The sequence below is a fragment of the Melanerpes formicivorus genome, unplaced genomic scaffold, assembly GCF_026170545.1.
Source record: "Melanerpes formicivorus ecotype bairdi unplaced genomic scaffold, bMelFor1.0.p_v2 SCAF_133, whole genome shotgun sequence".
NCBI lineage: Eukaryota > Metazoa > Chordata > Aves > Piciformes > Picidae > Melanerpes > Melanerpes formicivorus.
The window spans coordinates 465,243-753,600 of NW_027142485.1; the positions used below are offsets into that span (position 1 = coordinate 465,243).

The 288,358-nt window shown below is 44.8% G+C and overlaps 2 protein-coding genes across 5 annotated transcripts; both read left to right on the forward strand.

Moving 5' to 3' along the window:
- Positions 1 to 12,957: 12,957 nt before the first annotated feature.
- On the forward strand, positions 12,958 to 167,517 carry CD2AP (CD2 associated protein). 4 transcript variants are annotated; one of them, XM_068168145.1, is made up of 18 exons: positions 12,958 to 13,103; positions 61,866 to 62,026; positions 114,821 to 114,974; positions 120,802 to 120,902; positions 126,613 to 126,733; positions 128,687 to 128,871; positions 132,475 to 132,583; positions 136,100 to 136,191; positions 138,380 to 138,484; positions 142,949 to 142,985; positions 143,326 to 143,388; positions 148,185 to 148,344; positions 150,489 to 150,622; positions 158,174 to 158,295; positions 160,897 to 160,983; positions 161,405 to 161,586; positions 162,668 to 162,731; positions 163,855 to 167,509. In XM_068168145.1, the coding sequence occupies exons 1-18, from the start codon at positions 13,100 to 13,102 to the stop codon at positions 163,894 to 163,896; spliced, it is 1,923 nt and encodes a 640-aa protein (XP_068024246.1). In that variant the 5' UTR covers positions 12,958 to 13,099; the 3' UTR covers positions 163,897 to 167,509. The 4 variants fall into 4 exon arrangements, with proteins under 4 accessions (XP_068024246.1, XP_068024248.1, XP_068024245.1 ...); XM_068168144.1 differs by lacking the exon at positions 12,958 to 13,103 and adding an exon at positions 19,279 to 19,459 and having other exon boundaries at positions 163,855 to 167,510; XM_068168146.1 differs by lacking the exon at positions 12,958 to 13,103 and adding an exon at positions 24,448 to 24,465.
- Positions 167,518 to 186,147: 18,630 nt separating this feature from the next.
- ADGRF4 (adhesion G protein-coupled receptor F4) lies at positions 186,148 to 205,174 on the forward strand. Its single transcript, XM_068168152.1, is given in 9 exon segments — positions 186,148 to 186,243; positions 186,487 to 186,523; positions 186,659 to 186,819; positions 187,385 to 187,675; positions 189,441 to 190,602; positions 193,223 to 193,425; positions 194,639 to 195,206; positions 204,613 to 204,743; positions 204,890 to 205,174. Coding segments are annotated over 9 exon segments (2,916 nt in total). The 5' UTR covers positions 186,148 to 186,165.
- Positions 205,175 to 288,358: the final 83,184 nt, after the last annotated feature.

Below are 288,358 nucleotides of genomic sequence, written 5' to 3' on the forward strand. Positions count from 1 at the left end.
ATATATATATATATAAAGAAAACAAAGAGAACAGATGAGGATAATTCATCCTCAGGGAAGTTTTTTCTTGAATTTTTGTTTGGATTGTCTTGAAATTCTGAGGATGATGTTTCCTTTCTGTTCCAAATTTCCTTTTGCTATTAATTATTGTAAATCCAGGGTGCAGGGAGGCTGTAGTTTTATATAAAAATAGATTCTCCTTTTAAGGGGAGCATCATGGGGCCACTTATCAGCACTAAATGCTATACCAGTGTCAAGGAAACTCTATCACATGTCTGTTTCCACTTCTGCTGTTGGAAGAAATGGAAAGAGTTTGCCTCAAAGTACAGTGAAGAAGATAAAACATCATACCACAATTGTTTACACTCTCAGACTTCACATTTTGTCTTCAAATGTCTTCTGACTCATTTGCTGTTTATATGCCACAAGAGATCCTAAGCAAAAACTGACTCCTGGAAATACCTGACATTCTTTTTCAGGCTAATTTTGTCCTGAGCATGGCCGAAATGTTTCATTCTAAACCACTTATAAAAGGATGTCTACAGCAGGAAAGACAGGGTTATTTTCATTTCAAAGTGCCCTGCTGTGCCCTGACTTTCATGAAACCCAGACCATGTTTACTTGCCCCTTTGGCCTCAGGGTCATTGTTTTTTTCTTTAAATCAGTCTAGTTCTAAGTAGACCTCTCCACTCATTCCCAAGCTTCCTACAAAAACCTAAACAGTAGCAGTCTGACATAGCTTTGAGCACTTTCCTCCATTATCAAGAACACCTTAAATCGTACTCTTAGTACTTACAGATGGGGACTGGCTCACACTGACCCCCAGGCCTCCCTGCATGCTCCCTTCCTTGAGACAGCAGGAACGGCCCCTGAAGGCAGAACCCACCCCAGATCTGAAGACTTCTCTGCCTTGAGGGTGGCTAGGTGTGGTGGGTTGAGAGAGAAGGCCTAGCTTTCTCCCCCCCACAAAGAGGAAAAAAACACAGCTAACTCAGTCAGAGAAGCGGAAGGAATGCTATATTGTACAAACAATGTGGAAAGGCAGGTTAGATATACAATATATACAGTAGAATAAACCTTTATTTAGAATAAACCAAACCAGGTTGGAAGAGACCTTCAAGATCATCATGCCCAACCTATCAACCAATCCAACCCACCCAAACAGCTAACCCATGGCACCAAGTACCCCATCAAGTCTCCTCCTGAACACCTCCAATGACGGCGACTCCACCACCTCCCCAGGCAACCCATTCCAATGGGCAATCACTCTCTCTGTGTAGAACTTCTTCCTAATATCCAACCTGAACCTCCCCTGGCGCAGCCTGAGACTGTGTCCTCTTGTTCTGGTACTGGGTGTCTGGGAGAATGTGGCAATGCCAGCGATGAGCAGTGTGAGCAATCTGGCAGTGCAGGCCTAGAGCCTGACATGGCGGTAGGCCATGTTCAGCATAAATGCAGAGTTAGCTAGCAGTGGAGCAAAACAGTGCTGTGCCTGCAGCATGTAACTAAAACAAGACACTGGTAGCTATAAACATGGACAGTTATCTTGGGACAACAGGACATGCACCTGCATCAACAACCTCGTTGTGTTATTAGTAGTTGGACCAATAATCTGTAACAGTGCAATGTGTGGTCACTCATAGGGAACCAATGGAGCTATGCCAACGAGGCTCTCCGAGTTTATATAAGTTGTAGCAGTTGCCTTGCTACGCACTTCTTCTGCCTTTCCTGTCTCCTGTTTCTTCTACACTTTACCGTGCTATACTTGCACTACAGGCCTGCTCCATCGGCCTGCAACACTGGAACAATAAAGGAACAATACTCGATCACATTGGTCAGCCGTATTGATTCCCAATCTCCGTCGTCCTACATCTGGCGCCCGAATAAACATGAACTCATGGACAAGGGATCCTCGGAGTACCATACTGATCGACTCAGCAGAGAGAGGTACGTCCGAGCGATACGGAAAGCCGGTCGGACAGCACTGCCCCGGTGCTGGAAAAATTAGCAGCGCACGCTCAAAAAGGAAGTGAATCTCACCCTGGCCCGGTGAGCGACCGGAGGAGGGGCAAGGGGCAGCACGCCACCACAGAAGAGGCTGTGCTAAATGCTCTCCACCTATCCTCTCTGTGAGAGGTATTACTGGCAATTTTGGGGTCGTAAAAGGGCTATTAGCCTGTGCCCAGAGTCATCCCCACGGCAATTAAGCTTTTAATTCCGAAGCATGGGACGAAATTGCAGCCCAGCTGTGGGATGAGGTGCTAAATGCTTAAAAAAGCAGCTTTTTGCTATAGCACTGTGTGACGGATCGTCACGGACATTGCAATCGAAAAAAGCAGAGCAGGCTACTCTCGATTCAGCTGCTGCGGCATTTGGTTCTAACCGAGACGAGAAAGAGCGACTCGGAAGGCACTCCCCGCCCTCCACCCCCCCCCGTCTCTCCTTGCACATCGTCTGCCGCTCCATCAGCATCCTCCTCAATTTCAATTGCCCGCTACTCCTTCTACACGAATCGCGGCTCTCTGTTACCGTCGTTTTGCGCGGAAAAATCTGCTCCTGCCACGTCAATAGCGGCAGAAGCGAATCCTGATCGAACTGATAAGGCGCGCGAAATCAAAATGGAGGTCGCTACGCATTAGGAATTAGACAAAGGATACGCCACCTCTGCCATCTTGGCCAGCACGCCGTGTTTATTAACACACCGCCACAGCCGCCCGCGCCCAGCGGAGAAACCCATTAAAAAAAAAAAAAAAAAAAAAAAAAAAAGCAGCGAAACCTGCGGCTCGGCGTTTTCGATCCCCTTCATCAACATCTTCCTAATACAGCCAGCGATGGCTTGGCCTTGGGAGCCGGACAGCGCGATCTCTGCCCTAGAACTCCTGGAGCGCTTGCAGGCTCGCGATCACGGCATTTTTGCACCCCCGCCCCGCCCCGCCGCGAGCCCCGGCCGCCCCGATGGTGGCCCCCACCACCCCGGCAGCGCTCAGCCCGGCAGCCCTCACTTCGGCAGCCCTCAGCCCGGCGGCGCCCACCTCAACGGTGCCCCACACTCTGGCAGCTCTCCTGGCGACGCCTCCCAGCGACGCCTCCCGCGACCCCCCCATGGCCCGCGCGAGTACCAGCGGCTCCGATCAAGCGGCATCGACCGACGCACCACCGACAACAGCGGCCCCGACGGCAACAGCCACCCCCACGGCAGCAGCAGGAACGGCCCCAGCGGCCCCTTCCCCCCAGCGGTTTCAGCTGCGCTACACCCCCCCCGCCTCCTACTTTCCACACGTTAACAGCACTCGGACGGAGATTTCAATTGAGTCCCGATGGGGCGATCGGGAGGTGCGAGGGACACGGAACTGTCCCGCTGAGCTGGTGGAAAGGTATTGTGGGAAATGTAGTCACAGATGGAGAAGGTTAACAATGACTATGGTAATCTGAACTGACTAATGTTCTTTAACAGAAGCTAGACAAGCCATAGCTACCTATGGGCTACAGTCAGGATACACAACTGCTGTAATCAATCAGTTGTTTTCAACACATTTGTTAATCCCTTTTGACACACGTATGTCAGCAAATGGGGTTTATTACGAGGTCTGAGAGCGATCATGGAGGAGATGGGTGCCTTACAACCTAGCCTCCCAACTCCCAGTCCCCACAAATTGGGACCTGATTATTATTCATTTGAAGGATTGTTTTCTTTCAATTTGCTCACACCCGGAGGACTTAAAGTCTGCATCTACTCAGTCATCGATTAAGGCAGACTCCACCCACCGATATCAACGGGTAGCCCGAAGGCACTCTCTTCCCACTCAAACAGACTCATTGTGACATAGACTTGTGACATCTATAAGACTATGGATGGTATTCTGATTGCAACAAAAAAGTTACATCGTAAGACAGTGCTGTCTGAGTTTCAGCAGCAAGCAGACTTGAAAGTCACACCGTCTTAGCCCTTGCAACTCCTCAATTAACAGACAATTCACTTGCAAATGCCTGGGAAGCCATGCCCGGCAGCCAGCAGACTCTACGAGGTGTCACCATTAGCCATCTCATTGGGGCGAGATCTTTGCCAGATCTTATCAGCAATTGCAGCTTCCTGAGAAGGCTTTGCAATTAAGTCAGGATGTAGTGATCAAAGGGTGGTCCACCATCCAGGACAATAACTCTGATCCTGTGTTTCTTATTACTGAGCAGGGCCTAACAGGGACACTTGGTTTCTTTGTCAATACCATCCCTTGCATACGGCATTCAATACTAATTCAGACCTGACTCATGATATGAAGGTAGAAATGTGGATATTTTGGCATTTGACAATGCTAATGAAGAGACTAAACAGGTTCTCAGCATTTTATCAACAGGTGCCACTGCCTCATGACTCCAGGACCACAACGAATGAAGGCATCGACAAGCAGCAATGTATCTAGCCACGGCCATAGAAGCAGTCCTGAAATCATCGTGCCTCTGAGAAACCTAGGTACCTTAAAGTGTCTGACTGTTGGACAGACTCGAAAGGGTCACAAATCTAATAATTTTACTCGAGATCGTCGCAGAAGCTGCTCCTGCAGCGTGAATATACCCCGCACGACGACACCAAACCAGGGTCCTTGGACCGCGCCACCCATCTTCCCCTCCCCCCCCCCCCCCCCCCAGCCCCCTCTGGCAGCGCATAGCGGACCTGACAACAGCCGCATATCACCTTTTGAATCCACAAAGCGTTGTCGAGTTTAACTGGCATGGTCCTTTGGGTCACAGACCCTGTGCTCTGTTAATTGGCAGACGACAGTCTGTCTTTAGACAGGGCATTCTTATAATTCCTGGTTCAATACATTCTGATTATGACTGGGCTATGAAAATTATGCTCTATACCATTGCCTCTCCTATTAGCACTCTTGTTGGGACAGAAATTGCTTAGCTAATACCATCTCAGTCCCAAGTGCCTAAAACTTCTAACAGAATCGAAGGGCAAGAAGGCTCAGGTTCCACCGATATGCCTAATACATTATTAGCCCTAAAAATCCAAAAGAGAAAACTGGAACAGATTTTATATGTCAGACACCCTTGTGGACAAATTATACAATTTTCAATTATTATTGAATTATTGAATTATTATTTCAATTATTATGGCTTGATGGCCGCACCCAAAGAGTGGCTGTCAATGGCTCCATGTCCCAGTGGAGGCCAGTGACAAGCGGAGTCCCTCAGGGATCAGTCCTGGGACCTGTCTTATTCAACATCTTTGTGGGGGACATGGACAGTGGCATTGAGTGCACCCTCAGCAAGTTTGCTGATGACACCAAGCTGTGTGGTGCAGCAGACACGCTGGAGGGAAGGGAGGCCATCCAGAGGGACCTTGACAGGCTGGAGAGGTGGGCACAAGCCAACCTCATGAAGTTCAATAAGAGCAAGTGCAGGGTCCTGCATCTGGGTCGAGGCAATCCCAGGCACAAATACAGGCTGGGCAGTGACTGGCTGGAAAGTAGCCCTGAGGAGAGAGACTTGGGGGTGCTGGTGGACAAAAAGCTCAACATGAGCTCTCAATGTGCACTTGCAGCCCGCAAAGCCAATCAGATCCTGGGCTGCATCAGGAGAAGTGTGGCTAGCAGGTCGAGGGAGGTGATCCTCCCCCTCTACTCAGCCCTGGTGAGACCCCACCTGGAGTACTGTGTCCAGTTCTGGAGCCCCTATTACAAGAGGGATGTGGAGGTGCTGGAACGTGTCCAGAGAAGGGCCACAAGGATGATCAGAGGGCTGGAGCACCTCTCCTATGAGGACAGACTGAAGGAGTTGGGACTGTTCAGTCTGCAGAAGAGAAGGCTCCGAGGTGACCTAATTGTGGCCTTCCAGTATCTGAAGGGGGCCTACAGGAAGGCTGGGGAAGGACTTCTCAAGATCTCAGGTAGTGATAGGACTAGGGGGAATGGAATGAAGCTGGAGGTGGGGAGATTCAGGCTAGATGTGAGGAGGAGGTTCTTCACCATGAGAGTGGTGAAACCCTGGAATGTGTTGTCCAGGGAGGTGGTCGAGGCCCCATCCCTGGGGGTGTTTAAGAGCAGGCTGGATGAGGCTCTGTCCAGCCTGATCTAGTGTGGGGTGTCCCTGCCCGTGGCAGGGGGGTTGGAACTAGATGATCCTTGTGGTCCCTTCCAACCCTGAATGAAACTATGAAACTATTATGGATACTGGAGACGATGTCATCATTATACCTAGTCATAAATGGAGTGGTCACTAGTCATTGCTCATGGCAAATGTTGAAGTCATGTGTTTAAAAGGTATCCAAACAACCTGGGTTAGCAAAGAGCCAGTGCAATTAGCTTTTAACTACAGCAAATCAATCACTGTAAGACCATACATGTTAACCCTTCCAGTTGCTCTATTGGGCTGATATGCCTTAAGTCAACTAGGAGCAAAACTTGTTACCGTTCCTTCTTTGTAGTGGCTACTAGTCAGCAACCAACCCTCAAATTAAAATGGAAAACACATAATCCAGTATGGGTGGAACAATGGTCGTTCAGACACGATAGGCTGCAAGTCGTTAACACCCCAATACAGAAACAATAGCAACTAGGTCACACCTTGCTAGCCACCCACCCCCAGAAAAGGGAGGATTTTCTAGTACTACTCTTGCCATCCAAAGCTCTGCTCTGATTTAAAGTTACAGTGATAATTTCTTCATTTCTGATTGCAATGTCCTTAAGAGATTTGTTATTTAGAGTTTTGCTAAGTTTTCCTGGTAAGCATAATGAATGGTAAGCATTTGGTTTTTACAGATACCTAGTACATAGTAATTGTAGTAAGGTGTAAGTACTTAGTAATGAGTTCACATTGTAAGATTTCTTTTGGTTCGAACCTTCTTAGTTGTGTGCCATGGCATTTCAAAGGAGCTCCATGTAATATAGTTAAGACTTGTAGTAAATAGGTATTAATTTTAAAAAAAGTATTCCTTAGCTAAGGTAATGTCTTTATATTTCCTTCTTAGACATAGACTAGAAAAAAAAATACAAAAAATAAAAAAAAAATGTAAAAAAAAAAAGGTAAACAAAAAAAACCCATAGAAATATATAACAAAAGCACAAAAACTCTGGATACAAAACATAGAGTGCTAAATAACAGAATAGTAATTAAGAAAAAAGAACAACAACAAAAATAAAATATTAAAAACAAATATTACACATTGAAAAATCATAAAGATTACTAACACAGAACAAAAAAAAGACATATGAATTGTTAGCAAAAAATGAAAATAAGGATTATCAAGACTACTAGATTAAAACAAACAAAAAATTATACAAAGAAAAAATCGAGAAAATTAAAACTAAAAATGATAATAAAAAAGAATTAATAGAAAAGGTTAAAAAATATAATAAAAAAGTAAAAATTAAAATTAGAATAGAAAATAGATTAGATAAAATAAACATGGACAATAAAAAATAATTACAATAAATAATATAAGATAAAAAATAAAAGATTAAACACTAGATAAAAAGAAAAAAATAGAAATTACAAAAATAAAATAAATTAAAAGAAAAAATTGATTGGAATAACAAATTAAAATACAGATTAAAACATTACAATAAGAAAATAAAAATTATAATAAAGAAGGTAAAAAAGAAATAAATTAAAAATTACAAAAAGTAAGTTAAAAATAATAATAAAAATTTAAAGAACAAAGAAAAATCAAAATACAAAATAACAAAAATTAATTGAATAAAATTATATCAAAATTAGATTAAAATTAACAAACAAAAAAAAGTTAACAAAAAATAATTAAAAAGTGCAAATAAAAAAAAAATAAAATGCAATGAAGAAAAAACCACATTAAAACAGTATAGAAATAAATTTAAAAACAAAAATTGAAATTAATTAAAGATTAAACAAAAGAACTAGATTAAAAGTCAAAATATTAAACATATCAAAATAATAAATTCACAATAGAAAATAATAACTAAAAATTAAATAAAATAACAGAAACAAAATAAATAATAAAATAACTACATCCAACATAAAGCGTGAAACAACTCAAGTTAGAATTAAAAAGAAAAAACTATAAAAATAATTTACAAAATCAAAATTGAAATGAAAATAAATTAAAAAATTAAATGAAAACAATTGCAAACATGTAAAAAATAATAAAAAAACCCATAAATCCATATAATGAAATCAAACAAAAATGAAATAGATTTATTGAAAGTAGATTTCAAAATATTAAAGAAATGAAGCAAAAAATTAATTACAAATTCAAAAATAGTTCACATTAAAAACAAACAAAAAACACTCAAAATTAGTTACAAAATCTGTGGAATCATAGACTCGTGGAATGAGTCAAGGTTGGAAAGGACCACAAGGATCATTTAGTTCCAACCACTGCCATGGGCAGGGACATCTCACACTAGATCAGGAAGGCTAGAGCCTCGTCCAGCCTGGTCTTAAACACCTCCAGGCATGGGGCCTCGGCCATCTCCTTGGGCAACCCATTCCAGGGCTTCACCACTTTCACAGTGAAGAATTTCTTCTTCACATCCAGCCTGAATCTTCCCATCCCCAGCCTTGTTCCATTCTCCCTAGTCCTGTCATTTCCTGACATGCTAGGATGTCCCTCCCCAGCATTCTTGTAGGCTCTCTTCAGATACTGGATGGCCACCATCAGGTCACCTCGAGCCTTCTCTTCTGCTAACTGCAATCATCGCAACAAACAACGGCGGAAGAATCAAGACCACGAGGACACAGCATTTCCCATGCAGTCGAACATCGATCACAATAACTGCTATGATCATCTGGGATCAAACAGCATCACTCAGAAGAATGTACCACAGCATCATGTGAATTAGGACTGAATATTGTGGTTGCTTGATAACTTTGTATTCTCTCTTGTTAACTAAGTGTGCCTCTGAATGTAGACATCCTAGAGGATGCAGTTTCATCTTTACATTTTGCTTAGTAGAGATTATTAAAAAAAAAAAAAAAAAAAAGGGGGAAAAGAGAGAATACCCCATAGCAAAAAATTAGCTCATGGCAACCCTAGAAAATGTTGTAACCCTAGAAACATCAACTTTGGAATGTGCTGTAACCCTCTCACCACAAGACAGCACAAACACGGCACAACTGTCATGAAAATGACAATCAGCAAACCTGCTTAGCACTGACCTCAACGACTGTCACGATAATCCAAGATGTCAACAGAAAGCATCTAACTTATAACTGAGTGTCGTGACTGCTTAACTGTTATGTGAACATTAAGAGATCAGAATCACTAGGATGAGCAAAAACACATTATTCAGTGTAATTTTATATTGGGCAATGCAATGAAGCTCTTTTTGCTCTTGCTGTTTGCCTGCAAGTTTTCTGTCTGTGAAGCTAGAGCCTGGCCAGATCTACCTTTACAGATTAAAGAAATCTTGCGACCATTAAACAATTCATGATTTTTGACCATCCTAGAGAAAATAAAGCTGCAACATAATCCTAAAGCAGATCGCAAAAGACAGTGCTAAGGATTGCATTTGTGCCTCAATCTCTGTGTGCAATGCGTTCAGGCATAATCAAGTCTTCTCTGTCAATAAGAGGAGTGAAATGTAAAGATCGGAACTGTTAAGATCTAAGTCCTTCTTTACAATGTTTGTTATCTTTGACCATGTATTATGCCAGCTCTGTAGAGCATTGTAACTAGTTCAACTTAAGCTTTGTGCCTTGTATGGGTTACATCAGTCTGTTAGACATGCTGCACTACAGAACTCTTGCTTTTGCTACACAGCTTAGCTTTACCTTGCTTGCTTCTGTGTTTGCAGTATCATCTTCTATGGGATGAGAAGAACTCCCATGACCAGATTGCTCACAAAAATAAAAAGGGGGATTTGTGGCAATGCCAGCGACGAGCAGTGTGAGCAATCTGGCAGTGCAGGCCTAGAGCCTGACATGGCGGTAGGCCATGTTCAGCATAAATGCAGAGTTAGCTAGCAGTGGAGCAAAACAGTGCTGTGCCTGCAGCATGTAACTAAAACAAGACACTGGTAGCTATAAACATGGACAGTTATCTTGGGACAACAGGACATGCACCTGCATAAACAACCTCGTTGTGTTATTAGTAGTTGGACCAATAATCTGTAATAGTTCAATGTGTGGTCACTCATAGAGAACCAATGGAGCTATGCCAACGAGGCTCTCCGACTTTACATAAGTTGTAGCAGTTGCCTTGCTACGCACTTCTGCCTTTCCTGTCTCCTGTTTCTTCTACACTTTACCATGCTATACTTGCACTACAGGCCTGCTCCATAGGCCTGCACCATCGGCCTGCAACACTGGAACAATAAAGGAACAATACTCGATCACATTGGTCAGCCGTATTGATTCCCAATCTCCGTCGTCCTACAGGAGAAGAGACCATCATCCGCCTGTCTACAACCTCCCTTCAGGTAGTTGTAGAGAGTGATAAGGTCACCCCTGACTCTCCTCTTCTCCAGGCTGAGCAACCCCAGCTCCCTCAGTCTTTCTTCATAGGGCTTGTGTTCCAAACCCCTCACCAACTTTGTTGCTTTTCTCTGGACTCGTTCCAGCAAGTCAGCATCCTTCCTAAACTGAGGGGCCCAGAACTGGACACAGTACTCAAGGTGCAGCCTAACCAGTGCAGTATACAGGGGCAGAATGACCTCCCTGCTCCTGCTGGCCACACTGTTCTTGATGCAGCCCAGGATGCCATTGGCCATCTTGGCTGCCTGGGCACACTGCAGGCTCATGTTCAGCCTGCCATCGACCAGTACCCCCAGGTCCCTCTCTGCCTGGCTGCTCTCCAGCCACTCTGACCCCAGCCTGTAGCACTGCATGGGGTTGTTGTGGCCAATGTGCAGAACCCGGCACTTAGATGTGTTAAATCTCATGCCGTTGGATTCTGCCCATCTGTCCAGCCTGTCGAGGTCCCTCTGCAGAGACTCTCTACCCTCCAGCAGATCAACTCTTGCCCCCAGCTTGGTGTCGTCAGCAAATTTACTGATGATGGACTCAATGCCCTCATCCAGATCATCAATAAAGATGTTAAAGAGCACAGGGCCCAGCACTGATCCTTGGGGCACACCAATAGTGACTGGCCGCCAGCTGGATGTGGCACCATTCACCACCACTCTCTGGGCTCGGCCCTCCAGCCAGTTCCTAACCCATCGCAGTGTGCTCCCGTCCAAGCCATGGGCTGACAGCTTGGCCAGAAGTTTGCTATGGGGGACGGTGTCAAAGGCCTTGCTGAGGTCCAGGTAGACTACATCAACAGGCCTCCCCACATCCACCAGGTGGGTCACCTGATCATAGAAGGAGATCAGGTTGGTCAGGCAGGACCTGCCCTTCCTAAATCCATGCTGGCTAGGCCTGATCCCTTGGCCATCCTCTAAGTCTTGTGTTATTGCACTCAGGATGACCTGTTCCATGATCTTGCCTGGCACTGAGGTCAGGCTGACAGGCCTGTAATTCCCTGGCTCATCCAACCGGCCCTTCTTATGGATGGGCACCACGTTGGCCAGCTTCCAGTCCTCTGGGACCTCGCCAGTGAGCCAGGACTGCTGGAAAATGATGGATAGTGGCTTGGCCAGCTCATCTGCCAGCTCTCTCAGCACCCTAGGATGAATCCCATCTGGTCCCATGGACTTGTGGGGATCCAAGCTGCTAAGGAGAGTTCCAACCACCTCCTCATGGAACGTAGGGAAACTGTGCAGCTCCCTGGCTCCTTCTTTCAGCTGTGCAGGCCAGCTGTCAGGAAGGCGTTCTGTCCTTCTAGTAAAAATTGAGGCAAAGAAGGTGTTAAGTATCTCTGCCTTTTCCTCATCCCTTGTTACAACATTTCCCATTACAACATGCAATGTTCCCCTCCGTATCCACCAAGGAGTGGAGGTTGTCCTTTCCTCTTGCTATTAATGTATTTATAGAAGGACTTTTTGTTGTCCTTCACAGTAGAGGCCAGTTTAAGCTCCAAGTGTGCTTTTGCCTCCCTAATTTTCTTCCTACAACACCTAGCAACATCCTTATTTACAATATATATACAGAAATATACAGCAAAGTAAAAAAAACCCAAGAATACAGGAACGAAATTCCGTCCTCCGGACAGAGGAGGGTTCCCCCCCTGTACCCCCTTCCCTCCCTCTACCTCCCTTTTTTCCCCAAAGAGAGTTAGAAAGAGAGAAAAAGGCAGTTATTAAGAAAGCAGAATTTTAGTAGGCCTCATGAAAATTAGTATCAGAGCTTATCTTTATCCAAGGTTGCTCTGGCAAGGAGCCCAGAAGCAGCCAAGCTGGAAGGGAGAAGGATAGGAACAAACTGAGAAAAAATTCCAGCTGCACTAAAACTTAAAGCTGCATTCTACCAATCTACCAATGAAATTCATTTAGAATATCTGATTGTTTTTGTTATTATTCCAAAACATTCAGCCAGAGTGTTCCAGCACTGTCCCTTTCTTAAAGGCACAGCCTCAAACGGTCACACTAGGGAAGTGGGCAAGTCTGCGGATGCATGGGGCAGCCCAAGGTCCTCTGTGGGCCGGCGTGTTGCTGTGAAGGGCTGCAAAGCCGTGGGGCAGTCCCCTCCCGCGGGGAAACGGTGGGTGCGGACCTGAGGGCAGGGGTCCTATCCCCTGTGGGAATGAGACTGAGAGTGTCCCCTCAGGTGGGCCTGAGGAGAAATGACAACGGGGCTGGTGGTAGACTCCACAGTGAACTGAATCGGGGAGCGAAGAAGCGTAAAAGCCGTGCGACACCCCGGTCAAACCACCGGCTGAGTAAAACCCACTGCCGCTACATGCAGCCGGTGAAAGAGGCGGTACCGCGGGGCGGAGGAGTGGCGCTGACGTCACCCCGCCTGGTAACCGCGACACGGCGTGGGGGCGCCACGCGCGGCTATCGCGGGATTTAGCGACCTCCACCGTGGGCGGGGCGGGGGTGGTGTGCACCCGTGCTCGAACACGCCTGAGGCGCGGCGCGGCAGCGAGTGACGGGTCGCGTCTGTTTCTTTTCCGGGCCGTCGGCGACTCGGAGCATCCCCTTTCATTCTGGCAGGGGCGCGGATGGAGCCATCGTGCCCTGCCTGAGCGCTTCAGCGGGACCGGGAGCCGCTCCGCCGAGTCCGGGCGGGCAGGCGCAGCATGGGTAAGCGCGGCGGGGAAGGCTGCTGCGGCAGGAGGCGGCAAGACTAGCACCCTCTTCCCGCTCCTCTGGGGTCCCCTCCGCCACTCTTTGTCTGAGGCGGGGAGGGCGAGGATCTCGGGTGCCCGGGAAGCGCCTCTTTAGGACAGCCCGCGGAGTGCCCTGGGGAGGGAGCGCTGCCGGTACCTGGTTCCTCCGCAGAAGATGGGGGCCAGGAGAGGGTCCGGAGAAGCTGCTACGGCTGTCGGGGACAGGCGGGCGGGAGCTAGCGGCGGCAGGTGCCCGCAGGTGCTTGGGTAAACGCTGCCGCTGTGGCGGAACGAGGAGCGGCGGCGGGGCTGGGAGAGGCTGGGACCGCTCCTTTCTGCCCAGCCTGGCCCGAGGGACAGCGGAGGGGGCCCGAAGCGGGAGAAAGCGAGTGGCAGCTCCGGGGGTTGCGTGGTTTTTGGTGGGAAAGGGCTGTTTACAGCCGTATAGCGAACACTGATCCAGGGCTTATTGGAGGGAGCCTGGCTGGCGTGGCTCGGTGAAGGGTAAAGGTTTTCCTGATTAAATCCAGCCCTTTTGCCTTTTTTTCACTCAGCTTATTTCGAGCTGCGCTTTCACTCATTTCTCTGCCAAGGTATTGGCTCACAAACAGCAAGATGTGCAACGACTCGGAGTATTCTTACTTTCTTGGTGTGGCAATTCAGGTTTGCTCTTGAAACGATCATTTGTACTGCTATTTGATGTAGGAGCGCCTGCATAGGGAAGTATGAAAGAGTCACTCCAGAGCCCTCTTTCCTTACTGCATTCCTCCACAGATCCAAAAAGGTCTGTTGACCATTTTGTCTGTTACTTCCACTCCTAGGTATCCCTTGCAATGCTGTACTGTCTGGAGGGATATTCTCAAGACTGAGTGTGGCAGTGGTTGTCTGTTGTATGAAAAAGTGTGTGTCTGCTTATGCTGCTGTGTGCTGCCTTTGAGTGTGATTTGAGCTTTTTAAGTGAATTGATACCAGGGGTTTGGATAGCTTTGCCTCCTCCCCCACCTTGTGCATAAAAGTAGTGAGGAAGTGCATGGTGTGCAGACCAGACATGCAGTTATTGAAGTGAAGCATGTTCCTCCTGACTTGTGTTCCTCCTGCTTATAAGTGCTTTCAATATTTGCATCTTAGTCAAAGTTGTCATATGTGGTCAAAGGACGTTGAAAATGAAGTCTGAAAAAGATAAAATGAAATTGGTGTTTTAGTATCTGATAGAAACCAAACTCTAAGGAGCCAACCTTTTTGGTGCTGGTAGTGATTGTTCAGAATAGGTAAGAATTAGTGTTTCTTTCTGGGCTGCATTGTCTTACTTGCAAGTGAGAAATGTCTGTCCAGGTAGTTTTGGTGGCCTGTGATGGTAGTTCCTGCAGCATAAAGGTTTACTGTGCTAATTAAACATTTTGAACTCTGAATGTTTAATGTTGAAATGTGAAATACCAAAGAACTTAAATAAGGTAGATTCGAGTTATAAAAAATACTGATTTACAGTTAGGAATACTGTGTGAGACAGTTAATAAAGGACTGAGTCCAGGTAATGACTAATGATACTATATGGCATTGTTTTATGTATTTCCTCCCCACCACCCCATTTTGGTTGTGGTTGGTTTGTTTGTTTTTTAATTTAAGTGTGCCCTCTTTTTCTGCCTCTTCTGATTACAGTAGTGACCATGTTATTGTGGCAATGCCAGCGATGAGCAGTGTGAGCAATCTGGCAGTGCAGGCCTAGAGCCTGACATGGTGGTAGGCCATGCTCAGCATAAGTGCAGAGCCAGCTAGCAGTTTAGCAAAACAGTGCTGTGCCTGCAGCATGTAACTAAAACAGGGCACTGGTAGCTATAAACACAGAAAGTTATCTTGGAACAACAGGACATGCACCTGCATCAACAAACCTCGTTGTGTCATTAGTAGTTGGACCAATAATCTGTAACAGTGCAATGTGTGGTCACTCCTAGGGAACCAATGAAGCCATGCCAACAAGGCACTTCGAGTTTATATAAGTTGTAGAAGCTCCCTTGCTACGCACTTCTGCCTTTCCTTTCTCTTCTTCTTCTACACTTTACTGTGCTATACTCGCACCATAGGCCTGCAATACTGGAACAATAAAGGAACAATACTCAATCATAGTGGTCAGCCGTATTGATTCCAATCTCTGTCGCCCCCATATGTTATTGCTGTTATTGCTGCTCCTGAGGTGTGGACTGAATGGAGTGGGTGCATGCATTCCGTGTCAAGTATTGTTATTGCATGGGTTATTGTAACCATAACAAATTGTGTGCACGTGCAATTATAGAACTGCTTCCCCCAGAAGGCTGCTGAGCCTCTAAAAATGATTGCAGAATGATCCCAGTGCCTGGAAACTGGAACCTGGAAACTAAAGGCCAGTCAGCCTGACCTCAGTGCCAGGGAAAATTATGGAGCAGATTATCCTGGCGGCAATAACTGTGCACCTGAAGGATGGCCAAGGGCTCGGGTCCAGCCAACATGGATTTAGGAGGGGCAGGTCCTGCCTCTCCAACCTGATCTCCTTCTGTGATCACGTGACCCGTCTGGTGGATGTGGGGAGGCCTGTGGATGTGGTCTACCTGGACTTCAGCAAGGCCTTTGACACCGTCCCCCACAGCAAACTGCTGTCTAAGCTGTCAGCTCGTGGCTTGGTCCGCAACACTCTGTGCTGGGTTAGGAACTGGCTGGAGGGTCGAGCCCAGAGAGTGGTGGTGAATGGTGCCACATCCAGCTGGCGGCCAGTCACCAGTGGCATCCCCCAGGGATCAGTGCTGGGCCCCGTCCTCTTTAACATCTTCATTGATGATCTGGATGAAGGGGTTGAGTCAGTCATCAGCAAATTTGCAGATGACACCAAGTTAGGGGCAGATGTTAGTCAGTTAGAGGGTAGAAGGGTTCTGCAGAGGTACCTCGACCAACTGGACAGATGGGCAGAATCCAATGGAATGGCATTTAACAAGTCCAAGTGCCGGGTGCTGCACTTTGGCCACGGCAACCCCATGCAGAGCTATAGGCTGGGGTCAGAGTGGCTGGAGAGCTGCCAAACAGAGAGGGACCTGGGGGTGCTGATTGGCAGCCGCCTAAACATGAGCCAGCAGTGTGCCCAGGTGGCCAAGAAAGCCAATGGCATCCTGGCCTGCATTAGGAACAGTGTGGCCAGCAGGAGCAGGGAGGTCATTGTGCCTCTGTACTCTGCATTGGTTCGGCTGCACCTTGAGTACTGTGTCCAGTTCTGGGCTCCTCAGTTTAAGAAGGACATTGAGACACTTTGTGACCGTTTGAGGCTGTCCCCTTTAAGAAAGGGAATATTGTGGTTGGATGTTTGTAAACGAAAGACTGATCTAAACTAATTTCATTGGTAGATTGGGAGGAAGCACGGTATTGAGTGGATATTCCATATTCCTTACTATGCACCAGCTTCAGGGAAGATTGAATGCTACAACGGTTTGTTGAAGACCACTCTTAAAGCCATGGGGGGTGGATCTTTGAAAAACTGGGAAAAACATTTAGCACAAGCAACCTGGCTGGTAAATAGTAGAGGTTCAGTGAACCGAGCTGGACCTGCACATACAGATTTGCTACGGAAAGTAGAGGGTGATAGAGTTCCTGTTGTTAGAGAAAAGAATCTGTTAGGTAAAACTGTTTGCGTATTTTCACCCTCAGGAGAGGCTAAACCTGTCCGAGGGGTGGTTTCAGCTGAAGGTCCGGGTCACACTTATTGGGTAATGCAAGAGAATGGTGAAATTCAGTGTATTCCACAAAGAAATTTGACTTTAGCAGAAAGAGGTTAATTCGAAACTGTTGTATAGCTACATTGCGTCCAGAGGAAGAATCTATGAGGAATCTACGGTGCACGAACCCTGAGAACCCTGAGAGCCCTGAGTCAACTAAGAGACCCTGAGAATCCCTGTTTCCCTTTTCTTCGCTTCGTCGGCGAAGAAATGAACTGTTTTCCATTTTTCTCATTTTCTGATTTTCTTGTACTTTTGAATCATCTACATCTGAGCATAGCCGGAATGGACTATGAACTTTACTCACGAACTGTAAATGTTGTTTTGGATTGGATGGACAGTATGAACAGCCAATGAAATTGTTTAGAAGGAGTGGACTCTGACCGTTTGAGGCTGTCCCCTTTAAGAAAGGGAATATTGTGGTCGGATGTTTGTAAACGAAAGACGGATCTAAACGAATTTCATTGGTAGATTGGGAAGAAGCACCTTTTGAACTGGGAGTACAGCAGAGTATCCTGGGCATTCCTCCACTTTTCTGGTCAGTCTGTCTTCCCCCTCCTTCGGTGGCTTGCAGCTCGCAGCTTCTGGGCTTTTGGCCAGGCTTGACCTTGAAACTGATAAACTGCAAGGCCTGTATTAACCGCTTTCCAATTAACACATAACTGCTTTTAATTTTTTTCTCTTTTCTCTCTTTCTAACCCTCTCTGGGGAAAGGGGGAGAGAAGGGGGAGCAGAGGTGGGGAACCCCCTCAGCAGAGGGGGGAACTCTCATTTCTGTGCTACTTCGTTGTATATTTCTGTATATATTGTAAATACTGTAAATTCTGTATATAATTCCCTGCGTTTCCTTAAACGGCTTTGTAAATGTACAGCACCCCCTGCTTTGCTAATTCAGCTGTGAGTTTTTTTTTCCTCCACTTTCCGGGGGGAGGAGAAGGCCCGGCCTTTCCCTTCCAACCCTGCGACACACTTGAACGTGTTCAGAGAAGGGCAACAAGGCTGGTGAGAGGCTTTGAGCACAATCCCTATGAGGAGAGGCTGAGGGAGCTGGGATTGTTTAGCCTGGAGAAGAGGAGGCTCAGGGGTGACCTCATTGCCCTCTACAACTACCTGCAAGGTGGTTGTAGCCAGGAAGGGATTGGTCTCTTCTCCCAGGCAACCAGCACTAGAACAAGGGGACACAGTCTCAAGCTGTGCCAGGGGAAGTTTAGACTCGAGGTGAGGAGAAAGTTCTTCACCGAGCAAGTCGTTCGTCATTGGAATGGGCTACCCAGGGAGGTGGTAGAGTCACCATCCCTGGAGGTGTTCAAGAGGAGATTGGTCGTGGCACTTGGTGCCATGGTCTAGTCATGGGTCTGTGGTTACAGGTTGGACTTGATGATCCTCGAGGTCTCTTCCAACTTTGGCTATACTGTGATGCTGTGAATTAATGTTTTTGTTGTCTTGGGTTGATATCATGATATCTACATGGAGGTAGAGTTCCATATGTTGGTGCCTTGTAACATCTGTCCTGTCTACTTATGGCTCAATAACAAATGATTTTCCTAATTATAGTTGGGAAAAGATTTGGCTGATGCAATTTAACAAGAAGGTTGAGCTCGATTTGCTGCATCCTGACTATTTTGTATGCCTTCACAACTAAGAATGAAATATTCCAGCAGCAGTTGATGAATTGCCACAGTGGTACACTGAAATCTGCTGTCTTCAGTTAGTATCTTCTTAACTCTGTGCATTTTTTCCTCCTTTTTGTTTCTAGTAATGTGTACAAGTTTTCATTTGTGGTTCCCACAAGTTACATATGTAAACATATTTGCTCTACAGAAACTATTCAGTAAGTTCTTTGAACATTAAAGTTCTGTATAGCCTTTTGTGTTCTTAACCTTGATGTTGGCAGCAGAAAAAAGTCTAGGTTTTTGTAAGCTGACTGAATGCTTGTAACATTGTCTCAGGAACAGCGATAGATTTTTTTCAGTCTTCAGTGGTAGTAAAAGGACCAACTAAAACATTACTTCAGTGTTTCTGCTCTGATTTTAAAAAACCTAAGCAATCAACCCAACAAACCCACCCCAAAAAATATGCACCAAATACTCCCAATCAAATGGGATAGGATAGTTGAAGAGTCCTGCTCACATTTTTGCTAAGAAGTATGTAATGTGTGGTGTACAGCTGAACTTTATTCACAGTGAACTGCTGAAGAGGAAAAATTACTTAATCAGAAGTACAAGTTATTGCAACTTCTCTACTAGGGTACTTGAGCCTTAATGTTGACAGACCAACTGTATTTGTACTGGCAATACTGAGCAAAGTGCTTTCTTCCTTTCATTTTCTTTATTCTAGACAAAACTAAAAGGGAGGTTGAGGGAAAGTTGACCTCTGGAAGAGAGGTGCCTAAGCTACTGGGAAATCAAACTACAATAAGTAGGAAGAGCTGATGAATACAGAATTTGGGTTAAGGTAGAGGAGAAATAACTATGAAAGGTGATAGAGATTCTGTCAGCTCAGCTCTTGCTTCTTTTTTTTTTTCCCAGTACTGTAAAAGCTGATGCACTGAGAGTCCTGTCTGTGGGGCAGATGGGGAGGAAAAGGCTATGGAAAGCAGGTCTGTTGTGAAAATGTCTTTTTTTTTTAACTAAAAATCTGTAGGCTGGCAATTAGTAATTTATGGACTTGCTCAAATGTATTTGTAGTTTCATCAGACCTTTTTTTTTGTAGTTAGGGATGAACCATGACAGACTTACACAAAGAGGGACAAAGAGGAATGTGGCTCTTGCCTTCCACAACTACCTGTGGCAGTGAGAGTCCTCTGCATAAATGAGAGTGTGTGGGGGGAACGCATCCTTTCACAGAAGAGATCTCGAAGATCACCCAGTCCAACCTTTGACCAAGCACTGAAGGGTCAATACTAAACCATGTCCCTAAGCGCCAGGTCCTCACACTGCTTGACTCCACCACTGCCCTGGGCAGACTCTTCCAATCTTTGATAACCTTTTCAGTGAAGAAATATTTCCTAACATCCAGCCTAAACCTCCCCTGGTGCAGCTTGTAACCATTTCTGTTGCAAGAAGGGGCCGCTATACGACCAATGTGATCAGCGGAATCCAACTTTATTGAGCATCAGACACATCTTATATACAGTTTGCTATAATTATGCCCACTTGGCAACATATTATTGGTTACTCTCTAAAAGGTTACATCATTGTTTTCACAACTCTGTGGAATTCTTCTATCCGGCCTAATTGCTCTCTTTCCCAGATCTCGCCTCCTCCTTATCTTGCTTGCCTCCCTTCTCAGGGGCAGCTGGACTTCAGCATACCAAGCAATCAGCACTTTCTCACAGCTCCTACTCCACCACTATATTATCAACAGAGAATTCTTCAAGGCCTGAATTGCACAGGTGTTCCTGGGACCCATGTCCCCTCTTGCTCAAAACAAACCCCAACACATTTCCTCTAGCCCTGTTGCTTGCCATCAAGGAGAAGAGGCTGTCCCCTTCCTTGCTCCAACCTCCCTCCAGGTAGTTGTAAAGAGACTTTCCCTAAAACTGCTACTTGTTCAGCCTAACTCATTTGTATTTTTGAGAAATGTTGAATAATTTTTTGGTGGCTGCAGACTAAGAAGTCTCTCTTGTCTAGTATGTTTGTGTGCCAGTCATTCTGGGGGTTGGGCACCTGTACTAGAGGGTTATTTTAATTTTGATAGCACTTGAAGCACTTGAAGGCTCAGGGACAGGCTGTGCCAATGTGCCAGAAGATGAGCCGCCGGGGCAGACGGCCAGCCTGGATGGTTCATGAACTTTTAATGGAACTGAGGGAAAAAAAGAGGGTGTATCACCTTTGGAAGCGAGGGGAGGCAACCCACAGAATGTTTAAGGATGTTGCTAGGTCTTGTAGGAAGAGAATTAGGGAGGCAAAAGCACACTTGGAGCTTAAACTGGCCTCTACTTTGAAGGACAACAAAAAGTCCTTCTATAAATACATTAATAGTAAGAGGAAGGGGAAGGACAACCTCCACTCCTTGGTGGATACGGAGGGGAACATTGTAACCAAGGATAAGGAAAAGGCAGAGATACTTAACACCTTCTTTGCCTCAATTTTTACTAGAAGGGCAGAACGTCTTCCTGACAGCTGGCCTGCAGAGCTAGCAGAAGGAGCCAGGGAGCTGCACAGTTTCCCTATGTTCCATGAGGCGGTGGTTGGAACTCTCCTTAGCAGCTTGGATCCCCACAAGTCCATGGGACCAGATGGGATTCATCCTAGGGTGCTGAGAGAGCTGGCAGATGAGCTGGCCAAGCCACTCTCCATAATTTTCCAGCAGTCCTGGCTCACTGGCGAGGTCCCAGAGGACTGGAAGCTGGCCAACGTGGTGCCCATCCATAAGAAGGGCCGGTTGGATGAGCCAGGGAATTACAGGCCTGTCAGCCTGACCTCAGTGCCAGGCAAGATCATGGAACAGGTCATCCTGAGTGCAATAACACAACACTTAGAGGATGGCCAAGGGATCAGGCCTAGCCAGCATGGATTTAGGAAGGGCAGGTCCTGCCTGACCAACCTGATCTCCTTCTATGATCAGGTGACCCGCCTGGTGGATGTGGGGAGGCCTGTTGATGTAGTCTACCTGGACCTCAGCAAGGCCTTTGACACCGTCCCCCATAGCAAACTGCTGGCCAAGCTGTCAGCCCATGGCTTGGACGGGAGCACACTGCGATGGGTTAGGAACTGGCTGGAGGGCTGATCCCAGAGAGTGGTGGTGAATGGTGCCACATCCAGCTGGCGGCCAGTCAGTAGTGGTGTGCCCCAAGGATCAGTGCTGGGCCCTGTGCTCTTTAACATCTTTATTGATGATCTGGATGAGGGCATTGAGTCCATCATCAGTAAATTTGCTGACGACACCAAGCTGGGGGCAAGAGTTGATCTGCTGGAGGGTAGAGAGGCTCTGCAGAGAGACCTCGACAGGCTGGACAGATGGGCAGAATCCAACGGCATGAGATTTAACACATCCAAGTGCCGGGTTCTGCACATTGGCCACAACAACCCCATGCAGTGCTACAGGCTGGGGTCAGAGTGGCTGGAGAGCAGCCAGGCAGAGAGGGACCTGGGGGTGCTGGTTGATGGTAGGTTTAACATGAGCCTGCAGTGTGCCCAGGCAGCCAAGAGGGCCAATGGCATCCTGGCCTGCATCAAGAACAGTGTGGCCAGCAGGAGCAGGGAGGTCATTCTGCCCCTGTACACTGCACTGGTTAGGCCACACCTCGAGTACTGTGTCCAGTTCTGGGCCCCTCAGTTTAGGAAGGATGTTGACTTGCTGGAACGAGTCCAGAGAAGAGCAACAAAGTTGGTGAGGGGTTTGGAACACAAGCCCTATGAGGAGAGGCTGAGGGAGCTGGGGTTGCTCAGCCTGGAGAAGAGGAGAGTCAGGGGTGACCTTATCACTCTCTACAACTTCCTGAAGGGAGGTTGTAGACAGGCTGATGATGGTCTCTTCTCCCAGGCAGCCAGTACCAGAACAAGAGGACACAGTCTCAGGCTGCGCCAGGGGAGGTTCAGGTTGGATGTTAGGAAGAAGTTCTATACAGAAAGAGTGATTGTGCTATGGAATGGGTTGCCCGGGGAGGTGGTGGAGTCGCCGTCATTGAAGGTGTTCAGAAGGAGACTTGCTGGGGTGCTTGGTGCCATGGGTTAGCTGTTTGGGTGGGTTGGATTGGTTGATGGGTTGGACACGATGATCTTGAAGGTCTCTTCCAACCTGGTTTGGTTTATTCTAATAAAGGTTTATTTTGTCTTGTTGTGGAGATACTGCGATTGAGAGATGGAGACAAAGCTTGATGCAGGCAAAGTGTCTACTTTATTTTACAAAGTATGTTCTTTATATAGGGTAACATAATCAAAAGCAACTCGTGATTGGTAATTGAATGTGTCCATCCGACAGTTACAGATTCATGATTGGCTGCCGAGAAAATGCCAGGGAAGGCCCAGGCAGGTGTTAGACAAAAGGCAAACGATCAAGCATCTCTTATCTAAGTTTAGAGAAAAGATAAAGGACTCTTGCAATGTTTACCAGCTCTTATTCTCAGGTCGTTGTGTGGCTTCCTGAGTCACAATGGCCGTTGGTAATCAGCTAAAGGCTTTTTTTCTCTACACAGTTGCAGTTTGTTCCCAAGGTCTGTGGCCTACATTTCCTTCTATCAGCTGAGCATTGCTTGAGGTTCTACTCCCTAAATTCAGTGCATCATGGAGACTTGTTCAGGACTGTGTATGTGTTATTTAAGACTTAATTCCATGCAGGGGCGTAATTATATTTGCTGTCTTGGTTTCTTTTGTTTTTCTAACAGTTCTTAGAGGTCTTTCAGCTAGGTAGGATCTTCCCTTTGAAGTTTCTTCATAATAAATGGCTGCCTTCACTCTCTCTGCTTGTGTTAGGGGTTTTTTGTCCCTTAGTGGGGTTTTGTTGACTAAACACAGGAAATGCATGGTCAGGCATGCTGTACTTATGGGGGCAAAGCAAGGTGGCTGCCCAGTCTATCTTGCTCTGGCTGTCATAGCTATGCTCTTCCCATCCACTTTCTTTCCTTGGAGATGCTGTCATATGTGACTTCTACTCTGCTATTTCTTTAACCTGGTTTCATAAAAATTATTTGTTAGGAAAGAGCAGCAACGAACGTGCTTAGAGTGACTTAGGTCATCTTGACAAAAGTAGGTAGGTCAACCAGGTGAAATTTGTTGCTATTGGGTCTGGGACATAGCAATTTCTAGCAGTTAGTCCAAACTGTGATTACTGCTTGGGTACTTAGATGTGTCTCTGGTCCACTACAGGGTTTACCCTTTCTGTTCCTTTTGAAGTGGTGGTGGGTTTTTTTCATTGTTTGATTTATTTTTTAATGACTTTCTATATTTTGCAATATATTTACATTATGTTCAGTTTTTCCTTCCCTGACACCTTTCTTTCCTCCAAACATTTCTGTTTCTTTTCTAATCTGAATTGTGAATTTGCTAACAACCTAATGTGTACCCCACTCCCTGCAAAGGTAATGCCTGTACCCTTGCTGTTGTTCATTTTCATGGGTGTGAAGTGATTTGAAATAGTTCTATGTAACTTGGTTGCTGTGATGGTGCAAGTGTAACCCTGCTTGTGCATCACCCTCAGTTGTCCTGCCACGTTGGCTGTTGGCAGAACTAAAATACTAAAACTACCTGATCAATCACCTCTCTTCTATAGTGATCCTTTCCTATGCTAAATAAAAGCATACTAAAGATTTAATTTCAATGCTGGCTTTGCTTTGAGCAGGCTGTTTGCCTTCGTAGCCTCTAGGTTCCTTTCCCCCTAAATTATTCTGTATTTTTTAGAGTAAACCAATTCATTTGAATAATGTTGTGATGCCAGTGCAGCTATTTGCTTTCTCTGGCTAATGCCAGCAGCTATTTTTGGATGGGATTATGTTTTATTGCTCTAGCAATAGACATATTGATATGAAATGGTGCTTTTTTCAGAAATCTCGAATGAAGATAATGAAGCATTATAGGCACTTTTTGAGCAGTGTGTCTTCATTTCCGGGAAAACTTAAGACCTGCCACTGCCAGAGTCCTAAATGAGACTGAAGGAGGAGTCACAGTACGTGTCTGTATTAAATCTTTCCACTTTTGGGGTGATGTGCACTGGAGAGAATATAGCATGAGGTCATTTAGAATCTTAAGCTAACTTTTTCTTAAAGGAATATATATTGTGACCGTTTGAGGCTGTGCCTTTAAGAAAGGGGCACTGTGGCTGAATGTTTTATAAACAAAGGACAGGTCTAAACGAATTTCATTGGTAGATTGGTAGAATGCAACTTTAAGTTTTGAGTACAACTGAGACTTTTGTCAGTTCACTCTCCCCTCCCTTTCCAGCTTGTCTGCTTCTAGGCTCTCTGCCAGACTGACCTTGGACTGATAAGCGTGAGGCCTGCAAACCTACTAACATTTTGATTTAATTTATAATTGCTTTTAATTAACAACTGCTCCTTTCCTCTCTTTCTAACCCTCTCTGGGGAAAAAGGTGAGAGAAGGGGGTACAGGGGGGGAACCCTCCTCCAGAAGGGGGGGAGGGGAATTTCGTTCCTCTATTACTTTGCTGTATATTTCTGTGTATATATTGTAAATACTGTAAATTGTGTATATATACTCTGCATTCCCTAAAACTGCTTGTAAATACAGCATTCCTTTGCTCCTCCGGCTGTGGCTAGCTGTGGTCATATTTTTTTCCTTCACTTTGTCGGGGGGAGAAGGCTGGGCCTTCCTCTCAAACCCACAACATTTTTTTCTTGGCGCCCAACGTGGGGCTTGAGGATAATTAGCTTGATTTATTGCTTGCTCGAGCCAGACTAGCAAACATGAAGGTGTTTTGGATTTTGGAGCGTATGTTTTTCTCAATTTTGGGGGTTCTGGTCTAGAAGTATTGTCTGGGCCTCCTTGTCGATCACCTAGGTAAATATTTGATGCACAAAATTTATTTGTGGTTTATGTACAGGGTGAGGCTCCTGTATGGACGCTGTATGGATTTTTTCTGGCCAGTGAGGTACAGGAATGTGACCTCTAGCACTCTCCCGATTGAGATAAAGGAGTTCAAGATCCCAGTAGGGGAAAGAGTAACTTTAAGTGATGGCTGGGATCCAAAGGTGATTTATTTGATGTGTGTAATCCTGCTGCTGGTGATAACTAATGTGTATCTGCTGTTTTCCTTGCGCCGGGAGAAAAAGGTGTCCAGAGCGTGTTTTATTATTAAACATAGATCAAAAAAGAAGCGGCATTCCTCTGGGTCAGCCCCAGAGACGTCCAGTGATGAGGAGAATGGAGAATCTGTGTCAGTTAAAGAGAAAGCTAAAAAGTCTACTGGAAAAGCTGCTTTGAACAGTTTTGTCGCTGATTCAGGCAAGCTGCCAGGGGCGGCGGCAACTGCCAACATGGCGGCTCCCCCTCCTTCTTCTCCTTTGGCCATTAACGAGGCAAGGTCATTTCCACCCACTCTCTTGGTGGGGCCGGAATCCACTCCCACAGCAGCTGATTTGTCTCAAAACCTGTCAGCTTCTGTTAAGGTGGCTGTAAATTCAAACACAGCTCCAATTCAGCAAGTAGCAGTTTTAAAGACTAGAAGTGGAAAGACCAAAGAGGATCCAGGAGCTAATGGAGGAGAAGAGCAGGAGACTGATCTTGGTGAGGGACCCTCTACTAGAAAAGATCCTGCTGAGGAGGAAGAGAAGGTTTGTTTTAAAGATCTAGTTGAATTATTGAGATCAACACCAGAAAGAGATGCAGCTAGGACATCAGCTAAGGGTGGTTCTCAGCTTAAAGGGATCCTTAGGAGAGTGACAGCAGGATTATGGGGACAACATGTTCAGTAAGATGTGGTAGATGGAGAGGAAGATGACCTTTCCGGGTGTCATTCGCCTCGCGAAGAGATTAGAAATGACCGTAAAGATTACACCAGAGCAGATAAGGAGCCAGTTCTAACTTGGCTTAGTAGATGTTATGATACAGGTGCTCCAACTCTAATAGTTGGAAACAAGTCAGCAGCTCAGCTAGGAAATCTCTCGAAGGATAATGGAATAGATAGACATCTAGCCAAGATTCTCGGTAAGGATAATCTGTGGGTATGCCTTTTGTTTGCAGTTGCCCTGAGATACCCTTCCCAAGAGGATCTTCTATGGAACCCTAAACCCTGGACTACCATAGATGAGGGAATTAAGCGCTTGAGAGAATTTGCTGTTAGAGAGATACTCTATGGTGAACATGAAACTATGAATCCTGATGATATTCCTGTGGGAACAGGTCTTGCTAAAAAGCTCATCAAGCTTGCTCCTTCTAATTATGCAAACATTCTGGCAAGCAGAATCGTGTCAAGAAATTATGGTGGAGCTCCTCCTACGGTTGGCCAATTCAGTGATCAAATGAGACAATTGGAGGATAGCATGACACGTGTTTCTTTGGTTTCAGCCATTGAAACTCTGTCTGGTGAAATAAAGAATTGCATGAAAGAGCTGAAAGATGAATTTAAAAACACCATATCCCAATTGGCACAAAGAGATAATTCCAATTCTTCCTCCAGGTGGATAGAAGTTTCATCTGTGAGGAATATACATCCTCCAAGGAGGTCATTCCAAAAAAGATCAAATCAAAACAGACCACCAAGGTAGAGGCAAACGCTGGATGGTTGGAAACTTATCCAGTTCCACATGCAACTGAAGGCAACACCATTCTCGGTCTGGAAGGACAAATCCTGTGGAGACACGGAACTCCAGAGAGGATTGAGTCAGACAATGGAACTCATTTCAAGAACAACCTTGTAAAGAGCTGGGCAAAAGAGCACGGTATTGAGTGGATATTCCACATTCCCTACTATGCACCAGCTTCAGGGAAGATTGAACGCTACAACGGTTTGTTGAAGACCACTTTTAAAGCCATGGAGGGTGGATCTTTGAAAAATTGGGAAAAACATTTAGCACAAACAACCTGGCTGCTAAATAGTAGAGGTTCAGTGAACCGAGCTGAACCTGCACATTCAGATCTGCTACAGAAAGTAGAAGGTGATAGAGTTCCTGTTGTTAGGGAAAAGAATCTGCTAGGTAAAACTGTTTGGGTATTTTCTCCCTCAGGAGAGGCTAAACCTGTCCGAGGGGTGGTTTCAGCTGAAGGTCCGGGTCACACTTATTGGGTAATGCAAGAGAATGGTGAAATTCAGTGTATTCCACAAAGAAATTTAACTTTAGCAGAAAGAGTTTAATTTCCAACTGTTGTACAGCTACATTGCGTCCAAAGGAAGAATCTACGAGGAATCTACGGTGCACGAACCCTGCGAACCCTGAGAGCCCCGAGTCAACTAAGAGACCCTGGGAATTCCTCTTTCCCTTTTCTTTACTTCGTTGGCGAGGAAATAAACTGTTTTCCATTTTTCTCATTTCCTGATTTTCTTGGCCTTTTGAATCATCTACATCTGAGTATAGCCGGAATGGACTATGAACTTTGCTTACGGATTGTAAATATTGTCTTGGATTGGATGGACAGTATGAACAGCCAATGAAATTGTTTAGAAGGGGTGGACTGTGATAGGATGGGACCTTAAAGATCACCTCGTCGCAAGCTCCTGCCTTGGGCAGGGATGACACCTACTAGACTAGGTTGCTCAAGGCCCCAGACAACCTGGATTTGAACACTTCCAGTTTTGCAGCATTCACAACTTCTCTGGTCAACCTATTGCAGTACCTCACCACCCTTATGGAGAAGAATTTCTTCCTTATATCTAATCTCATTCTAGGTTCTTCCAGTCTGAAGCCATTACCCCTAGTCCTATCACTACATGCCTTTGTAAAAAGTTCCCTTCCCAACTGTCATTTAGGCCTCCTTCAAATACTGGAGGGCTGCTATAGGGTGTTCTCAGGGCCTTGTCTTCTCCAGGCTGACTGACCCAAACTATCAAGTGCAGGACCTTGCAGCTGACTCTGTTGAACTTCATGAGGGACCTGTCAAAGTCCCTCTGGATGGCACGCCTTCCCTCCAGCATGTCCACCATGTGGCCCAGCTTAGTGTTGTCAGCAAATTTGCTGAGAGTGCCTTGATCCCATTCTCCATGTCACAGACAAAGATGTTAAACAGCACTGGTCCCAGTAGTGACCCCTGAAGAACACCACTTGTCTCAGACATTGAGCCATTGAATATCACTTTTTTATATTGCCTATACCATGCTCAAGATATTAAGCAATATTTTTAGTGGAATAAATTAGAATCTAATATGTTGAATTATTGAAAAATGAACCATTTCCCTTTAATGTGAGAGTTTTGGACAGTGCTTACTTGTGATGTTCCCTGAGAGTTTTGCAGTTGGAGCTCTGCTGAGTTCTGGGGAAGGCAGTGAGGATCTATCTGCTTATGTGTCTTAGTGCTGAAGATCTTTATAACTCAAAATGAATTTTATCACCTTCATTGTTTCAACCAAAGTATTGAATTATCTAAATGGCTTAAGCTCATGAGAGTTTTGGGATTAACCAGTACTAGGTAAACTTTTTTTTTTTTTTTTCCCCCCTTCTGCTTCCACAGCAGCTGAGTCTTGGCTGCTGTGAATAGTTTTGTAGATCGGAGATTAATGACTTTTACTATAGTTTCAAAGAAGGCAGCATTGCCAGAGTTCCTGGAAACTTGCCTGATATACCATTTAAAGAGTACTCTTAAAGTATCTCTGCCTCTTAGATAGAATTACTAAGGGGTCAGTCTTAGTCAGATGGTTTTGACTGTATATGTAGTTTGGCCTTTTAAGATGGAGCTGAAATAAAGTCTTACCCTTCACTTTCCTCAGCCTAGTGAATGTTGTCTTCCTCTCTTGCTTGTATGAGCTGAATCTTCCAAAACTTCTCTCTCTTTGTGGACTGGCTTTCAGCCAGACTGGCTCTCCAGAAACTGAGATTAAGGTCATGGCTGCAAAAAGAGTGACTGGAAGCAGGAGAACAATGCTACTTAAAGTGGTGTGCCCAGCACATTTACAAAAGCTGTTGTCAAGCTGTGCCTGATAGAAATTGTCTTCTAGTTTTATCTCTTTAGTTGTGGATCTACTGAAAACATACCAGTTTACTGTAATTTTGTAGAGTTACTTTTTATTTTTTCATTCCATTCTGCATTGTTTCTTCCTGGTTGGACTTGATGATCTTAAAGGTCTTTTCCAACTGAAATGATTCTGATTAAATTTTTAGGAAAAATACAAAAGCAGAACATTAAGCAAACTTGTCAGAATGTTTCAAGTTGTGTCCATTCTGCCTCAAGGTGGCTGCAAGAAGTCTCTGTCTTTGGTGCTTGAAGAAATGAAATTGCTAGTTTCACTCTAGCAAAGGAGAATCAGATCATTTAACTCTGAACTTTAGTTATGAAAGGATTTGTTTTAAAGCTGCTTTGCATATAATCTCTCTCCTCCTGGAGTCATCCTGTGGGGGCAGTTTCACACTGCTTCTGCAGAGATAAGTTTAGGGTGCTGTGAAAGAAGGCCAGAGCTTTGCAATGCCTTTTTCTTTTTTCCTTTTTTTTTTTTTTTTTCCGACAAGCTTACTGTGACTCTAGTGGTTGTAAGGCTGTGCTGTGAAGAAGAGGAGAAGACTAAATGGGGATCCTATCAATGCTTATCAATATCTAAAGGGCAAGCCAAACTCTACAGTGGCCAGTGACAGGAGGCAACAGGCACAAACTGGAACCCAGGAGGTTCCACCTTGTGGTGGGTTTGGAAGGGTAAGGCCAAGAAGCCTCCTCCCTTCCCCCTTGTAAGGTAAAGGGAAAGAAACTTGAAGGGAAAGGAAAAAAAAACTCACAAGCTGAATTAGCAAAGCAGTGGAGCTATATTTACAAAGCAATGTAGAGTATGCAGGGGAATATTTACAAATTTACAATATCTACAATATATACAAAGATATACAACAGAGTAACACAGAAATGAGAGTAACCCCCTCGGCGGAGAGGGGGTTCCCCACCTCCTCTTTCCCCTCTCTCCCCCCTTTCCCCAGATTAGGTTAGAAGAGAGAGAGAGCGAAAGAAAGAAGTTAAAAGCAGTTTTGTGTTAATTGGAAAAGCAGTTAATACAGGCCTTCTATCTCATCTTCAAGGCCGAGGCCTTGGCAGAAAGCCCAGCACAGAGACAGAGCTGCTGCACGAAGAAAAGGCGGAAGCAAGACTGACAGAGAAGTGCTGGAAAGGTCCAGTTCACTCCCAGTTCCGAAGGTGCTTCCTCCCACTCTCCCAATGAAATTAGTTTAGATTATTCCTTCCGTTTGCCAACTTCCGTCCACCATATTCCCTTTCTTAAGGGGGCAACGTCAACCGGCCACAGTCCACCCCTTCTAAACAATTTCATTGGCTGTTCATACTGTCCATCCAATCCAAAACGATATTTACAGTTCGTGAGCAAAGTTCATAGTCCATTCCGGCTATGCTCAGATGTAGATGATTCAAAAGTCCAAGAAAATCAGGAAATGAGAAAAATGGAAAACAGTTCATTTTTTCACTGATGAAGCGAAGAAAAGGGAAGCAGGGAATCTCAGGGTCTCTTAGTTGACTCAGGGATCTCAGGGTTCGTGCACCGTAGATTCCTCGTTGATTCTTCCTTTGGACGCGATGTAGCTGTACAACAGTTTGAAATTAACCTCTTTCAGCTAAAGTTAAATTTCTTTGCGGAATACACTGAATTTCACCATTCTCTTGCATTACCCAATAAGTGTGACCCAGACCTTCAGCTGAAACCACCCCTCGGACAGGTTTAGCCTCTCCTGAGGGAGAAAATACCCAAACAGTTTTACCTAACAGATTCTTTTCTCTAACAACAGGAACTCTATCACCTTCTACTTTCCGTAGCAAATCTGAATGTGCAGGTCCAGCTCGGTTCACTGAGCCTCTACTATTTACCAGCCAGGTTGCTTGTGCTAAATGTTTTTCCCAATTTTTCAAAGATCCACCCCCCATGGCTTTAAGAGTGGTCTTCAACAAACCGTTGTAGCGTTCAATCTTCCCTGAAGCTGGTGCATAGTAGGGAATGTGGAATATCCACTCAATACCGTGCTCTTTTGCCCAGCTCTTTACAAGGTTGTTCTTGAAATGAGTTCCGTTGTCTGACTCAATCCTCTCTGGAGTTCCATGTCTCCACAGGATCTGTCTCTCCAGACCGAGAATGGTGTTGCGTGCAGTTGCATGTGGAACTGGATAAGTTTGCAACCATCCAGTGTTTGCCTCTACCATAGTAAGCACGTATTGCTTACTAGAACGAGAACGTGGTAGAGTGATGTAGTCAATCTGCCAAGCTTCACCATACTTGTACTTGGACCATCTGTCACCATACCACAAGGGCTTATGTCGTTTTGCCTGCTTAATAGCAGCACAAATGTCACAGTCATGGATGACTTGTGTGATAGCATCCATGGAAATGTCTATGGATCTGTCACGAGCCCATTGGTATGTTGCATCTCTGCCTTGATGTCCTGACGAATCGTGAGCCCACCGAGCTAAGAATATCTCACCTCGGTGTTTCCAGTCGAGATCAAGATTAGAGTCCATGTCTACTTGAGAAACTCTTGCAGCTAGATCTGCCTGATGGTTGTGTTGCTGTTCCTCAGTAGCTTTGCTCTTAGGAATGTGAGCATCGATGTGTCTCACTTTCACTGGAATTCTCTCGATTCGATCAGCAATGTCCTGCCACAGGTTGGCTGCCCAAATGGGTTTTCCTTTCCTCTGCCAACCACTCTTCTTCCAGTTCTTTAGCCAACCCCATAGAGCATTGGCTACCATCCATGAGTCGGTGTAGAGATAAAGCTTTGGCCATCTCTCGCGTTCAGCTACGTCAAGAGCTAGCTGGACAGCTTTTACCTCTGCGAACTGACTGGATTCTCCTTCTCCGTCTTTCGCCTCTGCAACTCGGCGTGTTGGACTCCACACTGCAGCCTTCCACCTTCTCTTGTTTCCAACAAGACAACAGGAACCGTCTGTGAACAAAGCATATTTCTTTTCATCATCAGAAAGGTCATTGTAAGGAGGAGCTTCCTCAGCACAAGTCACTTTCTCCTCTGGAGGTTTAGCACAGTTGATGCCTTCAGGCCAACTTGAGATCACCTCCACTAGACCAGGTCTTTCAAGATTTCCCATTCGAGCTCTCTGTGTTATCAGAGCCATCCACTTAGACCAGGTTGAGTCTGTGGCATGATGTGGTGTGGAACCTTTGCCTTTGAACATCCAATTCAAAACTGGTAATCTGGGAGCTAGAAGAAGTTGTGATTCAGTTCCAATCACTTCAGAAGATGCTTTCACTCCTTCATAGGCAGCTAAAATTTCTTTCTCTGTTGGAGTATAATTAGCCTCTGAACCTCTGTAACCTCGACTCCAAAAACCAAGAGGTCGTCCACGTGTCTCACCTGGAGCTTTTTGCCACAAGCACCAGGTTGGACCATTGTCACTTGCAGCCGTGTACAAAATGTTCTTAATGTCTGGACCATCTCGGACAGGTCCCAGACCCATTGCTTGAATTACCTCTTGCTTTATCTGGTCAAAGGCTGATTGTTGTTCAGGTCCCCAGTGGAAATGGTTTCTCTTTCAAGTCACATCATACAGAGGTTTCACAATCTGACTGTATCCAGGGATGTGCAGTCTCCAAAATCCCACTATCCCCATGAAACGTAGGGTCTCTTGCGTGTTTGTGGGACTCGCCATGGTAGAGACTCTATTTACCACATCCACTGGAATGTGTCGGCGTCCATCCTGCCACCGCACTCCCAGAAATTGAATCTCTGTGGTAGGTCCTTTCACCTTGTCTCGTTTGATGGCAAAACCTGCATTCAGAAGAATGTCAATGATTTTGTTACCTTTCTCGATGACTTCCTCAGCAGTTTTACCCCAGACGATGATGTCATCGATGAACTGGATGTGTTCTGGAGCACCGCCTTTCTCCAGAGCATCGTGGATCACTGCATGACAGATGCTTGAGCTGTGGATCCAGCCCATTGGCAGTCTGTTGAAAGTGTACTGGATTCCTCTCCAGGTGAAAGCAAACTGAGGCCTGCATTCCTCTGCTATGGGAATAGAGAAAAATGCATTAGCAATGTCTATGGTAGCATACCATTTGGCCTCTTTGGATTCCAGCTCATACTGCAGTTCCATCATGTCTGGTACTGCTGCACTCATAGGTGGTGTCACTTCGTTTAGGGCTCGGTAGTCTACCGTCAGACGCCAGTCTCCATTCTGCTTCCGCACAGGCCACACTGGACTGTTGAAAGGTGAATGAGTTTTGCTGACGACTTTCTGACTCTCCAACTGACGAATCAGATTCTGAATGGGCAACAAAGAGTCACGGTTGGTTCTGTATTGTCTGTGATGCACAGTCTGAGAAGCAACCGGCAATTTAATGTCCTGTATCTTATGTTGTCCCACAACTGCAGATTCATCAGAAAGTTCAGGTCTGGCAGACAGCTTCAATTTTTGTCCATCAATTTCTATAGAAGCTACTCCAAAAGCCCATTTGTAACCTCTAGGGTCTTTGAAACGCCCTTCTCTCAGAAAATCAATTCCTCAGGCGGAATCTTAAAACCCTTTATCTCAATTGGGAGAGTGGTGGAGGTAACATTCCTGTATCTCACTGGCCATAATAAATTAATACATTTTCCATACCATAATTTAACTTTATACATAACCCACATATAAATTGTCCGCACCAAATATTTACCCAGGCAATCCAAAGTCAAACCCAAACAATATCTGTAAATCAGAGCCCCAAAAATTGAAAAGAATAATCGCTCCACAAACCACAATACCTTCATGTTTGCTAATTCAGCTAGAAAACACTAAATCAATCAAGTAATAAATTAAACTAATTATCTGCCGCACGTTGGGTACGCCAATAAAAAAAAATGTGGTGGGTTTGGAAGGGTAAGGCCAAGAAGCCTCCTCCCTTCCCCCTTGTAAGGTAAAGGGAAAGAAACTTGAAGGGAAAGGAAAAAAAAACTCACAAGCTGAATTAGCAAAGCAGTGGAGCTATATTTACAAAGCAATGTAGAGTATGCAGGGGAATATTTACAATATCTACAATATATACAAAGATATACAACAGAGTAACACAGAAATGAGAGTAACCCCCTCGGCGGAGAGGGGGTTCCCCACCTCCTCTTTCCCCTCTCTCCCCCCTTTCCCCAGATTAGGTTAGAAGAGAGAGAGAGCGAAAGAAAGAAGTTAAAAGCAGTTTTGTGTTAATTGGAAAAGCAGTTAATACAGGCCTTCTATCTCATCTTCAAGGCCGAGGCCTTGGCAGAAAGCCCAGCACAGAGACAGAGCTGCTGCACGAAGAAAAGGCGGAAGCAAGACTGACAGAGAAGTGCTGGAAAGGTCCAGTTCACTCCCAGTTCCGAAGGTGCTTCCTCCCACTCTCCCAATGAAATTAGTTTAGATTATTCCTTCCGTTTGCCAACTTCCGTCCACCATATTCCCTTTCTTAAGGGGGCAACGTCAACCGGCCACACACCTGAACATGAGGAAACTTATTTTTCCTTTTGGAGTTGATGGAGCACTGGGACAGGCTGCCCAGAGAGGTTCTGGGGTCTCTTTGTGGAGATACTCAAAACTTGCTTGATCCTATGCAACATACTCTTAGGTGACCCTGCTTTAGTAGAGGGTTTGGACTAGATGATCTGCAGAGGTCCTGTCCAATCCACAGCATTCTGTGTGAGCTGGCAAGTTGGCTACTGTGGAGCAAACTCTCATGCTAGGTTTGTGATCATGCTGGCAAGGTGAATGGCCTTGAACTGCATAGTCACTAGCTCTTCTGCAAGAGAGTAGATGTGACTGTATTTCAAGAGATGGAGAACAGAGAGCATTTCTCCTTTTCATTTTAGCCTGCAATTTCTCTGTGCTAGATCAAGGTAGAAATTTCTGAATTTTTATTGTGAGTGGCTATATTAATTGCACTTTCTAGGTGTCCATGATCTAGCAAATTGATTATTTCACATCTTTCTTGTTCTGGATCTTTAACATCCTCCCTCAGCCAAGTGTCCTTTTTGAACTGTTCCTCTAACTTACATTCTTTTAAAAAATGTTTTAATAATACCTTTAAAGAGAAAATCTTTACACATAGACACAACACATAAAAATGTACCTTTGTCCTTCTGTGTCATGATTTTCTGCAGTTGGGCTGGACTTCAATGTTTCTATCACTTAATGCTTATATTAAGTTGATCTTTAGTGTTGTCATAAGTCAGTGAATGCAAGATTAACTAGAATACGCTTGCCTAAAACTTAAGGTAAATTATGCTGCTGTTAGCACCATCTGGATGTTTCTTTCAGGGAAGTGATTGACTTCCCTTGGCAATTTGCTCTAGTAGTGCTGGATCTGTCATATATTGATATGGTCAATCACCTGGATCATCCCCCATTCAGTGCATTCTTTAATCTTCCCTTGTGGCAGGTTTAGTAATTGTGTGTCCTTTAGATGATCTAGTTCAAGACACTGGCCAGAGCTGAGTCCCAACTGGAAGAGAATCAGCTGACTTATTTGGCAGCAAATTAAACTGACACACCCTGCAGCATCAAAACTGTGAGACCAACAGAAAGGAAGAGACAGAAGGATGGGAATGAGTAGGGAAAGTATGTGCAGGGTAGTTCCTTTATCCTCAAGTTGTTGGAATCACCCTAAGAAACTCTGTAAATTACTTGGGCAACTGTTCCTGAAAAGCAGAGCCTATGTGTTTGGTTCCTAAGTGGCCAAGTGAAGAATATGCCTTTGTTCAGAATTTTTAGTGCAGGACTGCACAAATTTACCTAGATTTGCAAGCTGCCTGGGAGAGTCAGTAGAGTTTCAGAGGACTGAAGAATGGGCCATGGGCTGTTTGAAAGCTTATTGTTCCAAACAACACTTCTTTTGGTGTTCACCTTAGTGTTGTTCTGTAGTCAGGTAAAAGGAGATGCAGTTTTTGAAATCAGGGCAGTGGAAGTGCTGAGGGGAATAAGGCTTTGTAGACACAAGGACAAAAGCAAATACATTAATCCCATATTATCATGGGTATGGTAGATAAGGAGACAGCAAGTATTTCAGAGAAGTGCAGACAGCAGAATAGAGACCTTTTATTAAGCATGAATTATAAACTGTGCTGTTTTGCTCTTGAAAATCGACTAGAATGCTTTGTTTGCCTGACTCAGACTGAACGTGGTACTGAAAATATACCTTGTCCTTCAGCACAGGAAAGGAGATCTTATAGTTTCATAGTTTCATTAAGGGTTGGAAGGGACCACAAGGATCATCTAGCTCCAACCCCCCTGCCATGGGCAGGGACACCCCACACTAGATCAGGCTGGACAGAGCCTCATCCAGCCTGCTCTTAAACACCCCCAGGGACGGGGCCTCGACCACCTCCCTGGACAACCCATTCCAGGGTCTCACCACTCTCATGGTGAAGAACCTCCTCCTCACATCTAGCCTGAATCTCCCCACCTCCAGCTTCATTCCATTCCCCCTAGTCCTATCACTACCTGAGATCTAGAGAAGTCCTTCCCCAGCCTTCCTGTAGGCCCCCTTCAGATACTGGAAGGCCACAATTAGGTCACCTCAGAGCCTTCTCTTCTGCAGACTGAACAGCCCCAACTCCTTCAGTCTGTCCTCATAGGAGAGGTGCTCCAGCCCTCTGATCATCCTTGTGGCCCTTCTCTGGACACGTTCCAGCACCTCCACATCCCTCTTGTAATAGGGGCTCCAGAACTGGACACAGTACTCCAGGTGGGGTCTCACCAGGGCTGAGTAGAGGGGGAGGATCACCTCCCTCGACCTGCTAGCCACACTTCTCCTGATGCAGCCCAGGATCTGATTGGCTTTGCAGGCTGCAAGTGCACATTGAGAGCTCATGTTGAGCTTTTTGTCCACCAGCACCCCTAAGTCTCTCTCCTCAGGGCTACTTTCCAGCCAGTCACTGCCCAGCCTGTATTTGTGCCTGGGATTGCCTCGACCCAGATGCAGGACCCTGCACTTGCTCTTATTGAACTTCATGAGGTTGGCTTGTGCCCACCTCTCCAGCCTGTCAAGGTCCCTCTGGATGGCCTCCCTTCCCTCCAGCGTGTCTGCTGCACCACACAGCTTGGTGTCATCAGCAAACTTGCTGAGGGTGCACTCAATGCCACTGTCCATGTCCCCCACAAAGATGTTGAATAAGACAGGTCCCAGGACTGATCCCTGAGGGACTCCGCTTGTCACTGGCCTCCACTGGGACATGGAGCCATGGACAGCCACTCTTTGGGTGCGGCCATCAAGCCAGTTCCTTATCCATCTAGTGGTCCACCCATCAAACCCATGTGTCACCAGTTTGGAGACCAGGATGTGGTGCGGGACAGTGTCGAAGGCTTTGCTCAGGTCCAGGTAAATGACATCAGTTGCTCGCCCCTCATCTATTAATTTTGTCACCTGCTCATAGAAGGCCACCAGGTTGGTCAGGCAGGATTTGCCCTTGGCAAAACCATGCTGACTGTTCCCAATCACCTCTTCACTATTCTTTTGAGCGAGTAGTGACTCCAGGAGGATCTGCTCCATGATCTTTCCAGGCACAGAGGTGAGACTGACTGGCCCGTAGTTCCCTGGTTCCTCCTTCTTACCCTTTTTGAAGATGGGGGCAATGTTTCCCCTTTTCCAGTCTGTGGGGACTTCCCCAGACTGCCATGACTTTTGAAATATAATAGAGAGGGGTTTAGCAACCTCATCTGCCAGTTCTCTCAGCACCCGTGGGTGTATCCCGTCGGGTCCCATGGACTTGAACACTTTCAGGTGATCATGATCACGAACCTGATCTGCACTTACAATGGGCAGTTCTTCCTCCCCGTCCCTGGCTTTGACTTCCATAACATCAGGAGTGTGGCTAGAGGCCCTTGCAGTGAAGACTGAGGTAAAGAAGTTATTAAGTACCTCAGCCTTTTCCTCATCACATGTGACCATGTCACCATTTTCCTTTCTGAGGGGGCCCACACCTTCCCTAGTCTTCTTCTTCCCATTAATATACCTGTAGAAGTTCTTAGTGTTCCCTTTAATCTCCCTGGCTAGATTCAACTCAAACTCTGCTTTGGCTTTCCTAACCAGGACTCTTGCTGCTCAGGCAGCTTCCTTATATTCCCCCTGTTCTACCTGTCCTTCTCTCCACTTCCTGTAGAGTTTCCTTTTAAGTAATAGTGTGTCCAGTAGCTCCTTGCCCATCCAGGCAGGCCTCCTAGCATTCTTACCTGCTTTTCTCTTTGTTGGTATACAGAGCTCCTGGACACAGAGGAGGTGGTCCTTGAATACTGACCAGCTGTCCTGGGTCCCTCTTCCCTCCAGGGCTTTGTCCCACGACACTTTGGCTAGCAGATCCCTGAAGCGATCAAAATCTGCACGCCTAAAGTCTAGGGTCGTGAGCTTGGAATACTTCCTCCTGATTGCCCTGAGGATATTAAATTCAACTGCTTCATGGTCACTGCAGCCAAGGCCGTCTCTGAGCCTCACATTGCTTACCAGCCCTTCCCTGTTGATGAGAACAAGGTCCAGCATAGCACCGTTTCTTGTTGGTTCCTCTACCATTTGGAGGAGGAAGTTGTCTTCTATGCAGTCCAGGAACATCCTGGATTGCTGGTGCCTTGCTGTGTTGTCTCTCCAGCAGATGTCCGGGTGGTTGAAATCACCCATGAGGACCAGGGCTTGTGACCTGGAAGCTGCTTCTATTTGCCTATGGAGGGCCTCATCTGCTTGGATCTGCTGGTCAGGTGGCCTGTAGGAGACCCCCACATTAATATCTCCTTCCCCTGTCCTGCCTTTAATTTTAACCCATACACTCTCAACTAGCTCATCATCCCTCCCCAGGTGGAGCTCCACTGATTCCAACTGGCTATTGACATAGAGGGCAACACCTCCTCCTCTCCTTCCCTGCCTATCCTTCCTAAAGAGTTTATACCCATCTATCCCTACATTCCAGTCATGGGATTCATCCCACCAAGTTTCAGTAACAGCCACTATGTCGTGGCATCCCAGCAGCACAGTGGCCCTTAACTCATCCTGTTTGTTGCCCAAGCTGCGCGCATTCGCATAGAAGCACTTCAGCTGGGCTGGCCCTGTCCTCCTCTTGTGCCAAATCCCCTCGGTTTCCACAGAATGTCCTGGTGGATCATTCGTGGTTTGCCTCAGGGCAGCAAGTTGAGAACCCTTACCAGCTCTCCTTCTCTCTACTGCTGGTGAGCTGCCCCTCTGTTTGTCACCAGCCAGCAGGAGACTATTAACCCCTTCCCCCTTCAAATCTAGTTTAAAGCCCTATCAATGAGCCCTGCCAATTCCTGCCCCAGGATTCTTATCCCCCTCTGGGACAAGTGTGTCCCATGAGTTGTTTTCAGCTCAGGTGCCTTGAAAACCAATCCATGATTGTGGAACCCAAAGCCCTGTCGATGGCACCAGCCCCTGAGCCATGAATTGATCTGTCGGCCCTTCCTCAGTGTGTCCTCATCCATTGCTGACGTTAGAGGGATGGCAGAGAACACGACTTGAGCCCCTGATCCCTTTAGCATTTGCCCTAAGGTTCTGAAGTCTTTTTTAATAGATTGTGAGCCTCTCATTGTTACATCGTTACTGCCCACCTGAAAGACCAGCAGTGGGTAGTAGTCTGAAGGACTCACGAGGTTGGGAATTCTATCTACAACGTCTTTTACTTGGGCACCAGGGAGGCAGCTGACCGCTCTATGAAATGGGTCTGGTCTGCATATTGGGCCCTCTGTTCCCCTCAGTAGGGAGTCTCCTATGACAATGACCCTGTGAGGTTTCTTTTCTGGGTAAGTTTTGATGGCTGGCCTGAGGCAACCTGTCATTGGTGCAGCTTCTGACCTTCTTGAGTCCTCGACCTTACCAATGACCTGTTTCTCCTGCAGAGCCTCATACCTGTTCTGTAACTGCACTGGAGGCAGCATGCTGCTCACAGGAGCAGACTTCCTTCGTTTGCATTTCTTCCGTCGGGCAGAGACCTGTTCCCATTGGCCCTGCTCATGGGGGTTACTACAGGGAGGTTGAGAATCTTGCTTCTGGGAAGGTATCAAACTCCCTGTTCCCCTAAGTGTTACCCCCTGTTCTGGTTTAGAAGAGATTACATTATGGGAATCGTCAATTTTCTGCTCACCATCTCTTCTAGCTCTTAGCCTTTCCACCTCTTCTTTTAGTTTGACCACCATGCTCATCAGATCACTGACCTGCTCACACCTGACACAGGAGTTGCTCCCTCCATCCTCCATATCGAGTGCCAGGTTCCAGCACTCACTGCAGCCACCTACCTGAACATCTGCATGCTTGTGTGTGGTCTCTGTTTGGGTGCCCACTGTCCTTCTGTTAGCCTTTGCTTTAGTGGTCACCATCTTGTAGTAACCACCCTCTCCACACGGCTTTTTTTTTTTTTTTTTTTTTTTTTTTTCCCCCTGTCAGTGAGCAGCCGAGCTGCGCTCCTCAAGCTGCCTCCTCTCTCTTCAGCCACGCGCTGGGTTCTGTTTGGTTTGCGCGCGGTCTCCGCGGCAACCCCTCCCCCAGCTACGTCACTGCCCTCCGGCAGGTATGCAGTCCGAGCCCCCTGCCCCTCCTCCTCTCTTTGGGAAGTCCCATGCCACCAGCCCCTTACCGCCTGAAAAGCAAGGGAATCAAAGCCAAAAGCCAAACTCCCAGAGCTGCGCTCCTCAAGCTGCCTCCTCTCTCTTCAGCCACGTGCTGGGTTCGCGCATGGCATCTTGTCCATGAGTGGAATATGATAAAAACATTACATTAACATTTTCACATTATGAGTAGCCTAAGTGTAACAGGATCTGATTTTACTCCATACCAGCATCTGTGTAAGGATGTGGTGCAGGAAAGTGAGGAGATTGGAAACTGTCCTGGATGAAGCCCATTGAAGCTTGAGGAGAAATATTTCTTACAGATAGATATATGGGCTGTAGGTGAATTAACAGTGTCATTATCAAGTAAAAGCACAAGTGAGAGTGCAAAAATTGCTGCTTCTAATTTTCATGTCCTTATCTTACTGGATGCATGTTTTGTGGGAAGAGGGCTTGCTGTTTCAGTGTTAATGCTACATACTTATTGAAGCTCTCCAAATTATCTACAGGACACAGATGAAGGGAACACTTTGTACATACTCCAAAGGATGCTTTTTAATTTCCATACATTTATTTCAAAGCCATGTTCTTGTCATGGTTGCAGAAATACTAATTGCCATTCTGATTTAAATGCATGACAAATTGTAAGCTGCCTATTGAAGCTTTCTCTTTCTTTAAAAAGCCAGCGGCAGCTTGCGGGCAGTTCCATTTCAGCGGTAAGCTCCATCGGGAACACACCGAGACCAGGAGCCTCGGAAAAGCACTAACTGCTCCCTTTTCAACCTGCGGGACTCGCGCGGTATCTTGGCACTTGGCTAGGATCGGCTCTTGCCGTTTCTCCACGTGCTCGGGATCACTTGGGCTCCCTGCATCGCCGCGGCACTTTAAAAAGCCAGCAGCAGCTCACAGGCAGTTCCGTTTCAGCCAGGCTTCTCGCTCGGACGCTCGCGCCGCCACACTTTTTCTGAAACTTTCTCCACTAGGTCCTGTAGGCAGGGCTAGGCATGGTGGTAACTTACCACAATAACTCCTTTAAGAAATCAGTCTCAACTCAGACTGAGGGGGAATATAAGCAGGTAGGTAGGTGTCATAAGCAAGAGGTAGCTGTCCAGGCATCTGGCTGCAGACAGTGCTGGAGCCTGGCACTTGAGGTGCAGGGTGGTGGAGACAACTCCTGCATAACATGTGAGCAGATCGACTATCTGCTTAGCCTGGTGGCTGGACTGAAGGACAAGGTTGCTAGACTTAGAGATGTAAGCAATTGTAGAAGAGTGACAAACCTGAGTAACCAGGCTCAGCAGGCCCCCCCAGCAGAGGCTGGTTATCCAAAAAGCAGAAGGGAATGGACGCAGGTTCCTCTCAAAAGGCGCAAGGTTAAACCTCCTTGTCTCCCCTCCCCTTCCCCACTGCCCTTGGAAAACAAGTACGGGGCATTGGAGGTCGAGGGTGAGGTGATTCTGATGCCAGAGGACACACCCTCTGGGGTTTTCCCTGTGGCAAAACAGCTTAAGGTTAAACAGCCTACAGCAAATCAGCCTAAGGTTAAACAGCCTTCCTCCGGCATCAGGACTTGCTCCCTTAAAAAAAAGAGGAGGGTAATTGTTATTGGCGATTCCCTCCTGAGGGGAACAGAGGGCCCCATAAATCGGCCAGACCCTACTCACAGGGAGGTTTGTTCCCTCCTGGGAGCTAGGGTTGGAGATGTTACTAGAAGGCTGCCTGGTCTGGTGCAGCCCTCTGACTACTATCCCTTAATAGTTATGCAGTTAGGGAATGAATGATGTTGCAACCAGAACTCCCAGGGCTATCAAGAAGGACTTTAGGGCCCTGGGAGATCTCATTGAGGGGTCAGGTGCTGTGCTGGGTTGAGGCAGTCCCCTTCCCCACCCCTGGCAACAAGAAACACTCAAACGGATTGCAAAAGTGATGGAAAGTTTAAATAGAAAGCAGTGAACTTTTACAGAAAGCCAAAAGCGCAGTGACAAAGAAAAATCCCAAAACAGACCCAGAGAGATCCCATCTCCACCTGAGGGTACACCCAAGACCCCCAGGGCTCCTCCTTCCCCCTCCCACTGCTAGGCTAGTCTCAGCTGGCCAGATCTAAGACTGCCCATCCCCCCACGGCCTTGGGCCTAGCCAGGCCCAAAGCCAGGAGACATCTTCCCCAGTTACTGGCTGACGGAGGAGGACAAAAAGAGGAGGTGCCAGACTCCGCACTGCATCTTATAGTGGTGCAAAGAATTCTGGTAGTAAATACTACATAATTTCCTGTGTCCAACCCCCTGGGCTGGACTTCTGGACACAGGAAGTAAACATTGCAGGGGGGCACCCAGCTCAAACTGCAACACACAAATAATTTTTTCATCTATACCTTTAGTTGCAGGAGGGAATACAAGAAGAAACAGGTCAGCAGCTGTAGTCAACAAGTGGCTTAGAGGCTGGTGCAGTCAAAAGAATTTTGGGGTTTTTGATCTTGAAAAACTTTCTACTGCACCACGTCAGCTGGCAACAGATGGAGTACATTTGTCCCAGAGGATGGGAAAGATCAGAGTGTACAAGAATGGCCTATCCCTCAAAGGGAAAAAGATTCTAGGAAGGGAATTGGCATGTCTCGTAGATAGGGCTTTAAACTAGTTTCGAAGGGGGAAGGGGCTGAAACCAGTCCCCCCAGGCAGGAGTCTGGGGGTGATAAGCCAGAGCCAGAGGTGAAACCAGCAGCCTGGATGAAGTGCATGTACACTAATGCACGAAGCATGGTGTCGTAGTTTGGGCTGGGTGCCCTCTGCTACAGGCGTGTTTCCTGTGTCCAGAAGTCCAGCCCAGTGGGTGGACACAAGAAGTTAGGTAATTTCCTACCATGATCCCTTGCACCACTATAAGTTTCATGGTGGGGTCTGGCACTTCCTCTTTCCTTCTTCTGCGCCACCTGGTAACTGGGGGAGTGATCGCCCGGCCATGGGCCTGGTTAGGCCCAAGGCCACGGGGGGATGGGCAGTCTCAGATCTGGCCAGCTGAGACTAGCCTAGCAGTGGGGGGGGGGGGGGAAGGAGGAGCCCTGGGAGCTTTGGGTGCACCCTCAGGTGGGGATGGGATCTCTCTGGGTCTGTTTTGGGGTTTCTTCTTGCTACTGTTTCTGGTTCTCTGCACGCACTCACTGTTTTCTAGGTAAACTTTCCATCACTTTTACAATCTGTTTGTCTGAGTCGTTATTTCTGCGCGTGGTGGGGAGGGGGTTTGCCCCAACCCATTACACATGGGCAACAAACAAGAGGAGCTGGAAGCCTTGTTGCAGCAGGAAAGTTATGATGTAGTTGCCATCACAGAGATGTGGTGGGACGACTCACATGACTGGAGCGCTGCAATTGATGGCTACAAGCTCTTCAGGAGAGACAGGCAAGGAAGAAGGGGTGGAAGGGTGGCCCTGTACATCAGGGAGGCACTAGATGCCATTGAGACGGAGATCAGGGACCATCAGGTTGAGTGCCTGTGGGTAAGAATTAGAGGGAAGGCTAACAGGGCTGACACCCTAGTTGGAGTCTGTTATAGACCACCCAACCAGGAGGAGGATGTTGATGAGTCATTCTATAGGCAGCTTAAGGCTGTCTCAAGATCGCCTGACCTTGTTCTCATGGGTGACTTCAACTTTCCTGATATCTGCTGGGATCTCAACACAGCAGAGAGGAGACAGTCTAGGAGGTTCTTAGAGTGCATGGAGGACAGCTTCTTATCCCAGGTGCTGCGAGAGCCTACCAGGGGTAAGGCTATGCTTGACCTTCTCTTCACCAACAGGGAAGGGCTGGTGGGTGATGTGGTGGTCAGAGGGTGTTTGGGGTCCAGTTGCCATGAGATAATTGAATTTTCAGTATTTGGTCAAGCTAAGAGGGGTAGCAAGAAGACCTCCACTCTGGACTTCCGGAGGGCAGACTTCAAGTTACTCAAGGAACTAATTCAGAGGGTTCCTTGTGATGAAGCCCTTAAAAACAGAGGGGTCCAGGAGAGCTGGTCCTACTTCAAGGAAGAACTGTTGAAGGCGCAGGAACAGGCTGTGCCAATGTGCCGGAAGATGAGCCGCCGGGGCAGATGGCCAGCCTGGATGGGTAATGAAATTCTAAAAGAACTAAGGGGAAAAAAGAGTGTGTATCACCTTTGGAAGACAGGTGAGGCAACCCATGAAAAATTTAAGGATGTTGCTAGCTCTTGTAGGAAGAAAATTAGGGAGGCAAAAGCACACTTGGAGCTTAAACTGGCCTCTACTGTGAAGGACAACAAAAAGTCCTTCTATAAATACATTAATAGCAAGAGGAAGGACAAGGACAACCTCCATTCCTTGGTGGACACAGAGGGGAACGTTGTAAGAAAGGATGAGGAAAAGGCAGAGTTACTTAACACCTTCTTTGCCTCAATTTTTACTAGCAGGACAAAACGTCTTCCTGAAAGCTGACCTGCAGATCTGGCAGAAGGAGCCAGGGAGCATCATAGTTTTCCTCTGTTCCAGAATGGGGTAGTTGGTGATCTGCTCAGCCGTTTGGATCTCCACAAGTCCATGGGAGCAGATGGGATCCATCCTAGGGTGCTGAGAGAGCTGGCAGATGAGCTGGCCAAGCCACTCTCCATAATTTTCCAGCAGTCCTGGCTCACTGGAGAGGTCCCAGAGGACTGGAAGCTGGCCAACATGGTGCCCATCCGCAAGAAGGGCCGGTTGGATGAGCCAGGGAATTACAGGCCTGTCAGCCTGACCTCAGTGCCAGGCAAGATCATGGAACAGGTCATCCTGAGTGCAAGCACACAGCACTTACAGGATGGCCAAGGGATCAGGCCCAGCCAGCATGGATTTAGGAAGGGCAGGTCCTGCCTGACCAACCTGATCTCCTTCTATGATCAGGTGACCCGCCTGGTGGGTGTGGGGAGGCCTGTGGATGTAGTTTACCTGGACCTCAGCAAGGCCTTTGACACCATCCCCCACAGTAAACTCCTGGCCAAGCTGTCAGCCCATGGCTTGGATGGGAGCACACTGCAGTGGGATAGGAACTGGTTGGATGGTCGAGCCCAGAGAGCAGTGGTGAATGGTACCACATCTAGCTGGCGGCCAGTCAGTAGTGGAGTCCCCCAGTGATCAGTGCTGGGCCCCATCCTCTTTAACATCTTTATTGATGATCTGGATGAGGGCATTGAGTCGATCATCAGTAAATTTGCTGATGACACCAAGCTTGGGGCAGGAGTTGATCTGCTGGAGGGTAGAGAGGCTCTGCAGAGGGACCTGGACTGACTGGACAGATGGGCAGAGTCCAATGGCATGAGATTTAACACATCCAAGTGCCGGGTTCTGCACATTGGCCACAACAACCCCATGTAGTGCTACAGGCTGGGGTCAGAGTGGCTGGAGAGCAGCCAGGCAGAGAGGGACCTGGGGGTGCTGGTCGATGGCAGGCTGAACATGAGCCTGCAGTGTGCCCAGGCAGTCAAGAGGGCCAATGGCTTCTTGGCCTGCATCAGGAACAGTGTGGCCAGCAGGAGCAGGGAGGTCATTCTGCCCCTGTACACTGCACTGGTTAGGCCACACCTCGAGTACTGTGTCCAGTTCTGGGCCCCTCAGTTTAGGAAGGTGTGGCCGGTTGACATTGCCCCCTTAAGAAAGGGAATATGGTGGACGGAAGTTGGTAAACGGAAGGAATAATCTAAACTATTTCATTGGTGAAGTGGGAGGAAGCACCTTCTGAACTGGGAGTGAACTGGGAATGAACTGGGCACTCTGGTACTTCTATCTTCAGTCTTGCTTCCGCTCCTCCACAGTGCAGCTCTGTCTCTGTGCTGGGCTTTCTGCCAAGGCCTCGGCCTTGAAGACAGATAAAGGCCGGTATTAACTCCTTTCCAATTAACACAAAACTGCTTTTAACTTCTTTCTTTCTTCTTTCTCCCTTTTTCTGACCTACTCTGGGGAAGGGGGGGGAAAGAGGGGAGAGCGGAGGTGGGGAACCCCCTCTGCAAGGGGGGCTACTCTCATTTCTGTGTTACTTTATTGTATATCTTTGTAGATATTGTAAATTTGTAAATATTCCCCCTGCAAGTCCTACACTGCTTTGTAAATATAGCTCCACTGCCTTGCTAATTCAGCTTGTGAGTTTTTTTTTCCTTCCCTTCAATTTTTTTTCCCTTTTGCCTTACAAGGGGGAAGGGAGGAGGCTTCTTGGCCTTACCCTTCCACCCCACGACAGAAGGATGTTGACTTGCTGGAGCGTGTCCAGAGAAGGGCAACGAAGTTGGTGAGGGGCTTGGAACACAAGCCCTATGAGGAGAGACTGAGGGAGCTGGGGTTGCTTAGCCTGGAGAAGAGGAGACTCAGGGGTGACCTTATTGCTGTCTACAACTTCCTGAAGGGAGGTTGTAGACAGGCAGAGGTTGGTCTCTTCTCCCAGGCAGCCAGTACCAGAACAAGAGGACACAGTCTCAGGCTGCACCAGGGGAGGTTCAGGCTGGATGTTAGGAAGAAGTTTTACACAGAAGGAGTGATTGCCCGTTGGAATGGACTGCCCGGGGAGGTGGTGGAGTCACCATCGCTGGGCGTGTTCAGGAGGAGACTTGACAGGTTGCTTGGTTGCATAGTTTAGTTGGTTGGGTGGTGTTGGATGATAGGTTGGACATGATGATCTTGAAGGTCTCTTCCAACCTGGTCTGGTCTATTCTATTCTACTCTTTTTTCTCTCTCTCTCTTTTTTTTTTTTTTTAGAGTGTGAAAGAAGTTTTCTTTTGGTTTAAACCCAAAAGGCTTTCAGACTTTTTTGGCTGAATTTGTCATCTGGAACTATGATCATGTTGTCCTTTTTGGCTAGAAGACTCCTGAAAAAAAGTCTGCAGGAGGGGTTGAAACTTTTGTAGTAACATGGGATCCTGATATTGAAGGAAACTTTCATAAAATTCAAATACAGTTTTGATTTTATTTTGTTAGGAGAGGAAAGGGGATGAATGTAGAAAAAACTTTAGCTCAGATGAGCTAGAGAGTCTTCAGATTCAAATGGATTTTGTGAGCTAGTTATCTGGTGCAGGTTTTAAGAAACAAAGCTATAAATATGGTCTTGAGCCTTTGGTAGTTTTACTGCTTATTTGTTTTGTGATTTGGGTTTCAACTGAATTTGAATGAGGTATGATCTTTCTGTTCTTCAGAGCTTTCTGATGTGATTTCGTTTTAGCAGCTGTTGTAACTTTGTTACTTTGTGACTCACCTTGAACGGTTTACCAAATAGATGTTACAAAATTAACTTAAGGGGAGGAACAGAGGAAGAGCCATAAATCTGTATGTGGAACAGTGTCTGAGTCATGAATTGAGAAAACAAGGTGTGCTTTTTTTAAAGTAGTCTGCTGTGCCTTCTCTAAATGTTAAATTAATAGCAGTTTTTCACCTTTTGCTTGTGAAGACATTTGCCACCTTTCAGGCAGATGTCACCTCTCATTTCCAGGCTGTTTTCTTTTCAGTAAGCTTTACTCAGGCAGAAGGAAATAGCAAGCAGCACAGACTATCGCTCTTTGCTTCACATAAAACACTTAGACATTCTGTCCTTACAAGATAGTATCAAATACCTGTAGTTAGTAGAAATTTTAGTCTAATACTTGCTATTTCTTGCCTTCTGTTGCTATAAAGGCAAGAGTCTGGCAATTCCTGTTCATGGAAGTGAGGGGGTAAATCAAACCCATATTATTAACATTACTAACATTATTAAGTTTGCAGGCAAGTTTGTTTTAAACTTAATAGAATAGAATAGAATAAACCAGGTTGGAAGAGACCTTCAAGATCATTGCGTCCAACCTATCACCCAACACCGCCTAATCAACTAACCCAAGTAACCAAGCACCCTGTCAAGTCTCCTCCTGAACACCTCCAGTGACGGCGACTCCACCACCTCCCCGGGCAGCCCATTCCAATGGGCAATCACTCTCTCTGTGTAAAACTTCCTCCTGACCTCCAGCCTGAACTTCCCCTGGCGCAGCCTGAGACTGTGTCCTCTTGTTCTGGTGCTGGCTGCCTGGGAGAAGAGACCAACCTCTGCCTGTTTACAACCCCCCTTCAGGTAGTTGTAGAGAGCAATAAGGTCACCCCTGAGTCTCCTCCTCTCCAGGCTAAGCAGCACCAGCTCCCTCAGTCTCTCCTCATAGGGCTTGTGTTCCAAACCCCTCACTAACTTCGTTGCCCTTCTCTGGACTCGTTCCAGCAAGTCAACCTCCTTCCTAAACTGAGGGGCCCAGAACTGGACACAGTACTCGAGGTGTGGCCTAACCAGTGCAGTGTACAGGGGCAGAATGACCTCCCTGCTCCTGCTGGCCACACTGTTCTTGATGCAGGCCAGGATGCCATTGGCCCTCTTGGCTGCCTGGGCACACTGCAGGCTCATGTTCATCCTACCATCAACCAGCACCCCCAGGTCCTTCTCTGCCTGGCTGCTCTCCAGCCACTCTGACCCCAGCCTGTAGCACTGCATGGGGTTGTTGTGGCCAATGTGCAGAACCCGGCACTTGGATGTGTTAAATCTCATGCCGTTGGACTCTGCCCATCTGTCCAGCCTGTCGAGGTCTCTCTGAAAAGCCTCTCTACCCTCTAGCTGATCAACTCCTGTCCCCAGCTTGGTGTCATCAGCAAATTTACTGATGATAGACTCAATGCCCACATCCAGATCATCAATAAAGATGTTAAAGAGGATGGGGCCCAGCACTGATCCCTGGGGGACTCCACTAGTGACTGGCCGCCAGCTGGATGTGACACCATTCACCACTGCTCTCTGGGCTCGACCATCCAGCCAGTTCCTAACCCAGCTCAGAGTGCTGCTGTCCAAGCCATGGGCTGACAGCTTGGCCAGGAGTGTGCTATGGGGGACAGTGTCAAAGGCCTTGCTGAAGTCCAGGTAAACTACATCCACAGGCCTCCCCACATCCACCAGGCGGGTCACCTGCTCGTAGAAGGAGATCAGGTTGGTCAGGCAGGACCTGCCCTTCCTAAATCCATGTTGGCTGAGCCTGATCCCTTGGCCATCCTGTAAGTGCTGTGTGCTTGCACTCAGGATGACCTGTTCCATGATCTTGCCTGGCACTGAGGTCTGGCTGACCGGCCTATAATTCCCTGGCTCATCCAACCGGCCCTTCTTGTGGATGGGCACCACGTTGGCCAGCTTCCAGTCCTCTGGGACCTCTCCAGTGAGCCAGGACTGCTGAAAAATGATGGAGAGCAGCTTGGCCAGCTCCTCTGACAGCTCCCTCAGCACCCTAGGATGGATCCCATCTGGTCCCATGGACTTGTGGGGATCCAGGCGGCTGAGCAGATCACCAACTACCCCATTTTGGAACAGTGGAAAACTATGCTGCTCCCTGGCTCCTTCTGCCAGCTCTGCAGGCCAGCTGTCTGGAAGACATTCTGTCCTGCTAGTAAAAATTGAGGCAAAGAAGGTGTTAAGTATCTCTGCCTTTTCCTCATCCCTTATCACAACGTTCCCCTCCGTGTCCTCCAAGGAGTGGAGGTTGTCTCTGCCCTTCCTCTTGCTATTAATGTATTTATAGAAGGACTTTTTGTTGTCCTTCACAGCAGAGGCCAGACTAAGCTCCAAGTGTGCTTTTGCCTCCCTAATTTTCTTCCTGCAAGACCTAGCAACATCCTTAAATTTTTCACGGGTTGCCTCCCCTCTCTTCCAAAGGTGATACACCCTCTTTTTTTCCCTTAGTTCCATTAAAAGTTCTTTAACCATCCAGGCTGGCCGTCTGCCCCGGCGGCTCATCTTCCGGCACATTGGCACAGCCTGTCCCTGAGCCTTCAACAGTTCTTCCTTGAAGTAGGACCAGCTCTCCTGGACCCCTTTGTTTTTAAGGGCTTTATCCCAAGGAACCCTCTGAATTAGTTCCTTGAGTAGCCTGAAGTCCGCCCTCCGGAAATCCAGAGTGGAGGTCTTCTTGCTACCCCTCTTAGCTTGACCAAATAATGAGAATTCAATTATCTCGTGGTCACTGGCCCCTAAGCACCCTCCGACCACCACATCACCCACCAACCCTTCCCTATTGGTGAAGAGGAGGTCAAGCATAGCCTTGCCCCTGGTAGGCTCTCGCAGCACCTGGGATAAGAAGCTGTCCTCCATGCATTCTAAGAACCTCCTAGATTGCCACTTCTCTGCTATGTTAAGATCCCAGCAGATATCAGGCAAGTTGAAGTCACCCATGAGAACAAGGTCAGGCGATCTTGAGACAGCCTTAAGCTGCCTATAGAATGACTCATCAACATCCTCCTCCTGGTTGGGTGGTCTATAACAGACTCCAACCATGATGCCAGCCCTGTTGGCCTTCCCTCTAATTCTCACCCACAGGCACTCAACCCGATCGTCCCTAATCTCCGTCTCAATGGCATCTAGTGCCTCCCTGATGTACAGGGCCACCCCTCCACCCCTTCTTCCTTGCCTGTCTCTCCTGAAGAGCCTGTAGCCATCAATTGCAGCGCTCCAGTCATGTGAGTCGTCCCACCATGTCTCTGTGATGGCAACTACATCATAACTTTCCTGCTGCAGCAAGGCTTCCAGCTCCTCTTGTTTGTTGCCCATGCTTCGTGCATTAGTGTACATGCACTTCATCCAGGCTGCTGGTTTCACCTCTGGCTCTAGCTTATCACCCCCAGACCCCAGCCTGGGTGGACTGGTTTCAACCCCTTCCCCCTTCGAAACTAGTTTAAAGCCCTATCTATGAGACCTGCCAATTCCCTCCCCAGAATCTTTTTCCCTTTGAGGGATAGGCCATTCTCGTACACTCTGATCTTACGGATAATATAAGGGGAGACATCATCAGGTGCTTCTTCTAGAGCAGAATTAGCATACTTGCAGTGAGCAAGGTATCCCTCAACCTCTTTGGTTTTTTTCCCCAGATGGCTCTTAATGGTGACTTATCTACAGGATACAGTTGTAGAATTCTTGTGTGGTAATAGTTTACTTTAGGGAAATGAAATATGTCAAACTTCTATGTTTTTAAATGTGTCAGAAGTTTGTCTAGAAAATTACAGGAACCTGGAGTAGGAAAATGAGGCATGCACTGCTTGCATCTTTAATACTTCAGGGCAGGCTGCTGGGCAGGATTTCTGCTATACTGCTTAACTTCCTTTACAGAGTGTTTTACTAATTGTTCTGCAGCCAGCTTGAGAAGGTGGTATTTGAGATGGTTGCTGTGCGAATGCATTGAGTTTCTCCTTATTTAAAATAGCTTGGGAGGAAAAGCGTACACTGTTTTCAATTGTTCATTTTCCTAATCAGTTCAGCCATTCTTACTGGGCTGTGAAATTAGGCATCTTTTTATTAAAAATGTGCAGTGAGTCATTTCTTGGAGAATGTACCATTGACTTGTCCAATCTAAAAATGCCAGGCAGATCCAGGGCAGCTTCCAGATAGAGCAGCTCTGTGCTGACAGAACCAAGGCTCCTGGCCTTAGACTGTCTCGTGGATAGACTGCTATTTTTGTTTTTAGTTTCCTTTTATTTTTAGGCAAGCTCTTGATGTAGAAATGTTGTTGCTTTAAGTGGAAAATGTTTGTGCTGGAATGGGGTGATGCAGCATGGAGCAACTTGCAAAAGGAGCAAGGGGAAACCAGACACTGCAGGATGGAAAGAAAGGAAAAAAAGTGTAAAGCTAAATTTTGCTCAAATCACCTTATCACTGATTTGGACAGTGGTGGAGCTTGCTGGGGATTGTACTGTCTGAGAGATCCAGATTGGGATGTCAGCAGTATAACAGTGAGAAAGTACATTTGAGAAAAATGTTCAGTGGCTGAAATTAGTTTCAGCTTTGCCAACTTTTGCAGAATTATCTGTCAGCTGTTGATGTAAAATAAAAAGTGTGAGAAACTTTAATGAGGGATCTGACAGATCTTGTGGATCACAAGAAGTCTGTGAAAGTCACAGGATGTCTCTGAAAGAAAACATGCTAAAGCCAGTTACTGATATCTTCTTTTATCTTTATGGTATACCTAACACCTACAAAAAAAATCTCATTGAAAGATGATTTTTTGTGTGTGTCTGAATTATGGAATGGTTTAGGTTGGAAAGGATCTTAAGGATTGTTCAGTCCAATGCCCCTGCCATAAGCAGGTGCATCTTTCACTAGCTCAGGTCGATCAAAGCCCTATGCAACCTGGCCTTAAACATGTCCAGAAAAGGGGCAACAACAACAACTGAGCAACCTGTTCTGGTGTCTCACCACTCTCATCATGTTAATTTTATACTTTTAAAAATAAAATATATATGAAATGCATCAAAATATTTCGATTCCAATGGTGTTTTTGTTTTATTGTGAGATAATTGAAGGATCCTGATGGCTCAAGGTGCTTTGTTTAAAACAAGACCTTAAGGCAGTATTTCAATATATGAGGTCAGCATTATTACTGAGCCATTTTGGCTCAGTAGCTGATCGGGACCGCTCGTCCGGAACCGCTCCGCTTAAGCTGTGAGTTTCTCGGGGTTTTTCTTTTGCTTTTGCTTTCCTTTCGGGGCTTCGCGGGTCGGGAGGACTGCTAGTAGGGGGAGGAGCCGGCAGGATCGTGCTCACGAGAGCCTGCACGGGTCACGGGAGCCTGACGTCAGCCGCGGCAGTTTTAAAAGCCGCCCGGGCTGCGCGCGCGGCGCCATTTTGGCTCAGTAGCTGATCGGGACCGCTCGTCCGGAACCGCTCCGCTTAAGCTGTGAGTTTCTCGGGGTTTTTCTTTTGCTTTTGCTTTCCTTTCGGGGCTTCGCGGGTCGGGAGGACTGCTAGTAGGGGGAGGAGCCGGCAGGATCGTGCTCACGAGAGCCTGCACGGGTCACGGGAGCCTGACGTCAGCCGCGGCAGTTTTAAAAGCCGCCCGGGCTGCGCGCGCGGCGCCATTTTGGCTCAGTAGCTGATCGGGACCGCTCGTCCGGAACCGCTCCGCTTAAGCTGTGAGTTTCTCGGGGTTTTTCTTTTGCTTTTGCTTTCCTTTCGGGGCTTCGCGGGTCGGGAGGACTGCTAGTAGGGGGAGGAGCCGGCAGGATCGTGCTCACGAGAGCCTGCACGGGTCACGGGAGCCTGACGTCAGCCGCGGCAGTTTTAAAAGCCGCCCGGGCTGCGCGCGCGGCGCCATTTTGGCTCAGTAGCTGATCGGGACCGCTCGTCCGGAACCGCTCCGCTTAAGCTGTGAGTTTCTCGGGGTTTTTCTTTTGCTTTTGCTTTCCTTTCGGGGCTTCGCGGGTCGGGAGGACTGCTAGTAGGGGGAGGAGCCGGCAGGATCGTGCTCACGAGAGCCTGCACGGGTCACGGGAGCCTGACGTCAGCCGCGGCAGTTTTAAAAGCCGCCCGGGCTGCGCGCGCGGCGCCATTTTGGCTCAGTAGCTGATCGGGACCGCTCGTCCGGAACCGCTCCGCTTAAGCTGTGAGTTTCTCGGGGTTTTTCTTTTGCTTTTGCTTTCCTTTCGGGGCTTCGCGGGTCGGGAGGACTGCTAGTAGGGGGAGGAGCCGGCAGGATCGTGCTCACGAGAGCCTGCACGGGTCACGGGAGCCTGACGTCAGCCGCGGCAGTTTTAAAAGCCGCCCGGGCTGCGCGCGCGGCGCCATTTTGGCTCAGTAGCTGTCTAGCAGCTGGGTGACAAAAAAAAAAAAAAAAAAAAAAAAAAAAAAAAAAAAAAAAAAAAAATCCCAAACAGAAAACCCAAACCTTAAACATTGCATCATGGTCGTCACTCGGACGAAGGGTAAAAAAGCAGCATCTGCCCAGACAGAGCTGTTTCACCAACATGCTGGAGTCCAGGCTGTCAGCTGCAGAGAGTGCTTCAGCCTGGCACTTGGAATAGAGGGGGAGGGAGAGGACAGCTGTGTCCGGTGTGAGCAGGTGAATTTTCTCCTCAGCCTGGTGGCAGAGCTGAAGGATGAAGTGGCCGAGCTGAAGGAGGAGGTAGCTAGGCTAAGGACCATAAGGGAAAGCGAAAGGGAGTTAGACTTGCGGGAGAAGGCTCTGCAGATCTCCCCTGCTGAGGGAAGGGTTTCTGGAGGCAGAGAGGGATGGATACGGGTCCCTGCCAGGGGTGGCAAGAGAAATCCACCCCGACCCTCTCCTCCTCCTCCTCTGCCCTTGCATAATAAGTATGAGGCCCTGCAGGCTGAGGGCAGTAAGGATGAGAGGGCTGAGGCTGAAGAGCAGCCATCCAGAGGGGAGCCTAAGGCCAAGCGGACCCCACCAGCTGTAACGGCCAGCTCTGGGGGGAAGCCTAAGCCCAAGCGGTCCCCACCGGCTATAACGACTAGCTCCACAAAGAAAGGGAGAAGGGTTATAGTTGTTGGGGACTCTCTCCTGGGGGGTACTGAGGGACCCATATGTCGTCCCGACCCATCCCACAGGGAGGTCTGCTCCCTACCAGGGGCAGGGGTTAGGGACATTGCGAAGAGATTCCCTGAATTAATCCAGCCCACTGACTATTACCCTCTGATGGTAATACAGGCTGGGAGTGATGAGATTGACAGGAAGGGCACTAGGACAATTAAGAAGGAATTCAGGGCCCTTGGACAATTGATTGATGGGGCAGGAGCTCAAGTGGTGTTCTGCTCAATTCCTTCAGTGTCAGGGGTGTACACTGAGAGGAATGGGAGAACCCACACCATCAACAATTGGCTCAGGGGATGGTGCCAGCGGCAGAACTTTGGGTTCTATGACCACGGGGCAACTTTCACTGCACCTGACCTGCTGGGTCCTTATGGGGTGCATCTATCTAGAAGGGGTAAAAGAGTCCTGGCACTGGAGTTGGCAGGGCTCATTAGGAGGGCTTTAAACTAGGTCTGAAGGGGGTGGGTGAGGCAATCGGTCCCTCTGCAGAGGTAAGAGTAGGGCGCAAGGTAGGGTCAGTTGAGAAGTCAGGAACCCAGCTGCGATGCATGTACACCAATGCACGCAGCCTGGGCAACAAGCAAGAGGAGTTGGAGGTCCTAATCCATCAGGGCGACTATGATGTAGTCGCTATCTCAGAAACTTGGTGGGACAGCACCCACGATTGGAGTGCTACAATGGGGGGTTACAGGCTCTTTAGGAGGGACAGGCGAGGGAGAAGAGGAGGAGGGGTGGCTCTGTATATTAGAGAGTCAATCTCTGCCACACAACTTGTGGTGGAAGATGAGGTAGTTGAGAGCCTGTGGGTCAAAATCAGAGGACAACCTAACAAGTCTGACATCCTGATTGGAATCTGTTACAGACCACCCAACCAGGATGAGGCGGCTGATGAGTTGTTCTACAAGCAACTGGAGGCTGTCTCAAGATCATCTGATCTTGTCCTTGTTGGTGACTTCAACCTCCCAGATATCTGCTGGGAACTTAATTCAGCAGGGAGGAGGCAGTCCAGAAGATTCCTGGAGCGAATGGAGGACTGCTTCCTGACACAGCTGTTAAGCGAGCCTACCAGGGGACAGGCTCTGCTTGACCTGCTGTTCTGCAATAGGGAAGGGCTGGTGGGAGATGTGATCGTGGGAGGCTGCCTAGGGTGCAGTGACCACGAGATAGTGAAGTTTTCAATATGCAGGGAGATTGGGAGGAGCACCAACAGAACCTCCACCTTGGACTTCCGAAGGGCGAACTTCAGCCTGTTTAAAAAACTTGTCTGCAAAGTCCCCTGGGTACCAGCCCTCATGAACCAAGGGGTTCAGGAGGGTTGGACCTACTTCAAACAGGAGCTCTTGAAGGCACAGGAATTGGCGGTTCCCATGTGCCGGAAGGCAAGCCGGCGGGGAAGGCGACCAGCCTGGATGAGCAAGCAGCTCCTGGAGGATTTAAGGGGGAAGAGGAGGCTGTATCACCTTTGGAAGGAGGGGAAGGCTTCTCGAGGTATGTTCAAGGAAGCTGTTAGATTATGTAGGAATAAAATTAGGGAGGCTAAGGCCCAGCTGGAACTGAAGCTGGCCACCTCAGTCAAAGATAATAAAAAGCATTTTTATAAATATATTAACAATAAGAAGAAGGGCAGGAAGAACCTGAACTCCCTAGTGGACCTGGAGGGGAACACAGTTACTGAGGATGAGGATAAAGCTGAGGTCCTGAACACCTTCTTTACCTCAATGTTTAACAGCAAGGCAGGAGTTCAGGACGAGTGGTCTCCGGAGCTGGGCGTTGGGGTCGGGGAGCAGAGTAATACCCTGGAAATCCATGAGGAGTTAGTTCGGGACCTGCTGAGCCACTTGGATATCCACAAGTCCATGGGACCAGATGGGATCCATCCTAGGGTGCTGAGAGAGCTGGCGGATGTGCTAGCTAGGCCACTCTCCATCATTTTCCTCCAGTCCTGGCTCACTGGTGAGGTCCCAGATGACTGGAAACTGGCCAACGTGGTCCCCATCCACAAGAAGGGTCGGATGGAGGAACCTGGAAACTACAGGCCAGTCAGCCTGACCTCAGTGCCAGGGAAAGTGATGGAGCAGATTATCCTGGCAGCAATAACTGCGCACCTGAAGGATGGCCAAGGGCTCAGGTCCAGCCAACATGGATTCAGGAAGGGCAGATCCTGCCTCTCCAACCTGATCTCTTTCTATGATCAGGTGACCCGCCTGGTGGATGTGGGGAGGCCTGTGGATGTGGTCTACCTAGACTTCAGCAAGGCCTTTGACACCGTCCCCCACAGCAAACTGCTGACTAAGCTGTCAGCCTGTGGATTGGACCACTACACTCTGTGCTGGGTTAGGAACTGGCTGGAGGGCCGGGCCCAGAGAGTGGTCGTGAACGGTGCCGCATCCAGCTGGAGGCCAGTCACCAGTGGTGTCCCCCAGGGATCAGTGCTGGGCCCTGTCCTCTTCAACATATTCGTTGATGATCTGGATGAAGGGGTAGAGTCAGTCATCAGCAAGTTTGCAGATGACACAAAGTTAGGGGCAGATGTTAGTCAATTAGAGGGTAGAAAGGCTCTGCAGAGGGACCTCGACCGACTGGAAAGATGGGCAGAGTCCAATGGGATGGCTTTCAACAAGTCCAAGTGCCGAGTGCTGCACTTTGGCTATGGCAATCCCATGCAGAGCTATAGGCTGGGGTCGGAGTGGCTGGAGAGCTCCCAGACAGAGAGGGACCTGGGTGTGCTGATCGACAGCCACCTGAATATGAGCCAGCAGTGTGCTCAGGTGGCCAGGAGGGCCAATAGCATTCTGGCCTGCATTAGGAATAGTGTGGCCAGCAGGAGCAGGGAGGTCATAGTGCCCCTGTACTCTGCTCTGGTTAGGCCGCACCTTGAGTACTGTGTCCAGTTCTGGGCCCCTCAGTTTAAGAAGGACATTGAGACACTTGAGCGTGTCCAGAGAAGGGCAACAAGGCTGGTGAGAGGCCTTGAACACAAGCCCTATGAGGAGAGGCTGAGGGAGCTGGGATTGTTTAGCCTGGAGAAGAGGAGGCTCAGGGGTGACCTTATTGCCCTCTACAACTACCTGAAGGGTGGTTGTAGCCAGGAGGGAGTTGGCCTCTTCTCCCAGGCAACCAGGACCAGAACAAGGGGACACAGTCTCAAGCTGCGCCAGGGGAGGTTCAGACTCGAGGTGAGGAGGAAGTTCTTCACCGAGCGAGTCATTCGGCATTGGAATGGGTTGCCCAGGGAGGTGGTTGAGTCATCGACCCTGGAGGCGTTCAAGGGGAGATTGGACGTGGCACTTGGTGCCATGGTCTAGTCATGGGGTCTGCGGTGTCAGGTTGGACTCGATGATCCTCGAGGTCCTTTCCAACCTGGGTGATACTGTGATACTGTGATCTTAGACTGCAGATCATCTCTTACAGTAGATGTTATTTCCTTTCCCCAGTTCCTGTTTTTACTCTCTGTAACATGGGCCATGTGGTTAGACCCCTTGCCAGTGAAGACTGAGGCAAAAAAGTTGTTGAGTACCTCAGCCTTCTCCTTTCCCTGGGTGACAAGGTCCCCTTTTTCTTTCATAAGAGGGCCAACCTCTTCCCTAGTCTTTCTTTCATCACTGATGTACCCAAAGAAGCTTTTCTTGTTTCCTCTGATGTCCCTGGGCAGAATTAATTCTATCTGGGCTTTAGCTTTCCTGACCTGGTCTCTGGCTACTCAGACAGCTTCACTCCAGGGTACTTGTCCTTGCTTCCACCCTACATGAGCCTCTCATGTGTCTGAGAGTGTCCAGGAGCACCTTTTTTATCTATTTGGTTTTTGGCTGCCGCCTTCTGTGTTGGAGAACACAATCCTTGAATATTAACGAGCTTTCTTGGGCCCTTCTACTCTCCAGGATTTTATGCCATGATACTTGTTGTAGCAGACCTCTGAAGAGGCCAAAGTCTGCTCTTTTGAAGTCCTGGGTAAAGAGCTTGCTGCACGCCCCCCTTGTGTCCGTAGAGATCCTGAACTCCAGTGGTTTGTGGTCACATCTCCTGCCGCACCAAAGGGATGTGGCAGAGAAGTTTGCTTGGCTGGCATATAAGGGATCAAAGCTTCAGGGGCAGGAAGCAGTATAACTGGTTTGGTACAAAACTGTTTATCAGGATTAGAGCTGGCATGACTGGTATGGCTCACTTGGGAGTAGGCACAAGGAGAAATGGCTCTGCTATGTGTCACTACCATTTCCAAGGGCATACAGGAGGCATCCAACCTCATTTTGAGTTACTCTGAAGGTAAAACATCTGACCTGTGATGCTTAATGCTTTCAGTATTCCTCATGATGCAACTGTTTTGCAAGTGTGACCGTTTGAGATTGTCCCCTTAAGAAAAAGAATATGGTGGACGGAAGTTGATAAACGAAAAGAAGGATGTAAACTAATTTCATTGGTAGAGTGGGAGGAAGCACCTTCTGAACTGGGAGTGCAGGAGGGTATCCTGGGCATTCCGGCACTTTATCTTCAGTCTTGCTTCCGCTCCTCCGCCGAGCAGCAGCTCTCTGTGCTGGGCTTTCGGCCAAGGCTTTGGCCTTGAAACTGATAAGCTACAAAGGCCTGTATTAACTGCTTTCCAATTAACACACAACTGCTTCTAATTTTTTTTTCTCTTTTCTCTCTCTTTCTAACCCACTCTGGGGAAAGGGGGGAGAGAGGGGAGAGCGGAGGTGGGGAACCCCCTCAGCAGAGGGGGGAACTCTCATTTCTGTGCTACTTTATTGTATATCTTTGTATATATTGTAAATATTGTAAATTTATATATATTTCCCTGCATATCCTGTATTGCTTTGTAAATATACAGCTCCACTGCTTTGCTAATTCAGCTGTGAGGGTTTTTTTTTCCTTTCCCTTCAATTCTCTTTTCCTTTTGCTTTACAGAGGGGAGGGAGGAGGCTTCTTGGCCTTACCCTTCCAACCCTACGACAGCAAGTCTTCCATGTTGGGCATGAATATGACAGCTCTGCATGGCTCAGCTGAGTTAAATGCAGTTCTGTATAGTATGACTTAAAACTGACTTACTGGAGGCTGTGGTGAACTGCAAAGTATGTCTAGACTGCATGGTCTCTGTTAGTCAATATACTCCTTCCTTGTTCAGTTTCTTAAAGGCTTGGAACCACATCCTTACCATAAAAACTGATAGGAATCCAGTGGCCTCATTTGCTGATGTATTATATTAGGATGTGGCTTCATAGCAGATTTTGACTATGTGCAAACCAGCAAGTGGTGAGAGGTGAGATAAGTGTATCTTCAGGGAGAACTGCTGGTGTTAGGGACCTGACTTCATATTGCATATTAATATCACTCTAGTTCTAGTCTCATCCCATGGACTTGATGCTTATTGAAGATTAGAACCATAGAATTGGTTCAGCTGGAAAAGTTCTTATAAGATCATCAAGTCCAGGCCATTATGAAACTCTTATTGGGTCTGGTGCTAAACCATGTCCTGTGGCACCACATATCTGTGTCTTTTAAACAGCTCCAGAGATGGCGATTCAACCACCTGCCTGGGAAGCCTATTCCAGTGGTTCAGAACCCTTTCAAGAAGTTTCTTCTAATTTCTAATCTAAACCTTATCTGGTGCAACTAGCGGCAATTTCCTCTTGTCCTGTTGCTTGTTGCTGGGGAAAAGAGACCGACATCCACCTGGCTCCAACCTCCTTCAGGTAGTTGTAGAGAGTGAGGTGGTCTCCCCTGAGCCTTCTTTTCTCCAGACTAAATAATTCCGGGTCCCTCAGCCTCTCCTCACAAGAGTTGCTTTCCAGACCCTACATCAGTTTTGTTGCCCTTCTCTGCATTCACTCCATCACCTTAATATCTTTCTTGTAGTAAGGATCTTGTGCAACAGATGGATAAATATTTAAATACCTTGCTGTGCTTCTCTGAGTAAAATTAAACTAAAGTTTGCTTTCTTATTCTTCTTCATACAAACCCAGATGAATCTGAAGGAAGGTGCTTTTCATATATCTGTGCAATTTCAGTTCTACGATAATGTCACTGTCAGTTGGACACTTTCTGGGGCCATATTTCTACAATCAAACCTGCAAAAATACTGTGTGTGCAGCAATCAATTTTGTGCAGCTACAGTAGCAAATGTGTGGATGAGAATTAAAATACCATACATGCAAAGTTTGAACTTTTCACCCCCCTTGGTCCCAAATATGCATTGAGTAACAAAAGCTTGCCCTGTGGGCAGTGATTCATCATTGGTAAATCTTGGGCTGGGACCTGGCAGGGAGGGGAAAAAACAAACCACTGCCAACAATTTGTTCCACCATGTGCACAAAGCCAAAGCCTACCCACTAAAACATCACCAGTGTCATATTTCTAACTTTGCTTTATTCTAATAAGTGACTGTCCAGTGCTTTTTGCCTCTCCAGAATGACTGAGAGGATGACAGGTCACAAATGAGTGTAGCTGCAAAGGAAAGTGCTTGTTCTTAGCTTTGTTGTTAGCTGGTTTCGGATATGCATGGCTTTTAAGTTGCAGTTCCATGTCCAAGTTGCATTCACTGTATTGTTTTTTTGTTGTTGTTGGTTTTTTTTTCTCCTTTTTTTAACTCTTCAGTGGACTATATTGTGGAATATGACTATGATGCAGTGCATGATGATGAGTTAACGATCCGAGTTGGGGAAGTCATCCGGAATGTGAAAAAACTTGAAGAAGAAGGATGGTTAGAAGGGGAGCTAAATGGCAAGAGGGGCATGTTCCCTGACAATTTCGTGAAGGTGAGTTGGTGAGTTTTCCCAACTGGCTGTTTTTTAGTACACTTTTGAAGGCCTTTTTTTGTTTGAATTCTGCTCTTATTCATGTTAGCGTTTCTTTTGGTCTGCACTCTTGCACTATGTGTTTTGTCTCCTTCCTACTGCTGCTACAATTCTCTAGCCAGAGTTACCTGATTCAGTGTGAACTGAATAAAAACAAAACAAAGAAAAAAAAACAACACAGAAAACCCTCAGACCTGCCCCTGCACTAGGCATCAAGTTGTGAGTTGGTATCCAGAGGAGGACTATGATGGTGATCAGAAGGCTGGACCATCTCGCCAATGAAGACAGGTGGAATGGGTTGGGATTGGTCAGCCTAGAGAAGCAAAGGCTTCAGGGAGACCTTTGAGCAACCTTCCAGTATTTCATAGTTTCATAGTTTCATTCAGGGTTGGAAGGGACCACAAGGATCATCTAGTTCCAACCCCCCTGCCATGGGCAGGGACACCCCACACTAGATCAGGCTGGACAGAGCCTCATCCAGCCTGCTCTTAAACACCTCCAGGGACAGGGCCTCGACCACCTCCCTGGACAACCCATTCCAGGGTTTCACCACTCTCATGGTGAAGAACCTCCTCCTCACATCCAGCCTGAATCTCCCCACCTCCAGCTTCATTCCATTCCCCCTAGTCCTATCACTACCTGATATCCTGAGAAGTCCTTCCCCAGCCTTCCTGTAGGCCCCCTTCAGATACTGGAAGGCGACAATTAGGTCTCCTCGGAGCCTTCTCTTCTGCAGACTGTACAGCCCCAACTCCTTCAGTCTGTCCTCATAGGAGAGGTGCTCCAGCCCTCTGATCATCCTCGTGGCCCTTCTCTGGACACGTTCCAGCACCTCCACATCCCTCTTGTAATAGGGGCTCCAGAACTGGACACAGTACTCCAGGTGGGGTCTCACCAGGGCTGAGTAGAGGGGGAGGATCACCTCCCTCGACCTGCTAGCCACACTTCTCCTGATGCAGCCCAGGATCTGATTGGCTTTGCGGGCTGCAAGTGCACACTGAGAGCTCATGTTGAGCTTTTTGTCCACCAGCACCCCCAAGTCTCTCTCCTCAGGGCTACCCTCCAGCCAGTCACTGCCCAGCCTGTATTTGTGCCTGGGATTGCCTCGACCCAGATGCAGGACCCTGCACTTGCTCTTATTGAACTTCATGAGGTTGGCTTGTGCCCACCTCTCCAGCCTGTCAAGGTCCCTCTGGATGGCCTCCCTTCCCTCCAGCGTGTCTGCTGCACCACACAGCTTGGTGTCATCAGCAAACTTGCTGAGGGTGCACTCAATGCCACTGTCCATGTCCCCCACAAAGATGTTGAATAAGACAGGTCCCAGGACTGATCCCTGAGGGACTCCACTTGTCACTGGCCTCCACTGGGACATGGAGCCATTGACAGCCACTCTTTGGGTGCGGCCATCAAGCCAGTTCCTTATCCATCTAGTGGTCCACCCATCAAACCCATGTGTCACCAGTTTGGAGACCAGGATGTGGTGTGGGACAGTGTTGAAGGCTTTGCTCAGGTCCAGGTAAACGACATCAGTTGCTCGCCCCTCATCTATTAATTTTGTCACCTGCTCATAGAAGGCCACCAGGTTGGTCAGGCAGGATTTGCCCTTGGCAAAGCCATGCTGACTGTTCCCAATCACCTCTTCACTATTCTTTTGAGCGAGTAGTGACTCCAGGAGGATCTGTTCCATGATCTTTCCAGGCACAGAGGTGAGACTGACTGGCCTGTAGTTCCCTGGTTCCTCCTTCTTGCCCTTTTTGAAGATGGGGGCAATGTTTCCCCTTTTCCAGTCTGTGGGGACTTCAGCAGACTGCCAGGACTTTTGAAATATAATAGAGAGGGGTTTAGCAACCTCATCTGCCAGTTCTCTCAGTACCCGTGGGTGTAACCCGTCGGGTCCCATGGACTTGAACACTTTCAGGTTCTTCAGATGATCACGAACCTGATCTGCACTTACAATGGGCAGTTCTTCCTCCCCGTCCCTGGCTTTGACTTCCATAACATCAGGAGTGTGGCTAGAGGCCCTTGCAGTGAAGACTGAGGTAAAGAAGTTATTGAGTACCTCAGCCTTTTCCTCATCACATGTGACCATGTCACCATTTTCCTTTCTGAGGGGGCCCACACCTTCCCTAGTCTTCTTCTTCCCATTAATATACCTGTAAAAGTTCTTAGTATTCCCTTTAATCTCCCTGGCTAGATTCAACTCAAACTCTGCTTTGGCTTTCCTAACCAGGACTCTTGCTGCTCGGGCAGCTTCCTTGTATTCCCCCTCTTCTACCTGTCCTTCCCTCCACTTCCTGTAGAGTTTCCTTTTAAGTAATAGTGTGTCCAGTAGCTCCTTGCCCATCCAGGCAGGCCTCCTAGCATTCTTACCTGCTTTTCTCTTTGTTGGTACACAGAGCTCCTGGACACAGAGGAGGTGGTCCTTGAATACTGACCAGCTGTCCTGGGTCCCTCTTCCCTCCAGGGCTTTGTCCCACGACACTTTGGCTAGCAGATCCCTGAAGCGATCAAAATCTGCATGCCTAAAGTCTAGGGTCGTGAGCTTGGAATACTTCCTCCTGATTGCCCTGAGGATGTTAAATTCAACTGCTTCATGGTCACTGCAGCCAAGGCCGTCTATGAGCCTCACATTGCTTACCAGCCCTTCCCTGTTGGTGAGAACAAGGTCCAGCATAGCACCATTTCTTGTTGGTTCCTCCACCATTTGGAGGAGGAAGTTGTCTTCTATGCAGTCCAGGAACATCCTGGATTGCTGGTGCCTTGCTGTGTTGTCCCTCCAGCAGATATCCGGGTGGTTGAAATCACCCATGAGGACCAGGGCTTGTGACCTGGAAGCTGCTTCTATTTGCCTATGGAGGGCCTCATCTGCTTGGATCTGCTGGTCAGGTGGCCTGTAGGAGACCCCCACAGTAATATCTCCTTCCCCTGTCCTGCCTTTAATTTTGACCCATACACTCTCAACTAGCTCATCATCCCTCCCCAGTTGGAGCTCCACTGATTCCAACTGGCTATTGACATAGAGGGCAACACCTCCTCCTCTCCTTCCCTGCCTATCCTTCCTAAAGAGTTTATACCCATCTATCCCTACATCCCAGTCATGGGATTCATCCCACCAAGTTTCAGTAACAGCCACTATGTCGTGGCATCCCAGCAGCACAGTGGCCCTTAACTCATCCTGTTTGTTGCCCAAGCTGCGTGCATTCGCATAGAAGCACTTCAGCTGGGCTGGCCCTGTCCTCCTCTTGTGCCAAATCCCCTCGGTTTCCACAGAATGTCCTGGTGGATCATTCGTGGCTTGCCTCAGGGTAGCAAGTTGAGAGCCCTTACCAGCTCTCCTTCTCTCTACTGCTGGTGAGCTGCCCCTCTGTTTGTCACCAGCCAGCAGGAGACTATTAACCCCTTCCCCCTTCAAATCTAGTTTAAAGCCCTATCAATGAGCCCTGCCAATTCCTGCCCCAGGATTCTTATCCCCCTCTGGGACAAGTGTGTCCCATGAGTTGTTTTCAGCTCAGGTGCCTTGAAAACCAATCCATGATTGTGGAACCCAAAGCCCTGTCGATGGCACCAGCCCCTGAGCCATGAATTGATCTGTCGGCCCTTCCTCAGTGTGTCCTCATCCATTGCTGACGTTAGAGGGATGGCAGAGAACACGACTTGAGCCCCTGATCCCTTTAGCATTTGCCCTAAGGTTCTGAAGTCTTTTTTAATAGATTGTGAGCCTCTCATTGTTACATCGTCACTGCCCACCTGAAAGACCAGCAGTGGGTAGTAGTCCGAAGGACTCACGAGGTTGGGAATTCTATCTACAACATCTTTTACTTGGGCACCAGGGAGGCAGCTGACCGCTCTATGAAATGGGTCTGGTCTGCATATTGGGCCCTCTGTTCCCCTCAGTAGGGAGTCTCCTATGACGATGACCCTGCGAGGTTTCTTTTCTGGGTAAGTTTTGATGGCTGGCCTGAGGCAACCTGTCATTGGTGCAGCTTCTGACCTTCTTGAGTCCTCGACCTTACCAATGACCTGTTCCTCCTGCAGAGCCTCATACCTGTTCTGTAACTGCACTGGAGGCAGCGTGCTGCTCACAGGAGCAGACTTCCTTTGTTGCATTTCTTCCGTCGGGCAGAGACCTGTTCCCATTGGTCCTGCTCATGAGGGTTACTACAGGGAGGTTGAGAATCTTGCTTCTGGGAAGGTATCAAACTCCCTGTTCCCCTAAGTGTTACCCCCTGTTCTGGTTTAGAAGAGATTACATTATGGGAATTGTCAATTTTCTGCTCGCCATCTCTTCTAGCTCTTAGCCTTTCCACCTCTTCTTTTAGTTTGACCACCATGCTCATCAGATCACTGACCTGCTCACACCTGACACAGGAGCTGCTCCCTCCAGCCTCCATGTCGAGTGCCAGGCTCCAGCACTCACTGCAGCCACCTGCCTGAACATCTGCATGCTTGTGTGTGGTCTCTGTTTGGGTGCCCACTGTCCTTCTGTTAGCCTTTGCTCTAGTGGTGACCATCTTGCAGTAACCACCCTCTCCACACGGCTTTTTTTTTTTTTTTTTTTTTTTTTTTTTTTTTCCCTGTCAGTGAGCAGCCGAGCTGCGCTTCTCAAGCTGCCTCTCTCCTCAGCCACGCGCTGGGGTCTATTTGGTTTGCGCGCGGTCTCCGCGGCAACCCCTCCCCCAGCTACGTCACTGCCCTCCGGCAGGTAGGCAATCCGAGCCCGCTGCCCCTCCTCCTCTCTTTGGAAAGTCCCAAGCCACCAGCCCCTTACCGCCTGAAAAGCAAGGGAATCAAAGCCAAAAGCCAAACTCCCAGAGCTGCGCTTCTCAAGCTGCCTCTCTCCTCAGCCACGGGGCCTTCAGGATAGCTGGAGAGGAATTTTGGACAAAGACATAGTGACAGAGAGTTAATTGCTTCAAACTGGAAGAAACTCTTCCCCATGAGGGTAGTGAGGCACTGGAACAGGTTGCCCAGAGAAGATGTGGAGGCAGCAACCCTGGAAATGCTCATAGCCAGGTGTACTGGGGCCTTGAGCAACCTCGCCTGGTAGGACGTATCCCTGCCTGTGGCAGGGAGGTTGGACCTAGATGATCTTTAAGGTCCCTTCCAAAGCAAACCATTTTGTGGTCCTGTGAAAGTGGGGTCACAGCTCAGCCATCCTCAGGCACAGGTTGTGTTCATGCTTTGGCTTGGATTTAGCTGCTTTGTTTGAAGGAGGAATTCTGTCCTGGGCTCCCTACTGCTGGTGCTGCTTTTCTTGACTGTGCAAAGGGACAGGGCAGGGAATGTCTCCAGCTAATCAAGTTGGCTTTTGACTTAATTGGTTTCCTGACTTGGCTCTCCATTTGTCAGCAGTGAATAACTCACACCCTTCCAAATTCAGCAAAGTGCTCCACTCTGCCTGTAGCACTGGCGCGTCACCTTTCTGCATGTGATCTCTGCTCTGGGATCTCAGTCTTGATCAATGCTGTGCAACTGACTGTTTATACTTATGTTCTGTTGCAAGATACCCCTTCTCAAACCCTTCATTTAACCTTGTTTTGTTCTGTGTTTGTGTCTTAATTAGGGTTAATTGAAGTTCTTGTTTTCACCTATCCTTTTTTTTCTAAATGTAATGTTGAGGGTACACCTATATATTAGATGCTTACAGTGAAGAAGCCTGCAAAGCAGCTAGATGTGGTGTTCCACTTGTAAATTCTAAATTTCAGAGCTTGCTCAGCTGCAGATATTTTTTCATTTAAACTATGTAAGTCTTAGAGATATGTTAAGCTTTGCTTCTTTCTACTTTCTCAGACTTTTAGTGGCTTTCAAAGATTCCTTAGTGTAACTTTTGAAGAATCAGAAAGCTATCTATTCCTGTCTCTTTTAAAGTGAAATGAATTCATCTTTATTTAGAATATTTAGGATAAACCAAACCAGGTTGGAAGAGACCTTCAAGATCATCGCGTCCAACCCATCAACCAATCCAACCCACCTAAACAACTAACCCATGGCACCAAGCACCCCATCAAGTCTCCCCCTGAACACCTCCAATGATGGCAATTCCACCACCTCTTTGGGCAGCCCATTTGTCGTAGGGTTGGAAGGGTAAGGCCAAAAAGCCTTCTCCCTCCCCCCTGTAAAGTAAAGGGAAAGAAAGTGGAAAAGGGAAAAAAACTCACAGCTGAATTAGCAAAGCAGTGGGGGGCTGTATATTTACAAAGCCGTTTAGGGAAACGCAGGGAAATATATACAGTATTTACAATATATATAGAAATATACAACAACGTAGCACAGAAATAAGAGAGTTCCCTCCCTCTGCTGAGGGGGTTCCCCACCTCTGCTCCCCCTTCTCTCCCCCTTTCCCCAGAGAGGGTTAGAAAGAGAGAAAAGAGAAAAAAGTTAGAAGCAGTTGTGTTAATTGGAAAGCGGTTAATACAGGCCTTGCAGCTTATCAGTTTCAAGGTCAAGCCTTGGCTGAAAGCCCAGAAACACCGAGCTGCTGCTACCAAAGGAGGGGGAAGACAGAATGACCAGAAAAGTGCAGGAATGCCCAGGACACCCTGCTTCACTCCCAGTTCAGAATGTGCTTCCTCCCAATCTACCAATGAAATTAGTTTAGATCCGTCTTTTCGTTTACAAACATCCGACTACCATATTCCCTTTCTTAAGGGGACAGCCTCAAACGGTCACACCATTCCAATGGGCAATCACTCTTTCTGTATAGAACTTCTTCCTAACATCCAACCTGAACCTCCCCTGGCGCAGCCTGAGACTGTGTCCTCTTGTTCTGGTACTGGCTGCCTGGGAGAAGAGACCATCATCTGCCTGTCTACAACCTCCCTTCAGGTAGTTGTAGAGAGTGATAAGGTTACCCCTGAGTCTCCTCTTCTCCAGGCTGAGCAATCCCAGCTCCCTCAGTCTTTCCTCATAGGGCTTGTGTTCCAAACCCCTCACCAACTTCGTTGCCCCTCTCTGGACTCATTCCAGCAAGTCAACGTTCTTACTAAACTGAGGGGCCCAGAACTGGACACAGTACTCGAGGTGTGGCCTAACCAGTGCACTGTACAGGGGCAGAATGACCTCCCTGCTCCTGCTGGCCACACTGTTCCTGATGCAGGCCAGGATGCCATTGGCCCTCTTGACTGCCTGGGCACACGGCAGGCTCATGTTCAGCCTACCATCAACCAGCACCCCCAGGTCCCTCTCTGTTTGGGCGCTCTCTTTGGGTTGCCCCGGGAGGTGGTGGAGTCGCCGTCATTGAAGGTGTTCAGAAGGAGACTTGATGGGGTGCTTGGTGCCATGGGTTAGCTGTTTGGGTGGGTTGGATTAGTTGATGGGTTGGACACGATGATCTTGAAGGTCTCTTCCAACCTGGTTTGGTTTATTCTAATTCTAATAAAGGTTTATTCTAATTCTCCAGCCACTCTGGCCCCAGCCTGTAGCTCTGCATGGGGTTGTTGTGGCCAATGTGCAGAACCCGGCACTTGGATGTATTAAATCTCATGCCATTGGACTCTGTCCAGCCTGTTGAGGTCCCTCTGCGGAGCCTCTCTACCCTCCAGCAGATCAACTCCTGTCCCCAGCTTGGTGTCATCAGCAAATTTACTGATGATCGACTCAATGCCCTCATCCAGATCATCAATAAAGATGTTAAAGAGCACAGGGCCCAGCACTGATCCTTGGGGCACACCTCTAGTGACTGGCCGCCAGCTGGATGTGGCACCATTCACCACAACTCTCCGGGCTCAGCCATCCAGCCAGATCCTAACCCATCGCAGTGTGCTTCCATCCAAGCCATGGGCTGACAGCTTGGCCAGGAGTTTGCTATGGGGGACCGTGTCAAAGGCCTTGCTGAGTTCCAGGTAGGCTACATCCACAGGCCTCCCCACATCCACCAGGCGGGTCACCTGATCATAGAAGGAGATCAGGTTGGTCAGGCAGGACCTGCCCTTCCTAAATCCATGCTGGCTAGGCCTGATCCCTTGGCCATCCTGTAAGTGCTGTGTGATTGCACTCAGGATGACCTGTTCCATGATCTTGCCTGGCACTGAGGTCAGGCTGACAGGCCTGTAATTCCCTGGCTCATCCAACCGGCCCTTCTTGCGGATGGGCACCATGTTGGCCAGCTTCCAGTCCTCTGGGACCTCTCCAGTGAGCCAGGACTGCTGGGAAATGATGGAGAGTGGCTTGGCCAGCTCCTCTGCCAGTTCTCTCAGCACCCTAGGATGGATCCCATCTGGTCCCATGGACTTGTGGGGATCCAAGCTGCTAAGGAGAGTTCCAACCACCTCCTCATTGAACATAGGGAAACTGTGCAGCTCCCTGGCTCCTTCTTTCAGCTCTGCAGGCCAGCTGTCAGGAAGACGTTCTGTCCTTCTAGTAAAAATTGTGGCAAAGAAGGTGTTAAGTATCTCTGCCTTTTTCTCATCCCTTGATGCAACGTTCCCCTCTGTGTCCACCAAGGAATGGAGATTGTCCTTTCCCTTCCTCTTGCTATTAATGTATTTCATAGTTTCATAGTTTCATTCAGGGTTGGAAGGGACCACAAGGATCATCTAGTTCCAACCCCCCTGCCATGGGCAGGGACACCCCACACTAGATCAGGCTGGCCAGAGCCTCATCCAGCCTGCTCTTAAACACCCCCAGGGACGGGGCCTCGACCACCTCCCTGGACAACCCATTCCAGGGTTTCACCACTCTCATGGTGAAGAACCTCCTCCTCACATCCAGCCTGAATCTCCCCACCTCCAGCTTCATTCCATTCCCCCTAGTCCTATCACTACCTGATATCCTGAGAAGTCCTTCCCCTGCCTTCCTGTAGGCCCCCTTCAGATACTGGAAGGCGACAATTAGGTCACCTCGGAGCCTTCTCTTCTGCAGACTGAACAGCCCCAACTCCTTCAGTCTGTCCTCATAGGAGAGGTGCTCCAGCCCTCTGATCATCCTCGTGGCCCTTCTCTGGACACGTTCCAGCACCTCCACATCCCTCTTGTAATAGGGGCTCCAGAACTGGACACAGTACTCCAGGTGGGGTCTCACCAGGGCTGAGTAGAGGGGGAGGATCACCTCCCTCGACCTGCTAGCCACACTTCTCCTGATGCAGCCCAGGATCTGATTGGCTTTGCGGGCTGCAAGTGCACATTGAGAGCTCATGTTGAGCTTTTTGTCCACCAGCACCCCCAAGTCTCTCTCCTCAGGGCTATCCTCCAGCCAGTCACTGCCTAGCCTGTATTTGTGCCTGGGATTGCCTCGACCCAGATGCAGGACCCTGCACTTGCTCTTATTGAACTTCATGAGGTTGGCCTGTGCCCACCTCTCCAGCCTGTCAAGGTCCCTCTGGATGGCCTCCCTTCCCTCCAGCGTGTCTGCTGCACCACACAGCTTGGTGTCATCAGCAAACTTGCTGAGGGTGCACTCAATGCCACTGTCCATGTCCCCCACAAAGATGTTGAATAAGATAGGTCCCAGGACTGATCCCTGAGGGACTCCACTTGTCACTGGCCTCCACTGGGACATGGAGCCATTGACAGCCACTCTTTGGGTGCGGCCATCAAGCCAGTTCCTTATTTATAGCCAGTTCCGTATTTATAGAAGGACTTTTTGTTGTCCTTCACAGTAGAGGCCAGTTTAAGCTCCAAGTGAGCTTTTGCCTCCCTAATTTCCTTCCTACATGATTTGGCAACATCCTTAAACATTCTGTGGGTTGCCTCCCCTCTCTTCCAAAGGTGATACACCCTCTTTTTTTCCCTTAGTTCCATTACAAGTTCATTAACCATCCAGGCTGGCTGTCTGCCCCAACGGCTCATCTTCTGGCACATTGGCACAGCCTGTCCCTGAGCCTTCAACAGTTCTTCCTTGAAGTAGGTCCAGCTCTCCTGGACCCCTCTGTTTTTAAGGGCTTTATCCCAAGGAACCCTCTGAATTAGTTCAGGAGCAGGGAGGTCATTCTGCCCCTGTACACTTCACTGGTTAGGCCACACCTCGAGTACTGTGTCCAGTTCTGGGCCCCTCAGTTTAGGAAGGATGTTGGCTTGCTGGAACGAGTGTAGGACGACGGAGGTTGGGAATCAATACGGCTGACCAATGTGATCGAGTATTGTTCCTTTATTGTTCCAGTGGTGCAGGCCTGAGGTGTAGGCCTGAGGTGCAGGCCTATGGAGCAGGCCTGTAGTGCAAGTATAGCACTGTAAAGTGTAGAAGAAACAGGAGACAGGAAAGGCAGAAGATGAAGTGCGTAGAAAGGCAACTGCTACGACTTATATAAACTCGGAGTGCCTCGTTGGCACAGCTCCATTGGTTCCCTATGAGTGACCACACATTGCACTATTACAGATTATTGGTCCAACTACTAATAACACAACGAGGTTGTTGATGCAGGTGCATGTCGTGTTGTCCCAAGATAACCGTCCATGTTTATAGCTACCAGTGTCTTGTTTTAGTTACATGCTGCAGGCACAGCACTGTTTTGCTATACTGCTAGCTGATTCTGCATTTATGGCCTACCACCATGTCAGGCTCTAGGCCTGCACTGCCAGATTGCTCACACTGCTCGTCGCTGGCATTGCCACAAATCCCCCTTTTTGTTTTTGTGAGCAATCTGGTCATGGGAGTTGTTCTCATCCCATACAAGATGCTACTGCAAACACAGAAGCAAGCAAAGTAAAGCTAAGCTGTGTAGTAAAAGCAAGAGTTCTGTAGTGCAGCATGTCTAACAGACTGGTGTAACCCATACAAGGCACAAAGCTTAAGTTGAACTAGTTACAATGCTCTACAGAGATGGCATAATACATGGTCAAAGATAACAAACATTATAAAGAAGAACTTAGATCTTAACAGTTCCGATCTTTACATTTCACTCCTCTTATTAACAGAGAAGACTTGATTATGCCTGAATGCATTGCACACAGAGATTGAGGCACAAATGCAATCCTTAGCACTGTCTTTTGCGATCTGCTTTAGGATTATGTTGCAGCTTTATTTTCTCTAGGATGGTCAAAAATCATGAATTGTTTAATGGTAGCAAGATTTCTTTAATCTGTAAAGGTAGATCTGGCCAGGCTCTAGCTTCACAGACAGAAAACTTGCAGGCAAACAGCAAGAGCAGAAAGAGCTTCATTGCATTGCCCAATAAAAAATTACACTGAATAATGTGTTTTTGCTCATCCTAGTGATTCTGATCTCTTAATGTTCACACAACAGTTAAGCAGTCACGACACTCAGTTATAAGTTAGATGCTTTCTGTTGACATCTTGGATTATCGTGACCGTCATTCTGGTCAGTGCTAAGCAGGTTTGCTGATTGTCATTTTCATGACATTTGTGCCGTGTTCGTGCTGTCTTGTGTTGAAAGGGTTACAGCACATTGCAAAGTTGATGTTTCTAGGGTTACAACGCTTTCTAGGGTTACAACATTTTCTAGTGTTTCAGCATTTCTAGGGTTGCCATGAGCTAATTTTTTGCTATGGGGTATTCTCTCTTTTCCCCCCCCTTTTTTTTTTTTATTTAATAATCTCTACTAAGCACAATGTAAAGATGAAACTGTATCCTCTAGGATGTCTACATTCAGAGGCACACTTAGTTAACAAGAGAGAATACAAAGTTATCAAGCAACCACAATATTCAGTCGTAATTCACATGATGCTGTGGTACATTCTTCTGAGTGATGCTGTTTGATCCCAGATGATCATAGCAGTTATTGTGATCGATGTTCGACTGCATGGGAAATGCTGTGTCCTCGTGGTCTTGATTCTTCCGCCGTTGTTTGTTGCGATGATTGCAGTTAGCAGAAAAGAAGGCTCGAGGTGACCTGTTCGTGGCCATCCAGTATCTGAAGAGAGCCTACAAGAATGCTGGGGAGGGACATCCTAGCATGTCAGGAAATTACAGGACTAGGGAGAATGGAACAAGGCTGGGGATGGGAAGATTCAGGCTGGATGTGAAGAAGAAATTCTTCACTGTGAAAGTGGTGAAGCCCTGGAATGGGTTGCCCAAGGAGATGGCCGAGGCTCCATGCCTGGAGGTGTTTAAGACCAGGCTGGACGAGGCTCTAGGCTGCCTGATCCAGTGTGAGATGTCCCTGCCCATGGCAGTGGTTGGAACTAAATGATCCTTGTGGTCCTTTCCAACCTTGACTCATTCCACGAGTCTGTGATTCCACAGATTTTCTAACTAATTTTGAGTGGTTTTTGTTTGTTTTTAATGTGAGCTATTTTTAAATTTGTAATTAATTTTTTGCTTCATTTCTTGAATATTTTGAAATCTACTTTCAATAAATCTATTTCATTTTTGTTTGACTTCATTATATGGATTTATGGGGTTTTTTATTATTTTTTACATGTTTGCAATTGTTTTTATTTAATTTTAAAATTTATTTTCATTTCAATTTTGATTTTGTAAATTATTTTTATAGTTTTTTCTTTTAATTCTAACTTGAGTTGTTTCACGCTTTATGTTGAATGTATTTCTTTTATTATTTTGTTTCTTTTTGTTATTTTATTTAATTTTTATTTATTATTTTCTATTGTGAATTTATTATTTTGATATGTTTAGTATTTTGACTTTTAATCTAGTTCTTTTGTTTAATCTTTAATTAATTTCAATTTTTGTTTTTAAATTTATTTCTATACTGTTTTAATGTGGTATTTTCTTCATTGCATTTTATTATTTTTTTTTATCTGCACTTTTTAATTATTTTTTGTTAACTTCTTTTTGTTTGTTAATTTTAATCTAATTTTGATATAATTTTATTCAATTAATTTTTGTTATTTTGTATTTTAATTTTTCTTTGTTCTTTAAATTTTTATGATGATTATTTTTAACTTACTTTTTGTCATTTTTAATTTATTTCTTTTTTACCTTCTTTAATTTTTATTTTCTTATTGTAATTTTTTAATCTGTATTTTAATTTGTTATTCCAATCAATTTTTTCTTTCAATTTATTTTATTTCTGTAATTTCTATTTTTTTCTTTTTATCTAGTGTTTAATCTTTTGTTTTTATCTTATATTCTTTATTATAATTATTTTTTATTTTGCATGTTTGTTTTATTTAATGTATTTTCTATTTTAATTTTAATTTTTTATTTTTTAACCTTTTCTATTAATTCTTTTTTATTATCATTTTTAGTTTTAATTTTCTCGATTTTTTTTGCTTTGTATAATTTTTTGTTTGTTTTAATCTAGTAGTCTTGATAATCCTTATTTTCATTTTTTTGCTAACAATTCTTATGTCTTTTTCTGTTAATAGCTATTCTGTGTTAGTAATCTTTATGGTTTTTCAATGTGTAATATTTGTTTTTAATATTTTGTTTTTATTGTTGCTTTTTTTTTTATTACTATTCTGTTATTTAGCACTCTATGTTTTGTATCCAGAGTTTTTGTGCTTTTGTTATATATTTCTATGTTTGGTTTTTTTTTTTAACTTTTTGTTTTTGCCTTTTTTTGTTTTTTTTTTCCTAGTCTATGTCTAAGAAGGAAATATAAAGACATTACCTTAGCTAAGGAATACTTTTTAAAATGAATACCTATTTACTACAAGTCTTAACTATATTACATGGAGCTCCTTTGAAATGCCATGGCACACAACTAAGAAGGTTCGAACCAAAAGAAATCTTACAATGTGAACTCATTACTAAGTACTTACACCTTACTACAATTACTATGTACTAGGTATCTGTAAATATCAAATGCTTACCATTCATTATGCTTACCAGGAAAACTTAGCAAATATCTAAATAACAAATCTCTTAAGGACATTGCAATCAGAAATGAAGAAATTAGCACTGTAACTTTAAATCAGAGCAGAGCTTTGGTTGGCAAGAGTAGTACTAGAAAATCCTCCCTTTTCTGGGGGTGGGGGTAAGGGTGGGTGGCTAGCAAGGTGTGACCCAGTTGCTATTGTTTCTGTATTAGGGTCTTAACGACTTGCAGCCTATCATGTCTGAACGACCATTGTTCCACCCATACTGGATTATGTTTTTTCCATTTTAATTTGAGGGTTGGTTGCTGATTAGTAGCCACTATAAAGAAGGAACAGTAACAAGTTTTGCTCCTAGTTGACTTAAGGCATCTCAGCCCAATAGAGCAACTGGAAGGGTTAACATGTACGGTCTTACAGTGATTGATTTGCTGTAGTTAAAAGCTAATTGCACTGGCTCTTTGCTAACCCAGGTTGTTTGGATACCTTTTAAACACATGACTTCAAAATTTGCCATGAGCAATGACTAGTGACCATTCCGTTTATGACTAGGTATAATGATGACATCGTCTCCAGTATCCATAATAATTGAAAATTGTATAATTTGTCCACAAGGGTGTCTGACAGATAAAATCTGTTCCAGTTTTCCCTCTTGGATTTTTAGGGCTAATAAGGTATTAGGCATATCGGTGGAACCTGAGCCTTCTTGCCCTTGGATTCTGTTATAAGTTTTAGGCACTCGGGACTCAGATGGTATTAAGCAATTTCTGTCCCAACAGGAGTGCTAACAGGAGAGGCAATGGTATAGAGCATAATTTTCATAGCCCAGTCATAATCAGAATGTATTGAACCAGGAATTATAAGAATGCCCTGTCTAAAGATAGACTGTCGTCTGCCAATTAACAGAGCACAGGGTCTGTGACCCAAAGGACCATGCCAGTTAAACTCGACAATGCTTTGTGGATTCAAAAAAAGATATGCGGCTGTTGTCAGGTCCGCTGTGCGCTGCCAGAGGGGGCTGGGGGGGGGGGGAAGGGGGAGGGGAAGATGGGTGGCGCGGTCCAAGGACCCTGGTTTGGTGTCGTCGTGCGGGGTATATTCACGCTGCAGGAGCAGCTTCTGTGACGATCTTGAGTAAAATGATTAGATTTATGACCCTTTCGAGTCTGTCCAACAGTCAAGACACTTTAAGGTACCTAGGTTTCTCAGAGGCACGATGATTTCAGGACTGCTTCTATGGCCGTGGCTAGATACATTGCTGCTTGTCGATGCCTTCATTCGTTGTGGTCCTGCAGTCATGAGGCAGTGGCACCTGTTGATAAAATGCTGAGAACCTGTTTAGTCTCTTCATTAGCATTGTCAAATGCCAAAATATCCACATTTCTACCTTCATATCGTGAGTCAGGTCTGAATTAGTATTGAATGCTGTATGTAGGGGATGGTATTGACAAAGGAACCAAGTGTCCCTGTTTGGGCGCCAGATGTAGGACGATGGAGATTGGGAATCAATACGGCTGACCAATGTGATCGAGTATTGTTCCTTTATTGTTCCAGTGGTGCAGGCCGATGGTGCAGGCCTGAGGTGCAGGCCTATGGAGCAGGCCTGTAGTGCAAGTATAGCACTGTAAAGTGTAGAAGAAACAGGAGACAGGAAAGGCAGAAGAAGAAGTGCATAGCAAGGCAACTGCTACAACTTATATAAACTCAGAGTGCCTCGTTGGCACAGCTCCATTGGTTCCCTATGAGTGACCACACGTTGCACTATTACAGATTATTGGTCCAACTACTAATAACACAAAGAGGTTGTTGATGCAGGTGCATGTCGTGTTGTCCCAAGATAACTGTCCATGTTTATAGCTACCAGTGTCTTGTTTTAGTTACATGCTGCAGGCACAGCACTGTTTTGCTACACTGCTAGCTGATTCTGCATTTATGGCCTACCACCATGTCAGGCTCTAGGCCTGCACTGCCAGATTGCTCACACTGCTCATCGCTGGCATTGCCACAGAATGAGTCCAGAGAAGGGCAACGAAGTTGGTGAGGGGTTTGGAACACAAGCCCTATGAGGAGAGACTGAGGGAGCTGGGGTTGCTCAGCCTGGAGAAGAGGAGACTCAGGGGTGACCTTATCACTCTCTACGACTACCTGAAGGGAGATTGTAGACAGGCGGATGATGGTCTCTTCTCCCAGGCAGCCAGTACCAGAACAAGAGGACACAGTCTCAGGCTGCGCCAGGGGAGGTTCAGGTTGAATGTTAGGAAGAAGTTCTATACAGAAAGAGTGATTGCCCAAGGAATGGGCTGCCCAAAGAGTTGGTGGAGTCGCCGTCATTGGAGGTGTTCAGGAGGAGACTTGATGGGGTACTTAGTGCCATGGGTTAGCTGTTTGGGTGGGTTGGATTGGTTGATGGGTTGGACGCGATGATCTTGAAGGTCTCTTCCAACCTGGTTTGGTTTATTCTAAATAAAGGTTTATTCTAAATTACAGGGGACAGACTGTTTTCTAGAAAGTGTGGGAATTTGGAGGAGTGGAAAGGAAGTTGTGTAGGAGGAAATGATCTCTTTGGTTTCTTGATAACTTGCCATCTTGGTGCTGGAATTGAGTGCAGTTGTGAGGCTGATCTTTGGAACCTTTAAGATAGTATGCATAGCCTAAAAGACAGTGATGCAGTGATGAGACGATGGGAAAGTGTTCATTGTTGAGGAAGCGACTGTGGCCAATTTGATTATAGCTTCTTCTTAAAAATTAATTAACATGTAGTGATAGTTTGAGAGACTATTTCTGGGAAAGCTGTTGCAGAAAAAAGGGTTCTTCATATCTTTTTTTTTTTTTTCTTTCCCTTGCCTCCCCCCCAACCTCTTCTCATTTACTGCTGCAACAGCAGATTGTTGACAGTACAGCATCTACAAAAAGCTTCTATGACTCGACTGCTGCAAATGCCAACTCTCAGCAACTAAAATGCTCCTGCTTGGTCTAGTGTAATGTAAACACCTGGAAGGTGTGGGTGAACTGCAGATGGGAGCTGGAAACAAGCTGAAGCAGGGTTGTGTTGGGGTTTGTTTTGAGCAAGAGGGGACATGGGTCCCAGGAACACCTGTGCAATTCAGGCCTTTGTGGTGGGTTGGAAGGGTAAGGCCAAGAAGCCTCCTCCCTTCCCCCTTGTAAGGTAAAAGGGAAAAAAAATTGAAGGGAAAGGAAAAAAAAACTCACAAGCTGAATTAGCAAGGCAGTGGAGCTATATTTACAAAGCAGTGTAGGGTTTGCAGGGGAATATTTACAAATTTACAATATCTACAATATATACAAAGATATACAATAAAGTAACACAGAAATGAGAGTTCCCCCCTCGGCTGAGGGGGGTTTCACACCTCCGCTCTCCCCTCTTTCCCCCTTTCCCCAGAGTGGGATAGAAAGAGAGAGAAAAGAGAGAAAAAAAAATGTTAGAAGCAGTTCGAGTTAATTGGAAGGGAGTTAATACCGGCCTTTATCTGGTCTTCAAGGCCGAGGCCTTGGCAGAAAGCCCAGCACAGAGAGAGCTGCAGCACGAAGAAGAGGCGGAAGCAAGACTGACAGAGAAGTGCTGGAAATGCCCAGTGCATCGGTCCGGTCACAACTGTATGCTTCCTCCATTGTTTACCAGTTAGACTTATATTAACCTCTACCTTACTTAACTCTTGAGATCCACCAGTGACTCCCAGAATAGTTATAGACTCTGATCCCTGATAATTTGATGGTATTATGGTGCACTGAGCTCCTGTGTCAACCAAGGCCCTGTACTTCCGAAATTGCGAAGTGCCAGGCCACTGGATGTACACATCCCAATAGATTTTATTATCTCTGTAATCCCTCTCCTCCCCGTGGCGGGAGGCAGGGCACCCCTAGTTATGGGGAACATGCGCACATGTGCATTGCACATAGTTTGCAGGGTTATAACTTTGCATGTTATAACTGGAGCCACTGTTGGAGCCATAAGAGTCGTTCTGGGGAACTGTGGAAGTAACAGCTACCCTTCTGGTATTGCTACCTCGGGTTCTGCCACTTTGCAATTCCGTCAGTCTCCTGAAAAGATTAGAAGTTGGTTGGCCATCCCAGCGGTTCATGTTCTCACCAAACTGATCACGCAGAGTTATCCAAATAGTTCTACGTGATTGCCTTGGTGGTCTGTTTTGGAATGACCTATTTTGGAATGTCCTGTTTTGGAATGACCTCCTTGGAGTACGTGTATTCCTCACAGATGAAACTTGTATCCACCTGGAGGAAGAATTGAAATTATCCTTCTGTGCCAATTGATATATGGAATCTTTCAGATCCTTCATGCAATTCTCAATTTTTCCAGACAGAGTTTCAATGGCTGAAACCAAAGAACCACGTGTCATGCTATCCTCCAATTGTCTCATTTGATCACTGAATTGGCCAACCGTAGGAGAAGATCCACCATAATTACTTGACACAATTCTGCTTGCCAGAATGGTTGCATAATTGGAAGGAGCAAGTTTGATGATCTTTTTAGCAAGACCAATACCCACAGGAATGTCATCAGGATTCAGAGTTTCATGTTCACCATAGAGTAGCTCTCTAACAGCAAATTCTCTCAAACGCTTAATTCCCTCATCTATGGTAGTCCAAGGTTTAGGATTCCATGGAAGATCATCTCGGGAAGGGTATCTCAGGGCGACCGCTATTAAAAGGCGTATCCACAGATTAACCTTACCGAGAGCTTCGCCTAGATGTCTATCTATTCCATTGTCCCTTGAGAGAGTTCCTAACTGAGCTGCTGACTTGTCTCCAACTGTTAGAGCTGAAGCACCTGTATCATAACACCTACTAAGCCAAGCTAGAACTGGCTCCTTATCTGCCCTGGTGAAATCTTTACGGACATTTCGCAATTCCTCCCGTGGTGACGAACAGTCTGAAATATCATCTTGGTCTTCATCTCCCTGAATTCTTTGTCCAAATAATCCTGCTGTCATTCTCCTAAGGATCTCTTTAAGCTGAGAATCACCTTTGCCAGCTGCTTTCCTAACTTCATCTGTATCTTGCTTTGATCTCACTAGGTTAGCTAGATCTTTAAAACAAACCTTCTCTTCCTCCTGAGCAGGATCTTTTAGAGTAGAGGGCCCCTCACCAGGATCAGTCTCCACCTCTTCTTCTCCATCTTTGGCCTTTCCACTTCTTGTCTTTAAAGTAGCACCTTAACTGGAGCTGTGTTTGAACTTACAGCCACCTTAATAGTAGCTGACAAGTCCTGAGATAAATCAGCTGCTGGGGCAGTGACTTCCGGTCCCACCGAGGGAGTGGGCGGAAGTGACGTTGCTCCGTTAATGGCCGACGGAGAAGAAGAAGAAGGAGAAGGAGTGGGAGAAGGAGTAGGCGCCATGTTGATACCAGCTGCCGCCTTTGGCAGCTTGCTGGAATCAGCAAAGTCATTTAGAGCTGCTTTACCAATTAACTTTTTAGCCTTCTTTAAAACTGACACGGATTCTGCACACTCTTCGTCACTAGATGTCTCTGGGACTGACCTAGAGCCACGGCGTTTTCTTTTTGATCTAGTTTTAATAACAAAACATGCCCTGGACACCTTTCTCTCTCGCCGCAAAGAGACCAGCAGATACACGTTAATTATCACTGAAAGCAGGATTATACACATCAAATAAATCACCTTTGGATCCCAGGCATCACCTAAAGTTACTCTCTCCTCAGGCGGAATCTTAAAACCCTTTATCTCAATTGGGAGAGTGGTGGAGGTAACATTCCTGTATCTCACTGGCCATAAGAAATTAATACATTTTCCATACCATAATTTAACTCTATACATAACCCACATATAAATTGTCCGCACCAAATATTTACCCAGGTAATCCAAAATCAAACCCAAACAATACCTGTAAACCAGAGCCCCAAAAATTGAAAAGAACAATCGCTCCACAAACCACAATACCTTCATGTTTGCTAATTCAGCTAGAAAACACTAAATCAATCAAGTAATAAATTAAACTAATTATCTGCCCCACGTTGGGCACCAATAAAAAAAATGTGGTGGGTTGGAAGGGTAAGGCCAAGAAGCCTCCTCCCTTCCCCCTTGTAAGGTAAAAGGGAAAAAAAACCTCACAAGCTGAATTAGCAAGGCAGTGGAGCTATATTTACAAAGCAGTGTAGGGTTTGCAGGGGAATATTTACAAATTTACAATATCTACAATATATACAAAGATATACAATAAAGTAACACAGAAATGAGAGTTCCCCCCTCGGCTGAGGGGGGTTTCACACCTCCGCTCTCCCCTCTTTCCCCCTTTCCCCAGAGTGGGAAGAAGAAGACTAGGGAAGGTGTGGGCCCCCTCAGAAAGGAAAATGGTGACATGGTCACATGTGATGAGGAAAAGGCTGAGGTACTTAATAACTTCTTTACCTCAGTCTTCACTGCAAGGGCCTCTAGCCACACTCCTGATGTTATGGAAGTCAAAGCCAGGGACGGGGAGGAAGAACTGCCCATTGTAAGTGCAGATCAGGTTCGTGATCATCTGAAGAACCTGAAAGTGTTCAAGTCCATGGGACCCGACGGGTTACACCCACGGGTACTGAGAGAACTGGCAGATGAGGTTGCTAAACCCCTCTCTATTATATTTCAAAAGTCCTGGCAGTCTGGTGAAGTCCCCACAGACTGGAAAAGGGGAAACATTGCCCCCATCTTCAAAAAGGGCAAGAAGGAGGAACCAGGGAACTACAGGCCAGTCAGTCTCACCTCTGTGCCTGGAAAGATCATGGAGCAGATCCTCCTGGAGTCACTACTCGCTCAAAAGAATAGTGAAGAGGTGATTGGGAACAGTCAGCATGGCTTTGCCAAGGGCAAATCCTGCCTGACCAACCTGGTGGCCTTCTATGAGCAGGTGACAAAATTAATAGATGAGGGGCGAGCAACTGATGTCGTTTACCTGGACCTGAGCAAAGCCTTCGACACTGTCCCACACCACATCCTGGTCTCCAAACTGGTGACACATGGGTTTGATGGGTGGACCACTAGATGGATAAGGAACTGGCTTGATGGTCGCACCCAAAGAGTGGCTGTCAATGGCTCCATGTCCCAGTGGAGGCCAGTGACAAGCGGAGTCCCTCAGGGATCAGTCCTGGGACCTGTCTTATTCAACATCTTTGTGGGGGACATGGACAGTGGCATTGAGTGCACCCTCAGCAAGTTTGCTGATGACACCAAGCTGTGTGGTGCAGCAGACACGCTGGAGGGAAGGGAGGCCATCCAGTGGGACCTTGACAGGCTGGAGAGGTGGGCACAGGCCAACCTCATGAAGTTCAATAAGAGCAAGTGCAGGGTCCTGCATCTGGGTCGAGGCAATCCCAGGCACAAATACAGGCTGGGCAGTGACTGGCTGGAGGGTAGCCCTGAGGAGAGAGACTTGGGGGTGCTGGTGGACAAAAAGCTCAACATGAGCTCTCAGTGTGCACTTGCAGCCCGCAAAGCCAATCAGATCCTGGGCTGCATCAGGAGAAGTGTGGCTAGCAGGTCGAGGGAGGTGATCCTCCCCCTCTACTCAGCCCTGGTGAGACCCCACCTGGAGTACTGTGTCCAGTTCTGGAGCCCCTATTACAAGAGGGATGTGGAGGTGCTGGAACGTGTCCAGAGAAGGGCCACGAGGATGATCAGAGGGCTGGAGCACCTCTCCTATGAGGACAGACTGAAGGAGTTGGGGCTGTTCAGTCTGCAGAAGAGAAGGCTCCGAGGAGACCTAATTGTCGCCTTCCAGTATCTGAAGGGGGCCTACAGGAAGGCTGGGGAAGGACTTCTCAGGATCTCAGGTAGTGATAGGACTAGGGGGAATGGAATGAAGCTGTAGGTGGGGAGATTCAGGCTGGATGTGAGGAGGAGGTTCTTCACCATGAGAGTGGTGAAACCCTGGAATGGGTTGTCCAGGGAGGTGGTCGAGGCCCCGTCCCTGGGGGTGTTTAAGAGCAGGCTGGATGAGGCTCTGGCCAGCCTGATCTAGTGTGGGGTGTCCCTGCCCATGGCAGGGGGGTTGGAACTAGATGATCCTTGTGGTCCCTTCCAACCCTGAATGAAACTATGAAACTATGAAACTATGAAAAGAGAGAAAAAAAAATGTTAGAAGCAGTTCGTGTTAATTGGAAGGGAGTTAATACCGGCCTTTATCTGGTCTTCAAGGCCGAGGCCTTGGCAGAAAGCCCAGCACAGAGAGAGCTGCAGCATGAAGAAGAAGTGGAAGCAAGACTGACAGAGAAGTGCTGGAAATGCCCAGTTCACTCCCACTTCAGAAGGTGCTTCCTCCCACTTCACCAATGAAATTAGTTTAGATTATTCTTTCCGTTTACCAACTTCCGTCCACCATATTCCCTTTCTTAAGGGGACAGCCTCAGCCGGTGACAGCCTTGAAGAATTCTCTGTTGATAATATAGCGGTGGAGTAGGAGATGTGGGAAAGTGCTGATTGCTTGGTATGCTGAAGTCCAGCTGCCCCTGAGAAGGGAGGCAAACAAGATAAGGAGGAGGCGAGATCTGGGAAAAAGAGTAATTAGAGTGAGCAGAAGTTGTGAAAACAATGATGTAACCTTTTAGAGAGAAACCAATAATATGTGTTAAATTAGAATAGAATTAACTATGCATAAGATAAGACTATAAATAATGAAGTGTGGAGCAATAAAGGTGGATGATTACTATCACTCATATTGAGTGCTGTCGTCTGTGTCTCCGTTCTCGTCAAGTGGCGCCTCGAACAGGGGCCCGTTTTCTGCTGTTTCGACGGGGATGACAGTGGAGACCGCACCCGGGGATTACGGGCTGTGGCCGGTTGACGTTGCCCCCTTAAGAAAGGGAACATGGTGGACGGAAGTTGGTAAACGGAAGGAATAGTCTAAACTAATTTCATTGGACGAGTGGGAGGAAGCACCTTCTGAAGTGGGAGTGAAGTGGACATTTCCAGCACTTCTCAGTCAGTCTTGCTTCCGCCTTTCTACGGTGCGGCTGCTCTCTGTCCCTGTGCTGGGCTTTCTGCCAAGGCTCCGGCCTTGAGAGAAAAACTGATAAGGCCTGTATTAACTCCTTTCCAATCAACACAAAACTGCTTTTAACTTCTTTCTTTCACTCTCTCTCTCTTCTAACCTAATCTGAGGAAAGGGGGGAAAGAGGGGAAAGAGGAGGTGGGGAACCCCCCTCTCTGCCGAGAGGGGTTCACTCTCATTTCTGTGTTACTCTGTTGTATATCTTTGTATATATTGTAGATATTGTAAATTTGTAAATATCTCCCTGCAAACCCTACATCGCTTTGTAAATATAGCTCCACTGCTTTGCTAATTCAGCTTGCGAGTTTTTTTTCTTTTCCCTTCAATTTTTTTTTCCCTTTTACCTTACAAGGGGGAAGGGAGGAAGCTTCTCGGCCTTACCTTCCACCCACCACATTTTTTTTTTATTGGCGTACCCAACGTGCGGCAGATAATTAGTTTAATTTATTATTTGATTGATTTAGTGTTTTCTAGCTGAATTAGCAAACATGAAGGTATTGTGGTTTGTGGAGCGATTATTCTTTTCAATTTTTGGGGCTCTGGTTTACAGATATTGTTTGGGTTTGATTTTGGATTACCTGGGTAAATATTTGGTGCGGACAATTTATATGTGGGTTATGTATAGAGTTAAATTATGGTATGGAAAATGTATTAATTTATTATGGCCAGTGAGATACAGGAATGTTACCTCCACCACTCTCCCAATTGAGATAAAGGGTTTTAAGATTCCGCCTGAGGAGACAGTAACTTTAGGTGATGCCTGGGATCCAAAGGTGATTTATCTCATGTCTATAATTCTGCTGCTGGTGATAATTATCGTGTATCTCCTGATTTCTTTGCGGCGAGAGAGAAAGGTGTCCAGAGCTTGTTTTGTTATTAAAACTAGATCAAAAAGAAAACGCCGTGGCTCTCGATCAGTCCCAGAGTCATCTAGTGACGAGGACTGTGGAGAACCCGTGTCAGTCAAAAAGAAGGCTAAAAAGTTAATTGGTAAGGCAGCTCTAAATGACTTTGCTGATTCTAGCAAGCAGCCAAGGGCATCGGCTGGTATCAACATGGCGCCTACTCCTTCTCCCACTCCTTCTCCTTCTTCTTCTTCTCCGTCGGCCATTAACGGAGCAACGTCACTTCCACCCACTCCCTCGGTGGGACCGGAAGTCACTGCCCCAGCAGCTGATTTATCTCAGGACCTGTCAGCTTCCATTAAGGTGGCTGTAAATTCAAACACAGCTCCAGTTAAGGTGGCTCCTTTAAAGACTAGAGCTGGAAAGGGCAAAGATGGAGAAGAAGAGGAGGAGACTGATCCTGGTGAGGGGCCCTCTACTCTAAAAGATCCTGCTCAGGAGGAAGAGAAGGTTTGTTTTAAAGATCTAGCTAACCTAGTGAGATCAAAGCAGGATAGAGATGAAGCTAGGAAAGCAGCTGGCAAAGGTGGTTCTCAGCTTAAAGAGATCCTTAGGAGAATGACAGCAGGATTTTACGGGCAAAGAATTCAGGGAGATGAAGATCAAGATGATATTACAGACTGTTCGTCACCACGGGAGGAATTGCGAAATGTCCGTAAAGATTTCACCAGGGCAGATAAGGAGCCAGTTCTAGCTTGGCTTAGTAGGTGTTATGATACAGGTGCTTCAGCTCTAACAGTTGGAGACAAGTCAGCAGCTCAGTTAGGAACTCTCTCAAGGGACAATGAAATAGATAGACATCTAGGCGAAGCTCTCGGTAAGGTTAATCTGTGGATACGCCTTTTAATAGCGGTCGCCCTGAGATACCCTTCCCGAGATGACCTTCCCTGGAATCCTAAACCCTGGACTACCATAGATGAGGGAATTAAGCGCTTGAGAGAATTTGCTGTTAGAGAGCTACTCTATGGTGAACATGAAACTCTGAATCCTGATGACATTCCTGTGGGTATTGGTCTCGCTAAAAAGATCATCAAACTTGCTCCTTCCAATTATGCAACCATTCTGGCAAGCAGAATTGTGTCAAGAAGTTATGGTGGAGCTTCTCCTACGGTTGGCCAATTCAGTGATCAAATGAGACAATTGGAGGATAGCATGACACGTGGTTCTTTGGTGTCGGCCATTAAAACTATGTCTGGTGATATTCAGAATTGCATAAGAGAGTTAAAGGATGAATTTAGAAATTCCATATCCCAATTGGCACAAAGGGATAATTTCAATTCTTCCTCCAGGTGGGTACAAGTCTCATCTGTGAGGAATACACGTCCTCCAAGGAGGTCATTCCAAAACAGGACATTCCAAAACAGGTCATTCCAAAACAGACCACCAAGGCAATCACGTAGAACTATTTGGATAACTCTGCGTGATCAGTTTGGTGAGAACATGAACCGCTGGGATGGCCAACCAACTTCTAATCTTTTCAGGAGACTGAGGGAATTGCAAAGTGGCAGAACCCGAGGTAGCAATACCAGAAGGGTAGCTGTTACTTCCACAGTTCCCCAGAACGACTCTTATGGCTCCAACAGTGGCTCCAGTTATAACATGCAAAGTTATAACCCTGCAAACTATGTGCAATGCACATGTGCACATGTTCCCCATAACTAGGGGTGCCCTGCCTCCCACCAGGGGGAGGAGAGGGATAATAGAGATAATAGAATCTATTGGGATGTGTACATCCAGTGGCCTGGCACTTCACAATTTCAGAAGTACAGGGCCTTGGTTGACACAGGAGCTCAGTGCACCATAATACCATCAAATTATCAGGGATCAGAGTCTATAACTATTCTGGGAGTCACTGGTGGATCTCAAGAGTTAAGTAAGGTAGAGGTTAATATAAGTCTAACTGGTAAACAATGGAGGAAGCATACAGTTGTGACCGGACCTGACGCACCTTGTATTTTGGGAATTGATTTTCTGAGAGAAGGGCGTTTCAAAGACCCTAGAGGTTACAAATGGGCTTTTGGAGTAGCTTCAATAGAAATTGATGGACAAAAATTGAAGCTATCTGCCAGACCCGAACTTTCTGATGAATCTGCAGTTGTGGGACAACATAAGATACAGGACATTAAATTGCCGGTTGCTTCTCAGACTGTGCATCACAGACAATACAGAACCAACCGTGACTCTTTGTTGCCCATTCAGAATCTGATTCGTCAGTTGGAGAGTCAGAAAGTCGTCAGCAAAACTCATTCACCTTTCAACAGTCCAGTGTGGCCTGTGCGGAAGCAGAATGGAGACTGGCGTCTGACAGTAGACTATCGAGCCCTAAACGAAGTGACACCACCTATGAGTGCAGCAGTGCCAGACATGATGGAGCTACAGTATGAGCTGGAATCCAAAGAGGCCAAATGGTATGCTACCATAGACATTGCTAATGCATTTTTCTCTATTCCCATAGCAGAGGAATGCAGGCCTCAGTTTGCTTTCACCTGGAGAGGAATCCAGTACACTTTCAACAGACTGCCAATGGGCTGGATCCACAGCTCAAGCATCTGTCATGCAGTGATCCACGATGCTCTGGAGAAAGGCGGTGCTCCAGAACACATCCAGTTCATCGATGATATCATCGTCTGGGGTAAAACTGCTGAGGAAGTCTTCAAGAAAGGTAACAAAATCATTGACATTCTTCTGAATGCAGGTTTTGCCATCAAACGAGACAAAGTGAAAGGACCTACCACAGAGATTCAGTTTCTGGGAGTGCGCTGGCAGGATGGACGCCGACACATTCCAGTGGATGTGGTAAATAGAGTCTCTACCATGGCAAGTCCCACAAACAAGCAAGAGACCCTACGTTTCTTGGGGATAGTGAGATTTTGGAGACTGCACATTCCTGGATACAGTCAGATTGTGAAACCTCTGTATGATGTGACTCGAAAGAGAAACCATTTCCACTGGGGACCTGAACAACAAGCAGCCTTTGACCAGATAAAGCAAGAGGTGATTCAAGCAATGGGTCTGGGACCTGTCCGAGATGGTCCAGACATTAAGAACATTTTGTACACGGCTGCAAGTGACAATGGTCCAACCTGGTGCTTGTGGCAAAAAGCTCCAGGTGAGACACGTGGACGACCTCTTGGTTTCTGGAGTCGAGGTTACAGAGGTTCAGAGGCTAACTATACTCCAACAGAGAAAGAAATCTTAGCTGCCTATGAAGGAGTAAAAGCATCTTCTGAAGTGATTGGAACTGAATCACAACTTCTTCTAGCTCCCAGATTACCAGTTTTGAATTGGATGTTCAAAGGCAAAGGATCCACACCACATCATGCCACAGACTCAACATGGTCCAAGTGGATGGCTCTGATAACACAGAGAGCTCGAATGGGAAATCTTGAAAGACCTGGTCTAGTGGAGGTGATCTCACGTTGGCCTGAAGGTACCAACTGTGCCAAACCTCCAGAGGAGAAAGTGACTCGTGCTGAGGAAGCTCCTCCTTACAATGACCTTTCTGATGATGAAAAGAAATACGTTTTGTTCACAGACGGTTCCTGCCGTCTTGTTGGAAACAAGCGAAGGTGGAAGGCTGCAGTGTGGAGTCCAACACGCCGAGTTGCAGAGGCGAAAGATGGAGAAGGAGAATCCAGTCAGTTCGCAGAGGTAAAAGCTGTCCAGCTAGCTCTCGACATAGCTGAACGTGAGAGATGGCCAAAGCTTTATCTCTACACCGACTCATGGATGGTAGCCAATGCTCTATGGGGTTGGCTAAAGAACTGGAAGAAGAGTGGTTGGCAGAGAAAAGGAAAACCCATTTGGGCAGCCAACCTATGGCAGGACATTGCTGATCGAATCGAGAGAATTCCAGTGAAAGTGAGACACATCGATGCTCACATTCCTAAGAGCAAAGCTACTGAGGAACAGCAACACAACCATCAGGCAGATCTAGCTGCAAGAGTTTCTCAAGTAGACATGGACTCTAATCTTGATCTCGACTGGAAACACCGAGGTGAGATATTCTTAGCTCGGTGGGCTCACGATTCGTCAGGACATCAAGGCAGAGATGCGACATACCAATGGGCTCGTGACAGATCCATAGACATTTCCATGGATGCTATCACACAAGTCATCCATGACTGTGACATTTGTGCTGCTATTAAGCAGGCAAAATGACTTAAGCCCTTGTGGTATGGTGACAGATGGTCCAAGTACAAGTATGGTGAAGCTTGGCAGATTGACTACATCACTCTACCACGTTCTCGTTCTGGTAAGCAATACGTGCTTACTATGGTAGAGGCAAACACTGGATGGTTGGAAACTTATCCAGTTCCACATGCAACTGCACGCAACACCATTCTTGGTCTGGAGAGACAGATCCTGTGGAGACACGGAACTCCAGAGAGGATTGAGTCAGACAACGGAACTCATTTCAAGAACAACCTTGTAAAGAACTGGGCAAAAGAGCACGGTATTGAGTGGATATTCCACATTCCCTACTATGCACCAGCTTCAGGGAAGATTGAACGCTACAATGGTTTGTTGAAGACCACTCTCAAAGCCATGGGAGGTGGATCTTTGAAAAACTGGGAAAAACATTTAGCACAAGCAACCTGGCTGGTAAATAGTAGAGGCTCAGTGAACCGAGCTGGACCTGCACATTCAGATTTGCTACGGAAAGTAGAAGGTGATAGAGTTCCTGTTGTTAGAGAAAAGAATCTGTTAGGTAAAACTGTTTGGGTATTTTCACCATCAGGAGAGGCTAAACCTGTCCGAGGGGTGGTTTCAGCTGAAGGTCCGGGTCACACTTATTGGGTAATGCAAGAGAATGGTGAAATTCAGTGTATTCCACAAAGAAATCTAACTTTAGCTGAAAGAGGTTGATTTCAAACTGTTGTACAGCTACATCGCGTCCAAAGGAAGAATCAACGAGGAATCTACGGTGCACGAACCCTGAGATCCCTAAGAGCCCTGAGTCCACTAAGAGACCCTGAGAATCCCTGTTTCCCTTTTCTTCGCTTCATCAGTGAAGAAATGAACTGTTTTCCATTTTTCTCGTTTTCTGATTTTCTTGGACTTTTGAATCATCTACATCTGAGCATAGCCGGAATGGACTATGAACTTTACTCACGAACTGTAAATATCGTTTTGGATTGGATGGACAGTATGAACAGCCAATGAAATTGTTTAGAAGGGGTGGACTGTGGCCGGTTGACGTTGCCCCCTTAAGAAAGGGAACATGGTGGACGGAAGTTGGTAAACGGAAGGAATAGTCTAAACTAATTTCATTGGACGAGTGGGAGGAAGCACCTTCTGAAGTGGGAGTGAAGTGGACATTTCCAGCACTTCTCAGTCAGTCTTGCTTCCGCCTTTCTACGGTGCGGCTGCTCTCTGTCCCTGTGCTGGGCTTTCTGCCAAGGCTCCGGCCTTGAGAGAAAAACTGATAAGGCCTGTATTAACTCCTTTCCAATTAACACAAAACTGCTTTTAACTTCTTTCTTTCGCTCTCTCTCTCTTCTAACCTAATCTGGGGAAAGGGGGGAAAGAGGGGAAAGAGGAGGTGGGGAACCCCCTCTCTGCCGAGAGGGGTTCACTCTCATTTCTGTGTTACTCTGTTGTATATCTTTGTATATATTGTAGATATTGTAAATTTGTAAATATCTCCCTGCAAACCCTACATCGCTTTGTAAATATAGCTCCACTGCTTTGCTAATTCAGCTTGCGAGTTTTTTTTCTTTTCCCTTCAATTTTTTTTTCCCTTTTACCTTACAAGGGGGAAGGGAGGAGGCTTCTCGGCCTTACCTTCCACCCACCACACGGGCGAGCCGACCGTGGAGGACGGCTTGGGCGGGCCAGTCAGCGGGCTGAAATTGGCATGCCAGTGGAAAACGTCGGCGGGCTGGAGTTGGCGGGCCGACGGCAGCTTGGGCGGGCCGGGATCGGCGGGCCTGTGGAAAGGAGCAGCGGACACCGTCGGGAAACGGAACGCGGCCGTGAAGTTCGCGGACGTCGCTGAATATGGAAAAAGAGGTAGCGCTCTCCTTATTTCAATGCTTTTTAGAAAAGCATAAGGCGGAGATATTGTCTAAAGTAATTCCTGGGCTTTTGGCCCATGGATCCGCTTTAGGGTATTTCCCTAGCGGAGACAGTTATTTTGATGAAGCTTGTTGGAGAGAATACTGGAACAAGTTGTGGGACTTGGTTATAGATGGTGATAAAACTGCTATAAAGCTGCAAAAGTCGTGGCGAGAATGCAGAAACTGTATCAAAAAATATAAGTTAGAACAGCAAATGGCTGCTGCAGTAACAGCGAATGGGTGCTGCAGTTACAGCGAATTTGTCAGAACGGGATGCAGCGCCAGTTGTATCTGAATTATGACCGAATGATATGTTTGAAAAGTATCGACCGATCGACTGGGGCCGTCCCCGATACACCTTGCGGCGACCACACCGCGTTTGCCAGCCACCACCACTGCCATTTCGCCTCAAGCAGAGAAAAAGCCGAAAAAGGGCAGCGAAACCTGTGCCTCAGTGTGTTCGATCCCGTTCATCAACATCTTCCTCTGACATCGCCAGCGAGGGCTCGGATTCGGAAGATTCAAACAGCGCCGACTTTGCTTTACAGCCCCCCTTAGAAACAATGCAGCGCTTGGAGGCTCGCGGTTACGGCATTCTTACGAGCACACCCCTCCCGCGACCCCCGATGGCCCCCGCGGGCACCGACGGCTCCGGCCGAGGCGGCACCGACAGCTCCGATGACACAGGCAGCACCGACTCCGGTGCACCAGCGGACCCCCCCCCCGGCGGTGGCTCGCACCAGCGGGCCATCCCCCGGCGGTGGCTCGCACCAGCGGCTCCCCCCCCCAGCGGCTCCAGCTGCACTACACCACACACACCCCCCCCCAGCAGTTTCTGGTACGGCTACTGTCGACCATGGCTCTGTTCTGATTTAAAGCAACAGTGCTAATTTCTTCATTTCTGATTGTAATGTCTTTCAGAGATTTGTTATTTAGAGTTTTGCTAAGTTTTCCTGGTAATCATAATGAATGGTAAACATTTGGTATTTACAGGTACTTAATACATAGTAATTGCAGTAAGGTGTATGTACTTTGTAATGAGTTCAAATTGTAAGATTTTCTTTTGGTTCAAACCTTCTTAGTTGTCTGCCTAGGCATTTCAAAGGAGCTCCATGTAATATGGTTAAGGTTTGTAGTAAATAGGTATTAATTTTAGCAAGTATTCCTTCACTAATGTGCAGAAGAATCAAGACTAAGAGGAAACAGCCTTTCCCATGAAGTTGAACATCGATCACAATAACTGTTATGATAATCTGGGATCAAAAGCATCAATCAGAAGAATGTAACACAGTATCATGTGAATTAGGACTGAATGGTTGGCTGATTGTTGTGTGATTAGAGAAAATGTTCATAGGGACTTATATGTTATCTCACCAGTTTGCTATAATTTTACACACCTAGAGGGAAAATCAAAACTCATAACAACACAACATGCATTTTCATTTTCGGTTGAAAACATCAACGTTTTTTAAATGGTACCAATAAGAGATCAGTATTACTAGGATGAGCAAAAACACATTATTATGGGTAATTTTATATTGGGCAAAGCAATGGAGCTCTTTTGCTCTTGCTGATTGCCTGCAAGTTTTCTGTCTGTGAAGATAGAGCCTGGCCAGATCTACCTTTACAGTTTAAAGGAATCTTCCTACCATTAAACAATTTATGATTTTTGACCATCCTAGAGAAAATAAAGATGCAACATAACCCTAAAGCAGGTTGTAAAAGACAGTGCTAAGGATTGCATTTGTGTCTTAATCTCTGTGTGCAATGTGTTCAGGCATAATCAAGTTTTCTCTGTCAATAAGAAGAGTGAAATGTAAAGATCAGAACTGTTAAGATCTAAGTTCTTCTTTACAATGTCTGTTATCTTTGACCATGTATTATGCCAGCTCTGTGCCTTGTATAGGTAACATGGCCCAACATGACAGGCAATAATGAATTTTGTTTGAGCCTTCAGACTGTGGGTGAACCTTTTCAGATGTGTCTGATAGGGATACCCAGATTTGATGTAAATATGTTTGTTAATTATAGTAGTAATAATTGTAGTAATGAGAGGGAAGTGGCAAATTGGAGTGCATTATTGATTAAGGGACCGACTCAGCGGTTACCGTATGATCCTGAAGAACTGTGATTATTGGGCTCTCAGCAGGTTGGCAATGCATCGAGAAACTGGACTCGAACGTGTATTGTGGTTGGAGGTGTGTTTAAAGGACAGCAAGGTTTTGAGCAAGTGTTAGAAGGTTGGGGGAAAGTGCCAGTTGGGATACAAAGCAGCTCTCAGGGATGGACTGACGTTCGTCCCAAAAGACCATATAACGTGTATGGTGACTACTGTGGATGGAATGACAAAGCAACCATAAAAGGTCTCATCGTGCCAAAACTGTGGGGTGCATATGGAGCTCAAGATCTCAGTGCAGGGACTTCAACAATTAAGAACAAAAATATAGCCCTTTTATGGAATAATCATATAGCAAAAGCATTACCACCAGGTATATTTTTGATTTGTGGAGATCGTGCCTGGCAGGGAATTCCAGCTAACCCAGTGGGGGGTCCCTGTTATTTGGGGTCTTTATCCATAATAGCACCTTCTCAGACTCAGTGGTTAAAACTTTTAAAGCAAATAAAACCACGGAAAAAACGCACAATTGAGCAATTACCATCAAATTGTAATGACCAAGTGGAATTATGGGGGTATGCAATGAGAGCCTTTGTAAGTGTAATTGTGCCAGGTGCCGCTGCAGGAAAAGCCTTGAGTGCAGTAGAAAAATTAGCGTGTTGGTCAGTAAAAAACGCAAATGTTACCACTCAGGTGTTAGAAGGGTTATTGTTAGATCAAAAATCATTGAAGCACGCATTACTGCAAAATTGTGCTGCAATTGATTTTTTTGTTGTTGGCTCAAGGGCATGGATGCGAAGATTTTGAAGGAATGTGTTGTTTTAACTTGTCTGATCATGGAGTGTCGATGCATGCTGAGATTAGGTGGCTAAAGAATCATACGCGTGCTGTTACAATTGTAAAAAGTCCCTTAGATGATTGGTTAAGATCAATGTTTGGGAATATGTCACAGTGGGTTATACAATTGATAAAAGAAGCTTTAAGGTTTTTAGGTATTATTGTACTAATTTTGATTATTGTTAAACTTGTTTATAATTGTATTATGCAAAGTGTTCAAAGGATAACCTCCAAGGCCTTACTTGCACAAAAGAAAAACGGGGGAATTTGTTGGGGTTTGTTTTGAGCAAGAGGAGACATGGGTCCCAGGAACACCTGTGCAATTCAGGCCTTGAAGAATTCTCTGTTGATAATATAGCGGTGGAGTAGGAGATGTGGGAAAGTGCTGATTGCTTGGTATGCTGAAGTCCAGCTGCCCCTGAGAAGGGAGGCAAGCAAGATAAGGAGGAGGCGAGATCTGGGAAAAAGAGTAATTAGACTGAGCAGAAGTTGTGAAAACAATGATGTAACCTTTTAGAGAGAAACCAATAATATGTGTTAAATTAGAATAGAATTAACTATGCATAAGATAAGACTATAAATAATGAAGTGTGGAGCAATAAAGGTGGATGATTACTATCACTCATATTGAGTGCTGTCGTCCCTGTCTCCGTTCTCGTCAGGGTTGTACTTTGGCCTTGAGAACAAAGAAGATCCCTTAAGAAATGGATTGAATGATTTGCTGCCTTGCCTGTGTGCCATCAGCAAGTCATGGTGACTTGGAATCATAGAAGTGTTTCAGTTGGAAAAGATCGAGTCCAACCATTATCTAACTCTACTAAGTCTGGAGCTAAATCGTGTTATCTTAGTACCACATCTGTGTTTTAAAGATCTCCAGGGATGATAATTCAACCACTTCCCTAGGGAGCCTATTCCAGTTTTTGAGAATGCTTCTAGTAAAGAAGTTTCTTTTAGTCTTCAATCTAAACCTTCCCTGGTGCAACTTGAGGACAGACCCAACACCCACTTTGATACAGCCTCATTTCAGGTAGTTGTGGAGAGCAAGGTGTGACCGTTTGAGGCTGTGCCGTTAAGAAAAGGACAGTACTGAGACACTCTGGCTGAATGTTTTGTAAACAAAAGACAGGTCTAAACGAATTTCATTGCCAGATTGGTAGAATGCAACTTTAAGTTTTGAGTGCAGCTGAGACTTTCCTCAGTTCACTCTTCCCTCCTCCCTTTCCAGCTCATCTGCTTCTAGGCTCTCTGCCAAACTGACCTTGGACAGATAAGTGTGTGGCCTACTAACATATTCTGCTTTAATTAACAACTGCTCTTTTTCTCTCTTTCTAACCCTCTTTGGGGAAAAAGGGGAGAGAAGGGAGTACAGGGGGGGAACCCTCCTCAGCAGAGGAGGGAATTTCATTCCTGTATTATCGTTTTTCTTTTTACTTTGCTGTATATTTCTGTGTATATATTGTAAATACTGTAAATTGTGTATATATCTTGCATTCCCTAAAAATTGCTTGTAAATATAGCATTTCCCTTTTGCTCCTCTGGCTGGCTAGCTGTGGTTATTTTCTTTGTCTTCTCTTTGTGGGGGGAGAAGGCTGGGCCTTTCTCTCTAACCCTCCACACAAGGTGTCCCCTTAGCTTCCTTTTCTCCAGACTAAGTAACTCCAGTTCTCTTAGCTGCTCCTCACAAGAGCTGTTCTCCAGAGCCCTCAACAGCTTTGTTGTCCTTCTCTGGACCCAGTCCAGCACCTCAATGTCTTTCTTGTAGCAAGGGCCCCAAAACTGAGCACAGTACTCCAGTTGTGGTCTCACCAGTGCTGAGTACTGGAGGGCAATCACTTCCCTTGTTTTACTTGTCACACATTGCTGATAGAGGCCAGGATGCTGTTGGCCTTCTTGGTGACTTTGGGCATACTGCTGGCTCATACTGAGCTGGGTGTCAGTTAACATTTCCAGATCTTTCTCTACTGGGCAGCTTTCCAGCCACTCTTCCGCAAGCATGTAGTGTTCCTTGAGGTTGTTGTGACCGAAGTGCAGGACCTGGTGCTTCTCCTTGAATCTTGTACAAATGGCCTTGGCCCATTGATCTGGCCTGTCCAGGTTCCTCTGTAGACCTTTCCTACCCTCAAGCAAATCAACACTCCTGCCCAACATAGTGTCATCTGCAAATTTAAGGAGGTTGCATTCAATCCCCTTGTCCAGGTTATTGACAGAGATACTAGAAAGAACTGGCTCCAGTGTTGAGCCCTAAGGTACACCATCTGCAAGCAGCTTTGGTATCCACTGAGCTTTTTATGGTCAGGGATATCTTGGTGCCTTAAGCAGGAACCCTCTTACAGATACTGCAAAGTGGTTGAGAAGTGTAGCAAATTGATTGGGAGGGGTAAGGAAAGGAAGGGACAAATACTGTGAACTTCTCATGACCCGCATGAAAGGGAAAGGCTGGAGGCCTGAATTGTGCAGTGGGGAGGAAATAGCTGGGAGGACATTAGGCTCAAAGCACTAGGGGACCTCAGGTGCCTAGGGTAGATCTCCTAGGCCAGAAGGGAGCAAATCCATGTGGATGGGAGCAAGGGTTGCACCAGATTTGACAAGTTTGGCTGCAGATTTTGAGCTGTACTTAAATATTTATTCCTTCTTAAAAAGTTCTTATTCTTCTATTATGAGTACGATTTCATCCATTCAGTGGAGATATGGCCTGAATTCATTATGTGGGAGAAATGTTGGGCTATTTTGGTGATATATTTACTGGTTTATTAAGAATTGAATTGAGGCCAGGATATAAGGTCTTCATGCAGTATTTGGATGGTAGATTATAATCTATTCTGCTGTGAGAGAGGACTAGCATTTGAAACTGTGCACATGTTATCTAATGGATTTGCTTTGCCTCCTCATGTCTACAACGTTAAAAACATGACAGTGAAAACAGTGAAGATAGATGCTTTCTTTTTCAGAAGTTAGATGTTTCTAGAGAAGATAAATGATGTATTTTAAAAGAAGCAGGAGAATTGGGGGGGAAGGCTGCTAACTCCAGGTAGTTTGAGTTTTGCTCATTTTGTTGGTTTGTCTCTACATTGTCCCATCCCAAGGGGAGGAACAGAGCTTTTTGCCTTGGTGGCAGCAGCAAACTGTCCTTGGCTGCCAGGAAGCGTGGCTGCTTCTTGCCTGTTGGAAGGACAAGCAAGATGTCAGCAAGAGGATTATGGCTGCATGCCACCTGGATGTGGTGCATGCCCTTGTGTCCTGGTCTGAGTTAAAGCAAAGCTGGTTCCATTCCATGATTTTACTTTTCCACTCAGTCTCTTTTAAGTAACTGCACTTTCTGAAGTTAGCAGCATGTTTTTGCAGACTGTCTACTTCTAGCAGTGATAACACTCAGTGGCTTTGGTTAGTACCAAGGATTGGTGTGCAGACCAATGTCACTGCTAAATCATGTGTTGGGGATGCAGAGTAAAAGGCCACACCTGTAGAGAGACAGTTCAGGTGACCCTCAACTGACCAGTTCCATTGTGGTGGTTTTAGGCTATGCCTTTAAAATTTAGTTACAGATTTTGAGCAGAAAAGTAGAAAAATATAAACAACTCACTATTGGGTGTAAAAAGGAAAACAAAAGATTATTCTAAACAAATTCATTGGGTAAATATCTGGAATAAGATGAGCTGTACCGTAACAGTTCTTCCCCTTTTTCTCTTCTCTTCTGATCTTGGCTGGTTTTGCTTCACTTGGGAGAGAGAATCTGGCTGGCCTTGGCTAAGTCTAACCCGCTGCTTTTCTCTCTGCTCCTTTTTCACTTGGGACAGAAGGGGGGGGGGGGGGCAATGGAACAGATTTTTGTGTTGTTGCTAATTGTAAGTATCTGTATAATATTGTAAATACTGTATATTTTGTACATATTCATTGCATTCCACTGTAGAATGTAGTTTTTGCTTGTAAATACAGCTTCATTTGCTTCTAACTGAGTTGGTCTGGCAAAGTTAATGCTGGGGGGGGAAACTTCAGTGCACCGCATCCATATACGTCATAGCTGGCATAAAGCTGAGGGATCATGAGGGTCAAATTCTTAATGTGGTTTTTTTTTTAAATTTTTTTTTAATTTTTGTTTTCCTGCTGTGGCTGGTGTCTGAGGAGGACTTTTGTTCTTGATCAATGAGTTTCTGAATCTAGCTCCTGAATATGATGCCTGTCTGCTTCCAAGTCCAGTCTGGGTTTCCTGCCCTAGCATCAGTGAATATGGTGACTAATGGCCATCAGGGAGCTTGGGTTTGGTATTGGTTTTGTATATATTTGTATCTATTTAATTTTACTGTTATAATTTTTGTTGGTTTAGCTTTCAAGTTCACAAGTCTCTTTCCCTTAGTCCCTTTCTCGTACCTTGGGGAAGGGAAAGGGGCTGGTAGAGAATGTCTGTTACTTGTTTGGTGACCAACCGAGCCCTTGACACCCAGGTTTGAACTACATCATCACTGATCATCATAAATCAGATCAGCCTCCTAATACAAAGGATTGACTGATATTTTACACCCCTCCTCATACTTTGACTTTTGCATGCTTTGACAAATGCATCTTTTCTGTTTGAGGTATGACCAAGTGCTATCAACTTCATTTGGAGTTGTTAAAGTCATGCAGGAAATAATGTTTTGATTATGTCTTCCTTTTTTCCCCTCGAGCTTTCTAAATACTGCAAAATAGTTTTACATAGTGGTAGTTGGCTTTTATTCATGTGGGTCTTTGCTTCAGAAATGCAGCTGACCTTGTGTTTTCAAATGGGCATAAAATTTGCTGTACAGACAAGTAGGTGAGCTAAGCACTGTGCTACTGAAATGCTCATGTAGAGTGGAATGTACAGAAGCTTCCTGTGGATACTTATGTGATGCTGATATTTGATCCCTTATATCTGCTGACAAGTTTTTGGTTTGGATTGTTTGGCTTCTATCCAAACAATTTCCCAGTTGACAGTGAGATCCTGAAGAAGGATTGGATCTTGGTGGTGCCAGCTCCCTGGTGCCAGCTGGGATCTTGGCATTCTGTGGGCTCTTCACCAGCAGTTTAAGACTGTCTGTCCCAAAAAGTGCAGTTCTCAGTGCTGAGTTTCAGTCTCCTGTGCTGAGGTAGTGTAAAAGTTGGGAAGGAAGTCAGGGGGTGGGATGTCCAAAGGAGTCCTGAAAACAGAGCTCAGGGGTGGTGGAACATCTTGATGTGAACATCGTGTATAGTTGAAAACAACTAGGTTAGAAAAACACAACAACAACATGTGCAAGCAATTACACTGCCCACTTGTGAAACTCGTTTCCTTGAATTCACTTTTCAGTACTAGGCCTTTTAAAAGATATTCTGCTTGTATTGCAGGGCTGAATTTTGGTGAGCATGAACTTCCAGTCTTACTGACAAAACCTGATTTGAAAACCCTGTTCAAACTGTGTATGCATATCCTTTTAATGGAGTAGAAATATTTGAATTAGAGTTCTTGTTCCTGACATTGTTATGGCCATTTTTCTTCCTCTTCCTGTATGGGCATTTTAAAATAAACAAGTTCATAAATTCCTGAAGGGAGTTAGTAGTGGAAGCCTAGCAAACTTTCATTGTTTTCTTTGAGAGTGGCTTTTCCTCTCTAAAATACATTGCTGTGCAAAAGGTGTGTGCAGACATTCATCTCCAGTGTGGGTTAGAGCAGTGCAGTAATGCTGTTAGGCTTTATGGTTTTGAGTTTTGCTGCGGTGTGTGTGTGTTTTTGTTTTGTTTTGTTGTGGTGGGTTTGTTTTTATTTTTTCATTTTGTTTGTTTTTCCTGGCTGTTTATTTTGGTGGTTTGTTGGTTTTGTTTGAGTGGCTCTATTCACTTTCTCACAAATACTGTGTTGATAAGCTGGAAGTGATGATTTGGTGTTCACCCTTCTGCCCACTTCTGAAGGTTTTGTCTGTGCATAGCTAAGAAGGTTTTTGAGAAATTAGGTTCCTTGTTTTATATTGTTTATTGCTATCTTTTATAACTTGCCATATTCAGAGTAATAGGGGATGATGATTCAACCACCTCCCCGGGGGAGCCTGTTCCAGTATATGAGAGCCCTTCCAGTGAAGGAGTGAGTTCTAATGTTCAACCTAAATCTTCCCTGGTGGAACTTGAAGCCATTTCCTCTTGCCCTATCACTTGTTATTGGGGAGGAGATCAATCCCTACTGTCTCCAGCCTCCTGTCAGGTAGCTGTAAAGAGCAGGAAGGTCTCCCCAAAGCATCCTTTTCTCCAGATGAAACAACTCTGGTTCCCCAGCTGCTCTTTACAAGAGCTGTTCTCCAGACCCTTCACCAGGTTTGTTGCCTTCTCTGGATCTGCTCCAGCACCCCAGTGTCATACAGTGGAGGCCCCAAAACTGAATGCCAGTACTACAGGTGTGATCTCACCGATGCTGACTACAGGGGAACAGTCACTTCCCTGTCACACTCTTCCTTGTGCAGGCCAGGATGCTGTTGACCTTCCTGGCCACCTGAGCATACTGCTGGAACATGTTCAGCCAGCTGTCAATCAAGTTGAATGAGGGAGGAGCAGTGGATAAATTAATTAGTAGCTTTCATTGGTTAAGGTAGAAAAAAATGTCAGTAGACTTGAGGGCCATGCTGGTGAACAAGCTGGATGTTTCTGCAAGCATTTTTAGGATAGGCAGCACTTCAGCCACCCAGTCAGTGGAGGACACATCCACAATCATGCTGGTTCAGGGAAAAGTTTTAGCCTGTGCAGGTGTGTGCAGCTGCTCCTGCTTAGCTTAACGCCCAGCCTGCATCCTTCTCAGGTTAACAAGTGAACTTTGCTCACTGTGACATTTTTCTTCCTCCCCCTAAATAAAAAAGCCCAGCAGCACTGGGTGTGTTCGAGCAGATATGTCCTTGGAAGTGGTAAGTTTGCTTTGTTTTCCATATGTTCTTAACATCAAGTGCTGTGTAAGGGCTTTGTGATCCAGGGTAATAAATGCAAACGGTAGCAGTTGTGATTGCAATATACTTTTTAAGATTTTGTGTAATATACAATGTAAAATCTTGGCCTTGTTTGTGTAATAAAATCACTTGGGTTTGGTTTAGCTTGTCTACCATTATGTAGTGTATAGAGGCTCTTAGGAACTGCAGACAGGCATGGTGCTTGCCTGAGAAACTTCTGAAAAGGATAATTTGTTTTCAGAGGTTATCTTCATGTTCAGCTTCCTGGTCTGTGTATTTTTCTGTGTAAAAAAAAACTCAAGCTCCTTTCCTTCCTGTAAAAGCTCCCCCTCCCCCAACCAAAATTTTAGAATATTAGCACTTCTGACCTGCCCCGTTAAAGCTGTTTCTGCTGCCTCCTTGCCGTATTCTTGGTGGTGGGATGCTGTTAAGCACCAAGAGTGCTGTCAACGAGTGAGAGAAGTTTTGGCTGAAAACTCTTTCAAGTGAAGGTCTTCCATAATTCCTTTTCAAAAACAGAAAATTGACCTCACGCAGAACTTTAAAACAGGAATCATGAAGTCAGGAGGGATTATGGGCAAGGCACTATCACACTCTTCTGGGTTATTCTCGATTCTAACCTTGGCTCGATTAGATAGTGTAGTAGCATTAATTTAAAACATAACTGAGGTTTTAAACAATGTATATAGGGTAAGCCATATGCATCTAGCTTGAGGTAATTGGGGTGCCTTTTTAGAATGGAATAAAACATTTATCTATCTACAGATTCTTTTTTTTTTTTCTGTTAGGTGTTCTGTCCAAATTATTTCTATCTAAGTAACGCTTGGAGAAAATGAGATAGGGTTAATAAATTACTGCATATCAGGCAAATGATATTTCACTTTACACAGCTTTCTCTCTTGGTTTTTGTTGTTGTGAGGAAACTGTCATTGCAGTGGGTTGTGTAGGTTGTAGAGGTTTCTTTAACTTTCCAGGGAGAGGCAGACATTAAGAAAGAAATGCTTGCTCCAAAGCTGGCAATTTCCACATAAACATAAGGAAGAACTTTTTCACTGTGAGGGTGACAGAGCCCTGGAGCAGGCTGTCCAGAGAGGTTGTAGAGTCTCCTTCACTGGAGACATTAAAAATCCACCTAGATGTGTTCCTGTGTGACCTGTTTTAGGTGGTCCTGCTCTGGCCGGGGCATTGGACTAGATGATCTTTCAAGGTCCCTTCCAACCCCTACTGTGAGTTTTTGTTTTTCAGAAACAAAGATAAAATGCAAGATTGAAAGCCAAATTAAGGCACTTTGGCTTCAGTGATGAGATTTGAGAATTTGGATGTAAGGTGGCTCTTGTCTCAGGCAAGTAGTGAAGCTGAGCATTCAGGAGGGTGCTTTAAGACCTATTGCCGGTGTGATGGTGCCATCCATTGTTCCTGCTGATCTTTATTCTGACTTTGGGAGAAAATAGTGCCATTGGAGAGTGTTTGCCTAAAGGGATCCTGCTAATCCCCTCCTATGTGTCTGGGATTTGAGAGAATAATAACTGTGATTCCTGTGCTTTTTAGGTGAGCTATTTTGGCCTGAATAAACAAGGAAATGGGAGTCTTTCAACTGAAATGTTAAGATAAATGGCTTGGGTGAGTCTTACTTATGGTGGGGAAGCCACTGTTTCTAAAATAATACTAAATAAAATGAACCATCTGAAAACACTGGTGGCAGATAGAGCCAAAGGCACATAGGCATAGAGTCAAATAAGTTTTCACTGTGATTTGAAGTTTGTCATGAATTATTCTTTTTCCTGTGACTTATGCAGTCAAGATACTGGATTGACTGCTTGGATTTGTACCTATCGGGTCCCAATTCTGTGTTCTGTAAACTGACTGTGGCATGAAGAGGAGAGAAGAAAGGTCTTGCGACTGGTTTCCATTTACAGATGGTCTGAGACTTTTGTGAGAAACGAACTCACTGCTGAAATTTATAACCAGTTTATTATAAAATAAAGGCAACACAGCGCTGGGCGCATAGCGAGTTTGCTAGAGGCACACCCTAACAACACGAGTGGAACTTATATAGATGGCAAACATACATATTCATATATTAAAATGTACATATTCATATATTCCCCAACACGCTCCCACCCCTCTCCACCAGGACAGACAAAACCTGCACTTTTGACCTGGCCAGTCTTTAGACCTGCTGGCGCCTCACCTTTCTCTCCCAATACCCCACATAATACAGACCATCAGTCCAACGATCGAACCCAATGGTCCCCAGTAATTCCTCTTGTGAAAGCCAAATATTATAACCAGTTTCTCACAATCCCTCCCCTTCTTTCTACTACATTTAGCTTGAGCCATAATAACCTAACTTGACAACAATTCTACAAGCAAAAGGATTCCAATTTAAACTTCCCGGTAAAAGGAATGGGATAACAACTCATGTTTCTTGCCTGAAAATATTTCCTCTTTAATAGGCACCATACACAGTGAGTGGCTATGGTATATACCAATATCTGGGTGACAACTTTCTCCCTCCGCATGGTTAATCCTGGGAATTAGGAGTCTGGTTTGACTTGCAACTCCACTCACATGGCCTATGGGGTTACTGCCCACAGCCATGGTTCTAGATCTTCGTGGTAATTACAGAGGTCTACCCGGTCTTGCCTCCTTCAGTCCCCACCAATGCTCTGCTCAGACCATGTCTCCTTCCCATGTCCAGGGAGGTTGTACCAATTTTGAACCCCAACCTGTTTCTAGTTTGTGATGTTTTCAGGCAAGGACCATTACCACTCCTATTCTGATACTGGAACTCAAATAATCTTTATCCTTTAACTCTGGCTGCATGTTGGCTGTCTGTATTGCAGTCTCTGTGGTCCCACTAGCCGAACAGTTTTTGGTACTTTAACACAAAGAACATAGATGAATCCTCTGTCCTAATCACTTCAAATTATCCAACAAGCCAATTTACATTTGATAATCAAGAAGTTAAAGTTTTTGAACCCACAGGAAACCTAATTACATACTCTCAGCACATCATTATAGTGCAGCAGAAAAATTTACCATCACTTTTCTAAATTTTAGTAGGCCTAATTACTAATTCAACCTGTTTACCATTACTAATGTTGGAGGAGAATTTATCTACACCTGGCAACATGGTCCAGTTCAGTCAGGATTTGCATCCAGGATTGGTGGACAGGATTCTTTCCACCTTCTTTCCAGTGGCTCTGCTATCACTTTATCTTTGTTGACTCACATAGAGAGAGACAAACTTATTAGACTCTCACACCACCCCGTCAATCAAAGATAAAAGGAAGAAAGAAAGGAAAGAAAGGAAAGAAGTGGAAAAGGAAGGAAAGAAGTTTTAAACAATTTTTGCAATAGACATAAGTTTTGATTGGCTAACAGCGCAAATCTGTTGTACACCATCATTAGACACAAACTGCATATTGGACACTACATGTTGAATCACTGTATGCAACAGGGATTTATACAAGATTGACAATTATAACAAAATTAAACAAGGTAATTACACAAGGTGAAAGCATCCTTGTTCCTCCTGGAAGCCAGGAGAACAAACAAACTCATACCCCCCCCCACCCCGTCAGTCCTTCAGTTTGGAATTGAAGTGAGAGCTTCCGTCCAGATCTGAATGTCTGCGGGGTTATGAAAAGTACAGTCCTTGAAGAGATGTCTTCTGTGATGCAAAACTTGAGAAGTCTTCCATATTGTAGCAAGACAAGTCCTTCTGACAATACATCAGGTAGTCTTCAGCATTAGAACTTAAATTTAGCATTAGAACTTAAATAAGAAACACAACCTTGAAACATACAAAACTGGTATTTCCAGGTTACCATTCAGAGCCACCCTCTCAGGTGATAATTACTTTGAATGGGCCTGTAAGTATCGTTGATTGTTTCAGGTTCTCTCAAAGCCAAGCTAAACACAAACAAAGGCCTTTTTCCAAACCAAGTACAATTTTTTGGTGATCTCCTGACTCATGCTTCACCCCCCAATTCACCGCTGGGAAGTGAAGCCCTTAGTTGCCCTGGGGGCCATATCCCTCCCCTCATCAAATGGTCCCACCAAGAGGGGAGCAGTGACCGAAGCCCTCTTTTTAGGCTCGGGCCAACATTGCACAATGATTTGTAATTGTCTCGTGGCTACCCCATCAACCACTTCTTTTGGAATACCTTTCTCCCGACCCATCCCCCACCAATATTGCCGGGTATTCAAGTGTTCCCTGCCCCTAGCCAGGTGCCTACTAGGAATACAGCGCATCTGGCCCTGGGGGCTTGGTGGGTGAGTCATTTTCACATGTCTCAAGCCTCTAGTTTGAGGTTTTTTAATTTCCTCAGGTATACTATACTGCCTAGCATAATCTAATAACTCCCTCCCCACGTCTTGCCATGTCCTGGAAGAAAGTGGGGTATTAGCTATTTCTTTTTGAAGCTGGATACCTCTTATTTTAAGCAAGTCAGTGAGACCCCTGATCAAAGCAGTCATTCTGTTTGCATCCACCAGGATAGAAAGAGGGGATTCAAAATGATGTTTTAGTTCCCTTTCATATATCATCTGCAGGCATGCAGCTTTTTGCACATTCTCTATTATCTGATTCATCCCTCCCCGCAGAATTAGGGGTTCACCCCTCTCCTTTGGATCAAACCCCCCTGCCCAATAGGCAGCCCTTTGCGTAAGACTCCAGGGTCCACTTCTGTTTTTTGTAGTTAGAAAAACATTATCACCCCAATAGCCCATGGCTTCAGCTTCTGTTAACAGAATCTGATCACCTCCAGTTTTTGAAACTCGCCAGACATATTCCACCTCAGATTCCTCAGCAGAGCGTGCAAATTCTGCACGAATTTTGGCCAATTCAGTTGAGGAGAAAGGCGTTTCTTTGGTTGTGATAGTGGGGGTAACCTCCCCATCCTCATATAAAACTTCAGTTTTAATGAGAGGTCTGATATGCGCAGCAGCTTCCTTAGCCGCTGTCAATTCTGCCAGAGGGCACATAGGGGCAGACTCCAAGTAATTCACACCCTCTTTTGAGTCCAAATACGAATTTTGCCTCCTCTCCTTTTCCAATTGAATTTTAAGATCTGCCACTACGTCTTTCAAAGTGGCAACATGGCTTTGTAGTGACGAAACTAAGTCCTGCAAAGAGGAAATAGTTCTATTCTCCTGTTCATGCCATTCCTCTTTCTCCTTCACTGAGGCGGCTAAACAGGCACCTAAAACCGCACAAATAAAACCTTTGCCTTTCCCGGCTTTTGCTCTTGCATCTTTCTGCAGGGCCACAATTCTATCAGCCACACTCTGGAAATTATGCCAATTTTCACGGGCCCAGTCAAGTACCTGTACAGATGGGCGGGCACCGTGAACTTCTAAAAGGTTAAAAAGCCTCTCACACCGGGCCATCTCTTTTGTTTCACAAAGCATTTCTTAATGGGGCACTAAGTTTCACGGGGAAGTCAGATCAAAACACTGTTTTGTACCAGCAAAACCTTCCCTGGAAAAACATACACTTTTAAAAGGCTTACTCCAAAATAATCTTCTCCAGGAAAAATGCACAATAGATTTCTCAGGAGAGGTCACACACACAAAAAAAAAAACCAACAGCAACCTGGGCTTCTCAAGGAAGTCACACTATTTCCCCGAGAGAACCCACACTTGCAAAAGCTTCTCAGCTTTTGTACCTCAAATTTTTTTGTTACACTAGGATAACAACCTTGTGATTCTTAGGGAAGAATCACTCTGTTTCCCTGAGAGAACACACACCGGCAGAAGTTTCTCAACTTTTGCTTCAATACTGGGCTTCTCAGGAAAGCCACACTTTCCCCGAGAGGATACACACTTTACAAATATCACCGAAACTGGGTTTCCTAAAAGAGGGTACTGAGAATTCTCGGGGAGGTCACACTATACAGTCAACATTTGTACCCCAGATAATCTTCCCCCGGAAAGCACGCACATTTAAAGCTTTTGAGAACTCCCACACAGTCTCTCTGAAAATTTCGCTTCGTCCTTCTCCGGCCACTTCCCTCTCGGGCGAGTGAAAACGCGAATCTGGACTCCACTCTCGCTTCGTACTAAAGAGTACGTCTCAGACACACACACATTTCGGGGTTCTCAGAAATGCAATAATTTTGCTGTGATACTTTTCACTGCACGGGAATCCTGCCGACTACGCCAATTAAATGTCAGGGTCCGGAGACATTAGATGTCTCGGTCCAGAGACACAGTTATTTTAAATATTCCCGTGTTGTGAAATTAAAGGCACAAACGAGGCCAAAGTATCAACAGCTAGACTATTTATTAGATAAATAAAGTGGACATAAGAAAGGAAGAGGGAGAAAATAGAGAAAGTGGACATAAGAAGGGAAAGGGAGAAAAGAGAGAGAGAGAGAGGGACGAGAGATAGAAGAGGAAAGGAATTATAAAGTCGGTGGAGGAAAGGTGCTCTGTCCTAATCACTTCAAATTATCCAACAAGCCAATTTACATTTGATAATCAAGAAGTTAAAGTTTTTGAACCCACAGGAAACCTAATTACATACTCTCAGCACATCATTATAGTGCAGCAGAAAAATTTACCATCACTTTTCTAAATTTTAGTAGGCCTAATTACTAATTCAACCTGTTTACCATTGCTAATGTTGGAGGAGAATTTATCTACACCTGGCAACACGGTCCAGTTCAGTCAGGATAAAATACTCCTCTCGATTTTAACAAATAAAATTTCTTACATTTACACTTTACCCATCCCCCATGACATCAAGTCCTAGGATCTTTTATACACAGAATGAAATCCTTGTTGGTGGACAAAAAGCTCAACATGAGCTCTCAATGTGCACTTGCAGCCTGCAAAGCCAATCAGATCCTGGGCTGCATCAGGAGAAGTGTGGCTAGCAGGTCGAGGGAGGTGATCCTCCCCCTCTACTCAGCCCTGGTGAGACCCCACCTGGAGTACTGTGTCCAGTTCTGGAGCCCCTATTACAAGAGGGATGTGGAGGTGCTGGAGCGTGTCCAGAGAAGGGCCACAAGGATGATCAGAGGGCTGGAGCACCTCTCCTATGAGGACAGACTGAAGGAGTTGGGGCTGTTCAGTCTGCAGAAGAGAAGGCTCCGAGGTGACCTAATTGTGGCCTTCCAGTATCTGAAGGGGGCCTACAGGAAGGCTGGGGAAGGACTTCTCAGGATCTCAGGTAGTGATAGGACTAGGGGGAATGGAATGAAGCTGGAGGTGGGGAGATTCAGGCTAGATGTGAGGAGGAGGTTCTTCACCATGAGAGTGGTGAAACCCTGGAATGGGTTGTCCAGGGAGGTGGTCGAGGCCCTGTCCCTGGGGGTGTTTAAGAGCAGGCTGGATGAGGCTCTGTCCAGCCTGATCTAGTGTGGGGTGTCCCTGCCCATGGCAGGGGGGTTGGAACTAGATGATCCTTGTGGTCCCTTCCAACCCTGAATGAAACTATGAAACTATGATATTTTCTTGCAATGCAGTTTTGATGTCACACAGTGTCAGATGTTTCAAAAGGTGGGTTTGTCTCGCTAGTTCCAGAGCCTTCAGACCGAGGTGTTACAGGTGCAAGTCAGTCAGGTTCAGAGGCACATTCCTGAAGTGGTCCTTTTGCTCATGAAACATGTGTCCACCCTTGTTTTGCAGTATGGACAGCTGGATCTGTTGTTAACAAAACCAAGAAAAGATCCTTCCCAGGGGGAAATTAGTGACTCTCCTTTCCAAGTTGTTATTAACACTTTACCCCCAGCTTTCGGGAATCCCAAAGGTGGGATCTGAGACCAGAACAAAATAAAAAGTTGCTTTCTGGGCCTCCTCTATTAATAAAGGCCGCTGATAAGCAAATTTGCCCTCACCTACTTACAGAATCTAATAACTTGGAACAATGCCATACAGGATTTTTACTTCCAGTCCAGTCCTGGGTCAACACTCCATGTAGATGTACAAAAAGATCAAATGATTTGTCCATGTCAGGCAAATTTAAAACAGAGCATCAATCAACATTCTTTTTATTTATCCAATCATTCATCATCTTCTGGACTCTATTTAATATTACTGTTGAGGGCTAATTTTACTTTTTTTTTTTTTCCCCCCTCTCTATCCATAATCAACAGTACCCTGTCAGGGTCCGGAGACATTAGATGTCTCGGTCCAGAGACACAGTTATTTTAAATATTCCCATGTTGTGAAATTAAAGGCACAAACGAGGCCAAAGTATCAACAGCTAGACTATTTATTAGATAAAGTGGACATAAGAAAGGAAGAGGGAGAAAATAGAGAAAGTGGACATAAGAAGGGAAAGGGAGAAAAGAGAGAGAGAGAGAGGGACGAGAGATAGAAGAGGAAAGGAATTATAAAGTCGGTGGAGGAAAGGTGCTGCAGGAGATGTTGGGTTTGTAGAGAAACCGTGGTGAGGCTTTTGCTGGAGAACAGCTGTGGTCCTCTGGGGAGATGTTGGGTTGATACAGGAACAGTGCTGAGGCCCCTCTGGGCAGCCTGGGTCTGTAGAGAAGGGGTGCTGAGGATTTGGTTGGAGCTGTGGTCCTCCGGGCAGCTTCTTTTCTCCGGAGCAGCATCGTCCCGGCTTTCTCTTCTCAGCGGCCTGGCCCGTCTCTTGTGTTTTCCTTCATCTCCATTTTTCTCCCCGTTTTTCTCCTCTGTTTCTCTCCTCTGTTTCTCTCTACAAACCAGTAGTTGCTCAAGTCTTTTATACAGTTTTTTAGTCTTTAGGTATGTAGTCAAATATTGTCCCTCAGGAATTCCAGTGGCAGGAAATCTGTGTGTTTGGGCAAGACCCTGGCTGGAGGAGGGGGGAATCTCCGTCTACCCTGTCTCCATCCAGACAAGTCCTCCCACATTCCTTTACACAGGTGGTGAAAACCATCGTATCACCCTGCCCAAGGTACTTGATGGGCGGAAACCACCCTGCCCAGAAAACGTGATGGCTGGGTCCTTGGGTCCATTGTTGTAGTCCCGTGTTATCACGATGCAATCACAAGCTGATTTGCATCCAGGATTGGTGGACAGGATTCTTTCCACCTTCTTTCCAGTGGCTCTGCTATCACTTTATCTTTGTTGACTCACATAGAGAGAGACAAACTTATTAGACTCTCACATACCCTTACAGCAGTTACCAACATTCTAGCTTTTGCCTTCTGTTTCTCTTCATCCCTCCTTACAAACACCTTCTGAGCTTCACGTAGTAATTCCTCTAAACCTCTGTCTTGCCAATCCTCGATCTTTTTGAATTTCTGCCCATGGTTTTGCCCCAAACTGCATCCTGAGAAGTATCACCCCAGCTGCAGAACTGGGATCTATTAGAGCTGCAAACTTCTCTTTAATCTTACCATCCACTCCGAAGGAGGCTTCCTCTGATGCTCACTAAAGGCTTTATCAAAATTTCTGGGCACAGTTTCTTTAATTCCTTGTATTACGTCCCATGTTCTGTCTCCCTTGAAGCTGTTGATGGTCCCACTGAGGATCTTGATTAGGCCACTTCTGATTTCCTGGTGCCCCCCCCCCCTCTGATTTTACCTCTCCCATATTCTCATGCCAGCCTGTCTGCCTTTTCCTTGTCTTTGTCCTTTTTCTCAGTTGTTAATGTAAATATGGGAACAGGGGTAGGGCGTGAAGCCCTAATCCAGACAGCAGCATATTCAGCTTCTTCCCTACTAAAACACTTTTTAGAATTCACAAATTGGCAAATCCAATCATCAAAAGATAAACCTTTTTAATTTTTTTGATTTTCCTTTTCTCAACTGTCAAGGGTTGAGGGCCTCAAGCCTTCTTCCCCCCCCCGTAAGTGAAGGGAAAAAAGATGAAAGAAAAACCACAGCCGGATGAGCAAAAGGAAATGTGCTGTATTTACAAAGCAGTTTAGGAAATGCAGGGGAATATATACGCAATTTACAGTATTTACAATATATACACAGGAATATATAACAAAGTAGCACAGGAATGAGATTCCCCTCCCCCGCCAGGAGGAAGGGTTTCCCCCTGTACCCCCTTCTCTCCCCCTTTTCCCCAGAGAGGGTTAGAAAGAGAGAAAAAGAGCAATTGTTAATTAAAGCAAAATATGTTAGTAAGTTTTAGTGCAGGCCTTATGCTTTATCAGTTCCAAGGTTAGTCTGGCCGAAAGCCCAGAAGCTGCAAGCATGCGGAAGAAGGGGGAAAAAGTGCAAGACTGAGACAAGTCTCACTGGGAATCAAAACTTAAGGCAGTGCTCTGCCTCTCCACCAATGAAATTAGTTTAGACCTGTCTTTTGTTTATAAAACATTCAGCCATGGTGTCCCTTTGTTAAAGACACATCCTCAAACGGTCACATCAACTCATCATCATCCCAATACTGTAACATGATCCCTAACGCGCTCTCTGGGATGGGAATGGGAGGGAGTTCTGATGACTTTCTTTTGTCTCATTCTCCTGATCACTAATCACTGCCCGGGGATCAAAACCGAGCGGCGGCACTTGGAAGTGCCAGCTCCGAGGTGACCCCCCCTTCACTTGCAAAGTCAAACCGCAAAATAAACCTCACCCACCGCAGCCCAGGTCCCTGCCCTCCTGCAGAAGCCTGAAACCACGGGAAAAAAAAACTTCCCGAAGCAAGTCCCTCAAACCGAGGTCCCCCTTAGAAACCGGGACGTCAAACCCGCGAGCGTAACCACGCCATGGGCCCCCACAGTTCAAGCTCCCCTAAGGAACCGACCGCAGGATACGAAAAACTCCTCAACCCGGGTCCCCCACCGCCGGAACACTGGAAACCAGGACGTCAAACCCACGACTGCCACCGTGATGTGGGCCCCCACGGCCCAGGCCCCTCCAGAAACCGGACCGCAGGATACCAAAACCCCGAAACTGGGTCCCTCACCACCGGGATGTCGGAAACCGGGATGCAGCGCTGGCCGCCTGATCCCTACAGACGACCAGTCTCCACAGCCCCTAGACCGTAGAATCAATGCTGCCCCCCCTCACAGCCCGAACTCTCCAGGGCTGTGAAGGCCACCTGACTACCATCCAGAATCCTGGAATCCCCCCCCACAGTGAAATTCCGGGACCCCGTAGCCAGGACCCCTACCCAGGCAAACCTCACCGAACGGCCTGGATCCTATGCATCACCTGATTGGCACGAATTGCTACTCCATACATCACACCCACCAATTCTTCAGAAAAAACCCAACTATCCACAATCCAAACAATCCTTGCCTTGGGGCTTGAAGAGAAATTATCACAAGGAGACTCCCTAAATTAATCCAGCCCACTGACTATTACCCTTTGCTGGTAATACAGGCTGGGAGTGATGAGATTGACAAGAAGGGCACCAGGGCGATTAAGAAGGAGTTCAGGGCCCTTGGACAATTGATTGGTGGGGCAGGAGCTCAAGTGGTGTTCTGCTCAGTTCCCTCAGTGGCAGGGGAGTACACTGAGAGGACTGGGAGAACCTATACCATCAACAATTGGCTCAGGGGATGGTGCCAGCAGCGGAACTTTGGTTTCTTCGATCATGGGACAACTTTTACTGCACCCGACCTGCTGGGTCCTGATGGGGTGCATTTATCTAGAAGGGGTAAGAGAGTCCTAGCACTGGAGTTGGCAGGGCTCATTAGGAGGGCTTTAAACTAGGTCTGAAGGGGGTGGGTGAGGATATCGGTCCCTCTGCAGAGGAAAGAGTAGGGCAATTGAGAAGTCAGGAGCCCAGCTGCAGTGCATGTACACCAATGTACGCACCCTGGGCAATAAGCAAGAGGAGCTGGAGGTCCTGATCCATCAGGGCGACTATGATATAGTCGCCATCTCAGAAACTTGGTGGGACAACACGCACGATTGGAGTGCTACACTGGGGGGCTACAGGCTCTTTAGGAGAGACAGGCATGGGAGAAGAGGAGGGGGGGTGGCTCTGTATATTAGGGAGTCACTTTCTGCCACAGAACTTGAGGTGGAAGATGAGGGAGTTGAGAGCCTGTGGGTTAAAATCAGAGGGCAGCCTAACAAAACTGACACCCTGGTTGGAGTCTGTTACAGACCACCCAACCAGGATGGAGGAGGCTGATGAATTGTTCTACAAAGAACTGGAGGCTGTCCCAAGATCATCAGATCTTGTCCTTGTCAGTGACTTCAACCTGCGAGATATCTGCTGGGAACTTAATTCAGCAGAGAGGAGGCAGTCCAGAAGATTCCTGGAGCGAATGGAGGACTGCTTCCTGACAGGCGATGGCTCAGTTGGTAGTGCATTAAGAACCTTAATGGGAAGGTTGTGAGTTCAAGCCTGCAGTGGGCAGTAGTGTCCTCCCTACTCTAGTTGTGAGGTCTGTGGTGACAGGTTGGAATCCATCTCCCTGATGGATGCTCAGGGAATCAGAGAGGATCTGGATTGCAAGCATGTGGGATCCTGGCTGCTAGGAGCTGTGTCTTGCACTTGATGGGTCATTGATCTGACTTAATGGATTTCTTCATGTGCAAAATGATGATTTCCTTCTTTCAGAGTATCTGTTCTCTCATCGAGTCTCATTTAATGAGTTGATGCAGTAGAGTAATTGCTTCATAGATGGCCTTTTCTGTCAAGAACAATGCTTTCTTGTTTATGGGCTTCTTAGTCTTGATTGGCACATTCAATTCCAATGCTAACAGCTTCATTAAAAAAGATAGAAAGGTGGGAGACAATTATTTTAAAAAATTCTCTGTTACTTTCTTCCTACACCTTTCCTCTCACTTCCTCCCACTATTTCTTGTATCTCACTTTTTTTCACTTGTCTTTAAACAGTATGATTGCATCATCATCATGTCTATTATTAACCTTTGAGCTTTCTGAGGCAGAGATGAGCATTTAATAGAGTTTTTTATATGAAAATGTATTTAGTGCTGAAGTAACATTTCTGTTTTAAAGACTGCTTTCAGATATGAGCTGTTTTAGGAGTTGTAATACGGGACTTCTGTGATCAGAGCTCTTTCTCTCAGGGTTGGAGTAGATGGCTAAAATACTGCTCTATTTTGGAATTTTCTCAGCACATGATCTTACCTGTTTGATAGCATGTTTATATGGAAGGGTCAAGTTTATTAATACCTTTAGTATGTTTAGTTGTAGGATGCCATGATTTTTGAGTATAATACATCATTACACACCTAAATGATAAGTACCTGAAGTCTGTTAGTCTATGGAGTGCCTGTCTGAAAATGCTGCCCTCCTGGGTAATTGAAACAACCTCTCAGTCTCAAAAAATTCTCTTGTTTCAGGAAGTTAAGAAGGATGTAGAGCCCAAGGATGATGCTGTACCGGTCAGAAGGGAGAAATCTGGCAATGTAGCCAGTCTTGTGCAACGTATGAGCAGCTATGGGCTTCCAGCAGGAGGATTTCAACCTCATCCCCCATCCAAAAACTTCAAGAAGAGTATGTAGTCTTTCCAAGTCCTTCAGTTGTATAAGATACTGACATGTGATTTTCTAATAAACATTGTATTATTTAATGTCAGATTTAATTTTAATGTTGTCTGGAAAACTAGAAATGTGGAAGCAAAGGCTTTGGTTCAAAGCCAGATTCTGTTCCTGAAGTGTGGGCAGAAAGCTTATATGTATTTCTTGACAGTGGTAATAGGGATGAATGTTCCTGGGAACAGGATTTGGACCTGTCCCAGATTCTAAAGGGTTGCTCAGTAACTTCATAGAATCATTTTGGTTGGAAAAGACCTTCAAGAGTCCAACCATTATTTGACTCTACCAAGGCTGATACTAAGCCATGTCCCTTGGCACCACATCTCTGTGTCTCTTGAAATTCTTCCAGGGATGGTGAATCAACCACCTCCCCAGGCAGCCTGTTCCAGTGTTTGATAACCCTTTCAGTCAAGAGGTTTCTTCAAATGTCCAACTGAAAACAGCCTCCCTTGGTGCAACCTGAGGCAATTTTTTCTTGTCCTCTCACTTGTTACTAGGGAGAAGGGACCAATATTTCCCTCACTCCAGCCTCCTTTTAGACAGTTGTAGAGAGCAAGAAGGTCTCTCTTCAGCCTCCTTTTCTCCACACTAAACAACCCCAGTTCCCTCAGCTGATCCTCAGACCTGTTCTCCAGAGCCTTCACCAGCTTTTTCACCCTTCTCTGGACCTGCTCCAGCACCTCAACATGTTTCTTATAAAACTGAAGACAGTACTCCAGGTGTGGCCTCACCAGTGCAGAGTGGCAATCACTTCCCTGGTCCTGCTGGTCACACTATTCCTGATACAGACCAGGATGCTGTTGACCACCTTGGCCACCTGGGCACACTGATGGCTCATATTCAGTTGGTTGTTGATCAACACCCCCAGGTCTTTGTCTGCTGGTTGGTTTTCCAGCCACTCTTCCCCAAGCCTGCAGTGTTCCCTGGGGTTGTTGTGACCCTGGCACAGGACCTGGCACTTGGCCTTGTTGGGTATCATACAGATGGCCTTAGCTCATTGATCCAGCCTGTTCAGGTCCTTCTGCAGAGTCTCCCTCCCAGCATAGTGTTATCTGCAAACTTATTGAGGGTGCATGTGAGGGCTTGTGTGACCTCTGATTGTATTAATAAGTACTTGAATTGGAAATGCAGGCTTGTTCATGATAATCAGAAATCTTCCTGTGATCATTTCTTTTAACATAAGTTTTACTACAAACTCAGGGCTTTATGACAAGGAAATACTCTGTAGTTCAGGTTCCTCTTGTTCGATAGATATTTTGCTTGTGTAAAATAAGAACAAGTTGGTGATACCTAAGTAGTGGTCTTCCTCTGATCACAACTGCCACCACTATGATGATCAGGAGTGCAAACTTGGTGCCTTTGTATCTGTGGTTTCTCTGTTTTAATGACAGTATTTAAATCAAAGTGGCTGAAGCCTAAAGCAGAAAGTGTAGTGTTCCCTGCATCCAGAAAATTGACTTGCAATTTCTGTTTGGACTCCTCAGTCCTTACACGAGACTAAAGTACGCTGACTTCCTCTCTCTTAAGAGCATGCAGGCATTTACAGTTTAAGCTTGCTTTTTTTGGTAAAAGAAAGAATTTATAACTTACTGTTTCTGGCATGTATATGCTTTGAGTTTCTTCCCATAAAAGGAGAAGAGCCAGTAGCTGTCTTCTAAAACACCAAAATGGGACCACCAGATCTACAAATTTGCTGAGATCTCAGAGATGACTAAGGTGGTTATCTACAAAAATACTTTCTAGTGAATCTAATCTATATGTGCATATTAGCAACACCACATACATGCCTGCTAGATGTTTTCAGCAGCAGGGTTTTGAAAACCTAGCCTGAGAAAAGAATGTTTGTCCTAAATTAGTGCAGCCAGGCTCAGGAAGAGCATCAGCATGATCCTTATGAGTCCTTCCAACTCAAGATATTTTAGGATTCTTTGACTCTGTGAAGACTATCTGATACCAGTGCAAGTGTCAGCTACTGATTCTGGTTTCTCTACATCTGGAACAATCCCATATTCAGCATGTCTCATCCTCGTGACTGTGTGGCCATGGCCATAGTAGTAGGTACAGTCTGGTTTCAAACTCTACAGTGCTCTGGCTAGTCTTAGCGTCCTAGAAGAAAATGGTGTTCAAGCACCTTACTTTAAGCACACAATTGTTTAACTGTCACAGGGATAATCGCTGTGCTTCCCTTTTACTTCTTCGGTCTTTCCTGGAAGACTGTTCAAACGGCTTCTGCCGTTCTGTTTGCTTTGTGCCTGCACAATCACTTATTCCCTTCAAAAGGTTTTCACTGCTTAGTTGTCTTTCCATTTCTGTTTCCTGATCTGGTAAAATGAGGTTTACAATGTTAAAAGCCTCTTTAATACCAAGTTTTCAGTGTGTGATGGCTTAGGTTCCCCCTGCCTGGAAGTCTCTTCTGTTCTCATGTGCAGCTCTTGCTGAATTAGTGTATTTTATACCATGTGGGCAGTAAACTGCAGACAGTTGATGGCTACCTTTTATTCAGATAAAGGAAAATACAGGTGTGCTAAGTTACGGCAACAAAGGGCTACACTGCTTTACCCTGTACAAACAAAACCTGAAGCCAGACAGGTTGTTTTGGAAATGAGCAGTATTGCCCAGGGGCTGCCAGCCCAGCAGTCCTGTGGCACCACATAAAGCTGGAGCTTTTCTTCTGAGCAGATTGTTTAGCTTCCTAGGTTAAATCTAGAGGACTTTCAAAACTGGAAGGCAGTACTTCCTAAACTCGTTATCCTTGAAAACAGACCTCAGGTGAGAGAGTGAGTTCTGGATGTGGAGTTTCCCTGTTGTCCTCCCCATGTAGGTAGAATTACAATATGAAAGAAATGCTGAGATAAATTTAGACCAAATGACCATGACTTTTTAATTTGCCTTTTTTTTTGGTATCAGTTAATCTTGCACAAAGGAGGAGCCCTGAAAGCGCTGCAGGAGGTAGTAAAGGCCAGTGAACCGTTTATTGCAATTACTGTTAACGATCCCTCTTGGCTGATATAGGAGTTTCAGTGGAGTTAGAAGCAGGGTGTATTATGTGAGCAATTACCTATTATTAGAAAGAGCCCATAGAGAGCTTCATACTTTTGGTTTATTTGTTTCCTGCCTCTTTTAAGCTCTCTAGAGCACTGACCATATACCGGCATGTTCAAAATTCTTGATTTGGTGAGCCCTCTCTCAGAAGTTTTAGATGTTGAATGTTACTCAGATGCCTGGCACATTTTCTGCTGAGGACTCTGGGAGTGGCAGTCTTCTGAATGTCTGACTTTGGACTTTCAATGCTGCTGCAACAATACAAGGCTCAGTCTTGGATCTGTGTTTTGAAACGGTTTCACCCAGCTAGTCTTAATTGCCGAAGCTTGAGTGTTGCAGGAGTGCAAAGTACAAGAGAAAGTGTGGAAATTACACACCTCCTCCAAGCTTTAGCATTTCAAGCTTTCCATTTATATTTTCACTTAAACTGTGGCAGATTATTTTGGGGGAGGATAGGCAGCATGTGTGAGTCATAGCACAGGGTGACAATTGCTTTCAAAAGCATGTTAGTTGCTCTGTTGTGGAATAGGTCTGAAAGCAGGGCTGCTTGTTTGAAAGAGAAATGCCCAAACTCTATGTGTTCAACAGTGGCCTCACTCCAGGATATGTGCTGCATAATTGGGCAATTGTAGGTTTGCACTGCTCTGGCTGGAGAGGTTGCTGTCAGCCACTTCAATGCTCTCCCCTTGCAGGGTGTAATTTTGTCTTTTTAATGCCTGCAAAGCACTTATGATACATGGCAAACATTTTAAGACTGCACTTTATTTTAATTTTGCCTTTGTCAAACACTGCTAATTGAAGTGTTGGTTGAATTTCTTCACTCCGTACTGTCGTAGTTTGGGCTGGGTGCCCTCTGCTACAGGGGTGTTTCCTGTGTCCAGAAGTCCAGCCCAGTGGGTGGACACAGGAAATTAGGTTATTTCCTACCATGATCCCTTGCACCACTATAAGTTTCACGGCGGGGTCTGGCACTTCCTCTTTCCTTCCTCTCCGCCACCTGGTAACTGGGGGAGAGATCTCCCGGCCATGGGCCTGGCTAGGCCCAAGGCCACGGGGGGATGGGCAGTCTCAGATCTAGCCTAGCAGTGGGGGGGGGGAAGGAGGAGCCCTGGGGGTTTTGGGTGCACCCTCAGGTGGGGATGGGATTTCTCTGGGTCTGTTTTGGGGTTTCTCCTTGTCACTGTGTTTCTAGTTCTCTGCACGCACTCACTGTTCTCTATTTAAACTTTCTATCACTTTTGCAATCTGTTTGTCTGAGTCGTCATTTCTGCACGTGGTGGGGAGGGGGTTTGCCCCAACTGTGGTGGGTGGAAGGGTAAGGCCAAGAAGCCTCCTCCCTTCCCCCTTGTAAGGTAAAGGGAAAAAAACTTGAAGGGAAAGGGAAAAAAAACTCACAAGCTGAATTAGCAAAGCAGTGGAGCTATATTTACAAAGCAGTGTAGGATTTGCAGGGAAATATTTACAAATTTACAATATCTACAATATATACAAAGATATACAACAGAGTAACACAGAAATGAGAGTAACCCCCCTCGGCAGAGAGGGGGTTCCCCACCTCTTCTTTCCCCTCTCTCCCCCCTTTCCCCAGATTAGGTTAGAAGAGAGAGAGAGCGAAAGAAAGAAGTTAAAAGCAGTTTTGTGTTAATTGGAAAGGAGTTAATACAGGCCTGGTATCTGGACTTCAAGGCCAAAGCCTTGGCAGAAAGCCCAGCACAGAGACAGAGCTGCACTGTGGAGGAGCGGAAGCAAGACTGACAGAAAAGTGCTGGAAATGTCCAGTTCACTCCCAGTTCCGAAGGTGCTTCCTCCCACTCTCCCAATGAAATTAGTTTAGATTATTCCTTCCGTTTACCAACTTCCGTCCACCATATTCCCTTTCTTAAGGGTACAGCCTCAAACGGTCACACCCAACCCATTACACATACTGACACTGAGAAAAAGGGATTTTTTTTTCCGTCACAGATAAAAATTACTGTGGATTTTGAAATAAGACCTGGGCAAAATAGCATTACCTCAGACCAGTAGTTATCCAGGTCTTTATTAGAGGGCAAAAAGGCCATTGGCACTTCAGTGTTTTGCAGAGCAAAATATGTTATGTCACAAAATCATAGAATGTTTTAGGTTGGAAGTAAACTCTAAAGGTCATCTAATCCAACCCCACCACAGTGAGCAGGGACACCATTTCCTAGGTCAGGTTGCTCAGAGCCCTGTCCAGCCTGACCTGGAATGTTTTTCTGGGGTAAGGCATCTACTGTCTGTCTGGGCAGCCTCTGCCAGTGTTTGACCACCATTTTTGTAAAAATATTCTTCCTTCTAATCTCCGTCTTTCAAATTTGCTTGAAGACTGGAGGCTCAAACTTGCACATTTTCTTCTAAGCAGGTGCTAATTCTGCAGCTGGCAACAGTTGTCATTCATTCAGACTTGGGGCAGGAAATAGCTTGAAAAATCATTGTAGTGGGGTATACCTGACTTGCTTGTGTCAACATGCTTTTGATAGAATGTTGGTAATTGGCAGTGTAGTGTTTATTTGTAATCAACAGTCTGTGAAGCTGGATAGTTTTCAAGCTCCATCTAAGATAAGGCTCGTTACTAGAGTGACACAAGGGAAACCAAAAACTAGCAGCACAAACTACGTAGCTTTTTGGGAAGGTTTGTTGGTCTTCTAGTCAGATTTCATCTTCAGAAGCTGAGTGTAGGAAAAAAACAGTTTTCTTTCTTAGTTTTGCCATTTCCCTTGACTCAGGGTCCAAGAAGCGGCAGTGCAAAGTGCTCTTTGAATATGTCCCGCAGAACGAGGATGAGCTGGAACTCAAACTGGGGGATGTGATTGACATCAATGAAGAGGTAAGCTGTTTTGCAGAGCTGATTGTCTCTTTATGTGGCCAAAAGTAAAATTGTTCTTTTGATTGATTACTCCAAGTATAACAATGTTGTAAAAATAGTATAGGAATTAGTGTTTTTAAAACTGAAGCTGTGCTCCTGGATTTACTCATTGTTGCCTCATCTGGTAGCTCAAAACCATGAGGTGCTGGTGGCTTTGAATCATAGACTCATTTAGTTGGAAGAGACCTTTAAGACCATTCAGTTCAACCATTATCTAACAGTCCTGGTGCTAAATCATGTTCCTCAGCACAGGGGGATAACAACTTCCCTAGTCCTTCTTGTCACACTATTCCTGATACAGACTAGGATGCCGGTGACCTTTTTGGCCACCTGGGCACAATGCTGGCTCACATTCAGATATTTCAGATAGAAAATACTATCCATTGGATGTGCAGTATGGTAATTTGCACTTGGCTTTATTGAACTTCACAAGTTGGCATTGGACTAGTTTTCAAGCTCATCAACGTCCCTCTGGATGAATTCATTTCCCTTCAAATTCTAGCACTTATCTGTGAATCATTCAGTGTTTAGTCCTTGAAATTATTATCATGAATTGAGTAGTTCCAATGTGCACTTCTGGTTGTGAAATCAAAGGTAGAGGCATACAGGTTCAGAAATTAAATGGCTAATACTGAAGACAGCCAGGCTAAAACAATCAGGAGAAGCTTTTAGCAAAGAAACTCCTTGTGGTATGTGCTGGCTGAATCTTCAGGGGTTTTTGTTTACATGACGTGAGGTTTGCATGCAAAATAGAGTCACAAAGTCCACATCATAACTGTCTCATTAATGTAAATTTTTGTTTCTCTTTTATATCTTCCCCTTCCTTCTGTCAGATGCAGCACTAAACAGCAGATCAGTTTTTGGAGTTTTATATTTATAGTATTTGCATGCTGTTTTCAAGCATGATTAAAATTCCTAGGACTCTGTTAATAGAGTTTTCATTTTTAAAACTCAGATTGGCAGAACTACTTGTTTCAGGCTTCCCCCCCACCCCGTCCAGCTCCCCCTGCCTTTGTTGAGAAACCTGAGTTTTAATCATCTTATAGAAATAAGCTGATGGAATTGACACTCAAAGAAAGCCCTGATGTGAGTGCCAGAGCTGTCTCTCTCCCTTACGGAAATTGTATCACGTGGTAAGGTTTTGAAATGGAAGAGAAGAGTTGTGAAATTGCCATCTGTGGTGCTCATGCCCAGAAATGCACAGATGCTCTCCACCAAATCATGCAGAATGTATTAAACCTATTTTTAAATACTGATAAAAAAGATCTATTTGCTTGTGTATATTCAATTTTTTTAAAGACAGCAGGATGAGGAGGCTGAAGCAAGTACACTCTCTTTTGCTTTATTCCTGAACTGTGAACTGGCATCACTTTGCCTTGCAAGTGTGCAAAGTGCTTTGCTGACCTTATTTCTTGGCAGAAAATTAGATGCTCAAGCTGCCTCCTGTACCATAAACACTAAAAGTCCCTTCCTCATGGCTCTTGGGTGTAATATGAGTGGATCAAGGCATTTGAATTTCAGTTTCCGTTAATGCATTATGTGAAGTACAAAGCTCCAAAGCCTGGTCAGCATTTGTCAGTAATCTGCTCTTAAAATACATTTCGGAGGGCCAGACTCTGAATTTGAACCATCCACAGCGAAGCTTTATTTGAGCACCAAGATGTCTTTAAAAAGAACAATGCTTTTATCATTGTCTGTCTGTCTCTCTAACTGCCAGGTTTTGCATGCTGCTTGCCTGGAGGTAGACTGGCATTTAAAAACTGTGCTGTGTTCAGCGGAGTGACCTACAGAGCAAAGCTAAAAAAAGATAACATAAACAACTGCTGTTTTTTCTCTGTTGCCCTTTTTTTTTCTTATTTAGAAATAAATTTTCAGCCCCAAAACAGAGCAACTGAAATGAGATTTTTGTAAATGTGATCTTATTTATAGTTTCAAGTAGTGTTCATTAGGCAAATAGGTTTGATTTATTTAATTCATAGTTTCATACTTTCATTCAGGGTTGGAAGGGACCACAAGGATCATCTAGTTCCAACCCCCCTGCCATGGACAGGGACACCCCACACTAGATCAGGCTGGACAGAGCCTCATCCAGCCTGCTCTTAAACACCCCCAGGGACGGGGCCTCGAGCCATTCCAGGGTCTCTCCACTCTCATGGTGAAGAACCTCCTCCTCACATCTAGCCTGAATCTCCCCACCTCCAGCTTCATTCCATTCCCCCTAGTCCTATCACTACCTGAGATCCTGAGAAGTCCTTCCCCAGCCTTCCTGTAGGCCCCCTTCAGATACTGGAAGGCCACAATTAGGTCACCTCGGAGCCTTCTCTTCTGCAGACTGAACAGTCCCAACTCCTTCAGTCTGTCCTCATAGGAGAGGTGCTCCAGCCCTCTGATCATCCTTGTGGCCCTTCTCTGGACACGTTCCAGCACCTCCACATCCCTCTTGTAATAGGGGCTCCAGAACTGGACACAGTACTCCAGGTGGGGTCTCACCAGGGCTGAGTAGAGGGGGAGGATCACCTCCCTCGACCTGCTAGCCACACTTCTCCTGATGCAGCCCAGGATCTGATTGGCTTTGCGGGCTGCAAGTGCACACTGAGAGCTCATGTTGAGCTTTTTGTCCACCAGCACCCCCAAGTCTCTCTCCTCAGGGCTACTTTCCAGCCAGTCACTGCCCAGCCTGTATTTGTGCCTGGGATTGCCTCGACCCAGATGCAGGACCCTGCACTTGCTCTTATTGAACTTCATGAGGTTGGCTTGTGCCCACCTCTCCAGCCTGTCCAGGTCCCTCTGGATGGCCTCCCTTCCCTCCAGCGTGTCTGCTGCACCACACAGCTTGGTGTCATCAGCAAACTTGCTGAGGGTGCACTCAATGCCACTGTCCATGGCACCCACAAAGATGTTGAATAAGACAGGTCCCAGGACTGATCCCTGAGGGACTCCGCTTGTCACTGGCCTCCACTGGGACATGGAGCCATTGACAGCCACTCTTTGGGTGCGGCCATCAAGCCAGTTCCTTATCCATCTAGTGGTCCACCCATCAAACCCATGTGTCACCAGTTTGGAGACCAGGATGTGGTGTGGTGCTTTGCTCAGGTCCAGGTAAATGACATCAGTTGCTCGCCCCTCATCTATTAATTTTGTCACCTGCTCATAGAAGGCCGCCAGGTTGGTCAGGCAGGATTTGCCCTTGGCAAAGCCATGCTGACTGTTCCCAATCACCTCTTCACTATTCTTTTGAGCGAGTAGTGACTCCAGGAGGATCTGCTCCATGATCTTTCCAGGCACAGAGGTGAGACTGACTGGCCTGTAGTTCCCTGGTTCCTCCTTCTTGCCCTTTTTGAAGATGGGGGCAATGTTTCCCCTTTTCTAGTCTGTGGGGACTTCCCCAGACTGCCATGACTTTTGAAATATAATAGAGAGGGGTTTAGCAACCTCATCTGCCAGTTCTCTCAGTACCCGTGGGTGTATCCTGTCGGGTCCCATGGACTTGAACACTTTCAGGTTCTTCAGATGATCACGAACCTGATCTGCACTTACAATGGGCAGTTCTTCCTCCCCGTCCCTGGCTTTGACTTCCATGACATCAGGAGTGTGGCTAGAGGCCCTTGCAGTGAAGACTGAGGTAAAGAAGTTATTAAGTACTTCAGCCTTTTCCTCATCACTTGTGACCATGTCACCATTTTCCTTTCTGAGGGGGCCCACACCTTCCCTAGTCTTCTTCTTCCCATTAATATACCTGTAGAAGTTCTTAGTGTTCCCTTTAATCTCCCTGGCTAGATTCAATTCAAACTCTGCTTTGGCTTTCCTAACCAGGACTCTTGCTGCTCGGGCAGCTTCCTTATATTCCCCCTGTTCTACCTGTCCTTCTCTCCACTTCCTGTAGAGTTTCCTTTTAAGTAATAGTGTGTCCAGTAGCTCCTTGCCCATCCAGGCCGGCCTCCTAGCATTCTTGCCTGCTTTTCTCTTTGTTGGTATACAGAGCTCCTGGACACAGAGGAGGTGGTCCTTGAATACTGACCAGCTGTCCTGGGTCCCTCTTCCCTCCAGGGCTTTGTCCCACGACACTTTGGCTAGCAGATCCCTGAAGCGATCAAAATCTGCATGCCTAAAGTCTAGGGTCGTGAGCTTGGAATACTTCCTCCTGATTGCCCTGAGGATATTAAATTCAACTGCTTCATTTTGAACAGTCTTCATAAATTTGAACAGCATGGTTTTTTACTCTGTCTTCTGGTGCTGTTTTACATTGTTGCTTATGCATGCTCAGCTTCTGTTCTGCTTTGTACTGTGGAATATTCCTGGAGATTCAATGAAATTTTGGAGTACTGCAGTATAAAGGGCACATGAGGAATAAACCTTTATTAGAATAAAGGTTTATCCCTCATGTGCCCTTTATACTGCAGTACTCCATGAATCCAAGCACATAACTGAGCATGAAGGTTATTTTTGTTCCCTAATCCCTGAACAGGTTTATTTCCAGAGTTGTTTTGGGAATAGCAAAGCCAACAAGGTTTGGCATCCAGCAGACTTACATCTCTAGGACCGCTGTGTACCACCACAAAATCCATGTACTATCTTTGTTGGCTGGCCACCTCTGATAGGATAGCATCTGTACCTCCCGACACATCTAGAACTGGGTGTGTGTCAGTTCATCCAGTGGCCTCTTACTATAAGGAGTGGAAAACTTAATTTTCTGTCACTCTATGATGTCTTTAAGGACTTTTCCTCTGCCCTACCCTACATTATCTGTAGAAATAATAGTTTTGAAACTCAGGTCTTCTGGTGGAAATTGAAACTGCTCAATGGATATGAGACCAGGGGGAATAGAATGATGGAATCCCAGAATGTTTTATGGTGGAAGGTACCTTTAAAGTTCATCTAGTCCAAGTCCCTTGCAGTGAGCATAAATTCATGGAATCTTTTGGATTTGAAAAGACCTTTAAGATCATTGAATCCAACCAAATGTGGTGCTAAACTGTGGTTAGTCTTTTAATCACCTCCAGGGATAGGGTTTCAACCACCTCCCTGGGGAGCCTATTCCAGTGGTTGAGAAACTTTTCAGTGAAGAAAGTTCTTCTAATACTCAGTCTAAACCTCCCCTGGTGCAACTGGAGGCCATTTCCTCATCCTCTCACTTGTTACTAAGGAGAAGAGTCCAACCTCCACCTCATCCCAACCTCCTTCCAGGTAGCTGTTGAGAGTGAGAAGGTTTCCCCTCAGCCTCTTTTACTCCAGACTAAACAACTCCTGTTCTCTCAGAGCTATAGCGCTGAGGGGAACTGGACAAAGTAGAGAGAAAGTCAAATGTACAGGAAGAATACATAAAAAATTCGTTAGAAAGCCTGACTAAAAGTTGCATATTTATTTCATAAACACTTCAGTAGTTTCTTCTGATAGATAGATATGTAATGCCTGTTATTCTGGCTTACTCTGAGAAAGTGGATGAATATTTTACTGCTCTTGTGGATTAGCTGGTATGAAGCTAGAAATGACAGTAAATTATTTTCTTGCTCTTCTTTCTGCTTGCTGTTTCCACGTCTTTGTTAGTTTTTTTTAAAAAGAAATTATGGTCATTTGAACTTTTCTAGACTTTTTGTAGAGTTTTATAAGTGAATTATAGGTGGAATTGATAGAAATTTGGTTTATTGGTAATGTGCAAAATATTTCTATACAGGTAGAAGATGGCTGGTGGAGTGGAACACTAAATGGCAAGGCAGGGTTGTTCCCTTCACACTTTGTGAAAGAATTGGAATTGACAGATGATGGAGAAGTACAGGATGCTCTGGATGACACAGGTGGTATTCTCTTTGTTGTAATCACTTAGCAAAGTCATTTTACATCTTGGTTATAATTGACAGTATTATACTTCTAGAAGGGCATTGGGAACAAGAGTCTTGGGTCTTGGGTGTAGTATGTAGTATTAGGCTTCTAGCACCACAAAAGTCGTGAAGAATTTTAGCTTCTTAAGAATGGTAAGCAATTTCATTATAGAAAATATTGATGCTGAGTATGAAGATCCCTTGCTTGCTAATGTATATTCTGCATTTGATTACTAGAAAGTTTATCATATTCATAGCTGGACTTTTTTTAGTATTGGCTAAAAAATATTCTTCCATTTAGTGGCTTTTTCCCCCTTCAATCTTATTGTCAGAGACATGAGTTCTCTAACAGGAAACTTGTTTTCAACATGTCAGTTGAGAATTAAAACTTGAGTTGATCATACTTGAGTTGATCAACATAGAAAAACTCAACTTGAATCCTAGAAGGGGGGGCATGGTTGTTTGCTATGGTTTAGTTTAACAATTAAAGGGACATGATTTAGCACCAGACTCAACAGAATTAGATAGTGTTGGACTTGATGATTTTAAAAGTCTTTTCCAACCAAACCAATTCTGTGATCTAACAGTAATGAAAGTGTTAAGTGCTTAGACAGCTGTCTGTAAGGAAAGAAAAGTCTGCTTAGATTTTGTTTGGTTTTTTTATTTATTATGGAAATAATTGCAGTAGGACAGACTTCTTTGTCTTGATCAGTCTCAGATAGCTGTCACCATGAAGGTCAAGTACCCTGAATTTGGTGGGGTCTGGTGAGATGAATTTACAAATGGGTATGTATTGGTCTTAATTCCGGAATACTGAGGTCAGTGGGACTGAACTACCAAGTTAGGATTTTCAGCCTCTCTCAGGGGTTATCTTTTAATGTTCAGTACTTTCACAGTCATCACAGCAAGTATCTGCTAGTTCTTTCCTCATTCCTAGGGGAGATGTAAATGCCTCTTTCACTGAGCTATGGTCTATCAAAAATGCAACCTCGACTTTCCTAATCGAAGAAAATTTGTAGCCTTTTAGATATCTAAGAGGGATATAATCATAAAATTATTTGGGTTGGAAGGGACCTTAAAGATCATCTAGTTCCACTCCCCTGCTTAAGGGCAGGTTCACCTTCTACTAGACCAGGTTGTTCAAGGCCCCATCCAGCCTGGCTTTGAACACTTCCAATGTTGCAGCCTCTACAACTTTGCTGGACATCTTGTTCCAGTGCCTAGCCACTCTCATGGGGAATAATTTCTTCTTAATGTCTAATCTAAATCTAACTTCTCTGAAACCATTACCCTTTGTTGGGTAATGGACTAAAACTTTAAACCATATCATATTAAAACAATATTTAAATATATTTGCAAGAAACTATTTTCAGATATTTTTGATAATGCCTTTAGAGCAGCAGCAGAATTACACTTTGGTGCCTCTTAGAGGCATCATTCCCTACTGAAACACATTTTTTGGGTTCTTTTTTTTTGTTTTTCCCCATGGCTGTTGGAACGTGGAAGGACTCATGATGAACCTTTATTGATTATTGCTTGTGCAGCTGTTGCTGTGCAAATGACAAGCTTTTAAATGTTGGACTGAAAACAGATCTTCAGACAATGCATAAGCAGAGCTTCAGAATGGATAGCATTAACATTAACAGGCTTTGGAACCTGAGTGATAATTGAAATGGCAAGAGATTCTATGATCTAAGGAGTTAGTTGCCAATGTATTCAGTGCAATAATGGTGTCATTTCAGATGGTTCTATGTTAAATATAGAAGAACAAATGTGTGGTATTATAGCTACAGTACTGCTCCTAGAAAAGCTGTTTAACAAGAGCAGTACACACAGCTGTGTTACTTCCACTTTTTTTCCCCAGAGGAGCAAATAAATAATTTCAGATATTAAACCAACATTTTGCTTTCTGTTTTTTTTAACTTCCAGAGTCTGTTTTCAGTAATCCTACCTCACCTGTGGCATCTCCAGGAAATGGGAGTGAACCTGGATCCGGACCAGCACAGCCAAAGAAAATCAGAGGCATTGGGTTTGGAGATATCTTTAAAGAAGGCTCAGTGAAACTTAAGACAAGATTATCCAGTAATGAATCGGAAAAGAAAAAGCAAGATAAGGTTTGTAACAATTCATGTTGCCATTTTTGGGGTTTCTGTAAAAATAATTTTAAAGACACGGAATGTTACAGATGCTGAATGCACTGTCTGTATTGTCCCATAGTCACATCATAATCATCTCATAGGGCTGTTGCCTCCAAAACACAATACCCCCAACCCCAACTTTTTTGATTCCAAAAGGTCTGTTCAGCTATCTTGGTCTTGAAAACATTAGAGAGGGAAAAATAAGTTGATACAAAAATGGTTTCAAAGCCATGTGGTGCAAGACATAGTAACTTCTCAAACACATCTACAGTACAAGGTCTTGTAGTTCTCTTTGTAACAAATTTTGTATCTAGTCTAGGACAAGACTATCACATCTTATAAAAGTTAAACTTCTGAAACACTGAAATATGTTGGTGTTCTGTTTCATTGGTTGGCTTGTCTGGAAAGCTGTTGTAGGCCATGTCTCAGCAGGAGGGGAAGTGAAATAAGAAAGCAGTTTTGCATAGCTTAAAGACAATGAAATAAACAGTTGAGTTTAGCACTTCATTTTCTACTTATTTGTTGTAAATGTCATCCCAAAGGTGCACACAATTGGAGAACTACAGAGTCCTAGGGAGATAAGTCTCCTGAAGCTCTTGTGAAAATGGATGGCTTATTTGTGTTTGTTCTCAGCTCATGTAAGTTAAATGGAGGAATGATCTCAGCCTTTAAGTAAGGAAAGGACCATCATTAGGAAACAGTGGAGTAGAGAAGGCTTTCTTTTCCTTTGAGTAATTCTGAGACTGTTCATCATAGGAAGTCTGAGCACTGATGCACCTGAAATGATTAAGACTACATATGTGCCCCTTTTTAGGAGAGCTTCAGCTGGTCCCAGCATCCTGCCCAGGCTATTTATACCCTGCCTGCTTAAACTTCCTCTCATACTTCTAATGGCCTCTTGCTTTGGAAAGGGGAAATGTAGAGAACTAGTTCCATGTTGGTCTTGTCGAATCTCATAGGTGGCTTATTTCAGTATATTAGTATATTATTATTCAGTATATTATTATAGTATTCTGGGGTGAGTTAAATTGCATATGTACTCCATGGGCATCCTGAGTGACTGTGGCTTCCTCTGTGGTATGTCTGAAGTACAAACATCATCCCACAGGCATTATCTGGTTTTAAGGAGAGTAGAACTAGGTTCTTTGACAGTAGAAAATGAAAATGAACAGAGTAACTAAAGGTAGTGGAATTTTTCACATCAGTAACACCATTAGGGCTGTTCAGGTAAGTGCTGACTATAAGATCATATTCTATGTTTGTAGCTTATAATGCTGTGAAGAAGTGGATGCAGCTGAAGCTGTCTGAATCCTCCTGGCAGCTCAGTAAGTCACCTGGGGGGGGGGAAATAAATAAATTGGAACAATGGTTTTGGTTAGATACTAATTCTGAAACTTACTATGGTTGCAATGCCTCTGTGGTTTTTAGGTTCAGGAGAAATCACTAGTGATGTTTGTTCTATATGTGTCTGTATGAGTGGCTGAGAGTGAAGGGAATCTGGGATGGGTTTTCATGTGCTCTTATATTTGAGTAGTTAAAAATTGATTTGCTCTTCAGCTGAGGTGGTGTATGGCTACTGAACCTTCCTGCTGTGTTCCAGTAGAAAGTAGGCATGGTCAGCGAGTTACTTTCAGCAGAGCTATTAAATATCTGCTTCTGTGCTGTGCTGGAGGAGGCAATTTTCAGGATGCTGGAAGAGTAACATTTGAAACTGTCAAACTATGATTGCAGAAGTATATCTGGCAATGTTCTGAGACTGGCTTCCAATTTGAAAGCTGTACTCTGACTTCAATCAGTAGATAAAATTCTAATTTCAGTGGATGTAATGGGGGGACCATGTGGCTCAGGTGGTAGCACGTCAGCCCTTTAATGGGAAGGTCGTTGGCAGGAGTGTTCACATTGGGCAGCAGGGTCCTCCCTCCAAAATTAAGAAGGACATCAAAACACTTGAACGTGTCCAGAGAAGGGCAACAAGGCTGGTGAGAGGCCTTGAACACAAGCCCTATGAGGAGAGGCTGAGGGAGCTGGGATTGTTTAGCCTGGAGAAGAGGAGGCTCAGGGGTGACCTCATTGCCCTCTACAACTACCTGAAGGGTGGTTGTAGCCGAGAGGGGGTTGGTCTCTTCTCCCAGGCAACCAGCACCAGAACAAGGGGACACAGTCTCAAGCTGCACCAGGGGAGGTTTAGACTCGAGGTGAGGAAAAAGTTCTTCACTGAGCGAGTCATTCGTCATTGGAACGGCTGCCCAGGGAGGTGGTTGAGTCCCCGTCCCTGGAGGCATTCAAGAGGGGATTGGACGTGGCACTTGGTGCCATGGTCTAGTCATGGGGTCTGTGTTGATAGGTTGGACTCGATGATCCTCGAGGTCCTTTCCAACCTTAGTTATACTGTGATACTGTGATACTGTGAAATAACTACAGTAAGTTACATATTTAATGGAGAAGCTTGTCAAATCAGTGCTGGATCAGTGCTGGGCCCCATCCTCTTTAACATCTTTATTGATGATCTGGATGAGGACATTGAGTCGATCATCAGTAAATTTGCTGATGACACCAAGCTGGGGGCAGGAGTTGATCTGCTAGAGGATAGAGAGGCTCTGCAGAGAGACCTCGACAGGCTGGACAGATGGGCAGAGTCCAACGGCATGAGATTTAACACATCCAAGTGCCAGGTTCTGCACATCGGCCACAACAACCCTATGCAGTGCTACAAGCTAGGGTCAGAGTGGCTGGAGAGCGGCCAGGCAGAGAGGGACCTGGGGGTGCTGGTTGATGGCAGGCTGAACATGAGCCTGCATTGTGCCCAGGCGGCCAGGAGGGCCAATGGCATCTTGGCCTGCATTAAGAATAGTGTGGCCAGCAGGAGCAGGGAGGTCATTCTGCCCCTGTACACTGCACTGGTTAGGCCACACCTCGAGTACTGTGTCCAGTTCTGGGCCCCTCAGTTTAGGAAGGATGTTGACTTGCTGGAACGAGTCCAGAGAAGGGCAACGAAGTTGGTGAGGGGCTTGGAACACAAGCCCTATGAGGAGAGGCTGAGGGAGCTGGGGTTGCTTAGCCTGGAGAAGAGGAGACTCAGGGGTGACCTTATTGCTCTCTACAACTACCTGAAGGGAGGTTGTAGACAGGCAGAGGTTGGTCTCTTCTCCCAGGCAGCCAGCACCAGAACAAGAGGACACAGTCTAGCCTGCGCCAGGGGAGGTTCAGGCTGGAGGTCAGGAGGAAGTTTTACACAGAGAGAGTGATTGCCCATTGAAATGGAGGTGTTCAGGAGGAGACTTGACAGGGTGCTTGGTTGCATGGGTTTGTTGATTAGGTGGTGTTGGATGATAGGTTGGACGCGATGATCTTGAAGGTCTCTTCCAACCTGGTCTATTCTATTCTATTCTATTCTATTCCATTCTATTCTATTCTATTCTATTCTATTCTATTCTATTCTATTCTATTCTATTCTATATCTCTTGGAGATGGTAATTTGCATGACCTCAGCTATTGAAAACCTAAGTGTGTTCTGTAGCCTAGTTAAAAATAAAACTTATAAAGAATTTTTGTTAAGAAAGTTCTATTTTGTTCATGTAGCCATTACCTAATCATCCCCCGGGAACAAAGCTAATTCATTTTCCCAGTACAACAAAAACTGAAAACTCATCAGAAGCAGCAAAATCTGAAACTGAAAGTAAATCAAAAGGTAAGGCTGATGGAAATTTACATCTATTACTTTGTAGAGCTCTCTGGAGAAGTACTTGATTGTCAAATTGTTTGATGTTAAAATCTTAAACTTTTGCATATTCTGGGATTTTGGGCAATATTTGTGGAGTTGTACAAATGGAGGTTTTATTGCAGCAGTCCCTTTGCATTCGTTTGCTATGTTGTCATAGATTACTAGATTCATAGAATGGTTTGGGTTGGAAGGGATCTTAAAGGTTCCAACCCAGGCCCCTGCACTGGGCAGAGACACCCTCCACTAGATCAGGCTGCTCAAGGCCTCATCCAGCCTGGCATTGAACACCTTCAGGGAGGGGACATCCACAACGTCCCTGGGCAACTTGTTCCAGTGTCTCAGCACCCTTACTGTGTAGAATTTTTTTTCTAATACACGTTCAATTTGTCTTATTTTTTGCCTACATTTTGCTGTTCAGATGGGATGCTGGAAGTCACAGAAGCATAGAATGGTTTGGGTTGGAAAGCACCTTAAAGATCATCTATTTCAAACCATCCTGCCATGGGCAGGGACACCTCCTACTAGATTAGGTTGCTCAGAGCCTCAGCCAACCTGGCTTTGAACACTTACAGGTTGCAGCCTCCACAGCTTCTCTGGGCAAAGTATTGTAGTGACTTACTGCCCTCATGGGGAAGAATTTCTTCTTAATGTCTAACCTCAATCTAGCTTCTTGTAGTTTGAAGATATTACTTCTCATGAGGTTGGTATTGGCTCACCTCTCAAGCCTGTCCAGGTCACTCTGGATAGCACCCTGCCTCTCCAGCACGTCAGCCACACCACAAAACTTGGTCTTGTCAGCAAGCTTGCTGGGGATGCCTTGATCCCACTGTCCTCATTGCCAACAAAGATGTTAAACAGTGCCAGTCCCAGTACTGACCCCTGAGAAGCACTTAAATCTATTGCTATGGAACAGTCTCCTGACTCAATTTCTGTCTCTAAATTATGGAAGTTACTCTTTAGGCCCAGGATTTATTGTGGAGTTGCTAGCATGCTGTTGGAACTCTGTGTGAAGTTTCTTGCGTCAGAAGGTTGGTGCCCATGTTTTGTTGAAGTTTGTTCCCTAAATAATCAAGTTCCATTGCGGTCCTTGTGACCGTTTGACTTTTTAAATGTTTTATTATCTCTTAATTTATGACTTCATTTGACTGTCAAATTGCATAGTTTTATCTAGATAGATACTTTTAGACCAACCCAAGACATTTTGCATGAATGCTAGCCCTGTATAAAGAATTAACTTCAGTTCTGTGATGTGAAGACAGCTCATTTTGCTTAGTTCCAGAGCAGGATTTTTTTGACTTGTGTACTGTAATTTTAAGTCTATTTTTGTTTTCTGTGGAAATACCTTATTTTGGTATAAGGAGGTTGTTTTATATAGAATGCATAATTTGCAGAAATAAGAAAGCTGCCTCAAACAATTGACTTTTTGCCTGTGTTCAGGAGTTGTGTGACCTAGCCCAGCAGCACACTCGAAATGGAACATTGTTAGGCAGAGCCCTAGTCTAGCTCTATCTACAGCAGTCTATAGAGCACTCCTGCCATTTGAGCTGTATTTGGGCTTTGTTGAATTGGATATCTATAAATAGCATTTCCATGTTTGCATAAAAATCATGGTATGGTTCAGTGCTGGACTCAGTGAAGTTAGATAATGGTTGGACTCAGTGATCTTAAAGGTCTTTTCCAATGGAAATGATTCTGCAATTCTGTGTTAATAAACAGCTGATTACTGTCAAGAAGTATCTGCTGGAATGGCTTTACATTGCAAAGCATACATGAAAAGTTTGTGTACAACAGATATCATGGAAATTGGGGATTACTTGCAACTTTGAAATAATTACTGAAATTCAAAATTGGGATAGTCTTAGGATCTTGCTGTTAAACCATTCCAGTGCTGTTGCTGGAAGAACCATCAAGACGGTGTGCAGCCCTAAGCATTGTGAAATGTGACTTGTATGACATTTTGCATAAAAATTAACCCAAGTCTGCCACTCTTCCTGAAGCCTGTAGCATTGTGATCCAGGTGCAGGACCTGGCACTTGGTCTTGTTGAATCTCATATGGTTAGCTGCAGGCCCTTGATCCAGCATATCCAGATCCCTCTGTAGAGCCTTCCTCTATCTTTAAGCACATGAGTGCTCCCTCCCAGCTTAGTGTCACCTGCCAACTTACCGAGGGTGCACTCAATAGAGCCTGTCCAGATCACTGCAAAGAACTGTCCCAAATACTGAGCCCTGGGGAACACCACTTGTGACTGGATAGACAATAGTATACTGTACCTACGGATACCATTTAAGAACACCTTACAATCTTTGGAAGAACACTTGATTTTCTTCCTTAGTGTTTTCATTTTAATATAGACCATATTATAGTTTATATATATTATCCTCAGTTTTGAGAGAGCAAAATTAAAATAAACTGTTCCATCTGTTAGCAAATAAAGAGATCTCTAAAATGTTTAGACTACTGTGGTTTATTTTGGTGGTGCTCTGCTATTTCTGGGAAGCTTGTTTTGGAGTCATGTATGAGTATGTAAAAATATTTTGGTTTAAAAAAAATAAATCAGTTTGACCTGTTTTTCCCCCCACTTTGTTAGAATACAACATCTGTGATTCCTGCTCCTCTTGTTGTTAGTCCTGAGTCTTTGGGAAAGATTTAAACTACCTCTTATTAAAAATACTTACTGAAGTTCAGATTTGCTTGTTTGTAAATACCATTCTAGACTTAAGTACTGGAAAGGTAGACTGGAATATGTCTTTATGTTAACTACTATCAGAATGTCAGGCTGACCAAGTAAGATGCTGAGGTGGCAAATTGTGGCTGAGTTAATAAAGAATGTCACCCTGAAACAAGTTCATGTATTTAATTAATTAATTAGGATTGTAAATTTTAAACAGATCAATTTTGAGAAAATACATTTACTTTCAGTAAAAAGCTCGAAGACTTTTTTCTCTGAAGTAGCTCAAAAATGAAAATACAATGCTATGAGGAGAGTTAGCTGGACTGTTGCGATTTTAACTGAGTAGTTTTCTTCTGAAATCAGAGCACTTGAATTAAGTTACTGTTGTGGAAAAAATGTTTTGGAGCTTAATCTGATGTCACAAAGATGTATCTCCATTCTCTGTAAATTAAGGGTTATCAAACACTGGAATAGGCTCCCCAGGGAGGTGGTTGAATCCTTATTGCTGGAGGTGTTTAAAAGATGCAGACGTGGTGCTTAAGGGACAAGGTTTAGCAGCAGACTTGGACAACTTAATGGTTGGACTTGGTGATCTTAAGGGTCTTCTCTAGCTGAAATTATTCTATATATAATCTTATTTTTTCTTATGCAGATGTTCAGTCATTCACATAAACCAGTCTCAGATGAGTGGACTAGAAGGAAGTGTGAATATAGTGTTAATTTCAGAACTCTCAGACAGCATAAGTGAGCTGGTATGTCTTCTGCTATCCTTAGTATGCAAATGTAGTTAATTGTGCTTCTTTATTTCAGCCAAGGAATATTGCAGGACAATATTTTCCTATGAAGGTTCAAATGATGAACTCAGCTTTAAAGAAGGCGAGATCATTCAAATAATCAGTAAGGTAAGACAGTGGTTCTGTTTTAACTGTTCATATAGCTTTTGTGATTTTGTATGGGTAGATAATGTATAAAATAGGAAATCAGGGAAGTCTGTTGGGGTGGATATTCCTGTAGACTGATGTCTCATGTGAAAGTCAACTCTTTGCTTCTGTACTTGGTGGAGATACAGTTGTATTTAAAGGTTGTTCCAGAATGGGAAGTTGTCTTAGATTCCTCAAAGGCCAGTGTAGATCCAGTACCAAATAAACTTTTGGTGAGGAAATTGGAAAACCTTTGCAAATAGCCCTTTTACCTTCACAACTTGTACTTTTCCTCTAGTGATTCATCATGCTGACCCAGAGGTGGTAGTTGGAAAGTATTATTGTGTCAAAAGGCAAAAAATTAAGATGTGTATGTATTGATTTTGATCTAGGCATTATAGAAAAAAAAAATGGAGCAGATGTTTTTAGTAGGACAATGAAGTCCAGGTGTTAGGGATACTTGGTATTTCAGAATAACCATACAGAAGTCAACTGTCTGGCTATTTAGAGAAACACAATTATTTACTTGAATGCTTTTACTTGTGCTGAATCTTAAGCTCACCTTTTTGAAAGGTCATGTTGTTGCAGAGATGTTTTTAAACAGGGGATGAACCTACCCATACTTAGGTTCCCTGCAGTACTCTACAGTCTGTTTTTAGATTGTGCTGCTATATTAAGGAAGAAAAACTTGCCTACAAAACGTGGAAAGTTTCTTTTTTCTGTTTTCACCTTTCACATAGTTACAGAAGAAAAGCAACACTTTTGGTTTGTTGGTTTTTTGGTTTTCCTTTAGGAGGATTTTAAGTTTATGGAAAAGTTGGTCACTTTTCTTAATGAGAAAATTGTATTATCTGTATGAATGACTGTAGTTACAGTGCTAATGAGTACTTATGGAAGGCACTTGGCCCTTCTTTGCTGAATCTCTTGCCTTTACGTCCTTTTAAAACCAATTTATTCAAAGCATGGACTGGTCCAGACTAGATAGAAGAGTTATCCAGAGCTCTACCTCCAAAACATTCTCTAGTCTGAGAGTATTATGTAATTTTCACATGCCTGCTTCAGGCCAGGCTTTAGATCTTGCTTTTAGCAGGTAAGTTTTGTGTAAAGCCTGCCCCCCTTGGCTGTTTATTCTCTGTTTCTTCTGCATATGATTGTTTTCCATGGAGTTGTCTCTGACTTGCTTGTATGCCTCAGCACTGGTTGAATGAAGTTTAGCAATAGATGCCTTATTCCATTCATGACTGCACACTGTTCAGAAATTGAACTCTGTAGTATTTAATTTCAAGAATAACAGAGGGAGAAACGGGGGGGGGGAAAAAAAAAGCAAAGCCCCACAAACAAACAAAAACTTCAGCAAACTCTTACTTTCACCACTAATCACTTACTGAGATGTTTTGCCTGCTGATTTCTCCTTTAGTGTGGGGTGGATGTGGTTTGTTGGGTTTTTTTTTAGTATTTTCTATTTTATTTCCCCCTCCTCCTCTTTACCTGTTCAGTGTGTTAGCTGAACTGAGTGCTGAATGTTTTTTGTTGAACTTTGGGATGAACTACTTGGTGCTACTAACAGTGGCACCTATAAGCAATAATCCACTGGGACTTCTGTGCAGGAGTGACATCTGCAGTATTTTAGGCACGGAGGAAAACTGTTGTTTATGCTGCTAAAATGTTCAAATAATGTCATGTTTTCTGTTATGGACATACTAAGGCCTTGATCCAGTAAGACCCTGTAATGGATTTCTATGCTATTGGATTAATTCTACATTATTTTTTTCTTATGTCTTAATATGTTTTGTTTTTTTTCCTAAGTAGGGTATAGCCTCTTGCTCTTCACTCCTTTCAGATCAGTGGACTTAATTAATCATGTCATAACTAGGTTTATGTACTTTCTTTGCTTTTGCAGATCTTATCTTTATACCCTTACCTCATACATGATGTACTATAAGTTCATCCTCCTTTTTAGAAGACAAGCAAAAATTGAACAAACCTGATTTATCTCTGGATGTTTTCTGGTGCTAAAGTTGTCAAAAAAATACCTCTTATAAATGCATGCTTCTGACAAACAATTATTTTATATGGTGGATAAAAACAAAACAAAAAAAATGTTCCTGTAATTGTATCTGTTCAGGAGATGTAGTAAAGACTGAATGGAATGTCCTGTTGTTTATTTTAGGACACTGGAGAGCCAGGCTGGTGGAAAGGAGAACTCAATGGTAAAGAAGGAGTCTTCCCAGATAATTTTGCTGTTCAAATACAAGAGTCTGATAAAGACTTCCCTGTAAGTTCTTAAGTGTATTGTGCAGTATCACAAATGTCATGATGGAAGTATGAAAAATAAAAGGTTTCACAGCACAGTGTGCTGCTTAAAATAATACTACAGTTGTGACAGTGTTTAACTCCATCTCAAGCTGTATCACAGAAGAAAGATTTAAGTGATAATATTTGTGTTTTAACTTCTTACTCAGGGCCACACCTTTGATTACTGTGTTCAGTTTTGGGGCTGTCATTACAAGAAAGACCTTCACCGAAAGGGTTATTAAAGACTGGAATAGGCTTCCCAGGGAGATGGTTAAATCACCATTGCTGGAGGTGCTCAAAAGATGCAGAGGTGCTAAGGGACATGGTTTAACACCAGACTTGGTAGAGCTAGATAATGGTTGGACTTGATGATCTTAAAAGATATTTTCCAACTGAAACAGTTTTGTGATTCTGTGATTCCATGATTAAACTGAAGCATGTTTTGGGGGATTAATTGTAACGGGTTCTGCACATTGGCCACAACAACTCCATGCAGTGCTACAGGCTGGGGTCAGAGTGGCTGGAGAGCAGCCAGGCAGAGAGGGACCTGGGGGTGCTGGTTGATGGTAGGCTGAACATGAGCCTGCAGTGTGCCCAGGCAGCCAAGAGGGCCAATGGCATCCTGGCCTGCATCAAGAACAGTGTGGCCAGCAGGAGCAGGGAGGTCATTCTGCCCCTGTACACTGCACTGGTTAGGCCACACCTCGAGTACTGTGTCCAGTTCTGGGCCCCTCAGTTTAGGAAGGATGTTGACTTGCTGGAACGAGTCCAGAGAAGAGCAACAAAGTTGGTGAGAGGTTTGGAACACAGCCCTGTGAGGAGAGGCTGAGGGAGCTGGGGTTGCTCAGCCTGGAGAAGAGGAGACTCAGGGGTGACCTTATCACTCTCTACAACTACCTGAAGGGAGGTTGTAGACAGGCTGATGATGGTCTCTTCTCCCAGGCACCCAGTACCAGAACAAGAGGACACAGTCTCAGGCTGCGCCAGGGGAGGTTCAGGTTGGATGTTAGGAAGAAGTTCTATACAGAAAGAGTGATTGCGCTATGGAATGGGTTGCCCGGGGAGGTGGTGGAGTCGCCGTCATTGAAGGTGTTCAGAAGGAGACTTGATGGGGTGCTTGGTGCCATGGGTTAGCTGTTTGGGTGGGTTGGATTGGTTGATGGGTTGGACACGATGATCTTGAAGGTCTCTTCCAACCTGGTTTGGTTTATTCTAATAAAGGTTTATTCTAATGAGGGTGATTGGGTTGTACAGAAACAGATGTAGATGGCAATTTGTATGTAACTGCTGAATTAAATCCTTACTCTTTGAAAGGAGATGAGCAGTTTGTCTCTTCCATCTGCAGTCCTTTAAGTAACTATAACTGCAAAATGCTGAATGGCCCCTGTGGGACGGACTGGGATTTTTCTGTGTTAAAACTTGACAGTGGGTTGTAGTGTGTAATCTGTGGCCAGGTTGTAGAATTTTTTTTTATTTTATTTTATTTTACCACCTTGAGTGCTAACATGTAGAAATTAATGTTATGCTATAGTACTCCTTGGTCTTGTGATTTTGATTCTTATTTTATAATTATATTTTTTTAATTGAGATTAGTGTGATGTTTTGGTTCCGACAAGTTTGTGGAGCAAAGGTGGTTCTGTTATCTCACAAATGTTTGTCATGCTTGGATTGGATCGACTCAACTTCACATAAGGACATCTACGTGTTGAAGCCTGTATCTTGACAGAACAGAGTTTCAGAGTTTACTTACCATAGTATCAGTCAGAGTTGGAAGGGACCACAAGGATCTTCTAGTTCCAACCCCGCTGCTATGGGCAGGGACACTCCACACTAGATCAGGCTGGCCAGAGCCTCAAGCCTCATCCAGCCTGGTCTTAAACACCTCCAGGGATGGTGGCCCAACCACCTCCCTGGACAACCCATTCCATGGCTTCACCACTCTCACCGTGAAGAACTTCCTCCTCACATCCAGCCTGAATCTCCCCACCTCTAGCTTCATTCCATTCCCCCTAGTCCTATCACTACCTGATATCCTGAGAAGTCCCTCCCCAGCCTTCTTGTAGGCCCCCTTCAGATACTGGAAGGCCACAATTATGTCGCCTCGGAACCTTCTCTTCTGCAGACTGAACAGCCCCAACTCCTTCAGTCTGTCCTCATAGGAGAGGTGCTCCAGCCTTCTGATCATCCTTGTGGCCCTTCTCTGGACACCTTCCAGCACATCTATATCCCTCTTGTAATAGGGGCTCCAGAACTGGACGCAGTACTCCAGGTGGGGTCTCATGTAGTGCTATTTGGTCTGGAATTGGAGACTTTCACAGAAGATTGCTAGATACAACCTGCCAAATAGTTATCATCTTCGCATTTAACCTCTGTTACCTAAGGTACACAGGAAGTCTGGTTACTGCAAGTTAGCATTTTCTCTTCACCTTTATTCTCAGTTTTGCAAGGATAAATAAATACTGTAACATATGGCTGGATTTGTGGGGTGAGGGGGTAATATCCCTCTTGTGCAATACAAAACCACTCCAGAGAGAGAGAATTTATTCTTTTACCACAAACTCTGTTTCCTATAGGCAGCCTTTGCTTTGATCCTTTATTCTGCTTTGTGTAGTGTGCCTCAGTACAAGGATTCACCTTTCACTGACCATCATTGACATTCAAGGAACTGGATGGCTAATTATTGTAATCAGCTATTTGATATCAACTTAAGAAAAACAGAGATCAGAATCACATAATGGCCATTTGATGCTGAACTTCCAAGTGTAATTGTTTTTGATATAGGCAGCCATGCTGTATGGCTGGATAATGAGCTGTTGGGAGGAAAGAAAGGAATTACGGTCTTGTTACTCAAGATCAGTAGCTTTTGTGTTCTCTGGAACTGGAGAAAGAAATACAATATGGGTTTTCATGCTTGCTTAATTACATTTCACTTGTCTGAGTAAAATCTTTCTACATTAAGAAGACTTTACTCAATAGTGGTAGGGGCACAGAGTTGAAATCCATCCACAGCAACTGTTTCAAAGATACCCACTATAAAGCATTTTTGGAGGGGCTATATCAGACTAAGCCCATACAGTTTCAGCAGTGTTTGTGTAAAGAATGAGTGTTTTTGTAGGCTTTTGTGATAGTTCTATCAGTGAGTCTTATTCTTAGTACAACCACAAAGACTCCTCTTGTACAGCATTCCCATAAACGATATTCAGGATGCGGTGGTCTTAGATGTGTGCCCTGAGAGGGGCCAGTATTCCTTCATCAGGAGAGAGGTTCAAATACAGTTTAACTAGTTTAAGGAAAGTTGTGACTGACTGCATTTAAAAATAGAGTTATTTTCAGTGTACCAACTGTGGCACTATAATACTTAATAAATTTTTAATGGCTGGGGTAGTTTGTCTGCCATTCCCACTTATCATGTATGCAGTGAGCTGTAAGGAAGCTAAAAGCAGTGTTTTTCATGTAACTGCAGTTTGTTGCATGATGCACTGAATTTAGGGAGTAGAACCTCAAGCAATGCTCAGCTGATAGAAGGAAATGTTTTAGCCCTTGTAGGCCACAGACCTTGGGAACAAACTGCAGCTATGTAGAGAGAAACAAGCCTTTAGCTGATTACCAACGACCTGAGAATAAGAGCTGGTAAACATTGCAAGAGAGTCTTTTGTCTTCTCTCTGAACTTAGATAAGAGATGCTTGATCGTTTGCCTTTTGTCTAACATCTGCCTGGGCCTTCCCCGGCGATGTGTGTTCCCTGGCATTTTCTCGGCAGCCAATCATGAATCTGTAACTGTCGGACGGACACATTTAATTACCAATCACTAGTTGCTTTTGATTATGTTACCCTATATAAAGAAAAGGCTTTGTACAATAACGTAGACACTTTGCTTGCATCAAGCTTTGTCTCCATCTCTCAATCGCGGTAGTTGCAGATGCTGCTATTTTTTTTTCTGATGCTGTTGGCATTTAGAAGTTGATTACATGAAGTAATTTTTCTGACACTTGATTTAGAACCTTTTTTCTTTTTCAATTGAGAGTGACTATTTTTGATTCAAAAATTTACCTGATTACTCTTTCAAACTTTTATTGTGCCACTGAGATTGAGGTTTACATATTGAAATAAGCATGAGAGTAATCAGACCAATTCATAGGAAATTCTTATATTTTAATTCTTCAGTCCTTGACTGGTTATGCACATTGCTGAAGCACTGATCTGATTTAAAGAAATGTGCATTTTGTTTCTGTTTGTACAACTTTTTGTCTGGAAGAGATCAGAGGAATTACTCCAGTTCCCTGTGTTTTCTGTCTGTAGCGATTGCCTCCTTTGTGAAGTAGTTTGAAATCAGTTAGTAAACAAGCTAGACATTACAGTGTACAAAACAAAACACAAATAACTATGTGACAGAGAATACCTGTCTATTTATTTGACTTTTTTTTTTTTTCTTTCCTTTTGCAGAAGCCAAAGAAACCTCCACCTCCAGCTAAAGGTCCAGGTAGGTAGTACATGTATGGTGGTACATGTCTGAAGAAATACTAAATTTCAGAATTTCAGAGGCAGTGCATAACTTCAAAAGAAGTAGTCCAGCATTTCCTAGTCATGCAGGCACCCACTGTCACAGTTTGAGGTTGCTTTTTATGTTTTAAGTATTTTACTGCTGCTATATATTTTTTGAAATTATGACAGAGCCTACTCTGGAAACACTTCAGTATGGAGTTAGACTCCCTGCTAAGGAGAAAATATGAACACAAATTGATGTATATTATATTTTTACTTAGTAACTAAGATCATTGCAGTTCTGTGAGAAATGTCTATGGCTTGTTTTTTGCATTCAGCTCCAAAGCCTGAGTTGCCAGCTGGAGAGAGGAAGCTCCCTTCTTTGAGGCCTGAAGAAAAAGGTGGGGCCAGTTTTCTTCATAGTGAATTTCAGACTATGCTCTTCTAAATGAGTCACAATTTTAGCTTGACTACTCTGAGCCTTATGTACTTGTTTGCCAAACATCATACTGCTACCATCTACTGCTCTTGCTGCCATCTACTGTCCTGTCTGATGCTATGGAAGTGTTTTTAAAGTGATTAGAGGAACTACACTTCTGTGAAACATGTATTTCTTTGGTGCTGCATTTCATTCTGAAGAATTTGATTTGTGCTGCATAATCCCAGTTACATTTTAATTGCTTTATAGTCCTTTGATAGTGACTGCAGTTTTTAATAGCAATAGTAAGTGATTAGAAATTAAAATGCTTCTGATGGGGAATGTTTTTGAAATAAATACACAAAACAGTCACAGCACTCCTCAGACAAGTTATAGCCATAATGCTCAGAAACTGAGATATCTTCTGATGTTAATTCATGCTATTTTCTGTTTTTCAGTTCCACAATATTTAGAGATGTTTTACCACTTTATTCTTAAAGGACACTTTTTTTTTTTTTTTCTTTTTTAAGTAAAGCTACTGTTAACACCCAGACATATTTCTGAAAGGCTTCTTTACTTGTTTGAAAAATTTGCCAAGTCAAACTGTTTGGATTGTGTGTAAAAAGTCAGAAGCTTAAACAAACATGCTGGTTGCACCTTAAAGAAGAAACTCGGATGTTACTGCAGCTTAACCATATTTCAAAACTGCTCTGTTCTGTGAATAGTGAACTGTGGCTGACCAACAGTGTTTTGACAAGTAAGCCTGCTCAATGGGCTCCTTGGCTTCCTGGGGCAGTGTTTGTAAGTCACATTTTAAAATGCATTTTCAGGCATTTCATATGAAAAATCAGCCGTGTTACCTCTGCATGTGAGCAAACAAATTATTTCTATCTGTTGAAATGGTATCTTCAGGTGTGAATTGAGATCCAACTGTATGAGTCTGGAAAGTTTGATCACTTGGCTCTTTAGAATTTTAAGTTTATTTAAACTGAAGTAAGTCTTAATTTGAGACTGGTTTTCTCTGTACTGTGGTGTTAACCTTTGCATAGATGAGCATAGATTCCTCCATAGATGGAGGAATATAGGAAAAAAAGGTATTGAGTGATGCCATCCAAGATGCTTAGGAACATAAAAGCTTATCAAAAATTAAAGGTAGAGAACTCTCCCCTACTGTGGTATAGGAGATAATGGAGGAAAGGTTTGTCTTGTATTCAGTTGAAAGTCAGGTCTTAAAAGTTACTCATTTAGACAGCAGTAGTATTTTACTTGTTTAAAAATGGCTACACTGATACTAGTGATTAAATTCATTAAGTATGAAATTATACTGTAATTAATATTCAGAAAATTACTAATTGAGCAGCTCTAATCAGAAGCTATCAAACCATGTAATTTTTGTTTATACCTATTGCAGAATAATACATCTCTTTAATTGCAATAAAAAATGATCAAAAAGTAATTCTGTATTTATAGCAAAGGACACTTAGTGGTATCATGTAGCAAAAAGTCTTCAGATTAGTTTAGTTTTTGTATTTCCATTACTACATTGCTTATTCATAGCCAGCTCTTATTTTCTTTGTTGTGGAGCAAAATCCAAATGAGGCATGCCACTTTGTCCTGAAGAATTGACCAATTGCTGTGCTCGTGGTGAATCTTAACCTTTGGTATTAATTTTCCCACTTAGCTGTGTGATTTGGTGACAGCATTATTTCTACCCTATTTATGAACTCACTTGTTCTTAAAAACAAAAGGTGTAATTCTCAACTTGTGTTCAGCACAGCTAAATTAAAGCAAACTGAATACTAGCTGCTATTAGTCACGTAAAATTGAAGTCTTGCATAGAGGATCAATAGGCAGAAATGGTTTGCACTGTTAACAGGCTGTTTTACTCAGGGCTGTCAGCACCATCATGTGGCAAAGTCCTTCCACTACTTCAGTATTTTATTTTTAACTCAGTGCTGAGGTTGGAAGGAAGTTTTTGTTTGTATTTCCTCCTAATCTTCAAATGTGCTGAAGCGGAAAGACAATTGTGCCCGGGATAACACCTTTTTTTGCAGAAATACCTCTGCTCTGTGTACATTCAAGTATTCCTGTGAAGGAAAATTGTTGTTTTCCCATTTTCACAGTATCACAGTATCACTTAGGTTGGAAAGGACCTCGAGGATCATCGAGTCCAACCTATCAACACAGACCCCATGACTAGACCATGGCACCAAGTGCCACGTCCAATCTCCTCTTGAATGCCTCCAGGGTCGATGACTCAACCACCTCCCTGGGCAACCCGTTCCAATGACGAATGACTCTCTCGGTGAAGAACTTCCTCCTCATCTCGAGTCTAAACCTCCCCTGGCGCAGCTTGAGACTGTGTCCCCTTGTTCTGGTGCTGGTTGCCTGGGAGAAGAGGCCAACCCCTTCCTGGCTACAACCCCCCTTCAGGTAGTTGTAGAGGGCAATGAGGTCACCCCTGAGCCTCCTCTTCTCCAGGCTAAACAATCCCAGCTCCCTCAGCCTCTCCTCATAGGGCTTGTGTTCAAGGCCTCTCACCAGCCTTGTTCTTGGAGGACTGACACTCGGTGCCTGCAGGACTCATTCAAAGAAATCAGTCATAGACCTGACAGTTCAACTGGCATGGGGTTCTGGAGTGCATTCAGAGAAGGGCAACAAGGCTTGTGAAGGGCATGGAGCACATGGCCTACAAGGAGTGTCTGAGAGAGCTAGGGTTGTTCTCTCTGGAGAAGAGGAGGCTGAGGGGAAACCTCATTGCTCTCTACAACTTCCTGAAGAGATGTTGCAGCGAGGAGGGGGCAGCCTCTTCTCCTTGGTGTCAAACGATAGGACTAGAGGAAATGGTTTCAAGTTGTGCCAGGGGAGGTCTAGGCTGGATGCTAGGAAATATTTCTTCACAGCAAGGGTTATCAAACACTGGAATGGTCTGCCTAGGGCAATGGTAGGGTAACTGTTCGTGGAGGTGTTTAAGCAGTTTGTGGACCTGGTGCTTAGGGACATGGTTTAGTGTTGACCCTTCACTGCTGGGTCAAAGGTTGGACTGGGTGATCTTTGACATCTCTTCCAATCAGGTATTTTCTGTGATTCTGTGGGGTTGAAGCCTATTTTAACCATACCTCCAAATCCATAGCGTCTGTAAACATTTTACTTTAGACCAATACTTAGTTAAAAGCAAGTAGGAAGGGAGGATGGGGAGAATCAAAGCTGAAGGTTAATGTTTGGGGCTAAGTTATAGCAGTTGCTCTATCACCCAGTGACCCCTCCCCAGCAGAAAAGGGGGATCAGGAAAAGAAGAGGAGACCCACAGGCTGAAATGAGAGAGGATTTAATGAAACAGCCAAACTGATACCAATGCCAGTATTAAGTATAGGAGCAAGAAGAACTCCTATTCTCAGCAAACTTCCCCCTTTATACTGGGAATGACATTTATGGTAGGGTTATACCTGTGAGCCAGTTTGGACCAGCTGCCTTGGCTGACTCCAAACTGCTCGCATCAGTGGACGGCCTGTGATTCTGTGCCAGCGAAAGCAGGGCAGGAAGTCTCTCCATCCCAGTTTACTGATTTATTACTGCCTTGTAACAGCAGTAACCATAAAGGACTGTAACTCCTTACCGTAACCTAGCAATGTTTTAAATCTTTAGTACTTTATGCATGTCACTGAAGTGCAGCATAGTTTTACAAGGAAAAGTAGAAAGGACACCCTGGAAATTTGCAGGGTGGGACTAGGGAAAATGGGTTGAAGAGTATTCAGTTAACATTTATGAAGCAGTTGAGTTTTCAAGCATGCCGTGCAGTCCAGAGAAGGGCAACAAGGCTGGTGAGAGGCCTTGAGCACAAGCCCTATGAGGAGAGGCTGAGGGAGCTGGGATTGTTTAGCCTGGAAAAGAGGAGGCTCAGAGGTGACCTCAGTGCCCTCTACAACTACCTGAAGGGTGGTTGTAGCCAGGAAGGGGTTGGTCTCTTCTCCCAGGCAACCAGCACCAGGACAAGGGGACAAAGTCTCAAACTGTGACAGGGGAAGTTTAGGCTCGAGGTGAGGAGAAAGTTCTTCACTGAGAGAGTAATTTGTCATTGGAATGGGCTGCCCAGGGAGGTGGTGGAGTCGCCTTCCCTGGAGGTGTTCAAGAGGGGATTGGACGTGGCACTTGGTGCCATGGCCTAGTCATGAGGTCTGTGGTGACAGGTTGGACTCGATGATCTTTGAGGTCTCTTCCAACCTTACTGATACTGTGAAATGTGCACATCCTGCAACATTGAACAGTAAATTGGAACTTTATTTGATTATCCATACTCAATTAGTATATTGAATTTGTAGGCTTAATATAAAACAATTTCAGTTCAGATAAGCACTCACTTTTTCCTTCCTTTCTTCCATACCTAAATTAAGCTGCTTGTGTGCATGGGAGAAGTCTACAACAAAATTTTAAAAAAGCTAACCCTACCTTTTTAAGAGGAGATTAAGGTGAAGTCATAGAAAAGATAAAGCACTAGCAGTAACATCTTAGCTGACATTTGCAGTGCAGTAATGTGAGTCCATAATTTTTTACTGCTGTTTCATGTAATTAGAAAGACATTTTGCTTATGTTAACATAATGTTTTTTTTTAAGTTCAGGTGAGTAGTTTGTGTGTTTTGGTATCAAGACACTTGTGTATCTATTATTTACTTTGATCTTCAAAGAAAGTATTTGTAGGCAGTTGTTTTCTAATTGATTAAACATTGTTCGAATTCTAGCCAACGTGGGTTTTTAAAATGTTATGGTGACTTCTTTTGTCAGATGAAAGAGGAGCTTCAGATCAGAAGCCTTTGAAGCCACAGGCTCCTCAAGTACCACCTAAGAAGCCTATTCTTCCAAGCAAGACTAACTACTTACTGAGAGCAGGGCTGCTGCACCCAAAGGGTCCAGATAAACCAGTTTTGCCATCACCTGTATCCAAGTCAGTATCACTTAAATCATATACACCAAGTATATTTTAATTGCTTTGTTGTTTGCTCTTTCTTCTTGGATGTGGTGGGAGGAAGCATGTTTTAAAGGTCAAAGGGATGCAAGGATAAGTTTTTGCCCTACATCTGCCAGTGTCTTGGTTCTCTCAGTTTAAATATTGCAGCATAAATAACCGTGGGGCAGACGAAGTTACAAATGTGTGTGCTGCTTTGTTTTAAGCCTTAAGCTTTAAGAAGTTGTAGCTACAGTATCAGTATAGTGTTAAAAAAAATTGTGTCCTTGGCACTTAAGAATTATGACTGTTGGGGAAAAAATGAAGAGTTGAGCTGCACCAACATGCAGTGTTTCAGCATTTTGTATAGAATAAGACAGGTGGAAAGGACAAGTTGAGCACAGTACCTGTGATAAAGGTATTTGGCATTGTTCATGTGCTGTTCTAGGAAAGAAAAGACTTATTGAGAAGGCATGGGTGAGACTGTACCTTGAGTACTGCCTCTCCAACCTGATCTCCTTCTATGATCAGGTGACCCATCTGGTGGTTGTGGGGAAGGCTGTGGATGTAGTCTACCTGGACTTCAGCAAGGCCTTTGACACGGTCCCCCACAGCAAACTCCTAGCCAAGCTGTCAGCCCGTGGCTTGGACAGCAGCACTCTGTGCTGGGTTAGGAACTGGCTGGAGGGCCGAGCCCAAAGAATGGTGGTGAATGGTGCCACATCCAGCTAGCAGCCAGTCACTAGTGGTGTCCCCAGGCATCAGTGCTGTCCCATGCTCTTGAATATCTTTATTGATGATCTGGACGAGGGTATTGAGTCCATCATCAGTAAGTTTGCAGATGACACCAAGCTGGGTCCAAGTGTTGATCTGTTAGAGGGTAGGAGAGCTCTGCAGAGGGACCTTGACAGGCTGGACAGATGGGCAGAGTCCAAGGGCATGCGATTTAACACATCTAAGTGATGGGTTCTACACATTGGCCACCACAACCTCATGCAGTGCTACAGGCTGGGGTCAGAGTGGCTGGAGAACAGCCAGGAAGAAAGGGACCTGGGAGTACTGGTTGTCAGCTGGCTGAACATGATCCAGCAGTGTGCCCAGGTGTCCAAGAAGACCAATGGCATCCTGGCCTGTATCAGGAATGGTGTGGCCAGCAGGAGCAGGGAAGTCATTGTGCTCCTGTACTCAGCGCTGGTTAGGCCACACCTTGAGTCCTGTGTCCAGTTCTGGGCCCCTCAGTTTAGGCAAGATGTTGACTTGCTGGAACATGTCCAGAGTAGGGCAACAAATCTGGTGAGGGGTTTGGAGCACAAGCCCTATGAGGAGAGGCTGAGGGAGCTGGGGTTGCTTAGCCTGGAAAAAAGGAAGCTCAGAGGAGACCTTATTGCTCTCTACAACTACCTGAAGGGGGGTTGTAGACAGACTGAGGTTGGTCTCTTCTCCCAGCAACCTGTGACAGAACAAGAGGACACAGTCTCAAGCTGCACCAGGGGAGGTTTAGGCTGGATATTAGGAAGAAGTTCTTCCCAGAAAGAGTGATTGCCCATTGGAATTGGTTGTCCAGGGAGGTGGTAGAGTCACCATCACTAGAAGTGTTTAAGAGGAGACTTGATGGGGCGTTTGATGCCGTGGTTTAGTTGATTAGATGGTGTTGGGTCTTAGGTTGGACTCAGTGATCTCAAAGGTCTTTTCCAACCTGTTTAATTATACTCTACTCTACTCTAATTCTGTACCCAGAAAGAAATAACATGTTCTTGGCAGCTTTTTGCTTTACAGGAAGATTTTGATGTCAAGGATTGACAAATATGTTTCTGAATATTTCAAGTGATATTACTGAAGGTGCTTTTCAGCTTTCTCATTTTCTATGACATAAAAGTGTAGCATTTTACATTTAAGTGCCAAAATGTGAAAATAATCCAAAGCCTTTACTGCAGGACAGAAGGGGATTGTACATGTTTGACAGCTCTGCCAGAGCTGGAACAGAAGGCTTTCTATAAGACTAGAATTGTTCTCTGAAAGAGCTGATTTATCATTTTAGAAAATTATAAAATCTACTGAACTTTTTCAATTCCTGGTGTAACTCAGTTTTAAGCTCTGTATTCTCCTGACTAGGTGTGTTTTGTCAATTTTCATCCTTACTACAGATCTAATGGAGAAGTTGTTTCTCTTCGACCGAAATCTGAAGTTGAGCCAGTAGCAAAACCAAAGTTAGACTCAGAACCATTACCACTGAGACCAAAATCGGTAGAGGTAGATTCACTTGTGGTAAAAGAATCAGGTAAGGAAAGAACAAAATGGTTTTTTGGATCTTTGTTTGGATTCTAGTATTTTACAAGCTTAGACGAAGCTTTTAAAGAAATTACTCAAACTGCCACAGGCTGCAATAATGTCTGTTCGGCAGGAAGTACAGTTACTTAGTACCTTAGCACTGCTGTGGGTAGCTGATGGTAAGAGTCAGCAAGTGTTGAGCAGATGTCAGTTGTCTATTTGGAGGTAGTTGGTGAGCTCTGTGATAAATGACAGGAAGGGAGAAACACTGCGGTTTGTTCCTGTAATCTGAAAGCATGGGGGGTTTTGCTGCTGCTTTTACCTTGCACTTTTATGAAATTATTTTCCTTACTGACTGGTTCTGTTCTGCTCTTGCATTTCAGGTGGCTTTTGCTTTTATAGCTAACTTGCCTATTTTCAGTAATGCCAATACCTTCAGTGTTCTGTGATTAAAACTGTTAGATGATGACTTTATCATACCTTAAATTTGGGCCAGCATGGAGCATTGTTCATTTTATTTTTGTGTTTATGGCTATGCTTAATGTGCTTTGAAACCACATTTGCATCTCTTTAAATCTAAATTTGTCCAGTAAATCCTTGATACTGCTTAAAGCACTCACTGATGATCAGGCTATCTGAGCTATTCTATAGTTACAAGTTGTCCTTTACTGACTGGAGCTGATTTCAGTCATCTGTTTGCATCTAAGCCAAAGATCATCTGATGTGGACTTTTTTTTTCTTCTTAAACTCTAAATACATTTTTTGTATGATTAACCACTGAGGAAAAAGCTTTAGTCAGTTTTACCTGCAGTGTTTGGCTTGCATATCTCAAATGCAACCTTTAATCTCAGAAAAGGTTTTAGTAATAAAACATTTTAAAATAGTATAACTTGATTTATTCTGATGTATTTTTTTTTAAGGCCAGTTATGATATCCAAATGGTAGAATATTTGGTCCTAAAATGTAATACATTTTTATAGGGGAGAAAAAGAATGCATTAACAAACTGAAGCAGTTTATGAATAGAAAAGAGCACTCCTGATTTTTCCATTAAGTATTTAAAAATGTGCTGCTAAGCTTAAATGGTTTTGATGATAAAAGGCTGGTTCATGTATGGTTTTAAAACAGATGTTATATTTTTCTGAGCCACAGAAAGCTGGACTTAAGCAGGCATTAAGTATCTTAGAAATGCTACAAATAGTGTTACCCTGAAGTATTTAGAATTTCCCCCCCATTCCCCAGTACAATCTATGCATATACTGTGATATGCCTGGTCTTAAAGGTTTCGAACTGGCAGTTAAGCTATTGCCTCTATTTAAAGGTTTGAGTGAGAAAGGAAACACTTACAGGCCAAAGTAAGCTGAGAGATGAAAGACCAATGCACAACCTCATTTTAAAAATGTAAACCTTATCCAACCACTCAGATAATTATCTCTAGGATTGTGCTAGATGTGTTACTGTATAGAGTAGTATCATTTATCCCCAGGAAACAGGTCCTTATGAAAACAGATGGAATGCCTTTTCTTTTTTTTTTTTTTAAATGCAGTAATCTCAACATCTTTAGTAACCAGAGTGGCAACATACAGTAGCTGTGATATTAGGTATCCATCTATATAAAACCCCTAATATTGCACAGATTCAGGAAAAAAAAAAAAATCATTCTGATTTGATAACATAAGATTTTTGTAGGTGCATGGAGAAATTAATGATTTGACTATCTAGGTGGAGCAGGGGACAGAGGTGCATAGCAAGCAAGCAGGTGAGGTCTGTTCAGTGTCTTTGGTCAGAGTAAGCAATGGAGCCTCAAGCAGTCTGTGTGAGGAGGCAGCACTGACAGTATCAAGGAGCTGCTGTTTAAGGGAAGTTTCAAAGACCTGTTGCTATGTGAAACTACCTTGGTTTAAAGTGGTCTGTATAAGTAATTTATACTTTTACTATCCTTGATTAGTCTTTTAGAGACTAGTCCAAACTCCTGCCCCAACAACATGATCAGTTGTATGCTTTATGCTTTCTGCTGCTAAAGACATAATGTTCTGTGCAGCCGCTAAGGCTGTACAAAGCTCCAAAGATAGTGAGTCCTTATTAAACAATGTTAAGTTTTATATCTTACAAGAATTAGAATAGATATTAGCACACAGAGGAAATTATATGGCTGGGGCTGGCAACTGCATTACCAGCATCTCTTTTTTTATTTATTTTTTTTAACCCTTGCAATTGAGGTCCTGAAGTGAAGGAAACCAATATTTTAAATTTGAGTTTCACCATTGCAACTTAGTTTGACCATGAAGTGTGGTGTAGGTTGAGACACTTTTAATTTAGCCTAAGGAGAAGCTGTCAATATTTTATATCTATAGGATAGATGCCAAAATTAGACCTTCAGGCATCTGATAAGGAGAAATGCTCTAAAATATTCAGAAATAACTGATCATGTTTGAAATAGCTCCACTTGAAGCTTTATTTTTAAAATTGCATAAATGTTGCTCTGTTCAGTTAGAGTTGAAGTGCTGTAAAAGACTAAAGCTGTAATGCTAGCATGCTGAACATGTAAAGCGATTCTGTTTCTTCTACAAATGTTTCTTTTTCCTGCTTTGTAAAATATTTTTTTTTGTTCAGTATCTTTTTCTAGACATTCCTCTCCTTGACTTTTCTTTCCAGATTTTGTTTCCTATCCTGTTTGCCATGTTTCCCTTCTTACGTGTCAGGAAATTACCCTACCCTTCTCCATTTGGGTAAGATAACAATCTATAAGGAAATCCAAATGCTTTTTGCCATACACATCATAGCCTCTTCTTAATGTCATAAGCATAATTTTCAGTTGCAGCTATTGATAATAAACTTTGTGGGTTTCAGTTTAAAATGCCTTTTTTTGTTTTGTTTGTTTGAATGCCTGTTTTCCTTAGCTGTTCAAGAAGTTACTTTAAGTATGCTTTCCAATTAGGAACTTGTGGGGACTGAAAAAATAAACCAACTAGAAAGCCTTTATAGTTCAGCTATTGATAAATGAAGCCTAATGTTTGTAGTGAACTGTGTTCAGAATTTACAGCACTTACTGTGTGTGTGGATTGAATGGCTTTGTCTTTCTGTACACACAAATTAAGCAGTTGTGAAGCCTTTAAGCACTGTATCCATCAGGGTTGGCTATTTAGTATCATGAATCTTGTAAAATAATTTATTTTTCAAAGGTGCATATTAGACACATGCTTAATTGGAGCAATGGTAAGGTATCACACACAGTATCACCAAGGTTGGAAGAGACCTCAAAGATCATCGAGTCCAACATGTCACCACAGACCTCATGACTAGGTATTTGCTAAACAGTAAAATGAAATTATCCCCTAATTTTTTGGGGTGCAGTCTCAGCAAGATGAGTAATAGGAAAAAGGAATGCAATGTTTTCTTACTCTGCAGTGTAACATGAGGTCTTGTTATCTAAAATACTGGATATGTTTCACTTCTGTCATTTGGCTTTTTAACCCCAGCCATGTGAAGTACTGGAACCATAATTTCTTGAAGTAATATTTCATCTTTGCTTCTTTGTTGTGAAGGCTTTTAAAGACCAACTTCTGTGAATATGTGACCATTTGAGGCTGCGCCTTTAAGAAAGGGACACCATGGCTGAATGTTTTATAAACAAAGGACAGGTCTAAACTAATTTAATTGGTGGATTGGTAGAGTACAGCTTCAAGCTCTGAGTCCAGCTGAGACTTCGGGCAGTGTTCACTTTTCCCTCCGCCCTTTTCGCAGCTTGTGGCTTCTAGGCTCTCTGCCAGACTGACCTTGGACTGATAAGCCTGAGGCCTGAAAAACCTACTAACATTTTGCTCTAATTTATAACTGCTTTTAATTAACAACTGCTCCTTTCCTCTCTTTCTAACCCTCTCTGGGGAAAAAGGGGAGAGAAGGGGGTACAGGGGGGGAACCCTCCTCCAATAGGGGGAGGGGAATTTCATTCCTGTGTTACTTTGCTGTATATTTCTGTGTATATATTGTAAATACTGTAAATTGTGTATATATACCCTGCATTTCCTAAACTGCTTGTGAATACAGCACATTACTTTGCTCATCCGGCTGTGGTTAGCTGTGGTGTTTCTTTTTCCTTCACTTTGTCGGGGGGGAGAAGGCTGAGGTCTTCCCCTCAACCCACGACAGAATACAACTGAAGTGTTTGTAAATCTTAACCACCTGTCACCTAGTTGTATCTGTTAAAGCTCCTGAAAGTTGTGTTGTGAATATGTGTTAAGCTTGCAGAAGAGACATTTTTAATAGACTTTCCTAAGCAACCATGTAAGCTTACATCACCTTTCTAGCAAGAAAGGTGCTCTTGCTTAGCCTTAAATTTTTTTTTTTTTTACTTAATTATCCACACATGAATGGCTATGGAATTGCTCTTTGGGCACTCTGATGGGATTTTGCTTAACAATTACTCAGTGGATGTCTGGAAGAAAGTGAATAGATCAATCACTTTACTGATTGAAATGGTTGTAAATTGTGAACTTTCAGTGGGGTCTATCAGTTCCATCAGTAGCTCTTGATTTCAGTAGGGCCAAGCTTTCTCCTAAAATAACTAAGAATGCTGTTTAAAAAGAAAAACAAGAAAAACCTCTAACCCCACAATAAAACAAACCAACCCACCACCAGTGAAACCACAAAACCTAATCCCCACCATCATGTGTTTTCATTTCTTCTTGATATCATAGGAACAAAATAAAAAGATTAAAAGAGGCAAATAAAAGTACTGTTAGAATTCCTTTCAACTGTAATGTGCTAGTAATATTTTAATGCTGAGCAATTGTCTCAGGTGTAGCAGTTTCTTTTACAAGCTATTACAAATAGGAAAAAAACCCTGGCTTTAGTGTCATCCCACCATCCATATTTAAATCATATACAATTTGAGACTTTAGCAGTCTTCATCTTCAAGCCTTGTCAGATACTCTTCCCCCCCATAAGTTCATGTTATTCTTCATATGTCCTTAATATACCTGTTCATGGAGACAGAACTGTCATTATGATCCTAAAACAAACTTGATTTACAGTTCTTTGAATTTATTTCCAAGTGATTAGTCACTTCTGCAAAATGACAACAGGAGGATGGTTTAAAGGCAAAAATTACTGAGATGCAGTAGAAAGCTCATTTCTTTTACCCCTTGCCTTTTTGTTACCTTTTTAATCAGACCTATCTAATGTAAATCCTGATTTTGACATTGTTTAGTGCTCTGGCCTTCCTAACAGATGGGTAAAGAACTTGAAGTTCTACTCCTTGAACAATATTTCTTGACTTCTAAGAAGTTAAATATTTTACTGGCACAGACTACAACAGAAATACCTTCTTAGTTATTTATTTCTCCCTCATCCTCTTTTCCATCAGTCGGAGTGGCTGGAGAGCTCCCAGACAGAGAGGGACCTGGGTGTGCTGATCGACAGCCACCTGAATATGAGCCAGCAGTGTGCTCAGGTGGCCAGGAGGGCCAATAGCATTCTGGCCTGCATTAGGAATAGTGTGGCCAGCAGGAGCAGGGAGGTCATAGTGCCCCTGTACTCTGCTCTGGTTAGGCCGCACCTTGAGTACTGTGTCCAGTTCTGGGCTCCTCAGTTTAAGAAGGACATTGAGACACTTGAGCGTGTCCAGAGAAGGGCAACAAGGCTGGTGAGAGGCCTTGAACACAAGCCCTATGAGGAGAGGCTGAGGGAGCTGGGATTGTTTAGCCTGGAGAAGAGGAGGCTCAGGGGTGACCTTATTGCCCTCTACAACTACCTGAAGGGTGGTTGTAGCCAGGAGGGAGTTGGCCTCTTCTCCCAGGCAACCAGCACCAGAACAAGGGGACACAGTCTCAAGCTGCGCCAGGGGAGGTTCAGACTCGAGGTGAGGAGGAAGTTCTTCACCGAGCGAGTCATTCGTCATTGGAACGGGTTGCCCAGGGAGGTGGTGGAGTCATCGACCCTGGAGGCGTTCAAGGGGAGATTGGACGTGGCACTTGGTGCCATGGTCTAGTCATGGGGTCTGTGTTGATAGGTTGGACTCGATGATCCTCGAGGTCCTTTCCAACCTAAGTGATACTGTGATACTGTGATACCTGCCATTCATCACTCTTCTGTTTCTTCCTCCTTTATTTTTCTTCCCCGCTTTGTTTAATTGCAAATATGATTACATGTTTACAAAAGACTATGTTTGCATAGTCAGCAAAACTGATTTGTAATAGATAGTGTTATAAATGCTTGCATTTCAACCAGGCAACAGATGATGAAGCTGGTATGTTCAGGGGTGTCTGAAAGATGTGAGTATATGAAGGACATTAAGGATGGTAACACAGTAGTAAACATTAAAATCAGACAAAACATTCAGTGGAATTCTTAGTTCCTACAGGTGTGGATTCTTTCACAATGTGTTAGTAAAACTTGGATTATCAGATGATTTTAGGTCATCCAAACAATGAAATATGAATTGTCTGGCTCAGTGCTCTTAGGGCTTTTTTTCTTATCTGCCTTCTTTCTGTAGCATGAAAATGAATGGGAAGATAGGTAAAGAAGTATCATAGCCTTTGTTTGATAAATTATCATGTCATGTAAAACGCAGAGGTGACCAAAAAAAAAACTACCAACCCAACCCCAAAACTGTGGATGTTACTTCCCATGCCCATAGTAAATGCTGTGTGGCATTTTTAATGAAATGTTTAGAATCTCCCAAATTTGTGTTGTAAGAGGATATAGAACATCCGTAATCTTATGTTGATACTTGTATAAAGAGATGGTTTATTTATCTGTTGGCAGGTAAGTAGTAGTATTTTTGTGGAGAAACAGTTAAGAAGTCCAGTCATTCACTAGGTGAAGTACTTAGGTTATTAGGTATGTTCTGTTCTTCCTATTGATAGGTGGTTTCCTAAGATTGACTCTTTCCATAGGATGCAAAGAATTTCTACTAATCTAAGAGAGTTTACATAGAGCTCTGAGTATAAAGAAACTAAGGAGCAAAGAGATCTGTATGATCCAGTCAAGTATAAGAATGGTGGTTTGAAATGTTTTATGATTTGATGAAGTCATATATGTTCTTTAGACAAAGTATTGCATATGAAAACCCTGCCTTGCAGTTTAGTGTCTTCTTAACTGACTTTCACCAAAGTATGCACTTTATTGTGTTGCTTTTATTTTTGTCTTCGTCACTAAACTTGGATTTTCAAGCTTTTCATGCAAGTTTAGTAAGAACGAAATAGACTCTCTTCAGCAGAATATGGCATCTCTCTAGAAAAGGCATAAATATATATTTTGTGCAGATACTTATTAGGTATTTTTATGCTTCCATGTTACTGCAGCACTTTTTCTGTGGAAAACTTGAACTTAAATGCTAGTTGAATTAACTTTTGAATTATTTTCAATAGGTAAAATTCATTTTTCTACACACATCAAAGTTGTTTCACGTGGCTCGTGTTGTATATGCTGAAAATCTTTGAAAAAATAAGATACTGATAAAATTTTATTTTACTTTTTTCTTAAAGAAAAAAAAATTGGAAAAAAGAACCCAAGAAAACCGTCTGGTCTTGATGGTGGCCTCTGTTTTCATCTTTTTCTAGATCTGTTAAGCTTCGATGATGTAATAGCTACCTCAGATAATCTCTCACATCCTACTGCAAACCGACCCAAGATGCCTGGTAGGAGGCCACCTTCACGTTTCATTAGCAGTTGTAGTAGTCCTGTGAGTATACTGGGTGTATTTTTCTAGTAGTGAATGGTGAACTAACTTCCCAGGAAACAGGATTGGGCTAGGATACAGTCTTATAAACCATTTAGAATAGAATAGAATAGAATAGAATAGAATAGAATAGAATAGAATAGAATAGAATAGAATAGAATAACCCAGGTTGGAAGAGACCTTCAAGATCATCGCGTCCAACCTATCATCCAACACCACCTAATTAACTAACCCATGTAACCAAGCACCCTGTCAAGTCTCCTCCTGAACACCTCCAGTGACGGCGACTCCACCACCTCCCCGGGCAGCCCATTCCAATGGGCAATCACTCTCTCTGTGTAAAACTTCCTCCTGACCTCCAGCCTGAACTTCCCCTGGCGCAGCCCGAGACTGTGTCCTCTTGTTCTGGTGCTGGCTGCCTGGGAGAAGAGACCAACCTCTGCCTGTTTACAACCCCCCTTCAGGTAGTTGTAGAGAGCAATAAGGTCACCCCTGAGTCTCCTCCTCTCCAGGCTAAGCAGCACCAGCTCCCTCAGTCTCTCCTCATAGGGCTTGTGTTCCAAGCCCCTCACTAACTTTGTTGCCCTTCTCTGGACTCGTTCCAGCAAGTCAACATCCTTCCTAAACTGAGGGGCCCAGAACTGGACACAGTACTCGAGGTGTGGCCTAACCAGTGCAGTGTACAGGGGCAGAATGACCTCCCTGCTCCTGCTGGCCACACTGTTCTTAATGCAGGCCAGGATGCCATTGGCCCTCCTGGCCACCTGGGCACACTGCAGGCTCATGTTCATCTTACCATCAACCAGCACCCCCAGGTCCCTCTCTGCCTGGCCGCTCTCCAGCCACTCTGACCCTAGCTTGTAGCACTGCATGGGGTTGTTGTGGCCAATGTGCAGAACCCGGCACTTGGATGCGTTAAATCTCATGCCGTTGGACTCTGCCCATCTGTCCAGCCTGTCGAGGTCTCTCTGCAAAGCCTCTCTACCCTCTAGCAGATCAACTCCTGTCCCCAGCTTGGTGTCATCAGCAAATTTACTGATGATAGACTCAATGCCCTCATCCAGATCATCAATAAAGATGTTAAAGAGGATGGGGCCCAGCACTGATCCCTGGGGGACTCCACTACTGACTGGCCGCCAGCTGGATGTGACACCATTCACCACCACTCTCTGGGTTCGGCCATCCATCCAGTTCCTAACCCAGCTCAGAGTGCTGCTGTCCAAGCCATGGGCTGACAGCTTGGCCAGGAGTTTGCTATGGGGGACAGTGTCAAAGGCCTTGCTGAAGTCCAGGTAAACTACATCCACAGGCCTCCCCACATCCACCAGGCGGGTCACCTGCTCGTAGAAGGAGATCAGGTTGGTCAGGCAGGACCTGCCCTTCCTAAATCCATGTTGGCTGAGCCTGATCCCTTGGCCATCCTGTAAGTGCTGTGTGATTGCACTCAGGATGACCTGTTCCATGATCTTGCCTGGCACTGAGGTCAGGCTAACAGGCCTATAATTCCCTGGCTCATCCAACCGGCCCTTCTTGTGGATGGGCACCACGTTGGCCAGCTTCCAGTCCTCTGGGACATCTCCAGTGAGCCAGGACTGCTGAAAAATGATGGAGAGCGGCTTGGCCAGCTCCTCTGACAGCTCCCTCAGCACCCTAGGATGGATCCCATCTGGTCCCATGGACTTGTGGGGATCCAGGCGGCTGAGCAGATCACCAACTACCCCATTTTGGAACAGTGGAAAACTATGCTGCTCCCTGGCTCCTTCTGGCAGCTCTGCAGGCCAGCTGTCTGGAAGACATTCTGTCCTGCTAGTAAAAATTTACCTGAGAGTGAAATGCAGAATGCCATAGAGGTTCAATTCTTACAGGCTTTGTCTACAGGAGTATGCATTCCCATGGGAAAAGTGTATTTAAGAGAAACAATGCAGCTGCTTTGCAACTGAAGAGGTCTTTCGGTTCTGTGGGATAACACTGCAGGAAGTACTCAGTCTATCCCTTATGGTAAAACAGGTGTTGTGCATGCACACAACTCTGAAGCTGTCTTAAGGCCTTACAAGCCTAACAGTGTGTAGTCTTTGGCCACAACCAATTTAATGTTGTTATAATGGAAGACTTGTCATCTGATCTGCTAAGATATGAGATTGTCCAACCATGAGAAGCACGTGATGCAGAGTCCTTGAAATAAATTTATATTATCAGGTGTTGTAGAGTTCAGTCATACCAGTTGCCATCTACAGCCACTGCCTGTTAATGTTTTTATTTTACAGAAGCATGCGTAAGCTCCCAAAAGCATCAGGGACTTTAAGTACTGCAGAGATCCTTGAAAATCCTGCCAAAGATTCCTCTGTTTGATTTAAATCCAGCTGAATGAGTGTTGTGGGGGGAAAACATTCTGACAGGCAGGGAAAGAAAACTATGGCAGTCTAATAATTTACAGTTTGGTTTTGTTTGCTTTGTTTTTCGTGGTTGGTTTTGGTTTGTTTTGTTTGTTTGCTTTTTATTTTTACTGTTTAATCTTTAGAAATGTGACATTTCTTGTGTATGTACTTTTAAAATATTTTTTTTAATTATGAAAATGTTTTTATTTTTTTATGACTGGTTTACCAGGTGAGTCAAAATGTGAGTCCAGAAAAAAGTTTGAAGGTGCAGAAAGAAGAAGAAAGTGCCAAACCAAAGCCAGTTGAAACAAAAAAGGTACGATATTGAGGAGCTAGATCAGTACCAGCAGCTAGGTGTTCTGTTCATCTTGCTTGTATTTCCACTTTGGGTTGATGGAACCATCTAAATGCGCAATTGTATTTAAATGCAAGTGTTTTGATGAGAACTATTGCATCAGGCAGTGTGGAAACCATGGTGGTATTTCCCAAATAAGCTTTGTCTGCTCCGTCTTTAGTCTCCCAACAGAAAGGACAACTGAGCAGATCAGAGATGTGCACAAAAATTTGATGAGCCAGTGGGCTCCATTAAATAACTGTGGGAATATTGTTTTGGTTTTTTTTTTTTTGTTTGTTTGGTGGCTATGTTTTTTTTAAAGTAGAGACAGTGCAGTGTGGCTACGTTAAAGTGACTCTAGGAACCTCTTAGCTTTCTACTGATTTTCCCCCCCCCCCCCCAGCCATCTGCATTCAGCCCACCAGTTCCATCTTCATCTCAGAGACCAAGTTCTGCTATACTAAACTTTCTTCCTGGAGACATCCAACATAAAGGAGAAACAGATGAAAAAATTTCTGTGGAAGAGCTCAGGACTCAAATTAATGATTTGATGAGTTTAGTAGATGCACTGAAGAAAGAACATGGGTAAATAATAATTTCCTTCTCAATCTACAAAGGGGTGGGTATTCATCTTGCAAATGCCTTTAATTCCAGGGTGCTCTCTTTTTTTAATAAGAATGATTAATATTAATTCAGAACTCTTCTTTAGAAGTTGATCCAACTAGGTGTCCTGAGTGCATGCAGATTTGATGTCAGTATTTTGGAAATGTGTACACTTTTTCCTTCCTACTTTGCATTCCTGCATTCATTACAGCTTTTCAGAGAATGCTTCTTAAATAGTTAGTACTTCCACCAAAAGGAAAAGTAGAGAATTTTTGCAGCATTTAAGATAAGTACCTGTGCTAGCTATTGTGTTACACCACACACAAGTAATTGCAGTATTAATATGACTCGTAGTAAGGAAAAATACTACTGACATTTCAAACTGGTGATCATGATGGTGGCCCCATCACCTGTGTGCTTGTGAGTGGGGTTGTGTTTTGAGAATGATGTAGAACAGAAATACAACTGGTGTTTGAGTAAATGTAGTAAAGACTCATCTGCAAGAACTTTACCTTTTCTGGGTTTTGTTTCACAGCACAAACATTCATTTTGGTACCATTTAAATGATAACTAGGATAAACCAAATTGGTTTTTAGAGTGACCTCTTGAGAGGTTATAAAGCATCAAGGGTCAGTTAGTCTCCAAAGCAAACTAGTCAGTTACAGAGTACTGAAGATTAATGACCTAATTCTTCAACAGCTTAGTGATAATTCATTGCACTGTCTTGATTTAATGCAGTTGTGAAATGAAACATGCGTTTGGAACTTTATATTCTAAAGAATTTCTATTCTATGTGTAGAAGTTGCCAGTTCATTTTAGTTTAAATTCAGCTCTTCAAGTCTAAAAAACAGTACAAATTTTTAAGTATCCTACTTAAAATTGTGATTATGAGTTAGGATAAATGTTGAGAGATGGTGGAAGATTGTGGCCCACCGGATTTTGAGCACCAGTTCACTAGTTGGCACGTACTTATGTTAGTTTTATTTCTAGGATCTTTTTTTTCTAGGATTTCTAGGATTTTTTTTTTTCTCCTCTAATTCTTATTTTTGGTAACTACTACCAGGAGAGAACTGGAAAAAATAAAGAAGGATCTGCAAGAAGAGAAACTGTTGCGAAGTAATCTGGAGGTAATGTTGGCAGTTGGAGTGGCGTAAAGTATACAAGTATGTAGGCAGTGTTCTGGAGTTTGATGCCATAGGAAGGTTCTTCATGAAACCCCCTCTAGAGTCCTGTGTCCATTTCTGGAGCCCCCAACACAAGAAGGGTGTTGAACTGTTAGGGCAAGTACAGAGGAGGGCCACAAAGATGATAAGAGAGCTGGAGTAGATCTCTTACAAAGACAAGCAGAGAGAGTTGGGATTGCTTAGCTTGGTGAGGAGAAGATTCTGGGGACAACTTAGGCCTCCCCTCAAATACCAGAAGGCTACTATGTAGCTGTCATGGTCCAGGTAGATAGGATAAACATAAGGGCAACCACAGTGCATTATTTACACAATATTCATCCCTATAAATGAGTGAAGATTTTGACTGTCCTCTGGTGCCCATTGATAATGCATGGGGAAGTCTACTGAGATCACGTTTATTATTCTGGAGAGGGACTTTTTACAAAGGCATGTAGTGATTTAATGAGGGGTGATGCCTTCAGACTGGAAGAAGATAAATTGAGATTAGACATTAGGAAGAAATTTTTCCCCACAAAGGGTGGTGAGGCACTGGAACAGGTTGACCAGAGAAGCTGTGGAGACTGCAACCCTGGAAGTGTTCAAAGCTGAGGTTGGATGGGACCTTGAGCATCCTAGTCTACCAGATGATGTCCCTGCCTGTGGCATGGGATTAGAACTCCATGATCTTTAAGGTCCCTTCCAACCCAAACCATTTTGTGGTTCTATGAAATACAAATTAATTGTGGTGTGGTATTTTGCATGAGGGCTGTTTCTGGAAGTTACTCCAAAGTAGTGATACAGTGTTACATGGGGACATGTGAAGTGATCCACTGCTGTATTATTCAGAGTGATTTTATCTGGTAAGATGTACAGAACTGCAGGCACATTTAAATTTCTTGCTTGTGTAGCAATATGTTAGTATAAAATCAGCTCTTAAGTATTGAACTGTCAAATGTTTCTGTGTTACAATTTTATTTACTTTGATGTCTTTGAAATATAAAGTTTATAATTGTGGAGAAAGCTCCGAAGACTTCATATAATTGCTACTTTAATACTGACTTTCTTCTCAAAATGTCCATTTTTCCAGCTTGAAATAGAAAAATTGAAGAAAGCAATGATGTCTCCATGAGACAGCTATGGAATCAATGTTTTTAACTCACCAGGAATTCAAAGTGAAACACAAGGAGAACTGACTCTTACTTCATAATGATGAATACTGGTGTTCTACAGATGTAAAGAAAAAACTACAGAAAAAAATTAAAGGAATATAGTCTTTTATGCAGAGAAATACAAAACCAAAAAGAATAATGGTGCAATATATTATTTTTGCCAATATAAAACAGGCCTTATTTCTTACTGTGCTGGAACTGCAGACCTTATTTTTGGGTTTGCTTGAGAGTACTACTGAATCTGTATAGAAAGAGGGAATTCTTCATAGATTTTTATTGAATACCTGTAGCTTAATTTTTAAAGAGATCTATGCTATAAATAGGGTGATTTATTCTTTAACTGTATTGTAATTGTAGTCACTACTCTTCCCCTACACGCAAAAGGGAATATACGATATTTGTCTAATTTTGGCAGTCTTACCCAGGGTTATGCTGTTGTGCCTGTCTGCAGTGAGAATATTAATATGCTGTGTATAAGTTGAGTAATGAGATAGGAATTTGTAAATGCAACGAAGCAGGTGAAACTCCTATGCATTGTAGTAAGAAAGAATGATCTAATTTGAGTAGTTTAGCAGAACCTTTTGTCACTTGCACTATTGGATTGAAAAGGGATTTAGGACTGATGTTAGGACAAAATTAACTTTTAAAACCACAAAAGGCAAGAAATACAGAAACAAGATTAGAATCCAGTCTTAACTCAACCTGTTGTGCCTAAACTATTACAGCATACAGCATGAAAAATTTGACCTGAAGTCACAACTTCTGTGCTGTGTATCTAAACTGAAGGCATTAGTCTTTCTAGTGGTTTAAATATGCATCTGTTTTTACAAGAGTCAGGTTTTGCGTATGCAGTGTCTCCAAATGAATCCCTTTGGAATGTTGATACTCTCAAAAGGTCTCAATATTTATATATTTATGCCATATACTTTCTCAACTATACTGTGTACCTCTAAATTTAATAGCATCTTTGTGTTGTTATGAGTGATTGGAATAGTTGGTTTGACAGCATTGTACTGGTGTCCAAGAGAGTGTCTATCATATCTTACTGAAAACAGCTGAAATCCTGTGGATTGCCATTATCTGTAACCCCTGAGCTCAACTCAGTGCACCAGAACAATATACAAATAATATGCAAAGTGATGGGAGACAATTATATTTATTGCTGTGTTCATTTGATTAGAGAGTTAAAAAACCATGCAGCTTCAGAAAGCCAGTCTGCATTACTGCTATTAGGAAACACCTTATCTCCCTTTGGTCTGCCAGAATTTAAATGGCAAATGCATGCCCCATAGCTCAGCAACTTCACCAGTAACAGAAATAATTGGTCTTCTATTCAAGGAAATAGACATGAATACAGTAATTACTTATGATGTCACTTGAGGAAGTGACATGGCAGTGTTACTTCTTGAGAGCTGATGAACCATAAAATAGAAACATCAAAAAGTCAATTGGAGGATAAGTCAGTTGTTGATTTAAATTGCTTATGAAATTTGATTAATATATATACAACATGCACGCATTAAGTAGTATTTGATAGTCACATTGCTCATAAGCTGATTCAGTATTAGTGCTTTTAACTTCTAATTGCCTACATGCATCACAAATGCGGATTTGAGCCAGATCCTTATATTGAGGAAAAATGTGCAGCAGTAATGCTTCTCAGCAGACACTAAATTCTTGCTTAGAACACATACCTCCAAGTCAGGTGATGAAAAGCAAGATTTGAGCCTGGTGGAGCAGCCAGTTTTGTTATACAAGTTCCACACTGTGATTAGAACATGAAACACATCTTGGAATGGATTGCTTTACAGAAATTGTGCCTGCATGTAAGCTTGTAGCAGACAAAGAGACAATCAGTTAAAACCACAAGTGAAAGGTGTTAGCTGTTTAATGGCCTTTTGTTTGCTATAGCAATAAATGACCCAAGTGCAATAACTGGATTGAAAAAAACCCATCCTCCTTGAAAAGTCGCTGCTATGAGGATTTTTGACTATAAGGAAGTTGCCCTGATGTGTGTCTTTGTTGTCTCCAGATAGTGTTAAGTACTTGAGTGGAGGGGGTAATGGTTTTGAAGACATTCCACAGTACTACAAGTTCCTAAAAGCAGGATGCTTCACTGACTTGTTTACCAGTGCTGTAAAATGATGCATGCTATCCAAACTCGGCGAATAAAAGAAGCTTTAAAACTTACTGAAATGTCGGCTCAGTTCCATTCAGGAATGTTTCATATGCCATTAAATTCTTTGCAGGGTTTCAAGGGGTGGGAGTAAAGTATGCAATTATTTATACAGACCCCTTTATAGAAGCATAGAATCATTTCAGTTGGAAAAGACCTTTGACTTCAAGTCCAACCATTATGTAACTGTACCAAACACCTCCACAGGGATGGGGATTTGGCCACATCCCTGGGGAGCCTATTTCCAGTGTCTGAGAACCCTTTCACTGAAGAAGTTTCTTCTGATCCCCAATCTAGACCTTCCCTGGTGCAACTCGAGCGTATTTCCTCTTGTCCTATCACTTGTTACTTGAGAGAAGAAACAGACTCCCACCATGCTCCATCCTCTGTTCAGATAGCTGTAGAGAACGAGAAGGTCTCCCCTCAGCCTCCTTTTCTCCAGACTAAACAACCCCAGTTCACTCAGTTGCTCCTCACAAGAGCTGTTCTCCAGGCCCTTCACCAGATTTGTTGCTCTTCTGTGGACCCACTCCAGCCCCACAGTGTCTGTCTTGTAGTGAGAGTCCTAAAACTGAACACAGTACTCAAGGTGTACCCTTATCAGTGCTGAGTATAGGGGGACAATTACTTCCCTGGTCCTGCTGGCCACACTTCCTGATACAGGTCAGGATGCTGGGAAATCAGCTCCTGTTCCTAGAAAAATTCTGCCTGTATTTGTCAAGAATCTGATTGTAGATCTGGCCTTGGTTCACTGCAATAAAATTAGTTAGAATCTGGATTTGCATGTATCCTTTCAATGCTAGTCATGCTCCAGTGGTCAGCTCCTTACACTGTTACTTTGAAAATCCCCAGAGGTTAATTAGTTGGCTAGGAGCAGGACTGCTTCATAATCTCAGCAATCTTTTAATAATTGCGTTGGACAAAATCACTCTAGCATGCCCTTCTTCAGCTTGATGATGGTTTTATTCTGATGTAATTCTGGAGGTTTATCTAGCATAAAAATAGTGAAGTGGGATGGATGTTTAGCCTGTGAGTATGAAAAGAAGTACTTTAGAGAAAATGTTTATGCTTTCCAACTGAGCCTTCTGAAGGTTGATGATTTGAAACTATGACTTGAAGTCAAGCGATATGATTGACCTTAGCCAAGATACCATCTGTGCAGAAAGTCAAGTGAAACAGAACTTGAAATAAACAAAAAGGCTTTGAAAGAAAAAAATAAGTGTTGCAGTTTGAGCTGGGTGCCCCCCTGCAATGTTTACTTCCTGTGTCCAGAAGTCCAGCCCAGAGGGGTGGACACAGGAAATTATGCAGTATTTCCTACCACAATCCTTTGCACCACTATAAGATCCAGTGCGGAGTCTAGCACGCTCTTTTCTTCCTCCTCCGTCAGCCGGTAACTGGGGGAGATGTCTCCTGGCTTTGGGCCTGGCTAGGCCCAAGGCCACAGGGGGATGGGCAGTCTCAGATATGGCCAGCTGAGACTAGCCTAGCAGTGGGAGGGGGAAGAAGGAGCCCTGGGGGTCTCGGGTGTACCCTCAGGTGGGGATGGGATCTCTCTGGGTCTGTTTTGGGATTTTTCTTTGTCACTGCGCTTTTGGCTTTCTGTAAATGTTCACTACTTTCTATTTAAACTTTCCATCACTTTTGCAATCCATTTGTCTGAGTGTTTATTGTTGCCAGGGGTGGGGAAGGGGGCTGCCTCAACCCAGCACATTCTTGGTAGCAGAGAATGGTTACAGTGGGCAGGGGGTCTGCCCCCAACCCCTTTACATTCTTGGCGAGCCAGGCAGGAGTAGGAGTTGATTATTGTGGCTACTCTGCAGATCGGATTGCAAAAGATAAGAGAGTTTAAATTTAGTTCTGGGCGTCGTTTTGGTTTTTTGGCAGTTGGGGGCTCGTGTTGTTGTTGGGGCGATTGTGTTAAGTTCTTGTGGATTGCAGGGGGACACCTGGTGCGTGACCGGTGGCACAGAGTTCCTCCTGCTGTTTCAAGCAGGGGTGGTTCTTAATCATCGGAATTGGGGCACCGCTTGAGAATGCGGGACCTGCCCTTCCCCCACCTTTATTCTCTGCGGAGCGGCAGAAGCAGCAGGGAGTGAAGTGGGGGAGGAGCGCTCGGAGCGGCGACGGCAGTCCTGGCCGTGCGCTCGGGCTGCGGCGGGGCCGACCCTAGTCTCTTCCCCGACCTTTTCGGACGAGTTCCGAAAATGGCGCCGAGCACCTGGCTCCACCTCCCTTCTTCTCACTAGGTTGTGGTGCAGCCCCTCCCCCTGCCAGGGGAGGGTTGTGTTGTTGGATGCTGTCACGTCTTGGTACGCGAACGCCTAGTAGGAAGGCGGTGTACTGTGACATGCATCTGTAGAGCCTCGGGCCACGGCTGGAAGCGGTCAGCACTGGGCTTGGGATAGGTCCGTGCAGGGTTGTGAAAGGCTCAGCGTGCTGTTTTCCTGGAGGGGTGGAGAAGCAGTTAGAGCCTGATTGTTCTGACTGGCTTGCCCCAGGGGTGGAAATATGCCACTGAGTAAATAGAGATGGGAATAAAGGTTTGGTTGGGAAGTTGTGAGGTTCTTTCCAGGTGACCAGGATGTCCAACGGATCCATGCAGAGCTTGCGCCGCAGAAGAGTGAACTCTGCATCGCCAAGAGGTTCCATTAGATGAGTGAAGAAGAACTGGAATGGACTGACACTAGAGCCTGAATGAGAGACTGTTTGGGTGGACACCCAGATGAAGATATGGACTTCGCCGAACATGTCACCAGAAGAGTTCTGATTTAATGATGTGTTTGAGTGCAAAGATTGTGGTATGAAATAAGGGGTGGCGTGTTACAGTTTGAGCTGGGTGCCCTCCTGCAATGTTTACTTCCTGTGTCCAGAAGTCCAGCCCAGAGGGGTGGACACAGGAAATTATGTAGTATTTCCTACCACAATCCTTTGCACCACTATAAGATCCAGTGCGGAGTCTAGCACTGTCTCTTTTCTTCCTCCTCCGTCAGCCGGTAACTGGGGGAGATGTCTCCTGGCTTTGTGCCTGGCTAGGCCCATGGCCATGGGGGGATGGGCAGTCTCAGATCTGGCCAGCTGAGACTAGCCTAGCAGTGGGAGGGGGAAGAAGGAGCCCTGGGGGTCTCAGGTGCACCCTCAGGTGGGGATGGGATCTCTCTGGGTCTGTTTTGGGATCTTTCTTTGTCACTGCGCTTTTGGCTTTCTGTAGAAGTTCACTGCTTTCTATTTAAACTTTCCATCACTTTTGCAATCCGTTTGTCTGAGTGTTTATTGTTGCCAAGGGTGGGGAAGGGGGCTGCCTCAACCCAGCACATTTCTTGGTAGCAGAGGATGGTTACAGTGGGCAGGGGGTCTGCCCCCAACCCCTTTACATTCTTGGCGAGCCAGGCAGGAGTAGGAGTTGATTATTGTGGCTACTCTGCAGATCGGATTGCAAAAGATAAGAGAGTTTAAATTTAGTTCTGGGCGTCGTTTTGGTTTTTTGGCAGTTGGGGGCTCATGTGGTGTTGTTGGGGCGATTGTGTTAAGTTCTTGTGGATTGCAGGGGGACACCTGGTGCGTGACCGGTGGCACAGAGTCCCTCCTGCAATCTGTGACACCTAAAATCATGTTGCCTAAAACTGGATATTCTTGCTATAGTGATTTTTTTATTGTTCCTATTTTTAACCTAGAACTTCAGAGCTTTTTATGGTGATCCTTTGTGCATAACTTATTTATTGTTGTTCTGTACAGTTTTCTTGCTGCCTTGCAAAGTAACATTAAAAAAAAAAAAAGCCTCATTTTTAGGGAAATTACTTCCTAGTTTTATTTTTAAAACGGTGAAATTTACTGATCTTCAGTTGGACCACTGCTTAGGCTAGAGGGAACATGCCCTTGTCACCCGCACAGCAGTGGCAGAGGGAGCCCTTAAGAAAGACTGTGGATGGCACCAGTGTGGGCATGAAGCATCTACACACACTTGTGACTAAAAGCACCTTGGCAAGGCTGCTGGAAAGCAGCATGGTGGAAGAGGTCTCTGGGTCCTGGTGGATGCCAAACTGACCAGAAGCCACCATGGTGCCATTGCCCAAAGTTGCAATTGGTGCTCTGGGCTGCACTGGGCAAAGCCTTGCCAGCTGCTGGAGGGAGATGACCCTTCCCCTTCCTCCGCTCAGCACTGGTGAGCCTGTGTCTGCAGTGCTGTGCCCAGTCCTGGGCTCCTTAGTATGAAGGAGACATACTAGGGAGAGCCCCCAGTGCTAACATTGAGAGGCTGTCTTGTGCTTACCTGCTGCTCACCCGCCACAGTGCTTGGGGAGAGTGCAGCTCTTGTTCAGCAGCACTGTCTGGCAGCAGGACTCACTGGCAGTCCTGCTCTGAGCCAGTTGAGCCTCACCAGTATCCTGTGTGACACTTGTGGACCTGTTGGATGGGCCAGCTAAATTGCTGCTGTGGCTTCAGGTGGGCTCCCTCCATGGCTCAGTGACACCCTGGCATAGCCAGGCCCCACAACAGCCACTATTCTCATGCCTGGTCCCATCTGCTCTGCCAGGATGACCCTGAGCCCATGCAGTGCCGTGCGCCTGTCCCAGCATCACTGGAGCCACAGCTCCACCAGCAGCTGTAGGTGACCCACGGACCTCCTCCTCTTCAGTGACACAGACACAATTAACCAGGTCGTAAAAGACCTCAGAGATCATCAAGTCTAACCTATTGCCTCCTGACATCTTGGTCATTGTCAAGTCTGAGTAAGACTCCCAGACCTTAGCTGCTTTTCCTCCCAAGCCACGGCCCTAGCACCAGAGCAGGGCACCCAAGAACTAGGCTCAGGCCTCCAGCACCCTGGTGCTGCATGCACCTATGGTCATGCTCCTGGCAGGTTGGTGCTAGAAGGAAGCCACCAGGCTCAGCCATCTCCAGGTCATTCCCTGCTGCACTTCTCTCTAGATATGGCAGTGGCCCACACCCCAGGCTCTGCCTGGCCCTGGGCCAGCAGCAGATGCTAAGCAGTGGCAAGGGGGCAGCTGGGGAAGCCACTGAAGAGGAGGGAAAGCCCACCAGATGCCTTGTTCTCATCTGGTCCTGTGGCTCCTGCATAATCACCTTCAGGTGAGTCTTGGTGCCATGTCCTAACAGAGAGGTGTGGACAGTGTGTCTGTCCTGCCCCCTTGGCAGTGGTCATCTGGCACTTTTCATCTGTGGCTCTTTGTTCTTTTCTCCTTGGCAGCTGTTGGGACCTGCAGCAGGAGGGGCTTGCCCTTTGGGTGGCTGGACACCCTAGCTATTGCAGAGAAGCTTGGGTTGTCAGGCTCTGACACCAACAGGGCTCCCTTTGGCCAGCACCTGGCAGCTCTCTGAAGCCAGGATGGCACACTGCCACTGCCCATCCAGGTAAGCAAGCCTGGCCAGGGGGTCCCCATCCCACTGGTTCCTCCACAGAGGTGATGTTCCCAGCAAAGAGACCTTGTGTGGGGCTTAGGGTCAAAGTCAGCTCCCCCTGATCTCCAGCCCTCCCTCTGTCCCACCACACAGAGAGCTGGGGCGCCTGCCCCTGATGAACAGTCACCTGACACAGTGCTTGTCTGCAGCCAGCTCTCCTTCTCTGTTCCCTGTAGGACCTGCTGGCTCTGCTGGAGGAGCATGGGCCATTCATGGAGGGGTTCTCTCAGCTGGCAGCCAGTGAAAGTGCATCCTGCTAGCTCCAGGAGGTCCTTGACAGTGGCATGGAGACCCACCTTGAAAGCCAGTCTGCACATTTGCTGGCCACCATCTTCAAGGTGGACCCTGCTGACCTGGAGCCCAGCAGTTCCCAGCTCCAGCAGTCCTTATGGGTACCTGCTCAGGAGCCAGAGTGCTGGGGATGCTGCCAAAATGCTCAAAGTCTCACACCAAGCCCTTGGCATTGTTTCTCAATTTGGAGCTCTATGAAGAGTGGAAGAGTGCCTTGCAGAAGACCAGCAGGAAGGAGAAGATGGAGATACTGACAGAGTAAGTGTGGTGAGCAGCCTTGTCTGCTCCACAGGCACTGGCAGAAGCCAGCATTTGCCCACAAAGTGGCAGCCTCCTTGACAAAGCCATCTCTTCTGCTGTCCTGGGATGCTGTTTGGAGGGGAAGAGACATAGGAAAATACTTTTCTCCTTGGTGCACTACTTTTGGCAAGCACTGGGGCTTGCTCCACAAAGTGACTCTTGCTGAAAGGACAGGGAGGAAGGGAGTGAGGTGGCTGTATGTCAGCAAAGACAGTCCCTCTGCACACCCAAGTTACCTAGGAACAGAGACCTTGTGTAAAGACATGCCCTGATTATCCTTTTATCTCTTCTACCTATCCAATATCCCTGTCCTCAGTTGTTAGATGACAAGAAGGTCCAGATTTGTGTCTGGGTCTTGACAATGGTGAGGCTTTGCTTTAAAGCACAACACATGCCAAGGGACTGATGGGAAGGAGGAGATGAAAAAGCATGTTAAACTTGTAAAATGCCAGTGGCAGATGCAAAGATCAAATATGTGTGTGCTCCCTATCTCACTTTTGATTCATCCAAAATGCCCTTCTTCAGATTCCTATCTTTACAAATCTACATTGCATGAGGAAGGGGGTGTGACAGCCCCGGAAACTTTTTCCTACTCCTAGTGGGCTTGCAGGAAGTACTTCTCCCTGCAGGGAGGCCTGCAGAAAGAGAGTGAGATTGACTGCAGGTGTCAACCTTACAGGCAGGAAGCATCTGTTAACTCTTTCCAAAGGAGATGTTAAAATGAGGTTTTCACAGCTGCCTTACTTTCGGCTGCTGTTATGAGTTCTCTGAGATGTTCCTGAATGCTGAACTGTTTGCTTTCTCAGAGCAGTATCAAAGCAGCTGATCATATATCTTGGGTAATTGGATTTTGCAATAGCTGAAGAGACAAACCGCACCCTTTTGGGTGCCAAGGCACATACCATTTTGGCTCAGTAGGGCCATTTTGGCTCAGTAGCTGATCGGGACCGCTCGTCCGGAACCGCTCCGCTTAAGCTGTGAGTTTCTCGGGGTTTTTCTTTTGCTTTCCTTTCGGGGCTTCGCGGGTCGGGAGGACTGCTGGTAGGGGGAGGAGCCGGCAGGATTGTGCTCACGAGAGCCTGCACGGGTCACGGGAGCCTGACGTCAGCCGCGGCAGTTTTAAAAGCCGCCCGGGCTGTGCGTGCGGCGCCATTTTGGCTCAGTAGCTGTCTAGCAGCTGGGTGACAAAAAAAAAAAAAAAAAAAAAAAAAAAAAAAAAAATCCCAAACAGAAAACCCAAACCTTAAACATTGCATCATGGTCGTCACTCGGACGAAGGGTAAAAAAGCAGCGTCTGCCCAGACAGAGCTGTTTCACCAACATGCTGGAGTCCAGGCTGTCAGCTGCAGAGAGTGCTTCAGCCTGGCACTTGGAATAGAGGGGGAGGGAGAGGACACCTGTGTCCGGTGTGAGCAGGTGAATTTTCTCCTCAGCATGGTGGCAGAGCTGAAGGATGAAGTGGCCGAGCTGAAGGAGGAGGTAGCTAGGCTAAGGACCATAAGGGAAAGCGAAAGGGAGTTAGACTTGTGGGAGAAGGCTCTGCAGATCTCCCCTGCTGAGGGAAGGGTTCCTGGAGGCGGAGAGGGATGGATACAGGTCCCTGCCAGGGGTGGCAAGAGAAATCCACCCCGACCCTCTCCTCCTCCTCCGCTGCCCTTGCATAATAAGTATGAGGCCCTGCAGGCTGAGGGCGGTAAGGATGAGAGGGCTGAGGCTGAGGAGCAGCCATCCAGAGGGGAGCCTAAGGCCAAGCGGACCCCACCAGCTGTAACGGCCAGCTCTGGGGGGAAGCCTAAGCCCAAGCGGTCCCCACCAGCTATAATGACCAGCTCCACAAAGAAAAGGAGAAGGGTTATAGTTGTTGGGGACTCTCTCCTGGGGGGTACTGAGGGACCCATATGTCGTCCCGACCCATCCCACAGGGAGGTCTGCTCCCTACCAGGGGCAGGGGTTAGGGACATTGCGAAGAGATTCCCTGAATTAATGCAGCCCACTGACTATTACCCTCTGATGGTAATACAGGCTGGGAGTGATGAGATTGACAGGAAGGGCACCAGGGCAATTAAGAAGGAATTCAGGGCCCCTGGACAATTGATTGATGGGGCGGGAGCTCAAGTGGTGTTCTGCTCAATTCCTTCAGTGTCAGGGGTGTACACTGAGAGGAATGGGAGAACCCACACCATCAACAATTGGCTCAGGGGATGGTGCCAGCGGCAGAACTTTGGGTTCTATGACCACGGGGCAACTTTCACTGCACCTGACCTGCTGGGTCCTGATGGGGTGCATCTATCTAGAAGGGGTAAAAGAGTCCTGGCACTGGAGTTGGCAGGGCTCATTAGGAGGGCTTTAAACTAGGTCTGAAGGGGGTGGGTGAGGATATCGGTCCCTCTGCAGAGGTAAGAGTAGGGCGCAAGGTAGGGTTAGTTGAGAAGTCAGGAACCCAGCTGCGATGCATGTACACCAATGCATGCAGCCTGGGCAACAAGCAAGAGGAGTTGGAGGTCCTGATCCATCAGGGCGACTATGATGTAGTCGCCATCTCAGAAACTTGGTGGGACAGCACCCACGATTGGAGTGCTACAATGGGGGGTTACAGGCTCTTTAGGAGAGACAGACGAGGGAGAAGAGGAGGAGGGGTGGCTCTGTATATTAGAGAGTCAATCTCTGCCACACAACTTGTGGTGGAAGATGAGGTAGTTGAGAGCCTGTGGGTCAAAATCAGAGGACAACCTAACAAGTCTGATATCCTGATTGGAATCTGTTACAGACCACCCAACCAGGATGAGGCGGCTGATGAGTTGTTCTACAAGCAACTGGAGGCTGTCTCAAGATCATCAGATCTTGTCCTTGTTGGTGACTTCAACCGGGAGGGATATCTGCTGGGAACTTAGTTCAGCAGGGAGGAGGCAGTCCAGAAGATTCCTGGAGCGAATGGAGGACTGCTTCCTGACACAGCTGTTAAGCGAGCCTACCAGGGGACAGGCTGTGCTTGACCTGCTGTTCTGCAATAGGGAAGGGCTGGTGGGAGATGTGATCGTGGGAGGCTGCCTAGGGTGCAGTGACCACAAGATAGTGAAGTTTTCAATATGCAGGGAGATAGGGAGGAGTACCAACAGAACCTTCACCTTGGACTTCCGAAGGGCGAACTTCAGCCTATTTAAGAAACTTGTCTGAAAAGTCCCCTGGGTACCAGCCCTCATGAACCAAGGGGTCCAGGAGGGTTGGACCTACTTCAAACAGGAGCTCTTGAAGGCACAGGAATTGGCGGTTCCCACGTGCCGGAAGGCAAGCCGGCGGGGAAGGCGACCGGCCTGGATGAGCAGGCAGCTCCTGGAGGATTTAAGGGGGAAGAGGAGGCTGTATCACCTTTGGAAGGAGGGGAAGGCTTCTCGAGGTATGTTCAAGGAAGCTGTTAGATTATGTAGGAATAAAATTAGGGAGGCTAAGGCCCAGCTGGAACTGAAGCTGGCCACCTCAGTCAAAGACAATAAAAAGCATTTTTATAAATATATTAACAATAAGAAGAGGGGCAGGAAGAACCTGAACTCCCTAGTGGACCTGGAGGGGAACACAGTTACTGAGGATGAGGATAAAGCTGAGGTCCTGAACACCTTCTTTGCCTCAATGTTTAACAGCAAGGCAGGAGTTCAGGACGAGTGGTCTCCGGAGCTGGGCGTTGGGGTTGGGGAGCAGAGTAATACCCTGGAAATCCATGAGGAGTTAGTTCGGGACCTGCTGAGCCACTTGGATATCCACAAGTCCATGGGACCAGATGGGATCCATCCTAGGGTGCTGAGAGAGCTGGCGGATGTGCTAGCTAGGCCACTCTCCATCATTTTCCTCCAGTCCTGGCTCACCGGTGAGGTCCCAGATGACTGGAAACTGGCCAATGTGGTCCCCATCCACAAGAAGGGTCGGATGGAGGAACCTGGAAACTACAGGCCGGTCAGCCTGACCTCAGTGCCAGGGAAAGTGATGGAGCAGATTATCCTGCTGGCAATAACTGCGCACCTGAAGGATGGCCAAGGGCTCAGGTCCAGCCAACATGGATTCAGGAAGGGCAGATCCTGCCTCTCCAACCTAATCTCTTTCTATGATCAGGTGACCCGCCTGGTGGATGTGGGGAGGCCTGTGGATGTGGTCTACCTAGACTTCAGCAAGGCCTTTGACACCGTCCCCCACAGAAAACTGCTGACTAAGCTGTCAGCCCATGGATTGGACCATTACACTCTGTGCTGGGTTAGGAACTGGCTGGAGGGCCGGGCCCAGAGAGTGGTCGTGAATGGTGCCACATCCAGCTGGAGGCCAGTCACCAGTGGTGTCCCCCAGGGATCAGTGCTGGGCCCTGTCCTCTTCAACATATTCGTTGATGATCTGGATGAAGGGGTAGAGTCAGTCATCAGCAAGTTTGCAGATGACACAAAGTTAGGGGCAGATGTTAGTCAGTTAGAGGGTAGAAAGGCTCTGCAGAGGGACCTCGACCGACTGGACAGATGGGCAGAGTCCAATGGGATGGCTTTCAACAAGTCCAAGTGCCGAGTGCTGCACTTTGGCTACGGCAATCCCATGCAGAGCTATAGGCTGGGGTCAGAGTGGCTGGAGAGCTCCCAAACAGAGAGGGACCTGGGTGTGCTGATCGACAGCCACCTGAATATGAGCCAGCAGTGTGCCCAGGTGGCCAGGAGGGCCAATAGCATTCTGGCCTGCATTAGGAATAGTGTGGCCAGCAGGAGCAGGGAGGTCATAGTGCCCCTGTACTCTGCTCTGGTTAGGCCGCACCTTGAGTACTGTGTCCAGTTCTGGGCTCCTCAGTTTAAGAAGGACATTGAAACACTTGAGCGTGTCCAGAGAAGGGCAACAAGGCTGGTGAGAGGCCTTGAACACAAGCCCTATGAGGAGAGGCTGAGGGAGCTGGGATTGTTTAGCCTGGAGAAGAGGAGGCTCAGGGGTGACCTCATTGCCCTCTACAACTACCTGAAGGGTGGTTGTAGCCAGGAAGGGGTTGGCCTCTTCTCCCAGGCAACCAGCACCAGAACAAGGGGACACAGTCTCAAGCTGCGCCAGGGGAGGTTCAGACTCGAGGTGAGGAGGAAGTTCTTCACCGAGCGAGTCATTCATCATTGGAACGGGTTGCCCAGGGAGGTGGTTGAGTCATCGACCCTGGAGGCGTTCAAGGGGAGATTGGACGTGGCACTTGGTGCCATGGTCTAGTCATGGGGTCTGTGTTGATAGGTTGGACTCGATGATCCTCGAGGTCCTTTCCAACCTGAGTGATACTGTGATACTGTGATACTGTGATACCTCCCAGCTTGAAGAATGCAAACCTCAACCAGCTTGTAGAGCATGAGACTGCTGCTGCACTCAGGGTTTGGAATACCCTCCCTGCTTGCTAGAAGTCATGGTTCAGATATCTTTCTAGGTCCCTAGGAGTACAGATTTGCACCTCTTCCTTCCGGAAGAAACGTGTGTGTGCATCTGAGTGTTGAAGTATGCCAGCCTTTATGTCCTTCAGAGGACTATTGCTATGCTTGCATAGTCAAAGTACTAGGAGCATTAAGGGGTAGTCAGTCTTGTCATCCTACCAAAAATTCAGGGCCCTTGTGGAAGCACCATTCTAGGTGACTAGGAGAAGCCAGCCTTTTAAAGCAGGCTCTTCTGATGCTAAGGTGCTACCTTTTAATTTGTCTCTACACAGTGCTATAGCAAGTGCAAATCACCTAACCTTCCAAGGTTGGTTGTGTTGTCTCAGTTGTGCTTGGCTTAATTCCTACTTGATAGTAATGCAAGATGCAGGGAAGGCTGGATATATCAAAACAGAGAAGTGAAAAATACGTACCTTTAGACTATAACTGGAGACTTACCTTGTGGCTGAGGACTAACTGAAGTTGTGGTAGCAGACTAAATGACATTATCTCAGGAAACCCTATAAACTCATGTCAAACACTTTGCAGGACTGTGGAAAATAGTGACCAAAGCAGCCCTGTGAGTAGAAAGAATTACTCGTCTGGTATGATAAACTGTTTTTTGAAAGTTACTGTTTATTGGAAATCTGGCTATTGAAGATGAACCAATATTAAGAGAGCTAACAGGGAGCATGGCACAAGGTTCAGCAGACAACTTGCACCCCTTACAAGGAAAGACTACTACTTGCTCTTTAAGCTTTTCAGATGCACAGGATACTATCAGTTGTGTTGTCTTTGATTTATGAATGGTAATGCAATAACTTGACCAGATTTTGATCATGATTTTTCCCCCCTCTGATCTTTAAAGTCTAGAAGATCTGTTAAAAACAGAAGAGCAGATGTTGCCTCTTCCACCAGGGGGAAGGATATGAACCATGAAGTCATGATTCATCTGTGAGCACTCCTGGCAAAGGTGGCAATCTGGCAGTTTTGTGGGCATGTTTATAACTTGTTTTGTCATTTTGCAGTGCAAGACTTTTGCTGTCATCTGCAAGTTCCTCAATGTTAATCCAGTTGGACAAGAAAAGGAGGAGGCAGATGCCCAAGGTTATTTCTTCATGGGAAAACTCTAAATGAATCAGAGCACCCAAGCAAGACTGAGTGAGATCGTAAGAGTGAGACTGGGGCACAATGGCAGCAGATGAATGGTTGGAAGCTCACCTGTGATATCTGGAGTATCTCTGGCTGTGTTAATTTTGCTTACAGTGGAACCCAGACTTCTAAAAACAGTAAGTACAATCACAAAACAATATTTTTCCAGAACTATATGGAAATTATCAGTGGTCTGTGAAATTAGTTTGTTCATAATCTTAATACACTTAATTGCTTAGGTTGTATTTACTGTCTGCATATTACTTCAGCTTGATGTTCTCTTTGAGTATATGGAAATAATTACATATATTAATCATGTTCTGATCTTTTTGCTCATAATTTTGTCATTGGCCTCTAATCACAGTGTTGTCACTTTTAAGAAAATCTGTAAAGATCAGTCTCCTTTCAGAATTTCTTTACTCAAATTCACATTTTTCAAGTGTGATGCCTTTAAAAATACAACTAATGCCATTCTGTGTGATTAAGAGCTTCAATTTTTATCCTCTGATGACCCTGCTGAAGACTTTAAAGTCCCCTGGTGAAGCCTTTCTAACTTACTAGGTAGCAAGTGATCTCATTATGGTGGCTCATTGAGTTTTAAGCTAGCCATGTATCATTCAAGCCCTAAAAATAATAGATTTGGTTCCATAACAGTGGGTTTAATATTGTAAATGTTAAATATACAAAGTGAGAGTTTACAGTGTTTGTAAAATGTATTTCTCTGGGTATCTATAGCAAGCCTAGGGTAAATTTCTATTTTGTACAATATAGTATCACAGAATAATTTCATTTGGAAAGGACCTTTAAGATTGCTGAATCCAACCATCATCCAACTCTTGCAATTATGGTGCTAAACCATGTCCCTGAGCACCACATGTATGCATCATACTTGCTTGTAATTTCTGTGCAAGATACTTTCCCCTTTACACTTATCTATGGTGATTTTTGTTATTGTTTTTTGTTTTGTTGTTTTTTTGTTTTTCTGGAATAGGGGAGAGCTGTGACACCAGGTGCTGGAGGCCCCATTGTCCAGAGACCTTGGGTCCACCTTCGTGGAGGAGTACTTCCCACTGTTGCTGTTGGTTGGCCTGGATCCTCTGGTAGCTGTCACCATGCAGAGCCAGGCTGCCTTGCTATGTATGCCTCTTGTCAGAAATTAAAAGCAAGAAAATGCTTGGGGTAGTGGAAAAGAGGGATAGTTTTGAAGGGCTTTACAAAATACTTTAATTGTAAACCAGCAGAATTCCCAGAGCAAGGGCTTTGAATTTAAGGCTGTAATATATTAACAAACATACAGATTACTTTTAAAATACATAATCAATTTCTTTTGTTTTTAACTGTTTTAAGAGGCTCTATCCTCTTTTGCAGCCACAGTATAGTTATTCACTCCTCACTCTTCCTCTCCTGTTGAGGGCTTTACCCCCTGCCCCCCAAGGGTGTTGTGATGATGTGAAATGAACTGGAGAAGGAGAATTAGTAGCTGGTGATAATCTCCTGAGTTTGATAGGTCTGGAAGTGTCCTCTTACTATGTGACCGTTTGAGGCTGTGCCTTTAAGAAAGGGACACTATGGCTGAATGTTTTGTAAACAAAAGACAGGTCTAAACGAATTTCATTGGTAGATTGGTAGAATGCAACTTTAAGTTTTGAGTGCTGCTGAGACTTTCCTCAGTTCACTTTCCCCTCCCTTTCCAGCTGGTCCACTTCTAGGCTCTCTGCCAGACTGACCTTGGACAGATAAGCGTGGCCTACTAATACTTTGCTTTAATTTATAACTTCTTTAATTAACAATTGCTCTTTTTCTCTCTTTCTAACCCTCTTTGGGGAAAAAGGGGAGAGAAGGGGGTACAGGGGGGGAACCCTCCTCCAGAAAGAGGGGGGAATTTTGTTCCTGTATTATTGGTTTTTTTTACTTTGCTGTATATTTCTGTGTATATATTGTAAATACTGTAAATTGTGTATATATACCCTGCATTCCCTAAAACTGCTTGTAAATATAGCATTCTTTTTGCTCCTCTGGCTGTGGCTAGCTGTGGTTTTTATTCCTTTTTCTCTTTGTGGGGGGGGAAGAAGGCTGGACCTTCCTCTCAAACCCAGGTGCGGCAGGATAATTAGCTTGATTTTTTGCTTGCTCGGGCTGGACTAGCAAACATGAAGGTATTTTGGAACGTCTGTTTTTCTCAATTTTTGGGGCTCTGATCTACAGATATTGTTTGGGTTTGATTCTGGATTACCTAGGTAAATATTTGATGCAGACAATTTATTTATGGTTTATGTACAAGGTGAGGCTCCTGTATGGTCACTGCCTGGATTTTTTCTGGCCCGTGAGATACAGGAATGTGACCTCTAGCACTCTCCCAATTGAGATAAAGGAGTTTAAGATCCCAGTAGGGGAAAGAGTAACTTTAAGTGATGGCTGGGATCCAAAGTTGATTTATTTGATGTGTGTAATCCTGCTCTCGGTGATAATTAATGTGTATCTGCTGTTTCCCTTGCGTTGGGAGAAAAAGGTGTCCAGAGCGTGTTTTATTATCAAGCATAGATCAAAGAAAAGGCGGCGTACCTCTGGGTCAGCCCCAGAGATGTCTAGTGATGAGGAGAATGGACAATCTCTGTCAGTTAAAGATAAAGTTAAAAAGTCTATTGGAAAAGCTGCTTTGAACAGTTTTGTCGCTGATTCTGGCAAGCTGCCAGGGGTGGCAGCAACTCCCAACATGACGGCTCCTCCTCCTTCTTCTTCAGCCATTAACAAGGAACAGACATTTCCACCTCCTTACATGGCAGGACCAGAAGCTACTCCCACAGCAGCTGATCTGTCTCAAAACCTGTCAGCTTCTGTTAAGGTGGCTGTAAATTCAAACACAGGTCCAATTAAGCAAGTAGCAGTTTTAAAGACTAGAAGTGGAAAGACCAAAGAGGATCCAGGAGCTAATGGAGGAGAAGAGCAGGAGACTGATCCTAGTGAGGGACCCTCTACTAGAAAAGATCCTGCTGAGGAGGAAGAGAAGGTTTGTTTTAAAGATCTAGCTGAATTAGTGAGATCAAAACAGGATAAAGATGCATCTAGGACAGGAGCTAGCAGTGGTGGTTCTCAGCTTAAAGAGATCCTTAGGAGAGTGGCAGCAGGATTATTTGGACAACATGTTCAGTAAGATGTGGTAGATGGACAGGGAGATGATATTTCGGAATGTTCTTCACCACGGGAAGAGTTAAGAAATGTCCGTAAAGATTATATCGGAGCCGATAAAGAGCCAGTTCTAGCTTGGCTTAGTAGGTGTTATGATACAGGTGCTCCAGCTCTAATGGTTGGAGACAAGTCAGCAGCTCAGTTAGGAACTCTCTCGAGGGATAATGGAATAGATAGACATCTAGGCAAGGTTCTCGGTAAGGTTAATCTGTGGGTACGCCTTTTATTTGCAGTTGCCCTGAGATACCCTTCCCAAGATGATCTTCCATGGAATCCTAAACCCTGGACTACCATAGATGAGGGAATTAAGCACCTGAGAGAATTTGCTGTTAGAGAGATACTCTATGGTGAACATGAAACTCTGAATCCTGATGACATTCCTGTGGGTACTGGTCTTGCTAAAAAGATCATCAAGCTTACTCCTCCTAATTATGCAAACATTCTGGCAAGCAGAATTGTGTCAAGAAATTATGGTGGAGCTTCTCCTATGGTTGGCCAATTCAGTGATCAAATGAGACAATTAGAGGATAGCATGACACGTGTTTCTTTGGTTTCAGCCATTGAAACTCTGTCTGGAAAAATTGAGAGTTGCATGAAAGAGCGGAAAGATTCCATATACCAATTGGCACAAAGAGATAATTCTAATTCTTCCTCCAGGTGGATACAAGTTTCATCTGTGAGGAATACACATCCTCCAAGGAGGTCATTCCAAAACAGATCAAATCAAAACAGACCACCAAGGCAGTCACGTAGGACTATTTGGATAACTCTACGTGATCAGTTTGGTGAGAACATGAACAGGTGGGATGGTGTCACCGGCTGAGGCTGTCCCCTTAAGAAAGGGAATATGGTGGACGGAAGTTGGTAAACGGAAAGAATAATCTAAACTAATTTCATTGGTGAAGTGGGAGGAAGCACCTTCTGAACTGGGAGTGAACTGGGCATTTCCAGCACTTCTCTGTCAGTCTTGCTTCCGCCTCTTCTTCGTGCTGCAGCTCTATCTGTGCTGGGCTTTCTGCCAAGGCCTCGGCCTTGAAGACCAGATAAAGGCCGGTATTAACTCCCTTCCAATTAACACGAACTGCTTCTAACATTTTTTTTTTTCTCTCTTTTCTCTCTTTTTCTATCCCACTCTGGGGAAAGGGGGAAAGAGGGGAGAGCGGAGGTGTGAAACCCCCCTCAGCCGAGGGGGGAACTCTCATCTCTGTGTTACTTTATTGTATATCTTTGTATATATTGTACATATTGTAAATTTGTATATATATTCCCCTGCATATCCTACATTGCTTTGTAAATATAAAGCTCCATTGCTTTGCTAATTCAGCTTGTGAGTTTTTTTTTCCTTTTCCTTCAATTTTTCTTTTCCCTTTACCTTACAAGGGGGAAGGGAGGAGGCTTCTTGGCCTTACCCTTCCAACCCACCACAGATGGCCAACCAACTTCTAATCTTTTCAGGAGACTGAGGGAATTGCAAAGTGGCAGAACCTGAGGTAGCAATACCAGAAGGGTAGCTGTTACTTCCACAGTTCCCCAGAACAACTCTAGTAGCTCAAACAGTGGCTCGAGTTATAACACTGCACACTGTGCTCAATGCACATGTGGGCATGTTCCCCATAACTAGGGATGCCCTGCCTCCCGCCAGGGGGAGGAGAGGGATAACAGAGATAACAGAATCTATTGGGATGTGTACATCCAGTGGCCTGGCACTTCACAATTTCGGAAGTACAGGGCCTTGGTTGACACAGGAGCTCAGTGCACCATAATACCATCAAATTATCAGGGATCAGAGTCTATAATTATTCTGGGAGTCACTGGTGGATCTCAAGAGTTAAGTAAGATGGAGGTTAATCTAAGTTTAACTGGTAAACAATGGAGGAAGCATACAGTTGTGACCGGACCTGATGCACCTTGTATTTTGGGAATTGATTTTCTGAGAGAAGGGCGTTTCAAAGACCCTAGAGGTTACAAATGGGCTTTTGGAGTAGCTTCTTTAGAAATTGATGGACAAAAATTGAAGCTGTCTGTTAGACCTGAGCCTTCTGATGAATCTGCAGTTGTGGGACAACACAAGATACAGGACATTAAATTGCCAGTTGCTTCTCAGACTGTGCATCACAGACAATACAGAACCAACCGTGACTCTTTGTTGCCCATTCAGAATTTCATTCCTGTATTATTGGTTTTTGTATTTTGCTGTATATTTCTGTGTATATATTGTAAATACTGTAAATTGTGTATATATACCCTGTATTCCCTAAAACTGCTTGTAAATATAGCATTCTTTTTGCTCCTCTGGCTGTGGCTAGCTGTGGTTTTTATTCCTTTTTTTCTTTGGGGGGGGGGGGGATGAAGGCTGGGCCTTCCTCTCAAACCCACGACATACTAGTAAGTTGCCTTCATGAGAGAGAGTTTTTGCAACTCAGCTGCTTGTGTGCCTGTGTCCTGATGGAGCAGAAACACTTGAAAGAGAGGAGTAACATCTTACAGCTTCTTAAAAAAGGGAGACATTAATGTCAGTGGATAGTTTAAGATTAGATATATATCACCTTCCCTCTAAAGTACCATAACTGGATGTTTTGGAGGGACAAGAGCTGTATGTTCATGTTTTTTCTCTAAAGTGAGAGTGACTTGCTGTTCTATTATTTGTTTTGCTCTAAGTTTCTACCACTGCACAGTAGTTACCTTGGCATGCTCTCTCAGTGGTGAGACTGGATGGTTTCCATGATGAGTCAAGCAATGCAGCTGAGCGAGATCAATGTTTTGCTGGTAACATGGATCTATTGGCCAAGCGGATGAACTGCACCCTTCATTATGTAAATATAGAAATGGTTTATAGATAGTTCAATTAAGTTCTAATCATAACACTAAGCCACTTGTGGAATGTATTTCACGAACGTGCACTAGAACATGTATCTAAGTTGGTGATTAATCGGTTATTAATAATTTGATAATTAATAAAAACACTATTTTCATAATTCATATTTCGTATTAATAAATTTAATAATCTCTTCACCACAGTCCTTTGGTTCACTTCTTCTTGTGGATTTTATTTCCATAGAAGAGTTGATGGTTGGTTGTTTTAAACACACAAAATGCTTTTAGAAATGACCAGTCAAATTCAAGAGGTTAGCATGAGGTTGTCCTTCAGAGCTAGCTTAGAAATTCAGTACATCCATCTTGCTCTTCCCCTTACAACCTTTTAATAATTCAGTAATAAACCTGTGGATCTCAAAATACGGTGAAGTGAACAAGTGTCCCAGGTGAAAGGGGCAGCCAGCTGTGTGCTTGGCCCTTTGATGCTGTCAGAAGGTGAGAGTTTGGAATTTTCTATGTAGAAAAACACATCTATGATCCATCACTGCAGGACCCCTTTTATTTCAACTTGCTCTGTCCTGATTGGTAAGTATTGAGGGAAAAGTGAGTGGCTCCTATCAAGGCATGATGATTTGATAAGCTTTTTCATGAGTGCATCTCCTGAAATCCAGCCATTGTCCTGTTTTGCCACTTTACATTTGCTTGGTGCTTTGGTGGTTTAGTTCACCAATTTTATTCACATCATTATTATTTTTTTATAGTTCATAGCTTAATCTGTTTATACATCCAGGGGTAGAAGATCATTGTCTCACTTCTTTTGAATTCATAGCAGATATTACCTTTGCCTTGGACCTGTATATTGCCCAATAATCAGATTTACTATAACACAGTGCTTTTCCTTTATTCCCTTTACTGGATTATTTTCCTCCAGCAAATATGTCTGTAACAAGCTGAATCTCAGGATATGAAGCTTTTACCAGGGATCCTGGGAAACTTCATGGAGTGAGCAGAGGCCTAAATCCTTCTGCAAAGCAAATAAAACTTTACTTCAATCTGGTCCTTCTTTCTTAGATTTGGATATCTAAGGGCCTGTGTTTACTACCTGACACAGCATGTCTAATCAGCAACTACCCCAGGAGGGTAGCAGAGCAGCATTGAACTCAGTGGAGACAAGGCCATCTTCAACCACTTCAAAAGGGATGAACTGCTTTAATAAGCTTTCTACCTCATAGCTGACAGTAAATTATGAATGCAGTGTTGGACAGATTCAGTTATTTATTTATTTATTAAAACGAAGATTCAGAAGTTATTCTTAGTAAAAAAATGTAATAAGTTATAAATGTCTGAAAATCACTTTGCAAGTAAGGATGGTCTTTGGGATGGGTTTAGCTGTTTTCTCACTAGCAATCAGACTGTTAAAAAATGAAAAATGTCTAAAGTTCTTTAACATTTCTTTCTTTTAGGAAGAAAGAAGAAGATGTGAGACAATGAATGTGAGGGTAGCCCATTGCCTGCTCCTGTGGGCTGTGCACTTCTTCCCAGCTATGCCACGCAACCCTCTCAGGGTAAGTTTCACTAGACCAGTTTGCTCAAAGCCCCATCCCACATGACTATGAACACTTGCAATGATAAGGTGTCCACAACCTGTTCCAGAGCCTCTCCACACCCATAAAAAAACCCAACCCATTATTCCCCATCTTCTATAAATCTACCCTCATTAAGATTAAAGCTATTGCCCCTTGTCCTGTCACCACAGAAATACTTTGAAGTGTTTAATACATGTGATTCAATTATTCCTTATTTTTCAGGTTCTCAGTAAGGAGTCAAAGCCTGATAATCAACAAGGTACAGTGAAAAAGCTATGTGTATGTGTTAGTTCTTTGTGGCATGTTACCAGTTATCAATACTTTACCCCTGTTATTCACCTCATGGGCTGTGGTAGAGCACCTTGTAATAATACCTGCTTGATTTCCTTGGCAGGTGCCTGTACAAATCTCACTCTCTGCAAAGACAATGGAGCCATTTGTATTCAACCTTGCTCTCCCTCCTTCCATGGGGAGACAAGCTTTGTCTGTGAAGACAGAAAGTGGCAAATGTTCACAGATTCTTGCACAAGCCTCGATGTTCAGTCCCTTTTCCAGGTGAGGTAACTGTTACGCATCTACTTTGCCCTATTTATTGCAAAGACAGCCCCTCCCTCCACACACTTTCAATCTTGAGCAAAGGGCAGAAGATGGAATCCTAAAACACAGATTACTTTGATAGATTTTTGACTTCATCTTAAATCAATTAATGGGAATTACATTTGGGAAATTCCACTGTGAAAACAATTTAGAAATGAAGTTGCCTTGTTTGCTTGGCTCACAAGTATTTAAATCCTCACATGGATTTAAACCAAGACACTAGGGTGAACCTGAGGAAAGAGAAACACCAATATCTGTAATAATCAAATAATTCATGGTAAATTCTCCCCAACTACAAAATAAAGAACCTTTATTCAAGTCACTTCAAGAGTAAGGCACTGAATTTAGTTCTTGATGTGTATTTTACAGGCAAGACAGTCTTCTCAAGTGAGCTTTGGCCCTGAGTTCAGGCCATCTGACACATTCATTGCACACCCCAGTGCTGTACCTCTTGCTGGAGTTTAGCTATAGCTTCTTTTTTGTTTCATTAATTAATTTTCTGAAATTTATGTTCCTCCCTCAGAGGATTTCTGAACATTAACTCCTTCCAAATTCTGAAGGACATGTTGGTGTTGCTGGAGGACACCTTCCTTTTGTAGGGAAAGGAAAGCCAGTGCATGGGAAGCCCGGAGATGGAGTAAAATATTTTGGTGCTGATGACCATGGGAACAGTAACTGCCAAGCTGACTTTTCATGCATCATCCCAGATATCCTGTCTTCACCAGCCATTCCAGGAAACATTGCTGATATAGTAGAACTGCTAAAGAAGATTTCTCTGCTGTTATCAGAGAATGTCAACAGAGAAAAAATGCAGGTATTTACTTTTGTGAGCTTCAAGAGTTGTTTCTGAGCTTGCTAGAACATCCTTACAGTAGTTTGTCCTTATAGCCACTATCCAATGAGATAGTTGCTACAAGTCACATGGAAATCACCTTTAAAGGGTTTCAAGAGAGGACAGATAAACTGTTTGAACTGTTCATGTATGGTGAAAATATTCTGTGGAACTCACTTTCTTTAAAGGACGATTTTTCAGGAACTGCTGTTATAGAGCTGGGAGGGCAGTACAAGGAAGGATTAATTTTTAAGGTATGAGATTGAAGGGAAGGTAGTCTTGGAGATCCTGATGTGATGCTGTCATGTGTTGCACAATGGAAACGGAAGTCTTTTCCTGATGAACTCAGAAGTCAGAGACCTGGGGAAAGAAGTGAAGGAAAGGTGATGTAAGTAAACCTGCATAGTGGGTTAGTGTCTGCAATAGAACTTAGATGTCCTGATTTTTGCTTTACACTTGCTTCTCTAAGCACCTTTTGAGCTATGACATGAAAAGGATAGTGAAATTCTGGTACTGACCATGCTAATGAGATGCTTGGATTTGGTTGGATGGATCATGGGAATCTGTTCACTCTCAGAGATGAATATTCCCTTTATAGAAATCAATCTTGAATTAAATTAACTTTTCTGGAGGCTCTGCCAGTGAAATAGTGGTTGGTTTCTTGATGGCCGCACCCAAAGAGTGGCTGTCAATGGCTCCATGTCCCAGTGGAGGCCAGTGACAAGCAGAGTCCCTCAGGGATCAGTCCTGGGACCTGTCTTATTCAACATCTTTGTCAGTGACATGGACAGTGGCATTGAGTGCACCCTCAGCAAGTTTGCTGATGACACCAAGCTGTGTGGTGCAGCAGACACGCTGGAGGGAAGGGAGGCCATCCAGAGGGACCTTGACAGGCTGGAGAGGTGGGCACAAGCCAACCTCATGAAGTTCAATAAGAGCAAGTGCAGGGTCCTGCATCTGGGTCGAGGCAATCCCAGGCACAAATACAGGCTGGGCAGTGACTGGCTGGAAAGTAGCCCTGAGGAGAGAGACTTGGGGGTGCTGGTGGACAAAAAGCTCAACATGAGCTCTCAATGTGCACTTGCAGCCCGCAAAGCCAATCAGATCCTGGGCTGCATCAGGAGAAGTGTGGCTAGCAGGTCGAGGGAGGTGATCCTCCCCCTCTACTCAGCCCTGGTGAGACCCCACCTGGAGTACTGTGTCCAGTTCTGGAGCCCCTATTACAAGAGGGATGTGGAGGTGCTGGAACGTGTCCAGAGAAGGGCCACGAGGATGATCAGAGGGCTGGAGCACCTCTCCTATGAGGACAGACTGAAGGAGTTGGGGCTGTTCAGTCTGCAGAAGAGAAGGCTCCGAGGTGACCTAATTGTGGCCTTCCAGTATCTGAAGGGGGCCTACAGGAAGGCTGGGGAAGGACTTCTCAGGATCTCAGGTAGTGATAGGACTAGGGGGAATGGAATGAAGCTGGAGGTGGGGAGATTCAGGCTAGATGTGAGGAGGAGGTTCTTCACCATGAGAGTGGTGAAACCCTGGAATGTGTTGTCCAGGGAGGTGGTCGAGGCCCCGTCCCTGGGGGTGTTTAAGAGCAGGCTGGATGAGGCTCTGTCCAGCCTGCTCTAGTGTGGGGTGTCCCTGCCCATGGCAGGGGGGTTGGAACTAGATGATCCTTGTGGTCCCTTCCAACCCTGAATGAAACTATGAAACTATGAAACATAAAGAATAACTGTTTTTTCCTTGTGTGTTTCAGAGTTACAGCAGAGTAGCAAACCATATTCTGAACAGCTCCACCATTTCCAACTGGGCTTTTGTAAAGGACAGGAATGCCGGTTCAGTATTACTGGACTCAGTGAATTTATTTGCTGGGAAACTTCTCCTTGGGAATGGATCGGCAAGTATACAGGAGCACTTCATCTCTACAAAAGGCTACAGCATACATAAAAATACTTCAGGAAAGAGCTTTGATTTTAACATGGAGTTCAATAACACAGGCAATATCACTGGGCATGTGGTCATTCCAGAAGAAGAGCTTCGGAAGTTACCCAAGAGTTCCAAAGCCATCAGCATCGCGTTTCCAACGCTTGGAGCCATTATAGAAACCAACCGTTTGGACCCCGCTTTTGTGAATGGCATGGTGTTATCAGTGTCTCTGCCAGGAGAGCTTTGACATGTTCTACTCGCCTTTAAAAAGGTGAAGAAACTGGGGAATGTCATGGCTCAGTGCATGGGCTGGCATTCTACTGAAAGGCAATGGGTTATCAGGGCATGCCACATGAAGTCTGAGAACGCTAGCAGTGTTGTTTGCATCTGCAGGCATCACCGTCAGACTTTGAAATCCTTCTCCATCCTGATGTCCCCCAGCACACTGCACAGTGCAGTGCTGGATTACATTACACGTGTAGGGCTAGGCCTGTCCATTTTTAGCTTCGTCTGCCTTGCAATTGAGGCTGTTGTCTGGTACCACATTATGAAAACTGAAATAACCTACATGAGCCACTTCTGTTTGGGCAACATTGCCACATCGCTTCTCATCGCTGATCTTTTGTTCATCTTAGCAGAAGTTTTTGTGCACAATACAGCTCTGAACTACCAGTTCTGTGTAGCAGACACTTTTCTCCTCCACTTTTTTTATCTTGCCTTATTTTTTTGGATGTTTACCCTGGGGCTCTTGATTCTCTATGGATTATTATTTTTTTTTTTTGAGATAACAACATCTGTATTCATACTTGCAGCATTCTTCATTGGATATGGATGTCCCCTGGTTATATCTATCCTCACAGTTGCTATTACTGAACCTAAACATATGTATTTAAGAATTGGAGCCTGCTGGCTCAACTGGCATGAGACGAAAGCTCTTTTGGCCTTTGTTATACCTGCTCTGAGCATCATTCTTGTAAATATGGTGGTGGTGGTTATAGAATAGAATAGAATAGAATAGAATAGAATAGAATAGAATAGAATAGAATAGAATAGAATAGGTTGGAAGAGACCTTCAAGATCATCGCGTCCAACCTATCATCCAACACCACATAATCAACTAACCCATGCAACCAAGCACCCTGTCAAGTCTCCTCCTGAACACCTCCAGTGATGGCGATTCCACCACCTCCCCGGTCAGCCCATTCCAGTGGGCAATCACTCTCTCTGTGTAAAACTTCCCCCTGACCTCCAGCCTGAACCTCCCCTGGCGCAGCCTGAGACTGTGTCTTCTTGTTCTAGTACTGGCTGCCTGGGAGAAGAGACCAACCTCTGCCTGTCTACAACCCCCCTTCAGGTAGTTGTAGACAGCAATAAGGTCACCCCTGAGTCTCCTCTTCTCCAGGCTAAGCAGCCCCAGCTCCCTCAGCCTCTCCTCATAGGGCTTGTGTTCCAAGCCCCTCACCAACCTTGTTGCCCTTCTCTGGACTCGTTCCAGCAAGTCAACATCCTTCCTAAACTGAGGGGCCCAGAACTGGACACAGTACTCGAGGTGTGGCCTAACCAGTGCAGTGTACAGGGGCAGAATGACCTCCCTGCTCCTGCTGGCCACACTGTTCTTAATGCAGGCCAAGATGCCATTGGCCCTCCTGGCCGCCTGGGCACAATGCAGGCTCATGTTCAGCCTGCCATCAACCAGCACCCCCAGGTCCCTCTCTGCCTGGCCGCTCTCCAGCCACTCTGACCCTAGCGTGTAGCACTGCATAGGGTTGTTGTGGCCGATGTGCAGAACCCAGCACTTGGATGTGTTATATCTCATGCCATTGGACTCTGCCCATCTGTCCAGCCTGTCGAGGTCTCTCTGCAGAGCCTCTCTACCCTCCAGCAGATCAACCCCTGCCCCCAGCTTGGTGTCATCCGCAAATTTACTGATGATGGACTCAATGCCCTCATCCAGATCATCAATAAAGATGTTAAAGAGCATGGGGCCCAGCACTGATCCCTGGGGGACTCCACTAGTGACTGGCCACCAGCTGGATGTGGCACCATTCACCACCACTCTCTGGGCTCGGCCATCCAGCCAGTTCCTAACCCAGCTCAGAGTGCTGCTGTCCAAGCCATGGGCTGACAGCTTGGCCAGAAGTTTGCTATGGGGGACGGTGTCAAAGGCCTTGCTGAAGTCCAGGTAGACTACATCCACAGGCCTCCCCACATCCACCAGGCAGGTCACCTGCTCGTAGAACGAGATCAGGTTGGTCAGGCAGGACCTGCCCTTCCTAAATCCATGCTGGCTGGACCTGATCACTTGGCCATCCTGTAAGTGCTGTGTGATTGCACTCAGGATGACCTGTTCCATGATCTTGCCTGGCACTGAGGTCAGGCTGACAGGCCTATAATTCCCTGGCTCACCCAACCGGCCCTTCTTGTGGATGGGCACCACGTTGGCCAGCTTCCAGTCCTCTGGGACCTCTCCAGTGAGCCAGGACTGGAGAAAAATGATGGATGGCGGCTTGGCCAGCTTATCTGACAGCTCTCTCAGCACCCTAGGATGGATCCCATCTGGTCCCATGGACTTGTGGGGATCCAAGCAGCTGAGCAGATCACCAACTACCCCATTCTGGAACAGTGGAAAACTATGCTGCTCCCTGGCTCCTTCTGCCAGCTCTGCAGGCCAGCTGTCTGGAAGGCATTCTATCCTGCTAGTAAAAATTGAGGCAAAGAAGGTGTTAAGTATCTCTGCCTTTTCCTTATCCTTTGTTACAACGTTCCCCTCTGTGTCCACCAAGGAGTGGAGGTTGTCCTTGCCCTTCCTCTTACTATTAATGTATTTATAGAAGGACTTTTTGTTGTCCTTCACAGCAGAGGCCAGTCTAAGCTCCAAATGCGCTTTTGCCTCCCTAATTTTTCTTCCTACAAGACCTAGCAACATCCTTAAATTTTTCATGGGTTGCCTCACCTTTCTTCCAAAGATGATACACACTCTATTTTTTCCCCTTAGTTCTATTAAAAGTTCATTAACCATCCAGGTTGGACGTCTGCCCCGACGGTTCATCTTCCAGCACATTGGCACAGCCTGTCCCTGCCCCTTCAACAATTCTTCCTTGTAGCAGGTCCAGCCCTCCTGGACCCCTTTATTATTAAGGTCTTTATCCCAAGGAACCCTCTGAATTAGTTCCTTGAGTAACTTGAAGTCTGCCCTCCGGAAGTCCAGAGTGGAGGTCTTCTTGCTACCCCTCTTAGCTTGACCAAAAACCAAAAATTCAATTATCTCGTGGTCACTGGACCCCAAACACCCTCCTACCTCCACATCACCCACCAGCCCTTCCCTATTGGTGAAGAGGAGGTCAAGCATAGCCTTACCCCTGGTAGGCTCTCGCAGCACCTGGGATAAGAAGCTGTTCTCCATGCACTCTAAGAACCTCCTAGACTGTCTCCTCTCTGCTGTGTTGAGATCCCAGCAGATGTCAGGCAGGTTGAAGTCGCCCATGAAAACAAGGTCTGGAGATCTTGAGACATACCTAAGCTGCCTATAGAATGCTTCATCAACATCTTCTTCCTGGTTGGGTGGTCTATAACAAACTCCAAATACTGAGAATTCAATTATCTCGTGGTCGCTCGTGGTTATGGTGAAGATTGGGAGATTCTCAGTTGGAGAAGGCTGCAAGTCACACGATTTGAGCAACATGATCCGAATTAGCAATAATGTTGCCCTTCTGGCGCCTCTTCTGGGTCTCACCTGGGGTTTTGGATTAGCAAAAATAGTTGACAGTCACTCCCTGGCATTCCATATTGCATTTGCTCTACTGAACACCTTCCAGGTAAGCTCTTTGGGGTGGGGAATAGCATCCCAGACTTTGCTAATGTGACCATTTGAGGCTGTGCCTTTAAGAAAGGGACAGTGCTGGGACACTCTGGCTGAATATTTTGTAAACAAAGACAGGTCTAAATGAATTTCATTGGTAGATTGGTAGAACGCGGCTTTAAGTTTTAGTGCAGCTGGAATTTTTCTCAGTTTGTTCATTCGTTCGTTCCTTTCCCTCTCCCTTCCAGCTTGCCTGCTTCTGGGCACCTAGCCAGGGCGACCTTGGATAAGATTAGCACTAATCCTGCAATTAATTCACATGAGGCCTACTAAAATAATTTTTTCTTAATAACTGCCTTTTTCTCTCTCTAACCCATTTTGGGAAAAAAGGGAGGTAGGGGGGAGAGCGGGGTACAGGGGGGGAACCCTCCTCTGTCTGGGGGAGGGAATTTTGTTCCTGTATTTTCTTTTTTTCCTTGCTGTATATTTCTGTATATATATTGTAAATACTGTATATATTGTGTATATCTAACCTGCCTCTTAACTTTGCTTGTAAATATAGCGTTCCTTGGCTTCTCCAACTGAGTTAGCTGTGCTTTTTTTTCTTCTTTGTGGGGGAGAGAAAGCTAGGCCTTCTCTCTCAACCCACTACCTTTTTTAATTGGCCGTCCCAACGTGCAGCAAAAATAGCTTGATTTATTGTTTGCTCGAGTCGGACTAGCAAATATGAAGGTGCTTTGGATTTTTAAGCAATTGCTCTTTTCAATATTTTCGGTTCTGATTTACAAATATTGTCTGGGCCTCGATTACATAGGTTAATATTTAATGCAGAAATTATATATTTATGGTTCAAGGATAAGATTCAGCTTCTGTATGACCGCTGTCTGGTTTTTTTTTGGCTTACTATGTATGGGAATATAACTTTGAGCACTCTCCCAATTGAGATAAGGGAGTTTAAGATTCCAGTAGGTGAAAGAGTAATTTTAAGTGATGCCTGGGATCCAAAGGTGATTTACTTGATGTGTGTGAATCTGCTGCTGATGACAGTGATTGCGCATTTGTTATATTCTTTGCGCCGTGAGATAAAAGTATCTAAGGCCTGCTTCATTATTAAGCATAGATAAAAGAAGAGGCGGCATACTTCTGGCTCAGCCCCAGAGACTTCTAGTGATGAAGAGAATGGAGAATCTGTATAAGTTAAAGATAAAGTTAAAAAGTCTATTTGAAAGGCTGCTTTGAACGGTACTGTTGTGGATTCTGGCAAGCAGCCAGGGGCGGCAGCAGCTTCCAACATGGCGGCTCCCCCTTCTTCAGCCGCCATTAACAAGGCAAAGTCATTTCTGCCCTCCTTCTCAGCAGGACCGGAAGCCCCCTCCAAAGCATCTGATCTGTCTCAAAACCTGTCAGCTTCTGTTAAGGTGGCTGTAAATTCAAACACAGCTCCACTTAAGCAAGTAGCAGTTTTAAGAGCAAGAAGAGGAAAAGCCAAAGCTGATCCAGGAGCTGATGGTGAAGAAGAGCAAGATGCTGATGCGGGTGAGGGACCTTCTACTAGAAAAGATCCTGCTGAGGAGGAAGAGAAGGTTTGTTTTAAAGATCTAGCGGAGTTATTGAGATCAACACAAGATGGAGATGCAGCTAGGAGAGCAGCTAGTAGTGGTGCTTCTCAGCTTAAAGAGATCCTTAGGAAAGTGACAGCAAGATTATGGGGACAACATGTTCAGGAAGATGTGATAGATGGACAAGATGACGACCTTCAGGGATGTTCTTCACCTCGTGAAGAGGTTCGCAACGTGCGTAAGGATTACATCAGAGCAGATAAGGAGGCAGTTCTAGCTTGGCTTAGTAGATGTTGTGATACAGGTGCTCCAGCTCTAATGGTTGGAGACAAGTCAGCAGCTCAGTTAGGAGGTCTCTCAAAGGATAATGGAATAGATAGACATCTAGCCAAGATTCTCAGTAAGGTTAATCTGTGGATACGGCTCTTATTTGCAGTTGCCCTGAGATACCCTTCCCGAGATGATCTTCCATGGAATCCTAAGCCCTGGACTACCATAGATGAGGGAACTAAGCACCTGAGAGAATTTGCTGTTAGAGAGATAGTCTATGGTGAACATGCCATTGAAACTCTGTCTGGAAAAATTGAGAATTGCATGAAAGAGCTGAAGGATGAATTTAAAAATACCGTATCCCAATTGGCACAAAGATAATTACAATTCTTTCTTCAGGTGGATACAGGTTTCATTTGTGAGGAACAGATGTCCTCCAAGTAGGCCAATCCAAAATAGATCAAACCAAAACAGACCACCAAGGCAATCACGTAGGACTACTTGGATAACTCTGCGTGATCAGTTTGGTGAGAACATGAACAGGTGGGATGGTCAACCAACGTCTAATCTTTTCAGGAGACTGAGAGAACTGCAAAGTGGCAGAACCCGAGGTAGCAATACCAGAAGGGTAGCTGTTACTTCCGCAGTTCCCCAGAATGACTCTATTAGCTCCAATAGTGGCTCCAGTTCTATCACAGTATCACTTAGGTTGGAAAGGACCTCGAGGATCATCGAGTCCACCCTATCAAAACAGACCCCATGACTAGACCATGGCACCAAGTGCCACATCCAATCTTCTCTTGAACACCTCCAGGGTCGATGACTCAACCACCTCCCTGGGCAACCCGTTCCAATGACGAATTACTCACTCGGTGAAGAACTTCCTCCTCACCTCGAGTCTAAACCTCCCCTGGCGCAGCTTGAGACTGTGTCCCCTTGTTCTGGTGCTGGTTGCCTGGGAGAAGAGACCAACCCCTTCCTGGCTACAACCACCTTTCAGGTAGTTGTAGAGGGCAATGAGGTCACCTCTGAGCCTCCTCTTCTCCAGGCTAAACAATCCCAGCTCCCTCAGCCTCTCCTCATAGGGCTTGTGTTCAAGGCCTCTCACCAGCCTAACACTGCACACTGTGCTCAATGCACATGTGGGCATGTTCCCCATAACTAGGGGTGCCCTGCCTCCCGCCAGGGGGAGGAGAGGGATAACAGAGATAGCAGAATCTATTGGGATGTGTATATCCAGTGGCCTGGCACTTCACAATTTCAGAAGTACAGGGCCTTGATTGACACAGGAGCTCAGTGCACCATAATGCCATCAAATTATCAGGGATCAGAGTCTATAACTATTTTCGGAGTCACTGGTGGATCTCAGGAGTTAAGTAAGGAGGAGGTTGATATTAGTTTCACTGGTAAACAGTGGAGGAAGCATACAGTTATCGGCGATGGAGATTGGAATCAATACGGCTGACCAATATGATCGAGTATTGTTCCTTTATTGTTCCAGTGTTGCAGGCCTATGGTGCAGGCCTGTAGTGTGAGTATAGCACAGTAAAGTGTAGAAGAAGAAGAGACAGGAAAGGCAGAAGTGCGTAGCAAGGGAACTGCTACATCTTATATAAACTCAGAGTGCCTTGTTGACATGGCTTCATTGGTTCCCTAGGAGTGACCACACATCGCACTATTATAGATTATTGGTCCAACTACTAATGACATGTGAGGTTTGTTGATGCAGGTGCATGTCCTGTTGTCCCAAGATAACTGTCCATGTTTATAGATACCAGTGCCTTGTTTTAGTTACATGCTGCAGGCACAGCACTGTTTTGCTCCACTGCTAGCTGGCTCTGCATTTATGCTGAGCATGGCCTACCACCATGTCAGGCTCTAGGCCTGCACTGCCAGATTGCTCACACTGCTTGTCGCTGGCATTGCCACATACAGTTGTGACCGGACCTGACGTACCTTGCATTTTGGAAATTGATTTTCTGAGAGAAGGGCGTTTCAAAGACCCTAGAGGTTACAAATGGGCTTTTGGAGTAGCTTCTGTAGAAATTGATGGACAAAAATTGAAGCTGTCTGCTAGACCTGAGCTTTCTGATGAATCTGCAGTTGTGGGACAACACCAGATACCAGACATTAAATTGCCAGTTGCTTCTCAGACTGTGCATCACAGGCAATACAGAACCAACCGTGACTCTTTGTTGCCCATTCAGAATCTGATTCGTCAGTCGGAGAGTCAGAAAGTCGTCAGCAAAACTCATTCACCTTTCAACAGTCCAGTGTGGCCTGTGTGAAAGCAGAATGGAGACTGGCGTCTGACAGTCGACTACCGAGCCCTGAATGAAATAACTCCACCTATGAGTGCAGCAGTGCCAGACATGATGGAGCTACAGTATGCCAATGGGCTGGATCCACAGCTCCAGCATCTGTCATGCAGTAATCCAGGATGCTCTGGAGAAAGGTGGTGCTCCAGAACACATCCAGTTCATCGATGATATCATCGTCTGGGGTAAAGCTGCTGAAGAAGCCTTCAAGAAAGGTAACAAAATCATTGACATTCTTCTGAATGCAGGTTTTGCCATCAAGTGAGACAAGGTGAAAGGACCTACCACAGAGATTCAGTTTCTGGGAGTGCGGTGGCAGGATGGACGCCAACACATTCCAGTGGATGTGGTAAATAGAGTCTCTACCATGGCAAATCCCACAAACAAGCAAGAGACCCTACGTTTCTTGGGGATAGTGGGATTTTGGAGACTGCACATTCCTGGATACAGTCAGATTGTGAAACCTCTGTATGATGCGACTGTGACCGTTTGAAGCTGTGCCTTTAAGAAAGGGAATATGGTGGACGGAAGTTGGTAAATGAAAAGAACTATCTAAACTAATTTCATTGGTGAAGTGGGAGGAAGCACCTTCTGAACTGGGAGTGCAGGAGGAGTATCCTGGGCACTCCGGCACTTCTATCTTCAGTCTTGCTTCCGCTCCTCCGCCGAGCAGCAGCCCTCTCTGTGCTGGGCTTTCTGCCAAGGCTTCGGCCTTGAAACTGATAAAGGCCTGTATTAACTCCCTTTCAATTAACACAAACTGCTTCTAACTTTTTTTTCTCTCTTTTCTTTCTCTTTCTATCCCACTCTGGGGAAAGGGGGAAAGAGGGGAGAGCGGAGGAGTGAAACCCCCCTCAGCCGAGGGGGGAACTCTCATTTCTGTGCTACTCTATTGTATATCTTTGTATATATTGTACATATTGCAAATTTGTATATATTCCCCAGCATATCCTACATTGCTTTGTAAATATACAGCTCCACTGCTTTGCTAATTCAGCTGTGAGTTTTTTTTTCCTTTCCCTTCAATTTTCTTTATCTCTACTTTACAAGGGGGAAGGGAGGAGGCTTCTTGGCCTTACCCTTCCAACCCCACCACAGACTCGAAAGAGAAACATTTTCCACTGGGGACCAGAACAACAAGCAGCTTTTGACCAGATAAAGCAAGAGGTAGTTCAAGCAATGGGTCTGGGACCTGTCCGAGATGGTCCAGACATTAAGAACATTTTGTACACGGCTGCAAGTGACAATGGTCCAACCTGGTGCTTGTGGCAAAAAGCTCCAGGTGAGACACATGGACGACCTCTTGGTTTCTGGAGTCGAGGTTACAGAGGTTCAGAGGCTAATTATACTCCAACAGAAAAAGAGATTCTAGCTGCCTATGAAGGAGTAAAAGCAGCTTCTGAAGTAATTGGAACTGAATCACAACTTCTCTTAGCTCCCAGATTACCAGTTTTGAATTGGATGTTCAAAGGCAAAGGCTCCACACCACATCATGCCACAGACTCAACATGGTCTAAGTGGATGGCTCTGATAACACAGAGAGCTCAAATGGGAAATCTTGAAAGGCCTGGTCTAGTGGAGGTGATCTCAAGTTGGCCTGAAGGTACCAACTGTGCTAAACCTCCAGAGGAGAAAGTAACTCGTGCTGAGTAAGCTCCTCCTTACAATGACCTTTCTGATGATGAAAATAAATATGCTTTGTTCACAGACGGTTCCTGTTGTCTCGTTGGAAACAAGCGAAGGTGGAAGTCTGCAGTGTGGAGTCCAATACGCCGAGTTGCAGAGGCGAAGGATGGAGAAGGAGAATCCAGTCAATTTGCAGAGGTAAAAGCTGTCCAGCTAGCTCTTGACGTAGCTGAATGTGAGAGATGGCCAAAGCTTTATCTCTACACCGACTCATGGATGGTAGCCAATGCTCTATGGGGTTGGCTAAAGAACTGGAAGAAGAGTAGTGGTTGGCAGGGGAAAGGAAAACCCATTTGGGCAGCCGACCTGTGGCAGGACATTGCTGATCAAATCGAGAGAATTCCAGTGAAAGTGAGACACATCGATGCTCACATTCCTAAGAGCAAAGCTACTGAGGAACAACAACACAACCATCGGGCCAGATCTAGCGGCAAGAGTTTCTCAATTAGACATGGACTCGAATCTTGATCTCGACTGGAAACACCGAGGTGAGATATTCTTAGCTCGGTGGTCTCACGATTCGTCAGGACATGAAGGCAGACATGCAACATACCAATGGGCTCGTGACAGATCCATAGACATTTCCATGGATGCTATCACACAAGTCATCTGTGACTGCGACATTTGTGCTGCTATTAAGCAGGCAAAATAAATTAAGCCCTTGTGGTATGGTGACAGATGGTCGAAGTACAAGTATGGTGAAGCTTGGCAGATCTACATCACTCTACCACGTTCTCGTTCTGGTAAGCAATACGTGCTTACTATGGTAGAGGCAAACACTGGATGGTTGGAAACTTATCCAGTTCCACATGCAACTGCACACAACACCATTCTCTGTTTGGAGAGGCAAATCCTGTGGAGACACGGAACTTCAGAGAGGATTGAGTCAGACAACGGAACTCATTTTACAAACAATCTTGTAAAAAACTGGGCCAAATAGCACGGCATTGAGTGGATATTCCATATTCCTTACTCTGCTCCAGCTGCAGGGAAGTTTAAATGCTACAACGGTTTGTTGAAGACCACTCTTAAAGCCATGGGGGGTGGATCTTTGAAAAACTTGGAGAAACATTTAGCACAAGCAACCTGGCTGGTAAATAGTGGAGACTCGGTGAATTGAGCTGGACCGGCACATTCAGATCTGCTACAGAAAGTAGAAGGTGATAGAATTCCTGTTGTTAGAGAAAAGAATCTGTTTGGTAAAACTGTTTGGGTATTTTCTCCCTCAGGAGAGGCTAAACCTGTCCGAAGGGTGGTTTCAGCTCATGGTCCGGGTCACACTTACTGGGTAATGCAAGGGAATGGTGAAATTCAGTGTATTCCACAAAGAAATTTAACTTTAGCTGAATGAGTTTAATTTCAAACTGTTGTACAGCTACATCGTGTTCGTTGGGAAGCCCTCTTGGCACAGCACCAGGACCAGCAGATGCCGGGGACCAGCCACTGCTCTCCTCTTTGTGCTGCGGTAATCACTGTCACTGAGGAGGTTCCTGCTGCCGCGAGGCTAGGAGGAGCCGTGTTTTCACGTGGTCAGACTCGTGATCCCAGCAGCGGAAGCGGCTTAATTTAAAAGGGCTTGTTGCGGCTCGTGGGGACTCTGTTCATTGGGCAGCCCGTATTCTCTTGTACTCTCTCGTGCTTTCACGCGCTGCCCCACTTTTTCTAAATTTTTTTTTTTTTTTTTTTTTTTTCTGCAGTAGGTGCTGTGGCCAGGGACAAGAATGGTTGTTACTCACAGCAAAATCTCCCTAAAAAAATCAGAGTTGACCCAGACTGAGGTAGAACACAAGCAGGTAGCTGTCCAGGTATCTGGCTGTAGAGAGTGCTGGCACTTGAGATGCAGGATAGTGGGGGCAACTCTTGCATAAGGTGTGAGCATATTGACTATCTGCTTAATCTGGTGGCCAGACTGAAGGATAAGGTTGCTAGCCTTAGAAATATAAGGGAATGTAGGAAAGAGATGAACCAGAGGAGGAAGGAGATGAACCAAAGGAGGAAAGAGATGAACCAGAGGAGGAAGGAGATGAACCAAAGGAGGAAAGAGATGAACCAGAGGAGGAAAACGTTGAGTCAGAGTAAGCAGGCTCTGCAGGCTCCCCCAGCAGAGGCTGGTTATTCAAAAAGCAGAGGGGAATGGATGCAGGTTCCTCTCAAAAGACACAAAGTTAAACCTCCTTGCCTCCCCTCACCTTCCCCGCTGCTCTTGGAAAACAGGTATTGGGCACTGGAGATGGAGGGTGAGGTGGTCCTGATGCCAGAGGACACACCATCTAGGGTTTTCCCTGAGGTTAAACAGCCTAAGGCAAAGCAGCCTAAGGTTAAATCGCCTTCCCCTGGCATCAGGACCTGTTCCCTCAAAAAAAAGAGGAGGTTAATTGTTATTGGTGATTCCCTACTGAGGGGAACGGCAGGCCCCATTTGTCAGCCTGACCCATCTCATAGGGAACTTTGTTGTCTGCCAGGAGCCCAAGTTAATGATGTTACCAGAAGGCTGCCTAGCCGGGTGCAGCTCTCTCACTACTATCCTTTACTAGTTATGCAGTTAGGGAATGATGATGTTGCAACCAGAACTCCCAGGGCTATCAAAAATGACTTCAGGGCCCTGGGAGACCTGGTTGAGGAGTCAGGCGCACAAATAATTTTTTCATCAATACCCTTAGTTGCAGGAGGGAATACCGTAAGAACAGGTTAGCAGCTACAGTAAACAAGTGGCTTAGAGGCTGGTGCAGTCAAAAGAATTTTGGGTTTTTTGATCTTGGGGAACATTCTACTGCACCAGGCCAGCTGGCAACAGATGGAGTACATCTGTCTCAGAGGAGGGGAAAGGTCACAGTATACGAGAATGGCCTGTCCCGCAAAGGTAAAAAGATTCTGGGAAGGGAATTGGCAGGTCTCATCGACAGGGCTTTAAACTAGTTTCAAAGGGGGAAGGGGCTGAAACTAGTCCCCTCAGGCAAGAGTCTGGGGGCGATAAGCTAGAGTCGGAGGTGAAACCAGCAGCCCAGCTGAAGTGCATGTACACTAATGCACGAAGCATGGGCAACAAACAAGAGGAGCTGGAAGCCTTGTTGCAGCAGGAAAGTTATGATGTAGTTGCCATCACAGAGATGTGGTAACTGGGGGAGTGATCGCCCGGCCATGGGCCTGGTTAGGCCCAAGGCCACGGGGGGATGGGCAGTCTCAGATCTGGCCAGCTGAGACTAGCCTAGCAGTGGCGGGGGGGGAAGGAGGAGCCCTGGGGGCTTTGGGTGCACCCTCAGGTGGGGATGGGATCTCTCTGGGTCTGTTTTGGGGTTTCTTCTTGTCACTGTTTCTGGTTCTCTGCACGCACTCACTGTTTTCTAGGTAAACTTTCCATCACTTTTACAATCTGTTTGTCTGAGTCGTTATTTCTGCGCGTGGTGGGGAGGGGGTTTGCCCCAACCCATTACACATGGGCAACAAACAAGAGGAGCTGGAAGCCTTGTTGCAGCAGGAAAGTTATGATGTAGTTGCCATCACAGAGATGTGGTGGGACGACTCACATGACTGGAGCGCTGCAATTGATGGCTACAAGCTCTTCAGGAGAGACAGGCAAGGAAGAAGGGGTGGAAGGGTGGCCCTGTACATCAGGGAGGCACTAGATGCCATTGAGACGGAGATCAGGGACCATCAGGTTGAGTGCCTGTGGGTAAGAATTAGAGGGAAGGCTAACAGGGCTGACACCCTAGTTGGAGTCTGATATAGACCACCCAACCAGGAGGAAGATGTTGATGAGTCATTCTATAGGCAGCTTAAGGCTGTCTCAAGATTGCCTGACCTTGTTCTCATGGGTGACTTCAACTTGCATGATATCTGCTGGGATCTCAACACAGCAGAGAGGAGACAGTCTAGGAGGTTCTTAGAGTGCATGGAGGACAGCTTCTTATCCCAGGTGCTGCGAGAGCCTACCAGGGGTAAGGCTATGCTTGACCTCCTCTTCACCAACAGGGAAGGGTTGGTGGGTGATGTGGTGGTCGGAGGGTGTTTGGGGTCCAGTCACCATGAGATAATTGAATTTTCAGTATTTGGTCAAGCTAAGAGGGGTAGCAAGAAGACCTCCACTCTGGACTTCCGGAGGGCAGACTTCAAGTTACTCAAGGAACTAATTCAGAGGGTTCCTTGGGATAAAGACCTTAATAATAAAGGGGTCCAGGAGAGCTGGACCTACTTCAAGGAAGAATTGTGGAAGGCTCAGGGACAGGCTGTGCCAATGTGCTGGAAGATGAGCCGTCGAGGCAGACGTCCAACCTGGATGGTTAATGAACTTTTAATAGAACTAAGGGAAAAAAATAGAGTGTGTATCATCTTTGGAAGAAAGGTGAGGCAACCCATGAAAAATTTAAGGATGTTGCTAGGTCTTGTAGGAAGAAAATTAGGGAGGCAAAAGCGCATTTGGAGCTTAGACTGGCCTCTGCTGTTGTAAAGGGGTTGGGGGCAGATCCTCTGCCCACCTTAACCATCCTCTGCTACCAAGAATGTGCTGGGTTGAGGCAGCTCCCTTCCCCACCCCTGGCAACAATAAACACTCAGACAAACGGATTGCAAAAGTGATGGAAAGTTTAAATAGAAAGCAGTGAACTTTTACAGAAAAGCAGAAGCACAGTGACAAGAAAAAAAAATTCCCAAAACAGACCCAGAGAGATCCCATCCCTACCTGAGGGTACACCCGAGACCCTCAGGGCTCCTTCTTCCCCCTCCCACTGCTAGGCTAGTCTCAGCTGGCCAGATCTGAGACTGCCCATCCCCCTGTGGCCTTGGGCCTAGCCAGGCCCAAAGCCAGGAGACATCTCCCCCAGTAACCGGCTGACGGAGGAGGAAGAAAAGAGAGAGTGCTAGACTCCGCACTGGATCTTATAGTGGTGCAAAGGATTGTGGTATGAAATACTACATAATTTCCTGTGTCCACCCCTCTGGGCTGGACTTCTGGACACAGGAAGTAAACATTGCAGGGGGGCACCCAGCTCAAACTGTAACATACCACCCCTTATTTCATACCATAATCTTTGCACCCAAACACATCATCAAATCAGAAATCTTCCGATGATATGTCCGGCGAAGTCCATATCTTCATCTGGGCGTCCACCCAAACAGTCTCTCATTCAGGCTCTAGTGTCTGTCCATTCCAGTTCTTCTTCCCTCATCTAGTAGAACCTCTCGGCGATGCAGAGTTCACTCTTCTGCGGTGCAAGCTATTCATGGATCCATCGGACATCCTGGTCACCTGGAAGGAACCTCACAACTTCTCAACCAAACATTTATTCCCATCTCTATTTACTCAGTGGCATATTTCCACCCCTGGGGCAAGCCAGTCAGAACAATCAGGCTCTAACTGCTTCTCCACCCCTCCAGGAAAACAGCACGCTGAGCCTTTCACAACCTTGCACGGACCTATCCCAAGCCCAGTGCTGACCGCTTCCAGCCTCGGCTCGAGGCTCTACAGATGCTTATCACAGTACACCGCCTTCCCGCTAGGCGTTCGCGTACCAAGACGTGACAGCATCCAAAACACAACCCTCCCCTGGCGGAGGGAGGGGCTGCACCACAACCTAGTGAGAAGAAGGGAGGTGGAGCCAGGTGCTCGGCGCCATTTTCGGAACTCATCCGAAAAAGTCGGGGAAGAGACTAGGGCCGGCCCCGCCGCAGCCCGAGCGCACGGCTGTGCTCACCGCCGCCGCAGCCCGAGCGCACGGCAGGTCCCGCTGCCGCCGCAGCTCAAGTGGACGGCCGGGGACCGCCACCGCCACTCCGAGCGCACGGCCGGTCCCGCCGCCACCGCAGCTCAAGTGGACGGCCGGGGACCGCCGCCGCCGCTCCGAGCGCACGGCCGGTCCCGCCGCCACCGCGGCTCAAGTGGACGGCTGGGGACCGCCGCCGCCGCTCCGAGCACTCAGCCGGTCCTGCCGCCGCCTGAGCACACAGCAGGGCTCCGCCCACCTCTGCCGCCGCGGTACAGAATCAAAATCGCCTCCACCCCTCGGGCATTCAAACGCCTCATCCAGCAAAAGCCATGAGCACGTCCTCAGGGCCCTTGAGAACAGCTTTCAGCTGGAGTCCCCGTTCGCCCATAGGGAGCCGAGCTCGCCCGCTCGCCGCGGCTGGCCCTACCCCGCAGCGAGAGCGGACCTGACTTTGATCTGCTCGCCACTGCTCCTCCCCCACTTCACTCCCTGCCGCTTTTACCGCTCCGCAGAGAATAAAGGTGGGGGAAGGCAGGTCCCGCATTCTCAAGCGGTGCCCCCATTCCGATGGTTAAGAACCACCCCTGCTTTTAATAGCAAGAGAGACTCTCTGCCACCGGTCACGCACCAGGAGTCCCCCTGCAATCCACAAGAACTTAACACAATCGCCCCAACAACAACACACGAGCCCCCAACTGCCAAAAAACCAAAACGACGCCCAGAACTCAATTTAAACTCTCTTATCTTTTGCAATCCGATCTGCAGAGTAGCCACAAGAACCAACTCCTTCTCCTGCCTGGCTCGCCAAGAATGTAAAGGGGTTGGGGGCAGATCCTCTGCCCACCTTAACCATCCTCTGCTACCAAGAATGTGCCGGGTTGAGGCAGCCCCCTTCCCCACCCCTGGCAACAATAAACACTCAGACAAATGGATTGCAAAAGTGATGGAAAGTTTAAATAGAAATCAGTGAACTTTTACAGAAAAGCAGAAGCACAGTGACAAGAAAAAAAAATTCCCAAAACAGACCCAGAGAGATCCCATCCCCACCTGAGGGTACACCCGAGACCCTCAGGGCTCCTTCTTCCCCCTCCCACTGCTAGGCTAGTCTCAGCTGGCCATCCCCCTGTGGCCTTGGGCCTAGCCAGGCCCAAAGCCAGGAGACATCTCCCCCAGTTACCGGCTGACGGAGGAGGAAGAAAAGAGACAGTGCTAGACTCCGCACTGGATCTTATAGTGGTGCAAAGGATTGTGGTATGAAATACTACATAATTTCCTGTGTCCACCCCTCTGGGCTGGACTTCTGGACACAGGAAGTAAACATTGCAGGGGGGCACCCAGCTCAAACTGTAACAACAAAAAGTCCTTCTATAGATACATTAATTGCAAGAGGAAGGGCAAGGACAACCTTCACTCCTTGATGGACACAGAGGGGAACGTTGTAACAAAGGATAAGGAAAAGGCAGAGATACTTAACACCTTCTTTGCCTCAATTTTTACCAGCAGGACAGAATGTCTTCCAGACAGCTGGCCTACAGAGCTGGCAGAAGGAGCCAGGGAGCAGCATAGTTTTCCTCTGTTCCAGAATGGGGTAGTTGGTGATCTGCTCAGCTGCTTGGATCCCCACAAGTTCATGGGACCAGATGGGATCCATCCTAGGGTGCTGAGAGAGCTGTCAGATGAGCTGGCCAAGCCGCTCTCCATCATTTTCCAGCAGTCCTGGCTCACTGGAGAGGTCCCAGAAGACTGGAAGCTGGCCAACGTGGTGCCCATCCACAAGAAGGGCTGGTTGGGTGAGCCAGGGAATTATAGGCCTGTCAGCCTGACCTCAGTGCCAGGCAAGATTATGGAACAGGTCATCCTGAGTGCAAGCACACATCACTTAGAGGATGGCCAAGGGATCAGGCCTAGGCAGCATGGATTTAGGAAGGGCAGGTCCTGCCTGACCAACCTCATCTCCTTCTACGATCAGGTGACCCGCCTGGTGGATGTGGGGAGGCCTGTGGATGTAGTCTACCTGGTCCTCAGCAAGGCCTTTGACACCGTCCCCCATAGCAAACTCCTGGCCAAGCTGTCAGCCCATGGGTTGGATGGGAGCACACAGCAATGGGTTAGGAACCGGCTGGAGGGCTGAGCCCAGAGAGTGGTGGTGAATGGTGCCACATCCAGCTGGCGGCCAGTCAGTAGCGGAGTCCCCCAGGGATCAGTGCTGGGCCCCATCCTCTTTAACATCTTTATTGATGATCTGGATGAGGGCATTGAGTCCATCATCAGTAAATTTGCAGACGACACCAAGCTGGGGGCAGGAGTTGATCTGCTGGAGGGTAGAGAGGCTCTGCAGAGGGACCTCGACAGGCTGGACAGATGGGCAGTCCAACGGCATGAGATTTAACACATCCAAGTGCCGGGTTCTGCACATTGACCACAACAACCCCATGCAGAGCTATAAGGCAGGGGTCAGAGAGGCTGGAGAGCAGCCAGGTACAGAGGGACCTGGGGGTGCTGGTTGATGGTAGGCTGAACATGAGCCTGCATTGTGCCCAGGCAGCCAAAAGTGCCAATGGCATCCTGGCCTTCATCAGGAACAGTGTGGCCAGCTGGAGCAGGGAGGTCATTCTGCCCCTGTACACTGCACTGGTTAGGCCACACCTCGAGTACTGTGTCCAGTTCTGGGCCCCTCAGTTTAGGAAGGATGTTGACTTGCTGGAACAAGTCCAGAGAAGAGCAACAATGTTGGTGAGGGGTTTGGAACACAAGCCCTATGAGGAAAGACTGAGGGAGTTGGGATTGTTCAGCCTGGAGAAGAAGAGACTCAGGGGTGACCTTATCACTCTCTACAACTACCTGAAGGGAGGTTGTAGACAGGCTGATGATGGTCTCTTCTCCCAGGCAGCCAGTACTAGAACAAGAAGACACAGTCTCAGGCTGTGCCAGGGGACGTTCAGGTTGGATGTAAGGAAGAAGTTCTATATGGAAAGAGTGATTGCCCATTGGAATGGGCTGCCTGGGGAGGTGGTGCAGTTGCCGTCATTGGAGGTTTTCAGGAGGAGACTTGATGGGGTGCTTGTGCCATGGGTTAGTTGTTTAGGTGGGTTGGATTGGTTGATAGGTTGGACGCGATGATCTTGAATGTCTCTTCCAACCTGGTTTGGTTTATTCTCAATAAATGTTTGTTTTATTCTACTCAAAGGAAGAATCCATGAGGAATCTGCGGTGCACGAACCCTGAGAGCCCTGAGAGCCCTGAGTCAACTGAGAATCCCTGTTTCCCTTGTTCTTCGCTTCATCTGCGAAGAGACACACTGTTTTCCATTTTTCTTGTTTCCTGATTTTCTTGGACATTTGAATCATTCACATCTGAGTATAGCCGGAATGGACTATGAACTTTACTTACGAAATGTAAATATTTTCTCGGATTGGATGGACAGTATAAACAGCCTATGAAATCGTTTAGATTTAACACATCCAAATGCCGGGTTCTGCACATTGGCCACAACAACCCCATGCAGTGCTACAGGCTGGGGTCAGAGTGGCTAGAGAGCAGCCAGGCAGAGAGGGATCTGGGGGTGCTGGTTGATGGTAGGCTTAACATGAGCCTGCAGTGTGCCCAGGCAGCCAAGAGGGCCAATGGCATCCTGGCCTGCATCAAGAACAGTGTGGCCAGCAGGAGCAGGGAGGTCATTCTGCCCCTGTACACTGCACTGGTTAGGCCACACCTCGAGTACTGTGTCCAGTTCTGGGCCCCTCAGTTTAGGAAGGATGTTGACTTGCTGGAACGAGTCCAGAGAAGAGCAACAAAGTTGGTGAGGGGTTTGGAACACAAGCCCTATGAGGAGAGGCTGAGGGAGCTGGGGCTGCTTAGCCTGGAGAAGAGGAGACTTAGGGGTGACCTTATCACTCTCTACAACTACCTGAAGGGAGGTTGTATACAGGCTGATGATGGTCTCTTCTCCCAGGCACCCAGTACCAGAACAAGAGGACACAGTCTCAAGCTGCGCCAGGGGAGGTTCAGGTTGGATGTTAGGAAGAAGTTCTATACAGAAAGAGTGATTGCGCTATGGAATGGGTTGCCCGGGGAGGTGGTGGAGTCGCCGTCATTGAAGGTGTTCAGAAGGAGACTTGACGGGGTGCTTGGTGCCATGGGTTAGCTGTTTGGGTGGGTTGGATTGGTTGATGGGTTGGACACGATGATCTTGAAGGTCTCTTCCAACCTGGTTTGGTTTATTCTAATAAAGGTTATTCTAATAAAGGGTGGACTGTGACTATTTGAGGCTGTGCCTTTAAGAAAGGGACAGTGCTGGGACACTCTGACTGAATATTTTGTAAACAAAGACAGGTCTAAACGAATTTCATTGGTAGATTGGTAGAACGCAGCTTTAAGTTTTAGTCCATTTGGAATTTTTCTCAGTTTGTTCTTTTCCTTCTCCCTTTCCAGCTTGTCTGCTTCTGGGCAACTAGCCAGAGTTCTGACTTTTGATAACAGATAAGACCTACTAAGACCTTTCTTCCTTACTAACTGCCTTTTCTCTCTCTAACCTTCTTTGGGAAAAAAGGGAGGTAGGGGGAGAGAGCGGGGTACAGGGGGGAAACCCTCCTCTGTCCAGAGGAGGGAGTTTTGTTCCTGTATTTTTTTTTCTTTGCTGTACATTTCTGTATATATATTGTAAATACTGTACATATTGTGTATATAAATAACCTGCATTTTCACATTGCTTGTAAATATAGCATCCCTTTTGCTTCTCCGACTGAGTTAGCTGTGGTTTGTTTATCCTCTTTGTGGGGGAGAGGAAGCTAGGCCTTCTCTCTCAACCCACTACATATATGAATCAACCACTGTATTTTAAGGGATAGTTAAAAGACTAGCACAGGACTTTTAGTGTCAGGTGGTGAAGATGCTGGTCAGTGTTCAGCCATGAACCCTTAGAGGGTCTGCTGTCATCTCTGAAGGAAGGGGGTCACATTTTGCAGTTTGCAGAGGGGCAATGTTGACCTGAATTTGTTGCCATATATTTAAAAATCCTTTCATTTCTCACCACTCTTCAGAACTACATTTAATACAGCTGGTGTTTTTTTGTTAATTTGTTTGGCTGTTAACAATGAAATTCAGTTAATGGAAAGGTGGGATTTTTTCATAGATCCTGAAAATTTAAGGAAACTTGCCTCAACCTAGCACCTTACCCTTCTCTCACATGTGCACACATGCATATAGAACCACAAACCATTACAAGTGTGCATTTGTAGACAGTCTTGGATGAGGCTTCCCATACTATACACACGTCCCTGGAAATCCAGCAGAAGTCCTGCCCAGGCAACGGCATTGCAAAAGGAATCTGCCTGATCTACAATTTGCTGAGAAAAGTATTGTTGCAGTTTGAGCTGGGTGCCCCCCTGCAATGTTTACTTCCTGTGTCCAGAAGTCCAGCCCAGAGGGATGGACACAGGAAATTATGTAGTATTTCCTACCACAATCCTTTGCACCACTATAAGATCCAGTGCGGAGTCTAGCCTGGGCACACTGCAGGCTCATGTTCAGCCTACCATCAACCAGCACCCCCAGGTCCCTCTCTGCCTGGCTGCTCTCCAGCCACTCTGACCCCAGCCTGTAGCACTGCATGGGGTTGTTGTGGCCAATGTGCAGAACCCGGCACTTGGATGTGTTAAATCTCATGCCATTGGACTCTGCCCATCTGTCCAGCCTGTCGAGGTCCCTCTGCAGAGCCTCTCTACCCTCCAGCAGATCAACTCCTGCCCCCAGCTTGGTGTCGTCAGCAAATTTACTGATGATGGACTCAATGCCCTCATCCAGATCATCAATAAAGATGTTAAAGAGCGTGGGGCCCAGCACTGATCCTTGGGGCACACCACTAGTGACTGGCTGCCAGCTGGATGTGGCACCATTCACCACCACTCTCTGGGATCGGCCCTCCAGCCAGTTCCTAACCCATTGCTGTGTGCTCCCATCCAACCCATGGGCTGACAGCTTGGCCAGGAGTTTGCTATGGGGGACGGTGTCAAAGGCCTTGCTGAGGTCCAGGTAGACTACATCAATAGGCCTCCCCACATCCACCAGGCGGGTCACCTGATCGTAGAAGGAGATGAGGTTGGTCAGGCAGGACCTGCCCTTCCTAAATCCATGCTGCCTAGGCCTGATCCCTTGGCCATCCTCTAAGTGCTGTGTGCTTGCACTCAGGATGACCTGTTCCATGATCTTGCCTGGCACTGAGGTCAGGCTGACAGGCCTATAATTCCCTGGCTCATCCAACCGGCCCTTCTTATGGATGGGCACCACGTTGGCCAGCTTCCAGTCCTCTGGGACCTTGCCAGTGAGCCAGGACTGCTGGAAAATTATGGAGAGTGGCTTGGCCAGCTCGTCTGCCAGCTCTCTCAGCACCCTAGGATGAATCTGATCTGGTCCCATGGACTTGTGGGGATCCAAGCTGCTAAGGAGAGTTCCAACCACCTCCTCCTGTGTCCAGAAGTCCAGCCCAGAGGGGTGGACACAGGAAATTATGTAGTATTTCCTACCACAATCCTTTGCACCACTATGAGATCCAGTGCGGAGTCTAGCACTCTCTCTTTTCTTCCTCCTCCGTCAGCTGGTAACTGGGGAAGATGTCTCCTGGCTTTGGGCCTGGCTAGGCCCATGGCCCAAGGCCACGGGGGGATGGGCAGTCTCAGATCTGGCCAGCTGAGACTAGCCTAGCAGTGGGAGGGGGAAGAAGGAGCCCTGGGGGTCTCAGGTGCACCCTCAGGTGGGGATGGGATCTCTCTGGGTCTGTTTTGGGAGTTTTCTTTGTCACTGCGCTTTTGGCTTTCTGTAAAAGTTCACTGCTTTCTATTTAAACTTTCCATCACTTTTGCAATCCGTTTGTCTGAGTGTTTATTGTTGCCAGGGGTGGGGAAGGGGGCTGCCTCAACCCAGCACAAGTATTTAAGCCATTTATTAAAAGGTGTTTCAAGTTCAGTGCTTATTTTCAGAAGCTGGCATGCAGCAGCATGTTTCACCCTGTGTTTTATGATCATTTACCTATTTAAAATAACTGGGGGCTTACAGAGAACCAATTAATGGTACAAGGTAAGGATGAGCAATGAAGTTTTTTTTTTTTTACCCCAAAATTAAACTGACTGCAAACATTCAATGTATAAATGTTTATGAAGGGTGAAAACTGTAGCTGTCATCTGTGGGTCGTATGGTATTTCTTTAAATGCTGTAGCGTGATGGCCCAGTTCTAATCATAGCTGAGGGAGGGAGGAGGAAAACGACTAGAGTTGGAATTCTGCCACTTTCCCAAATTATCCATGTTGCAACAGCTTAATGTCAGTGATGAATGGGTCAGATAGACCCCTCAACATGCAGGAGTTTGTTTTGGAGCTGTTCCACCCTGCCTGCCAAAGTCATCAGTCTTGAAAACCCCAAGTGCTTTTCACGCGGTGTAACAATTACTGAGACATTTTTGTTTGTTTGTTTTTCCCATAGACTTAGAGTCACAGAATCATAGAACGGTTTGGGTTGTAAGAACTGAAGGATAAATTGGTTACATGCCTCATGTGGTAGTAGCATAGAAAGATGTCAGAGCTCCTTGATAAGGAAGACAAAATCAAATGTCCTTGTGTCAGGGTTGACATCAAAACAAGTTCTTGGGCAGAACGTTAATGTACTTCAAACACCTCAAGTTTTATGTTGCTTTTCAAGATCCAGACAACTTTTATATCCAGCACAGGTATCTCCTTCATGGCTGATTGTCGTAGGGTTGGAAGGGTAAGGCCAAAAAGCCTCCTCCCTCCCCCCTGTAAAGTAAAGGGAAAGAAAATTGAAGGGAAAGGGAAAAAAAAACTCACAGCTGAATTAGCAAAGCAATGGATGCTGTATATTTACAAAGCAGGGAAATGCAGGGAAATATATACAAATTTACAATATTTACAATATATACAAAGATATACAATAAAGTAGCACAGAAATGAGAGTTCCCCCTCTGCTGAGGGGGTTCCCCACCTCCGCTCTCCCCCTCTCTCCCCCTTTCCCCAGAGCGGGTTAGAAAGAGAAAGAAAAGAGAGAGAAAGAGAAAAAAGTTAGAAGCAGTTATGTGTTAATTGGAAAGCAGTTAATACAGGCCTTGCAGTTTTATCAGTTTTCGAGGTCAAGCCTTGGCCGAAAGCCCAGCACAGAGAGGGCTGCTGCTCGGCGGAGGAGCGGAAGAAAGACTGATAGAAGAGTGCCGGAATGCCCAGGATACCCTCCTGCACTCCCAGTTCAGAAGGTGCTTCCTCCCACTCTACCAATGAAATTAGTTTAGATCCTTCTTTTCGTTTACCAACTTCCGTCCACCATATTCCCTTTCTTAAGGGGACATCCTCAACTGGTCACACTGATGAATCAAAAGAAGATGCCAAACCAGCAGAGCCTTGACAGGTTGTTAACAAGACTGTGGGACTGCCATGTTAAACTTATTTGTGATAGATGTTTGTCTGCACCACAAGGCTTGGCACTACTGGTTCCAAGCATGCTTCTAGTCTGCTGCATGTGGCTCCAAGATCTGGTGGATGCTTGACCTGTGGTCCCTTGCAGAAACCTTGTGTGACCTTGACCTGGGTCTGGCTCACTCATTTGCCTCCCTGACATGTGTGATGCCCTGTGGTCAGACTACTTGGCCTTAGGTGTTAACAGTACACATTGCTTGACAGGCAGAGTTTGTAGGGTAGTGTCCCTCCTGAATGTAAATCTCATTTCAGGGTTGGGAAAATCACAGTTTTGGATGTGCAGCACTTTTTCACTTCTGGCCCCACAGAGAAGAGGCATCTAAAATCTGGTGGGAGTACTCTTGGAAAGAGCCCCTGTAGAGCACTGCTCCTTCTCTGGCTCCAGTTTCAAAGTGTTTAGGTTAAGAGCACTATGTGAATATATATTTTAGCACATCTTTGAATGTGTCAAAATTATTAACCAAACAGTATACCTCCTCTATGGCCTCAGATCTTGTGTCCTGTAGGAAGAGTGATGATCATGACTTAATTTATGATTTCTAGCATATTAGAATAATAGAATAATTTTGGTTGTAAAAGACCTTTGAGATCATAGAATACAACTGATCACCCAGCACTGCCAAGTCTTCTACTAAACCATGTCCCCCAGCACCCCATCCCCCATCTACACATCTTTTAAATACCTCCAAGGGTGATGACTCTACCACTTCCCTGGGTAGAGTGTTGCTGCTGTTTATTCTGCACTGTAGATATTTTTGTTTCATTATCCCAAGGGGATATAGGCAATGGCAAACATCATTGGAGTTGTACATATTTTTAACTTTTCTGTTATCTTTTGATGTTACCAAATCTTTCCATGATTTTGCTCTGAGCTGTTGTTAGAACTAACTACACCTCTAACTCTAGTTAGAACTCTAGAACTAACTACATTTCTAACTCTAGTTAGAGGTGGTGTTCTTGAGAAGCTTCCATCTAGGCATAACAGAGAAATGTTTCACATGGTATAAAGTTTGCAAACTTGTTTACATGCAGTCTACATTTCAGGTTGGATTTGGCTGGACACTGTCCCTTTAGACCCCTCCAGTTCCTGTTGTATTTGAAACCTAGCCCAAGTTCAGAGACACCCAGAGGCTTACAGGAAGGCTGGGGAGGGACTTCTCAGGATCTCAGGTAGTGATAGGACTAGGGGGAATGGAATGAAGCTGGAGGTGGGGAGATTCAGGCTGGATGTGAGGAGGAGGTTCTTCACCATGAGAGTGGTGAGGCCCTGGAATGGGTTGTCCAGGGAGGTGGTCGAGGCCCCGTCCCTGGAGGTGTTTAAGACTAGGCTGGATGAGGCTCTGTCCAGCCTGATCTAGTGTGGGGTGTCCCTGCCCATGGCAGGGGGGTTGGAACTAGATGATCGTTGTGTTCCCTTCCAACCCTGACTGATACTATGATACTAATTCAAGATTTGGGGAAGGGTGTGTGCCTCTTCTAATTTTACAGCAATGGTTCATCTGCCACGAGTTACTGAAGCCATGTGCTAAGGTCATTTTGTTTCACAACTGATAAAACTCATCATGGGACAGCTTATTTACTAACTGCAGCCAGTAAATGGAATTGCACTTTTATCATTATTTAATTACAGCCCTTCAACCCACATGAAAGATACAAGTGTACCCTTCATGTATTGTTTTCTTTTTCCTCAGATTGAGAGCAGTAATAAATCATCTGTTTGGGCTATTTGAAGATTAAGTGTTGAACAATGGGATGATTAGAAAGATCATTCTGACCCTTGGGGAGTGCAAGTCTAGTGTTGCAATTTACTTCTTACGCTGCAGCGTTTCTGGTTAGAGAGCTGTCAGACTATTGCAGTTACTGGGCTGTTGGAACAGAGAGCTATATTTAGCTTGAATTTGTCCAGGTTCGAATACCCCTCCTTAAGAAAGACAAATTAGTAGGGGGACATATTATTTTGAGATGTTGCTATATCAGGCTTTTGGTAAACACTTATTACTAGGATCTGTATAGTGACGTGAAAGCAGTTCTCTGGCCTATGAAACAGTCCCTCTGGCCTTAACACTTAACAACTGTCCTGGGCCTTTATTTCCATTGCAGCATTGTTATCAGTAGCGAAATGTGAATTTCTAGTAATATAGGTGAACATCCCCAAGCAGAGCTCTCTGCTTTGGCTGGCTGTTTGAAGGCAATTCTAAAGAAAAGAAAGGTGGGGTAATTATATCAGTATACTTGCATTGGTGCCAACCTTTTTTAATGAACCCTGCCATTTATTAGTACCATCTTTGGGCCCCACCCCTGCTTTTAGAGTGTTTTTCTTCCAAAAATGCTCTGTTGATGTTAGTAGTCAATCCTGACTTGTGGTACAAGAGAGCACATCTGGACTTAGAGTATGACTTGCCTGTTAGTATTATGTATAAGAGCAAGTGCAGGGTCCATAAGAGCAAGTGCAGGGTCCTGCATCTGGGTCGAGGCAATCCCAGGCACAAATACAGGCTGGGCAGTGACTGGCTGGAAAGTAGCCCTGAGGAGAGAGACTTGGGGGTGCTGGTGGGCAAAAAGCTCAACATGAGCTCTCAGTGTGCGCTTGCAGCCCGCAAAGCCAATCAGATCCTGGGGCTGCATCAGAAGTGTGGCTAGCAGGTCGAGGGAGGTGATCCTCCCCCTCTACTCAGCCCTGGTGAGACCCCACCTGGAGTACTGTGTCCAGTTCTGGAGCCCCTATTACAAGAGGGATGTGGAGGTGCTGGAACGTGTCCAGAGAAGGGCCACAAGGATGATCAGAGGGCTGGAGCACCTCTCCTATGAGGACAGACTGAAGGAGTTGGGGCTGTTCAGTCTGCAGAAGAGAAGGCTCCGAGGTGACCTAATTGTGGCCTTCCAGTATCTGAAGGGGGCCTACAGGAAGGCTGGGGAAGGACTTCTCAGGATCTCAGGTAGTGATAGGACTAGGGGGAATGGAATGAAGCTGGAGGTGGGGAGATTCAGGCTAGATGTGAGGAGGAGGTTCTTCACCATGAGAGTGGTGAAACCCTGGAATGGGTTGTCCAGGGAGGTGGTCGAGGCCCCGTCCCTGGGGGTGTTTAAGAGCAGGCTGGATGAGGCTCTGTCCAGCCTGATCTAGTGTGGGGTGTCCCTGCCCATGTGTGGCCGGTTGACGTTGCCCCCTTAAGAAAGGGAATATGGTGGACGGAAGTTGGTAAACGGAAGGAATAATCTAAACTAATTTCATTGGGAGAGTGGGAGGAAGCACCTTCGGAACTGGGAGTGAACTGGACATTTCCAGGACTTTTCTATCAGTCTTGCTTCCGCCTCTCCGAGGTGCAGCAGCTTTCTTTCTCTGCTAGGCTTTCTGCCAAGGCCTCGGCCTTGAAGTCCAGATACCAGGCCTGTATTAACTCCTTTCCAATTAACACAAACTGCTTCTAACATTTTTTTTCCTCTCTTTTCTCTCTCTCTCTATCCCACTCTGGGAAAAGGGGGGGGAGAGAGGGGAGAGCGGAGGTGGGGAACCCCCTCTCTGCCAAGGGGGGTTACTCTCATTTCTGTGTTACTCTGTTGTATATCTTTGTATATATTGTAGATATTGTAAATTTGTAAATATTCCCCTGCATACCCTACATTGCTTTGTAAATATAGCTCCACTGCTTTGCTAATTCAGCTTGTGAGTTTTTTTTTTCCTTTCCCTTCAATTTTCTTTCCTTTCACCTTACAAGGGGGAAGGGAGGAGGCTTCTTGGCCTTACCCTTCCAAACCCACCACATTTTTTTTATTGGCGCCCAACGTGGGGCTCGATAATTAGTTCAATTTATTACTTGATTGATTTAGTGTTTTCCAGCTGAATTAGCAAACATGAAGGTATTGTGGTTTGTGGAGCGATTATTCTTTTCAATTTTTGGGGCTCTGGTTTACAGGTATTGTTTGGGTTTGATTTTGGATTACCTGGGTAAATATGTGGTGCGGACAATTTATATGTGGGTTATGTATAGAGTTAAATTATGGTATGGAAAATGTGTTAGTATCTTATGGCCAGTGAGATACAGGAATGTTACCTCCACCACTCTCCCAATTGAGATAAAGGGTTTTAAGATTCCGCCTGAGGAGAGAGTAACTTTAGGTGATGCCTGGGATCCAAAGGTGATTTATGTGATGTGTATAATTCTGCTGCTGGTGATAACTAATGTGTTTTCTCTGTATTCCTTGTGGCGAGAGAAAAAGGTGTCCAGGGCGTGTTTTGTTATTAAAACTAGATCAAAAAGAAAATGCCATGGCTCTAGATTAGTCCCAGAGTCATCTAGTGACGAGGACTGTGGAGAACCCGTGTCAGTTAAAAAGAAGGCTAAAAAGTTAATCGGTAAGGCAGCTCTAAATGACTTTGCTGATTCTGGCAAGCAGCCAAGGGCATCGGCTGGTATCAACATGGCGCCTACTACTTCCCCCACTCCTTCTCCTTCTTCTTCTTCTCCGTCGGCCAGTAATGGAGCAACGTCACTTCCGCCCACTCCCTCGGTGGGACCGGAAGTCACTGCCCCAGCAGCTGATTTATCTCAGGACCTGTCAGCTTCCATTAAGGTGGCTGTAAATTCAAACACAGCTCCAGTTAAGGTGGCTCCTTTAAAGACTAGAGGTGCAAAGGCCCAAGATGGAGAAGAAGAGGAGGAGACTGATCCTGGTGAGTGGCTCTCTACTCTAAAAGATCCTGCTCAGGAGGAAGAGAAGGTTTGTTTTAAAGATCTAGCTAACCTAGTGAGATCAAAGCAGGATAGAGATGAAGTTAGGAAGGCAGCTGGCAAAGGTGGTTCTCAGCTTAAAGAGATCCTTAGGAGAATGACAGCAGGATTACATGGGCAAAGAATTCAGGGAGATAAAGATGAAGATGATATTTCGGACTGTTCTTCTCCACGGGAGGAATTGCGAAATGTCCGTAAAGATTTCACCAGGGCAGATAAGGAGCCAGTTCTAGCTTGGCTTAGTAGGTGTTATGACACAGGTGCTTCAGCTCTAACAGCTGGAGACAAGTCAGCAGCTCAGTTAGGAACTCTCTCGAGGGACAATGGAATAGATAGACATCTAGGCGAAGCTCTCGGTAAGGTTAATCTGTGGATACGCCTTTTAATGGCGGTTGCCCTGAGATACCCTTCCCGAGATGATCTTCCCTGGAATCCTAAACCCTGGACTACCATAGATGAGGGAATTAAGCGCTTGAGAGAATTTGCTGTTAGAGAGCTACTCTATGGTGAACATGAAACTCTGAATCCTGATGACATTCCTGTGGGTATTGGTCTTGCTAAAAAGATCATCAAACTTGCTCCTTCTAATTATGCAAACATTCTGGCAAGCAGAATTGTGTCAAGAAGTTATGGTGGAGCTTCTCCTACGGTTGGCCAATTCAGTGATCAAATGAGACAATTGGAGGATAGCATGACACGTGGTTCTTTGGTTTCAGCCATTGAAACTCTGTTTGGAAAAATTGAGAATTGCATGAGAGAGTTGAAAGATGAGTTTAGAAATTCCATATCCCAATTGGCACAAAGGGATAATTTCAATTCTTCCTCCAGGTGGGTACAAGCCTCATTTGTGAGGAATACATGTCCTCCAAGGAGGTCATTCCAAACCAGGTCATTCCAAAACAGGTCATTCCAAAACAGACCACCAAGACAATCACGTAGAACTATTTGGATAACTCTGCATGATCAGTTTGGTGAGAACATGAACCGCTGGGATGGCCAACCAACTTCTAATCTTTACAGGAGACTGAGGGAATTGCAAAGTGGCAGAACCCGAGGTAGCAATACCAGAAGGGTAGCTGTTACTTCCGCAGTTCCCCAGAACAACTCTATTAGCTCCAACAGTGGCTCCAGTTATAACATGCAAAGTTATAACCCTGCAAACTAAGTGCAATGCACATGTGCGCATGTTCCCCATAACTAGGGGTGCCCTGCCTCCCGCCAGGGGGAGGAGAGGGATAACAGAGATAATAGAATCTATTGGGATGTGTACATCCAGTGGCCTGGCACTTCACAATTTCGGAAGTACAGGGCCTTGGTTGACACAGGAGCTCAGTGCACCATAATACCATCCAGTTATCAGTGATCGGAGTCTATAACTATTTTGGGAGTCACTGGTGGATCTCAAGAGTTAAGTAAGGTGGAGGTTAATCTAAGTTTAACTGGTAAACAATGGAGGAAGCATACAGTTGTGACCGGACCTGACGCACCTTGTATTTTGGGAATTGATTTTCTGAGAGAAGGGCGTTTCAAGGACCCTAGAGGTTACAAATGAGCTTTCGGAGTAGCTTCTTTAGAAATTGATGGACAAAAATTGAAGCTGTCTGTTAGACCTGAGCTTTCTGATGAATCTGCAGTTGTGGGACAACACAAGATACAGGACATTAAATTGCCAGTTGCTTCTCAGACTGTGCATCACAGACAATACAGAACCAACCGTGACTCTTTGTTGCCCATTCAGAATCTGATTCGTCAGTTGGAGAGTCAGAAAGTCGTCAGCAAAACTCATTCACCTTTCAACAGTCCAGTGTGGCCTGTGTGGAAGCAGAATGGAGACTGGCGACTGACAGTAGACTACTGAGCCCTGAATGAAGTGACACCACCTATGAGTGCAGCAGTGCCAGACATGATGGAGCTACAGTATGAGCTGGAATCCAAAGAGGCCAAATGGTATGCTACCATAGACATTGCTAATGCATTTTTCTCTATTCTCATAGCAGAGGAATGCATGCCTCAGTTTGCTTTCACCTGGAGAGGAATCCAGTACACTTTCAACAGACTGCCAATGGGCTGGGTCCACAGCTCAAGCATCTGTCATGCAGTGATCCACGATGCTCTGGAGAAAGGCGGTGCTCCAGAACACATCCAGTTCATCGACAATATCATCGTCTGGGGTAAAACTGCTGAGGAAGTCTTTGAGAAAGGCAACAAAATCATTGACATTCTTCTGAATGCAGGTTTTGCCATCAAGCGAGACAAGGTGAAAGGACCTACCACAGAAATTCAGTTTCTAGGAGTGCGGTGGCAGGATGGATGCCGACACATTCCAGTGGATGTGGTAAATAGAGTCTCTACCATGGCGAGTCCCACAAACAAGCAAGAGACCCTACGTTTCTTGGGGATAGTGGGATTTTGGAGACTACACATTCCTGGATACAGTCAGAGTGGTTGGCAGAGGAAAGGAAAACCCATTTGGGCAGCCAGCCTGTGGCAGGACATTGCTGATCGAATCAAGAGAATTCCAGTGAAAGTGAGACACATTGATGCTCACATTCCTAAGAGCAAAGCTACTGAGGAACAGCAACACAACCATCAGGCAGATCTAGCTGCAAGAGTTTCTCAAGTAGACATGGACTCTAATCTTGATCTCGACTGGAAACACCGGGGTGAGATATTCTTAGCTCGGTGGGCTCATGATTCGTCAGGACATCAAGGCAGAGATGCAACATACCAATGGGCTCGTGACAGATCCATCGACATTTCCATGGATGCTATCACACAAGTCATCCATGACTGTGACATTTGTGCTGCTATTAAGCAGGCAAAACAACTTAAGCCCTTGTGGTATGGTGACAGATGGTCCAAGTAGAAGTATGGTGAAGCTTGGCAGATTGACTACATCACTCTACCACGTTCTCGTTCTGGTAAGCAATACGTGCTTACTATGGTAGAGGCAAACACTGGATGGTTGGAAACTTATTCAGTTCCACATGCAACTGCACGCAACACCATTCTCGGTCTGGAGAGACAGATCCTGTGGAGACACGGATCTCCAGAGGGGATTGAGTCAGACAACGGAACTCATTTCAAGAACAACCTTGTAATGAACTGGGCAAAAGAGCACGGTATTGAGTGGATATTCCACATTCCCTACTATGCACCAGCTTCAGGGAAGATTGAACGCTACAACGGTTTGTTGAAGACCACTCTTAAAGCCATGGGAGGTGGATCTTTGAAAAACTGGGAAAAGCATTTAGCACAAGCAACCTGGCTGTTAAATAGTAGAGGTTTAGTGAACCAAGCTGGACCTGCACATTCAGATTTGCTACGGAAAGTAGAAGGTGATAGAGTTCCTGTTGTTAGAGAAAAGAATCTGTTAGGTAAGACTGTTTGGGTATTTTCACCCTCAGGAGAGGCTAAACCTGTCCGAGGGGTGGTTTCAGCTGAAGGTCCGGGTCACACTTATTGGGTAATGCAAGAGAATGGTGAAATTCAGTGTATTCCACAAAGAAATTTAACTTTAGATGAAAGAGGTTAACTTCGAAACTGTTGTACAGCTACATCGCATCCAAAGGAAGAATCAACGAGGAATCTACGGTGCATGAACCCTGAGATCCCTGAGAGCCCTGAGTCAACTAAGAGACCCTGAGATTCCCTGTTTCCCTTTTCTTCGCTTTGTCGGCAAAGAATTGAATTGTTTTCCATTTTTTCTCATTTTCTGATTTTTCTTGGACTTTTGAATCATCTACATCTGAGCATAGCCGGAATGGGCTATGAACTTTACTCACGAACTGTAAATATCGTCTTGGATTGGATGGACAGTGTGAACAGCCAATGAAATTGTTTAGAAGGGGTGGACTGTGACCGTTTGAGGCTGTCCCCTTAAGAAAGGAAATATGGTGGACGGAAGTTGGTAAATGAAAGGAACAATCTAAACTAATTTCATTGGTAAAGTGGGAGGAAGCACCTTCTGAACTGGGAGTGCAGGAGGGTATACTGGGCATTCCAGCACTTTATCTTTAGTCTTGCTTCCGCTTCTCCTTCGGGCAGCAGCTTGCAGCTCCTGGGCTTTCTGCCAAGGCTTCGGCCTTGAAAAACTGATAAAGGCCTGTATTAACTCCTTTCCAATTAACACAAACTGCTTCTAACTTTTTTTTCCTCTCTTTTCTTTCTCTTTCTATCCCATTCTGGGGAAAGGGGGGGAGAGAGGGGAGAGCGGAGGTGGGGAACCCCCTCAGCAGGGGGGGAACTCTCATTTCTGTGTTACTTTATTGTATATCTTTGTATATATTGTAAATATTGTAAATTTGTATATACTCCCCTGCATATACTACATTGCTTTGTAAATATACAGCTCCACTGCTTTGCTAATTCAGCTGTGAGATTTTTTTTCCTTTCCCTTCAATTTTCTTTCCCTTTACTTTACAGGGGGGAGGGAGGAGGTTTCTTGGCCTTACCCTTCCAACACTACGACAGTCACACAACTGTTTGTAGGGCTCTATGATAAGGGATAAACCAGCTGAAGTGGATAAAAAATATTCTTACTGTCTCTTTCGCTTGTTTCTCCCAGGAGCATGGAGCTGAGGAAAGTCTGGACCCAAAGACACAAAAGCTTTACTTCAAGCATATGTGGCTCCATCAATAACTTCCACTTCTTGTCAATCCTATTCACTCAAATGGATGTGGACATGTAAGTAGGCAAACATACACCACCTAGCAGATTGCCAGCATACAAGAGTTGAAATGAGAACCACAAAGTTAAAGAATTATTATCTCCAAACAATGACATTGAGGAGGTAGTAGTTGCACAAGGAGAGATTTATTTCTTCCAATTACAATTAGGAGAAACATGTGGGTGGAATCTTATTGAAACCACTGACTAACACCACTGACATAAGTTAATTAACAAATAAATTGGGAAGTTCATAGCTGAAATAATGGCAAGGGCAATCCCAAGTATGTATCTCCAGCTAAAGATGCATAGGAAAGTGGTTAATCAGCTAATGCTAGGTCAGATGAGTCTTACCCGCATGCATAATTATATTCATAGTTCAGAAAATTTAGTTTGCTCACTCATGCATGATGGGCAGTTAAACTTTATTTGGCTGTCTCTTTGCTCTGTACCTCTTGTGTTCCTCCTCTTCTGGAGATGTGGGACCACTGGCTGAAACCAGAAGATCCCAAGGTATTGTCTTTTGCCAAGACAAGACTTTTTTTAAGTGTGACATACCCAGAAGGCCTGAGCAAACTGTTAGTAAGTAGCCTACTTTAAGCTTGTCTTTGGCAAGTTCTGCAGACCCAGAGGACAAAATTAGTGGCTTGATTGATCACAAAGTTTCTGAATGCCTTAGTAAGATAAAAATACTCCTACATGTGTGAATGTTCAAGGAGACATTGCTTATGTTTGCAGTGGAGGTTGGAATAAGTTGTTTTGGATGGATGTGTACCAGACAAGTGAGAATTAAGACTAATTTTATACCTAGTGTAGTGGGGTGGAAGGGTAAGGTCAAGAAGCCTCCTCCCTTCCCCCTTGTAAGGTAAAAGGGAAAAAAAAATTGAAGGGAAAGGAAAAAAAAACTCACAAGCTGAATTAGCAAGGCAGTGGAGCTATATTTACAAACCAATGTAGGGTATGCAGGGGAATATTTACAAATTTACAATATCTACAATATATACAAAGATATACAACAGAGTAACGCAGAAATGAGAGTGACCCCCCTCGGCAGAGGGGGTTCCCCACCTCCGCTCTCCCCTCTCTCCCCCCCCTTTCCCCAGAATGGGATAGAAAGAGAAAGAAAAGAGAGGAAAAAAAAAAAAGAAAAAAATGTTAGAAGCAGTTCGTGTTAATTGGGAGTTAATACCGGCCTGTATCTGGACTTCAAGGCCGAGGCCTTGGCAGAAAGCCCAGCAGAGAAAGCAAGCTGCTGCACCGTGGAGAGGCGGAAGCAAGACTGACTGATAGAGTGCCGGAGTGCCCAGGATAGTCCTCCTGCACTCCCAGTTCAGAGGGTGCTTCCTCCCACTTTACCAATGAAATTAGTTTAGATTGTTCTTTCCGTTTACCAACTTCCGTCCACCATATTCCCTTTCTTAAAGGCACAGCCTCAAATGGTCACACCTAGCTCTCTAGAAAACTTGGCATTTTTAGAGAGCAATTCACCTAACTACTCTCAGCTCTGCATTTTATAGCAAGGCGAAAAGGTCTCTGGAGATAACAAAATGCAAACAATCTGTTTCTCTGCAGTAACTGATATGAGGTTAATGTAGATGTATCCAATCCCATGGCATCTCCAAGGGGGTGAGAGATTTTTGGATGACACATTTGAGAAATATTCTAGGGGCAAGGAAGAAAGGAATCGACTCAAGAAATCAGGAAGGGCTTAAAGCAAGAGAAAACATTGAAACAAGTTATCTGTAACAGGTAGAGGACAAAGCAGAAAACAAGAGAAGAGAGGGGCCTTGAGGGGCTAGATGTGGTGGAAAATGCAGCCCTGAAGATCTAGTTGCTGGTGGAGCAGTGGAAGTAGCCCCTTCTGTCCTGAAGGGGCAGAAGAAAAGGGAAATATTTTACCCTTCTACCTGAGCCAACTTATCTGTCCAAAAGAAGTGGTACTGCAGGCAGCTACTTACATTGTGCAGAAGGAGAGAGCTGTGTTTTGATGAACAAAACATGCTGGACTTTTCATGCTTCCAGTTGCCTTGGTACTTGTCAGGAACTTGCAGGTAAGTAATCAATAAAACATCAACAGGAAAGGGCATGTGCAGGATTGCTCCATTTGACAAAGTCTGTCCCAGCACTAATGTTGAAAATATCATCTAAAATGGTGCTAGTAGATTTAGCACAGGCAATGATTCAATCAACATGTTTTGGCAGCTAGAATGTGAAGTCCCAGGAGCGTATGGCACCCACCACCACTGAAATCTGTGCCTTAAGCTTTGCTGTAGCATTGTATCAATTTATTCTGTCACATATCAAGGCAGTTTCACACAACTTTGTCCTCTGATGAGTCCTGGCATCTATTTCTTAATGAGAGAGTGCTCACGAGTAGCTCGTGACTATAATTACTATGGACCAATGTTCTACCTGCTGCACCAAGAATACTGCATAGCAGTGCAAATGATGCAGTTAATGTGAGGCTCCATTGTGCGTCAGGTTGTTTATTGCAATAATATGTAAGTGCCATGGTGTACTGACTTTCTGGTGTGCTGGATTTTTTTTTTTTGTTTGGCTCAGGCGTTAAATCAATAATCTGATAAAAGGTTGCTTCAGAAATAGAAAAAAATCACTGAAGGAATAGAAGGTTTTTTCCCTCTCTATCTCTCTTCCCCCCCCCCCCCCCCCCCCCCCATAAAAAGACTTCAATCAAATATTCAGTTTTGTATTTTTGCAAACATGTTCACTATTGTCTTTCATTTCTCTGTTTATGATGGTCTTGACATGACCAGATTAATCTAGGCTTGGGAATACTAGCAGAATCTTGGTTCTCTTCAGCCACTGGAACATTTATGGTATGACTAAACATTACTAAATATGAACCAGACCAAGGTTTAAAGCTACTGAACAAGGACTGTTATTAAAAAAATAGCCATCTGATCACTTTATTTAGCTGTTAAAATTTTAGTTGCCCGACTACTTCAGTGCTAGGGCATGCAAAGCAAGTCAAGACCAGTTAAGCTAAGAGCTAAGAGGAGTACTTGAGACCAGTGATCTGTAACCAAAAAATGATGTTGTATCACCAACACTACATGCAAGAAACTGAAGGATAAACTCAAATTTCTCTAGTGCTGCCTTTTATCAGTGTTTTGCCATGATTTCTGCAACTTGGGAAAGCAAAATCTTTCCTGGACATGTGACATACCCCAGAGGGACTTCACATCTACAACTACTGGTGTTTAACTGCATAGAAAATATAAAAATCTTCCTTCAAAAATTATATTGTAGGTCAGACATATCAATGTGAGCCCTGAAATTCCAGTTCTTTGGTTACTGCTTTGCATGGAAAGGAATCATGCTCCTGCTCCTGTTGTCTCCTGGTTTGTTTAGCGTCAAATGCCCTTGGCAATGATGTATATTACACTTTTCTTTCCCTTTTCCTCATTTTTTACTCATTCTTCATCTCCCTTTCCAAGACCTGACTCCTTCATGTCATACCATTCTCTTTAACTGTCACTAAGTGCTGCTATTTACCACTGTTTTCCATGTTGAAGTAAACAGTGGAGATGAGGATCTGTTTTTGCGACTTACCTACAGAGCACCCTCTTACCTTTATCTCTTCTTGAGAAAAGGATAGGTATAGAAAGGACTTTGCAGGGCAGCAGTGTAAATGTATTCTGACATTTAACATTTTTTTGGCACCCACTGACAGTTTGGAAGACTGAAAATCTTACCTTCTTACCTGGAGTGAATTTTCTGTTAGAAAAACTGTGTGCTTTTGCATCTTTCCTTGCCCTGATTTTTCACCCTCTAAATAAAACACGGCATTAACGATGAGCATTTTGTACAATGCAGCTTCAAGTCAATTGAGCATAAAGCACAGTGTTCCTGTTAATTCTGTAGTGACATGTCCTGAAGTCACTCGCCATGAGAGATATTTGGTGTAGTTTGTATTTTAGGTCAGTTAGAAAGCTACTTATGGAGTTTCACATTTCTTCAATTTCTATGCTGTGCTTATGGGATGAAGGATCTGTGCATGTGCTAAGGAAGGCTCCAGTCTAGGTGAAATAACTGGGGCAAATCAGTAACCAAAAACTGGGCTATGACCAAGCCTTTCATTAGGAAAAGAGAAAATATGCTGTTTTTCTTTTTTAATGTAACCATCAGCATGATATCCAGCCTCAGTGTAAGATTCTGCCCTGGCTCGGAAGAATCTCCTTATTTCTGGAAACCATTTGTTTCCTCTTATCTTTTGCTACCAGTGTAGGATAGGATCCTTATTTCTCTTTTACTTGTAGAATAGAATCCTTTCACCTCTTACCAAGCATAGAGAGACATCGATGAAATTAATTATGATCTTTTTTTCAAATGAAGCAAAAAAGTGTCATAGTCTGTATTGATCATTGGTCTTAAAATGTCATGTGAAGTTGTTATTTATTAAATCTTTCAGTGACTTCTGCATCTTTTTAATTCCTAGCCCGTGGCAGAAAGGTGACATTGTCACTCTCCAATTACAAAGCAACAACAAATGTTCCCTGCAGCGTTCATTCCATACTCAGAATGGGATTCATTTTGCTGTGCTACCCAGGAAAGTGCTTTTTGGCCAGATAATTGATGAAAGCACACTGATTGTATGGGGCAGTTATAGACTCTGAGACCTGCCTGAATTAAAAATGGGTACTGATTCCTGTACTTCATCTCTGTAAACTTTTGCAGGCTTCAAATTTTATTTTACTGCAGGAGGAAGAGAGAGTCAGGTGTCCAGCCAATGCAAAAATTTACTGAGTTCAGAGTAGTGATGATGATTTTCAGACATGTCTTCTTACTATCCAGCACAGTTTTGCTTGTGACTGCTGGTGCTGGTGAAGATGAGCGAGATACAATACTAAAAGATGCTTTTATTAACTCTCCAAAAGTACCTGCTAGGACTGCACATTTTATTCCTCTCTTATCAAAAAGTAAGAATCACTTGATGAGAAAAAACATGCAAACCTTCAAGTTTAAAATCATTCTCCATTTTTGTGGTATGAGTGATAAACAGGATTACAGCTGTGCTGGCAGGAGGGATCCAGCAGCATGTGACATGTGGTTTGACAGAATTTGGCTGGTCTGTCTTATGCCCCTTTCTCCGCCAGTGGTATACTCCCAAAGACTCTCTTCAAGGCTTCACTGCTTCTTTAGAAAGATGATTGGCATGGACACAGGGACAGGATGCTCTGGAGAGTGATTTTCATGGGGTAGAGTAGATGGTTGACTGCAGCATCTTTGGGAAGAGGAAGAGAGGGAGGAATAGGACAGCATTCAGAGGCTGGGAGTCTGAGTCAGGAAGCAGAGGAAGGGGAGAGATCACCTTTTACTGAGAAACAGTATGATTTTCCCTTATCTCTCTTGAATTCTAAAACTTGAAACATCAAGAGCACTGTGGATTTATGCTTTTACAGATTGCTTCACTCTGAACATTGAATTAAAAGCAGCTGTGGACCTTTAGGAGGGATACTCAATATAATGTTCATGAATAAGGTACGTCCTGTTTCTCTTTCTCTTCTTGTAAGATGTATACATGAAAAAATAAAGGTGCAAAATTGCATTCTTACTTTCACATCTAGGTGTTTATACTATGTATTTTCAATGTATTCTTAAATTAGGTACATCTTCATATTAGCTTCACTAATACTTAATTTCACTTAGAATCTTCCTGATTATCATTCTACATTTTCCCTCACTCCTCTGGAAGAAAGTCTTTCACCATAGAAATAAAGGTTTTAAGGTGGAGCCTTCATTTTATGCAAGTTTAGATAATTAGTGGCAGCCCAATATCCTTTATTTTTCTCTTTCCTCTACCCATTTTGATGGCATTAGGGTATCAAGGCATGTATAATACAGCCAGGGATAATTTCAGAAGGTAATACGTCTGGGCAGTGTCATGATATTTTGATAAATATTGTCCTTTTTGAACTGGTCTTTCCTTTAGCCTTTTTAGAAGAGTCTAAAGATCTGTCATTACCTCTATTACACAATGAATTTGGAAGAGAAGTGATAATTTGTGTCTTTGGAAAGATTAGGAGCCTAGAATATTGATTGATTTGACCTGATAGTGGTTATTATTATAAATGTTCCACAAAGCCTCTCACAACAAGACAAAGTATTTTAGAAACTGTGTTCATGTCTCTTCACAGTGTTCACACAAAGGACAATTGCCTGGAGGAGTAAAACTGTATCAGCACAGTCTCCTGATGGCACTTTACACCACAGAAAAATCAGGTCTCTGTATTTAGCAGAGATCTATTCTACATTTAATTGCAAATTAACAATGAAGAAGTTATCTTAGAGCCAGGCATCAGCAAAGCCAAGGGTTTTCCTGCAGCTGGAGAGTGTTTCTTTGCAGAGCCGCATGCAGGCACCGTCTTGGTGTGCCTGGCTGCACTGAAGTTTGCAGTGCTCAGCTTCTGTGTCAGTAGTAAAGAGGCAGCAAAAGGACAAGTCTATTATCAGTCTCAGCCTGTAATAGGAGCAGAGAGATATAGCAAAGGGAGTAAGGGAAAAGGAATCAGCATTTCCAAGCTACATTCCCAGTCTCTGACTCACTAGATGACCACTAAGCCAGTCTAATTAAGTTTATGAGCTGGAAAATAATTATGCATGTATTTACTCCAAGCCTCATCATTTTACATGAGAAAAGAAGAGACGAGATTCATATGCTGGTCTTCCAGGAAGCCACTTGTTTCTCCTTGGGACAAGATCAGATTTTTGTGTATCTCCAGGACACTTACTTAAGGGATAAACAGAGAGTGATGTCAAAGCAGAGGAATAGGATTTCCTCTACACTAGGAAACCTCCACATAAAAGAGTTTCAGAAGCCAAAACCAAAATTGCAGATGCTGTATCTTGTGAATTGACATTGGTATTTGTTTTGGCTTTTGTTGTTGTTGTGGGTTTTTTTTAGCTGATCTTGGTTTTGTAGCTTTTCCTTGTTGCTTGTTCTCCTGTGGTGCTACTATTGGCTGGGCTGGATGATCTTGGAGGTCTTTTCCAACCCTAATAAGTTCACGATTCTACCAGGGACTGGGTTTGTTTGGGTTTTTTTGTTGCTTTTTTTTTTTTTTTTTTTTTGTTAAAATCATACTTGCTGGTTCACTTAGCTCTCTTTTTATCCTCTCTGGCCTGTAACTTTGTTTCCTTTTTTTCTAGACAGTCTGCTGGTTATGTAGCTCCTGTGTTTTGGTGGCATGTGCTTTTTTCACAAATCAACCTCAGGAAAGCAGGAGTGTGAAACCTATTGCTGCTGTGCTACAGATATCATAGAAATATTCAGTAAAACCTTTGCAGCCTCTTCAGATAGTGTGGAATATCTGTTTGATTTCCTTGTGGTTTGTTTTGATTTAGGTCTGTAGAAATATCCAAATGTCCTCTGCAAGGTCAGGAGAAGGGTAGAGCCAGACATTTGGCATGAGTAAGCTGATGTTACTTCTCTGAAGCAGGTTCACACAGCTGAAGATACTTCCTACTAGAACTCTCAGAAAAATATTTCAAGAAGATGTAGTTCTGTGTGCTCCAGACAAGAGCAGGAGTATGTGCCCTGAAATTCATATGCAGGGTGAACTCAGACATGGACACAAGGAAATTCTAGTGTCCCAGAGACCTCCTGGAGGATAGAGTAAGAATATAGATATTTTCCTCCTAATATGCTCTCAGAGTTGGGGAACTTCGCAATGAGGGCTTCAATCTGGAGATGATTTTTTTTTTTTTTTTTACCTTAATCAGGTCCACTAGCATAATGTGTTCTTCTACATGGGCAACATGCAGAAAAGCACGTAGCAAAAGCTGGTGAGGGGTTTGGAGCACAAACCAAATGATGAGAGGCTGAGGGAGCTGGGGTTCTTAGCCTGGAGAAGAAGAGGCTCAGAGGAGACCTCATTGCTGTCCACAACTCCCTGAAGGGAGGTTGTGGCCAGGTGAGGGGTTGGTCTCTTTTCCCAGGCAATGAGCACCAGAACAAGAGGACACAGTCTCAAACTGTGCCAGGGGAGGTTTAGGCTGGATGTTAGGAAGAAGTTCTTCACAGAAAGAGTGATTGGCCATTGGAATGGGCTGCCCAGGTAGGTGGTGGAGTCACCATCACTGGAAGTGTTTAGGAAGAGACTGGATGAGGCACTTGGTGCCATGGTTTAGTTGATTAGATGGTGTTGGGTGATGGGTTGGGCTTGATGATCTTGAAGGTCTCTTCCAACCTGGTCTATCCTATCCTATCCTATCCTATCCTATCCTATCCTATCCTATCCTATCCGTGGATGCACTTTGGGTGCTGCCTTCCTGTGCCCCTCAGCAAAGGCACTGGAAATGTCCTCTGCTGTGGGCACTGGCTCAGGTGCAAGGTGCTGCACAGCATGTTGTTGCAGTGTTGGTGTGCATGATGCTCTGCAGTTAGGTTGATTGTGTGAACTAAAATCCAAGCAGAAAGAAGTCTCTGCTGTTATCAAACATTTATGTGACTCTGTTTTATTTTTTGTTCCCAAATGGAGTTTCTTTCAGTGCTTCTTAAACACCCTCCATTCTCCAAATAAAATAATGCTTGAGTTTGAATTCAGGTTATTCTGAATTTATCTGATTGCTTACCTCTCACCTTTTCTGCATCTAGAGCCATTGCAGTTTGTGTATATCTTGTGGCATATCTTGTGACTTTCAATTTTTTTCAGTCCCTAAAAAGCACTGTTGATGCCTAGTTCTTATCAAAGCAGTGACACTAGTCAACACACAAATGCAGTTCTCCATAGGTTTGTTATCTGTTCAAGGCACTTGAATTGCCATTGCCCTTCCTCGTGCACAATCCTGCTCACAAACCAATTTATAGTAACAAGTCTTTCATCAAGGCTGAATTCAGCAGATTATTGAATCTACACTAATTACACTCCTAAAATACTGAAATTAATTAGTAATTGATTTATGTGTTTAATATTATGCAGTAATTAATAATATGCCTCCCCAAAAGGATCTCCTCTATAATATGAAGATTTAGGAAGAAAATTAGTGTCTCTGATCTAACAAAATGAATTGTTTAAGAAGTGTGTGTGTGTGTGGGTGTTGGCTGGTTTTATTTTGTTTTAAATTAAACTCATGAAAAAAATTCCCTAGGAAGATTGTGAAATTTCTGTTACATCTGTAACAACATAGCTGGAATTTATCTTGCTATGAAATCCAATGAGCACATGCTCACTTGATGTCCTCTCCAGCCTGTTTTGCAGTCTTAAAGGTTGTAAGGATTGTATGCCACAATTTCATTTCTCAGTGTCTGCCTTCTGCAGGGTATAAAGCCCGTCACAAGTCATTTACTCTTTTGGGATGACCACCTGATCTTCCAGAATTGTCATTGAGCATCATGGTTCTGGCATCTTGGAAGCCACATGCAGAGGGTTTTATTATCAGCCAGAGTGAACAGTTAAGAGATTTATCTTCCTAATCAGAGGGGGCTGTTGTGAAAGCTGCTTCTCTATCCATCTTGCTCAAATATACTGCTGTTTTCAGAAGGAAATTTTCCACAATTTGCATGCCCCAGCACCTTCAGATTCTGCTCCTGAACACAAACGTGTCTGGCTGCTGTTGAGGATATTAATAGGAAATGTAGTGCAGGCAGCATTATTTGTTCTTTTGTTGAGCTATAGGACAACAAGCCCACAAATAAATTGTAAAATTCAGACGACTTCAGGTTTATGGGTGCTGCTATACAGAGTTTGGATATTTGGGACTGTATAAACACAGTGCTTTGAAAACATAATGCTTGTGATTTTTCATGTCAACATAAGAGGCTGCTGAGATCAATCTGAAATTTCAGTTTTGGTCTCCTTATAACAAGATCTCCTCATTTAGTCTTGATCTCCTTATCACTCATCATCCAAAGATGCTATACTGGTGTCGTAGTTTGGGCTGGGTGCCCTCTGCTACAGGGGTGTTTCCTGTGTCCAGAAGTCCAGCCCAGTGGGTGGACACAGGAAATTAGGTTATTTCCTACCATGATCCCTTGCACCACTATAAGTTTCACGGCGAGGTCTGGCACTTCCTCTTTCCTTCCTCCTCACCACCTGGTAACTGGGGGAGAGATCTCCCGGCCATGGGCCTGGCTAGGCCCAAGGCCACGGGGGGATGGGCAGTCTCAGATCTGGCCAGCTGAGACTAGCCTAGCAGTGGGGGGGGAAAAGGAGGAGCCCTGGGGGTTTTGGGTGCACCCTCAGGTGGGGATGGGATCTCTCTGGGTCTGTTTTGGGGTCTCTCTTGTCACTGTGTTTCTAGCTGTCTGCACGCACTCACTGTTCTATTTAAACTTTCTATCACTTTTGCAATCCGTTTGTCTGAGTCGTTATTTCTGCACGTGGTGGGGAGGGGGTCTGCCCCAACCCATTACAACTGGGGGGAAAAAAACAGCCTCAGGTCTCTGAGTATGACATCAGCTGCAAAATTAGTCTGTTGTTACCAGAGCTAATAACTTCATTCTTATTTCATAAAAGCATTTCATGCCTTTACATCTCTTTGGACAGCTTGTGGTTTGTAATTATTTTCCAAAACAGAACACACTATTCTTGCTCATGTCACCACCCTGAGAGCCATTAGACCAGTACACACTTGTCCATTGGCTCACCCCTGCTGTAGATATAAATTCACTCTTTTCCTTCTTGGGAAAGAGGTTTAGCAGCTTGCTAAAAACTGCCCATTAAGTAGAATGGATGAGACTCTGCAGGACCCTGCATTGTGCTTGGTCCACTGGACTTTTGTGCCCTCAGGAGGGTAGAAGACTAAGAATCTGCTTCAGAAGATGGGAAAACAGGTGGACTAAGATGGAAAAGATGGGCAATGACAAAGTCATAGTGTGTGATGAAATATAAATGGATAAACAGTCTGGACAGACTGCATTAGTGGACTGCAGTTGCTGAGGTAGTAGCTACCATGAAGTTCCTGCCTTCTGCAGATGATATTGTAGAGACAGATGTGATCTTAAGCTCTCAACCTAGAGTTTGCCTGGGCCATGGAAAGTCTCATACTGTGTCTGCAGTGTGCCAGTCACTGAGGAGTCTACAAAACCCTGAATCTAAATGTCAGTGCCTGGTAAATGACAAGGAATGGTCAGGTCCATTCCAGCTGCTGTTGCCTCCAGCAAGATGTCCTGCTTTTGGCAGCCCGAGGTGGAAATTCCTTGGATTTGTGCAAACTCTAGGAAAAACACCACGTTGTCAGTGCTCTGCAGGAGAAACTGAGATTTTGTCTCCCTGTAGTGGGTTGAGACAGAAGGACCTAGCCTTCTCTCGCCCACAAAGAGGAAGAAAAACCTCAGCTAACTCAGCCGGAGAAGCAAGGGAAAATGCTATATTTTACAAGCAATGTGGAAAATGCAAGATATGTACACAAAATATACAGTATTTACAACATATATACAGAAATATACAGCAAAGAAAAAAAAACAAGAATACAGGAACGAAATTCCCTCCTCCGGACAGAGGAGGGTTCCCCCCCCGTACCCCTTTCTCTCCCCTTTTTTCCCAAAGAGGGTTAGAAAGAGAGAAAAAGGCAGGAAATTAATAAAGCAGAATATTAGTAGGCCTCATGCTTATCTGTTCAGGGTCACTCTGGCAGGGAGCCCAGAAGCAGATGAGCTGGAAAGGGAAAAGGAAAGGAGCAAACTGAGAAAAGTTCCAACTGAACTCAAAACTTAAAGTTGTATTCTACCAATCTACCAATGAAATTAGTTTAGAATATCTGATTGTTTTCATTAATATTCCAAAACATTCAGCCAGAGTGTCCCAGCACTGTCTCTTTCTTAAAGGTTCAGTCTCAAACGGCCACACTCCCCCATCCTTCAGTGCCCTTCCTACAGAAGGAAGGGACCAAGAAGATTGCTGCTATTCTGCAGTCTTCTTTTCTGAAAGAGGTGGGGATGGCACATCCTTGCCTTCCTCAGGGTAAGAGCCATGACAACCAGCAAAGCATGTGCTGAAACAACCCAACAGGAGATGAGGAGATAATGGAAAGCAAAAGTGATGTAGGACTGGCTAAACAGTATTGATTAAACCAAGCAAAACTCTTCAAATTGCTTTTATTTTGAGTCTTGGAAGTTTTGAGGCTTGATATTGCTGTTTGAATCAGGAGCTTGCATCTCCTGAGGCTGGCTATAGTACAATAGTTCCATTTTAAAGAAAATATTATTTTGAAGAATTGTTTGTATTAATTAAATATGAGTATCTGCAGCACAGGAATAAGCAAAAGTCAATTTCTAATATGAAACTGCAGATTGCTTTCTTGTCTTATGGTTTAAAACCTGTTTTCACAGTCACTGAGCATGCAATGTGCTGGAAAGATGGTCTGTAGATGAGCTAGATGATAGGCTGTGGTGTAGTGCTCTGTTCCCACACTTTGGTCATAGGAAACCTACTGCAAAGTGGAATGCTTTGGTCTTGTGAGGCAACAAGAAGCCAGTCCTTGATAGCTTAATCATTTTCCAGGGCTTACCCAAGTGTGCCTACTACACTGGATGAATCACTCTGCTGCAAAACATCTTTTGAGAGCTTGGATAATAACCTATGCTTATTAATCATAATCAAGGACTCAAAAAAAATGGCTTGTCTTATCATTCACTTTTTTGTTATTTTCATGTATTTAACTTTTTTTTGTCTTGAGCATTAGTGCTCAAAGAGTATACAGCCTTAGTAAAATGGAGGCCCTAAAAAGCCATTATTTTGCCCTACATACCCACTGCTGTAGATCTGCACTGCTTTCCAGTGTAAAAGTAGGTACAGACAGTCATGCAATCATTTGTGAATGTACTATTGTCACATTTTTTATAATTATTGCATTGTTTCAAAACTCAGTAGCAGCTCTTCCTGTGTATTTTTAGAACAGAAAGGAAATAGAGCACCTAACCAGGGCTTTAATTAAAAAAAATGTAGGTTTCATTTCTCACCTGATTGTTTAGCCTGAGATGGGGACCATGTACACCTGAGTGTAGTGTTCCTCTTACCCATGCCCTTCCAGTGTTGTGTGGTGGGTTTGGAAGGATAAGGCTGAGAAGCCTCCTCCCTTCCCCCTTGTAAAGTAAAAGGGAAAAAAAAATTGAAGGGAAAGGAAAAAAAAACTCGTAAGCTGAATTAGCAAAGCAGTGGAGCTATATTTACAAAGCGATGTAGGGTTTGCAGGGAGATATTTACAAATTTACAATATCTACAATATATACAAAGATATACAACAGAGTAACACAGAAATGAGAGTGACCCCCTCGGCAGAGGGGTCCCCCACCTCCGCTCTCCCCTCTCTCCCCCCCCTTTCCCCAGAATGGGATAGAAAGTTGTGGTGGGATGGAAGGTAAGGCCGAGAAGCCTCCTCCCTTCCCCCTTGTAAAGTAAAAGGGAAAAAAAATTGAAGGGAAAAGAAAAAAAACTCGCAAGCTGAATTAGCAAAGCAGTGGAGCTATATTTACAAAGCGATGTAGGGTTTGCAGGGGATTATTTACAAATTTACAATATCTACAATATATACAAAGATATACAACAGAGTAACACAGAAATGAGAGTGACCCCCCTCTGGACAGAGGGGGTTCCCCACCTCCGCTCTCCCCTCTCTCCCCCCTTTCCCCAGAGTGGGATAGGAAGAGAGAGAAAAGAGAGGAAAGAAAAAAAAATGTTAGAAGCAGTTTGTGTTAATTGGAAAAGAGTTAATACAGGCCTGTTATCTGTTTTTCTCTCAAGGCCGGAGCCTTGGCAGAAAGCCCAGGACAGAAAGCTGTTGCCTGAAGAAGAGGCGGAAGCAAGACTGACTGAGAAGTGCTAGAAATGTCCAGTATAGTCCCAGCTCAGAAGTGCTTCCTCCCACTCGTCCAATGAAATTAGTTTAGACTATTCCTTCCGTTTACCAACTTCCGTCCACCATGTTCCCTTTCTTAAGGGGGCAACGTCAACCGGCCACAGTCCACCCCTTCTAAACAATTTCATTGGCTGTTCATACTGTCCATCCAATCCAAAATGATATTTACAGTTCGTGAGTAAAGTTCATAGTCCATTCCGGCTATGCTCAGATGTAGATGATTCAAAAGTCCAAGAAAATCAGAAAATGAGAAAAAATGGAAAACAGTTCATTTCTTCGCCGACGAAGCGAAGAAAAGGGAAACAGGGATTCTCAGGGTCTCTTAGTTGACTCAGGGCTCTCAGGGATCTCAGGGTTCGTGCACCGTAGATTTCCTCGTTGATTCTTCCTCTGGGCGCGATGTAGCTGTACAACAGTTTGAAATTAACCTCTTTCAGCTAAAGTTAAATTTCTTTGTGGAATACACTGAATTTCACCATTCTCTTGCATTACCCAATAAGTGTGACCCGGACCTTCAGCTGAAACCACCCCTCGGACAGGTTTAGCCTCTCCTGAGGGTGAAAATACCCAAACAGTTTTACCTAACAGGTTCTTTTCTCTAACAACAGGAACTCTATCACCTTCTACTTTCCGTAACAAATCTGAATGTGCAGGTCCAGCTCTGTTCACTGAACCTCTACTATTTACCAGCCAGGTTGCTTGTGCTAAATGTTTTTCCCAGTTTTTCAAAGATCCACCCCCCATGGCTTTGAGAGTGGTCTTCAACAAACCATTGTAGCGTTCAATCTTCCCTGAAGCTGGTGCATAGTAGGGAATGTGGAATATCCACTCAATACCGTGGTCTTTTGCCCAGCTCTTTACAAGGTTGTTCTTGAAATGAGTTCCGTTGTCTGACTCAATCCTCTCTGGAGTTCCGTGTCTCCATAGGATTTGTCTCTCCAGACCGAGAATGGTGTTGCGTGCAGTTGCATGTGGAACTGGATAAGTTTCCAACCATCCAGTGTTTGCCTCTACCATAGTAAGCACGTATTGCTTACCAGAACGAGAACGTGGTAGAGTGATGTAGTCAATCTGCCAAGCTTCACCATACTTGTACTTGGACCATCTGTCACCATACCACAAGGGCTTAAGTCGTTTTGCCTGCTTAATAGCAGCACAAATGTCACAGTCATGGATGACTTGTGTGATAGCATCCATGGAAATGTCTATGGATCTGTCACGAGCCCATTGGTATGTTGCATCTCTGCCTTGATGTCCTGACGAATCATGAGCCCACCGAGCTAAGAATATCTCACCTCGGTGTTTCCAGTCGAGATCAAGATTAGAGTCCATGTCTACTTGAGAAACTCTGGCAGCTAGATCTGCCTGATGGTTGTGTTGCTGTTCCTCAGTAGCTTTGCTCTTAGGAATGTGAGCATCGATGTGTCTCACTTTCACTGGAATTCTCTCGATTCGATCAGCAATGTCCTGCCATAGGTTGGCTGCCCAAATGGGTTTTCCTTTTCTCTGCCAACCACTCTTTTTCCAGTTCTTTAGCCAACCCCATAGAGCATTGGCTACCATCCATGAGTCGGTGTAGAGATAAAGCTTTGGCCATCTCTCACGTTCAGCTACGTCGAGAGCTAGCTGGACAGCTTTTACCTCTGCGAACTGACTGGATTCTCCTTCTCCATCTTTTGCTTCTGCAACTCGGCGTGTTGGACTCCACACTGCAGACTTCCACCTTCGCTTGTTTCCAACAAGACGACAGGAACCGTCTGTGAACAAAGCATATTTCTTTTCATCATCAGAAAGGTCATTGTAAGGAGGAGCTTCCTCAGCACGAGTTACTTTCTCCTCTGGAGGTTTGGCACAGTTGATGCCCTCAGGCCAACTTGAGATCACCTCCACTAGACCAGGACTTTCAAGATTTCCCATTCGAGCTCTCTGTGTTATCAGAGCCATCCACTTAGACCATGTTGAGTCTGTGGCATGATGTGGTGTGGATCCTTTGCCTTTGAACATCCAATTCAAAACTGGTAATCTGGGAGCTAGAAGAAGTTGTGATTCAGTTCCAATCACTTCAGAAGATGCTTTCACTCCTTCATAGGCAGCTAAAATTTCTTTCTCTGTTGGAGTATAGTTAGCCTCTGAACCTCTGTAACCTCGACTCCAGAAACCAAGAGGTCGTCCACGTGTCTCACCTGGAGCTTTTTGCCACAAGCACCAGGTTGGACCATTGTCACTTGCAGCCGTGTACAAAATGTTCTTAATGTCTGGACCATCTCGGACTGGTCCCAGACCCATTGCTTGAATTACCTCTTGCTTTATCTGGTCAAAGGCTGCTTGTTGTTCAGGTCCCCAGTGGAAATGGTTTCTCTTTCGAGTTACGTCATACAGAGGTTTCACAATCTGACTGTATCCAGGAATGTGCAGTCTCCAAAATCCCACTATCCCCAAGAAACGTAGGGTCTCTTGCTTGTTTGTGGGACTTGCCATGGTAGAGACTCTATTTACCACATCCACTGGAATGTGTCGGCGTCCATCCTGCCACTTCACTCCCAGAAATTGAATTTCTGTGGTAGGTCCTTTCACCTTGTCTCGTTTGATGGCAAAACCTGCATTCAGAAGAATGTCAATGATTTTGTTACCTTTCTTGAAAACTTCCTCAGCAGTTTTACCCCAGACGATGATATCATCGATGAACTGGATGTGTTCTGGAGCACCGCCTTTCTCCAGAGCATCATGGATCACTGCATGACAGATGCTTGAGCTGTGGATCCAGCCCATTGGCAATCTGTTGAAAGTGTACTGGATTCCTCTCCAGGTGAAAGCAAACTGAGGCCTGCATTCCTCTGCTACGGGAATAGAGAAAAATGCATTAGCAATGTCTATGGTAGCATACCATTTGGCCTCTTTGGATTCCAGCTCATACTGTAGCTCCATCATGTCTGGTACTGCTGCACTCATAGGTGGTGTCACTTCGTTTAGGGCTCGGTAGTCTACTGTCAGACGCCAGTCTCCATTCTGCTTCCGCACAGGCCACACTGGACTGTTGAAAGGTGAATGAGTTTTGCTGACGACTTTCTGACTTTCCAACTGACGAATCAGATTCTGAATGGGCAACAAAGAGTCACGGTTGGTTCTGTATTGTCTGGGATGCACAGTCTGAGAAGCAACCGGCAATTTAATGTCCTGTATCTTATGTTGTCCCACAACTGCAGATTCATCAGAAAGTTCAGGTCTGGCAGACAGCTTCAATTTTTGTCCATCAATTTCTATAGAAGCTACTCCAAAAGCCCATTTGTAACCTCTAGGGTCCTTGAAACGCCCTTCTCTCAGAAAATCAATTCCCAAAATACAAGGTGCGTCAGGTCCGGTCACAACTGTATGCTTCCTCCATTGTTTACCAGTTAGACTTATATTAACCTCTACCTTACTTAACTCTTGAGATCCACCAGTGACTCCCAGAATGGTTATAGACTCTGATCCCTGATAATTTGATGGTATTATGGTGCACTGAGCTCCTGTGTCAACCAAGGCCCTGTACTTCCGAAATTGTGAAGTGCCAGGCCACTGGATGTACACATCCCAATAGATTCTATTATCTCTGTTATCCCTCTCCTCCCCCTGGCGGGAGGCAGGGCACCCCTAGTTATGGGGAACATGCGCACATGTGCATTGCACATATTGTGCAGGGTTATAACTTTGCGTGTTATAACTGGAGCCACTGTTGGAGCCATAAGAGTCGTTCTGGGGAACTGTGGAAGTAACAGCTACCCTTCTGGTATTGCTACCTCGGGTTCTGCCACTTTGCAATTCCCTCAGTCTCCTGAAAAGATTAGAAGTTGGTTGGCCATCCCAGCGGTTCATGTTCTCACCAAACTGATCACGCAGAGTTATCCAAATAGTTCTACGTGATTGCCTTGGCGGTCTGTTTTGGAACGACCTGTTTTGGAATGTCCTGTTTTGGAATGACCTCCTTGGAGGACGTGTATTCCTCACAGATGAGACTTGTACCCACCTGGAGGAAGACTTGAAATTATCCTTTTGTGCCAATTGGTATATGGAATCTTTCAGATCCTTCATGCAATTCTCAATCTTTCCAGACAGAGTTTCAATGGCTGAAACCAAAGAACCACGTGTCATGCTATCCTCCAATTGTCTCATTTGATCACTGAATTGGCCAACCGTAGGAGAAGCTCCACCATAACTTCTTGACACAATTCTGCTTGCCAGAATGTTTGCATAATTGGAAGGAGCAAGTTTGATGATCTTTTTAGCAAGACCAATACCCACAGGAATGTCATCAGGATTCAGAGTTTCATGTTCACCATAGAGTAGCTCTCTAACAGCAAATTCTCTCAAGCGCTTAATTCCCTCATCTATGGTAGTCCAGGGTTTAGGATTCCATGGAAGATCATCTCGGGAAGGGTATCTCAGGGCAACCGCTATTAAAAGGCGTATCCACAGATTAACCTTACCGAGAGCTTCACCTAGATGTCTATCTATTCCATTGTCCCTTGAGAGAGTTCCTAACTGAGCTGCTGACTTGTCTCCAACTGTTAGAGCTGAAGCACCTGTATCATAACACCTACTAAGCCAAGCTAGAACTGGCTCCTTATCTGCCCTGGTGAAATCTTTACGGACATTTCTCAATTCCTCCCTTGGTGACGAACAGTCCGTAATATCATCTTCATCTTCATCTCCCTGAATTCTTTGCCCATAAAATCCTGCTGTCATTCTCCTAAGGATCTCTTTAAGCTGAGAACCACCTTTGCCAGCTGCCTTCCTAGCTTCATCTCTATCCTGCTTTGATCTCACTAGGTTAGCTAGATCTTTAAAACAAACCTTCTCTTCCTCCTGAGCAGGATCTTTTAGAGTAGAGGGCCCCTCACCAGGATCAGTCTCCACCTCTTCTTCTCCATCTTGGGCCTTTGCAGCTCTAGTCTTTAAAGGAGCCACCTTAACTGGAGCTGTGTTTGAATTTACAGCCACCTTAATGGAAGCTGACAGGTCCTGAGATAAATCAGCTGCTGGGGCAGTGACTTCCGGTCCCACTGAGGGAGTGGGTGGAAGTGACGTTGCTCCATTAATGGCCGACGGAGAAGAAGAAGGAGAAGGAGTGGGAGAAGGAGTAGGTGCCATGTTGATACCAGCCGATGCCCTTGGCTGCTTGCCAGAATCAGCAAAGTCATTTAGAGCTGCCTTACCAATTAACTTTTTAGCCTTCTTTTTAACTGACACGGGTTCTGCACAGTCCTCATCACTAGATGACTCTGGGACTGATCGAGAGCCACGGCGTTTTCTTTTTGATCTAGTTTTAATAACAAAACAAGCTCTGGACACCTTTCTCTCTCGCCGTAAAGAAATCAGGAGATACACGATAATTATCACCAGCAGCAGAATTATAGACATGAAATAAATCACCTTTGGATCCCAGGCATCACCTAAAGTTACTGTCTCCTCAGGCGGAATCTTAAAACCCTTTATCTCAATTGGGAGAGTGGTGGAGGTAACATTCCTGTATCTCACTGGCCATAACAAATTAATACATTTTCCATACCATAATTTAACTCTATACATAACCCACATATAAATTGTCCGCACCAAATATTTACCCAGGTAATCCAAAATCAAACCCAAACAATACCTGTAAATCAGAGCCCCAAAAATTGAAAAGAATAATCGCTCCACAAACCACAATACCTTCATGTTTGCTAATTCAGCTAGAAAACACTAAATCAATCAAGTAATAAATTAAACTAATTATCTGCCGCACGTTGGGTACGCCAATAAAAAAAAAATGTGGTGGGATGGAAGGTAAGGCCGAGAAGCCTCCTCCCTTCCCCCTTGTAAAGTAAAAGGGAAAAAAAATTGAAGGGAAAAGAAAAAAAACTCGCAAGCTGAATTAGCAAAGCAGTGGAGCTATATTTACAAAGCGATGTAGGGTTTGCAGGGGATTATTTACAAATTTACAATATCTACAATATATACAAAGATATACAACAGAGTAACACAGAAATGAGAGTGACCCCCCTCTGGACAGAGGGGGTTCCCCACCTCCGCTCTCCCCTCTCTCCCCCCTTTCCCCAGAGTGGGATAGGAAGAGAGAGAAAAGAGAGGAAAGAAAAAAAAATGTTAGAAGCAGTTTGTGTTAATTGGAAAAGAGTTAATACAGGCCTGTTATCTGTTTTTCTCTCAAGGCCGGAGCCTTGGCAGAAAGCCCAGGACAGAAAGCTGTTGCCTGAAGAAGAGGCGGAAGCAAGACTGACTGAGAAGTGCTAGAAATGTCCAGTATAGTCCCAGCTCAGAAGTGCTTCCTCCCACTCGTCCAATGAAATTAGTTTAGACTATTCCTTCCGTTTACCAACTTCCGTCCACCATGTTCCCTTTCTTAAGGGGGCAACGTCAACCGGCCACAAAAGTGAAAGGAAAGAGAGGAAAAAAAAGGTTAGAAGCAGTTCGTGTTAATTGGAAGGGAGTTAATATACAGGCCTGGTATCTTATCGGCCTCAAGGCCGAAGCCTTGGCAGAAAGCCCAGGACAGAAAGCTGTTGCCTGAAGAAGAGGCGGAAGCAAGACTGAAGATAAGGTGTTGGAGAAACTCAGTATAGTCCCAGCTCATAAAGTGCTTCCTCCCACTCGTCCAATGAAATTAGTTTAGACTATTCCTTCCGTTTACCAACTTCCGTCCACCATATTCCCTTTCTTAAGGGGGCAACGTCAACCGGCCACAGTCCACCCCTTCTAAACAATTTCATTGGTTGTTCATACTGTCCATCTAATCCAAAACGATATTTACAGTTCGTGAGTAAAGTTCATAGTCCATTCCGGCTATGCTCAGATGTAGATGATTCAAAAGTCCAAGAAAATCAGAAAATGAGAAAAATGGAAAACAGTTTATTTCTTCACCGATGAAGCGAAGAAAAAGGAAACAGGGAAATCTCAGGGTCTCTTAGTTGACTCAGGGCTCTCAGGGATCTCGGGGTTCGTGCACCGTAGATTCCTCGTTGGTTCTTCCTCTGGGCGCGATGTAGCTGTACAGCAGTTCAAAATTAACCTCATTCAGCTAAAGTTAAATTTCTTTGTGGAATACACTGAATTTCACCATTCTCTTGCATTACCCAATAAGTGTGACCCGGACCTTCAGCTGAAACCACCCCTCGGACAGGTTTAGCCTCTCCTGAGGGTGAAAATACCCAAACAGTTTTACCTAACAGATTCTTTTCTCTAACAACAGGAACTCTATCACCTTCTACTTTCCGTAGCAAATCTGAATGTGCAGGTCCAGCTCGGTTCACTGAGCCTCTACTATTTACCAGCCAGGTTGCTTGTGCTAAATGTTTTTCCCAGTTCTTCAAAGATCCACCTCCCATGGCTTTGAGAGTGGTCTTCAACAAACCGTTGTAGCGTTCAATCTTCCCTGAAGCTGGTGCATAGGAGGGAATGTGGAATATCCACTCAATACCGTGCTCTTTTGCCCAGCTCTTTACAAGGTTGTTCTTGAAATGAGTTCCGTTGTCTGACTCAATCCTCTCTGGAGTTCCGTGTCTCCACAGGATTTGTCTCTCCAGACCAAGAATGGTGTTGCGTGCAGTTGCATGTGGAACTGGATAAGTTTCCAACCATCCAGTGTTTGCCTCTACCATAGTAAGCACGTATTGCTTACCAGAACGAGAACGTGGTAGAGTGATGTAGTCAATCTGCCAAGCTTCACCATACTTGTACTTGGACCATCTGTCACCATACCACAAGGGCTTAAGTCGTTTTGCCTGCTTAATAGCAGCACAAATGTCACAGTCATGGATGACTTGTGTGATAGCATCCATGGAAATGTCTATGGATCTGTCACGAGCCCATTGGTATGTCGAATCTCTGCCTTGATGTCCTGACGAATCGTGAGCCCACCGAGCTAAGAATATCTCACCTCGGTATTTCCAGTCGAGATCAAGATTAGAGTCCATGTCTACTTGAGAAACTCTTGCAGCTAGATCTGCCTGATGGTTGTGTTGCTGTTCCTCAGTAGCTTTGCTCTTAGGAATGTGAGCATCGATGTGTCTCACTTTCACTGGAATTCTCTCGATTCGATCAGCAATGTCCTGCCATAGGTTGGCTGCCCAAATGGGTTTTCCTTTCCTCTGCCAACCACTCTTCTTCCAGTTCTTTAGCCAACCCCATAGAGCATTGGCTACCATCCATGAGTCGGTGTAGAGATAAAGCTTTGGCCATCTCTCACGTTCAGCCATGTCGAGAGCTAGCTGGACAGCTTTTACCTCTGCGAACTGACTGGATTCTCCTTCTCCATCTTTCGCCTCTGCAACTCGGCGTGTTGGACTCCACACTGCAGACTTCCACCTTCGCTTGTTTCCAACAAGACGACAGGAACCGTCTGTGAACAAAGCATATTTCTTTTCATCATCAGAAAGGTCATTGTAAGGAGGAGCTTCCTCAGCACGAGTTACTTTCTCCTCTGGAGGTTTAGCACAGTTGATGCCTTCAGGCCAACTTGAGATCACCTCCACTAGACCAGGTCTTTCAAGATTTCCCATTCGAGCTCTCTGTGTTATCAGAGCCATCCACTTAGACCAGGTTGAGTCTGTGGCATGATGTGGTGTGGATCCTTTGCCTTTGAACATCCAATTCAAAACTGGTAATCTGGGAGCTAAGAGAAGTTGTGATTCAGTTCCAATCACTTCAGAAGATGCTTTTACTCCTTCATAGGCAGCTAAGATTTCTTTCTCTGTTGGAGTATAGTTAGCCTCTGAACCTCTGTAACCTCGACTCCAGAAACCAAGAGGTCGTCCACGTGTCTCACCTGCAGCTTTTTGCCACAAGCACCAGGTTGGACCATTGTCACTTGCAGCCGTGTACAAAATGTTCTTAATGTCTGGACCATCTCGGACAGGTCCCAGACCCATTGCTTGAATCACCTCTTGTTTTATCTGGTCAAAGGCTGCTTGTTGTTCAGGTCCCCAGTGGAAGTGGTTTCTCTTTCGAGTCACATCATACAGAGGTTTCACAATCTGACTGTATCCAGGAATGTGCAGTCTCCAAAATCCCACTATCCCCAAGAAACGTAGGGTCTCTTGCTTGTTTGTGGGACTTGCCATGGTAGAGACTCTATTTACCACATCCACTGGAATGTGTCGGCGTCCATCCTGCCACCGCACTCCCAGAAACTGAATCTCTGTGGTAGGTCCTTTCACCTTGTCTCGTTTGATGGCAAAACCTGCATCCAGAAGAATGTCAATGATTTTGTTACCTTTCTCGAAGACTTCTTTAGCAGTTTTACTCCAGACGATGATATCATCGATGAACTGGATGTGTTCTGGAGCACCGCCTTTCTCCAGAGCATCGTGGATCACTGCATGACAGATGCTTGAGCTGTGGATCCAGCCCATTGGCAGCCTGTTGAAAGTGTACTGGATTCCTCTCCAGGTGAAAGCAAACTGAGGCCTGCATTCCTCTGCTATGGGAATAGAGAAAAATGCATTAGCAATGTCTATGGTAGCATACCATTTGGCCTCTTTGGATTCCAGCTCATACTGTAGCTCCATCATGTCTGGTACTGCTGCACTCATAGGTGGTGTCACTTCATTTAGGGCTCGGTAGTCTACTGTCAGACGCCAGTCTCCATTCTGTTTCCGCACAGGCCACACTGGACTGTTGAAAGGTGAATGAGTTTTGCTGACGACTTTCTGACTCTCCAACTGACGAATCAGATTCTGAATGGGCAACAAAGAGTCACGGTTGGTTCTGTATTGTCTGTGATGCACAGTCTGAGAAGCAACCGGCAATTTAATGTCCTGTATCTTATGTTGTCCCACAACTGCAGATTCATCAGAAAGCTCAGGTCTGGCAGATAGCTTCAATTTTTGTCCATCAATTTCTATTGAAGCTACTCCAAAAGCCCATTTGTAACCTCTAGGGTCTTTGAAACGCCCTTCTCTCAGAAAATCAATTCCCAAAATACAAGGTGCATCAGGTCCGGTCACAATTGTATGCTTCCTCCATTGTTTACCAGTTAGACTTATATTAACCTCTACCTTACTTAACTCTTGAGATCCACCAGTGACTCCCAGAATAGTTATAGACTCTGATCCCTGATAATTTGATGGTATTATGGTGCACTGAGCTCCTGTGTCAACCAAGGCCCTGTACTTCTGAAATTGTGAAGTGCCAGGCCACTGGATGTACACATCCCAATAGATTCTATTATCTCTGTTATCCCTCTCCTCCCCCTGGCGGGAGGCAGGGCACCCCTAGTTATGGGGAACATGCGCACATGTGCATTGCACATATTGTGCAGGGTTATAACTTTGTGTGTTATAACTGGAGCCACTGTTGGAGCCATAAGAGTCGTTCTGGGGAACTGTGGAAGTAACAGCTACCCTTCTGGTATTGCTACCTCGGGTTCTGCCACTTTGCAACTCCCTCAGTCTCCTGAAAAGATTAGAAGTTGGTTGGCCATCCCAGCGGTTCATGTTCTCACCAAACTGATCACGCAGAGTTATCCAAGTAGTTCTACGTGATTGCCTTGGTGGTCTGTTTTGGAATGACCTGTTTTGGAATGACCTGTTTTGGAATGACCTCCTTGGAGGACGTGTATTCCTCACAGATGAAACTTGTACCCACCTGGAGGAAGAATTGAAATTATCCTTCTGTGCCAATTGGTATATGGAATCTTTTAACTCTCTTATGCAATTCTGAATATCACCAGACATAGTTTTAATGGCCGAAACCAAAGAACCACGTGTCATGCTATCCTCCAATTGTCTCATTTGATCACTGAATTGGCCAACCGTGGGAGAAGCTCCACCATAACTTCTTGACACAATTCTGCTTGCCAGAATGTTTGCATAATTAGAAGGAGCAAGTTTGATGATCTTTTTAGCAAGACCAATACCCACAGGAATGTCATCAGGATTCAGAGTTTCATGTTCACCATAGAGTAGCTCTCTAACAGCAAATTCTCTCAAGCGCTTAATTCCCTCATCTATGGTAGTCCAGGGTTTAGGATTCCAGGGAAGATCATCTCGGGAAGGGTATCTCAGGGCAACCGCTATTAAAAGGCGTATCCACAGATTAACCTTACCGAGAGCTTCACCTAGATGTCTATCTATTCCATTGTCCCTTGAGAGAGTTCCTAACTGAGCTGCTGACTTGTCTCCAACTGTTAGAGCTGAAGCACCTGTATCATAACACCTACTAAGCCAAGCTAGAACTGGCTCCTTATCTGCCCTGGTGAAATCTTTACGGACATTTCGCAATTCCTCCCGTGGTGACGAACAGTCTGTAATATCATCTTGATCTTCATCTCCCTGAATTCTTTGCCCGTAAAATCCTGCTGTCATTCTCCTAAGGATCTCTTTAAGCTGAGAACCACCTTTGCCAGCTGCTTTCCTAGCTTCATCTCTATCCTGCTTTGATCTCACTAGGTTAGCTAGATCTTTAAAACAAACCTTCTCTTCCTCCTGAGCAGGATCTTTTAGAGTAGAGGGCCCCTCACCAGGATCAGTCTCCTCCTCTTCTTCTCCATCTTTGCCCTTTCCAGCTCTAGTCTTTAAAGGAGCCACCTTAACTGGAGCTGTGTTTGAATTTACAGCCACCTTAATGGAAGCTGACAGGTCCTGAGATAAATCAGCTGCTGGGGCAGTGACTTCCGGTCCCACCGAGGGAGCGGACGGAAGTGACGTTGCTCCATTAATGGCCGACGGAGAAGAAGAAGAAGGAGAAGGAGTGGGAGAAGGAGTAGGCGCCATGTTGATACCAGCCGATGTCCTTGGCTGCTTGCCAGAATCAGCAAAGTCATTTAGAGCTGCTTTACCAATTAACTTTTTAGCCTTCTTTTCAACTGACACGGGTTCTCCACAGTCCTCGTCACTAGATGACTCTGGGACTGATCGAGAGCCACGGCGTTTTCTTTTTGATCTAGTTTTAATAACAAAACACGCCCTGGACACCTTTTTCTCTCGCCACAAGGAATACAGAGAAAACACATTAGTTATCACCAGCAGCAGAATTATACACATCACATAAATCATCTTTGGATCCCAGGCATCACCTAAAGTTACTGTCTCCTCAGGCGGAATCTTAAAACCCTTTATCTCAATTGGGAGAGTGGTGGAGGTAACATTCCTGTATCTCACTGGCCATAATAAATTAATACATTTTCCATACCATAATTTGACTTTATACATAACCCACATATAAATTGTCCGCACCAAATATTTGCCCAGGTAATCCAAAATCAAACCCAAACAATATCTGTAAACCAGAGCCCCAAAAATTGAAAAGAACAATCGCTCCACAAACCACAATACCTTCATGTTTGCTAATTCAGCTAGAAAACACTAAATCAATCAAATAATAAATTGAACTAATTATCGTGCCCCACGTTGGGCGCCAATAAAAAAAAATGTGGTGGGTTTGGAAGGATAAGGCTGAGAAGCCTCCTCCCTTCCCCCTTGTAAAGTAAAAGGGAAAAAAAAATTGAAGGGAAAGGAAAAAAAAACTCGTAAGCTGAATTAGCAAAGCAGTGGAGCTATATTTACAAAGCGATGTAGGGTTTGCAGGGAGATATTTACAAATTTACAATATCTACAATATATACAAAGATATACAACAGAGTAACACAGAAATGAGAGTGACCCCCTCGGCAGAGGGGTCCCCCACCTCCGCTCTCCCCTCTCTCCCCCCCCTTTCCCCAGAATGGGATAGAAAGTGAAAGGAAAGAGAGGAAAAAAAAGGTTAGAAGCAGTTCGTGTTAATTGGAAGGGAGTTAATATACAGGCCTGGTATCTTATCGGCCTCAAGGCCGAAGCCTTGGCAGAAAGCCCAGGACAGAAAGCTGTTGCCTGAAGAAGAGGCGGAAGCAAGACTGAAGATAAGGTGTTGGAGAAACTCAGTATAGTCCCAGCTCATAAAGTGCTTCCTCCCACTCGTCCAATGAAATTAGTTTAAACTATTCCTTCCGTTTACCAACTTCCGTCCACCATATTCCCTTTCTTAAGGGGGCAACGTCAACCGGCCACATGTTGCCATGTGATGTTGTGCTAGGGTGATTGGGCAGATCTTCTGTGATATGTAGGCATCCCTAGTGTCAACATCCCAAAAATTGATGTTCCAAACTCTCTTATTCCCTTTTACAGGTGAAATAAGAGAAGTTGCAATTTTGCTGATTTCTGTCAATATTAGCAGAAAAGCAGCAATCTGATGTGATGAAGCACAGCATTCACCTGAAATGGAGGAAATGTTAGTTTAAACTTTTAACTTAGTGAATTCAAAGTGACAATTCCTCTTCTGCAGGTCTAATGGAATCTAAGATTGACTATCAGCCTGGTGATTATTTGGGTGAGGTAGGAGTCAGTCTCTTCTTCTGATTAACAAGTCATGGTACAAGAGGAAATGACCTCAAGTTGCACAAGGGGAGGTTTAATATCTTCTACTAGGTCATCAACCATTAGGGGAGAATGGATAACAGGAAAAAAATATTTGCCTAAAGAATTGTCAAGCCCTGGAACAGGCTGCCCAGGGAAGTTGTGGAGTCATTAATTATCCTTGGAGGGATTTAAAAGATGTGCAGATGTGGTGCTGAGGGACATGGTTTGGTGATGACCTGGACATGGTTTGGTGATGACCTGGAATTGTTAGGCTAAAGGTTGGATTTGATTAATTTAAAGGTCTCTTACAACCAAAATGTTTCTATGAGTCTGTAAAATACTTGGCTAAGCATGTGCCATAGAAATGAGTCTTGACAGTCACCACTGAACTGGAGAAAAACATATACTGAGAAGCAGGTATTTAAAGGGTGAAGCAGTGTTTGCCAATGGGTGTGTTGGGTCTTGGTTTTCAGCATAGCAGACATGATGGGTGTAGGAGGACAAGGAATGCCCACCAGAGACCTTTGCCCATGCTGTGCACAGCCTGTGCTTTTAAGACAGGCTCTGGAAAATACACAGGGAAAGTGTAGAGTAAAAATGACAAGACAATGTGAGACATTGGCTTCCTTTTCTTTGGAGGCTCTGGGAAAGAGATGTGATCAGACAAATTAAAGAAAATAATAATTCTCTTTCTTCCTCTTACAAAGATAAGAATACTCTCTGGCACTAATGGATCCTTTTAGCTTTTGTCTTTTTCTGACTCAGATAAAATTATTCACAGTTTTATTGTTTTTAACATATCACTAAAAGGCAGAAAATAATTTTCTTAACTAACAAATTTGATAATGTTATTACTTTATCTGTGTTAATTATTTTAAAATGAGTCCTACTAATTCTTTCTGAGGTGGCACTGGGTCCACAGACATCTTTCATTAGCTCTGCCATTTAACCCTTGGTAAATTCATCTGCATCTGCAAATAATTGCAACAATTATATGTGGTCCATGACTGTGAATATAATATTTCATGCCTCGTGCTCTCTTGTCAAGTACATTAGACATCACTGCCACAGTAACCTTCACAGGGGAATCTCTGCAGCATCTGATGGCTGTTCAGTTCTGCCATTGCTATGACTCATACTGCATACTGCTCTGCTCACACTAAGTAACTTTTGCCTCTGTGCTACAACAGGCTGCTTTTTTTTTTCAGATTTTTTTTTAATAGTTGGTATTATTAATAATAATAATTAATAACACTTTCTCCACTTCATACAAGTTTGTCTGGTCTACACAGAATCACAGAATCATTTTGGTTGGCAATGACCTTCAAGATCATTGAGTCCAACCATTATCTAACTCTATCAAGGCTGGTGCTAAATCATGTCCCTTAGCACATCATCTATTAGCCTTCTAAACCCCTCCATGAATGGGGATTCAAACACCTCCCTGGGGAGCATATTCCTGTCTTTGCTAACCCTTTCAGTGAAGAAGCTTTTTCTAAATGTAAGCCTCCCTTGGTGCATCTTAAGGTCATACATAAACTGAATGCATCCATTTTTGGCATGCTAACAGTAAGTATAATGATTGATGTCTTGCTAATTTAGGTTAAGTACTTCAGATTTTGCTGTTATCTGCCAATATGATTCATATATGAATATGAGCCAGTAGCAGGTCCAAGTGGGCAAGAAGGCCAATGGCATCCTGGCTTGTATTATGAACAGTGACCAGCAGGAGTAGGGAGATGATCATCCCCCTGTGTTCAGAAGAACTCATTGCAAGAAGCATACTGGGGTGCTGGAGCATGTCCAGAGAAGCGCAATGAGGCTCGTGAAGGACCTGGAGCATATGGCCTGTGAAGAGTGTCTGAGGGAGCTGCGGTTGTTTGGTCTGGAGAAGAGGAGGCTATGGGGAGACCTCATTACAACCTCTTCTCCTCGGTGTCAAGTGACAGGACTAGGAGAAATGGTTACAAGTTGCGCCAGGGGAGGTTTATGCTGGGTATTAGGAAATATTTCTTCACAGAGAGGGTTATCAAACATTGGAATTGTCTGCCCAGGGCAGTGGTGGAGTCACTGATCCAAATGGATCAAAATGGATCCCTGAAGTTTACATGAAAATAACATTTTATAGCCCTTGCCCCTGATACTATCTTTTAGGGGCCGTGGATCAGAACCTTTATGGCTTTTATCAGTTATGTAGTACTGTGATATGTTAAAAGCACAAAACCTAACAGAGTTAGCAGCTTAAATTTTGGTTCCTGAAATAATTCATCTGGGACAATGGACATCCCTTGTATTTGCTAGACTAACAGTTAACTAACAGTTTAAAAGTTATCCCTCTCTCTCTTTTTGGACTGCTAGAGTTCCTCACTTGTTCTGGAGGAGTATCTTCAAAGCTGTCTGCCAGTTTCTAGTTTCCCCCTATCAATATTCACTGTATAGATCACAGCACATTTGTAAACAGAAATAGAACTTGACAAGCTTACTCAGATGGGACTATTATTTAATATTCCTGCTGTAAGAACTAATTACTGTGTATAACCATAACCATGTAAAGCTATTTACATTAGAACCCACCACCTAAATAACTCTAAGGAGAATTTATGGATGTTGCTTTTTACTTAACCACAAATTTTGCAGAGCTACCATCTGTAGACACAGTGTCCATCAGGATAAGAATAAATTGCTGGGACTGTCTTACTGATAATGCCTGGTTTCTTGGGATTACAAGAAAAGTGCATACAAATAAGGACAAGTGAAGTATGCATTAAACACAATGAGCAATGAAGCTATTCAGACACAAAAATATTGCTCTGTTTGATTTTTCTGTATTCTCAGTCTTCGATTTTACACTGAGTTGGAGATATGAAGCTCCTTCAGATACTCAGGAAAGGTGCTTCAGAAGCCCTGGGTTGAATGCCTCAGCATGCTGGTACCTAGCTACTGCTCAGATGGATTACTGCGATGGGTGCCACTTGAGTAATGGTTTTCTTGGATAAAGGAAGTCATGAAATAAATCATGGCAGAATATTTTATGCAATTTTGGATTGGATCCTGAAATCTCCTGGGATGTGGCAGAGCAGAAATGAAGACAGAAGGATGTCTGTTGTGAACGAAACAAACAAACCCACTTTGCATCTTTGCATGTTTCAGTAACAGACATGATCTACTGCAAAATCTGTTCTTTTTGTGGTTTTTCCTTTGCATCAAAGCTTTCTAGAGAAGCTGACATCATAGCTGGCTTTTATCTGACAGTAATTGGTAATTATTTTTTTAATTTGTCTTCAAAATACAACGATGTCATTGCACTTAAAAAGAAATTAAAACTCAGGAGGGAATGGTGTGGTTATTAAATTTATGTTGCAGTTTGAGCTGGGTGCCCCCCTGTAATGTTTACTTCCTGTGTCCAGAGGTCCAGCCCAGAGGGGTGGACACAGGAAATTATGTAGTATTTCATACCACAATCCTTTGCACCACTATAAGATCCAGTGCGGAGTCTAGCACTTCCTCTTTTCTTCCTCCTCCATCAGCCGGTAACTGGGGGAGATGTCTCCTGGCTTTGGGCCTGGCTAGGCCCAAGGCCACGGGGGGATGGGCAGTCTCAGATATGGCCAGCTGAGACTAGCCTAGCAGTGGGAGGGGGAAGAAGGAGCCCTGGGGGTCTTGGGTGTACCCTCAGGTGGGGATGGGATCTCTCTGGGTCTGTTTTGGGATTTTTCTTTATCACTGTGCTTTTGCTTTTCTGTAAATGTCCACAGCTTTCTATTTAAACTTTCCATCACTTTTGCAATCCGTTTGTCTGAGTGTTTATTGTTGCCAGGGGTGGGGAAGGGGGCTGCCTCAACCCAGCACAACTGAGCTTAAAGGACAGATGGTGCCAGATGGTCCAAGTACAAGTATGGTGAAGCTTGGCAGATTGACTACATCACTCAACCATGTTCTCGTTCTGGAAAGCAATACGTGCTTACTATGGTAGAGGCGAACACTGGATGGTTGGAAACTTATAGTTTCATAGTTTCATAGTTTCATTCAGGGTTGGAAGGGACCACAAGGATCATCTAGTTCCAACCCCCCTGCCATGGGCAGGGACACCCCACACTAGAGCAGGCTGGACAGAGCCTCATCCAGCCTGCTCTTAAACACCCCCAGGGACGGGGCCTCAACCACCTCCCTGGACAACACATTCCAGGGTTTCACCACTCTCATGGTGAAGAACCTCCTCCTCACATCCAGCCTGAATCTCCCCACCTCCAGCTTCATTCCATTCCCCCTAGTCCTATCACCACCTGATATCCTGAGAAGTCCTTCCCCAGCCTTCCTGTAGGCCCCCTTCAGATACTGGAAGGCCACAATTAGGTCACCTCGGAGCCTTCTCTTCTGCAGACTGAACAGCCCCAACTCCTTCAGTCTGCCCTCATAGGAGAGGTGCTCCAGCCCTCTGATCATCCTTGTGGCCCTTCTCTGGACACGTTCCAGCACCTCCACATCCCTCTTGTAATAGGGGCTCCAGAACTGGACACAGTACTCCAGGTGGGGTCTCACCAGGGCTGAGTAGAGGGGGAGGATCACCTCCCTCGACCTGCTAGCCACACTTCTCCTGATGCAGCCCAGGATCTGATTGGCTTTGCGGGCTGCAAGTGCACACTGAGACCTCATGTTGAGCTTTTTGTCCACCAGCACCCCTAAGTCTCTCTCCTCAGGGCTACTTTCCAGCCAGTCACTGCCCAGCCTGTATTTGTGCCTGGGATTGCCTCGACCCAGATGCAGGACCCTGCACTTGCTCTTATTGAACTTCATGAGGTTGGCTTGTGCCCACCTCTCCAGCCTGTCCAGGTCCCTCTGGATGGCCTCCCTTCCCTCCAGCGTGTCTGCTGCACCACACAGCTTGGTGTCATCAGCAAACTTGCTGAGGGTGCACTCAATGCCACTGTCCATGGCACCCACAAAGATGTTGAATAAGACAGGTCCCAGGACTGATCCCTGAGGGACTCCGCTTGTCACTGGCCTCCACTGGGACATGGAGCCATTGACAGCCACTCTTTGGGTGCGGCCATCAAGCCAGTTCCTTATCCATCTAGTGGTCCACCCATCAAACCCATGTGTCACCAGTTTGGAGACCAGGATGTGGTGCGGGACAGTGTCGAAGGCTTTGCTCAGGTCCAGGTAAACGACATCAGTTGCTCGCCCCTCATCTATTAATTTTGTCACCTGCTCATAGAAGGCCACCAGGTTGGTCAGGCAAGATTTGCCCTTGGCAAAGCCATGCTGACTGTTCCCAATCACCTCTTCACTATTCTTTTGAGCGAGTAGTGACTCCAGGAGGATCTGCTCCATGATCTTTCCAGGCACAGAGGTGAGACTGACTGGCCTGTAGTTCCCTGGTTCCTCCTTTTTGCCCTTTTTGAAGATGGGGGCAATGTTTCCCCTTTTCCAGTCTGTGGGGACTTCACCAGATTGCCATGACTTTTGAAATATAATAGAGAGGGGTTTAGCAACCTCATCTGCCAGTTCTCTCAGTACCCGTGGGTGTATCCTGTCGGGTCCCATGGACTTGAACACTTTCAGGTTCTTCAGATGATCACGAACCTGATCTGCACTTACAATGGGCAGTTCTTCCTCCCCGTCCCTGGCTTTGACTTCCATAACATCAGGAGTGTGGCTAGAGGCCCTTGCAGTGAAGACTGAGGTAAAGAAGTTATTAAGTACATCAGCCTTTTCCTCATCACAGGTGACCATGTCACCATTTTCCTTTCTGAGGGGGCCCACACCTTCCCTAGTCTTCTTCTTCCCATTAATATACCTGTAGAAGTTCTTAGTGTTCCCTTTAATCTCCCTAGCTAGATTCAACTCAAACTCTGCTTTGGCTTTCCTAACCAGGACTCTTGCTGCTCGGGCAGCTTCCTTATATTCCCCCTGTTCTACCTGTCCTTCCCTCCACTTCCTGTAGAGTTTCCTTTTAAGTAATAGTGTGTCCAGTAGCTCCTTGCCCATCCAGGCAGGCCTCCTAGCATTCTTACCTGCTTTTCTCTTTGTTGGTACACAGAGCTCCTGCACACAGAGGAGGTGGTCCTTGAATACTGACCAGCTGTCCTGGGTCCCTCTTCCCTCCAGGGCTTTGTCCCACAACACTTTGGCTAGCAGATCCCTGAAGCGATCAAAATCTGCACGCCTAAAGTCTAGGGTCGTGAGCTTGGAATACTTCCTCCTGATTGCCCTGAGGATGTTAAATTCAACTGCTTCATGGTCACTGCAGCCAAGGCCGTCTATGAGCCTCACATTGCTTACCAGCCCTTCCCTGTTGGTGAGAACAAGGTCCAGCATAGCACCATTTCTTGTTGGTTCCTCCACCATTTGGAGGAGGAAGTTGTCTTCTATGCAGTCCAGGAACATCCTGGATTGCTGGTGCCTTGCTGTGTTGTCCCTCCAGCAGATATCCGGGTGGTTGAAATCACCCATGAGGACCAGGGCTTGTGACCTGGAAGCTGCTTCTATTTGCCTATGGAGGGCCTCATCTGCTTGGATCTGCTTGGATCCAGTTCCACATGCAACTGCGCGCAACACTATTCTCGGTCTGGAGAGACAGATCCTGTGGAGACACGGAACTCCAGAGAGGATTGAGTCAGACAACGGTACTCATTTCAAGAACAACCTTGTAATGAACTGGGCAAAAGAGCACGGCATTGAGTGGATATTCCACATTCCCTACTATGCACCAGCTTCAGGGAAGATTGAACGCTACAACGGTTTGTTGAAGACCACTCTTAAAGCCATGGGGAGTGGATCTTTGAAAAACTGGGAAAAACATTTAGCACGAGCAACCTGGCTGTTAAATAGTAGAGGTTCAGTGAACCGAGCTGGACCTGCACATTCAGAAGGGTGCTGTTCCGCCGCTTGGCCACTAGATGGCGACTCGGCGGGACACGGGCGGCTCCTGGCTATACACAGCAATATTACAATCTTTTTATGCATCAGCGCTTACTCTGCTAGACGCGGATACTTTGAACTGAGTACTAGTGGATGGAAAACACGTGAACGATATTCTATTTCCTCCAGACAACAGGGATCACTGCTGGTAGGGGTCGGCCCGTGGGGTCGGCCCTCGGGAGTCGGCTCGCACGGCAGGTCGGGACGACGGTGGCCGGTAGGTGGGCAACGCGGCAGCAGGCAAAGCTATGGGGGTCGGCCCAACCACGGCGATTCTCGGGGCTGATGCAAACAGCCTCGGGGAGAGAATGCGGCTGCATTAGGCGGCGGATTCTCGTTTACTGAGCTTAAAGGAGCAGCGGGACTCTCGGAGTGGACCCGGGTTTGGTGCAGTATAGGCACGAACAATGCCTTAGTCTCCCCTGAGATTCACAGGGCTCAGAGCGGCATGCGGCGGCTCCTCTCCCGCTATGGTGGGGCTAGGCATACCTGGACTCGGTATCGATCAAGTCCCTTCTCCCCGGCAACTGGGCAGATCTTACCCGCGGGGGTTGGTCCAGTCCACGGTGGGCTCTCCCGGTCGGTACGACTGGCTGTAGCGACACTGAGCTCAGGCGTTGCTAAGGTCCTCCCTCTGGGCTTCTTCATGATGCAGAGGCTTCCAGTATGCGTGCATGTATAACAGAAGCTAACAACAATAAGCTCAATGGCAAAGGCTGCAGCTTGGGAGTTGCTCTCTCGAGCAATCACAGAGACAAAGCGAATGAGGGGGCAATTTGTTTACCAACTGGGGTGATACTTATAGATTCCTCGAGGCTGGGCTTGACCAATGGGCACTCTCATAAACAACTGGCTTCAGCCTATAGAAAGTGTGAAGCTAGAATTATGCCCATACTTGGTGTCAGCAAGAGCACTGCATGCGCTGGGTGCGTGCAAGCCTGGCTAATGCCTTGGCTTTTGTCTTCCTCCTGGAGGAGGGGGAACTTGTCCACATGCTGGGACAAGATTCAGTATCTGGGCATAATGTGCCTTCACCACAAAAGGAAAAAATGTGTTAGAAATATGGTGTCGACTGAACCAACAGTTAGTGTCAAGAGACAGTGCTGCTCCGGGTAGCCAGAAGTGACTGGCAGCAGACCCTCCAGCAAAAAAATGAATACTATTTATTTATTTTTCTACTGATATGCTACTAGTTTGCAGTTGAATTGTTCCCAAACAGAAATTGAATTTACCCTTATGCCATGAGGATTTTATGGTCTGTTCTCAAAGTTCCTCTCATGTCCCATCCTCAGATATTCTCACTGGAATTTTTCTCATGTCCTGGCATCAGCTGTCCTCTGTTACATTGAACAATATTTTTAGTGGGGTGGGGGTGAGAAAGCAGGATTCTGTTATCATGTGCAAAGTGACTTTCAAATAGAATAAATGCAATTATTAATTGGTATTTATCAGTTCCAGATAGCTGGAACCAATTTCTGTGCTAAGTATTCAAATGCCAAAGAAATGGCATTAAACAGGAAAATGCTGGTCTCCATTGCTTCTAGGGATAGACCAGTTCTTCTTGGTAATTTACCTTCTTTGCTTTAAGGAGGTGGGCAGGGTTGTGTTCTTTTGTGTTGATACTTTCTTCCACACTTACACTACTTTCTATGGTTTACACTTCCTTATGGTTCATGGCTTTAGTTCATGCAGTGTCTCACACCTCAGCAGCTATTTTCTCAGCAAAGCTGAACCAAGTTCACATAACTGTGCTTGCTACACTAAACGAGGCCCTGGGTGTTAGTCACCTGGACATCAGGCTGAATTCAGCATATACAGCATGTTCCTTGACATTTATTTTGGGTTTGATTCATTCTGTTGTTCTATCAGTTCTGCAATGAATACAAAGATGTTTACATCTTATCTTCATGGTTTTCATTCACTACTTTGCATCCTCTCCTTCCTATTCTTTCTCACTGACTTTTCCACAACCAATCTAAACAATCACCTCTTCAGTGGAGCTCTCACAAAGGTTGAATAACATTTCTTGTCTGTCTTCTGCTTCTGTCTTTCTCAAAAAAGAGATCAAGAGGAGCAGAGACAGCAGATGAAGCTGTATGTCTACTGTTCTTACTATTCATGTACCATTGTGTATGTGTACTAGCTTTTTTCAGCTGTGATGCAGACTGATGTCTTCATTGAACTGTCCAAAACAACCTCCCCTCCAGTCTGATTTCACTTGATTAATGAAATTTAACTTTAATCTCCAAAAATATGTCTGAGTAGCTGAAATGAATCCTTTCAACATATACCTTATTGCCCTCTAATATTATCTGTATTTAGTGTAGATTTATCCAGCTCCTAAGAATACCCCTGCCAGGTGTGAAAGATCTTGAAAAACCATAGATAAAATCAAATTAAGACAAGGAACACAAATAATGAATTTCCACTGAAAACCCAAAAACTAACTATGAAGGCACAGAATTGTATAGGCAGTGCAAAGAGTCTAAAATAATAGTTTAAAAAGGGCTGATAATAATTTTGATATTGTATTCAGTTTCGGCCATTAAAACTATGACTGGAGATATACAGAATTGCATAAGAGAGTTAAAAGATGAATTTAGAAATTCCATATCCCAATTGGCAAAAAGGGATAATTTCAATTCTCCCTCCAGGTGGATACAAGTTTCATCTGTGAGGAATACACGTCCTCCAAGGAGGTCATTCCAAAACAGATCAGATCAAAACAGACCACCAAGGCAATCACGTAGGTGACAAAATTAATAGATGAGGGGCGAGCAACTGATGTCGTTTACCTGGACCTGAGCAAAGCCTTCAACACTGTCCCACACCACATCCTGGTCTCCAAACTGGTGACACATGGGTTTGATGGGTGGACCACTAGATGGATAAGGAACTGGCTTGATGGCCGCACCCAAAGAGTGGCTGTCAATGGCTCCATGTCCCAGTGGAGGCCAGTGACAAGCGGAGTCCCTCAGGGATCAGTCCTGGGACCTGTCTTGTTCAACATCTTTGTGGGTGCCATGGACAGTGGCATTGAGTGCACCCTCAGCAAGTTTGCTGATGACACCAAGCTGTGTGGTGCAGCAGACACGCTGGAGGGAAGGGAGGCCATCCAGAGGGACCTGGACAGGCTGGAGAGGTGGGCACAAGCCAACCTCATGAAGTTCAATAAGAGCAAGTGCAGGGTCCTGCATCTGGGTCGAGGCAATCCCAGGCACAAATACAGGCTGGGCAGTGACTGGCTGGAAAGTAGCCCTGAGGAGAGAGACTTGGGGGTGCTGGTGGACAAGAAGCTCAACATGAGCTCTCAGTGTGCACTTGCAGCCTGCAAAGCCAATCAGATCCTGAGCTGCATCAGGAGAAGTGTGGCTAGCAGGTCGAGGGAGGTGATCCTCCCCCTCTACTAAGCCCTTGCTCCCTGAAGTTTTGCTTCTAGAACTGAAGGGGAAAAAAACCCAACTGTACTGCATCAAGGAATGCCAGCAAGAGAAAGATTTTCACCTGAATGGATGAATAGAAAGAAATATCAAGTGACTGTTTCTGTATAAATAGGCATACAGAGAGTTACACTAAACATTGTCAAAGCCCTGATGGGAGTATATCCTCCACTGGCCATGTTTATGACTCTAATATCAGTGGTAGGGATGCTTTCAGGGGTGCATTAAGCTTTGTTGTTTGAGACACAGATATCTCCATTCTGAGGAAATGCAGTAGGCATATAATGGAGGTGAAACCTTTGAAGAAAAAGAGTTTCATGGGCAGCTGACACATTATTTGAGTTTGCTGTAGGAAGTACCTTCCCAGAAGGTCCACTGAAATAAGATCAGACATGAATTCTTGTAGTCAAACAGGGCCTTTTCAGAAGGTGTTGTTTTGTTGTTCTATAGCTTCACTTTTATTTTTCCCTTCTCTGGAAAATTATCCCAGATCTCATCTGTCCCAATGTTTCATTAATTTTCTTATCCTCTGTGGAGGCTCAAACCAGGATAGTGTTTTTATTACATTATAGTCTCATATTTTAAATGCTGCTGTCAACCTGGCTTTTCTAAAATAGCTTATATATTTTGCTTAAATATTGCAAGCCTGTTTATCTTAGTAAGGGTTTTTTTTGTTTGTTTGTTTTTTGTCTTGGGTAAATGCTGAAAGATATGGAAAAAACATGCTTCAGACAAATAAAAAGTGACAGTGGATAACTTCTGAAAAGAAAGAAAATAAATAAAGTGTAATTCACTTTCAAAGTGATCAGTTTATTATATTTGCTCCTTTGTTAAAGGATGACAACTGGCTGAGAAGGAAGTACTGGGGGCCTAGGTAAGGACAAAGTGTCCAGTTCTGGAGCCCTCAACATAGGAAGGACATGGATCTGATAGAGCATGTCCAGAGGAGCACCATTTAAATGATCAGGGGGCTGGAACACCTCTCCTATGAGGACAAGGTGAGGGAGCTGGGCTTGTTCAGCCTGGAGAAGAGAGGGCTCTGGGGAGACCTAATAGTGGCATTCCAGTACCTGAAGGGGGCCTATGAGAAAGCTGGAGAGGATTGTTTACAAAAGCCTGTAGTGATAGAATGAGGGGCAATGGTTTTAAATTGGAGAAAAGTAGATTTAGATTGGATGTTAGGAACAAGTTCTTTACCATTAGGGTGTTGGAACACTGGAACAGGTTGCCCGGGGAGGTAGTTGAGGTCCCATCCCTGGAGATATTCAAAGTCAGGCTCAACAAGGCTCTGAGCAACCTGATCTAGTGGAGTGTGACCGTTTGAGGCTGTCCCTTTAAGAAAGGGGACATTGTGGCTGAATGTTTATAAATGAAAGACAGATCTAAACTAATTTCATTGGTAGATTGGAAGAAAGCACCTTTGAACTTGAGAGTAGAGCAGAGTATTCTGGGCAGTCCTGCACTTCTTTTTCTTCCTTGAGCAGCTTGCAGCTTTCTGGGCTTTCGGCCAGACTGACCTTGAAACTGATAAACTGCAAGGCCTGTACTAACTGCTTTCCAATTAACAACTGCTCCTTTTTTCTCTCTCTTTATAACCCTCTCTGGGGAAAAGGGGGAGAGAAGGGGGTACAGGGTTAGGGAACCCTCCTTGGCAGAGGAGGGAAATCTCATTTCTGTGTTACTTTGTTATATGTTTCTGTATATATTGTAAATACTGTAAATTGTGTATATATTCCCCTGCATCTTCCTAAACTGCTTTGTAAGTATAGCACAATCCTTTTGCTAATCCGGCTGTGCGTTTTTTTTTTCCTTCCCTTTCAATTTTTTTCCCTTCACTTTACGGGGGGGGAGAGGGCCCGGCCTTTTCCTCCAACCCTCGACATGGAGGATGCCTCTGCTGACTGTGGTGACTGTGACTGACCCAAACCATTTTATGATTCATTCAAATAGATGGATATTCAAGGTGCTGTCACAGAGATGGCATCAAAAGCTGACCTGAAATACCTATATTTAATGTGATGGCTTTATTAACATTAACCCCTTCAGGATGCTTGCCCTCCTGTTGCTATAAATTAGGAAAAAAAATCTAAATTAAATTATGTCAGTTCCTAGTATATGTTTTTGAGGTTTCCCTGAACATGTCATTTGTGCTTTTGGAAATTTTGCTCTTGATTAAGAGTTGGAACAAATTATGGAGGAAAGGGAAATATTCCCTTTTCCCTGATGTCTTTAGCTCAAATTTGAGCACCTTTAAGGAAAACAGTTTAGGTTTAGGTAGTCCTGTGAGGAGCAGGGAGCTGGACTCTGTTTTCCTTTTGTGTCCTTTCCAACTCAAGATATTCTATGACCCCTTGAAAATACATTTTAGCCATATATGCAAATTGCAGACTGCTATAATGAGTAACTGGGTGATGCACAGTTGTGGTTATATGGAATACACACACAGCAGATGTCCTGATTGTGGTCCTCACCTTAAATTTATGAGCTTTCACAAATCAGATGTTGAAGGACAGATGGAGATAGATGACTGTCTCTCAGAGGGCAACCAACTGCAGTGTACACAAAGGGAGATGAACTTGGCACATGAATTTTAACAAAAAACCGTTTCTCATTTTGAATCCAGTCTTTCTAAGTCTCTCAGTGTGTTTCATTTTATTTTGATGAATTCATGGTGTCAGAACAATAGAAGGACAAATCAAACAGTCTGTTTTGTTCATCAAGTCTTTCCCTTGCTCAGCACTTGGTCAAAAAACCTCTGTGTTCTTTTTGCAAGCAGTGTGAGCAGGTGAGAATATGGCTCTGTGGTGTAGTGGCAGATGTGATCAGGAATGGTGACAGGGCAATGCCTGAGTACAGACATACTGCTTCTGTCTGAAAGCATGTTGACATGGTATTGCACCTTGGTAAAGAAGATTGTTCATGGCATCAAGTCCTTGTGCTCATATTCATAATTTAAAATTCCTGGGGTAACCTACAAATGCCCTCTGTGTGTGAATTTTTGTATTTGAAAAACCTGGTTTTGCTATCGAGCATCAAAAAGGGAAATTTTATTTTAAGGCTTTTAAATGCTCTTTTCTAGGAGTAGGAATGAGAAAGCTTAAAGGTTTTAGAAACTGGGGTTTATGATTAGGAACACAAAAAGTTTGCTGCCTTCTCCTGGAGCCCAGTATTTAAAAAAAAATTTAAAAAAAATCTGGAAATGAGTTATGCAGGGAAAGCCTCTTAAAAACAGCAACAATAAAACTAATGCTACAAACAGAGCAACATAATTAGCTGGAAAATCCACATGCATACAGATCAGGCCAGCTGAATGGAATATAACCTATCATGCAGCAGGAATTAGATAAAGACATTCCTGAGCCCATGAACATTATTTTAGAGAAAAGAGGAGACAGAGAATTTACCACAAAGCTCAAGAGAAGACAAGGGAATAGAATTTTGCAAAGTATGGGCATGTTGATATCCATAGAGTAGCTTTGCTTCTTCCTATAGCAAATGTAACAAACTAAGAGGTAAATTACCAAGAGCAAGAACTTTGATCCCATTTTTCATGATATGTAATACTTGGTTCCTCAAAAAGAACTGTTGATGGATTGAGACTGTCCAGAATGGGTTTTTTTGCAATTGTTTTCTGCCACTGAATTTCATCGATCATCACTGATCATCACAGCTTCTTTTGTGCAAAAGGCAAGTTCTTGAAATTAGCTTGTTGGTGTGGCTATCCAACAACTGGTGTGTTTGTATAGCCTCCAGCTCCAGTTTTAATGATGCAGAAATTGCAAATGTGCAATTTGTCTAGAATGTCAGATTGCTGTAAATATTTACTTGTAGCAATTTCCATTCTCACAAAGCATCTAAGCTTTCTATCTAAAGCTACCCAATTCTGGAAAGCACCTGGACAGCTGAAAACAACTGGATATACTGGACAGCTTGGACACTGATCACAGTGTCCAAGTCTGTTTAATCTAGGACTTTCTTCCAATTAACTTGAAGAAAAACAGGTGTCTAAAATATGAAGAATAGGAATTATTTGTTGGTTTCTTGAATTTATACCATTAATAGTCAAGATGACTTGTAATAGTTTAAATATGAACACTTTACCTAGTAACAATTAAGAGTTATAATAATAAAAGGAACTTATTATAAGGGATCCCACCAGTCCTAAATTATTCTTTTTGTAAACAGTTAACAAAATACTCTTGGTTGATTTATCAGTCACCTTGGCACTTCACTACTTGAGCATGCTTTGTTTGTGCTCAATAAATACAAAGAGTTTGCTGCTGTTTGGGCTGCCCATTTTAAATGTAAATATGAAGACCTATGTTTGCTTTTGGTTTTGACCTTTCTTCATAGCTTCTGTAGCTGATGAATCTGAAATGACAAGAGGCTTTCTCTCCAGCTGATATTTCTGCTAAAACTTGGGCTAATTGAAAAACATGAAGGAAAACAGAAGAGCAGGCTTTAAAATTGCTGCGCTCAATAACCTCAGTATTGACCATTGATGTCCAAAGAGGATGAACAATTTCTAGAACAAAGATTTAAAGACTGACTAGAGAAGAACCTGAATTTTTTAGAGAGCAGAGAGCTACTTCTTACTAACTTGGGATTAGTCTACTATGTCCAGTTCTGGGCCTCTCAGTTTAAGAAGGACATTGAGACACTTGAACGTGTCCAGAGAAGGGCAACGAGGCTGGTGAGAGGCCTTGAGCACAAGCCCTGCAAGGAGAGGGTGAGGGGGCTGGGATTGTTTAGCCTGGAGAAGAGGAGGCTCAGGGGAGACCTTCATGCTCTCTACAACTCCCTGAAGGGTGGTTGTAGCCAGGAGGGGGTTGGTCTCTTCTCCCAGGCAACCAGCACCAGAACAAGAGGACACAGTCTCAAGCTGTGCCAGGGGAAGTTTAGGCTGGAGGTGAGGAGAAAGAATAGAATAGAATAGAATAGAATAGAATAGAATAGAATAGAATAGAATAGAATAGACCTTCAAGATCATCGTGTCCAACCTATCATCCAACACCACACAACCAACTAAGCCATGCAACCAAGCACCCTATCAAGTCTCTTCCTGAACACCTCCAGTGATGGTGACTCCACCACCTCCTCGGGCAGCCCATTCCAATGGGCAATCACTCTCTCTGTGTAAAACTTCCTCCTAACCTCCAGCCTAAACCTCCCCTGGTGCAGCCTGAGACTGTGTCCTCTTGTTCTGGTACTGGTTGCCTGGGAGAAGAGACCAACCTCTTCCTCTCTACAGCCCCTGTCTACAAGTTCTTCACTGAGAGAATAATTTGTCATTGGAATGGGCTGCCCAGGGAGGTGGTGGAGTCACCATCCCTGGAGGTGTTCAAGAGGGGATTGGACATAACACTTGGTGCCATGGTTTAGTCATGAGGTCTGTGATGACAGGTTGGACTTGATGATCTTTGAGGTCTCTTCCAGCCTTGGTGATTCTGTGATTCTGTATACAGGAGGAAAATGTGTATCTTGATTAGAAATTCATACTTATATATTATGTATAAAAGGAAAACACAGGTTTTAGGATTGTTTGGAGATCCCAGAGAGTGGAGTCATCACAGAAAAGTTGTGCTAAACAATCTCATTTAGACAGTTTTTCATTTTCAACCCTTATTAACTTAGACCATATGATCTGGTTTACCAAGCCAAAATGCTTTCTATCCATTTTTTCTGTGTTTACCAAAACAACACTAATAAATGCAGAACACCTTATGAACAGGGTGCCCCATATTTGAAGAACATGCATTTCAATAAATGCAGCAGACAGTGGCTGTGCCTTTCCAGTTGGTCCCTTGGCCTATGTTCCTCCCAGATAATTAAGGATGAGGCAGCATTGTAACCACCACAAAATCCTTCCTCACTTAACATGATGTAAAGTAGCTGACTAAAAAAAAATGCAAATTATTAAAATCTGACCCTGCTTGGACACTTTTCATAGTATCACTTATGGTTTTTAGTTAACAGAGGCAGGATTTCTGATGTGGGTGGTTAATGCCAGAGCGTTAGATCTGTTTATAATTTGAGACACGGTAAGAGCATGCGTAGCAATGAATGATTTAGGGGTAGCAAAAGAGAAATCTGCAGCACAAAGACAATGAGATTGTAAATGAAATCAAGGATTATTTTTGAGATGTTGTGTGGTCGTTAGAATTTGTACTCTCAGCAGTAATATGTGGACCATAGTGACCTTCAAAGTGGGACTGAGTACTTGCAAGGATAATAGAAATAGCAAGAGAAATTCTAATAAATAAGAACAAATAAGGCCTTTGTTAGGGGTTTTGCATCTTGTCTTCCAGATTGTTAATTTCTTTTTAAATAACAGGAGATCAGAAGATGTTCTAGTGTTGACACAATTTACTGGTGGTTTTCATTTTTGTTGCTGTGTTGGTTTGGGTTTTTTTTTATGTCCCCTGCTTCTCAGCAGGACACACTAAGCCAAAGTGAGACTTTTTTTGGCATGAATGGGCAGCTCTCAAGCCCGCCTTAACACATTTAGCCCAATTCTAGTGCTAAAGTGCTCCAAAGTGATCTTTTGTCTGCAGGTGAGTTGCAGAGGGTGTTCAGATCTTTAGTGGGAATCAGATGTATTTTTTCATCCTTTTTGGCCCCCACATACAGATTTCTAAAATACTTTCTATTTATAAAAGAATAATTGAATTTGAGATCTAATCTTAAATTCTATATTCCAGGGTAACAGCCTATTGCTCTTGTTAGGACATAACAGCAGATGCTGCAGTATTATGTTGTAGATTATTAGCATCATAAATTGCAATGGTGAATCCAAAACTATTATTGTCCTTTGCATCAAACATAGCTAGGGCACTTCACATGTTTTTGGTGAGACTTCACATTTTAAAGTGGATATAATATTGGGCAAGCATATTAGTGATCTGATGTTAGTGCAGAAATTGAAAACAATACTTTTGGTAAAGAAACTCTGGGGACAGACTTAAAAAAAGATGTCAGATTGTGAGAAACGAACTCACTGCTGAAAATTTATAACCAGTTTATTATAAAATAAAGGCAACACAGCGCTGGGCGCATAGCGAATTTGCTAGAGGCGCACCCCAACAACACGAGGTGAACTTATATAGACAGCAAACATACATATTAATATATTAAAATGTACATATTCATATATTCCCCAACACGCTCCCACCCCTCTCCATCAAGACTGAGACAAAACCAGACTGAGACAAAACTGGACTGAGACAAAACCTGCACTTTTGACCTGGCCAGTCTTTAGACATGTTGGCACCTCACCTTTCTTCCCCAATACCCCACACAATAACCAACCAATCAGCCCAATGATCCAGCCCAACGATCGAGCCCCACAGTCACCAGTAATTCCCCTTGCGAAAGCCAAATATTATAACCAGTTTCTCACAATCCCTCCCCTTCTTTCTACTACATTTGGCTTGAGCCATAATAACCTTACTTGGCAACAATTCTACAACAAGCAAAATAATTCCAATTTAAACTTCCTGGTAAAAGGAATGGGATAACAACTGATGTTCCGTGCCTGAAAATATTTCCTCTTTTACTTTAATAGGCACCATACACAGGGAGTGGGTATGGTATATACCAATATACTTTCTCCCTCCGAGTGGTTAATCCTGGGAATTAGGAGTCCAGTTTGACTTGTAACTCCACTCACATGGCCTATGGGGTTGCTGCCCACAGCCATGGTTCTAGATCTTCTTCATGGCAATTACAGAGGTCTACCCGGTCTTGCCTCCTTCAATCCCACCAATACTCTGCTTGGATTATATCCCCGTGTCCGGGGAGGTTTTATGTTTTCAGGCAAGGACTATTACCACTCCTGCTCTGATACTGGAAGTCATCTGTTTACCATCTTTAGGTCCTCCATTTGGGGTACCACAGTCCATTCGGTGGGTGGATCCACATGTCCTCTAACTCTTGTTGCGTGTGTCCATCCTCTCTCAGCTGTCCGCACTGCAGTCTCTGTAGTAAGCAAGACCTGAATGGGTCCTTCCCACAGAGATGTAAGCGTTTGTTCTTTCCACATTTTTATCATAGCCCAATCTCCTGGTTTAAATTCGTGGGTTTGGAAATCCAAAGGAACTGACTGTGATAACATCCCTTGAGCCCGTAAATGTTGTAATGTTAAGGTGATACACCAACATCAGATCTCGGCTGTGTCCTGATCCAGAGCAGGGCCAAGAGTAGGCACTTAACCCATGTCATCTGGGTCTCAATCATTAATTTGGTAAGGGTTTGTTTCAGTGTTTGGTTCATTCTTTCTACTCTCCCCGAGCTCTGTGGGTGCCAGGGGGTATGAAGTTCCCAATGTATGCCCAAACTGTCCATTAATTGTTGGACCACCTTTGATGTAAAATGAGTGCCTCGATCAGAATCTATCCGGTGTACCAACCCATACCTGGGAATTATGTCTTCCAATATCACTTTAGTTACTACATTGGCGGTTGCTCTGGAGACCGGAGCAGCTTCTACCCAATGTGTCAAATGATCCACTAGAACTAGGAGGTATTTCCATCTGTTTATCTGAGGTAGTTCAGTAAAATCTACTTGAATAGCTTGGAAGGGGCGTAAGGATATAGTACGTCCCCCAGATGAACCTGCCTCATGACTTTCTTGTTTACTTTTTGACATACTAGGCATTTGGTGGTTACCTGCCTAGCTATCTCATAAACTCCAATACAGCCATAATCCCGTAGGAAATGATCACACAGAGCTCTTGTTCCCCAATGGGTGTTAAGGTATAATCGCTCGAGGATTTTTCGGGCTAAGGCTTTTGAAATCAGTTGTCTCCCATCCTCCAATTTCCAGATCCCTTTTTCATCTTTCCTTCCCCCTATCTTTTCAACTGCTTGTTCCTCTGTAGGAGTGAATACTGGTGATTCCTCCTGTTCATCTGATGCTGTTACTTGTATATGGAGGACACGCTCCTCTCCTTCTTCTGCTACTTGCTTAGCTTCACTGTCAGCTAAGTTGTTCCCTCTAATGATTAACGAAGTTCCCTTCTGATGTCCTTTTACATGAACCACCGCTATTTCTTCTGGTAGTTCCAATGCCTCTAAGACTTCCCTGATTAGGGCTTCATGAATCAAATTTTTCCCTTTTGAATTTAACATCCCCCTTTCTTCCCAAATTTTTCCAAATGTATGAACTATTCCAAAAGCATACTTAGAGTCTGTATAAATGGTTCCCACTTTATTCATTAAAAGGTGCAAAGCCCGATTCACTGCATATGACTCACAGGTCTGAGCTGACCAATGGGAGGGTAATTTCCCTTTTTCAATTGTTTCCAATCTTAGCCCATCAACCACTGCATACCCTCACAAGCCTTTCCCATTTACACACTGAGAAGACCCATCCACAAAATATTTCTCCCCTTTTGGTAATTCCTGTTCAAATAAATCTTCCCTTGCTTTTGTGACCGTTTGAGGCTGTACCTTTAAGAAGAGGGACATTGTGACTGAATGTTTTATAAACAAACGACAGGTCTAAACTAATTTCATTGGGGGAGTGGCAGAGTGCTGCCTTAAGTTTTGATTCCCAGTGAGACTTGTCTCAGTCTTGCACCTCTTCCCCCTCCTTTCGCATGCTTGCAGCTTCTGGGCTTTCGGCCAGACTGACCTTGGAACTGATAAAGCGTAAGGCCTGCACTAAAACTTACTAACATATTTTGCTTTAATTAACAATTGCTCTTTTTCTCTCTTTCTAACCCTCTCTGGGGAAAAGGGAGAGAGAAGGGGGCACAGGGGGAAACCCTTCCTCCTGGCGGGGGAGGGGAATCTCATTCCTGTGTTACTTTGTTATATATTCCTCTGTATATATTGTAAATACTGTAAATTGTGTATATATTCCCCTGCATTTCCTAAACTGCTTTGTAAATACAGCACATTTCCTTTTGCTCATCCGGCTGTGGTTTTCTTTCAATTTTCTTCCCTTCACTTACGTGGGGAGAGAAGGCTGGGCCTTCCCCTCAACCCTCGAAATTTTTTTCTTGGTGCCCAACGTGGGGCATGATAATTAGCTTGATTTATTTCTTTATTGATTTATTGTTTTATAGCCAGATTAGCAAAACATTAAGGTGCTGTGGATATTAGAGCGTTTATTTTTTTCAATTTTTGGGGCTCTGGTTTACAGATATTGTTTGGGTTTGATTCTGGATTACCTGGGTAAATATTTGGTGCGGACAATTTATTTGTGGAGTATGTATAGAGTCAGACTTTGGTATGGAAGATGTGTGGATTTCTTCTGGCCAGCGAGATACAGGAATGTGACCTCAAGCACTCTCCCAATTGAGATAAAAGAGTTCAAGATCCCAGTAGAAGAAAGAGTAACTTTAAGTGATGGCTGGGATGCAAAGGTGATGTATTTGATGTGTGTAAATCTGCTGCTGGTGATGGTGATTGCATACTTGCTGTTTTCCTTGCGTTGGGAGAGAAGGGTATCCAGACCGTGTTTTGTTATTAAAAATAGATCAAAGAGAAAGCAGCGTGGCTCTGGGTCAGTCCCAGAGACATCCAGTGATGAGGAGTGTGGAGAATCTTTGTCAGTTGAAAAGAAGGCTAAAAAGTTAACTGGAAAAGCTGCTCTGAATGGTTTTGCCACTGATTCTGGCAAGCTGCCAGGGGTGGCGGCAGCTGCCAACATGACGTCTCTTCCTTCTCCTCCTCCCGCTTCTTTTTCAGCCATTAACGGGGCAGGGTCATTTCTGTCTTCTTGCACGGTGGGACCAGAAGCCACTGCCCCAGCAGTTGATTTGTCTGAGAACCTGTCAGCTTCTGTTAAGGTGGCTGTAAATTCAAACACAGCTCCAGTTAAAGTGGCTGTTTTAAAGACTAGAAGTGGAAAGACCAAAGCTGATCCAGGAGCTAATGGAGGAGAAGAGCAGGACAATGATCCTGGTGAGGGACCCTCTACTAGAAAAGATCCTGCTGAGGAGGAAGAGAAGGTTTGTTTTAAAGATCTAGCAGAGTTACTGAGATGAAAACAGGATAGAGATGCAGCTAGGACAAGAGCTGGCAGAGGTGGTTCTCAGATTAAAGAGATACTTGAGAAAATGGCAGCAGGATTATTAGGACAACAAGTTGAGGAAGAGGAGGAGTCAGATGACATTTCTGAGTGTTCTTCACCACGTGAAGAATTATGAAATGTCCATAAAGATTATACCAGAGCAGATAAGGAGCCAGTTCTAGCTTGGCTTAGTAGGTGTTATGATACAGGTGCTCCAGCTCTAACAGTTGGAGACAAGTCAGCAGCTCAGTTAGGAACTCTCTCAAGGGATAATGGAATAGATAGGCATCTGGGCAGGGTTCTCGGTAAGGTTAATCTGTGGATATGCCTTTTAATGGCGGTTGCCCTGAGATACCCTTCCCGAGATGATCTTCCATGGGATCCTAAACCCTGGACTACCATAGATGAGGGAATTAAGCGCTTGAGGGAATTTGCTGTTAGAGAGCTACTCTATGGTGAACATGAAACTCTGAATCCTGATGACATTCCTGTGGGTATTGGTCTTGCTAAAAAGATCATCAAACTTGCTCCTTCCAATTATGCAAACATTCTGGCAAGCAGAATTGTGTCAAGAAATTATGGTGGAGCTTCTCCTACGGTTGGCCAATTCAGTGATCAAATGAGACAATTGGAGGATAGCATGACACGTGTTTCTTTGGTTTCAGCATTGAAAATCTGTCTGGAAAAATTGAGAATTGCATGAAGGATCTGAAAGATTCCATATACCAATTGGCACAGTAAGATAATTCTAATTCTTCCTCCAGGTGGATACAAGTTTCATCTGTGAGGAATACACATCCTCCTCGGACGTCATTCCAAAACAGATCAAATCAAAACAGACCACCAAGGCAGTCACATAGGACTATTTGGATAACTCTGCGTGATCAGTTTGGTGAAAACATGAACCGGTGGCATGGCCAACCAACTTCTAATCTTTTCAGGAGACTGAGAGAACTGCAAAGTGGCAGAACCCGAGGTAGCAATACCAGAAGGGTAGCTGTTACTTCCACAGATCAGTGCACCATAATACCATCAAATTATCAGGGATCAGAGTCTATAACTATTTTTGGGAGTCACTGGTGGATCTTACTAACTTACTAACATATTTTGCTTTAATTAACAATTGCTCTTTTTCTCTCTTTCTAACCCTCTCTGGGGAAAAGGGAGAGAGAAGGGGGCACAGGGGGAAACCCTTCCTCCTGGCGGGGGAGGGGAATCTCATTCCTGTGTTACTTTGTTATATATTCCTCTGTATATATTGTAAATACTGTAAATTGTGTATATATTCCCCTGCATTTCCTAAACTGCTTTGTAAATGCAGCACATTTCCTTTTGCTCATCCGGCTGTGGTTTTCTTTCAATTTTCTTCCCTTCACTTACAGGGGGGGGAGAAGGCTGGGCCTTCCCCTCAACCCTCGACAGTTTTAGTTTGGTATTGAATAACCTCCAGACAGTTGTGTACTAAAGCTTCAGTAGGCTCCCCGTATAAAAATTGAGCTGGATTTAGGCTTTGGCTAGTGGAGATTGTTAGATCTGGTCCATCAATCAAGATTGCTTCATATTTTAAAATCCTAGAATCACTTAGCCATTTTTTCTGCTTTTTGGTTCAGTATATTTCTCACTGAATGGGGAGTATATACTTCAAATTTTCCTCCGAGTGTTAATTTTCTACCATGAGTGCTGTGGCTGCCACTGCTTGAATGCATGCCGGCCAACCTCAGCTTACAGGATCTAATAATTTTGATAAGTATGCTACTGGTTTACGTGACCCTCCCCATTCTTGAGTCAGAACTCCATAGGCCACCCCTCCTTCCACATTAACAAAGAGTTGGAATGGCATATCCAGGGAAGGGAGGCTCAAAACTGGAGCAGTAGTCAAAGCCTTCTTAATTGTTTCAAATTTCTCCTCGTCTTCCCCTGTCCAAACAAAGTTATCATCTACTAATTTTTCATATAAAAACTTGACTAACTGGCTATATCTCTCAATCCATAATCTACAATATCCTAGTAACCCTAATAATCTGACTTGTTTCTTTTTTTTAGGGGCTTGGAGAGATATAGTCCCTTCTACTCTTTCAGGATCTATCTTCCTGGCTCCATTACTTAACCATAGTCCTAAATATTTAACTTCAGGTTCCACAAATTGTAATTTGCTTTTAGATACCCTTAATCCCGAATTTCCCAGGAAATTCAAGAGGTTTATGGTGGTCCTTCTGACTTCAACTGCCCCTTCTCCTAAAATTAATAAATCATCTACATATTGTGTGATTAAAACATCCTTTTCCTGTGGAAATGACAATAACAATTTTTCCAGGTTGTGGCCAAATAGATTGGGAGATTCTGTAAAACCTTGGGGCAATCTGGTCCACCTCAATTGTTGCTTTCTCTTGGTGACTGGATCTTCCCATTCAAAGGCAAAGATATCTCTACTGTTTTCAGCTAATGGGCAGGCCCAGAAGGCATCTTTAAGATCTATTACACTATACCATTTATGATTTGGAGGTATGTGACTCAACAATGTGTAAGGATTAGAAACTACAGGAAACCGAGTCACAGTTCTCTTATTCACCTCCTGCAGGTCTTGCACCAACCTGTAAGTTCCATCCTCTTTCTTTACTGGTAGTATGGGAGTGTTATGCGGGGACATACAAGGTTCCAAGGTTCCCTCATTAAGGAGGCGGTCTATAACTGGCTTTAATCCCTCTCTCCCTTCTTTAGATATGGGATACTGTTTGATAGGACTTTCTGGTTGCTCTATAGTTACTTGTATAGGTTCAATGTCTAAGCTCCCTCTATTTTCTTCACTGTCCCAGACTTCTGGGTTAATCCCTGCCTCATCCTCAGTGTTTAATTGTAATATTCTGACCCTCATCTGCCCCTCTTCTGGAACTACCCCTATGCCCAATTGAACTTGTAAATCTCTCCCTAGTAAATTACATCCTGCACTTGGCACTACCAAAATATCTCCTATCCCAATTCTAGCCTCAGTTTCTAATTTAACATCCTTAACTACAGGGACTTTAAACCCTTCCCCCTTTGTCCCTAAAACCTTTACAGTATTTTTACTCTCCACACACCCTTCAGGAACCTTGGTAACACAAATATGTTCAGCTCCTGTATCTACTAAAAATTCTAAAATTTCTTCCTGGGGTCCTACTTTTAATTTTATCAAGGGCTCCTGTTGGTATTTTTGCCCCAGGTAAAAGAGCCTCTGACACCCCTATTGCTGATCTTCCTCAAAAACTTTAAGATCTCTCTTCCTCCTTTGACAATCTCGTTTAAAATGCCCGATTTTCCCACAATAATAACATTCAGTACCCTTACTTTCAGTTTGAGCATTCCCCGGGTCCCAGTGAGGCCTGGGGGTTTTATCCCTCATAGGTCAAGGAGGTGGAGGGTGGGAGAATTGTGTTTTCTTCTCAGGTTTCCCCACCTGACCTGCTTCCCTCATGCTGGCTACCATAATTTTGGCCTTAGCTTTTGCTTTTTCCTCATCTCTACACACATACACCTTCTGTACTTCCCTCAATAATTCTTGAAGTCCTCTATCTTGCCAATCTTCTATTTTTTCCAATTTTTTTCTAATATCTGGCCAGGAATGAATGACAAAATTTACCTTTAAAAATATCTGGCCATCCGGACTGCTGGGATCTATTCTTGAATATTGCTGTATATTTTTCCGTAACCTCTCAAGCCAATCAGTAGGGGTTTCCTCCCTTCCCTGTTGACTATCAAATGCTTTTTTTATATTTTGCCCCCTCGGTATTGCTTCCTTTATGCCTCTAATAACTAAGGTTCAATATTCATTCATGTTTTGTCTGCCCCTATCATCATTATGGTTCCAATTAGGAGAAGCTAGGGGTACCTTTTGATCACCTGGAGGTCCCTGCTGATTTTCCCTTTCCCAAATTCTTCTTCCAGCTGTCCTAATCATCTGTCTCATGACAGATGCTCAGCATAAGTGCAGAGCCAGCTAGCAGTTTAGCAAAACAGTGCTGTGCCTGCAGCATGTAACTAAAACAAGACACTGGTAGCTATAAACATGGACAGTTATCTTGGGACAACAGGACATGCACCTGGAAAGGTATTGTGGGAAATGTAATCACAGATGGAAAATCTGTAGAAGGTTAACAATGACTATGGCAATCTCTGGACTGACAAATGTTAAAGGAAGCTAGACAAGCCATAGCTACCTATGGGCTACAGTCAGGATACACAACTGCTGTAATCAATCAGTTGTTTTCAACAGATTTGTTAATCCCTTTTGACACACGCATGTTAGCAAATGGTGTTTATTACATGGTCTGAGAGCAATCGATCATGGAGGAGATGGGGGCCTTATAACCTGGCCTTCCAACTCCCAGTCCCTGCAAATTGGGACCTGACTATTATTCATTTGTAGGATTGTCTTCTTTACAATTTGCTTACACCAGAGGATTCAAAAAAGTCTGCATCTACTGAGTCATCGATTAAGGCAGACTCCACCCACCAATATCAATGGGTAGCCTCAAGGCATACCAGAATTCTCTGGCTTGGTCTTTGTTCCCATTTAGATAGACTCATTGTGACTTTCTCATCTATAAGTCTATGAATGATATTCTGATTGCAACAAAAAGTTACATCCTAAGACAGTGCTCTCTGAGTTTCAGCCCCTGTCAGCAAGCAGAGACTTGAAAGTCACACCGCCTCAGACCTTGCAACTTCTCAATTAAGTGGCAATTCACTTGCAAATGCTTCGGAAGCCACGCCCCGGCAACCAGCAGATTCTTTACGAGGTGTCACCGCTAACCATCTCATTGGGGCGAGACCTTTGCTAGATCATATCAGCAATTGCAGCTTCCTGATAAGGCTTTGCAATTAAGTCAGGATTTAGTGATAGAAGAGTGGTCCAGAATCCAGGACAATAACTCTGATCCTGTGCTTTTCACTACTCAGCAGGGTCTAACAGGGACACTTGGTTCCTTTCTCGATACCTTACATACAGTATTCAATATTAATTCAGACCTGACTCACAATATGAAGGCAGAAATGCTGTATATTTTGGCATTTGACAATGCTAATGAAGAAACTAAACAGGTTCTCAGCATTTTATCAACAGGTGCCACTGTCTCATGACTGCTGGATGCAACAACGAATGAAGGCATCAACAAGCAGCAATGTATCTAGCCACAGCCATAGAAGCAGTCCTGAAAACACCAGTAAGACCACCGCACAAAGGAAACAACCTGGGCGGAAATCATTGTGCTTCTGTGCAACCCAGGTACCTTAAATCAAATTGCCTGACTGCTGGACAGACTCGAAAGTGCCTAATCATTTTACTCCAGATTGTCTCAGGTAGGGAAGCTGCTCCCGCAGCACGAATATACCCCGCGCGACAACACCAAACCAGGGTGCTTGGACCGCGACCCCCCTTCCCTCCCCTGTGGCAATGCCAGCGATGAGCAGTGTGAGCAATCTGGCAGTGCAGGCCTAGTGCCTGACATGGTGGTAGGCCATGCTCAGCATAAATGCAGAGCCAGCTAGCAGTGGAGCAAAACAGTGCTGTGCCTGCAGCATGTAACTAAAACAAGACACTGGTAGCTATAAACATGGACAGTTATCTTGGGACAACAGGACATGCACCTGCATCAACAAACCTCGTTGTGTCATTAGTAGTTGGACCAATAATCTGTAATAGTGCAATGTGTGGTCACTCAGAGGGAACCAATGGAGCTATGCCAACAGGGCACTCCGAGTTTATATAAGTTGTAGCAGTTGCCTTGCTACGCACTTCTGCCTTTCCTGTCTCCTATTTCTTCTACACTTTACAGTGCTATACTTGCACTACAGGCCTGCTCCATGGGCCTGCACCTGAGGCCTGCACCATCGGCCTGCAACACTGGAACAATAAGGGAACAATACTCGATCATATTGGTCAGCCGTATTGATTCCTATCTCCGTCACTGATATCCATATCTGGCGCCCGAACAGGGACACTTGGTTCCTTTGTCAATACCATCCCTTACATATGGCATTCAATATCAATTCAGACCTGACTCACGATATGAAGGTAGAAATGCTGGATATTTGGGCATTTGACAATGCTAATGAAGAAACTAAACAGGTTATTAGCATTTTATCAACAGGTGCCACTGCCTCATGACTGCAGGACCACAACGGATGAAGGCATCGACAAGCAGCAATGTATCTAGCCACGGCCATAGAAGCAGTCCTGAAATCATCGTGCCTCTGAGAAACCTAGGTACCTTATATCAAAGTGTCTGACTGTTGGACAGACTTGAAAGCGTCACAGATCTAATCATTTTACTCGAGATCGGTGCAAAAGCTGCTCCCGCAGTGCAAGTACACCCTGCGACGACACCAAACCAGGGTCCTTGGACCGCGCCCCCCCCTTCCCCCCCCCCCCCCCAGCCCCCTCTGGCAGCGCATAGCGGACCTGGCAACAGCCGCATATCTCCTTTTGAATCCACAAAGCGTTGTCGAGTTTAACTGGCATGGTCCTTTGGGTCACAGACCCTGTGCTCTCTTAATTGGCAGATTTTCTACCTTTAGACAGGGCATCCTTATAATTCCTGGTTCAATACATTCTGATTATGACTGGGCTATGAAAATTATGCTCTATACCATTGCCTCTCCTGTTAGCACTCTTGTTGGGACAGAAATTGCTCAGCTAATACCATCTGAGTCCCGAGTGCCTAAAACTTCTAACAGGATCCAAGGGCAAGAAGGCTCGGGTTCCACCGATATGCCTAATACCTTATTAGCCCTAGAAATCCAAAAGGAAAAACTGGAACAGATTGTATCTGTCAGACACCCTTGTGGACAAATTATACAATTTTCAATTATTATGTATACTGGAGACGATGTCATCATTGTACCTAGTCATAAATGGAATGGTCACTAGTCATTGCTCATGGCAAATGTTGAAGTCATGGGTTGTTAAGGCCCGGAGACATTAGATGTCTCGGTCCGGAGACACAGTTCTTTTAAATATTCCCGTGTTGTGAAATTAGAGGCACAAACGAGGCCAAAGTATCAACAGCTAGACTATTTATTAGATAAATAAAGTGGACATAAGAAGGAGAGAGGGAGAAAAGAGAGAGGGAGAGAGAGACGAGAGATAGAAGAGAGAGAGAAGAGGAAAGGAACTATATTACCACACTCCTCATCCCCCCCAAGACAGTTAAAGTCTGTGGAGGAAAGGTGCTGCAGGAGATGTTGGGTTTGTAGAGAACCATTGGTGAGGCTTTTGCTGGAGAACAGCTGTGGTCCTCCGGGGACATGTTGGGTTGATACAGGAACGGTGCTGAGGCTCCTCTGGGCAGCCTGGGTCTGTAGAGGAAGGGTACTGAGGCTTGGTCCTCCGGGCAGCTTCTTTTCTCCGGAGTAGCATTGTCCCGGCTTTCTCTTCTCAGCGGCCTGGCCCGTCTCCTGTGTTTTCCTTCATCTCCGTTTTTCTCCCCGTTTTTCTCCTCTGTTTCTCTCCACAAACCAGTAGTTGTTCCAGTCTTTTATACAGTTTTTAGTCCTTAGGTATGTATTAAAATATTGTCCCTCAGGAATTCCAGTGGCAGGAAATAATCCTTAGGTTCTGTGTATTGCTGTGTGTTTGGGCAAGATCCTGGCTGGAGGGGGGAGAATCTCCGTCTACCCTGTCTCCATCCAGACAAGGCTCAGGAAACAGGTGGAGATTATCTTGCCCTAAAGGTGTGATGGCTGGGTCCTTGGGTCCATTGTTGTAGTCCCCTGTTATCACGATGCAATCACAAGCTGATTTGCATCCAGGATTGGTGGACAGGATTCTTTCCACCTTCTTTCCAGTGGCTCTGCTATCACTTTATCTTTGTTGACTCACATAGAGAGAGACAAACTTATTAGACTCTCACATGGGTTTAAAAGGTATCCAAACAACCTGGGTTAGCAAAGAGCCAGTGCAATTAGCTTTTAACTACAGCAAATCAATCGCTGTAAGACCGTACATGTTAACCCTTCCAATTGCTCTATTGGGCTGATAAGCCTTAAGTTAGCTAGGAGCAAAACTTGTTACCGTTCCTTCTTTGTAGTGGCTACTAGTCAGCAACCAACCCTCAAATTAAAATGGAAAACACATAATCCAGTATGGGTGGAACAATGGTCGTTCAGACACGATAGGCTGCAAGTCATTAAGACCCTAATACAGAAACAGTAGCAACTAGGGTACACCTTGCTAGCCACCCACCCCTACCCCCACCCCCAGAAAAGAGAGGATTTTCTAGTACTACTCTTGCCAACCAAAGCTCTGCTCTGATTTAAAGTTACAGTGATAATTCGTTCATTTCTTATTGCAATGTCCTTAAGAGATTTGTTATTTAGAGTTTTGCTAAGTTTTCCTGGTAAGCATAATGAATGGTAAGCATTTGATATTTACAGATACCTAGTATATAGTAATTGTAGTAAGGTGTAAGTACTTAGTAATGAGTTCACATTGTAAGATTTCTTTTGGTTCAAACCTTCTTAGTTGTGTGCCATGGCATTTCAAAGGAGCTCCATGTAATACAGTTAGGATTTGTAGTAAATAGGTAGCAATTTTAAAAAGTATTCCTTAGCTAAGGTAATGTCTTTATATTTCCTTCTTAGACATAGACTAGAAAAAATATAAAAAAAAAGCAAAAAAAAAAGGGTAAACAAGAAGGTAAAATGTGCAAAGAAAAAATGTAAATGTAGAAATATATAACAAAAGCACAAAAACTCTGGATACAAAACACAGAGTACTACATAACAGAATAGTAATAAAAAAGAAGAGCAACAATAAAAATAAAATATTAAAAACAAATATGACACACTGAAAAATCATAAAGATTACTAACAAAGAATAGCTATTAACAAAAAAAACCACATAAGAATTGTTAGCAAAAAATGAAAATAAGGATTATCAAGACTACTAGATTAAAACAAACAAAAATTTATACAAGGAAAAATCAAGAAAATTAAAATGAAAAATGATAATAAAAAAGAATTGATAGAAAAGAAGAAGGTTAAAAAATATAATACAAAAGCAAAAATGAAAATTAAAATAGAAAATAGATTAAATAAAACAAACATACAAAATAAAAAATAATTACAATAAATAATATAAGATAAAAAATAAAAGATTAAACACTAGATAAAAAGAAAAAATAGAAATTACAAAAATAAAATAAATTGAAAAATAAAAAATTGATTAGAATAACAAATTAAAATACAGATTAAAAAATTACAATAAAAAAAATTATAATAAAGAAGGTGAAAAATAAATAAATTAAAAATTACAAAAATTAAGTTAAAAATAATAATAAAAATTTAAATAATAAAGAAAATTAAAACACAAAAATAACAAAAATTAATTGGGAATGAAATATAAATCAAAATTAGATTAAAATTAACAAAATAAAAAAGTTAACAAAAATAATTAAAAAGTGCAGATAAAAAAATAAATATATAATAAAATGCAATGAAGAAAAAAACACATTAAAACAGTATAAAAATAAGTTTAAAACAAAAATTAAAATTAATTAAAGATTAAACAAAAGAACCAGATTAAAAGTAAAAATATTAAAAATATCAAAATAATAAATTCACAATAGAAAATAATAACTAAAAATGAAATAAAATAACAAAATGAAAGAAAAAAAACATAAAAGAAATACATTCAACATAAAATGTGAAACAACGCAAATTAGAATTAAAACGAAAAAACTATAAAAATAATTTACAAAGAATCAAATTGAAATGAAAATAAATTAAAAAATTAAGTAAAAACAATTGCAAACATGTAAAAAATAATTAAAAAAATAAATACATATGTACATATAATGAACTCAAACAAAAATTATATAGGTTTATTGAAAGTAGATTTCAAAATATTAAAGAAATGAAGCAAAAAATTAATTACAAATTTAAAAATAGCTCACATTAAAAACAAACAAAAAACAGTCAAAACTAGTTAGAAAATCTGTGGAATCATAGACTCATGGAATGAGTCAGGGTTGGAAAGGACCACAAGGATCATTTAGTTCCAACCACTGCCATGGACAGGGACATCTCACACTGGATCAGGCAGGCTAGAGCCTCGTCCAGCCTGCTCTTAAACACCTCCAGGCATGGGGCCTTGGCCATCTCTCTGGGCAACCCATTCCAGAGCTTTACAACTTTCACGATGAAGAATTTCTTCTCCACATCCAGCCTGAATCTTCCCATCCCCAGCCTTGTTCCTTTCTCCCTAGTCCTGTCATTTCCTGACATGCAAGGATGTCCCTCCCCAGCATTCTCGTAGGCTCTGTTCAGACACTGGATGGCCATGATCAGGTCACCTCGAGCCTTCTTTTCTGCTAACTGCAATCATCGCAACAAACAACAGCAAAAGAATCAAGACCATGAGGACACAGCATTTCCTGTGCAGTCAAACATCGATCACAACAACTGCTATGATCATCTGGGATCAAACAGCATCACTCACAAGAATGTACCACAGCATCATGTGAATTAGGACTGAATATTGTGGTTGCTTGATAACTTTGTATTCTCTCTTGTTAACTAAGTGTGCCTCTGAATGTAGACATCCTAGAGGATACAGTTTCATCTTTACATTTTGCTTAGTAGAGATTATTAAAAAAAAAAAAAAAAAAAAATGGGGGAAAAGAGAGAATACCCCATAGCAAAAAATTAGCTCATGGCAACCCTAGAAATGCTGTAACCCTAGAAACATCAACCCTAAAAATGCTGTAACCCTAGAAACATCAACTTTGCAATGTGCTGTAACCCTCTCACCACTAGACAGCACGAACACGGCACAACTGTCATGTAAATGACAATCAGCAAACCTGCTTAGCACTGACCTCAATGACTGTCACGATAAACCAAGATGTCAACAGAAAGCATCTAACTTATAACTGAGTGTCGTGACTGCTTAACTGTTGTGTGAACATTAAGAGATCAGAATCACTAGGATGAGCAAAAACACATTATTCTGTGTAATTTTATATTGGGCAATGCAATGAAGCTCTTTTTGCTCTTGCTGCTTGCCAGCAAGTTTTCTGTCTGTGAAGCTAGAGCCTGGCCAGATCTACCTTTACAGATTAAAGAAATCTTGCTACCATTAAACAATTCATGATTTTTGACCATCCTAGAGAAAATAAAGATGCAACATAATCCTAAAGCAGATCGCAAAAGACAGTGCTGAGGATTGCATTTGTGCCTCAATCTCTGTGTGCAATGCATTCAGGCATAATCAAGTCTTCTCTGTCAATAAGAGGAGTGAAATGTAAAGATCGGAACTGTTAAGATCTAAGTTCTTCTTTACAATGTTTGTTATCTTTGACCATGTATTATGCCAGCTCTGTAGAGCATTGTAACTAGTTCAACTTAAGCTTTGTGCCTTGTATGGGTTACACCAGTCTGTTAGACATGCTGCACTACAGAACTCTTGCTTTTGCTGCACAGCTTAGCTTTACCTTGATTGCTTCTCTGTTTGCAGAGCATCTTGTATGGGATGAGAACAACTCCTATGACCAGATTGCTCACAAAAACAAAAAGGGGGATTTGTGGCAATGCCAGCGACAAGCAGTGTGAGCAATCTGGCAGTGCAGGCCTAGAGCCTGACATGGTGGTAGGCCATGCTCAGCATAAGTGCAGAGCCAGCTAGCAGTTTAGCAAAACAGTGCTGTGCCTGCAGCATGTAACTAAAACAAGACACTGGTAGCTATGAACATGGACAGTTATCTTGGGACAACAGGACATGCACCTGCATCAACAACCTCATTGTGTCATTAGTAGTTGGACCAATAATCTGTAATAGTGCAATGTGTGGTCACTCATAGGGAACCAATGGAGCTATGCCAACAGGGCACTCTGAGTTTATATAAGTTGTAGCAGTTGCCTTGCTACGCACTTCTGCCTTTCCTGTCTCCTGTTTCTTCTACACTTTACCGTGCTATACTTGCACTACAGGCCTGCTCCATAGGCCTGCACCTCAGGCCTGCACCATCGGCCTGCAACACTGGAACAATAAAGGAACAATACTCGATCACATTGGTCAGCCATATTGATTCCTATCTCCGTCGTCTACATCCAAAGGTGATTTATTTGATGTGTGTAATCCTGCTGCTGGTGATAACTAATGTGTATCTGCTGTTTTCCTTGCGCCGGGAGAGAAAGGTGTCCAGAGCGTGTTTTATGATTAAGCATAGATCAAAAAAGAAGCAGCGCACCTCTGGGTCAGCCCCAGTGACGTCCAGTGATGAGGAGAATGGAGAATCTGTGTCAGTTAAAGATAAAGTTAAAAAGTCTATTGGAAAGGCTACTTTGAACGGTTCTCTTGCTGATTCTGGCAAGCTGCCAGGGGCGGCAGCAGCTCCCAACATGGCGGCTCCCTCTGCTCCAGTTGTAGCCATTAGCGAGGCACAGTCACTTCCGCCCACTCTCTTGGAAGGACTCGAAGCCCTTTCCACAGCAGCTGATCTGTCTCAAAACCTGTCAGCTTCAGTCAAGGTGGCTGTAAATTCAAACACAGCTCCAATTCAGCAAGTAGCAGTTTTAAAGACAAGAAGTAGAAAGGCCAAAGCGGATCCAAGAGCTAATGGAGAAGAAGAGCAGGAGACTGATCCTGGTGAGGGACCCTCTACTAGAAAAGATCCTGCTGAGGAGGAAGAGAAGATTTGTTTTAAAGATCTACCTGAATTATTGAGATCAACACCAGAAAGAGGTGCAGCTAGGACAGCAGCTAAGGGTGCTTCTCAGCTTAGAGAGATCCTTAGGAGAGTGACAGCAGGTTTATGGGGACAACGTGTTCAGGAAGATGTGACAGATGAATTAACAAATGTCCGTAAAGATTACATCAGAGCAGATTAGGAGCCAGTTCTAACTTGGCTTAGTAGATGTTATGCTACAGGTGCTCCAACTCTAATAGTCGGAGACAAGTCAGCAGCTCAGCTAGGAAATCTCTCGAAGGATAATGGAATTGATAGACATCTAGCCAAGATTCTCGGTAAGGTTAATCTGTGGGTACACCTTTTATTTGCAGTTGCCCTGATATACCCTTCCCGGGATGATCTTCCATGGAATCCTAAACCCTGAGGGAATTAAGCGCTTGACAGAATTTGCTGTTAGAGAGATACTCTATGGTAATCATGAAACTCTGAATCCTGATGGCATTCCTGTGGGAACTGGTCTTGCTAAAAAGATCATCAAACTTGCTCCTTCTAATTATACAAACATTCTGGCGAGCAGAATTGTGTCAAGAAATTATGGTGGAGCTCCTCCTACGGTTGGCCAATTCAGTGATCAAATGAGACAATTGGAGGATAGCATGACACGTGTTTCTTTGGTTTCAGGTTTGGAACTCTTTCAGGAAAAATTGAGAATTGCATGAAAAAGCTGAAGGATGAATTTAAAAATTTCATATCCCAATTGGCGCAAAGAGATAATTCCAATTCTTCCTCCAGGTGGATACAAGTTTCATCTGTGAGGAATAGACATCCTCCAAGGAGGTCATTACAAAACAGATCAAATCAAGACAGACCACCAAGGCAGTCACGTAGGACCATTTGGATAACTCTGCGTGATCAGTTTGGTCAGAACATGAACAGGTGGGATGGCCAACCAACTTCTAATCTTTTCAGGAGTCTAAGGGAATTGCAAAGTGGCAGAACCCGAGGTAGCAATACCAGAAGGCTAGCTGTTACTTCCACAGTTCCCCACAACAACTCTTGCAGCTCCAACAGTGGCTCCAGCGACAACACTGCACACTGCGCTCAATGCACAAGTGGACATCTTCCCCACAACTAGGGGAGCCCTGCCTCCCGCCAAGGGGAGGAGAGGGATAATAGAGGTAACAGCATCTATTGGGATGTGTACATCCAGTGGCCTGGCACATCAAAATTTCGGAAGTACAGGGCCTTGGTTGACACAGGAGCTCAGTGCACCATAATACCATCAAATTATCAGGGATCAGAGTCCATAACTATTCTGGGAGTCACGGGTGGATCTCAAGAGTTAAGTAAGGTGGAGGTTAATATAAGTTTAACTGGTAAACAATGGAGGAAGCATACAGTTGTGACCGGACCTGACACGCCTTGTATTTTGGGAGTTGATTTTCTCAGAGAAGGGCGTTTCAAAGACCCTAGAGGTTATAAATGGGCTTTTGGAGTAGCTTCTGTCGAGATTGATGGACAAAAACTGAAGCTGTCTGTTAGACCTGTGCTTTCTGATGAATCTGCAGTTGTGGGACAACACAAGATACAGGACATTAAATTGCCAGTTGCTTCTCAGACTGTGCATCACAGACAATACAGAACCAACCGTACAGAACCACCGTCTCTACCATGGCAAATCCCACGAATAAGCAAGAAACCCTACATTTCTTGGGGATAGTGGGATTTTGGAGACTGCATATTCCTGGATATAGTCAGATTGTGAAACCTCTGTATGATGTGACTCGAAAGAGAAACAGTTTCTACTGGGGACCTGAACAACAAGCAGCCTTTGTCCAGATAAAGCAAGAGGTAGCTCAAGCAGTGGGTCTGGGACCTGTCCGAGATGGTCCAGACATTAAGAACATTTTGTACACGGCTGCAAGTGACAATGGTCCAACCTGGTGCTTGTGGCAAAAAACTCCAGGTGAGACACGTGGACGACCACTTGGTTTCTGGAGTCGAGGTTACAGAGGTTCAGAGGCTAATTATACTCCAACAGAAAAAGAGATTCTAGCTGCCTATGAAGGAATAAAATCAGCTTCTGAAGTAATTGGAACTGAATCACAACTTCTCTTAGCTCCCAGACTACCAGTTTTGAATTGGATGTTCAAAGGCAAAGTCTCCACACCACATCATGCTACAGACTCAACATGGTCCAAGTGGATGGCTCTGATAACACAGAGAGCTCGAATGGGAAATCTCGAGAGACCTGGTCTAGTGGAGGTGATCTCAAGTTGGCCTGAAGGTACCAACTGTGCTAAACCTCCAGAGGAGAAAGTAACTCGTGCTGAGGAAGCTCCACCTTACAATGACCTTTCTGATGATGAAAAGAAATATGCTTTGTTCACAGACGTTTCCTGTCGTCTTGTTGGAAACAAGCGAGGGTGGAAGTCAGCAGTGTGGAGTCCAACATGCCGAGTTGCAGAGCGAAGGATGGAGAAGGAGAATCCAGTCAGTTCGCAGAGGTAAAAGCTGTCCAGCTAGCTCTCGACGTGGCTGAACGTGAGATCGCCAAAGCTTTGTCTCTACACCGACTCATGGATGGCAGCCAATGCTCTATGGGGTTGGCTAAAGAACTGGAAGAAGAGTGGTTGGCAGAGGAAAGGAAAACCCATTTGGGCAGCCAACCTGTGGCAGGACATTGCTGATCGAATCGAGAGAATTCCAGTGAAAGTGAGACACATCGATGCTCACATTCCTAAGAGCAAAGCTACTGAGGAACAGCAACACAACCATCAGGCAGATTTAGCTGCAAGAGTTTCTCAAGTAGACATGGACTCTAATCTTGATATCGACTGGAAACACTGAGGTGAACTATTCTTAGCTCGGTGGGCTCATGATTCGTCAGGACATCAAGGCAGAGATGCAACATACCAATGGGCTCGTGACAGATCCATAGACATTTCCAAGGATGCTATCACACAAGTCATCCATGACTGTGACATTTGTGCTGCTATTAAGCAGGCAAAGCGAATTAAGGCCTTGTGGTATGGTGACAGATGGTCCAAGTACAAGTATGGTGAAGCTTGGCAGATTGACTACATCACTCTACCACGTTCTCGTTATGGTAAACAATACGTGCTTACTATGGTGGAGGCAAACACTGAATGGTTGGAAACTTATCCAGTTCCACATGCAACTGCACGCAAAACCATTCTCGGTCTGGAGAGACAATTCCTGTGGAGACACGGAACTCCAGAGAGGATTGAGTCAGACAACGGAACTCATTTCAAGAACAACCTTGTAAAGAGCTGGGCAAAAGAGCACCGTGTTGAGTGGATATTCCACATTCCTTACTATGCAGCAGCAGCAGGGAAGATTGAACTCTACAGCGGTTTGTTGAAGACCACTCTCAAAGCCATGGGTGGTGGATCTTTGAAAAACTGGGAAAAACATTTAGCACAAGCAACCTGGCTGGTAAATAGTAGAGGTTCAGTGAACCGAGCTGGACCTGCACATTCAGATCTGCTACAGAAAGTAGAAGGTGATAGAGTTCCTGTTGTTAGAGAAAAGAATCTGTTAGGTAAAACTGTTTGGGTATTTTCACCCTCAGGAGAGGCTAAACCTGTCCAAGGGGTGGTTTCAGCTGAAGGTCCGGGTCACACTTATTGGGTAATGGAAGAGAATGGTGAAATTCAGTGTATTCCACAAAGAAAATTAACTTTAGCTGAAAGAGTTTAATTTCAAACTGTTGTACAGCTACATTGCGTCCAAAGGAAGAATCAACGAGAAATCTATGGTGCACGAAGCCTGAGAACCCTGAGAGCCCTGAGTCAACTAAGAGACCCTGAGAATCCTTGTTTTCCTTTTCTTCACTTTGTCAGCGACGAGATAAACTGTTTTCCATTTTTCTCATTTTCTGATTTTCTTGGACTTTTGAATCATCTACATCTGAGTATAGCCGGAATGGACTATGAACTTTACTTACGAACTGTAAATATCGTCTTGGATTGGATGGACAGTATGAACAGCCAATAAAATTGTTTAGAAGGGGTGGACTGTGACCATTTAAGGCTGTGCCTTTAAGAAAGAGACAGTGCTGGGACACTATGGCTGAATGTTTTGGAATGTTAACGAAAACAACCAGATATTCTAAACTAATTTCATTGGTTGATGGGTAAAAACGGCAGTTTTAAGCTTAGGTGCAGCTGGGACTTTCATGAGTTCGCTCCTTCCTTTCTCCCTTTCTAGCTCGTGCGCTTCTGGGCTCTATGCCAGATTGACCTTGGACAGATAAGCAAACTAAGGCCTACTAACATATTCTGCTTTATTAAC

Coding starts and splice junctions, on each gene's coding strand:
- CD2AP (XM_068168144.1), top strand. CDS start 19,432: ATGGGGAGGAAAAGGCTATGGAAAGCAG. Junction 120,903..126,612: donor TGATTGACATCAATGAAGAG/GTAAGCTGTTTT, acceptor ATTTCTATACAG/GTAGAAGATGGCTGGTGGAG. Junction 148,345..150,488: donor TTGCCATCACCTGTATCCAA/GTCAGTATCACT, acceptor TCCTTACTACAG/ATCTAATGGAGAAGTTGTTT.